Source organism: Leucopleurus acutus, assembly GCF_964270905.1.
Source record: "Leucopleurus acutus genome assembly, chromosome: 19".
Taxonomy (NCBI): Eukaryota; Metazoa; Chordata; class Mammalia; order Artiodactyla; family Delphinidae; genus Leucopleurus; species Leucopleurus acutus.
In genome coordinates this window covers 44,580,232-44,868,589 of record NC_139161.1, presented here as the reverse complement: position 1 = coordinate 44,868,589, position 288,358 = coordinate 44,580,232, and the positions used below count along the sequence as shown (strand labels likewise).

Here is a 288,358-nt window from a genome sequence, read left to right as displayed (position 1 = left end):
CAGACACGGCTAGATAAGGAAAGACACATAACTTACAGTTTAGTGCCCTGATTCGGGGGAGCAGAGCTCTGTGGCTGTGCCTGCTCCAGATGGGGAGTGGGCTTCCTGGAGGAGGGGGTATCTGAGGTGAGTCTAGAAGGATGTGTAGGAAGGAGTTATTCCAGGAAATAGGCAGGGAGGGAGTGGTGGGCATGGGAGAGGGACTTTTAGGCAAGGGCAGTAGCAGGGGCCAAGGGCTCTATGGGAAATGGGCAGAGTGTCTTGCATAGAGTGGGTGCTGAGTGTGAGGGAGCCAGCACCAGATCAGAAAGAGCCTCAGAGGTCAGGCCAAGGGAACTATTGAAGGTTTTTAAGTAGAGAAGTGACACAGTAAGGTTTGCTTTGTATGTGTGTGTGTGTGTATATATATATATATATATATATATATATATGTATATGTATATATATTTATTTATTTATTTTTGGCTGTGTTGGGTCTTTGTTGCTGTGCACGGGCTTTCTCTAGTTGCCTCGAGCGGGGGCTACTGTTCGTTGCAGTGTGCGGGCTTCTCATTGTGGTGACTTCTCTTGTTGCAGAGCACAGGCTCTACGCATGTGGGCTTCAGTAGTTGCGGCACACGGGCTCAGTGGTTGTGGCTTGCGGGCTTAGTTGCTCCGCGGCATGTGGGATCTTCCCAAACCAGGACTTGAACCCATGTCCCCTGCATTGGCAGGTGGATTCTTAACCACTGGGCCATCAGGGAAGTCCAAGATTTGCATTTTTTAAAATATCACTGTGGAGAAAGATTTGGAAGCAGATGAAGCCTAGAATGTATGAGACAAATTAGGAGTTAGTTGGAATAGTCTGAGGAGAGAAGAGGCCTGGGCTGGTGGAGTGGCAGTGAGGGCAGGGAAAAAATTGATGGGTGAGCTTATTGGGGTGGTACAATAAGGGGGAGGAGAGGAAAAGAACAGGTCATGGAAGGCCTCGTCCACCAGGTAAGACATTAAGTGGTGAGGGTGGCAGCTGGTCTGAGAGCCATCCTGGCCATGGCAACAGAATCTTGGGCAGTCAAATGCCACTTTGTCAGGACAGCTAGACTGTATCTGGTTTTCAGAGGCTGACATGCAGTAACCAGGCCCATAAGGGACTGCCTCATAGTTCCAAATACCAATGTGTTAACTCTTAGTAGGGAATCAAACTTCAGAAAATCTAAAGAGATCTTTAAAGAGGGACGAGAGTACATGTGCCCATCAACAGGCACTTCTACCCCACTCATCAAGGGCCCTGGAGGCTGGAAGGGTCATCAGGGGTCACCAAGGGAGAAGGAGAATGAAGGCGTGTGTGTGTGTGTGTGTGTGTGTGTGTGTGTGTGTGTGTTGTGTGTGTGTATGTAGACACTGTAAGGCTATTTATGAAGACTCTGAGCTACTTGTTGGCAAGGACTGTCAACTGAGGTCTCCATGTTGCCTGTGAAGTGAAGGTTCATGTCTGCCCAGTTCAACGTCTCTCATCCTGGAGTGGATAAATTACCAACTTTCAATAAGAACCTATTGTATAGCACAGGGAACTACTCAGTACTCTGTAATGACCTATATGGGAAAAGAATCTAAAAAAGTGTGGATATATGTATAGGCATAATTGATTCACTTTGATGTACACATGAAACTAACAACAATGTAAATCAATTATACTCCGATAAAAATTAATTTAAAAAATTATCAAATTTCATCTTTCCCTTTGATCTCCATTTCCTGGATGTCTTCCTCGTCCTCTTTTGGTCCACTCTTTTCATATGACACATTTTTCCACTACAAGGAGTGCCTTATTTCTTACATCCTGCGGAAGTTAAGGATACAAAAGTTGATAAATAGATTTACATGTCATATGGTAGAGTCCATTCGTAGAGCTCATGAATGCTATAAAATTCCATATTACATAAATGTTTATGAGTATTTTTTTACAACTCAGCATCGTTTAATTTATACATGATTTTTTTTTTTTTTTTTTTTTTTTGTGGTACGCGGGCCTCTCACTGTTGTGACCTCTCCCGTTGCAGAGCACAGGCTCCGGAACCACAGGCTCAGCAGCCATGGCTCACGGGCCCAGCCGCTCTGCGGCATGTGGCATCTTCCCGGACCGGGGCACGAACCTGTGTCCTCTGCATCGGCAGGCGGACTCTCAACCACTGCGCCACCAGGCAAGCCCAATTTATACATGATTTTTTTGGAGAAACATTAAAACATTGTTTTTGCAACAAGTTAATGACATGAAAAAAAAGCAGACGTGGGGATGGTAGGGAATGGAGAGACTGCTCCAGAACAAAAGAGATTTAAGAGCCGTAAGGTGCCGTTAAAATGCATTGTGTGGGCTTGTTTGAAGTCTAATTCAAACACATCAGTCATAAAAAGACTTCTTTTGGAAACAGGTATTGAATACCCAGTATTAGATCATGGCAAAGAATTGTTATATTTTAAGGTATGATAATAACATTGGGATTATGTGAGAAAATGTCTATATGTTTTAGAAATGTAAAATATGGGATGAAATGACAGAACAGAACACCATAATGTCTGGAATTTGTTTTAAAATACTTCAGCAAAGGACAAAAGTGAATGAATCTGCGGCAAGATTTTGGTAATTGCTGAATCTAAGTGATGAGTATATGGGGGGTTCATTGTGCTCCTCTGTTTTGTGTGCCTTTGAACATTTTCATAATCATAAAAAGTTAAAGATGGATTAAACAGTAGCAGCAATGGAAATTAAATTTCTAGGGTAATTTCTTATCACCCTGTTTTCATTCTCTCATCTTACTGAGGAGACACAGAAATTAATTTTAAGGTTGGGAATGAGGGCTTGCTGATGCTGATTTTTCAACAGGGATTTTGTAGAAGATTGAGTGGAAGATTGGAATGTGGATGTGTTTCAGTGACCTTTCTTGAAAATTTTCAAGAGGAAATATTAAACACTTCTTTGCTTGAGAAAGGACTCTAATGGGCTGGTTGCCTGCCAACAGTTTTGAAAACCCAGGAAGCAGCAGAGAGCAGGAGTGAGCAGTCTAGCTTTGGAAGCAGGCAGATATGGTTCCAGTAATGTCTTTGATCCTTAATTACACAGGACTTTTTTTTTTTTTTTTTTTTTTTTTGCGGTACGCGGGCCTCTCACTGTTGTGGCCTCTCCCGTTGCGGAGCACAGGCTCCGGACGCGCAGGCTCAGCGGCCATGGCTCACGGGCCCAGCCGCTCCGCGGCACGTGGGATCTTCCCGGACCGGGGCACGAACCCGCGTCCCCTGCATCGGCAGGCAGACTCTCAACCACTGCGCCACCAGGGGAGCCCTACACAGGACTTTTGATAAGTTATTCAATCGCTAAAAGCCTCAGTCTTCCCCTCTATAAACGAGAACCGTAATAAGGTTTTATTAGGATTAGTTGAGATATTTCTGTGCTTGTCACATAGTGAGTAATCATTAACCATTAACTACTGTTATTATTCTTGCTGCATTTGGGTCACTGACATTTCTTTGTCGTTATTAATTTATTTTGTAATATGACTTTTTCAGTTTCCTAAGAAACATGCATATAGGAAAGAGTAGGGGAGATCCCACTCTCCGGAAGCTGGACGACTGCTCACATCAGTTTTTACCGGTTCTCTATTATTCATGGGAAACACCCAGGATCTCTCTGCACCACTGCTGCCTTTCCAGAAGTTGTTTTAGGATCCATAGTGTAGGGACATCTTTGCACTCGCAATTAACAGACTTAGAGTATATATGGAAAGCGATTCAGGTCCACACTTTGAAAACAGAGGAAATGGAAATAGAGTAAAGAAAAGAAAATACAGACTTAAAAAGAGATTCAGATGTACATTTTGAAAACAAGAGGAATTGTAGTACACAGGTAAAGAATTTTTCTGAAAGGAGATTCAGATACATATTCAAAAAAAAAGGAGGGGGGTCACGGTATTTGCTCTGAGGAATTAGGAATTCCTGCAAGAACCCTATGTTGGTATTCATCATCTGTGTTCCAGTTCATACCTGTGATCCTAAGGTGATTTATCCTGTGCTCCAGGTAGATGTTTTTGATCTTAATCCATCCTTTTATTTTTTATTTATTTTTTGGCTGCATTAGTTTTTCATTGCTGCGCGCGGGCTTTCTCTAGCTGCAGAGAGCGGGGCCTACTCTTTGTTGCGGTGCGTGTGCCGCTCATTGCTGTGGCTTCTCTTGTTGCGGAGCACGGGCTCCAGGCGCACAGGCTTCAGTAGTTGCAGCACGCAGGCTCAGTAGTTGTGGCATGCGGGTTCAGTAGCTGTGGCACACCAGCTTAGTTGCTCTGCGGCAGGTGGGATCTTCCCGGACCAGGGCTCGAACTGGTGTCCCCTGCATTGGCAGGGGGATTTTTAACCACTGCGCCACCAGGGAAGTCCCCCATCCTTTTAGAGACATCCCATTTCTTCATGTTTTAGATACACCCCTGGATACACAGTCCCATCATTTCACAGGCGTTCTTTATTTTTTTTCTCCCAGTTTTATTGAGATATAATTGACATACAGCACTGTATAAGTTTAAGGTGTACAGCATAGTGATTTGACTTACATACATCATACCATGATTATCACAATAAATTAGGTGAACATCCATCATCTCATATAGATACAAAATTAAAGAAATAGAAAAAAATTTTCTTCCTTGTGATGAGAACTTTTTGGATTTGCTCTCTTAACTTTCATATGTAACATACAGCAGTATTAATTATATGGCTCATGCTGTACGTTACATCCCTAGCACTTATTTACCTTACAACTGGGAGTTTGTACCTTTTGACTGCCTTCTTCCAATTCCCCCTCCCCCCACCTTTGGGAACCACAGATCTAATCTCTTTTCCTGTGTTTGTTTTTGAAGTAGAATTGACCTATAACACTGTGTTAGTTCCTGTTACACAGCATAGTAATTTGATATTTCTGTCCATTTCAAAATGATCATCACAACAAATCTAGTTACCATATGTCACCATATAGAGACATTACATAGTTATTGACTATATTCCCTACACTGTACCCTCCATACCCGTGACGCATTTATTGATATTTTGCAACTGGAAGCTTATACCTCTTAATCGCCTCACCTATTTCTTCCTCCCTCGACTCCCTCTTCTCTCTGGCAACCACTGTTTGTTCTCTGTATCTATAACTCTGTTTCTGTTTTGTTAGGTTGGTCTGTTTGTTTTGGTTTTTAGATTCCACATATAAGTGAGATTATACAGCATCTGTCTTTCTCTGTCTGACATTTCATTTAGCATAATACCCTCTAGGTCTATCCATGTTGTTGCAGATGGCAAGATTTCATTCTTTTCATGGCTGAGTAATATTCCGTTGTATATATATACCACATCTTCTTTATCCATTCATCTATTGATGGGCACTTAGGTTGCTTCCGAACATTGGCTAGTGCATATATGTTTTCTAATGAGTGTTTTTGTTCTTTGGATAAATACCCAGGAGTGGAATTGCTGGATTGTATGGTAGTTCTATTTTTAATTTTTTGAGGAACCTCCATACAGTTTTCCGTAGTGGCTGCACCAATCTACATTCCCATCAACAGCGCACGAGGATTCCCTTTTCTCCATATCCTCACCAACGCTGGTTATTTGTTGTCTTTTTGATGACAGCCATCCTGACAGGCGTGAGGTGACAGCTCATTGTGGTTTTGATTTGCATTTCCCTGATGATTAGTGATGTTGAGCATCTTTCCATGTGCCTGCTGGCTGTCTGTATGTCTACCTTGGGTACATGTCTGTTCAGAGCTTCTGCCTATTTTTCAATTGGATTGTTTGTTTTTTTGATGTTGAGTTGTACAAGTCACAAGTCTTCTTTTAAAATATTTAATTAATTAATTTATTATTTGGTTGCGCCAGGTCTTAGCTGCGGCAGGCGGGCTCCTTAATTGTGGCATGTGGGCTCCCCAGTTGTGGCATGTGAACTCTTAGTTGCGGCATGCATGTGGGATCTAGTTCCCTGACCAGGGATTGAACCCGGGCCCCCTGCATTGGGAGCGTGGTCTCAACCACTGTGCCACCAGGGAAGTCCCACAAGTCTTCTTTTAAATTTGCCCTTTTCTTTCACTGCTGAACACCTGTCACTCACTCTCAGGGCAATGAGCTCTCACCTTGGCCCAAACCCATTGCTCTCAGGTGCCTGGTGGCGTTCCATCTTTTATCTGAAGTATATACTGCAACAGGGTCAGCTCAGCGTTTTCCCTTTTCCCATTCAGTCTTATAAAATAAGGGCAAATGTCAACCAAATGTCAAAATAACTGCATAGAAAAGCTAAGAATGGGGAAGGCTAGTGAGACAGCCTGAAGTGTTGGTTTGGGAGGGCTGCGAAGGTGTCCCAGATTAGCCTCTGACAGCCGACCTAGAAGCGTTGGAGTGTTTAAGTACGAAAGGGTCAGCGCTCGAACCGTGGAGGGCAGCTGTCTGCCTTGACAGGTTACGCTGTGGGGATGGGAGAGTGCGTCTGCTGCTGTCATGAGCGAGCCGGCCAGGGTTGGCTGAGGTTGCACCTTCTGCTTTCTCTCCCCCACTGACTGGGTTTCAGCCTCAGATATGCTTCCCTGAAATTACATCGGTCTCTGATATCAGGCCTGCCTGTCCCTAAAGCTTCAGTCCCACCTCTGAAAGAGGAGCTAATCTCACCCCAGATGTGTTGCATCTTGCTTGTTACATTCTCTAAGGGTGAGCTTATCAAGGGCCACGTTTGCTTCATTCCTTCGTATTAAATGCCCGGCTGATCTGTCCTTAACCCATTGTGATCTGACTTCTACCCTTCCTGTGGAGCCCAATATCCAGGGCACAGGACAAAAATCTCCAATAACCGAGGCCCCATAGCAACTGTTGCCATGGGCTCTCCCGACCTAAACCGGACAGCCCCCAACTCCATATTAGGTAAAATGTTCACCATGTAGCATCCTGACCAATCACCTAATGCCATCCTGCCAGCAGGAATTTTCTTTGTCTTGAGGCTCTGAAAGTTGGCTGCTGGCCCACAAAGGGGGTGGGCTCTCCTTTGTCTATCAGGAAGCTGGCCCGCTGTATTTGCAGCGCCCCTCACTAACACTGCTCTTTGCTCTCAATAAACTCTCTTCTAAAATACTTCGTGTCTGGAAATTCTTCTTCCAACCCATGCACAGATCACAACACTTCCCTTCCCTTGTCTCACCTGCTGAAACTTCTGGGGCACCCAGCACTGACGTATCGCACATGTCACCAATGTCAGCTGCAAATTCTTCCCTCTTGGCTTCCTCAACATTCTCCTCTGCTTCTCCTCTTCCTCCCTCTCTACCTACTCCTTCTTCCTCTGTCCATCTGAACTCATTGTGCACCTCACTGCCTCCTGCCCAGGCTCCTTGTCACTTGTCCTGTCCTCTCAGGAGGGTCTGTCCACCCCCATGGCTCTCTCTATCAGAGGCGGCTGACTCCCAGCTCTGCCCTTCCTCACGAGCTCTGGGTGCACCTGCCCGTGGGAGCCCCCCTCCACCAGGATGTCACACACGGCCACCTCGAACTCAGTAAGATCCAAACTGAACTCCGCAAGGGCATCATCTGGCCCCTGCTGACTTCTCTGGCTTCACACTCTCTCCCCTTTGTTGTAAGGTGTAGCAATACCAGATTGTGGTGGCCTTACAGCTAATTAAATCAGCAAAGTATGGGAGGAAACAGAATATTTTTCAGATCCTTGGAATAGCAGCTTGACATAGTATCACAGTGATTCCATCTGCCTTCTGTTCAGAACCCATCAATACAGGCCCCAGAGAGACTGGGATCCTGTTCCCAGACAACGGCAGAGCTCGGTAAAGGGGCTGCAATCTTGCTGGCCTACAAGGCCAGGTGTTCTTTCCATGAGTGAAGGTGATGGCGGGGGAGTGGTGAACTGGCGAACACACACCCCACCTCAAAACAGGGGACAGTCTCTCTTTTTTTTTTTTTTTTGGTGGGATCTTAGTTCCCTGACCAGAGATCGAACCCGGGCCCACAGCAGTGAAAGCACCAAGTCTTAACCACTGGACCACCAGGAAATTCCCAAGAGATCATATTTGTTTAATGGGGAGCACAGAGCAGTTCCCGAAATGGAAGCCAATTATTACTGTATCAGCACTATCGATACATCTATGAAAAGAGCATGTTTATATGGTCAGCCTAGGAAAACAGGGTACATGAACACCACCAAGGAAGGGAAGAGCGAGCCTGGTTGATGGTGCCACAATCACTTCAGTCCCCAGACAGCTGTTCTCAGTGGTGGCTTCCCTTGTGCAGGGAGAAGATAGCCTGCCCCCAACCCCTCAACCATCCTCCTTCCTTTGGCTCTGATTCCTGCTCACCCAGCACCTTTCTGATCAGTAATTCCATCACCCATTTCCCTGTACCGGGAACAGGCAGCCCTAGATGAGCAATGTGGCCAATACAGTCTGTGAACAGCCTTCTGGTTGGCCCCCCCAGTCTCGTGTGAGTTCATTCTCTGGTGCACTCAGAAAACCAGGTGCTTGAGACCATCACCGCTGGGGTTCTGAGCCCGGAACTGAGGAAGGGCCTGAGCAAAATTGTCCTTCCTCTGAACCCCTAGACATTACCCTCATGGTCACCCCCCAACTGGGTCAGCCATGAGGAACTCCTGCAGGGCCTCCCAGAAATCAAGAAGCCTGGGTTCAGTTACCTTATTTGAGAATCCAGGGAAAATAAAAATGAACACTTGTCAAGACAGGTTTTTGGGGTTTTTTTTTTAATAGCTTTATTATTTTTTTTATTTTTATTTTTTTGGCCGTGCTGCACGGCTTGTGGGATCTTAGTTCCCCAGGCCCTCGGCAGTGAAAGCACGGAGTCCTAACCACTGGACCACCAAGGAATTCCTAAGACAGGTTTTTTTTGTTTTTTGTTTTTTTTGCGGTACGCGGGCCTCTCACTGCCGCGGACTCTCCCGTTGCGGAGCACAGGCTCCGGACGTGCAGGCTCAGCGGCCATGGCTCACGGGCCCAGCCGCTCCGCGGCACGTGCGATCCTCCCGGACTGGGGCACGAACCTGCGTTCCCTGCATCGACAGGCGGACTCGCAACCACCGCGCCACCAGGGAAGCCCCTAAGACAGGTTTTTATAGTACATTTTTTTTTTTTTTTTTTTTTTTTGCGGTACGCGGGCCTCTCACTGTTGTGGCCTCTCCCGTTGCGGAGCACAGACTCCGGACGCGCAGGCTCAGCGGCCATGGCTCACGGGCCCAGCCGCTCCGCGGCACGTGGGATCTTCCCGGACCGGGGCACGAACCCATATCCCCTGCATGGTGGACTCTCAACCACTGCGCCACCAGGGAAGCCCCTATAGTACATTTTAAACATTTACATTGAATAAATTAACACATTTTAAGACACACAACAGAATGCTGTTTAACTGTGCTATTCACGGGATAATTGCATGGACCTGCCTTTCCCAGGGCGCAGAAAGCCCTCTATTTCTTCTCTCTGTTCGCCTGGTGACTCCAGTTCACCACCTCATGCTTCAAAATTCAGCTCCTCTGCTGTGAATCCTTCTTTGACTTCCTTGTGAGGACGTTCTCTGAACTGATTTATGCAACTGCATACTTTTCTTATTGTAATTTGGAAGTGGTAGTGCTGCCTCCCACTGGCCTGGGAATTCCCTGAGGGAAGGGATTGTGTAAATGCTAGTATGTAACCCCAGCACCTGGCAGTGAGCTTGGCAAGCAGTCGATGCTAAGTGAACCGGATGGAGGGATGGAAAGATGAGAAGGTCCTATCAGGGACAAAGTGTTTAAAATGAGACCAAGAGCAGGAGTCCCAAGACAGGAAGTGGTCTGGGGAAGCTCCCCAGTCGGGTAAGTGGCTGGGGAGCTGTGCCTGCAGCCCTGCACTTCTCTGGATCCTGGACGGCCTTCCTGTCTAAGGCTCAGCTGGTCCCCTCACCTGGGACAGCCTCACTTCTTTCTGGTAAAATCCCTGCCCATCTTCAAGCTCGATTCAACAGCAACCACCATCCGTGGCACCTGGACCCAGTCACACAAAGTTCAGAGTTGGCATGTGAGAAGCAACAACTCGAAACAGGAAATGTTTTTACCCTATCTAAAAACAAGAACAGCTCTCCAGAAGCTGTGGTTGGCCACTTGTGAAAAGGAAGCAGAGGCTTTGGGTGGAAGTCATGACAAGACTGCCATTTGGATGAGGAATCTTTGCTGCACTCATCTCTTTCACAGTGGTTGGTTGTAAGACAGTGCTCTACGGGCATGAACCAACTGGGAGTGAAGAAACCATTGTAGCTTCCAGGGGCTTCTCCAAAGCTGGTCTACAAAACTTACTGAGCACATGGCCCAGGGCTAGACAACACTGTCATTAGATACTTTTCATTCCTGAGGCCATGGCAGACAGAACTAATGGATCACATGACTCCTTCTCACCAAGCCAGAGAAGCAGCCCATCTCAATGTTGCAATCCAGGCAGCGGCAATCAATCGACTGAGGTTGGTGCATGCCATCAAATCTATTTAACATTTCATTTTATCGCGTGCCAGGCCCATTGCTAGGAGATGCAGAGATGAATAAAACAATGTCTCTGGCCTCAAGTCTGGAGGCAGGATGTGGGTAGGGGTTGGGAAGAGACAATCCTGTGAACACGTACTTATAACCAGGTGATGTCTAAAACCAGGATTAGATGTCTGAATACGGTCCTGAGGAAGCACATACTAAGCAATGATTAATTCTGCCTGGAAGTACGGTCCAGAGATGGGTCTTGAAGGATGAATAGGAGTTGACTAGGCCAAGCAAGGTGGGAAGGGTATTCCTGGCAAAAGGACTAACATATACTAAGGCTTGGGATCCAGAAAACACTGGAGTGGGTATAGGGAGAAGGAAACCTATACCCAGGGTGGGGAGGACTTTTCCCTGCATCTCTCTAAGCCACAGATATGAATGACATCTGTGAAAATAATAGTACCTACCTCATAAAGTTGTGGTGAGGGTTGAATAAGATAATATGTAATGCCCCCACACAGTGCCTGGTTCAAGGAAAGTCAGCTCCTTTTTTTTTTTTTGGTGGTACGTGGGCCTCTCACTGTTGTGGCCTCTCCCATTGCGGAGCACAGGCTCCAGACGCGCAGGCTCAGCGGCCATGGCTCACGGGCCCAGCCGCTCTGCGGCATGTGGGATCTTCCCAGACTGGGGCACGAACCCGTGTCCCCTGCATCGGCAGGCAGACTCCCAACCACTGCGCCACCAGGGAAGCCTGAGTCAGCTCCTTTTGATGTCTCCAGAATACCAAGGGGCAGAATTCCCTGGCAGTCCAGTGGTTAGGACTCCACGCTTTCACTGCTGAGGGCCCAGTTTCGATCCCTGGTCGGGGAACTAAGATCCCACAAGCCTCCTGGCATGGCCAAAAAAAAAAAACCAGAATACCAAGGGACATGAAGTTGATCTCTGACAACAGAGCCAGGTTAGGTTTAAAGTAGGAGAACATCAGATTTTTTTAATGTTATATTTTCCATGACGAAAATGCATGTTTATATTAGAAGAGTTGAAAATATTTTAAAAAGAGGAAGAAGAAAAAAAAAAACCAATCTGGGGATTGTAATCTGGGAGACAGTCTTTCAGAAAGCTCTGAGGACTGTTCTACCTGTTATAGAAGCTTTTGAGACAAAAGGTTCTACATCAAAGTAACATATTGACAGTTTCCGTAGTCCAAGAAGGCGAGTAGTGGGTTATTTTGACTTCTTTACAGGATTGAGAAAGAAATGTCTCCTAAAGAGTTACCTTGCTTGTGCCAGGAGAAAACGGCTTTTTTTTTTTCAGGGGGCGGGGGGGTGACTAGGCAGTGCTGTGTCTTCTCAAGGGATCTAGTTAATGTATCAGACAGCTGCTCATTGCACACTAAAGGGAGGGGGTGGTGGCTCAAATGGGCAGAGAGAGAATTTTATGGTTAAAAATGTTCTCATCCTGCCTTGCAAATATTCTTATTTTATTGGTTAGAAGGGGCTTCTCGCCACGTGGGCACCGCCGGCTCCAGCTCTGGGACGAGCCACACCCTGTCCCATTCCCAGAGATGGACCTTGGCCTTCCATCTCTCAGTCTTAGTTCTTTATCTAGGAAATGATTCTAAGATTTCAACTGGGCACCCCTTCCTCACTGTAGCTGACCTAACTGGGCCAAGCTTTTGTACAGGTGGGGGGAGGGAGGGGAGGGAGCCAACCCAGGGGCTTGTATGTTTAATGTGCAATTTCCTGTCTCTAGGAAGACCACAGGGTGGTGATGGCTGTGGGCAGCTTGGGCATCCTTCAGTCCACTGGTATCTAGCCAGCATCTACCTAGTTTGAGGCTCGGACTCCTTTTGGCTCAGGGGAGGGGGGAGAGTCAATAAGCCAGCAACAAGCCCATAGACAGCCATGATGGCCAGAAACGGAGCTCTCACCACCCCAAGAATCAGGCCTGTGGGTCATGGCACAAGGCTTGCCTCCAGAAATCCACTCAGCTGCCCCCTTGTCAGGGAAGGCAGCCTTTCCTGGCTCTGCTCCTTCCAGACCAGGCCAGGTTTCTGAATTAGTACCCTCAGAGTCCCACGCTCTTCTCCTTTAAAGGTCTTTCCGCAGTTGAAATCTTAGTAGGATTTTTTTTTTTTTTGCTGTATGCGGGCCTCTCACTGTGGCCTCTCCCGTTGCGGAGCACAGGCTCCGGACACGCAGGCTCAGTGGCCATGGTTCACGGGCCCAGCCGCTCCGCGGCATGTGGGATCCTCCCGGACCGGGGCACGAACCCGTGTCCCCTCCATCGGCAGGCGGACGCTCAACCACTGCGCCACAAGGGAAGCCCTAATAGGATTCTTTGATGTCTCTCCCCGACCATTCTAGAAACTTCAGGGCCTGGTTGAGGGCTTTGTTTCCTCACTGCAGTTGACTTGAAAAAAATGCACAACATAAGAGCTGTGAGTTGAGTTTATTCAGTTTCTCACTGATCTCTGAGAAACTGTTCTGAAGAGGTAACGGAGGAGCCGGGATATATATATAAATTTTTTTTGTATGTCTGGGACCATGCTGGGGGGGTGGGAGGGGCTCTGGAAACACAACAGTGTAAAGAAATAAAATGTTGCCTGTCATTCCAGTTCTACAAGGATCAAGCCGTTAGCCACTGCAGTCGCCCACCCAATGGAAAGAAAAACACCTAGTCGAACATAACAAGATTACTGCTAACCACAAAGAACAGGCATCTTAAGTTAATGATTGAGTACTTCTCTATGTTTGGGAAGACACAGGAATCTGGGGTCATTGATTTTTTTCTTTAGATGCGTCTCTTAACTACCTAGGGGCGGTGTCCAAAGCACAGAATTTCCCTCAGGTGTACTGTGGGTGGATGGATGGTGGGGGACCGCAGCGGCTAACGGCTGATTTCCAGAGCCTCTCCTAGGCATTGTCCCTGACACACAAGGAGCACTCAGCAAATGCACTGATAAGGGAGAAAGCCAAATAATACGATTCCCTTTTACCGGCAATAAAACTGGCCCAGACAGGAGATCCAACTGCTTTATGCCCCTATTTCTATAGTAGGAGGACCAGGGAGCACAAGCCCACACCTAAGGGCCTCCCAGGTCGTCCACCTTCTTCTCCTCCTCCTCTGCTCCTCCAAGGGCACTGCAGAGCCAGGCCCCAGCCCCAGAAACAAGATAAGCTTCCCAGGGAAAGATCCTGTGGCAGGAGGGGAGCAAGTGACAGCCTGTTTATAACAACAACAGCACTTACAATGTATCAGACACTTTCCACAGCAACTCTTTGAGGCAGGTTCTATTAGCACCACCATTTTAAAGGTGAAGAAGTGGAGGCACAAAGAGCTAAGTGGCATGTCCGAGATAGTAGCGGGGCCTAGGTGATGGAACTGAGGCAGTAGAGCTGGAGGCTGCACTCTTATCCACTGAGTCGCCCCTGTCACAGCGCAGAACATCAGCATAGACATCGGAAGTCATGTGTTCTTGGGCTTCCCTGGTGGCGCAGTGGATAAGAGTCTGCTTGCCAGTGAAGGGGACACAGGTTCAATCCCTGGTTCCAGGAAGATCCCACATGCTGCGGAGCAGCTAGGCCTGTGTGCCACAACTACTGAGCCTGTGCTTTAGAGCCCAAGTGCCACAACTACTGAAGCCCCCGCGCTTAGAGCCCGTGCTCCGCAACAAGAGAAGCCCCCGCTCTCTACAACCAGAGAAAGCCCTCGTGCAGCAACGAAGACCCAACGCAGCCTAAAATAAACAAAAAAAAAAAATTTTTTTTAATTAAAAAAAAAAAAAGTCGTGTGTTCTTCTAGCTCAGCCTTGAGTGTCCGATGTCCTTGTTTCTTCATGAGTCAATTGAGATCCTTGATAACATCTAGCCAATAGAGTTGTTGGGACATTAATGCACTTAGAGTTTAGTACAGTGCCCAGCACATAATAAGCGATCAATGAATGTTAATTATTGATATTCTTGTTACTGTTATGGGTGTTCTGCGCCTGAGGAATGCAGGGCTGTATCCTGGCACGGTCTGCAGTTGAGGTCACTCTGTAAACCAGGGGTACGGGGTCCCTCGCCTCCCCTCCCCAGCCCAGAGAGGGAGGGGCCGAGAGGAAGGGGGCCCACCACTCCTGGCCCCGCCCCACCAGGCTTAAAAAAAGAAAAAAAAAAAAAAAAGACGCTGGGCGCAGGCGCAGAAAGCCGAGCTGTAAGCCTAGCGGCAGCTCAGCATGGAGGGACGCGCGAACTCCCGGGGCGAGTCCCGCGCCTGGCCCGCCGGGCCCGTGCTGTGCCGCGGCTGCGTGGAGCCTCTCATCTTCCTTGCCAACTTCGCCTTGGTCCTGCAGGGCCCGGTCACCACGCAGTACCTGTGGCACCGCTTCAGTGCCGACCTTGGCTACAACGGCACTCGTGACAGGGGCAGCTGCACCAACCGTAGCGTGGACCCCACCGCGCAGGTAAGGGCGGCGGGGAGAAGCGAGGAGCGTGCCAGGGGCGGGCCCTGGGGGCAGCGGAGTGGGCGGAGCCTGCGTAAAGGTTGGGGGCAGCCCAGTGGGTTAGGATATTAGGTGGTGGGCGGGGCCGGAGCAAAGTTGGGGCTTGACTGAGAAATGCGTTGCGGGGATGCTTAAAGTTGATCTAGGTAAAGCGAGTTTGAGGGTTAACAAAAGAGGGTGTCCACTGAAAAAAAATGCATAAACTGAGGGACTTCCCTGGTGGCGCAGTGGTTGGGAATCTGCCTGCCAATGCAGGGGACACGGGTTCGAGCCCTGGCCCGGAAAGATCCCACATGCCGCGGAGCAGCTAAGCCCGTGCGCCACAACTACTGAGCCTGCGCTCTAGAGCCCGCGAAGCCTGCGAGCCACAACTACTGAGCCCACGTGCCACAACTACTAAAGCCCGCGCACCTAGAGCCCGTGCTCCGCAACAAGAGAAGCCACCACAGTGAGAAGACCGCGCCGTGCAACGAAGACCCAACACAACCAAAAATAAATTAAAAAAAAAAAAAAGCACAAACTGAAAGTTGAGAATTATGTTTTATTTGGCAGACTTTCTGAGGACTCAGGCCCGGGAGGCAGTCTCTGAGATAGCTCTGAGGGACTGTTCCCAAGAGGTAAGGGAGGCGCCAGGATATATAGGAGTTTTGCAATAAAAACCAGGTAGTTGGAACATCAAAAGATTACTGTTAATTGAGGAAAACCAGACATCTCAAGTTACTGGGCTTTTTTTTTTTTTGGCTGCACCACCTGGCTTGTGGGCTCTTAGTTTTTTAACCAGGGATTGAACCCGGCCCCAGCCGTGAAAGCACCAAGTCCTAAAAATTGGACCACCAGGGAATTCCCACGAGTCAATGAATTTAGCACTTTTCTAAGTAAGGGAAGATGCAGGAGCCTGGGCTTATTGAAATCACTCCTCTGATATGCACCTTAGCTCTCTAGAGCCAGTATCCTGTTCTGTCCCATCCTGGGTCTGTACTTGGGGCTGGCTGCAGTGGCTGAGGGCTTGGCTGTCGGCAGCCTGTTGGTCTCCATCCTGAGTTACATCAGGGCTCAGCATCAGGGGCGGCAGTAGTGGCTGAGGGCTCGATGGCCGCAGCATCCATTGTTTGCCGATGCGGCAGGCAGCAGTTTTCATTCACAGTGCCAAAAGTAAGAGAATGGATCTTGCCCATTTCCCATACCCCTCCAGTGTCAGTTTTTAAGAGTTGTACTAAAATTCTCTGAGGTTTAGGGCTCCAAAGAAAGTCCTCATCCCTGTATCTCCGAGGTTGGTGATGGTGTGGGCGATGGGCAGCCCAGAGTGAGGAACGGCACCCTGGTAATAAGACTCTTGCCTCCGCAGAAAGTGGAGACGCTTACCTCCCACTGGACCCTCTACATGAACATGGGCGGCTTCCTGGTGGGACTCTTCTCGTCCACCCTGCTGGGTGCCTGGAGTGACTGTGTGGGCCGCCGCCCGCTGCTGGTGCTGGCCTCCCTTGGCCTGCTGCTCCAGACCGTGCTGTCCATCTTTGTGGTACAGCTGCAGCTCCACGTTGGCTACTTCGTGCTGGGCCGCATCCTTTGTGCCCTCCTCGGCGATTTCAGCGGCCTCCTGGCTGCTGGCTTTGCCTCCGTGGCAGATGTCAGCTCCAGCCGCACCCGTACCATCCGAATGGCCCTGCTGGAAGCGTGCATCGGGGTGGCAGGGATGCTGGCGAGTCTCATTGGTGGCAACTGGCTCCAGGAGCAGGGTTATGCCAACCCTTTCTGGCTGGCCTTGGCCTTGCTGATTGCCATGACTCTCTATGCAGCATTCTGCTTTGGTGAGACAGTGAAAGAGGCGACACCCGCCCGGCTCTTCACACTCCGTCACCACCGATCCATCGTCCAGCTCTATGTGACCCAGGCCCCGGAGAAGTCCAGGAAGCACTTAGCCTTGTACTCGTTGGCCATCTTCGTGGTGATCACTGTGCACCTTGGGGCCCAGGACATCCTGACCCTCTATGAGCTGAGCACACCCCTCTGCTGGGACTCTAGGCTGATTGGCTACGGTTCTGCGGCTCAGCACCTCCCATACCTCACCAGCCTGCTGGGCCTGCGGCTTCTGCAGTACTGCCTGGCCGACACCTGGGTGGCTGAGATCGGTCTGGCCTTCAACATCATGGGGATGGTGGTCTTTGCATTTGCTACCATTACACCCCTCATGTTCACAGGTAAAGTGTGTATGGGTTCAGGGACAGTTTGTCTCAGAATTGCTGGGTGAAAACTGGGGACTGGCCACCTGCTGCCGCCAAATGTAGTTCATGCCCATGTCTTCGGAAACATCACTGTGCCCCTAGCCTGCACTGGAGGACAGACAACTAAGAAACCTCATAAAAATGCCATCTTTGTTATACAGAAAATATAGACCTTCAATAGCCAAAGTAATTCATTCACATTACCAACCATAAATATTGTTAGTAAGATAGAACCAAAGACAAAAATATTGCTCTTACACTAATTGCTTCACTCCTTGGCCTCCCACAGCCTATATTCCTGGTGCTCTTAAGCAAAGTCCAAGCCATTAATGCCTTAATACTCACTTCTCTGATAAGAATCACAGGACCTATCTCAAATATCCTTGGTCAGCTTCTTTGGGTTTTTAAAAAAGCCAGTCTTCTCAGACCGCAGCTATCAAATTCCTGCTTGTGTTAGTTCTTCTTTTCTTTCTTTCTTTTTTTTTTTTTTTGGTGGGAGGGGGCAGCTGCGAATGAGGAAGTTAACTTTCCTGAATGGACAGATTTATTTTAATAGAGCCCTAAAATGTGTACAGTCAGCCATTCTGTAATCACAGATTTCCTAATGTGGCCGCTCGCCTGGACAGTGCTGACGGGGACCAGGTACCTTTTTCTCCTGCCCACAGTATCTTCCATGGACTCGGTGCTAGGCTCAACGCCTTCGCGGGTGCAGAGATGATGAAGACACTGTCATTGCCCTGGGATTTGGGGGCCTTTCCCCTGAAGGGGCCCTGGGGGGCCTCATCGTGAATGCACTTCACAGGCACCACTGTTTTTTAGCAGTTTGCAGTTTTTGTTGAGGAGGTAACAGTTGCACAAGGGAGAGAAATGGTTACGAAGGAAACAGTGTAAGCCTGTGAGTAACTAAATGTCAAGGGAAAAGGAACTTGCATTTACTGTGTGCTTGCTGTGCCCCATCATTGTCTCCTTCCCCGTCAGGGAAGTTCTTCCTGTGTCCAATCCGAGTCCCTCATGGGGTAGGTACAGGACCTCTGCTACATCTCACTTGGGCACCCCTCTCCCCAAGCCCATTTCCTTGATGATTGTTTCTTTCCTCACAGGGTACGGGCTCCTCTTCCTGTCGTTGGTCGTCACGCCTGTCATCCGGGCCAAACTCTCCAGGCTGGTGAGAGAGTCAGAGCAGGGTGAGTATCAGGGTGAGCCTGTGTCTGGCTCCTCATGCCCAGTGTTTCCTGAACTGCGCAGAGGGTAGCCACGGGCCAGGAGGCAGCTTACCTTCCTCCCTCCCACCCTGGAGAAATAAGTAGCCAAGACAACTGCATTGCTGTCACAGCGCCCAGGGCTGGCAGAGAACCACAGCGATTTGGATTTTCAGACCACAGCGTTGGAATTTGCAGTCAGCAGCGTACGATTATGTTCTTTTGCATAAGCCAAGCAGAGGATCTACTCTTTCCACACTTCAGCTTTTCCATCTGTAAAATGGATGTGACGATGCCAGAGTTCCCTGCTTCCCTGGGGTCAGAGTGTCCAACTTTGTGATGTAGGTTTCACTGTCTCCACGTGGCAGATGAAGCAGAGGCCCAGAGGGTTAACTTGATTCACCTGAGGTCACTCAGTAAGTGGTGGAACTAGGATGCACACCCAGGTCTGTTTCTAAGAGCAGCAGATCTGGGGATCTGGGTTTTAGTCCTGGCTCTGTCACAGTGGCTCTGTGATCTGGGCCTGTTTCCTCATCTGTAACACATGTGAATTGCTCTTTTTTTGTGTATGGGGCGGGGAGGGGTTCTTTTATAGTTTTTTAAATTTAATTAATTAATTAATTAATTTTTGGCTGCATTAGATCTTCGTTGCTGCACATGGGCTTTCTCTAGTTGTGGCGAGCGGGGGCTACTCTTCGTTGCGATGTTCAGGCTTCTCATTGCGGTGGCTTCTCTTGTTACGCAGCACAGACTCTAGGTGCACAGGCTTCAGTAGTTGTGGCACGAGGGCTCAGTAGTTGTGGCTCGCAGGCTCTTGAGTGCAGGCTCAGTAGTTGCGGTGCGCAGGCTTAGTTGCTCTGCGGCATGTGGGATCTTCCCAGACCAGGGCTCGAACCCGTGTCCCCTGCATTGGCAGGTGGGTTCTTAACCACTGCGCCACCAGGGAAGTCCCGTGAATAGCTCTTGATGACATCTGTAGGCCCTTCGAGCTCTGACAGTCTGATAGTTTAATCTCAACTTCTGTTGGGCTGTTGATTATTTTGCAAAATTTGTGTTCTGCTGGCATATCGATTCTATTTATTTTAAAATTTTTGGCTGCGTTGGGTCTTCCTTGCTGCGTGCAGGCTTTTCTCTAGTTGCAGTGAGCGGGGGCTACTCTTTGTTGCCGTGCGCGGGCTTCTCATTGCAGTGGCTTCTCTTGTTGCGGAGCACGGGCTCTGGGCGAGTGGGCTTCAGTAGTTGTGGCTCACGGGCTTAGTTGCTCTGTGGCATGTGGGATATTCCGGACCAGGGTTCGAACCCGTGTCTCCTGCATTGGCAGGTGGATTCTTAACCACTGTGACAGCAGGGAAGTTCCATGCTGTCATATCTATAAAGAATAGCTTCTCAGGCCTCTTGGTCTTAGATCCCAATCCGGAAACAAGTAGCTCATCCACTTTTTCCCATGTGCCCTGGAAGTAGGATCTGGTGATGGCAGAGACTCTGATGCCATGTATAGCCCACCATGGGTTCTGTTATCCTCAGAACCCATGTGCCTTCATTCATTCACTCAATAAGCATTTTTCTAGCACCTTCACTGTGCCCAGAGATGCCAAGGGGAACAGGAGAAAAGAACAGCTCTTACTAACTGACTGCCTTCAGGGGGCCAGGCCCTGTGATAGGTGCATTACATGCGATTATAGTGTTACCAACAATCTATGAAAGGTATTATCCTTATTTAACAGAAGGGGGACAGAAACCCAGAAAGATAAGTGTCTTATTCGGTGATCACACAGCTGATAAGTGTTGAAACTGAGAATTAGCCCAGAAATTTATCCTAAACAGGAGATGATTCCAAAGGCGATAAACCTAAAACCATTTTATCAGACTTTATCAGACTTTTGCTAGGAGATATCACATGTACTTGTAATATAGAGGTTTAATAACAGCCATTTATTTTGTAGCACAGGCGCTTTCCATGCATGACCTCATCGAAGCCTTATCACAACACATGATGTAGGAGTCATAGCTGAGGAAGGTGACACTCAGAGAGGTTAAGTGACTTGCTCCAGGTCACACAGCTGCGAGGTAGTGGTGTCAGGATTTGCATTTGGGTCTTTCAAATTCCTGAGTGTGCTATTTATTTCTTCACAGGTGCTCTCTTTTCTGCTGTGGCCTGTGTGAATGGCTTGGCCATGCTGACAGCCTCCGGCATCTTCAACTCGCTCTACCCAGCCACCCTGAACTTCATGAAGGGCTTCCCTTTCCTCCTGGGAGCTGGCCTCCTCTTCATCCCGGCCGTCCTGATTGGGTAATGCAGGGCCCTGACCCAGGCTCAAAATGGACCCCTTCACCCTAAATGTATCCTCTTCTTCCTCCTCCTTCCAACCTCCTCAGTCCTGGAGCTCTTCCCCTGTGGGTGTCTCAGTCCCAGCCTGACTCTCGCCTTGCAGCTGGTTGCCTAATCGTCTGGGAGCGATTCCCCGGTAGCAGGGCAGAGGCTGGTAGGGGAAGGGTCAGGCTCACAGTGCTTCTTGGCAAGGCTATGTTCTCGCACCCAGTTCCCCTCACCCCCTCCATTCCCATTTTACAGATGGAACTACGGTGGCAGAAATGTGCTAAAGGGAAGCCTGGAGAGCTTCCTCGGCTAGTTGTGACCGGGCCACATGCTAACCTGACCCACTTGTTTCTTCCCCCAGAGCCCTCTGTCTCTGGACATTGTCTTCCACCTCTCAGCTTGGGGAGGGGGATACCTGGACCAGCCCATCCGATAAAGCCTGTGTCACTTCTCCAGGAGTTGAGGGTCCCCCCGTGTTAAATCTGAACTCTCTCTCTGGTCTCTCACAGGATACTGGAAAGGGCTAATCATTGCCCTGAATTCCAGCAGTTTTCCCAGAGCCCCTGATCTGCCTGGACCAGAGGGCAGGGGGCGAGAGGAGCAACGTGAATGCCAACCAGCTGGAAGTATACGCCTCTGGGTCCCAGTCCTCAGCAGCAGCGGCAGCTCCCCTCAAAGGGCAGTGTTCACCTTGGACCAGGTGGTCAAGCTAGACCAAGGCCCCCACCTCATCCACGCCGTGCCTGCCTGTGATTCTAGGATCTGGAATTGTAACCCAGACAGTCCCACTCAGGGCGGGCGGTGTGGGAGCCATTTGGAACAGGCATCTGTTAACCCTTTAGTCCATCAATCACGTAGAACCCTCCAGGGGAGAGGAGAGGTCCTGATGGAGGGACCAGTTGAAGCATGAGGGCAGCACCTCTGCTTCCAACCCAAACTGTGCAGCCCACCGTGCTCAGTTCATGGCCAAGCAGCTACCAGTCACTCCTTAGTGATGAATACGGTACCACTGGTCAGTGCCAGCTCTGGGGGAAGGGAGGGTCGTGGGAGGGACTTGGTGCCACCTGGAGGGAGAGTGCTGCTATCTCTGCGTGGGAATCAATCCCCTGGGCTTAGCAGTGCCAATCATAATGAGAAGTCTGTATAATCACCCTGGAATGAACCTTCCGGCCTCCAAGGCATTGGGCTGTGGGGCCTTCTTTTTTCCTGTTCCTAGTTTGCCCACTGTAGGTCAGATAGCAGTGGCTGCTGGAAGGGACAGGGGCCCCTGAGTTGCCATGGGATTGGTACTGGGCGTGGCTAGCTCAGTCCTCATCTGACTGCCCATTCTCTTCTCCGGAGCTGCTGGGAGGCGAAGGGCTGCCACGCTTGCATCAGGTCAGCAGAGAAGCTCCGGGCAGAGCCCTGGCCGCTCATTCCTCAGGGTCAGAGATCTACTCCCTGAAGACACCTTGCTCTGGTCTTCCTGGCTACACCAAACCAAGCAGAATCAGTTTTTGTTACCACTCAGCCCTCTAACACCTCCCATTGCTGGGCATTTCAGCAGGGCCATGTGCTGACGAGCATCTGTAGCTCAACAGGAACCTGGAGATGGGCCCGACTCCCCAGAGAATGAGGGGCCCATTTCTAGGGCGTTAGGAAAGCCTGGACCTGGAGTTGAAAGGCAGAATGGGATTTGGTATTAAGGCACTGGCTTTGATGAGGGCCATAAGCCCCCAAACAAATCAGATGACACTTGACTCTTCAAAACAGAATTGGCCACAGGGCATGGCCCCCTGCTGGTATTTCTACCCTCATTCTCTCTCACCTGCCCTGCTAGCCAGTTTTCTGGCTAGAAATCACGCAGGTAAAACGTGGCCCAGGGCAAACTAGGGTCAGCTGTGGCCCTCTGTAGCCTGGGCCTGTTTCCAGATTACCATCTCACTGTCCCCTGTCATTGGGAGATCGAGCAAGGAGAGGCCCCCTCCACTGACTGTCCCAGCAGTGAGGGTGGTAGGAAAAAAGCTCTGGGCTGGCCTCAGGCCCAGGCTCTACTCCGGGCATTGCCTCTGGTTCGTGTGTGGCCTTGAGCAAGGCCCTCTATGAAGGGTTAGATCAGCAATGCCTCTAATTGTCTGATCATGGTTGGACAAGTTAGGAGACACTAGATTAAATACTGTTTTAAGATCCTTCCTGTCTCATACATTCTAGAATGGAATGCATGCCTCTATTCATGGACCTAGGGGAAGGATAAATGAGTTGGAGCTGGACTTTTGACTTTTGAGTGTTTCTTGGTCTTGGCGAGGGGTGGGGTGAGGCTGACTCAGCCCCGACTTGGGAGCAGCAGCTACAGCCCAGCCAAGCAGAAAACCCTGACCCCGCAGACCAGGCTGCGATGCCAGAGCCGGCTGGGGGGCAGGGGGTGAAAGGCTGTTTCTCAGCCCTTTGTCTCAGGACCGGCCCTGTGAGACCACGCCCAGGTGGAAGGTGCGGGCCAGGGTGCCTGCCCTGGCTGCGATCTGGGCAGTGTTCGTTACGGCCGGGGAGGCTGGCCCCTGAACACACTGGCCTGGCCAGGGGAGGCTCGTCACTTCAGCTGCTCCGGTGGGGCCCGGAGGCTGGGCTGTGATTCCCCAGAGAGACAGGAGGCAGGCAGCAGTAGAGAGTATGCCAAACAGAAAAAGAAACAGTGCTGGGCAACCTCTCTGAGTACTGCCCATGAGGGACCTCAGGAGGGAGTGGGACTGATTGGGGACAAAAAGACAGAAGGCTTCCCCTGGAGGAGACTCATCACACTGTATTGTTATTGTCTCTGCTCTTGAGGGCAACATCCAGTCTGCCTCAGTCACCGTCGTATCCAGGACACCGGTGGGCATTCGTGCGGCAAGAAGGAAAAGGGTCAAGTGCAGTCAGAGGACCGGCTAGAGGCAGTATCTTTGACAGGGAGGCGAGTGGAAGGAAGGAGTTCCAAGCCTGGAGTGAGACCTTTGACTTTCTGACGATGTGGCCCAAGAGCTCCGAGGAGCCTGGCCAGCACCTGCAGGAGGTGGCTCTGGGAGCTGAGCCAGCCTTCAGGTGTGAACCCACTGCCCTCAGGAGGGGAGGGGAGGGGCAGGGCAGGTGCCCGCTGAGCCCATTAGCTGGAGCCTGCATTTATTGGAAGGAGGATGCTTTCTTGCTCTCCTACCCCGGTGGAGGAAGGGGCCGACGGACACTCCTGCTCGGTTATTTCTTTACAGCCCCTGAGTCAGCCTTCTGTTGTGAAAGCCTGTCCCCCCACGGCTAGATTCTTTGGGGCAAGAGGGAAGCCAGCCATCTGTGGAGCAAGCCGTCTGATTCTCAGTCCCCCCGGCAGTGGACTGAGCGCCAGGAGGCCAGGTCTGCATCCTGGGGCTGCCACGGGTGACTTGGGAAACTGGGCACGACATTCAGTTCCTTCTCTGTAAGATGGAGATAATACCAGGTAAGGCTGCTCTGATGATTAGAGACCATGGAGTGAAGTGTCAGGGAAATGGCAAACGTTTGTGAGGCATTTGTGTTTCAGTCTTGCTTCCTAAGGTATCATTCCTTGATCACCAGCTTCAGCCCAGGTGGGAGTTTGTGAGAAATGCAGGAACTCGGGCCCCACCCCAGGTGTCCTGAATGGGATTTTAACAAAATTCCCAGGTGATTCGAATGCACTCCATGCCCTTCCTCAGGATCTTGCCTCTTCCCAGGGAACTACAGGTTCTGCCCAGGCTACTGCTGCTGCCACAGGGGGGCTGCCTCGCCCCAGCTCCCTCTGAGCCAGTTCGGGGGCCTTGGACGGGTGAGGGGCTGAGGAAGGGAGCTGGGCCGTGATGGGCAGAGGCGTGGCACACAGCACCAAGGCCAGGTAGGGTGGCTAGCTGCTCTTCGAGAGGCAGCGTCCCCTGCTCAGCCTCAAGCAGGGGGCTCCCGTGCACCGGTGAGCGCAGGCCGCGGCTGCAGACCAGCCAGAGTGAGGGCCGGCTCAGTCTCACCCTGACCCCAGATGTGGCAAAGGAGGATGCACATCAGGAAGGCTGGGAGTGGACCTGGGACCAGACCAGGCCAGCTAAGGGCACTGAGTGGTTACAGGGCAAGGCCACAGGATGGCAGGAAGTGGTGAGCCCAGGGGCCAGGCGCAGTCTCGGTGGAGAGCCGTGGCTAGCCTCTCATCCCTAACTGGCTCCTGGGCCCAAGCCCTTGCTTGGTGGTGAGGGTTGGCCATTGCACTGAGCCCTGCCCAAGGCTGCCTGCCTTCACTCTACTCAGGCTGGCTGTTGGCAGGGCAGCAGAGGGGTTAGCATGCAGCACACCCTCATTCTCCAGTCTCCAGAGCTGAGCAATGACCCTCCCACGCCCGAGACAGGACCTGGGGGCAGGGGCTAGGGGAGGTCTTAGCACCCCCAATGCCTGGCTTCCCTTCCCTTTCCAGATACTGAGGAAGCTGGGTTTGAGGTGGACAGTGAGGGTCGGGGGAGGCAGAGAGCCATTTCCTGAGAAGAGCCCAGGCTGTCTCAGCCCAGGGAAGCCGGTTTGAGGAGCTGTTCCATTGGGGGGGATGATGGAAATGGGGGGTCACGGCAGGGCTTGGGAATTAGGGACTGGTTAAGCGGGGCCCAGGGGTGCAGCACCCTCCAAACTGGTGTCAGAGCCCGCAGATGAGTCCCGGGAGGCGCGGCCCTGCAGGAAGCGGATGATCTTCTCGATGGTGGCCTCCTGGTACTCGTGGGACCACCTGTGGGTGCAGAGGCTGGTGGGTCAGAGGGCTGGGCAGAGGGAGCTGCTGGCTGGGGGCCTGTGTAACCCGCCCTGCCCCCTCCTCACTTGATGCCATTGAAGGCGAGCACAGCCTGCATGTCCTCGGGCAGGGCCTGGGGCTCTGGCCACTGGAATCCATCAATGACTGGCACGATGTTCTTGCCACAGTTCAAAGCAGTCACAATCTCCTAGAGGAAGAAGAGGGGAAGAGGAGGACACGTGGAGCCCCATCCAGGGACCTCGGGGCCAGGCTGAGCCCAAGGGGGGATGTTGGCCGTGAAGTCCCCGTTGACTTCTCCCTCATCCCCTGTGGTATGATAAATCTACATTTGCCCTTTGTTCCAGGTTCTCAGTACAGAGCTCCTAAAGCCCTCTCGCATGACCTGGGGGGTGGGGCTGTGCCGAATAGCTTCAGGATGGGGGCTGGTGGCCAGGAAGACTAAGCTGTGATTAGAGGGTTGGAACTTTCAGTGCCCCCCTCACCTCCAGGGAGGGGAGAAGGGCTGGAGACTGAGTTCCCTCACCAATGACTTAATCACGCCTACATAATGAGACCTCCATAAAACCCCTAAGGACTGGTAGGTTGGTGAACACATCTAGGTGTGGAGAGGGTGGCCCGGAGAGGGCATGGAAGCCCCGCCCACGCTCCCACCCACCCTTACTTTGCCCTGTGCATTTCTTCCATTTGGATGTTCCTGAGTTGTATCTTTTAAAACGAACCAGTAATAGTTAAGTAAAGTGCTTTCCTGAATTCTGCATGTCATTCTAGCAAATTATTGAACCTGAGGGGGGTGGTCCTAGGAACCCCTGCATTTGTAGCTGAGTCAGACAGCAGTGCAGGTGGCTTGGGCCTTGCGACTGGGTCTGAAGTGAGGGCCGACTTGTGAGACTGATCCCTTAAACCATGGAGTCTGACACTGGCTCCCGGTGGGTGATTAGTGTCAGAACTGAACTGAATTGTGGGACAGCCAATTGGCGCTGGTGAAATGGAGAACTGGTTGTTGGTATGGGAAAAAGCCCACACAAATTTGGTGTCAAGAAGTACATCGCACCCCCTGCATCCAAACTGATCCACCCTGAGCCCTGCCAGTTGTAGTCCTTATTTATTTCTCAAATCCTCTCATTTTTCTCCACCTGCACCCCCACCAGTGCCCTGCTCCAACCCTGTATTACCATTAGCCCCTACCGGGTCTCTTCTCATCCATTCTTGCCTCCTCTAATTCATTCTCCATGTTGCCCCTTCACCTAGCTACTCTTTGCAAAATGCAAATCTGATCATGTCACCCCCCCTACTTAAAACTTCACGACTCTACATGGCTCTTTGAATAAAGTTCGAGGCTCTGTGCGGTTGGCCACAGCTCACTTCTCAAACTCTATCCCTGCGCTGTCCTCCCAGCCACACAGACCTTGCAGTCCCTTAGATTTGCTACCTCCCTCCCCCCACAGGCCTTCCTCTGACTAGAACACTCTTCCCTGCCGTTTCACCTAGCTAATACCAACTCATTTTTCTGATCTGAGCTCCATCAACTTTCCTCGGGAAGTCTTCCCTCACTTCCTGACCAGGTCAGATCCCCTGTTATAGGTTCTCATAGGCTCCACATCACATGCTACACTTACAAATTTAAATTCACTAATGAGTAATTTACTTAATATCTGCTTCCCCACCAGACATAAAGGTGGGAACCATGTCCAGGTTTCACTCACCTTGTATCTCAGCATCTTTCACAAAGCCTTGCCCGTAGTCTGCCTTTGCTAAATACTTAACGGCAGACAGGCTGAATGAATGAATGAGACAGCATAGCATTTAGGGGTTACGCTCTGGAATCATCAGATCTGGGTTCACATCAAGTCTCTGACACAGGTTCTGTCATTTGAGGCAAAAACAACAGGCTCTCAAAGCCTCTGTTTTCTAATTTCTAAAATAGAGTTAATGATAGTCCCTATCTTGCAGGATTGCTGGGAGAAATAACTGTGCTATCCCATGGCAAGTGGTTAGGCTAGCAACTAGCATGCAGTGTATGCTTTAAATAAATAACAAGTGTTATTACTTCCTCCTCTGTAAAGTGGGGATAATAAAACTTACCTCACTAGGTTGTTCTGAGGATATTCCTATTAATGGGTGCTCTGGTAAGTGCTTATTGAATGTTTTTTTCCTTTCAAGGGGGTACCACAAGGACTGGACTTTTTGAGTGCAGTTCACTTGTGGTTTTCCATATTGATTACCCACTAAATGTGGCTTTGAGGAAAGCAGTTTTAAAACCAGAGGCAATTCAGTACTAAAAACAACCAAGGAGGAATGATGGAGCCTTTGGGACAGGTCCAAGGCAAAGGCTCCCACCACCTGCCCGCCCCTCCCTCCTTGCAGTTGGCTGGGACAGTGATGGACGCCAAGCACCCTCGTGGAGCAGAGCCTTCCTGGGGAAGGAATCTGCATAACTTCAACCCTGATTGGCTTCTGGGGCACCTCTCCCGTTTTACAACTGAGAAGAAGGAAGCCCAGCGAAGGGGAGGGACTTGCTCCCAAGTCACATACATGCCCAGCCCAGGAGGGGGCCAGGTCTCTGACTCAAGCATTCAGATTCCAAGTCCAAGGCTATTTCAACCAAGCCCTCTGCCTCTCTGCTGAGCACTTGGATGAATTCTGGCCCTGCAGCAACTTATGTGGGAACCTTTAGACGTTTGTTTCATCCAGAATTACACAGAAGCAAAGACAGCACACTGCTCCCTGTACCGATTCAGAGGCTGGCCAGTCTGACCTAGTAAACCTAGTAGATACGTATGTTTCTCCCAGTCATCTCAGCTTCATCAGAACCACTCATCTATTTAATCATTGATTCAATTATTCTAAAAACTCTTCAAGAGCCTACTTTGTACCATGCATGGTTTTAGGCATCAGGGATGCAGCATGAACAAGGCAAGGTCTGAGCTCTCACGGAGCTCACAGACACTCCTCTCTTTCTCTCAGAAGGCCGCCTGCCACCTGCTCTAAGCCACGATCCTCCAGGGTGTCTCTCTGACACAGCATCCCCTCCCCAAACCAAACCCAGTATTCAGACCCTCCTACATGGCCTCTGGGGCCTGACCCTCTTCCCCACTGTCAATCTGGGCTGCACCCTAGTGTGAAGCCTTCTCCCTAAAACCCACTGGTATGGCATCACTGCCCTCATGGGATCCCTTTTGCCAGTGCTTTCAGCACAGGTCTTCTCCCTGCCTTTAGGAACCCCATAACCTGGTTTCTTAGTTCTTATCCAGCCAGTGGTGTGCTGGTACATGTTTAACAGCTAGCTCTCCAGAGGGGGAAAAAAACAACCAAACAAATAAAATCCTGATTTGTAGTTTTTACCAATTTCTTTAGTGTAACTACTCCCACCATGGCTGATTTCAAGCTACTGGCGTGACATCACTGAACTCGGAGTTGGGAAAAGATGCAGTCACTCTGGTGTCAGCTGATTGCAATCCTATCTCATCACCTCCCCTCCCACCCTTCAGATCTGAGACATAGGACAAAGCTGGATCTTAAGAAAGTGCATGGGCTTTGGAGTCAGATAGACAGGAGGAGTTCAAAGCCCAGTTCTGATTTCTGCCCAGGCAGTGTGGCCATGGGAAAAATTATTCTACTTCTCCGAGCCTTGGTTTCTTCATCCGTAAAATGGAGAAGGCAATACCAGTGATAATGCAGGTTTCTGGCACCCTTCTCATGCCTACTTTTTTTTTTTTTTTTTTTTTTTTTTTTTTTTTTTTTGCGGTACGCGGGCCTCTCACTGCTGTGGCCTCTCCCATTGCGGAGCACAGGCTCCGGACGCGCAGGCTCAGTGGCCATGGCTCACGGGCCTAGCCGCTCCGCGGCATGTAGGATCTTCCCGGACCGGGGCACGAACCCGCGTCCCCCGCATTGGCAGGTGGACTCTCAACCACTGCGCCACCAGGGAAGCCCCTCATGCCTACTTTTCTTCTTTGCTCCTGCTGTTGCCCTGCCTGAGATGCCTTCTCTTCCACTGGCCTAAATTCTTAAGACTCTTCTCAAGTTCTGCTTCCTTCACGAAGCCTCCCCGGATTATTCCAGCCCTTGATGTTTTTTTCCTTTCTCCATATTCTTAGAGCAAGTAAGAGGTTCGCCTACCCGGCTTTACGTTGACACCAATTTATGTATGATCTAGTCATTCTGGGCATATCCTTGTCTCCTTAGCTGCTTTAGGACAAGGGCCCTATCCATATGACAACTGCTTCCCTTTGCCCTGGCCCCAATTCCTGCTGACTAACGAGTAATGATTAATAACCTACAGATGTGATATAGATCCATCCATCCATTCTACAAGTTCCCAATGAGTTTTTACTATGCGTTAGGCACTCAGGATACAACGGGGAATTAAACAGTGGTAGGACTCACAAAAATTATATTAATAATAGTAATTGCTGCCATCATACAGCAGTTCTTATGTGCCAGGCATTCTGCTAAGCACTTCACAAATTTTACCGCTTTTAATCTTCCTAACAACATCCTAGGGAGTTAGGTACTACAACTATCCCACTTTCCAGTGATAAACATGAAGCTCATTAGGGTTAAGTAACTTGCCCAACGCCAGAGCCAGGATTTAAACTCCCAGCTTTGTGCTTTTAACCATTCCACTGTGCCTGTCACTATGCTCTCCTGCCCCCCTTCCCTCACAGAGGTTATTTTTCAAAGCGTGTTCATCCTTCTCTGACCCTCACAACAATTCTACGAGGTAAACAGGACAGGTAAGTTACCCCCATTTTGTAGATGAGAAAACTGGGGCTCGGAGAACCTAAGTAAGTTGCTCAAGTCCTATTACGGTCAGAGCCATGGCTCCTGACTTCCAGCTGGGCTATGGAGGTTGCTGGAGTATATGCAGGTGAGAAAGAATGAAACGGGGACCTTGTGCCCTGGGCCACAGGCCAATGCTGGGACCACAGAGGCCAGCACTTACCTTGTGCACCCAGTCCTTGCAGTCGTGGTCCTGCATGCACTTGTCCAGAGCCCCAGCCGACAAAACCAGCACAAAATTGCGGGCACCCATGATACTCTGAATGAGCTTGTCCTCGAACTTGCCCGCTTCCAGCTTCTCCACATCAATGAAGACACTGAAGCCGTGCAGCTGCAGGTGCACCTTCAGGAGGCTGCAAAGAGGTCCTGTGTCACTGCCACGGCCTCCCCACAAGGCCCCAGGCAGCCTGCCTGTCCGCCCCTCCTCACCTGGCGAGCTGGGAGCCTGAGTTCCGGCGGTAGCTGATGAAGACGTCTGGAGTGTCCCCGCAGGGCTTGCAGCCGGTGCAGGGCAGCGGGGAGTGTAGCATTTCTGAAGCAGACAAGAGACGGCTTGGTGAGGGTGGGCCTTCCCCATCATTCACCACGAGGTACATCATCTCCTGCATACCCAGCCCTCTCAGCCCAGCCCAGGCAGGGTGGCTTGCTCCAAAAAGGGTCAGAGAGGTGGAGAGATGGGGCCCACAGGAAGGCAGGCTGCAAACTATCAGTGAGGCCCTCTCAGGAGGCAGGCATTGTGTTCTGGGGACACCTCCAGCACTGCCCTCTCTCCAGAGCTCCAGACCTGCACAGCCAGCTGCCCACAGGTACTCCAAACCCAACCCATCCCAAATCCTCCCCAGACCCCACTTCTTCCTAGTCTCCCACCAAAGCCAGAAACCTGGGTATCAGCCTCAACTCCTGCCTCTCATTCATTCAACAAATATTTACTAAGTGCTTTCTGTGTGCCAGGCAGTATTCTTAGTGCTTGGGATACAGCAATGAACAAAACAAACCCTGCCCTCATGGAGCTGACAGTCAATGCTCAGGGTCAGGCACCATGCTCTGTGGATTCTGCCTGCCAACATCCTGGACTCCAGCCTCAGGGCCGTCCCTGTGTCCAGGCCCTCAACTCCAGCATCCTCAGTGGTCTCTCCAGATCCACACCTGCCCAGTCTGATCTTTTTGCCGCAGGCACCAGAGAGCTCTGCTTAAAATCCACTTCAAAGCTGTGCATGGCTCCCTACTCCCTACAGGAGGTGTTTGTAAGCTATTTTTGCTGTAGCAGCCTCTTGTTTTTAAAAAATTAAATCTTGGGGATTTATTGGGAGCTGCAATGTAAAAATGATAGAAGTTAATCTGCTTTGGTTGAAGCAAAAGAATGGGGCCAAAGCCCAGTCCCTTGTCCCCTGTGGGAGCTTAGTACATACTTATTGAATGCATGCATGCATGAAAAGAACCCATCTTATAATATTCAGACAACAGTCACAGACAACGTTTGTCTCTTTACGAGGTATGAAGGCAGAGGTTGAGATCCCAGTTCTGTCATTTAATGACTTATAACCTTACAAAATGAATTTAAATCTCAGTTTCATCATCTGTAAAATTAACACCCATGATGGAACTGTCCTTTATCTTTGATTATGATGATGGTTACACAGGGGTATACATTCAAAACTGTTCAAACTGGACACTTTTAAGTTAAATTATACCACTTTTATTCTTTAAAAAGTTTTAAAAGCTGACTTTAAAAAAACAAACACCCACTGCACAGAATGGATGTAGAGATTAATGAGATAATATCTCATTAATCATAATATCTCATAATCAGGACCTGGCCTCTAGTAATTGACAATAAATGTCAGTCAAATAGTAAATTAGTAAATTAAATTAATAAATCAAGAGGGCTGCTAGAGCCCTAGGACCCACTCTGCTCTCGCGACCTCCCTAAAGCACCCATACTTTGTCAGCTGTGGACTAACAGGATAAGCCCTCTGTTTTCCCGCCCACATCCCCTGTACCCAGCCCCCATGCTGTCTCACCTCCACACTTGCATGTACGGCTCCCTCTGCCTGGGCTGCTCTTCCTGCTGCCACCACTCTTTTCCCCACCCCCAACACATCCTTCAAGACCTGGTCAGGCATCCTCCCCTCTCCAAAGCCTAGGCCTGAGTGGACAGGGTAGGTGGTGCTTCCTCTAGGCTCCCACTGGAGTCCTGGGCATGCCAGCTCCTGCAGCCACGTGCCTGTTTATACATCTGCATTCCTCCCACCCTCCTACCCACCTCAGACTGGGAACTTCTTGAGGGCAAAGTGCAACATATTCATCTGCATCCTCAGAGCCCAGTGCAGCACAGCCTACGTGCTCAATCAACCCGCAGTGAGGCTCTGAGCGCCCCCCCCATGTGTCTCCCCTCACCCCTCCAGGGCAGGGGCAGGGGCAGGGGCAGGGGTAGGGGCCCAGGTGGGCAGGCTGACCTCTGGCGGCCGTGAGGATGCGGGCGCGGTGCACGCCCAGGTGGATGCCGCAGTCCTCCAGGAGCTGCTGCTCCGACACTCGGTGCAGCAGGGAGCGGTCCAGGCCGCAGCTGACCAGGCCATACGTGTATTGACGGAAGCGCGGGTCCAGGCTGCCCAGCCAGTCAGCCAGGTTGCTGCGGTCGCATGTAGCGTAGTTGGCGAAGGTCTTGAGCTCCGTGAGCTCCCTAAAGAATCTGCACCCAAGGGAGGAGAGGATGCTGAGATCTTGACTGGGCACTGGCTAGAGGCGGAGGGGGCGTTTAGTTAGACCTGCCCGGGGCGGGGGAGTATGCGGGCTGGAGCCTCCGTACCTCTTGCGGGTGAGGCCTGACTTCATGCCCAGGTCGGTCTGGAGTTCCTCATCCGTGAGCCGCAGAAGCAGGTCTCCATCCACCTGCTGCTCCTGGAGGAGGGGTCAGATGTAAGGAAAGGCTCCCATCCTCAGCATTTGCACCCCACCCAGCACAAGATCAAGAGCACGGACGTGGAGATGGCGGTAGGGGAGGCGGATGGGACCCAGATGAGAACCGAATGACGCCGAAAAACACTGAGTACAGGCTCCCCACCCCCAAAAGTCCACCCTGGTGCCGCTGGCGTGCTGCGCCGGGATGGGGCGCGGTCGCCTGTGTGCAGGGCGCCCCTAGCGGCCACGCGGCCCTCGGGGATGCGCCTGCTCCGACCGCCGGGCGGCGACCCCGTGCGGCTCTACCCGGAAGCTCTCGCAGTACTGGGAGAAGCCGATCTGCTGCAGCCATGTCTGGACCTCGGCTTCCTTCCAGCTGGCCACGCTGGGCAGGATGGGCCGCGGCACCTCCTCGCCCAGCAGGCGCAGCGCGCGCTTCGCCAGCGCCGACGTGGTACCATTAGTGGAGTAGGAGACGAGGCGTTTCAGGCTCTGGATAGCACCTATGTCGCTGAATACCTGGGGAAGTGCGGAGAGCATATCTTGGACCCACCAATTCACCAGCCGCCCCCAAACGTGCCTGGTCCCTTCCCTCGCCTCTTCTCACCGCTGAAAACCCCACCGTCTGCCCTTGCCCTGCCTTCATCCAATAAATCACCAGGTCCTGTGGATTCCCCCTCCAGAAGCTCCTTCAACTCTTGACCAGGTAAGTCCCTCTCATGCCTCCCCTCTACAGCTCCCATCTGCCCTGAAATCAAGTCGAGTTCTCAGTATGGCTGCCAGGCCAGGCACAGTGCAGCCCCTGCCCACCAATCCCCGCTCTACTCCCCCTTCACCAAGCCACCCACCCATGGAGCCTCTCCCACCTCTGGGCCTCACTCAACCTGTGGTGTTTCCAGACGCTTAGTTCTTCTAGCCTGCTTGTGGGAATCCTACTCATCCATTGGATCCAAATTGATTGGCACCTCCAACATGCAGCCTGCTTTGATTGCCCCACAGCTTGGCCCATACCTCCAGTTAGGCCTTGTGCTACTCTCTGGATGCTACTGTTGTTAATTGATAGTGCAATTCCTACTGGACTGTAAGCTGAGGTCATGTCTTAGTCACCCCTGGAGTCCCATAACTGGCACACTGCAGGGCACAGAGTGAGGGCTCACTATGTCTATATTGAACTGCACTCACTTGGCCTTGCTGGGAAAGAGGTGCCAGAGCTGGTGGTCATGGCTGCTGCCAAGACCCACTCCTTGGGGTCCTCACTCCCTACTTCCCTTTAAATCCCTCCTCCCAAAACAGAATGGCCTGTTTTGTAAAGCCAGTCCTCCCATGGCCCAACTCTCGGGTGCAGAGAGGAGAATCAAAAGCTCCTAGAACACTGGACCTTGGAAGAGGCCTCAGAGACCCCCTAACACAACAGTCTCTTCGGCATCTATGGGGACACACGTGATGGGTGACAATCACCTGTGAGACACGCTCCTCTGATGACCCCTGTCCAGCCCCAGATGACCACTGTCGCACAGATAGGGTGGTCCGTGCAGTGTGCACCGCTCCCTGTGCACCAGCGGTCACTAACCCCCCAAACCTCCAGAGGAATACAAAGGAGGGAGTGACATTATTGGATAATCTTAATTCTGTAATATTTAAAAAACTAACACCAGAAACTTTCGATAATTTAACTATTACTAGTCTCACATCCAGGGTAAGAACTGCTGCTGTGGTCCACTCCTTCAGTTTTCCAGAGGTCAAAAGTGAGGCATATAGGGACTTCCCTGGTGGCACAGAGGATAAGACTCCGCGTTCCCAATGCAGGGGGCCACGGTTTGATCCCTGGTCAGTGAACTAGAACCCACATGCATGCCGCAACTGAGAGTTTGCATGCCACAACTAAGGAGCTCACAAGCCGCAACTAAGGAGCCTGCCTGCCGCAACTAACACCCAGCACAACCAAATAAATAAATAAATAGTAAAAAAAAAAAAAAAAAAAAGAATATCCCACATTAAAAAAAAAGTGAGGCACATAAAGGCCCAGAGAGGGGAAGCCAGGTACCCACAGTCACACAGCAATTTAAAGCAGAGGGCAAAGGCTGCATATCAGGTCCTGAGATTGGGGACCCTTTGGGACTTGGGTGGGAGTTATCTAGCTGACACATGGATGTCCTGCCTCTGTTTACTCCATCTCCTTTTTGGACTCCAGACCCAAATGACAGAATGGCCCACTGGAGCACCCCAGGTTGTCATCCCTCAGGCACTTCAAACTCCATCTGTCCCATTGAACTCACTTTCTCTCCACCCTCAAACTATCTCACCCAGTTCACCTTATCTCAGTAGCAAGTGTCACCATCCACTGTGTTGTCCAAAGCCAGGAGTATCCTCAGCTGCTCATCTTCCTTCATCCAGCCACCCACCAAGTTCTAACTCTGTCTCTTCAGTACCTCTGGAATCTGCTTCTCTCTGCCTCTGCTGTCATGCCCTGGTCCTCACCTCCACCATCCCAGCTGCCCCCTGCCATGGCCTTCTATCTGACCCCCCTGCCTGCAGCCTCACCCTTGCCTACCCCATCTCCATGCAGCAGTCAGGGTGATCTTTGTAGAACACAGACATCATGCAGAGATGTATGTCCCCTACATAAAACCTTGGTCTTGCCTTCAAGGCCAGAATGATGGGTCCCTCATCTTTCTCCTTGTTTCACCTCTCGTGTATTTCAAGTCCTAGTTTTTTGTTTGTTTTTGTTTTGTTTGTTTTGTTTTTGGCTGTGCCACCGGCATGCGGGATCTTAGTTCCCTGACCCGAGATCAAACCCGTGTCCCCTACAGTGGAAGCGTGGAGTCTTAACGAATGGACCGCCAGGGAAGTTCCTCAAGTCCCAGCTGAATGTCATTTCCTCTGGGGCGCCTTCCCAGTTTCTCTTTAACCCCCTCCCCACCCACCCCCACACCCGCACCCACCTTGGTCTTGCCCTGCAGACTCTTGATGGCAGCCTCGGCACAGAGATAGAAAGCCCCGATGCACTGCGCCTCCAAGCGCGACGAGTCAAGCAGCGGCACAAGGCGCTGCAGGTCGTCAGGCCCGCGGCCCTGGCTGGTGTCACTGGCGTCCACCAGGCAGCGGGCGAAGCGGCCGGGGTCCAGTGAGGCCACTAGCGGCTCCACGAGGGCCAGCGTGCCCGAGCGCTCCACCTCGCGCTCCACCTCCTTGTTGGTGGCCAGCACCGCCACGGCGAGGCAGGCGTGCAGTCGGAGCATCTCGTCCTCGGAGAAGGCGAGCGGGAAGAGCCACTCGGCGGCGCGCTTCTCCACCATGCGCCTCTGCGCCGCCTGGCCCCCGTGCAGCGCGCAGTTGGCCAGCGCCAGCGCGCAGTGGCGGAGCAGCGGTGGGTCGGTGCGGCGGCACCAGTACAGCACCGCGTCCAGGCCGCCGGCCGCCACCAGCCGCTGGCACGTCTCCTCCGAGTGCTTGAACATGTGCTCCAAAATGCCGGCCACGCTCCGCGCCAGCTCCACCGGCTCCCGCTCTTTTGCCAGGTTCAGTATCACGCCCAGCCCGATGCGCGCCACTCGGTCCCTGCCGAAGGAAAGCGGGAGGGAGGAAGTGGAGGTGCCGCAGCACCTTATCTTAACCCAGGGCCTCGTTACTTATGCTTTCTGGGCCTCGCTAGCGTCAAATAGTACATGAGTCTGGTCCTCCCTGCCTCCTCCACCTCCCTCATCTCCTGCCCTGGGACAACCAGACTTCTCTGATTATAAGGGTGCTCCATCCTGGCCACACCCATTTCTTCCCAGACACCCTTCCCTGGAGAAGCAGCATGTGTAGTGGTTAAGAATTCTAGCTCTAGAGCAGATCTCCTGGGTCCTGGTTTCTTCTCTACCATTTTCTAGCTGTGGGACCTTGGGTACCTTCCTTTATCTTTATTGGTTTCCTCATCTCATAAATAGGATAAAGTGCATACCCACCCCACAGAGTTATTACGAGAACTAATGTAAAAATGCATTTAAAGTGCTTGGCACAGTTCCTGGCACATAGGAAAGACTCAATAAATGTTCATTTCATCAAAATTCTCTGCACTCTGTGCTGTGTGACTGGGGTGTATTTATTCATTCATTCAAAACACCATTTATTGAGGCCTTACTGCATGCCAGGCACTGTAGTAGGGGCTGAAGTTAAACAGTGCCTAAGAGAGACTGAAGCTAATAACAGCTAATATGGAGACAAACAGTAAGCAAGTAAACAGCGAATGAACAGGATAATAGTTATCTGACCAAAACGATAGCAAAACCAGGTGCTGCGATGGAGAATGCCTGGGTGGAGGGATATGTCTGAGGAAGTGACATCTGCGAGTTAAATGTCCAGAGACCCCTGCTTGCCAGTATCTGGAAGGAGAGCATAATAGGCAGAGAGAACAGCAAGGACAAAAGCCCCGAGGGCTGATGAGCTTGGCACGTTCCAGGAAAAGAAAGAAAGCCAGAGATGTTTGCAATGTCTAAAACAAACAAGGAAAAGTATAAAATCAACGAGGGACTCATATATAGAATATATAAATACATATTCAAATGAACAAGCAAAAGGCAGTAAATCCAACAGAAAAGGGGCGAAGGACACAAATGGGCAATTTACCAAAGGAAATTCAAAACGTTAACAAGCAAATAGAGATACTCTAATTCATTAGTAATCAGAGAAATAAAAATTAAACCAGCTATCACTTTACACCCATTAAATGGGCAAAAAGCAGAAGCTACTTCAAGTGGTTGAGGTGGAAGTTTCAAGGGAAGAGTGAGGAAAGAGTTCCTGGGGGCCGTTTGAGCCATCTCAAAGCATTTGGACTTCATCTTGATGGCAAATGGGGAGTCACTGAAGGGCTTCAGGAAGGGGAGTGACCTGGTTAACGCATAGGTTCTAGGAAACTTGCTCTGGCTGCTGTGGGGAGGACAGGTCAAAGGGAGAGAGCTTGGAGGCCTAGAGAGGAGACAGGAGAATTGCCACACTCCAGGCAGAGGTGAAAGTGTCCTGTCTTCCTGACCTCCACCAGTGATGTCCCTCAAAGACTTATAGGCCCAGCCAGCTATGGAGTCCTTGCCCAGCGAGCACCACAGTGACCACAGTGCTTATGACTTTGGGTCCACTGCAGGGCCCAGCTGAGCCCAGAACATGGCCTGAGGCCAGGACAGCTTTGCTGAGCTGATCACTGAACTTCTCTGTAGCCCAAAGGAACAGATGGGTTCTAATCATCCACTCGGGCAGACGGCACTGCAATTGTTCCTTTAACCAAGGAGAAAGCCAAGGCTCAGAGAGGTTACATGGCATGCCCAGGTTACACAGCCGGTGAGAGGCATAGCTGGGATTTGAACTCACATCTGTCTGTCTCCAGGGCTCAAGATCCTTCGTCTGCACTTTGTGCTTCCAGAACAATCTGACTATATATACTCCAAGAATATCAGAACCAGGAAGTGCTTAAGAAGTCATCTAATCCAACAACACCCCGCCTGAGGCTCAATGAAGGGAAGGGCATGTTCAGGACCATCAATTCAGAAAGCGGACTTTATTCACATTTCTTTTTTTGGCCGCGAGGCTTGCAGGATCTCAGTTTCCCGACCAGGGATCAAACCCAGGCCATGGCAGTGAAAGCCCGGAATCCTAACCACTAGGCCACCAGGGAACTGTGCAATTGTGCATTTCTTGAACCCCAGCCCTCACCTTTCCCTATGCACTTGGCACCTTTATAGAGTTGAACTCTGTGCTAGTTGTGACATTTATTCACTCAATTCCCAATTCTTCTACAGTCTGAGAGGCTGTGGGTCTGGGATCAAATCACAGCTCCGAAAGAGGGGTAAATTGTCCATATGTACACATATATAAGCCTGTATATGTAATATACACATATATGCAAGTGCTTGTATATGCAGAGACTCTCTCTGGAAAGACGTACAAGAAACTTGTTCACCTCCAGTGAACAGAAAGAAGAACGTTTAAGTGTGTATCATTTTTGTACTTTGCACTTGAATTTATGTGCAATGGTTGTTGTTTTTTTTTCCTTTTCCTTTCTTTCTTTTAAAAACCTGTCGCCTCCACTTATTCACTGTGTATTCTTGGGAAAGCCATTTAACCTCATTATGGTCTCCTGAAGGGGGCAGGCTGTGACCTTAGAGGGCTAGCAGTAAGAGAGTGTGGTGGGACCAGGCTCAGAGCGCCCTACCCTGTTGGGCTTCTCCTGGTTTTCGAGGGTCAGTGGAGCTGTGACCTAGCCTCCCGGACAGTGAGTGTGGCAGCACCCAGGGAAGAAGAGAGCTGCAGGAAAGGGAATGGCAAAAGGAGTGGGTGCACTGATGGAAGAACCTTCTTTATGAGGAAGTTGGTTGGTGGAGGAAGGAAAAAATTTCATAGACACAAATTCTCAGTGTGTCATCACCCTCTTCCCTTCTTGCCCTCCCAGCCTCCTCTCAGAGCAGTGCAGAGGTGTGGGGAGATTATGCCTTTCTCTGGAAGGATTTTGATCGGGACCTGGCTCGCTGGGTTCTGTCCTTGGTCCTGAAGTGATGCCAACACCAGCACGTTGTTTCTTGGGACCAGAGACACCGGTTAGTGCGCCTCCTTTCTCAGTAGTTCTGAACCAGGTGAGGATTGTTATTTTCAACCTTGAAAAGTATCAGTTCTATTTGCATCTTGCAGCCCTCCTCTTCTTAGGGTGCTGGCTGCACCCATTCTCCAGGAGTTCTAGTTATAGCTGCCCTATCCCACATACCAGGCCTACAGGACACGCCCTTCAGTGCTAGCCCACCACATCCAGTGAGCACCCACTCCATTTGCTAGCCCTCCACATTCACAGCCCATCCCCAACAGGACACCTGTTGTTAGATAGAAGATTAATGACTTACTGAACAAGCAGAATCCTAACTGGGCCTCCCAACTTAAATTGCTTCATTCATGCACTTTTGAAAGTTGTATCATTTCCACCATCCACAAGCTTATCTTTACTTTTTGAAAAGGGCAAGGAAAACGCCCCTAATCCATGCCCATCACACCTTTGAGAGCTTCATAAATGGAAAGCGGGCCTTCCAAAACCCTTCTAAACCTGAAGGGCCCGAGAATTCAGCATGAGACTGGAGTGTGACAGCCTGGTCTCCTCCGGCATTAGAGGCGCAAGGAAGTGGGTCAGTGGTCCTCATATTCCAGGGGAGATCCCAAGAGGCAGGGAAGCATAGCAACCAGCCTTCAGTTGGACCCCACCTACTGTATCTTGGCACGTGTGGGGAAGATGTAAGGAACACATACTCTGGCCCCTGCCTAGCTCCACACCTCAGTTTTCTCTTCCCCCACCATCCATCCCAACTGAAAACACCCGTCGTGTTTCCCATGAGCAGGCGCAGCATGAGATCATGTCTGTCCTGCTACATGAAGCAAAATGAAAAAGGAGGAAGCAGGAAGTGGACTGCTGGGGGTGGCATGAAGGCAGCAGGTAACCTTAGGTAAGCACTCATTTCAGCCTGGGGGAAGAGGAAAGGGGTCCCCCCCTCCTATTTTCTGAGCAATGTTCTCTTTCTCTTTTAGTGGGAGTGAGACGGTATGGCAGAGAGAAGGTAGCACGGAAGGATATCCAGGCCCATCGGGAGGAGGGCTGTGGGTTTAGAGGGCTTGGACAATGGGATCCCAGCTCCATCCTCAGAACCAGGGACAGATTTCTGTCCTGCTACTCCATTCCTCCCCTCTCTCATTTCTCACCCCACCGGCTCTGGGAGTGAATCCTGGCTGCACCATTAGTTCACTGTGTGACGCAAGTCACTAAACTTTCCCAGGGCTCAGTTTCCTCATCTGTAAAATGGACACGCTGGTCCCCAACAGGGATATAATGCAGGGGTTTGTGAGGTGAGGCAGGAAAGGCACAGTGCGAGGCACACGGGAGACCGAGGCACTCGACCGCCCTTGCGACCCTACACCACGCGGCGCTCTCCGCCCCAGCCCGGCCCCCTCACCGGTTCTCTGCCACCAGGATCTGCTCCAGCAGGCGGGCAGCCTGCACGCGCGTCTCCAGCTCCGGCGCCTGGAGCAGGCGCAGCAGCAGGTCCAGACCACCGTCCAGGCGGATGGCGTCGCACAGACCCTGGGCTACCTCGCGGCCCATGGCTGGTAGCAGCCAGGCCTCCTCCACCAGCTGGAAGACCTCGGCTAGGCTGGCTCCCACGGCCCGCACGCCGCCCGCCTGCTTCAGAGCCGACAGCGCCTGCTGCAGCTCGGGCAGCGCGCGCTCCAGGGCGCCCTGCACCTCGGTGCTCGCCCCTGGCGACACCTCGCGGGGCCCGCGGCTGCCCGCCGCCCACCACGGCCCAGCGCAGCCGCTCCCGTCCGGCCCCGGCACCGCTAGCCGCTCGGCGCCCGACCGTGGGCCCGACATGGCGAAGAAGCGGCACAGCTTGTAGGCGGAGAGAAGCAGCGTCAGGACCATGGGCACGGGGTTTCAGGGGACATCCCTGGAGAGGCGGGGCCGGGCGGAGCGACCCAGACCTTGGGAAAAGGAGGAACCAAGAGGGGACCAGGAGGAAGATGATGCAAGAGGGAGGGTGGAGAGAAGGGTAACAGGCAAGGGCACCGACCAGAAGTTTGGGGGAGGGGTGAGGGCAGGATATAGGACGAAGAAGTTGGGGAAGGGGATGCAGGCCCAGATGCAGGGGACAGGCGGGAGGAGAGAGCGGGAAGGCGAGGAACGGACCCAGGGGCCAGAGGGTCTAGAAAGCAGCAACCAGAACAAAGAGCGGTTCCAGTCTCGCCTAGGTTCGCAGGGATGCTCTGCAGGAGCCCCGCCCCTGAGAAGCTGTGGTCGGGGAGCCGACGCCCCGCCTCTCGGTCTCGCGGGGCTCCTCCCTTGCCGCCTGCGTAGCCCCACTCCCAAGTCTTCTCCAGCTACGCCCACACGCTGGCCGGGCCTCTCCCCCTAGTCACGTTCCCTGCCCCCTCTACTGGTTGCAGGGGAAGGAGGTGGGAGGCGGAAGGACTGCTTCGGTTTTACGTCGAAGACACTGGGATGACACTGGAATGTGAGGGCGACACGGTTGAGTGTGCCTCTGCCCTACTAGTGGTTAATGCAATCATAATAGCAACTCTTGAGACGCTTTATGCCTGTTTCTCAAGTAAGTCTTACATCGTGCCTACGAGGTGGCAATTACTGCTCCCGTTTAACAGCTGAACCGACTGAGGTCCATGGAGAAGCTGCTCCAAAGTCACACTCCCCTCTGACTATAGAACAGAAAAAAAGCATCGGAATCTCTGAGGATCACTCCCTCCAGGTGGTGGGAGGACTTCCAGAGGTATGTGAACCCCTGAAAGTGGACACAAAATCAGGCGTTGTGTGCCAGTGAGCATTTTCTAGGTAGAGGGATCCTACTTCTCACTGGAGCCTAAAAGTGTGGGGAACTGGGCCACTTGTTACCGATGGGGGAGGATGAGGGTGGGGACAGGGAGTGGCCTGCTGAGAAGCAGTAAATTAGTGGAAGACTCAGGAATCACATCCAGTCCAAAGGGTTACTATTCACCCAACTTACCGTGCTGTGAAGACCAGCTTGGGGACATCAATGCACCCTGGAGATGAACCCAGAAATGAAACTTTGTTCTTTTATGATAAAAAAAAGTGTCCCCAGCTCCTACCCCCTCTTTCACCGCCCTAAATACACAAGGGGTGGGTGAACCACCCAGCCAGGGATGTGCCTGATCAAACAGGTCACAGGTCAATAACCACTAATGGAGAATGAAGTTGGAGCTACTCCAGGAGTTGGGCATTTTGTCTGCTTTAGCTCCCAACACCCTGTGAGGCGAGTATGATTAGTCTCATTTCGCCAAAAAAAAAGAACTAAGGCAGGTAAAGCAGTTTGCCCCAAGGTCCCACAGCCCGTGAGCGGCAGAGTGGGACTTCTTTCTGCCCTCCAGATTCACTGTGCTAGTGCACTTCAGAGATGCCCCGGAGCTTGGTAAGGATCCTATTCACAGCTCTCCCAGGCCCGGAGTTCCAGGAACGTGACCCTCTGCTGCAACAGCCTCTGGGGTCGGGTCACTGGGGGCTGGGCTGGGGGTTGAGCAAACAGAGCAGTAGAAAAGGCAGCTCCTCTTCTCTGGTTCCCCTCCTCCTTGTCTTGCCACTCCCTCCCTTCCTCAGGCATCAGAGCAGAGACCGCAGAGAACCTACTTCACCAGGCTCGAGGCTGGAGGCCCCGCCATGGCATCCCCAAGGCCCCTTCTGATGCTGGCCCTGCTGGCGTGGGTGGTTCTGGCTGACCAAGGTGCCGGAGGGTGTTGGTGGCCATTTGGGTCAATGTAGGGTGGGCAAGGGTGGTCTGGGCCTGGCCGTGCCAACTGATACCCGCTCCCCACAGAGTCGTGCAAGGGCCGCTGCACTGAGGGCTTCAACTCCGACAGGAAGTGTCAGTGTGACGAGCTCTGCTCTTACTACCAGAGCTGCTGCTCCGACTACGTGGTCGAGTGCAAGCCCCAAGGTGCGTTCAGAGTGGCTGGGCGGGCCTGGGGTCCCCTCTGCAGCTGGAGACTCACTACCACCCTCCCCGCCTGCAGTGACTCGTGGGGATGTATTCACTCTGCCAGAAGACGAGTACAGCTTCCACGACTACCACGAGGAGACCAGATCCAATACCAGCATCCAGGCACAGCCAGAGAGCCCCACCCAGACCTTCGTCCGGCAGGCCCAGCCTGAAGAGACTACTGAGCAGGCACCTGTTCTGAACCCTGAGGAAGAAGCCCCAGGACCTGGGCGGGAGAACTCAGAGCCTGAAGTGGGGACCGTCATGCCCGAGACTGGTAATCTAGGGATATCTGAGTCCCCAGCAGAGGAAGAGCAGTGCAGTGGGAAGCCCTTCGACGCCTTCACCGACCTCAAGAATGGTTCCCTCTTTGCCTTCCGAGGTGATCTGAGGGGCAGGTTATTGGGGTAGGGGTCTGCCCCAGGAGCATCCTCCCTCACACAGCCTCCCTCCCTCTAGGGCTCTACTGCTATGAGCTGGATGAAAAGGCAGTGAGGCCTGGGTACCCCAAGCTCATCCGCGATGTCTGGGGCATCGAGGGTCCCATTGATGCTGCCTTCACCCGCATCAACTGTCAGGGGAAGACCTACCTCTTCAAGGTGCCAGACCCAGGGGCTGTGGGTCAGGGCCGAGCGTATCTAGGCAGAGGATGAGGGCTGCTGTGCCCAGGATCAAAGTAGGCAAGAAGGCTGGATTCTGGCCTGTGGTCCCTGGCTGGGGCTCTGTGAGGACACAGAAGCCCAAGGCTCCAGGTCCTGGGTGACAAGCCTGGAACTAGGGCTGCCGCCTTGGGCGGGGACTCTGCCTCTGTGCACAGCCAACTGCCTCCTCACCCTCTTCTCCTTCCCGACCCCTTAGGGTAGTCAGTACTGGCGCTTTGAGGATGGTGTCCTGGACCCCGATTTCCCCCGCAACATCTCTGAAGGCTTCAGGGGCATTCCGGACAACGTGGACGCAGCCTTGGCCCTCCCCGCTCATAGCTACAGTGGCCGGGAGCGAGTCTACTTCTTCAAGGGTACTCGGGAGGTGGGAGGCAGGGTGCGCACGCGCTGCAGCAGTCTTGGTCTTCTTTAAACTTTGCTGGCGACAGGCCTCAGATTATCCCCACCCCTGTTGCCAGGAGCTCCTCACTTCCGCAGCCTCTGGGCTTTCCAGCCTTGCTCATGGCCACCCTTCCGCAGGGAGACAGTACTGGGAGTACGAGTTCCAGCAGCAGCCCAGCCAAGAGGAGTGCGAAGGCAGCTCCCAGTCGGCCGTGTTCGAACACTTTGCTCTGCTGCAGCGGGACAGCTGGGAGGACATCTTCAGACTTCTCTTCTGGGGCAGTTCCTCTGGTACAGAGGGAGGGCAACTCTTGCGTCCCCATCCAGAGGGCTGGGATCCCCCAGGGTAGAGGTAGGGCTGAGCTGGCCTGAGGGGCTGTGACTGTGCATCTATCGGTCAAAAGCTGTTTGCTCAGGCCAGACTTTGCTTCTGTTGACCTTTGTAGGGGAGGCCTGCCTCCACCCAGACCCTACACCTTGGACTTTGCCTAGCACAGCCAAAAGCACAGCCAGCAGAAGGAGGAGCTGTAGCTGAGGCAACCGGGGAGGGATATGGTGGAGGGAGGCCAGGGGAAAGCGTATCGAACAGGTAGTCGGAAGGCTGGGATGCTGGGCTCTGCCATTAACTTGCTGTGTGTCCTTGGACAAGGCATAGCCTGTCCTTGACCTCCAGGGCTCCCCATTAACCCCTTCCTTGCCACAGGTGGTGCTGGAAAGCCCAGGTTCATCAGCCGGGACTGGCATGGTTTGCCTGGACAAGTGGACGCGGCCATGGCTGGCCACATCTACATCTCAGGCTCAGCTCCCCGCTCCTCTCGGACCAAGATGACCAAGTCTGCGCGTCGCAATCGTAAACGCTACCGCTCGCGCCATGGCCGTGGCCGTGGCCGCAGACGCAGCCAGAACTCCTACCGGCAATCTCGTTCCACCTGGCTGTCCTGGTTCTCCAGTGAGGAGTTGGGCCTGGGAGACTATAACTATGATAACTACGAGATGGACTGGCTTTTGCCTGCCAACTGTGAGCCCACCCAGAGCGTCTACTTCTTCTCAGGAGGTGGGAGCCCTCGCCAGCCCTGTAGCTGGTCTAGCTGGGTCATCCCTGCTGTCCCTGGTCCTCATGGGCTGAACACAGCCCTTGAGTGGTGACTCCAAAATGCCAGGCCGGGAGTCCTCTGGTGCATTGTGGATGTTCACTTACCCTTCCAGGAGAGACCCAGGTCTTAGGGCAGGATGGGCAAGGCCAGGCAGGGTCTCATGCACCCTCTCCCAACCTCTCTTCCAGACAAGTACTACCGAGTGAACCTTCGCACGCGGCGAGTGGATGCTGTGATCCCTCCCTACCCACGCTCCATTGCCCAGTACTGGCTGGGCTGCCCAGTCCCTGCCCACGAGTAGGAGTCCGAGTCCAAACAGCTGGGCCTCTGCTGCTCCCTCCTCCAACATCCTCCTCCCAGCTCAATAAAGATCCCTTGGCCCTGAGTTTAAGACTACTGTCCTGACTGGGGTGGACAGGCAGGAGGCAGGGATCTGCCTGGGTAAAAGAGGGGACCTTGGGCAGTCAGGGTGACTTGGGGGAGGGGACAGAGAAGATCCTTCTTTGTGTCCACCCTGTGTTGGGCTCAGGCCCTCTACATGAGCCAGAAAAGCTGTGGGTTGGGAGAGCCTCGTGAGAGAAAGCCTTCCTCGCACACGGAGCAGCCCCCAGCAACACAACAGCAACTAAGCAGGAGCTTGGACCCCTCTGAGGACGACAGGAGTCACCAAGCTACCCTACCCAGCCCTGGGTTTGTTTTGCCCCTTGTCATTGACTATGGTGTTGGAAGGGGCAGGGGGGCAGGAGGTGGTGGGTTCCAGCTCAGCTTTTCTGCCCATCCTGGACCTGAAGTGCTGTTAGCTCAGACCCTTGGGTCCCTGGGGAAGCGGTCACTGTGCTCCCCCAAACCTATCCCTATGATAATGGGCCTTTGAGGTCTCTGTCTTGGGTCTGGGGTGCAGAGCACTGAGACGGGAGAGACAGGAAGGGCAGGAACTGAAAGGAAATTCAAATGCACCTATTTCTCTTAGAAAAGTGGCCCAGAAGACTTCCAAACGATGAGTACACTGTAAAAACAAACATCTTTCTCAAAACCCCTCAAATGAACTTGTGGAACCTCCTCCGGTTCCAAGTTCCCGGACTGTAGGAGGTCCATCTGGGCTCTTGAAGGGCCAGGGACAAAGGGCTAGGAGCAGGCAAAGCTCTAAAGCAGAACTGAGGGTGAGCTGGTGGCGACATCTGCCCCCAGCCCTGCTGAGCGGAGGGTGGCTGCCGCTCATCTGCTGTCCGGCTTCTCGTCCTGTCCAGCTTCCCCAGCCCCATCCTCAGTTGTGGGATAGGACTCCACCCGCTCTCCCCCAAGGCAGCCAGCACCAGAGCCCCAGGAGGAGCATCTAGAGAGTGATCTCGTTGGCTTCCTGGACGGAGCCCTGGGAGGATTTTCACAAAGTACAGGATTTCAGACACAGACTACCAGAGTTTGAGCTTCGAGGAGCGGGGCTGGGGCCAGCTTCTTTTGTGAAGCCCCAGAGGAACAGGGTTGCCCCACCCATACCCCTGCAAGCCCCCTTTTCCTCCGGGGCTTCTCAGCCCTCCTCAAGCTGGATGCTAAACCTCCCGCCTCCTGGAGGCGGGGCCAGCCTTCTGAGCAGGATAAAACTCCACGCGGAGGGGAGCGGTGTGGGCACAGCCTTGGCATGGCCATCGGGCTCCTAACTGTGCCGGCCCCATGGCCAGTCCAGTGGACGCGTCCCCTGCAGGTGATCTGGTGGGGAAAGGGTGGGCAGGGCGAGGATGTGGGGAAGCTATGATGGGGAAGGTTGAAGAGGGGTGGGGAGTAGGAGCTTCAGGGTCTGTTGGCTTTGATGCTGCAGTGGAGGCTCTTGCAAGGAGTCCTGACTTGACCCCCATCCTGGCCTGCAGGCCATGCCAGTGGGTTGGGTCCCCACCGGAGAAAGAGGACTACCTTCAGCAGAGGGCAGCTGCTGGAGTTGGAGCGGGTGTTTGCAGCACGGCCTTACCCCGACATCGGCACCCGTGAGCACCTGGCTCGGGTCACCTGCCTTCCTGAGGCCAAGATACAGGTGAGCTGTTCCCCTCCCCCTGACCTCAGGGTCGGGGTGCTCTCACACAGCAGATTTCTAAGCTTGAGTCACAGTCCCTTCTCTCTGGATATCCTGCCTCCAGCTTCTGCTTTCCCTGTACCTGGGGGGAGGGGATGCTGGCACCAGAAGAGACTCCTTCTTTCCTTACCAGGTGTGGTTCCAGAACCGCAGAGCCAAGAGAATCAAGAATAGGAAGCCAGGAGGCCTAAGTCCCAGGCCCGAGCCTCCCCAGAGATCCCTTTCTTTTCCGGACACCATCCAGCAGTCCTGGGAGCCCCGCACCCTCGGCCAGCCTCCACCCTCCAACAGCACAGCTCAGTGTGCCTCTGTGTGTCGACATGCCTCCTGTCCAGCTCCTGGCTTGGGTTCAGGGCAGGGCTGGGTAGGGGCTAAAGCTACGGCCCCATGGGGACCGGCTGGGGCTTCAGGGGTCCACGTCTCTTCAGAGCGAGCTGCTCCCCAGACCTCACTGGGCAGCCTGTCTGACCTCATCTATGCCTCGGCAATTGTCACCAACCCGGACCACTCCTAATCTAGGTCTAGAACTTGCAAGTCCCTTTCTCTGGCTCCTGTAGCCCATCCTGCCCCTTAAGACTGAACACACCAGAAGTGGATCCCCTGCCCTCTCCTTTTACATGAGGGAGTTCTCTTATGGGAAGAAAGTTTAGCTCAGGGATCCCTCTCTCCGCTGTCCTCCAGGCCAGCCTAGATGCGGGTGCTATGGAGTGACAAGGGCCTGGCTTCTGCTACCCAGCACCTGCCCCTCCAGGGACACCTGCCCATCATCTTGGCAGGAGGTACCTACAGAGGGATGAGGTGGGAGCCCATGTTTCCCACTTCTCCTGCCAGGCCTGGTCCCCAATCCTTCTCATGCCAGCTGACAACACGTCCTCCCTCTAAAGGAGAATGGGCAGCTGCCCCTCACCCAAGGGCCCTTCGGGCCATTACCTAACTGACTGTCAAGTGAGCTAGGAGAGTGCCGATCCTAATTTACAGATCAGGGCCCCCTCTCCTGTCCTCCTGCCACCTGGATGAATTAATCACAACCATGGATCTGAAGAGGGAGTGATATTAAAGTAATAAAGTAGAAATAGGAACGCAGGGCTTACGTTTATTTAATTTTCACAAATATCAGATTGGCTGCCCTCTGACCTGGGGCTGCGGAGACAACCTGACAGATTTCGGGATGGGGTGGGTGTGGTGCCTGTGGCAGCATTGGGTTTTGATATCACTGTCGTCTGTAATACCAACTAATCTCCAAATAAAACCCAAACTCTGTACCTTAATCTGGATTGTTGTGTGCTGCAAATGAATTGGGACGACGGGGGCCGTTTGCTTTTGAAATTTATCTCCATCACCTAATCCCTAAACAGGGCCAGGTTCCCCGCAGATTCTGGGTGGGAGGTATTACCCAGGCTTCTGCTGGGATTGGTTAGAGGGAGAGTTAATCGAAGGGCTTAGGGCTCTGGCTGACAGACCCTGGAGAGATGGGAGCCTCAGCTGCATCCCCTGCTCCCGGTCCCACTTGTTCCAGGACACTCCAGCTGCCTCCACTCCTGGAGCTGCTCTGCCTCAGAAAGAAAATCTTGGGATCTGCAGTTGGTCTGTGCCGGATTCAAATCCTGGCTGCTGTGTAGTCTTGGAACTCTGCAGAAGTCTATGAACCCGAAAAATGGGGATGATAATACTCATCTCCTCTCTGTGTTGGGAACGAGAAGCAATAATGTAGGTGAAGGGCTTCACGTGGTGCGTGACACGTTGCAAAAGCTCTCAACGCACGCTAGTTCCCGCTCACTCCCCCTACGGCGGGCCATGAGAAACTGGGAGGGTCCCAAACTTCTTGCTCCTCTGGGGTCCTGCCAAGGACTCCCCTTTCTCCCTGGGAAGCCCTGGACCCAGACTGCACTGGAGAAAGCATGGTATAGTGAAACAGAGGGAGTGGCTGGGGCTGAGAACAGAGTTCCCTTCTCTGGGATGAGAACTAGAGGACGGGTCACCTGATTCCTATTTCTCATTCTGCCCTTGCAGATGGACGCCACCTGCACCATGGCCATTTCCTCAGCAGGCACTAAGGCTTTGACTGCTTTAGTCTCAGAAGCCAGCCCATAAAGGAGCTCTATATTAATGCCACAGAAACCTATTGGCTTGTGAGTAGGGGGCTGGGGTCAGGTAAGGATGCCATCCCAAGAAAGAGGAGTGTGTGGGGAATTGACTCCAATGGCATCCTGAGAAGATGCCCTGGGTCAGAAGCTATTTAAGAAGCCCTGCTCCACGGGAATTCCCTGGCGGTCCAGTGGTTAGGACTTGGCCCTTTCACTGCTGTGGGCCCAGGTTCGATCCCTGGTTGGGGAACTAAGGTCCTACAAACTGCTTGGCAAAAAAAAAAAAAAAAAAAAGAAGGTCTGCTCTTTATCTAAAATTTGGAAGTCTTTCACCCTGAATCCAGGTACATGGAGGCTGTGAAAACTTGAGGATATGTGGGCCCCCCGGCCCACGGAGTTTAGCACAGGTAAGTACAGCCATGACTCTCCACAAAGCTTCAGTATAAGCTTTTTTTTTTTCTCTCATGTTTCAGGGTTGTATAACAACTTATTTTGCACAATAATATCTTTGTATAATAATTTTTATTTTAAAATGTATTTATTACTATAATCTACTTAATCATCTTACTGCTGATTTTTAAGTTGAATCCAATATAGAATTTTATTTTTTTTGGCCTCGCCGCTCAGCTTGCAAGATATTAGTTCCCCAACCAGGGATTGAACCCAGTCCCACGGAGCACCAAGTCCTAACCATGATGTCTCCATGTTGCCTGTGAAGGGAAGGCTCATGTCTGCCCAGTTCAATGCCTCTCACCTTTCCCTTTTTTTTTTTTTTGGGCTGCACCACGCAGCTTGCAAGATCTTAGTTCCCCAACCAAGGATCAAACCCATGCTCCCTGCAATGGAAATGCAGAGTCCTAACCACTGGACTGCCAGGGAATTCCCTCCAATATAGAATTTTATTATTAGACATAACTCTGAGATGAACACTTGCATGTATTACAAACATCACTTACAGATATTGATAAATCACTTTTTTGTGTGGGTAGCTTTTATTTTTATTTATTTTTTAGGGGGGTCCTATTGAACTTTATTTATTTGGTTTTGGTGCTTTAAAATTTTTTTTTAATTTTATACTAGAATATAGTTGATTTACAATGTTGTGTTAGTTTCAGGTGTACAGCAAAGTGATTCAGTTATACATATAGATATATCTATTCTTTTTCAGACTATTTTCCATTATAGGTTATTACAAGATATTGAGTATAGTTCCCTGTGGTACACAGTAAGTCCTTGTTGATTTATCTATTTTATATAAAGAAGTGTGTATATGTTAATCCCAACCTCCTAATTTATCCCTCCCCCAACTCTTTCCCCTTTGGTAACCGTAAGTTTGTTTTCTAAGTCTGGGAATCTGTTTCTCTTTTGTAAATAAATTCATTTGTATCATTATTTAGATTCCACATATAAGTGATATTATATGATATCTTTAACTTACTTTCACTCAGTATGATAATCTCTAGGTCCATCCGTGTTGCTGCAAATGGCATTATTTCATTCTTTTTTATGGCTGAGATAAATTGCTTTCTAAAAGGGCTGTTGGTATGCCTTTTTTAGATACTTATTTTTATTTTTTTATAAATTTATTTATTTTTTATTTATTTATTTTTGGCTGCCTTGGGTCTTCGTTGCTATGCGCGGGCCCTCTCTAGCTGCGGCAAGCGGGAGTCACTCCTCGCCGCGGTGCGCGGGCCTCTCACTGCGGTGTCCTGTTGCCGAGCACGGGCTCCAGGCATGCGGGCTCAGTAGTTGTGGCGCATGGGCGTAGCCGCTGCGCTGCACGTGGGATCCCCCGGGACCAGGCCCCGAACCCGTGTCCCCCTCACTGGCAGGCAGACTCCCAACCACTGTGCCAGCAGGGAAGTCCCTACTTTTTTTTTTTTTTTTTTTTTTTTGCGGTACGCGGGCCTCTCACTGTTGTGGCCTCTCCCGTTGCGGAGCACAGGCTCCCGATGCGCAGGCTCAGCGGCCATGGCTCACGGGTCCAGCCACTCCGCGGCATGTGGGATCTTCCCGGACCAGGGCACGAACCCGTGTCCCCTGCATCAGCAGGCGGACTCCCAACCACTGCGCCACCAGGGAAGCCCCCTACATATTTTTTAAATACCTCTTTTTGCTGATCCCTGATGTAGATCATAACTGTCCAGATATCTTTAGGTCAGTGTGTGAAATGTTTTCTCTCAGAAGAGTTGAAATGGAGGATGGTTCTATATTACTGACTAAAGCCAAAGGACAAAGTGATGATCAGTTTAATCCCCAAGTCTCTTATGGCACATGAGTTGTCAGGCTCCCTAATACCAAAGCTTAATGGTGACCCCACAAAAGTATAGGCAGTATTCTCCACTCTTCCCTCGAGCACCCTAAGTATGAAGTAAAAGAAAGGAGAGAGAATATAGAAAATTAGGAACTGCATCAGACACAATGAATACTTCAACCTCAGACTCCTGAAGGTCAGGAAGAGAAAAAAAGAGCTAACAATTATTAAGCACATGGTGAGATTGAGTTCCCACTCCATGTTAGTACTTCATACGTACTTTCATTTGACCAATTTTCTAACTTTAGGAAGAGACTGAATAGTGTTAAGTGTGGAGAATGGTGACATGACAGCCAAGAGCCAGGGGTTCTAGTCTTGGCTCTAATAAGCTCTGTGGCCTTGGACAGACCAGGTGATCCTCCTGAATATTAGTGTCTTTGTGAATTGCTTGGTTGGGAAAATTAATCTAAGTTTTTGTGGCATTTAAAAATTCTGTGGTTCTCTGTCGTTTATTTATATTTTTGGCTGTGTCGGGTCTTTGTTGCTACGTGCCGGCTTTCTCTAGTTGCGGCGAGCAGGGGCTACTCTTCATTGTGGTGCGCAGGCTTCTCATTGCGGTGGCTTCTCTTGTTGTGCAGCACGGGCTATAATCACATGGGCTTCAGTAGTTGCAGCACGTAGGCTCAATAGTTGTGGTACACAGGCTTAGTTGCTCTGTGGCATGAGGGATCTTCCCAGACCAGGGCTTGAACCCGTGTCCCCTGCATTGGCAGGGCAGGCAGATTCCTAACCACTGCGCCATCAGGGAAGTCCCTGGTTTTCTGTTCTGATTTATATGTTTCAGAATAAAATCTGTGTATTTTTTCCCTCATTTTTCTTACTGTTCTCGGCCCCAATACCCCAGAGATATTCATTGTCAAAGGTGGAGAATGGAATACAGACCAAAGCAAATAATTCAAATAGATTTTTTAAGCACATAGCATAGATATTGGTCTGAAGGTTTAAGTTCTTTCCATTTGCAAGACCCAGTCACTTGAGAAGGGATGATGTCTACAAGAATTCTAAAAATCTGGCTTGGCTTTGCTTATCAGGCGCAATGAGTGACTCAGTGTAGCTTTTTAACTCAATCTTAAACAGTCTGGGTTGCTAGAAACACTGTACAACGCCACCTGCATTTTTTCTCACAGTTGACATTTCTTCCAATCAACAACAGAAATCCTAAGATTTCTCAACAAAGTTATCCGAGGCGTAACAGAAGGGCCTAAGCCCTCCCTCTCTCTCATGCAGAATATTGCCCTGAGAGGCTGACTTGCTATAATTCAAGAAATTGGCAATATTGTAGAGGAAACATCTACTGAGCCAATGAGTGTATAATTTCTAAGAACAGAATAGTGTCCTGGGAAAAAGAAGACCATGGGAGCTCATACACTGAACAAACGGAAAGACAGAATCCACCATTAGGAGCAGACCCTGACCAATTCTCACAACTATGGAAATCTTTGGGCTTTTGTGTTGTTGTGAGATTTGAAATAAGAATACACTGGATACAATAAATATTTATTGGATAAATAATAATGCTGCTATAATTTCTAAACGTCTTATACAGATTCTATCAATACACCACTAATCTAAATTCTTAGAAGTTTAACATTACATAGAGACTTCAGGACAACCTAGGAGTCTTTGGCTCCATTTAACAGAGGAAGGACTGAAGTAGATCATTTGACCTCTCTCAGCCTCAGGTTTGCCTTCTGGAAAAGGGGCCTAAAACCACTTCCTTTTCCAACCTCCAGGACTGCTGTGAAGACAAAAAGCAATCATGTAAAACAATTAGTCAACTGTGAACTTTTACATACTATTGTTTTGCACCTATCCAAACATGTTTAAGAATCCACAAAAAATAACCTACATTAGGCTTATGTATAACAATATGTACACATATCATATATATTATAAAGTGTATACTCATATTTATATAATTATACATGTAGTTAAATCTGAAAATAGTCCCCTGTCTACCAATAATATCTCCCTTTATTAGTTGAGACAATTCACAGTAGGCATACTCTCCCCACAAATACAAACAAGCACAGGGGGTTTTGCAATTAAAAGCAAACATACTGTTTTGCCATCTGAACTGTTTTCATTTTTGGAAGCAGAGCAAAGGGTGATAGGAAGGTGGGAGGTTTAAGGAGGGCTGGTGAGTGGTGGAGACGGGCAGAAGCATATAGAAAATCTGAGCAAGGCAAGCAGAAGGAAGAAGACGAAAACAGAAACTAAGATTCCAAAAACGTAGCTGCCTTGCTTCTGAGTCCACCGTCCTGTACCACCCGGCTTTCTCTTATTTGATGTCCTCTAACTGGTTCCTCTTCCAGCACAAACTGAAGAAAGGGAATCCCTTCTGCTTTCTTGGAGTCTTCTGATCTAAATTACAGGTCTGCATCAAGATGTGTGGAGCAAGGATGACCACCGGTTTCTGCACCTGGGCAAGTTCAAGGCAGTATGGTCTACTTCTGGAAAGGCCTGGATTCTCTTTACTTCCAATGGAAGAAAAAAACCCAGCCCCAGCAATGCCCAGAATGGACTGTAGAAGGCAGATGGGCACCGGGTTCAGGAGAATGTACAGATAGACCAGTTCTTTCCAGTCGTTGTCTGAGTCTCCTCTACTGCCCACTCTGTAAATTGACAGAGGATGGGGCTCCCTGCAGGAACAGCAGGTGGTCTTGGCTCGGCCCTCTGACTAACCGGAGCTGAGTACAAAGAGCCTGATGGGTTGACTGAGAATCAGTGATTGGCAGCTGGGAGCCTGGAGTCTCCAGACTTTGATGATGAAGCACGGTTACAGCTCTCCCAGCTCACCTTCCATCACCCGCACCATGATGTAGAGCTCAGCCAGACCCACCACAGAGGCCACGATCAATGCTGCCAGTACCTGCTGGGAAGTGAGAGAACCAGGCTTAGGGGATGCAGGCCAGCTTCCAGCTCTGCATCCTCTAGCACCTAATAAGGATGGAGAGGACCTCAACCCAGCCCATAAGTTGGGGGGAAGGAAAGAAAAGAGAATCTGGATTCTCTTGAGGTTATTACCTACCTCTATGACTGTTGGCTGGATCTAATGTCCCCCTTGTTTATCACATAAATACCTAACCTGTTCAAGGCATTTTCACATATGTCCTCCCTTTCCCACTAACACTCCCACCTGGGGCACCCTGCCCTGACCAGTACCTACTCACCGAGGTCATTTCTGTGAAGATATACTGGCTTCCAAGGTAAGTGCAGACGAAGGCAGCTGCCACCGTGACAATGAAGTTAAAGATGGTGATGACCAGAGCCTTCACTGACCTCACTTTGGGGAGGAGCCCAGGGAAGAAACCGTTAGGTCAGCATCCTCCAAGAGGCCCTTTTATCTCATGGCTGCCTCCCCCCTCAGCTGGGTTTCCCTCCAACAGCAAGCCTGAATAGCTCAGGCTTAAACCCAGAGCACTGGAGTGGGAAGCAGGGCCATGACTGACCAGTCCCAGGGACAGGCTTTAGCAACCTGATTTCCTAGTACCTCACCTTGCTTTCCCAGGTCACTGAGGGTTCCACCATGCCTTGAATCCTGGGAAAAAGAAAAAAGCAAAGGATTTCAGAATGGAAGCAGCTCAGAGGCAGCCCAGCAAGTATTCATTTGGCAGTCTGGGCTCAGCCCTCTTTATTACCCAACACATTAGTTCTGCCTTCTCCATGGATTTTGCCTGGGACCAGTTGGATTCTTCTCTGGACCACAGGTCAAGCATTTCAGAGAAGAGACATAGGTTCCCAGTACCCATGTACCCCTCTCCTGCTCCGGGGCAGGAGCATACAGAGAATAGGACGGAGCCACGTCAGAAGAATGGCTCCAGGCTCATCCCCACCCTCTATAACCTTTAAGACTCAGTCGCCATCTGAGGCCAGAGTCTCAGTAAATGAGTTGGGAATTGTATTTGGCTTGTACGCAGCACAGAGCTTCTACGGTCCCTTAATAGTATACAAGCCAAGTTTCCATGTTGCTTCTTTCATTTGTACCTCTTCCCAGAGCAGGGCCCTGCTTTCAGGGGCTACACAGTCGGTGTATTGAAGAGCGGGCCCTTACCTGACAGGTGACATTGCGGGTGATCCGCTTATATTCCTCATTGGCCAGATGTATCTTAATCTTCTCCAGACGGGCAACTAGCTCTGGGTTCTGAGGCAGAAAAATCAAATGAGAAGAATGATACTCCCAGCTTGCTAGAAAGCATGCCACAATCACTAGTTTCAGGCGACAAAGTACTAAGAAGACCCACGTACCAGTTCTGCCTCCAGTGCTTTGGAAACTTTTTTTTTTTTTTTTTTAATTTCAGTTCTCCAAGCTGTCAGACTAGGAGGACAATATCTGGTTCCCCAACTCCAGCATTCAAGGATTTAAAAGACAAATTTTTGAGCCCAAATGTTGATTCATAAATTTGGATGTATCATGAGTAAACCCAACTCAACCAACACCCACTCTCACAAATATATCCCTTACATACCCGAGGAGGCTTCACAACCTCTGGGAGATAGATTTCACTGCCTTCTAGGAGCTCATGAAGGTATAGTGTGGAACCTAGGAAGAAAAGATTTCCACAAACATAATGATGCATAGAGCTGAGGTTGAAGGATTAACATCAGAGAAGGGTCTAGCTCTTCAGTTCTTTCTACCAAAATAAAACATGGCCATGCCTATACCAATTCATCTCCGGGATCATTTTCAACTGGGAAGAAACTAGGACAATCCCACGTAAGTATCTCCTAGTGCTACATACTGACTTTAATTGTTGGCTCTCAATTACCCTACCAATGTCACAGCCAATAACATGTAAGCCATTTATATTTGCCTTTAATTTAGGTAATTTCTGTGGCCACAACAGAACTTGCCCTAAATAGGTTTAAGGCGTAGTGGTGGCAAATACTCACAGGACACTGTACTAGATGATCTCTATGGTCCTTTTTAGTTCCAATAATTGAAGAATTACCCTTCACACTTCTGGGTAGGCTGTTAATTCCGGCAAAAGACCTTCCACGTCAGTTAGTCCTACTGCCCCCCTTTACATGTTCAGGGAACTGAGGCCCAAGGAAGAGAAATGACTTCTCCAAGAAGAGTTAATAGCAGAGTTAGGTCTAGAACTCAGATGCTACTCCCCGTTCAGATCTTTCAACACACTTTTCCATCATCCTATATCTAAAAACAAAAACAAACAAAAAAATCCCATTAGGGAATTCCCTGGTGGTCCAGTGGTTAGGACTCCGCACTTTCACTGCTGAGGGCCCGGGTTCAATCTCTGGTTGGGGAGCTAAGATCCCACAGGCTGAGCGGCGCAGCCAAAACAAAACAAAACAAAACAAAAACCCATCAGATTTGGCACTCTTGCTAAGAAATCCAGATTCCCAAACAGGGCAAGCTCACTATGCTAAGTTGTTTTTTAGTGTGGCTTAAAAGAAAGAAACTGAACCTGTGCAGTGGTATTGGGTTAGAACTTGGACTTCCGCAAGGGTCAGGTGGGCCTAAGTGGGCCTGGAAGTAAAGAGGAGACTCAAGAGAACAGAAACTGCACAAGTAAATTTTGTCATCCACGAAGAATTCCCATGGAAATTATGAAGGGAGTGGGCTCCCCAGGGTTTATGAGGTGACTCTTGGGCTGGCCAGATGATCATTCCATGGGTGAAGGAGAGTGATGGATTTGAAACCCAGTCCCCCTAAAACTGAGTTCCCTTAATGAGTTTATAATTAATCTCTCTATCCAAAACTTTATTCCCTTTCTTGTCCCCTCTAACCTCCATCCTTTGCTAACAATACTAATGAACCAGAGTTAGATGACTAAAACTGCTATTGCTGATAACATCTTTAATGTACTGAAAGTGCTGTTATAGATATCATCATAAACCTGCAAACTCAGGTTGTTTCTCCAGGGCAAGGTAAGCTAACAGACGCCGGAGCCATGGACCACCTGGCCTGAGAACACTTAATCAGAGACATCCTGACTCGCAAAACGACAATTAGGAAATGTCACATGACAGTGATTATTCCCAGTCTCTTTGTTCTTCTCCCTTAAACGAAAACCCCTTAACTCAAAGACCAAGCTGAAATGGATCTGAGGCTTGTCTCCCACTCCCTTGCTTGGCACCCTGCATTGAACACTGTACTTTCCTTCACCACAACCTTGCCTCAGTAGATTGGCTTTGCTGGGAATAATGCAAGCCGCGAGTTTGGATCCGCAACAGATACATCCCTCATAAAAATGCTAGAGGTAGGAAAAAAGACCTCAGGAGAGACTAAACTCTGGAAAAAAGGAGGCGACTCTGGACTGGAGACTGGGGCTCACCCCTTTCTCTCAGGTACTGATGCAGGTCCCGGATCAGGCGGAAAGAAACCAGGCGAGCGGGGCCAGCCGGACGATCGCCGCCCTTGTGCTTCTTCCCTAGCACGGCCTCAAATTCTTCCCGCAGCTTCCCGGGCAGCTGCTCTGGCTCCAGCTCTCCGCCAGGGCTCAAAGCGCGTACAAGTCGCTCTCCGACTAACAAGGAAGACGCCATGACTAGCCGACTTTAAGGTCAGGTGACCCCGGGCTGGGACTTCCGGCCGCCTGTGCCGGAAGGAGCGCGAAGCTCGCGGGGCGGGGCAGAGGGCGAAGGGGGCGTGGAAGCGGCGCGGGGCAGTGTGGGGCGGGGGCGGAACGCCGCCCGGCGGCGGGTCGAGCTCTGTGTCAGCAGCCCAGCGGGTACTCGGCCGGGACATGGCGGGCTGTGTGGCCCGGCGGGCCCTGACCGTGGGCAGTCGCTGGTGGTCCCGGTCGCTGACCGGGGCCCGAGGGCCGAGGCCGCTCTGTGCGGCGGGTGGAGCTGGGACCTTCCCACCAGTGGCGACCACGACGACGCGGAGGCACCTCTCGTCCCGGTGAGGGACGAAGCACGGGGGCCGAGCCCGGAGCCCAGGGAGCGTGTCCCGGGCCAGAGGGGAGGCCAGGGAACCCGGCCGGCTGGGGGTGATTGGAGTTCGACCCGGGAGAGGGTTCTGGCCGGGAGCCGAGTGCGCTGCCCGCGACGCGTGCCAGGAGCGGACAAGGGAGCGCGGCCCAGAGCCCTGGGTTGTGCAGGGCTGGCTCTGAGGGGGAACTAGTAACCCTCCCGGAGCGAATCTTACTTCCCAGAATGTGGGAATCCGAGCGCCGCTGTTAGTGGGCAGCCCTTTAATTAAGTCCTAGGGCTTTCCCCCAGCCCGTGACTGGGCCAAGGCCTCCCACAGAAAGATGCTAGAAGTGGGAAACAGGATCCGAATCTGCGCCCTGCGTGGGTCCCAGGTTTCAATGTGACCTTGGGGACACACTTTCTCTTTATGTGACTTGGGGAATGGGGTTTGAGGCCATGGGGATGGTGTGAGCAGTGTCTCTAGGGATGGGCCAGGCAGATCAAATTGGGGCCGGTGAATCAAGTGGCAGGAAGCATAAAGTTCACATCTCCAAAATAGTAAGAAAACAGTGCTCTGAAGGACCCCTAGAAAGAGCAGCCCTGTCCGGAGAGACCACTGTAAGAGCTGACCTTTTAGTGGGTGAGATTAGACACGGACACTGGAGAGAGATGATAGCTATTTCCAATTTAAGGCTCCTGTAAAAACTGATTAAATCTGAACAAAAACTAGATTGAGAGAATAATACTAGGTGTAGTGCAGGGGTGAGGACTGCAGTTTAGAGGGGGAGATGGACATGGAATTATAACACAAAATAAGTATTTTTTGAGCACCGTTTATACACTAGATTTTGAGGGAGCACAGGCTAATCAGACACAGGCGTTGCTCCCAAAGAACTTGCAGTCTCTAATGGAGATAAGACAGGGACACAAATAACTGAAATGCAAGGTGGAAAGGGCAGTTAAAATGCTGTGGGAGTTCAGGAGGGTGGGTCAGGGAAGGAATGGAGGCAAGGGATACAAATAAGCAGGGTTTGAGGGCATGATATGAGGAATGCTGAGAGTCAAGAGAGAATAAAGTGATCTGGGAGCAGTCAGATCTTATGGAGGCATCTGTGGCTGGACCTCAAAGGAGGAAAGGCAGAATCTCTGTGGAGTGCTGGCTTAGCAGGACCCTTACCTGCTTTAGCTGGCCCCACTGCTGCTACCCTTCTCTGCTGTCATTGCCCTGGCCCTTCAGTATCCTAGTAGCTTTTACTGATGGATTAGTACCCTTCACTTCTTAGCTGTTCAGTTGCTTGTTCTTTTCCTTCCTAATCAGAAACCGACCAGAGGGCAAAGTTTTGGAGACAGTTGGTGTGTTTGAGGTGCCAAAACAGAACGGAAAATATGAGACTGGGCAGGTGAGTGCTGGGCTGCGTCATCTTTCATTTTCACTGTGTACTCTGCTTCTGAAAGGGTCAGAGTTGGTCACAGGCCTGAAAGTTATGGTTTTCGGCCTTGGTGTTTGGTGCCAGACCAGAATCAAGTTTTTTTTTGTTTTGTTTTTTTTTTTTAGGACGGGTTTTCTGTTTTCCTGGATTTGAATACATTTCATGTGTCATTGGGTTCTGTTTCCAAGTTAGTGTGGACAGAGATGGTTTGGACTGTATTGAGAGAGTCCTGTTGCTGAAGAGTCGTCTAACATAGTGGCTGGTAGGAAGCCAGTGGAGGGAGCTTTCAGAAAAGCAAACCTGCTTTCTGATGCTTTGTCATAGTTGAACTGATTGCAGTGAAGTAAGCTCTGGGTGTGAGGCTCTTTTTCTGCGTCAGCTTTGTGCCAGATCCACTGAGATAGATTTAGGCCCCTTGTAGGTAAGGAGGACTTTTTGTTTATTGAACTTTTTTTTCCCGTATGCCTACAATGGACTAAGCTTTATGCATTGGTGTTAAATCAGAAAGCAATGCCTTCATGGAGTTGACAGTCTAGAAAGGAATTACAATATGCAAATGGTCAACGGCTGTACAGTGTGCTAACTGGAGAGGAGGTGAGGGAAGGCTTCCTAGAGGCCTCAGCTATGGCCTAAAGGATGAGTAGGGGCTTCCCTGGTGGTGCAGTGGTTAAGAATCTGCCTGCCAATGCAGGGGACACGGGTTTGAGCCCTCGTTCGGGAAGATCCCACATGCCGCAGAGCAACTAAGCCCGTGTGCCACAACTACTGATCCTGCGCTCTAGAGCCCGTGAGCCACAACTACTGAGCCTGTGTGCCACAACTACTGAGCCTGTGCGCCACAACTACTGAGCCTGTGCTGTAGAGCCTGTGCTCCGCAACAAGAGAAGCCACTGCAATGAGAAGCCCACGCACCGCAATGAAGAGTAGCTCCCAAAGCCCGAGCACAAAGACCCAATGCAGCCAAAAATAAATAAATTTTAAAAAAAAAGGATGAGTAGAAGTCAGCCAGGTAAAGAGGCAGTAAGCATGTTCCAGAGTTGGTCTGGGTGGATCACAGAGTTCAAGGGAAAGAGTAGCAAGACCTTGTGCTGGAGTTGCCACCACTTGTGCCACTTAGTGGTCGGGGCCCCACCTGGATGGACCTGCTGGACTGCACACTGACTGAGGCCTCTCTTTTCTCCCAGCTTTTCCTTCACAGTGTTTTTGGCTACCGAGGTGTTGTCCTGTTTCCCTGGCAGGCCAGACTGTATGACCGGGATGTGGCTTCTGTAGCTCCAGAAAAGTAAGTTTCCCTATCATTGTGCCTCACAGTATCCTCAGGAGGAGGCCTGACTCATGGCAGACATACATAATTGGGGTCCCAGCACTGAAGGCAGCATCCTTCTGGGCCTTAGGAGTGGTCCCAGAACACTCCCTTGGCACTAATACCCATGGAGACAAAAGTCTTAAGCTAGGAGGTCCCTTTAGGTCTCCCCAAGATGCTCTCCCAAGGCATTCTCAATTTGCATTATAAGTACCCCAGAGGGCATCTGGGGGACTAGGCTTCTTGATTTCTTGATGTTCAGTTAGAATCTTTCCCTTAATCTCTTATCATCACTAGAGTACATTAAAAAAGAAAAGGCCCAGCTCCATTAAATGATCACAGACAGCCCCTGGGATGTGAGAAGAGTGGGGTGCGCTGGGCTCCAGGGACTAAGGCAGCAGTTTGATTTTCTCAGCTTGGCCCTTTTTTTCTAAGAGGCATCCAGAGAGTGAGACAAATAATGACTCTACACCACACTCTGTTGCTTGCCCCTGACTGAGGAATGCTGGGCCAGGGTGTGCTGCACAGCTACCCAGCTGGTGCTAAGCTCCTTCAGCTCGGGCACTGGTCTGTTGAGGTGAGGGGGTGGTAGGGAGCTGGGGCAGGCACTGCTTCCGTTTCTCTGGGGTTGATCTTGGGCTTCTCCTGCCCCATAGAGCAGAGAACCCTGCAGGCCACAGCTCGAAGGAGGTGAAAGGCAAAACTCACACTTACTATCAGGTGCTGATTGATGCCCGAGACTGTCCACATATAGTAAGTAAGCAAGATGGTTGCGCCTGGGGTTCCTTTCCATGGGAAAGCCCCGAACCGTGATGGGGACTAAGAAGGAGAGGGGTCAAACAGGCCCGGATCAGCACTGGGCCCTAAGTCCTCAGGACTGGATAGTGACCGAGAAGATCCCTGACTCGCTTCTTGCCTTAGTCTCAGAGATCTCAGACAGAAGCTGTGACTTTCTTGGCTAACCATGATGACAGCCGGGCCCTCTATGCCATCCCAGGTGAGTAAGGAGCATCTGAGTGGTGCCTGTCAATGAGGGGGGTCTGGTGTGTCTCAGGGAGAGGATTCTGAGGCCTTTCTGCTGTCCTTTAATCTGCTGGGAGGGAGTATAGACGCTGAGAGCAGTGGTGCCAGGGTCGTCCCACCCTGCCATAAGGCCAGGAATTGTGTTTCTTTTCAGCCCCATTCCTCCCCGCCTCCTATGTGAGTTTCACTGTCTCTTTGTCTCTGTTTCTCTGCCAGGCCTGGATTATGTCAGCCATGAAGACATCCTCCCCTACACCTCCACTGATCAGGTTCCCATCCAGCACGAGCTCTTTGAAAGATTTCTTCTATATGACCAGACAAAAGGTAACTTCTGTCATAGAGGGAAGGTGGAGTGGGAGGGCCCTTTCTTCAAAGAGAATATCCCAGCAGCAATTTCAAAGCTCTATTTCTACAATCTTATTTAATCTCCCATTAGACCTGTCAGGTAGATGGCTATTATCTCCTCCTTACAGATATGGAAACAGACTCAGGGATGATGAGAAGGGACTCAAGGTTGCTAGGTAGTGGCAGAGTGAGGTCTGAAAACCAGGGCTCCTAACTCCCAGTCCATTTCTCTTCCTCTGACGTCACATGCCTCCTCAGGGCTTATTCTTGGTAGGCAGTTTTGTGCGTTCTTCCAGCCTGTGCTCTTGCTCACGTTTGGGTGTCTTGTTTACCTGGGCCACCACTGGGAAGGGTTTTCTAGGAGGAGCAGTTGGGCAGGGTGTAACGCCCTGGACGCTGGCCTGGACTAACCAGTCGATCTCTTGCCCCAGCACCCCCTTTTGCGGCTCGGGAGACGCTACGGGCCTGGCAAGAGAAGAATCACCCCTGGCTGGAGCTCTCCGATGTCCACCGGGAAACAACCGAGAACATCCGTGTCACCGTCATCCCCTTCTACATGGGCATGAGGGTATGTGCCCAGCCTGGGACCTCCCCTCAGGGCTAGGCCCCCAGGTTCTGTGTGGTGTCCCCAGTGACTGCTGGTGTGGGTTCCAAATTTAAACCACGTGCCTGTGGTTCTGCTTTCAAGTGCTGCATGTATTGATTGGGATTGAGCAGCCTCTTGGCAACAGCTGACACCAAGACCTAGAGCAAGGAGACTCTCAGATCCCAGGAAGGAGGCCTCCTGGCTGACTCTTCCTTCTCTTCCGGCTCAAAGGGAGCCATGTCTATGAAGAATATACACATACTTGTTTAAATCAGTGTAGGCTTATCTTCCCACTTTTTATGCATTTATTGAGCTATTTCTTGCTTGGCCGTAAGCTAGGTCCTGGGGATACAAATATAAATGAAACCCTGTCCCCTGCCTTTCAGGAGCTCATGGTAGTGGCGGGAGGCCAACATACAGCATTCCAAGTATTGATATAAGATTGGGATATGGAAAGGCCGAGGAGGAGGACAGCAGCCTGGACCAGCAGTAATGTGGGGGAAGACAGGGAGGGTGGTGAGAAAGGGAGGAGCCCCAGGGCTGGTTTTTGTTGGCATCCAGCTCTGTTCGTGATCTTGATAGGAATGAAGAGGAAGGGCGCCAGGGATGGACCCAAGGGAGGCTGCCTCCCTCTGGGCTTGTTGGCCATAGTTGAGACATCATCAACCCACAGATACCTGTGGCTTTGTTCTGTCTTTGCAAGTACGTGGAATACATCCACTCCCTTGGAGAGATGTTGATTGGAATAGACTTGTTCCTGCCCTCTGGGCCTGAAAATTTTTGTGTTTTTTCCCCCAGGAAGCCCAGAATTCCCACGTCTACTGGGTGAGTGTCTCCCTCGGGAGGAGGGGAGCTCAGGAGGTGTACCTGTGGGCACAGGTTGGGAGGTGGGCAGGTTTACCTCTGGGGGCGGGAGGTGAGACGGTGCAGTGCCGGTGTTGGTCTTTGTTGCCCTGTGCTCTCCTGGAATTCCAAGGGAGCTGGCCCAGGGTCTATTCCTTCTCAGATGTGAACTCTCTCCCCTACCCCCGCAGTGGCGTTACTGCATCCGCTTGGAGAACCTCGACAATGACGTAGTACAGCTCCGGGAGCGACACTGGAGGATATTCAGTCTATCCGGCACCTTGGAGACAGTGCGGGGCCGAGGGGTGGTGGGCAGGGTGAGCATCTTTGGGCCAGTAATGCTCAGTTTCTAGTCCTGCCCAGCAGGCCTAGGAGCTTAGTGCATGGTTTCCTCCTCCTCTGTGGTTAGGGACAGAGGCTTAGTGTGTGAAAGCTTAGGGCTGTTTGGGGTGAGAAACCTCACCCGTGAGATCGGTTTTCTTATAACGCATTTCACAGATGAAGAGACTGAGACTGAGACTGTTGTTTAACTAGCCCATGGTCCTGTAGCTAGTAGAGGCAGGGCCTGGGTTTGAATCCAAGTGAGTCTGCCATCAAAGCTTGTGGTTGCCAGCCTATTAAAAAATCTACTGGGATGCCCTTGGGTGGGGCATGGACCCGCCACCGCTCCTGGTCGTCCTTCCTCTGCCTCTTTACACATGTTCATCCTCTGCTGGTCCTTGAAGAGATCTGATTTTGCAATTCCTGCGTTACCCTACCCAGTCTCCAGAGAAATAAAGTCATGAGAGGACCACATTCAACAGGCATTCATCCATGTTAGCAGGGAGCTGGGGAAGCAGCGTGGGGTGGAAAGAACAGGGCTGTGGGGTTAGTCTGTTTCCAAATGCCCACTGTGTTGTTTATTTACTGCATAACTTTGGGCAAGTTAACCCAAATCTCCGTTTCTTAGGATCACACCTGTTACCTTATGATTACCAGCAGACTTAAGTTAGCAGAAGTTTGCTGAGCACAGTGTGGCTCCTGGCACTTAGGTGCTTGGTGAATGGGTGCTGGACAGGGTATTTACAGAGTAGATCCTGGGCTTAGCATCTTTGCCTGTAACCTCAGCCATTCAGCCTGAGATTATCTTTCCCAGGGTCAGAATAAAAGGCCCAGGGCAATGGCTGTGCTGTGGAAGGTGCTGGTCGGCCGTTATGGTGGGAGGCATGAGGGGGCATCCAGCCCGGACTGGCAGTCAGCATGTGGCCCCGGGGTACAGGGAGCTTGTCTGGCCTGACCTATTTTGCCTGAACCCTCACAGGAACCAGTGTTATCCAAGGAGCAGCCCGCATTCCAGTACAGCAGCCACGTCTCCCTGCAAGCTTCCAGTGGGCACATGTGGTGAGTAAGCATATGCTGGGGCAGGGGCAGCTCAAGTCCACGGACACTGCAGGTCAGAAAAAGTGAGAGCTTGTAGCTTGCAGTTAACTCTGGACCAAGTGAAGTCCTGAGGTGGAGCCTTATCTGCTGTTCATTGCTGTGTGGGTCTTGTCTGATTTATGACTGTTTTCCAGTTCCCCGTGATTTTGTAGAACGAGGACTTAGGTCAAAGAGGTCTGGTGACTTTGATGCTGCACTGAGTTGCCCACGTAGTTGGGTTTTTTCCCCTGGTGTTTCACTCCTTAACCTGAAAGTATAGTTGGGTAGCTTATGCAGGGTGTATCTAAGGGCCAGATTCAGGAGAGCTTCATTTCTTCTTCTCACGTAGGGCCAGGATAGGCTCTTGGGTCTCTGATCAATGTTGTCCTGGCATGAGCCAGGCAGAAGAGAGCCCAGGCCTGTCTTATCCTGCCTCAGTTCTGGCGCTGAGGACATAGGACACAGGCTTCAACCCTCACTCCCTCTAAACCAGTTTCTCTCACAGGGGCACATTCCGCTTCGAGAGGCCTGATGGTTCCCACTTCGATGTCCGGATCCCTCCCTTCTCCCTTGAAAGCAATAAAGATGAGAAGACACCACCTTCAGGCCTTCACTGGTAGGCCAGCTGAGGCCCTAAGCACCCAGGCTCGGACCCCAAAGAACAGCTCACATCCCACAATTGCTGCAGAACTCTGTCATGGGCCACAGTGGGTCTCTTAATTGTTTGCACCTTTTGATTGTGGGGTTCTTATTTTGGCGGGTGGAGTATAACTGTTTTCTCCAGAAGACCCATGTAGGACTCCTCCAAGGGTGGCCTTCCCCGTAAGCCCTGCCTATGCTGTGTTCCAGTAAACCTTTCCATCAGGAACTCTGTGTTCAGCTGCCATAGGTCTGGAGGAGTTTCCTAGCCTGTCACACAAGTTGTTTAGAATGTGAGGTTTGGTCAATAAACCAGTGCACGCTTGGCCCCCCTTGCCATTTCTGCCCCCCGGGTCTCAGGCTCCCTTTTTGACCCGGCAGGGGCCCTTGGTTGCTGTCCTTACTGCCCTTCCAGGAAGCTGCCCCTTCAGCTAGAGTATCTGTCTCTTTCCTGAGTCTGGGGGTTGGCCGATGTCTGCCAGGTCACTCAGCCAGTGAGGTGGGGGCTGGACTGGACTCTTGTTCCCTTTACCCTCTGCCAAGTGCAGAGCGGGAGGCCAGCGTCAGGATCAAAAAAGTGGCTCGGCTCTTTGTGCTGGCCAACTATTGGCATTTCTGGCCTCCGTGGGCCTGGGGGAGAAGTGAGGCAAGCCTGTCAGGTTTTCTGGAGCAGTGGGCTTGCCAGCACAGGTCTGTCAAGCCTCCAGATCACAACTGCAGAAACTCAGCCAAGGAGCGTTAGGTATGGACAGTGATGAAGCCAGTCTACTTTCTGAGCTTCTCACAGATCTCCAAGAGCCAGAGATAAAATGTGCTGCATTTTTGCCCTGATTCTTAGGATTCCTGCTCCCCCACTACTGTAGTGATTGTTACAGAGGTTGTTTTCTTGAATTAATATTAAATTTCAGTTCCAACCCTTATTAGTGGTGTCCTTAATCCTCCACCAGGGGGAGCCTGGGTTGCAGGGCAACTGAGTGCAATGGGGCATAGGACCCAGTGAGAACATAAGGTCAGGTGGCGAACAGAAATACAATTATGATGTCCACAGCAGCGAGCTGACCAAGCTATACTCACTGTAAGCACAGCTCTGTACCACTGAAGTGTAACACAATTTTATTAGAAATTAGTGTTTTTTTCCATCACCTATGTTGAGCAACAAAGAATTGTAGTTACATGATAAAGGCGTTCTGTCATGTCAGGACCTGTGCCATCCTTTAAGCAGAACTTGGTCAGGTAACAGAGTGATTAGAACCTAATCCTGGTCCATGTAGTTAACAGCAGGCTTCCAGTTGTCTCAGAAACTGACAAGAAGGTTTGACCTTCATCCACACTTCTTGTTTACATTCCCCTGGGCTGCTTAGAGTTGAAAAATTCACACAGCCAAGAGCTGCTTTCTAAGTGGGGCTGGGAAACTCAAAGAAAATACCCCAAACCCTTCCACCACAGTCTGATTTTAAAAGCTAAGATTACTTCAGTGAGTTCAAAGTTAGTATTCAATATTTAAAGACCAAAGAGATATTTTCAGTTGGACAACATAAGTGCCCAGAGTCCCAGAAAGACTACTCACCACTGAGACAGCTGAGGATCTGAATGTCAAAGCAGTAAAGAGAGGCTACAGGGGCTGGGGAGGTCAAAGGACAAGCATTAAAATGCCTCAGTGGGGAGCTGGGACTTTGAGTATTAAAGGGCTTCAGGAAGGCAGCTGAGGAAACAGACCAGGGCCCTCAAGCAGAAGCATTCCAGTCGCTGTGGGAAAGCCACAAAGCCAAAGCCAGAATCCGGTCAAAGAAATGGATTTGTCTTCATCTTGTTACTCCAGTGAAGGCTGGAAGAACCGTTTGTAGCTGATCACCAAGGTGCCTCACCTGGAAGTCTTTATACATTCAAGACAGCGACAAGTGAAAAACGCTTAATTAAAGTCACCTTTCCCCTGCCCCACCATGTCATTTCAGGTCCTTGTGAGTGTCTGCTAACCCTGGCCTGTCATTTGCCCATAGGCTCATGGGGTCAGCCGTGAAGAGCCACCTAGCTATAGTAAGAGTAAAGAGACATGAACTTGGTAAGCTATGTCCCTTCCTGACGGAGTGGGTACTGCCAAGTGCTATGCTGCTTTGTTAGGCTGGCTGAACAGCTCCCTCACTGGCGGCATTCTTTTGGAAAAGAATTCGGATAAGCAGCCTCCTAAGGGCCAAGCCAAGCAGAAGGGAATGAATACCAAAGCCTTGAAGAGGAACCTGCACCCTTGCCCAAGAGCCAGTGCTTGCATCTCCACAGCCAAGTACCCAACAAGAAAAATGAAGAAACCTTTCAAGGCTCTTAGGCTACTCACATTATCCTGTGTTCAGGGACTCACCACTGGGCAGAACCACCATTCCGCAGCCAGGACACAAAACCAATAGCATGGATGCAGGGCAGGGAGATGTATGGCCAAGCACAGCCGCCCCTGCACAGGGCCTCCAGGAACGTGGGGCTCTGCGCTTGCTGTCCTCAGCTGATGGCAGGCAGGTGTGGTGCCCGCGGGCTCCGCAGCCTTCCTGCTGCAGCTCATGCTCCTGGCTGCAAGCAGCTCCCGGCCCGCGTGATGGCTCTTTGGGTTTAGAGTGAGGACAGCATGCCTTGGAGCCAAGGGCAAGAGAATCAAAGACCAATCATGGAAGACTCTAGAAGTCAGTACGTGACCCTAAGATGTAGGGGCAAAGTATCCTTTCTTACAGGGGTGTTATGAGGACCATAGGTCCTAACTCACACATCCTTACCCCCTCAGTGCTCTCTGGGCCAGCTGCTTGGCCAGTTTGGCAAAGCCAAAGATGGTCAGTTTTTTTTTTTATTGCTTCTTTCCCCTCCCTCAGATTGATTCTACAGGGAAAAGGGGGTTAGGATCAGAGAAGGATGACGTGGGTCAGGGCAGAATACAAATCTCCTGAATAAAAGTACAAAGTGCTTTACGGAACCAGATCCCAAAGGCATCAAAAGGGCCGAGGGTTCTGTTTTACCCAGGGTCTTGGAACCCTGGAGCAGAAATACCCAGTCTCCTCATTATTAGACTTAAAACTAGTCATTTCCTAGATTATTTTTTAAAAACCAAACTCATTAAGCCTGTGCTTAAACACCTTAGGAAAAAAGAAGCCCCACCTTCGGTAAGAAATTGGGCCTCCACAGCACCAGAAGCCACCTTCCCCACAGAGTGAACCCATTCCCCATGGGCCTCCCCTGAGGCCTAAAGTAGCCCTTCAGCAGAGCAAAGGGGTGCTCAGCGAAGGGCCAAGGGGAATGCTCTTGGCAGGGGGGTGGGCAGGTCAGTCCATTCAGCCCAGGGGCAGCAGCGGCTCCCTGTGGCAGAAAGGGAGATGCTGAGCAAAGGGGCTGGGACTCAGTCATCCTGAAGTGCTCAGGGAGCTAGGAAAAGAAACGCAGTCCCTCCCCTGCTCAGGCCCTCTGACCTCCCAGGCAGGGCCTGTCATGCCTCTGGGTGCTGGAGCAGAGACCCAAGCCAGCAGCAGCGAGGGGTGGCCAATGGGGCGGGGTTCCACAAGAGAGGAGACAGGGTATCTCGTGCCCTGACTCCGGGAGGGTCTTGTCAGTCGCGATGGGCAGACTGGTGGCTGAGCTGCCGGTCATCATAAGTGCTATAGCGCTTGACGTGGATGCGGCGGACACGGTCCCGCAGTTCAAAGGTTTCCTCGTCTTCACTGGGGGACGCCTGGCTGCGGTTCCGGCTTGTGGCCTCCAATAGGGAGTTGTCAGGGACTCGGGGGGTCTCGTAGAGTAGAACGTTGAGTGTCTCCTCATAGATTCGGGCCTCTGGGAATTCCACCTGGGGCAAGGGGGACGAGAGGACCGAATGAGGCTTTACCCCAAAGAGGGAGCCGCATGTCAGGGCCCCTGGCCCTGTGCTGACTCCATAAGGCCTCCAGAACTCTCTCAAGAGACATGACTTTCTATCTCAAGAGGGAGGGCGGGGGTCTTCTTCTGAAGGAGGCGTGAGGAGACGGACTCTGGACACAGAGACGCGGAACGCTAGCACCCTCCCCCTGCCTCACCCAATCCCAGACCAATGGACTAGTGTGTGTAGAGGTTATGGCCTTGGCTCTGTGGTCAGGCCTAGGTACAAATACAGCTCCCCCACCTATTAGCTGTGGGGCCTTGGACTTAACCTTGCTGTGCCTCAGTTTCCACATGTTAACATCTACCTCAGTGAGTTGTTGTGAACATTACATGAAAGATGCCAAATGCTTAGCAGAGAGCCTGACGCACAGTAAACAAAAAATAAAAGCTTGGCTGCTCTGAGGCCTTCACGTGCACACAGCTCTCCCCGAGATGAGCTGCCCTTCCACCCCAGCAATGCTCTGCCGTCTCCAAAACACACTGGCGGCGGGGTGCGGGTGCACAGCTATTCTCCAGGGAGGCACCGTCTGCTTGCAGCCTGGGCAAAGAGAGTTAGCTATCTCCTATCAAATCCCTTACATGTGCCTGGCATTGCGTTATCACTGCAGAGGCTGAGCTGATTGACCAGAAACACCCAACCAGCAGGGGCCAGAGGAGATCTGAACAGCTATTTCTACTAACCTGCACTGCTTCTCCTAAGAACTGTCTCATTTTCATAACAGCTCTGTTAAATTCACACTCTTATTCTCAGATTTCTAATGAGGAAACTGAGGTCCAGATGGTTTACATGGCTTATCCAAAGTCAGAAGACTGATAAATGGTGGGACCAGAATTCAGATCTGACTTGGGCCAACTCCAAAGACCCGGTCCTTCCCATGGCATCAGGCTGTTCCCTGCTGGTCAACAGCCCTGCCTCTCAGCTGACCAAAGCAGAGTTCTATACCGTTCCCTAAACCCCACGCATTGGCTTTTGTCCTCGAGCAGCACCATCACGGCAAGTTTGGGAAAGACAGCAAAATGTATGCCCGGTGGCAAAAGGTTCAGCCCCGCTCACGCGGCAGAAGCCCCATACCTTGGTCTGCTTCTTCTCGGTGGCGTACACGATGGACGTGCAGCACACCTCTGCCAGCTTCCGACCCTGCCCGTAGAAGGACCAGCAGCAGATCTCGTCGCCGATGACATCCTTGATGAAGAGCACACGGCCGTTGAAGCGCAGGGAGAGCTTGTCGAACAGCTCGATGTTTTTCAGCAGGTGGTCATCGGAGTTGCTGAAAAACCAGTGAGGGCCCGGGGGCCTGGGAGTGAGGGAGGTCCCAGCACAGGGGCGGGTGCTGGCCGGGATCTCTCTTCCCCTCCGCTGTCGTGCTCATGAAAGGAGGAAGAGTCAAGATGCCAGAGGGACAGCGAGAGAAAGGGTCATGGGGCCCCCTTCGGGTTTGGGGGCCTGTGAGGAAAAGGAGGTGAGTTGGTTTTAAGTTAAAGCAGAGAGGACTGAGGGAGGGAGGTCTCCTCTTACCAGGCTGGAAGGAAGGAGGCTCGCTGCCATCTCAGCAGGAGGACCCCCTTCCCTGGCTGTGGGGTGTGACGCTGGCAATATGTCTGCCCACGGGGAGTCCCTGAGAGGGTTTGGGTCTCCGAGCCTGCAGCCTCCTGCATATACTTAACTATGGCCTGTTGAGAGGCCACTGGGGGACAAGGGGGACACTGGCCCAGCTATGAAGAGCGAGGGCTGCCTGAGGAGGAGTCCCAGACTCTTGGCTTCCCAGCCTTCCTCCAGCCCATAGAGAATGCAGGGAAAACACCTGGCCCGCTGCCTGACATGACACACGTTAAGAGGCTGTTACATGTTCAGTCCCATCTACATCCCAGCCAGGGCCCCGCACTGAGTTCCAAATGCCTCGGCTCTGATTTCCCTCCTACTATGTTCTCTTCCCGAGACCCAGACTCACACCAGCTGTGCCAGGCGTGCAGGTGGCCTCCCTTGGGTCTGCTGCCCGATTTCTGTCTGCTCAGCTCTCCCCGCTGCTTCTGTGGCCCTTCCCTGGGCAGTGCACCCCACCCCTCATCAGGTGCCCCCCCTACCTGGTGTAGGAATACTTGTTGTTGCTTCTGTTGTATAGCAGCTTCACCACGGGCTGTGAGGGAAGAGAGCATGAAGGCCAACGGCCCGACACCCCCAGCCCGTGGCCCTCGGCGATCCCTCGGAAGTCCCAGTACCTTGGTGGAGGATTCGATGAGCCTCTCCTCTTCCTTCAGGGATGTGATGACGGGGACGTTGCACACAGGCTGGTAGGAGTCCTTCTTGTCCTGGGTGACACACAGCCAAGAATCTTTTTTCGAGATCTTCTGTTTGCCAGGCTTAGCCAGGCTTTCCCCAGGAGCCGTCAGAGCCCCTCTGCCATGGCCACCCCCTACTTGTTGAGGAGGCATCAGGTAGAGACAGGAGGCCCCTGGCAATAGAACTGCCAGCTGGCAAGCAGACCCCCATTCCCAGAAGCCTAAAATCCAGATATCCAGGCAGATAAACTAGAAGCATGGTCCACTCACACCGCCTGAGTCCGCCACCTTATAAAACGACCGGCTGCCAGCTTGCTTGGCCTGGGCAACAGCTGGTGTGTCTAACTAGGTTTGGACTCATCAATTGTACTGACACGTAGCCTTCCAGGAACTGGACCCTACCTCCCTGAAGGAGGGGGCCCATCCCGACCTCATCAACCTGGCTGACTCTGCCTCCGTACCTGCAGGGCAGTCTGGCACATGTTCACCAGCCCCTGAATGAGGTAATATTTTGCTTCAGCCATCAGTTCCTTGATTTCTTGCCGGTTTTGAGGGAGGATGATGGTGTCATCTCGGAGGTAATTCAAAATGGTGCCAAAGTGCTTTCCACATCGGTCTATGAGGATCCAGCCTAGGGATTCAGACAGGCCCCAGAGGGTTACTGTTTGCCTCCAGGTACCTCAGAGCAGGTAGCAGGCAAAGGCCACCTGACGAGCCTGGTGGCACGTGATAAGGGGCACAGAGCCCACAGCACTGGGTAACGGGAGTGGGAACAGACCTCCAGCTGTTAAGTCCATGGTTGCTTTTCACCCCTCCTCCCTGAAGCCAAGAACTGGCACATACCGTGGGAGACACAGGCCCTCCAGGCTCTGCGGAGGCCCACAGAGTTTGTCTAAGCTCAGGAGTGCTCAGGCCCACCTCCCGGCAACACAGAAACACCTGGCCCTGCTCGCCTTTGGCCCGCTGCCCAGGCACTATGGCAATGGCTCTTTTGAGAATCTAGTCCTATGTGAATATTTTAAAAGTATGGATCTTCTCCCTGGAAAATATGTAAATACACAACATTCTATGTATAACTTCAAAGAATTCTGAAGCTCTACTAAGAACTCCAGGTGATGAAGGAGTCCTGCACTAGGTGAACAGGAAAAATGAATCTAGATTCCAGATCTGCCAGGCTTGAGCCACGCCCTGAAATCACTTCCTCAGGAACTTCTCCTTCCTTCCCCACCCCACCCAGCAAGCCCCAGCACCTCACCTTCTTTGTCGGTCAGCACCTCCATGCGCCCACTGAACATGGCCTTGAGCATGGTGTCATGCCGGGTTAGCGCCCGCACGGTGGTGTAGTACAGGGAACCACCCACATTGAGCTGGACGTATTTGTTGCCCAAGCCTCCTCCCTTGAAGCCGCTTAGCTTGGGCTTGGCCCCTGACGCTGGGCACAGACAGGTATCCCCCGACATCTCCCGCTGCAGGTAGATCACCACACGGCAGGAGGTTGGCTTGGAAGGCCCCGCCGTGGTGGAAGGGTCACGAGTGAGTGGCCAGTGGAGGCCAGAGCCTCACACTCTCAGCGCTGTGAGCAGGAGATGGGAGAGAAGACAGGAGTCAGCAGAGGAGAGCCCTCAGCCAGGAGGCAACAGGAAGAGAAACACTGACCATCCAGTCATTCTCTCCTTATGAGCCCAAGTCTCCCTGGCGAGGCTAAATGGCAAAAAAGACATTCCTGCTGTTCTTCATGGTACCAGGAACCAGGTCTGGGAGCACAGTGTCCCAGAACCCGATGCTGGTCACCTCACCAGCCTCCCTGAGACTTGGCCCAGCTCTGGGTGGCAAGGAGGCCAAGTAAACTCTTGGAGCTAATCAAAGACAGCTCCAGGAACAGACTGGGCAGAGCAGAAGTCCTCACCCTGGGGATCCACCAGTCAGATTCCAGTTGTTTTCTTCTCAGTGTTCCCAGGATCCAAGATTTCCGGCCAAACCTACTGGGAATCCAGCCAGCCTAGGAGTTTCCCAGGAGTCTGAGGGACAGGATACACTTCCTTCCTAACGATTCTAGGCTCAGGAGCAGCCTGCACCAGTGCTTCCTTTGAGCACCACCCAGAGTCTGGTTTCAGGAAGGCAAGTAACAGCAGCTTCAGGAGAACATGGATTGAGCCAGGCTGGAGTAAGCCGGCCAGTATTCCTGGCAGAGGTTACCCTAGCTCCCCCCAAGGTTTCCTGACCTTCACCTTTTTTGGCATCAGCCCTATCCCAAGTTCCTGAAATTGTCACCATTTTTCAGGATAGAACAACTACAGGATGGCTATTTTTGCTTCTTTTTCCTGAGAACAGGTCCAGCCTTATCTCCTTCTCTCTTCCTGCCCAACAAGAATGGGGAGAAAGGGCCAAAAAAGACCAGATGATAAATTTAAAAACAATTAGGTGATTTGGAAACTGAAACACTGACGGGAGTTCACAGGAGGGAGAAGCAAGCAAAGCAGAGGAGGGCAAAGCCAGATCACCCCTTATGATCTAATTCTATATGTGTTTTGGCTTTCTAAAGAATCACTAAAATTCATTCACTGAACGAAAACAAAAAGCAAACATTCTTTGCATGTTTATTATGTTCCAGGTACTATTCTAGGCATTTAATATATATCAGCTCATTTAATTCATTTGGCAATAAAACAATATTGCGTACCTACCAAGTTAAGCAGGAGGGATAAAGAGATGAAAAGATATTGTCCTTGACTTCAAGGAGTTCAAAGAAGCATGATAATGTCAGTTAACAAGAAAAAAAACAATAAGCGTTAGCATTTATCATGCCCCTGCTTTGTGCCAGGTACTGGGGATACAGAAGAGAACAAACAAGTCAGCCTCGTGGAGCTTACATTCTAGTGGGAAGACAACAAACAAGAAAATGAATAAATAAGCAGGCAATTCCAGAAGGTGAGAAATGTAATAATAAAGATAATAAAACAGAGAGTGACTAGGAAGAGGTACTATTTTAGATGGGGAGCCAGGGAAAGCCTCTTTGGGAAGGTGACTTTCCAGCTGAGCTCTAAGAGCATTCCAGACAGATGGAAGAGTAAGTGCAAAGTTCCTCAGTCAGACACAAATTTTAGGAACAGAAATAAGGCCAAGATGGCTGGTGCATGGAAAGAAGGGGGAAGTTGGCTGGATGTAAATTCAGGGAAGGCAGGGGCTGGATCATATTGAAGAGTTTGGATTTTATACTAATTGCAATGGGAATCGATTGTAGGGTTTAGAGCAGGGGAGTGATATAATCTGAGATCACTCTGGCTACTGTGTAGAGAATGGAACGCAAGGGTGCAAGAGACCAAGTGGGAAGACTGGAGGAAGCAGTAGTCTAGGTAAGAGATGATAAAGGCTTGGACTGCAGTGCTGGTAATGCAATTAAAAAAAAAAGCGAAATGACCTCATTTCATCATCACAACTTGCAGAAGTTTACCTCGTTATCTCTTTTAAGTGTAACCCAGAAGTGCACTGGTTTTCCCACGTTTACTGCTCCACTCTCCAAACAGTGCTTAGCACAATGCTATGCACATTTAAAAGTATTTGTCAGTTTGTTAGACTGAAATTGTCCCCGAAAAGATTTAGGTAGGTCCCTGGGAGGAATGTCCGAGGAAGGCCCAGGGCAGGTGCTGTATGAAATACTGAATTCCTTTGGTGGCCTGTCATGTACGTATGAGATGAGCCCCCACCAGCAGATTGCTCAATCAGTAAGTAAACTTGAATAGTGTGAGGTCACCTAACCTTCCTCTGCCCACCCCAAAGGAATAAATCCACTCCTTAACAGGTTTTAACAAATTCTCTATGTATTTTGTGTCTAGCCCAATTTCCCCAGGATCAGAGAAAAGGAGCTCACTAAAGGCTAGGCAGCTGCCAACAGAGGAAGACAAATCCAAGCTAATCTATTCTTTTCCAACAAAGCAATTGCTTTGAGCCCCTGGATGACGTCAGCTCAGATTCCACCGGCTCAGATTCCGCCCAGGCCAATGGGTTCCAGGAATCCTGTGGCAGGTGACGCCCCAGAAAGTAACTCCGGTGAGAATGAAGTTTCCACTGAGAGCCTCAATGCTCTTCCTTCCGGACTTTGTGTGTGGATATTTGGGGATGCTAGGGGCGTATCCGTGTCACACTCGGCGAAGCGAATGGCAACCCAAGACGAATAAAGGACAAACAACCACGGCGGTGTTACAAGGTGGGGTCCTAAGGAAAGAAGGTCCCAGAAATTCGTCATACTGGGGATGGCGAGGGGAGGAGCCGATCTTGGTTAGAAAGGGCGGATCTAGCAGAAACCCAAGGTGTAAATCTTATGCTTTATCCAAAGGGTCTGGGGAAATTCATCGAGACCCAACCTCTCCGTGGCCTTTGTAGAGTCTTCCCCAGCCCGTACCCTTCCCTACTATCGAGAAACCGAGACCGGTTCTGACACCCACCCCCAGGGCAGGATTTCAGCTCTCCACCTCCCTTCGCCGTCCCACGCCTTTCCCCAGGACTGGGAGGGACTCTCTTTGCTCAGCCCAGGACCCGTCCATCCCTTCCCCTAGGGCATGGGCCGGCTCGGCTCTCACCCTCCCAGGTGGCGCCTCTCCTCTCAGCTGGGTTGCAAGTCGACACCGTGCCGCCCCTAGACTGTGTCCGCCTGCCCTCCAGCAATCCCGGGCCTTAAACTCCCATCCTCTACCCGCGGACTCCGCCCCAAGCCAGCGGGAGCCTGAGACTATAAGGCGGGGCAGGCCCAGCACCCAATCAGGGCGGAGGGAGGAGCCCCTGAGAGAATCCCGCGGTGAGCGCACAGCTACTTCCGGCAGCCTTTCCGGCGCAAAGACCTCTGGGTCTTGTAGGCAGCCGTCTCTCCTCTCAGGCCTCTGTTTCCCAGCAGGCTCTGCGGGTGTACGGGCTTACGATGTCGGGAAGTGATGTTAGGCGTAAACAGGTCCTGTAGCCGTGGCCGCTGCTGAGGCTGGCGAGCAGGGCGCCGGCTGCCACTGACCGGAGAGAGAAGCTGCCTGCCGACGTCAGCCTGGGTCGCAGCCGCCGCCGCCGGGGTAAACAGGTAAGCCATGAACTTCGGGTCGGGGGACGTGGGCGGGCCCGGGGCGAGATGAGCCTGACAGGCCCGCGGCCCGAGGAAAAGCCTTCCCAGGGTGAAAGAAACGTGGGAATTCCGCCCGGCTCTGGGAGCGGTTTTACCCCCGGCTAGGGCCTGGAGCTTTACGCGCTGATGCTCGCAACCATTTTAGGAGGAAACTGAGGCTCAGATAAGTTCAAGGAGTTTACGTAGTGAAGACAGCCCGCTCCATCACCCAGGTCTTCCTAATTTTCCCCACACCCCACGGATGGAGCCTGCTCGTAGCGCCCAGCGTGGGTCCGGAAGAGCCCGGGGGCCCGGGGGGTGGAGAGCGCGTTACCACCCTGATCTTCAGGGAGCTTAGTCCGGCTTTTGTGCCCGGTGCTCCTCAGGTGCTCGTGTGGTGGTAGCTGGGAGAGAATGCCGTAGTCGGCTGTGAACCCTCTGCCTACACTTGCTCTTCGGTCTGACCCATCTCATTCAACTATGTGCCTTCCAACCGTGCAGCTGGCTCCGGCCAGATACACGGGAATCTTGCCTGACTCTCCTTCACTCCTCCTCAAACCCCTGCATTCAATCATCCTTTACTAAGTCCTATCAACTCGACTTACAAAACATCTCAAATCGGAACACTTTTCTTCAGCTCCAAGCCTTGGTTACTGAAATAGCTTGCTCTGTTTGTTGTCACAGCCATTCATGCCACAGACATTTGCTGAGTGCCAGTTCTGTGCAGGCACCATGCCAAATGCTCGGGTAACAGTGATGAACAAGATAGTTGTAGCTCCATCCTCTTATTCCCTCCAACCCATTCTCCATCCTGGGTTAGAGTGATCTCTCCAAAAGGCATATCTGACTATGACTCTGCTGGCTGCCCATTAATTACCCTTATGAGAAAATCCAGGCTCATTGCTGCAGCTTTCAGAGCCCTCCGCCATCCAGCCCTAGCCTCCCCACCTCGTCTCATCCCGTTTCTCTCTTCCCCTTGCTCAGTGTTTCTACCACGCTAGCCTTTTGGCTCTTGGAACACATCAAATTTCTCACAGCCTCAGCATCTTCACACATGCTTTTCCTTCTGCCTGGAATACCTCCTCCCCCTTTAACTTGAAAAACTTCTGGACACCCTTTAGGTCTCAGAGTGTCACTTTTTCAGAAGACTTTTGTTTACAAATGTTTTTTGTAATTTTGTTTACATATGAATTATGTCCTCTTGCTTCGGCTTCACGTAGCACCATGTGCTTTTCTTCATACTGTTATCACAATTCATGATTATCTTTTTACTGTCTGTCCAGAGGTCAGAGGCTAAAGCATTAAAGCATTGTCTTCACTTCTCTATCCCCAGAGCAGGGACTCAGTAGATGTTTGTGAATAAATGCAAGCTCTCAGGGAAGAGAGTGGAAGTTGAAGCAGATCTTTGTGCCCTCAGGTTACTTGAAGCAGTTGTTCTAATTAATCAGCTGGTAGGTGTTAAATGCTTAGACTATATGTGTAAATAGAAGAAATAGGAAGACAGATCTTTTTTAAAAGCCCAATTATAAGGGAGCTCTGGATGATTAAAATGTTTCAAAATGAAGATGCTAGCCAGCTTACTTGAATGGGCTCCAGTGAGGCCAAAGGCTCTGGACCACGGTCATACACAGCCAAACATACATTAGTTGGCCCACACAGTGTTGGATGTTTTTTTTTTTTTTCCTTGCTTAAAAGTTTTGAATTAGATACTCTCCTTTAAAAATCAGATTTCATATATTAATCTGGATTTCTGGTCCTCTTGAAAATCAGTTCTTGCAAGAATGGAGCTTAAGTCTTTTTAACCATTGCTCTTCCTATGGCACACCTACCCCGGGAGGTCACTCGCAGAATCGCCCCATTCAGAACAGAACTTCTCTAAGGAAGCTGGAAGGGAAACAGGTGAGGCTGGGGGAGGTGGGAGGGAAGGGCTGGCGCAGGGCCAGGTTGTGGTAGCCTTCGGAACACCTGGGGTGTGGGAATTGGTATAGCAGCCAATGGCTAGACCTCAGTAGCATTGCCTCCCTTTTTAGACAGGGTATGTGCTCTCTTATTTTTATTTTATTTTATTTTGTGTGTGTGTTTAAGCCAGAACGAGGGTGAGTTTTCAGTGTTTCCTTCCCAGAGTTGAGGCATCCTTTGGACCAGGAATGCAAGGTGGCCTGGGAAGGGAGAAGTTATCTCTGCTGGTTCTCTTGTCTACGGAAAAAAAAAAAAAAAAGCCAAACTCCTTAGCTTAGCACACAGGGTGTTTCTGATCTGGCTCCATCCGACCTTTCCGGCTCCATCCTCTGTCTTTTCATCTTCTAGGCAGGATAGGCCCTTCCAGTGGCTTCATGCTCTTGTCCAGGCTGTTTTCTCTGCTTGGAATGCCTTTCCTTGGCCCTTATCGGTATGTTCTTGATGATATTTCACTTCTTTTTGTGTTTTCTGCTAGAAAGAGACTGACCCCTTTCAGTCCCAGTTCAGGCAGCTGTGCCTGTGGCGTACATTTTGGGTAATATTCCTACACCTGGCTTCTTATTTTTTTAACCTTAATTTTTAATTCACTTAGATTTTCTTTTACTTGTCTTTTATGTTGTTCCTGTACTATATTTGAAAAGCTCTTTTATTTCTTTTTGGGTACATAGCTGTGGTTAAATAAATATGCTTATGGCTCGCAACTTAGTTCACATGTCACTTCCTCACCCCAAGTTAACTGTTCTATTCTCCTCCACGCTTTAGTGATATTTCTGTAAAAGCACTTAACACAGTATTATTTTTCAGTGTGCATGTCTGTCTTCCTCCAGCTAAACTCTGCGCTCCTCCAGGGCGCGCACCGTGTTGTACTCATCTTTACCCCCAGCATCTAGCAGTGTTGGCATGTAGTAGGCCCTCAAGAAATGTGTGTTGAATGAACGATGCCTGTGACAAGCAACTGGACTTTATTCTTTCCTGACCCTTGCTCCTATGACACACCTCTTCCTGGCTGACACTGTTACCCCTTCAGAGCAGGACTGCTCTTCTCTAGGGAAGCTGGAAAGGAAACAGGTGAGGCTCAGAGAAGCAGAGGCAGAGGGAAGGGGGAGCCTTTGGAACATCTGGGTTTTTGGCATTGGTGTCCGGGGCCGGGAGTGGGGCTGGGCTGGAAGGAGGCATTTCCTTGAGTGGCTGGGAAGTGATCGGGGATTGGGGCTGGTTTCTTTACAGCCATGGCCAAGGACATCCTGGGTGAAGCAGGGCTGCACTTTGATGAGCTGAACAAGCTGCGGGTGTTGGACCCAGAGGTCACCCAGCAGACCATAGAGCTAAAGGAAGAGTGCAAGGACTTTGTGGACAGTGAGTGTCATCTGGGGAGACATGGTGCCACTCAGCTTTGTGCCCCGCCCCCACCCCCGGACTGCAGCTTTTGGCCCTGCCACAGTGGAGCTGCTGGCTCCCAGAAGGTTGAGCCTGGCCTTCATGAATTCCCGTGTGCCACCCACCTTGTCTACCTGCCTTCTTGTGTAGTCCCAGAGCACCAATCAAAACAAACACTGCAATGGAGAGAGGAGGGTATTTGTTTAGATATGCCATCTCAGGAACCTTAAACTTCAGAACTATGGCTTGGGGGTGGGAAGTGGAGTTATGATTTGATTTCTTGGGAGAAATAGTGTTCTCAGTGCCCGGCTTGCCTTTATTGATGGATTGATTGATTGCCATGCCTCAGGGCATGGCCATAAGTAAATAAATAGTTCCCTGACCAGGGATCAAACCCGTGCCCCCTGCAGTGGAAGTGCAGAGTCCTAACCACTGGACTGCCAGGGAAGTCCCTGACTTGCCATTATTTGGAGTGAAAATTTCTAGAGGCAGTTCAAAAGACTCATTTTTTTTAGCTAGAGATACCCGGGATGCCTCCTGTCCCAGCAGCCAAGCAAACCCAGTAGCAGTGAATACAGAGCAGATCTAGCTAGAGCAGGGATTTCTGAGCTTTTGGACATCTGTAGGCTGTGGAGAGAGCTTGACTGGTGAAAGGTAGCGTGGGTTCTCTCACCAGTCTTCTGATTGCTGTGTGCATGTCATCCTACCCTCTGGGTCTTAGTTTACTCCTCAGTAACATGGGGTTCCACTACACCCAAGGACATTGAAAAAAGCAAATGTGAGATTAAATCCTTAAATGCTCTGAGCTTTTTATTAGCTCAGGTCATAGGTGGAAAGCCCCTACCCCACCATTAACTGAAATCTAGTGTCTTATCTGAGGCTTGTCTAGAGGCAGTGTTCACGTCCTGAGGCGGTTCTTTCATGAACACAGCCCTTTGTGCCTCAAGATCCAAATACGCCCCAGTCCAGCTCTGGGCACCTGGCCACCCTTCTCTAGGTTCAGACCAAGGGTGTCAGACACCAAATGTTTTCTGACACAAATTAGAAGGCGCAGTTAGCCCTGCCCTCTTGCTGCAAGGGAATGCTGAGGGAGAGTGGTGATGCTGAGAAAATAAAATTTTGTTTTGTTCTTTCCCCAAAAGAAATTGGCCAGTTTCAGAAAATAGTTGGTGGTTTAATTGAGCTTGTTGACCAACTTGCAAAAGAAGCAGAAAATGAGAAGATGAAGGTAAGATCAGCATGAGTTTTGTCTAAATCTTGGCCTGGTTCACTAGCCTCTCATCCTTCTGCCCTCTTGACTTATTTGGGGGTAGGGGAAGGTGGGCGGGGATTCTTTAATTAGAACAAGATTTTAAATAAGAATACCCATGCAAATATTGAATGATTATGTTGTACACCTGAAATAATTCCTGGTCCAGTTAACCTACTATTGAACTCTTATATGCCAGTGTACTTTCAGTCATTGTTTCCTTTAATCTTCACGTCATCACTGAGATAGGTGTTTACCCTCATTTTATAAATGAAGAAAGGCGTGCAGAGTGTAGATGACTTGGCAAAGGACACAAATGGCACACCAAATGGGCCACCGTGTGCCAGGCTCTGGGGACACTCCCAGCTCTGCGTCAGAGCTGCAGTTCCGTTCTCACCAGGCACTTTGGGATCGTGAGGTTAATTAAGCCTCTTTCTGACTGACTCCTAAAGCTCTGAGGCTCAACTTGCCCCACGCTGCACCCCACCCTCCACCGGCCCCAGGCAGCGTCCCTTCCCCACTTGAGGACTTTAACGAAGCCATGGCTTTCTTTGGCAGTATCGTGTTTTTCTAGGCCATTGGTGCTCGGAACTTGCTCAGATCTATAGCAAAACAGAGAGAAGCCCAACAGCAGCAACTCCAGGCACTAATAGCTGAAAAGAAAATGCAGCTTGAAAGGTAAGAAGTTCTGACATAAAGCAAGTTCTTTACTGAACTGCAGTTCTATTTTTCCTTTTCGAATGGTCACCTCTTGTCCTTATTCTTCATCATCGTTCTCCCAGGAATAGTGTCTTAACTTGTTATCCTGATTAAAATAAAAATAAAATTACATTTCATGGGAAAAAAAAGTCACTATCAGACAGCCTCTAGTAGTTTGAGAGCACGAACACTCAGGTAGTGAGTGTCCAGAGTTGGCTGGCTCTCTGAAAGGAAGACTTGCAGGGCTGGAGACTTCTCATGGGTGGCCCTAGGTAGGGCTTTGCCTCTTATTTTTTCTTTCTTGCCTTCACTAACTTCATTTTGAACTTACACCGTTTCTTGGAATCATCTAAATCACTTAACATTCTTCTCTAGAAGAATTAAGTCCATGGTTTATTTCATCCATTTTGAGGACTTCTAACAATTTTGTTTTTCAGGTATCGGGTTGAATACGAAGCTCTGTGTAAAGTAGAAGCAGAACAAAATGAATTTATTGACCAATTTATTTTTCAGAAATGAACTGAAAATTTCATTTTCTAGCAGGAGGGCAAAAAAAAGAAAAAAACCCCACAACCCCCAAAACAAAAAAACCTCTGTACCAATCCAGTGACTTGACCAATGACCCAAGTGTGTTGTGTGAGATGGTGTGTGAGGAATGCAGCGTCTCTGAAGGCAATAAAACAAATCTGGGGGAGCTTGTTTCAGACGTTAGTGCCTATCTGCAGGCGAACACCCAGTGGCCATTGTGGTCCAGGTTCTCACCTCTTGCATTCTCAGTCTGAACTGAGCGGCCTATAAACTTTTTTTGTAAATTCACAAAGCTTTGGAAGGAAAAGCAATAAATTATTATTTTCAAATGGCTCAATCTACCTCTTTTCCTGGTGCCCTTGAAATGTACATTTAACCCTTTGTAAGAGAACCCTGGGCTCTCTAGCCCCGGGTCCACAAAACAAACCAGGCAGTGGTCAGCAGCTACCTTTATTTTGACCAGACACAGGAGTCAGATGATACTCCCAACAATCAGACCATTAGGGCTTGTAAGCAAAACAGGCAAAAAGGGGGAACTAACCAGAACCAGCATCTACCATTTTCCATGTGTGTTCACAAGCTTTTTTGTTTTTTTTTTTTGAGTTGGCCTCGAGTATGAATTTAGAGAAAGCCAGCAGAATACCAAGTACTAACGTGAAGAGACCCTATATGCACACACTGGACCTGTCATGCACAGCTCCCCGCCACCCGTTGCCTTTGACTGGGAATGAGACAGGAAGGAATTATTAAACTATTCGGTAGGACGAAGTTATCTGGTAGGAGGGACACCTCCAGCGCAGGTTTGAGACACCAGATGTGAAAGGAACTTGTTAGGTGGTCTGTAAAAAGTAACAGAAGACTGAGGCTTGGGAAGAGCATAAACAAGGAGACTTTAAAGAATCTCTTCTCCTGGGACAACCTGTTTAGGACAGGAACAGTACACCTTCCAATTTGACCCATTTCTGACTGAAGGTCATGCCAAGGTTGAACGTTTAAGGAAAACTAAGTTTAACCCTCTTACAGAATAGCTCACCCCCACCTGGGTGTGGGGACAAGAAAACAGTTTTTAATGAACATCACAGAGGCACAGCTTCAAGCTTAAAAATGGCCTGAGACACCCCAGTGACACGCTGTAGAGTCATGAGTCAAAGGGTTAGTCACAGGTATACTGTGGATCAAATGACTCATGAACATGCCAAGTAGGCCGTGTTGCTTGGAGGTTTATCTGGTGTCTGGTCTGGTCCTGCCTTTAGTAATCCTACAATGGCACTTGGGCACACAGTGAGGCCTTTGGCACCACTTCCCTATAACCTAGCCCTCACCCCTCTGCTCATCCTCAGGTGATCGGTCTGTTTATGCCAGTGCCCTTGGAAGACGAGGGTTTGATGTGCCTCCTGCCAGTGCCTTGGCCTTGTGTGTTGCTGCTGGTGTGTTTCAAATACTACTGAAAACATGGGTTCTGAGCATTTTCCTGGTACTGGGTCCAACAGGAAACTGCCCCGTGGTCACCTCTCCCCTGGACCCGGGGTGATTTTTCCTCATTTTTTCTTTCTTTTCTCCTCAGACTTGTAGTAGGGGTTGTGCAACATGAAAAGCAGAAGTATAAGAGGGATGAGAAAGTAGGGCATGTAGACAGATATAAGGAATAGTCGTTCGTGGAAAGTCTTAGGTCCTTGTCCTCTGAAACAACTGGCTTTGGAGAAATCCTCGAGTAGAAATGTGGAGAGGATTGGAATCAGAGTTGTCATTGTTTGAACCGAGTAGATGATTGCAGGGGTGCGGATCCACCTGCAGCCTCCTGAGGTCATCGAGGAGAGAAAGAGATAAGGGTTAGATCTGCTCATGGCTCCAGGTATGTCCACAGCATCCTCCACCCTGTCTCTGCCTGCTCCCTTCAGCTGAATCATTCTAGCTCCTTTTCCACCAAGTGGAAACTGGATGTGATATAATAATGCCCAAGGTGCAGACTTACGTGACAGCCGGAGCCCTAGCCACTGACTGCCAAAGAACACTGGGTGGTGTCAGAATTAATTCAGAAAAACTCTAGGGCAGTTAAATCGCCATTACTAGTTAAACCAGGTTGGTCTAAAATGCAATTGGGGGAAGGGGAGGAGGCGGGGGCAGCCCTGTCAGCAACATCTCTTTGCTAAGTAATTATATATAGGTGAGAGGGATCAAGAGATTCTGCTAAGAGATGGCTTGGGGGTTCCAGTGGGAGAGAAGCTGTACAAGCTTAGTTACCATGAGCACTGGTATGGCCACCTTCTTTTTAAAGGCATTCGTCATGGGGACACTGTAAGAATAATTTTTAAATGAGAAGTTAAGCCATTTAGAGATTAGCTTGATGCTACTGCTTAAAAGCCAGTATGATACCACCCAAAGCAGAAAAGTAAACGCACCAACAAGAAAGAAATTCTGTTGGGGGGGTGAGGTGGGGGGGAGGGACAATAAAAAGGAACAAGTTCAAACTTGAAAGTAGCCTCAGGTTTCATGTGTGTGAGAGATTTCCAGTTGACTGAGGCAGTCCTGCAGCCCAGCTGACCACAGACACTAGCCTGAGCCACATTAATGTCCCTATACAAGATCTATCCTGGCCGTTCCCACCAATCCTATATCACCCTCATACAGCCTCCAGGGACCACTCCCCTCTCCCTTGGTAAAACTTTCCCAAAAGATTTCTGGCACCTGGTTTCAGAGCAAAAATGGGATTTCCCCATTTACTAACCTTTGAAGAAGGCATATGTTGCGACAGGAAAAAAAGGCAGCTGAAACACAAGCTCGCAAAACAGGAAGGACTTAAACCACACCGGGGGGTTCTGTAGCAGGGGGTCTTTGAACTCCTCAGTATACCACTGCCGCAGGTTTCTCAGCTGGGAAAAGATGAGGATCACAATGAATACAGCTACCTGGCAGGACAGGCTTCAGCAGGTCCAACCCGCTGGCAGAGCCTCTCACTACCCAGCTCCCTTGGCAGCAGACGGCACACCCAGCTGGCTTTTGTGGTGCAGCCTAGATGGTCATTTAATAAAAACTCACTAGCTCTAACTCAAATGTTACCTTCTCCCAGCAGCTTTCCTCAGCTCTTCCAGCCCGTGTGCTACCCAGCATGTCTGTGATAACACATGTCCAGGTGTGGATACTGTCAGGAGCAACAGTATGTGGCACTTAGTAGGCTCTCAGCTGAACGCACAAACGTGAAGTATCTGCCAACAATAGCCTTCTTTGTAAAGAAATGATGTGAAAACCCCTGACGTTTGTCCTTTCAAAATAGCAATTGCACAGCAAGCTCCAAGGGCCAGATTGCCTCAAATACAGAAATAAGTTTGTCTTTTTTTGGGGGGCGAGGTGCGGGGGGAAGTGTAAGGGAGGTAAATCTAACCTCTGTGAAGTTGCAATTTTAGACAATCTAACTTATCCCCAAATCTCAAGTTCCTTGTCATTCTTTACCCCCCTAATTCTAAAGTTTTTTTCTCTTTTAGGACATCAGTAGTATATTTGCAGAGGAACAGACTCTGCCTCACTCTGGAGAGTGACTGGTCTCAGTTCTAGCTTGGGCCCCACCTTCGTGATGACACTGTCAAATCAAAAGATGCAGATCCATGTAGACGAGGCTGCAGGCAGGGGAAGGAAGCAGGAGGGTTTGAGGCTGCCCATTTTGTGCTCTTTTAAGAGCCCAAAGCCTAGGGCTCTCCACACTACATAGACTACTGAAGGTCTGTCACATTTCACATTTAACCTCCTGGAGATGGCATCTTGATATTATGATAAATCGAGACAGCTTCCAAGATGAGCATTTGGCTTACAATGGAAAATCCAAAGATATTTTCCCTGTTAATTTTTAATCTAAAGATAAAGGCTCACTATTGTGAAATAGAGGCCTCTGTGCTGCAAGTGAGCTTTAAGCAAACATCCAGAAACAAACATTCTGTTAGCATAATATTAATTACAAAAAGGCCTTAGCTAGATAATCAATTTATTGACCAAGTGATCTTGAATTTGTATTTGACTTGAAATTTAAATTCACAGCAATATCCTTAGCTTCCTTCTAAGCACTTTTCAGGATGGTAATGTGGTAGAAAATATTCATAAATATTCACTGCACCTCTCCTGGGCTCTATTTTCTCATCTGTAAAACAAGCAACTTGGACTAAATTTTTTAAGATCCTTCTTTGCTTTCTAGATTTACTTAAAAAAAAAATTGGAAGGATGTATTTTGAAAGATTATTGCAGAATTTAAAAGGCATTCTGGTTCATTTGGGCTTCCCTGGTGGCACAGTGGTTAAGAATCTGCCTGCCAATGCAGGGGACATGGGTTTGATCTCTGGTCCGGGAAGATCCCACATGCCGTGGAGCAGCTAAGCCCGTGCACCACAACTACTGAGCCTGCACTCTAGAGCCTGCGAGCCACAACTACTGAGCCGGCGTGCCACAACTGAAGCCCACACGCCTAGAGCCTGTGCTGTGCAACAAGAGAAGCCACTGCAATGAGAAGCCCGCGCACCACAACGAAGAGTAGCCCCCGCTTGCTGCAACTAGAGAAAGCCCACACGCAGCAACCAAGACCCAATGCAGCCAAAAAACAAATTTATTTTTTAAAAAAAGGCATTCTGGTTCATTTGAACTTCACTTTCTATTTAATTCGTATACATTCAGATCCACCTATTTCATAAATCCAGGCAGATTTGCACAACACTGTAATTTCTAAGAGCTGCAGGATGATAACAGCAAAATTTAAAACACAGTTGACCCTTGAACAACACGGGTTTGAACTGTGCAGATCCGCATATATGCCGATTTTTTTCAACAGTAAATACTACAGTACTACACGGTCAGTCGGTGGCTGGCTGAATTTGAAGATAGGAACGTGGGTATGGAGGGCTGACTATAAACTGTACATGGATTTTCGACTGTGGAGGGTCAATGTCCTTAACCCCCAAGCAGAGTGATGAGCATGGTACCCAGGGGCTGAGTGCCTGGCTCTGAGTACTGGCTCTGGGCAAAGCACTTAATCTCACTAAACTTGTTTCCCAGTTATAGTACCTACCTCGCTGTTGGTAAGATAAAAAGAGTTAATACTTACAGTCATTAGAACAATGGCTAGCACACAGTAAATGTTAAGATTACTTAACTGAATGTAATACATATTTGGATTAAATTATACATAATTTAATCCTATTAAAATCTCAGCATGAAACTGGTCATTAATAATTATTAGGTAAGACCCCCAAAAATAAAACTGTTTCTATGTATAACTGACTCACATTTGACTCAACTTATCATTGTTATCCATTAAAATATTCACCTGGCCTACGCACATGGATTTCTAGACCGAAGTTGCTACTGAACAGCTTGCACTCCTCTTAGAACGAGCGCACAAACTTTCAGCATCTAGATGCTCACTTGTTTTCCCGTATTTTAACAGAAGCAATGCTACCCAGCTGCAGATGATACTACAAAATGCTTCCCATCCTCTCCATGTTCTAATCCAAACTAAATTCTTATTGTTTCACAGTAAGAGTTTTTCCAAGTGTTGATATGCTTCAAACCAAGAAAGATATTTGCAAATTTTAGCCTAACCATTATGTGATCTCCACAAGCTTTTTAGTTCTGGAGAAATTCCTTCTATTTAGGGAGGAAAAACACAACAGATGTTAAAATTTGGCATTTTTCAAAGAGAATGTGAAAATAACTCAGGGCTTTTATTATTATTATTTCCCCATACAGAAGCAACAAAACCATCATTGCCCACCCCAAAGCAACAAGGTGTGAATAGAGACACAGGCCTTCCAAGCTGGGTGGCCCGTGTTACTAAGGTCTTTAAACAGTATCATAGACAGACAGACAGACAGACAGACACACACACACACACACACAAAAACAGTTACAGAGTTTCTGGGTCAGATCCTGCCTATGTTGGCCCTTGACCTTTTACAACAAGTCAACTTAAAAAAATAAAGTTGAGAAAACTACCAAATCAAATATATGTTTAAATGGGGTCTTTATGATTTTGGAAACATTTTAATTGTATTTTGTGAGTGGAGAGCAAGAACTTGTGGGAATGGCACATTCACAAAAGATAGGAAAACCAACAGCTGTTAAGTCTGGAACGGTTGGCTACCTGGAGTAACATAACTGCTATGTATGTATGTATTTATTTTGCCTGTGCCGGGTCTTAGTTGCGGCACTTGGGATTTTCGTTGTGGCAGGCGTGTGGGATCTAGTTCCCTGACCAGGGATTGAACCGGGCCCCCCAAATTGGGAGTGCAGAGACTTACCCACTGGACCACCAGGGAAGTCCTATGACTGCCTAGTATTAAAGGGACTCATAACATCAGAGACTGTGAACAGGTAGCCTGCTTGAGTTCTGTTGGCCACACAGACTTGGCACAGACGTGGCTCTCCTTTCTTCAAGGCAACTAATGGCTAATGCGGAGCTGTGGCGACCTGTTTAGAAGGATCATGTACCACCTGGGCCTGTGTCGTAGGCTGAATAATGGCTCCCAAAGACATCCACATCTTAATCCCTGGAACCTATGAATGTAACCCTATTTGGCAAAAGTGACTTTGCAGATGTGATTAAGTTAAGGATTTGGAGATGGGAAGACTATCCTGGTTATCTGGTGGGCCCTAAATGTAATTACAAGTGTCCTTATAAAAGTTGGGCAGAGGGAGATTGGACTAAAGAAGAAAAGGCAGCAAAGTGATGGACCGAAGCAGAGATTGATGTGATGTGGCCACAAGCCAAGAACACCCACAGCCACCAGAAACTGGAAGAGGCAAGGAACAGATCCGCCACTAGGACCTTCAGAAGGAACGAGACCTACAAGACTCATTTCAAACTTCTGACCTCCAGAACTGAAAGATAATAAATTCGTGTTGTTTTAAATCACTGTATTTTTGTAATTTGTTACAGAAGCAATAGGAAACTAATACATCTTGTATATGTTTGAGCTTGTGATTTAACTCATCTCTCTCCTACTTGACAGTTGAAGCTACAGAGCCCTGACTTGCCCAAGGAACTCAAGAAGTTCTTGGAAGAACCAAGTCCCCAGACAATGCTCTTGCCACACACAACCTACACTTTTCCCAGGAAAAGGTAGGTCAGAGGTCTTCCCATTTATGCTTGGAGCTAGAAACAAACCAGACTACGGAGTGGGGGTTTATTGTTGAGCAGTGGCTCTTAACCTTTTGGGGAGGGTCAGACCCCTGGAAAAGTTGATGGAAGCTATGGAAAACAAGGCACACACAATTTTGCATGCCCTCTTAGGGGTTCATGGACCTCAGGTTAAGAACCCCTGCTCTGCAGAGAAAAAGCATTTAAGGAGAAACAGAGGTAAATCAAATCTTTAGGTAGACACATCAGGCTTGCCTCTAGTTCTGCAGACAGATTGGAGAAGTGTAGAACTGAGGACTGGAATTCCGTGATAGAAGGTTACAGGGTCCAGACATGAAAATAAAACTCAATAAATAAAAAGCATTTAAAGCAAAAGTTAAAGTTTGGGGTAAAGAATGCTCTCCAACAACCAGGAAATGGGGCTTTCGCCTCCGTTTCTACTCAGATGCTCATTCTTGCTCAAACCCAATAAAAAAGGCCGATTTGAAAAGGTGTCGTTTACTTATGAGCTTTCGAAGTTGCTGGATCCTAATCTTGAAATCAGGACGCTCTGCGAATGTCCCTTAGAGGGGTCTAATACTACTTGCGTTATTTCTTTGGGATTAGTCGGTATTTTTAAAGCTCTCCCAAGAAACACAACTTGAAAACAAATCCAACATGTGTCCATAATTTAGACACTGGTTCATCCAGGCTACTTCCCTCAAATACTTACAACTGACCAGAGCTGGGGTATGTGAGTCTTAAACCCAGGGAAGAACTGTCTTTAAAAGGAGCAAGATGTTTGGCTCCAGGAGCCTTGGGGAAGCGGCTGGGAGAGACAAAGAAAACCCCGAGGAAGAAGTCGAGTTGAAGGGTAAGGAGGGGCCGGAGCGCCGGCGGGACCCAAGGAAAGCAGGAGGGAACCCTGAGTGGGCGAGGCAGGGCGCCAGGCAGGAGGAGGGGAGATCACGGGGACGCCGGGGCAATCGCTACGCCGAGGGGCGCCAACCTCGGCGACCGGCGGCTAGGACAGACGGCGCCCTCACCTCCACGGGGTAGAGATCGCGCGGAAGCACCGCCTGCAGGTCCACGAGCAGGGTGATGGGGATGTGGGAGAGGAAGTAGAGGCCCAGCAGCCACTCCAGGCCGCGCCGGGCGCCCAGAGGCCCCATCATCCGTCGCTTGGCAGAGCAGGAGCCCAGACTACGCCGGAGGGAACGCGACGTGAGAACAGGCCCGCAATCGCGCCATCCCAGGAGCCCGCGCCCCGCCCCGCCCCGCCCCGCCCCGCCTCGAGGGCGACGAAGGCCGCTCCCATTGGCTGAGAAGCCGCGCCCGGGCCGGGAGCGTCTGCCGAGGAGACCAGCGGACCGTTTCCATTGGCCGTGGGGAGCACCGCGTGACTTGGGGGCGGGGCTGCTCGGCTGCCGCGTGGGGCCGCTCCGGGCGCGGGGCTTGCACAGCCAGAGGTCCTGCCTGTCGCGGGGCCTTCCGGCCTTCTCTCCGCGATCGCGTGTCATCCGTGGCCCTTTCGCTCATTACTCTTACGTTCCTTCGCTCCATCCGTTCAGTGCTTGCTGGGAGGCTCCTGTGTGCCCGGCCGTGGGCGCTTACGGAGATGGAGCGCCCAGTGCAGTGGGGTGTCACTCATCAGGGCCGGCCGGACAGTGCGTGGTGGTCCGGGCCGTGGCGGCAGTCACGGGCCGTGGGAACAGCGGGCAAGATCCCTGTCCCTCCGGAGTTAGGGTCCCTGAAGCCTTCTGAAGGATGTGTAGGAGGCAGCCAGCCTCAATTAAGAAAGAAGCACGGGGATATATAGTAGGAGGTAAAATTGATAATTCGTGGTGATTGGCTGTGGAGAATGAGGGAGGCTCAGTGGTTCATTTTTATTCTGCAAATATTGATCTTTAGTTATATGCTGGGTGCGGGTCTGCCCTGGGACAGGATGGGTGGGGCTGCCATTCACTGAGAAGAGTGAGGTAGAGGAGAAGTGAGTTGAAGAGAAGGTAATTTGGTTCTGGCCATGTTGTCACTGAGCGGTAGCCTCTGCGGCATCTGAGTGGAAAAGTCTAGCAGGCAGTTGGCCGAACATGTCTGAAGATGTAGATTTGTGAGGCATCAGCGTTTGATGGGAGTTGAAGTTTTGAGAGCAGAAGGCCTGTGAGAGATCTTAGGCGACCTGCAACCTTAGGGGTCATGGGACGAGGGGGCTGAGATACAGGTAGACAGCAGGAGTGTGATGTCTCAGAGGCATGGGCAAAGAGGGAGGGTCAGCTGCGTCAGAGCAACACCTGTGACCTTGTGCGAGCAGCTGTGGCTGGTGGAGGCAGGAGCCTGATGACAGCAGGGCAAGGAGTGAGGAGATGGGGAAATCGAGGCAGGGAGCTAGACATCTGATTATGAAGGGGAAGAGAGATGGGGCAGTGGGTGGAGGGGGATGTGCTCAAGAGAGGCTTATTTATGTACTTTTCAGATGAGAGAGACCGGAGTACTTTCATTTGTTTAGATGCTGCTTGAAGTTTCTCTGTCCGGGGAAAGGTCGTCCATGTAGGAGGACGAGAGCAGGAAATGTGGCTCAAGGCTGCCGAGGAGCTGGAGAGAATGGATCAGGTTTCGGTCAGAGGAGTGCTGTGCTCCCCAGGGTGGGCCCCGTGGCACTAGGACAGAGAACTGTGGTCAGCGTAGAGGACCCAGCTGAGATGTGTGGCCATTGATCTGGAGGCCCCACTCTCCTAGGCTGTGTGCTTTTCTCCATCATGAGATCTGCACAGAAAAAGGCTGTTCGACTTGTCCAGGGTTGGGGTTAGAAAGACAGTGGTGATGCTGAGGAGTTGAACAAGAGAGTAACTGAAGAGACGGAGCCCGCAGTTCAAGCAGGGTAGGGAGTGAGTGACGTAAGGCCAGAGGGGGCTGGTAGACTGGGAGAAATTGGAGAAATGAATGGATTTGAGGCCTTGCTGAGGAATGAGCGCTAATGTGATGGGAGTAACTGGATGGATGGGCCGGAAGGTTGGGAGAGTATGACATGCGGGTACAGGTGTGTGGGTTCCGGATCTCAGACGTTCTGCCCATGGGAAGCTGTGGCTGAAATGGAGTGGAGGGGAAGGTATTTGGAGATGAAGTCAAGGGACAGAGAGCCCAGGGTGTGGGATGGATGGGCCACAGAGGCCACCTTGGATGGTGGTGGCAGTCGGGTGGAGAGAAGGCTGTGAGCCCATTGCCAGAGTCTTCGGTAAGTAAGGGGAGTGACCAGGAGGGAGGTGGGCATGGGTTGAGGTCTGGCTTAAACCTCGGAGAGTGGAGGGGAAATGGATGTGGCCTTGGGGAGCAGGGAGGCTGGTGACCCCACCTCCTGACCCTGAGCTAGCGGACTGTGAGAAAATGAGCAGCCAGTGCTGGGGAGGGCCGTGGGGAAGCCGAGCCCTTAGGGGCAGGGGAGCTAGGTGTCATCTACTGCAGGAGGTAAGGGCTGAGGGTGTGGAGGGCTTTGTGAGCCCCATGGTAGAGGGGTTTAGGCTCTGGAGAGGAGAGGGGTGTTTACTGGGGAGGAGAATAAGAGCAGGGTGGAGGGAGAGCACAGCAGGAGAGGCAGTGGAGGTTCCTTCTGGGATGGTGAACAAGGGATAAACATTGTGAGAACACAAAGTTCTGGCATCCCCAGGGCCTCTAGGGGGTAGGCTGGAGTGCTTCTCCCCCCCCCCCCCCAAGAACGGCTTTCAGGACATGGCAGACACCTTTTAAGCTGTAGTCCATGCTGACTGTAACTGCTTGCCACGGGGAGGGAGCGTGGGGCCCCTAGGCTGGGATTTGCCCAGGGAATGGGGTTAAGTGTACAGCTGTTAAAGTGACTTCCTCCAAAAGCATCTCACTCAGCCAAGTTTGTTATCTGTAGATAAAGATTTTCAAGGCCAAGCACTTCTGGAAGGCTCTCCATCCAACAAAATCTCTGTCCAGCTGCTGTCTTATGTTTGAAATTCCTTTAGTGGGAGAACCAAAGCTTGACAAGGTCAGATAAGTAGTAGAAGATAAATGGCCCTGGGGAGGAGGACAAGGTTAATCAGCAGATTCTCACCAAAAGCAAGTGTTGAGTGAAGAATGACTTAAAAAAAAAATGTTCTGGGCTTCCCTGGTGGCGCAGTGGTTGAGAGTCCACCTGCCGATGCAGGGGACACGGGTTCGTGCCCCGGTCCGGGAAGATCCCACATGCTGCGCGGAGCGGCTGGGCCCGTGAGCCATGGCCGCTGAGCCTGCGCGTCCGGAGCCTGTGCTCCGCAACGGGAGAGGCCACGACAGTGAGAGGCCCGCGTACAGCAAAAAAAAAAAAAAAAAAATGTTCTGAGCAGCTTCCTTGTCCTTATGAGTGAGAAGAGGTGATGTTTAGCACCTTTTGAAAATTATTTGTATTGTGATGAGACGAACACCACTAGGCCGACAATGGACTCCGCAGTGGTGGAAACAATTCTAGCCCGTAACCCCAGCCGAAAAGTGCTCGGAGAAGGCCGGCGCTAGACCTGCCACTTTCCTCTTGGGCAGCAACTATGCAAGGCTCTTTCCTCTCCTCTCTGCTTTTGTTTCACTCTTCTCTCTCCTTAAAATGCACTCACCCCCTCACCCCACCCCTGCCCGCCTCCCCATTCTTAGGTGTTTTAAGTTCCAAAGGCCTGCTGCCCTGACTGCCTCTGCCTGGGGGATCGTTGCTGTCTCTGAACCTCCGAGGCATTGCCTCTGACATGTTCATTCTTTTCACTCTGAGCAGCACTGATCTGAGTACATGTCTACACCATTTTAGGCGTACGGTTCAGTGGCATTAAGTACATACACGTTGTTCTGCAACCATCACCACTGTCCACCTCCAGAACTTTTTCATCATCTCAGACTGAAATTCTGTACCCATTAAACAATAACTCCCCATCCCCCTCCCTCCTCTCCCCAGTAACCCCTATACTATTTTCTGTCTCTTTTCTAGGTACCTCATGTAAGTAGAATCATTCAATAGTTTTCCTTTTGTGTCTGGCGTATTTCACTTAGCGTAAGGTCTTCAAGGTTCATCGATAGATCATGTATCAGCATTTCTTTTTTTTAACTAAAGTATAGTTGATTAACTAAAGTAATGTTTTGTTTCTGGTGTACATCAAAGCAATTCAGTTATTTATATTTTCTTTTTAGAATTCTTTTTTATATATCCTTTTAAGTAATATATATATTTTTCATATTCTTTTTCACCATGGTTTACTACAAGATACTGAATATAGTTCCCTGTGCTATATAGTAAGACCTTGTTTGTCTATTTTTATGTATGTTAGTTTATATCTGCTAATCTCAAACTCCTAATTTATCCTTCCTCCCCCTTTCCCCTCTAGTAATCATAAGTTTGTTTTCTATATCTGTGAGTCTGTTTCTTTTTCGTAGATAAGTTCATTTGTATTTTTTTTTTTTTTTTTTAGATTCCACATATAAACAATATCATATGATATTTGTGTTTCTCTGTCTGGCTTACTTCACTTAGTATAATAACCTCTAGATCCATCCATTTTGCTGCAAATGGCATTATTTCGTTCTTTTTTGTAGCTGAGTAGTATTCTATTGTTTATATATATATATAAACTTATATATATATATAGACAATATATTCTATTGTTTTATATATATATATATATATATATATATACACACACATACATACACACACACATCTTCTTTATCCATTTATCTGTTGATGGACATTTAGGTTGCTTCCATGCCTTGACTATTGTAAATAGTGCTACTATGAACATAAGAGTGCATGTAGATCTAATCTCTGGAGACAAGCAGACCATTGGTTGCCTGGTGCTGATGGAAATGGTTGGGAATGGGACAAGGGAATATTCTGGGTGATGAAAATATTCTGTATCTTGATTGTGGTGGTTGTTACATGGGTGTATATATTTTTCAGAAGTCATAAAGCTATATACCCTTAAGTCTTATTGCATGTTATACTAAGCTCATAAAAAGTCACTTAACATCATTAGTCATTAGAGAAATACATCAAAACCACAATGAGAAACCACCCCACATCTAAGATAACTATAATTTAAAAAGCAGCAACAACAGAAAATAACAAGATTAGAGAGAATTAACAAGTCTTGGGGAGAATGTGGAGATACTGGAACCCTGTACCTTGCTGGTGAGAATGTAACATGATGCAGCCACTGTGGAAAAGTTAGGTGGTTCCTCAAAACGTTAAAATTACCATATGACCTGGCAATTCTACTCCTAGGTCTATACCTAAAAGAATGGCAAACAGGGATTCAAACAGATACTTGTACCGATACATAAATGTCATAGCAGCATTATTCACAATAGCGAAAAGGTAGAAACAATACAAGTGTTTATCAGTAGATGAATGGATAAACGAAATGTGTATTATACAGTTGACCCTTGAACAACATGGGTTTGAACTGCATGGGTCCACTTATACTTAGATTTTTTTCAATAAATACATACTACTACATGGTCTGTGGTTGTTAAATTCATGGATGTGAAACCAAGGATGCAGAAGGCTGACTGTAAACTTTACACAGATTTTTGGCATGGAGGGTCAGTGCTTCTCACCCCTGTATTGTTCAAAGGTCAACTGTACTTACAATGGAATATCATTCAGCCATAAAAAGTGATGAAGTTACGATACATGCTGTAACATGCATAAGCTTTAAAAACATGCTCAGTGGGGCTTCCCAGGTGGCGCAGTGGTTGAGAGTCCGCCTGCCGATGCAGGGGACACGTGTTCGTGCCCCGGTCTGGGAAGATCCCACATGCCGCGGAGCGGCTGGGCCCGTGAGCCATGGCTGCTGAGCCTGCGAGTCTGGAGCCTGTGCTCTGCAACGGGAGAGGCCACAACAGTGAGAGGCCCGCGTACCGCAAAAAAAACACCAAAAAACAAAAAACAAAAACCAAACATGCTCAATGAAAGAAGTTGGATACAAAAGGACAAATATCTAGGAAAGGAGAATGCTTAGAGACAGAAAGATTAGTGGTTGCAAGGGGCTAGGAGGAGGGAACTGGAGTGATTGCATAATGGGTACAGAGTTTTGTTTGGGGTGATGACAAAGTTTTGGAAATAGTGATGGTTGCAGAACATTGTGAATGTAATTAATGCCCCTGAAATATATACTTAAAATGGTTAAAATGACCAATTATCAAAGAACTAAAAAGAAACAATTTTTAATTTCAGCAAAAGTTGAAAGCAAAAAAAATTAAGATTTTAATTTTGTAAAGGTAATGGTTCTCAGAGATATAATTTGATACTTTTATCTCTACCTGCCTACCCTACATTTTCACTGTGATGTCTCAGAGATGCCTCCACTTCAGCTATGTCCAAAGACATGACTTTCTGCTTCCACTCTGTTCCTCCAGATTCCTTCCCCCATAGTTGACCCCTCCTCTGTTTCTCAGGCCCAAACAATGGCATCATTCTTGGCTCCTTCCTTTTTCACAAACTCCAGATGTGAATTGAAGAAAAATAAAGCTGATTCTATCTTTGAAATATATCTAGACCTACTCATATATGAGCACTTGCTTTATTACAGTATTACTACTGGTGAACAGCGAAGTAGATTTTCAGTAAATGGTGCTTCATCAGCTGACAATCTAGATGGAATGAAATCAAACAAAATTCAATTCCAAGTGAATTGTGGATCTAAATGTGAAAGGCAAGATAAACTGGAAGATGACACAGTAGAATATCTTCATGATCTCAGGGTGTGCAGAAATCTGAGGGCAGGAGACTTTGGTCTGCTGTGTTTATGATGTATCTCTAATGTAGACACCCAATATTTACAGAATGAACATAAAAGAAACTTCAACATTCTCTTGAGCGATATACACACATACAAGTACTTGGATCATTGTGAAGACACACAATGTTCTTAAAGGTAAGATTTAATGTCATATAAATGTCACTTCTCATTAGTCTATCATCTAATGAAATCCTAATTAAAAACCCTGCGGTCCAGTGGTTAGGACTCCGTGCTTCCACTGAGCAATGAGGTGTGATAAGGCCTACCAGGAGGTAAACAATATTTTAAAGCCACAATTATTACCATTTTGTTGAATCTAGGACACTGTGTATTATAAGGTGCATCACTGGTTCATGTGCCGCTAAGAAAAACACTGCCAACTAGCCTATGACTTCTTAGTTGCCTCCTGATTCAAAGATCTCACAAGTGTGAATGGCATTGACGCATGGATTCTCAGACAGATTAACAACAAAAAAAATTAAAATGCCAGAATAAACCCCAAAACCTACGTGATTAGTAGAAGATTAATATTGCAGATAGCTGGGAAAAGAGGGATCTTTCATCGACTGGTATTGAGAAAATTAGGTGGTCATCTAGGAAAAAAGCCTCCTATCTCACACCTGATACACACACACACACACACACACACACACACACACCAGCTGGACCAAAGATGCGAAACCAAAAAACAGTTGTAGAAGAACTTGAGGGATAATAATTTTTATATTATCAGAATAGGGAATACCTTTCTAAATATGTCATAAATTGAGAAGCCACACAGAAAGACTGATAATCTGACTTCTTGAAAGCAAAACCCAGAGGCAAGGCCGACACTGCCCCACAATCTAAGTGAAAATACAAAAGGTAAGCTGGGAAGTAGCCTGGCCGCTCCTCCCACAGAGGGCTTGACCCACCCCATCGTATTTCCAGGGTCCTCATTCTCCCCAGACCCCCACTCACATGGCTGCTGCCAGTGCCAGTCTATATGGGACCTCAGCCATCTCCTAAAATTCGAGGGTTATTTTATACAAACATAGTGGGTTGAATGGTGGCCCCAAAAGATGTGTCCCCTAGAATGTACAAAGGGACATTTTCTTTTTTTTTTCTTTGCGGTACACAGGCCTCTCACTGTTGTGGCCTCTCCCATTGCGGAGCACAGGCTCCGGATGCGCAGGCTCAGCGGCCATGGCTCACGGGCCCAGCCGCTCCGCGGCATGTGGGATCTTCCCTGACTGGGGCATGAACCCGTGTCCCCTACATCGGCAGGTGGACTCTCAACCACTGCGCCACCAGGGAAGCCCAGGGACATTTTCTGAAAAAAGGGTCTTTGTGGAATGAGTGAAGGATCTGAGATGAAGTCATCCTGGATGAGGATGGAGGAAAGTGCTTGGAGCCATGCCAGTGACAGCACGCATGCTGAGTTGCAGGCCACATGCGATGGTCGGGTGGTCCTGGTCTGGGTGCTCTTCTGGAAGTTTCCATTTACCTACCTGAGCTACCCCTCCGCTCCTGGACTCTACTGCCTGGGGAGAACTTACAACAGCAGGTACAGGTAACACATCCTCTTTAACGGGTGGCAGCCCGGCAACTCCTGCAAAAGGTCCGGCAGAGGCCCATTCAGACTGGGCCATCCACACGGCATGGCCCCTCACTCCCAACCACCAGCCCAGCCCCGCGGCCGCTGGCAGGGCAGGGAGCGTGGCCTGAGGAGCAACTGCAAGCGCTCTTGCTGCCTGGGAGGGTGTTTCCAGACCTTGATCCAGGCACACCTGGGAAGGGCTGGCTGGCTGAGTCAGGCTGCCCAGATCGGCCAATCCTTGCCCATCAGGGGCTCACAGTTGCAGAAAATGGGCCTTGCTGCACCAGCCAGGTCCAAGGAACAGGTGTGAGGTCCTGAGGGTCAGGATGGACATGGGGCTTGTTTTCTAATCCTTTTAACTGACCCATGAATGGGAGGCAACTGCAAGAAGACCCTCTCCTCACAAGAGGGATCTAGGTGTCAGGGAGAGGAGGGGTGGTGGGCGGAGACAGAGGCCTGGTTCCTGGGTGCAGTGGAAGCCTCTGGAAGAGCCAGTGGAAGGAGGCTGCACAGAGTGAAGCCCAGGGTCACAGACATGTCCAGGAGCTGCTGTTTGTTAGTTCAGGCCCTTCTCTGAGCTGCTCAGGGTCAGCTCTGACCGACAGGTGGGGCTGGGGTGCTTTGCTTCGAGGGCTATGGGCGCAGTTCCTGTGTGCCCAGCCCTGCGGGGGTGCCTGCCCAGGTGAGCTCCATATCCTGGGAGGTGCCTGCACAGGTGGGCCCTGTGCTCTGGGAGGGGGCTGCCCAGGTGAATCTCATGCTCTTGAATGTGCCTGCCCACGTGAGCCCCGCGGGCTGCTGGGTACTTGCCCAGGTGAGCTCCATATCCTGGGAGGTGCCTGCCGGAGAGAGCCTCCTGTGCCCTGGGAAGGGCGTGTGAGCTAGCGTCCTCTCTTTGCAGCCGGCACGGAGTTGCTTAGCGACTCCCCCGTGGACACCATGGACACTGCTGGGATGAGATGAGAACCAGGAGAGGCTGCTGGTGTCTGAACCTCTGCCCGGGCCCGTCTAGAGCAACGAGGTCAGTAGGTGGGTGCTGGCTGCTGTGCTGCGTGAGGGAGGCCCCACAGGCACCTCTTGTTTCTTCCACCTGACACCACGGAGGCACCCCCCCCCCCCGCCTGGGACAGAGGGTACAGCCTGCCCCAGGCAGGTGGGAGTTTCTGGTGACCCTGTCGGGGACACCAGAGGGACGGAACAGGCAGGAGGGGAGTGGGCGCCCATGCAGAGCCATGGGGCTCGGGGCCCAGGGGGCCTTTCTGGGTCTGAGTTGGGAGTGGACGAGCAGTGGTGAGTGTGACCCACGAAAGCTGCCCTGGTGACATGAGACTGACCCCGCTCAGGGAGACAAGCCTCCCAGGTGACCCCCAAAACAGGATTGGAAGACAAATCCTGTTAAAAGAAAGTTTTGTAACATGAATCCTGCTGAAGGAGAGGTTTTGCAAAGCTGATCCCCTAAGAGGAGGCTCCGTGAGCTCTTCCCCTCGGGGGGGACGTGGAGCCTGCCGGGAACAGGCAGTCCCCCTGGGCGGGTGGCGGGTGCAGAGCCCACTCTGTGGCCCCATATCTGTGCTTCTGGGCGGGTAACTTGGCTTCTCGGAGCCTCAGCTTCTCAGTCTGTTCAAGAGGTGATGGCAGCATGGATTGACTAGTAAGTTGCTCAGAACAGAGTAGAAAGGGGTCTTGTGGAAATTGCACAGAACATCGTCTTTAGGGGAATTGCAGGTCCCGTTTCCCACAGGTCTGTCTTCAGGATCAGGAGAGAGGATCTAAGCAGATTTGCAGAAGAGCCTGGGGACGGGCTCGGTTTGGTGGGTCCTCCTGTCTCCTGAATCGTGGACGGGGAAGCTTCAGCGGGCAGTGGCAGGTTCATCCCACCTCTGGAAGTGTCTGGACTCCAAGGCCCAGCAGCCCCTGAGCCCTGCGTCTGGGCCCCTCGGAGGCAGGTGGGACAGGCTGGCCTCCTTCCTTCCCAGGACATGTGAGGTGCAGGCTGTCGTCAGGGAGAAGCAGGGATGGAGGGGTATCCTGTGTGGGAAGAGGACATGGGGCAGCTTGTGTACGTGGATGTCCACACCAGGAATGTGGGTCAGTGCAGGGGGACTCGGACACCAGGAGGTGCAGCTGGTGGGCCTGAGTAAGCAGGGCTGGGGGTCCCGTGGAGGCGGTGGGTCGAGCTCCACCCGTGCTGGGCCTTGGACTCCCCGGCCTTCCTTGTCCTGGTCACTGGGGAGGAGGGGCTGAGCGGTGCTGGTGGAGTGACCACCAGGCCTTGCCAGTGTTGGCGCCTCCGGCTGTTGTCAGGGAGCCCGTGGGGTGTGGGTCCTGCCGTGCCCGCCAGGGAGGAGGTCTGGAGGGCTCCGGCAGGAGGCACTGGTGTGGCCAGCACCCGTGCAGAAGCTTCCAAGCCAGTGTCCAGAGAGAACCCCTGCCTGTGGATTTCAAGTCCACATACACAGATCAGCTTCTAGTGGGCTCAGATTATTTTCTAGACACAAAGTCCTAACACCCTGTGTGTCCACGGCACATGGAAAGGCACATCTGATGTGGTTCCAGGTGCTGCCTCTGGACCCCCTCCTGCCTGGACGCCGCGCAGCCAGTGTCACCATGTCGTGACTGTGTGTCAGGCGGGGGGCAGGGGGGAGAGCAAATGGTCCAGGCCCACGAGGGGCCGCGCCATCCACGGAGCCAGTGCTGTGGCTGTAGGTGTGCCCTCCGCTCACCCCACTGGCAGAGGCTCCTGTCCCCTTACAGATGGGGAGGCAGTCGGTGTGGCACCTGAGGTCGGGGCCTGTGGCTGGCAGGCGGTGGCGGTCAGCAGGGGGTGCGCACGAGGTCAGGGAAGGCTCTCAGTGTGTTTACAGAGAAGATGCGAACGTGGGTGCAGGCGCAGAGCTGCCTGCAGATACTGCTGTGAACGCCCCTGAATTCTTTCCTGAGAATATTGGCGGAGGGGCATTCAGACAACAGGGCAAACAGCTTGTTCTGGTGGCTGTTGTTGGGGAAGCGGGGCATAGACAGGGGCTCAGCCCGCAAAACCCTAGAACCGCCCCCAGAATGGCAGGAAGTGGTTCTTCCACCTACTAGACGTGGAGGGAAGGAGTGAGGTCTGCGGGGCCACCTTCACATTCGGGGACTTGCTGGCAGGCTCGTATGCTCAAGGCTAAGATGGGTCACAGCACACAGTAGGGGTGCATGGGGGGATCCCTGTGCTGGCTTCCTCATGCCCCCTCCTTCACTCGAGGGTCTTGAGAGTATCTCTTCCCCCAGTGAGGAAGGGTGAAACCATGACATTTTCCCCCAGGGAAGCTCATTAGGGACTTGGGCCCCAGCTGGGGCTGGTCACCTGGCATCGTCTGCCCTCAGCCTCCAAAATGCCAGTGCCCAGAAGGGGAGCCAGTGTTCAGCATGAAACACATGGTTTGTGCAAACAGCGTAGGTGCAGGGGCCGCCCCTAACGGGAGGGAGGTTTAGATAAAAGCAGGGAGCGTTCCCCAGCTGTAGTAGCTTCCTGGGGCGGCCATGACAAATGACCACAAATGGAGCCTCAGAACAACCAAAACCGATCCTCTCCGTTCTGGAGACCAGAAGTCTGAGATCAAGGTGGCTCAGGGCTGAGCTCCCTCCCGAGGCTCCAGGGGAGGAGGCTTCCTGGCTTTTCCAACTTTTGGAGGTTCCAGGCGTCCCTGGGCTTGTGGCCACATCCGTCCAGTCTCTGTCTCCATCTTCACGAGGCTTGTCCTGTGTCTGTCCTCTTCTGTCTCTTCTAAGGGTACCTGTCACCGGATTCAGGGCCACCCTCATCCGGGATAAACTCATCTCCAGATCCGTAAATAGCGTCTTTAGACCCTATTTCCAAACAAGGTCCCATTCCCAGGTTCTGGGGGGCCAGGACGTGGACATAACTTTTGGAGGGGGCCCATTCAACCCATACTGCAGCCCAATTCCCAGACACTGACCAAGGGCCATCCATGCCTACTGACCTTCCTCAGGACAGCCGTCAGGTTAGCGATGTTCTGTCTTTCTGCACAGAGGCATCTTTTGTTTCATGCACTTGATGGGGGGAAATGCTGCTGGCTGACCTCCCAGTCTTTCCAGGGACCATGCCGAGCTATCCTCCCTGGGAGTGTGAGAGCACGGCCAGGGCACCCTGTATATGCTCTGTGCTTACCGCTCAGTGGTCATACACCTACTTGGGGCTGGGCACCCTCAATAGGCTAGACTGGCCCCTGGACCACTGCACTTTCTTTTTTTTTTTTTTTTTTTTGCACTTTCTACCACATCAATAGGTGCACTATGTGCGGGCCTACGACCATGATGTGTGGACAGGCACTCATGCCTGCCGCATGGCCTCCAGCCCACCATGGACCCTCCAGTCCTGCTGTGGACACCACCATCCAGTCATGGACTCCCGCTCCTGCTGTGGACACCCCCATCCCATTAACCCCCAAGAGACCTGCTGAATAGGGGTGAGAACTCCACTGAGAAGAAGAGACCAGGGATGTGCATGTGCCTTTGAGGAAATCATTGCTCAGAAGACCCCAGCATCTATCAGCAGTCTTCTCCGTGATCTCTTGACCTTTGCTCTTCCTCTTTTCATCTGATATCTTGCCAGATCGTTCATGGAGAAATTAGGTCCTATCTGGCAAGAGCAGAATCATCTTCCCAACACATGAGAAAAGAACAGGCATGGGCCCCCACCCATCTTATCCTTCCCTGCCTGCCCGGCCCCATCAGGTCAGGAAGATGTGTCCCTCCTCCTGTCAGAAGCCAAATCCCAGATAAAGGACTTAGATGTAAAGGAAACCAGAATATTGTTTTGAGCTATGGACACTTAAAAAAAAACCAACAACAGCAAAAACAAATGATCAAATTTCCCAAAATATGGATGTTACAGAAAAACCCGAACGAACTTTTGGGCCAACCCAATAGGTGCAAAGAAGGGCGCGGGGACCTTTCTGCTCTTTCTTCCCCGAAGCGGGAGAGAACATATCCTCCCCCCCCACCCCCACTCCTGCCGCCATGGAAGACGTCCTCCCTCTGCTGGAAGGAGAGTGACATTGTCACCGTCAAGGGAAGAAAGTGGAGAATGAGAGAATTCTGTACAAATGGAGTTTGTTAAACATAATTCTCATACTCCTTCACTTCCCCACACAGTGTACTTCCTTTTCCACAATCGCCTCTCTTTGTTCAACACAATAGAAAAGCATTTAGGTTTTGCCACTTCTCTGGGTCTTTCTTCATTTCTGTAGTGGGGCACCCTGTGTCTTGTAAATCTTATGGGAAATAAATGTGTATGTTTCTCTCCTGTGAATCTGTCTCCATTTAATTCTCAGGACCAGCTGTCAGCTCTAAGAGGGTGGAGGTATGGTTTTGTCTCGGTGACATTTTTCTTGTCAGCATCTTTGAATTCTACCTCCTTCCTTGGCTTGATTCTTCAGTGTGCTGACATGCTCTCAGCTACCATCTTCAGAAACTGTGAGAATGAAACACATTCTTTTTTTTTAATTTTATTTTTAAAATTTATTATTTATTTTTGGCTGTGTTGGGTCTTCGCTGCTGCGCGCGGGCTTTTCTCTAGTTGCGGCGAGTGGGGGCTACTCTTCGCTGCAGTGCGCGGGCCTCTCACTGCGGTGGCTTCTCTTGTTGCGGAGCACGGGCTGTAGGCGTGTGGGCCTCAGTAGTTGTGGCGCACGGGCTCAGTAGTTGTGGCTCGTGGGCTCTAGAGCGCAGGCTCAGTAGCTGTGGCGCACGGGCTTAGTTGCTCTGCAGCATGTGGGATCTTCCCAGACCAGGGCTCGAACCCATGTCCCCTGCATTGGCAGGCAGATTCGTAACCACTGCGCCACCAGGGAAGCCCATGAAACACATTCTTACCCTATGATCCAGCCCTCAGAATTTTTGGTATCAGTGGACCCAAATGAGTCGATTGCTTACATCCACTCAGAAACCTGCACCAGGATGTTTAGGGCAGCTTTATTCAGAACTGCCAGAACTTGGAAGCAACCAAGATGTCCTTTAGGAGGTGAATGGACACATAGACTGGGCTACATCCATGCAACAGAATGTTCTTCAGCACTGAAAAGACGGGAGAGAGATATGGAGCCATGGAGAGACAGATGGGGCACCTGAAATGCATATTACTCACTGAAAGAAGCCAATCTGGAAAGCTGGCATAACTTAGGGTACCAACTACATATGATATTTGGGAAAAGGCAAACCATGGAAAGGGTGAGAAGACCATTGCAGCGCCAGGAGTTTGTGGCGGGGTTGAGGGGTGAGGGCTGATAAATAGGTCGAACACAGAGACTTTTTAAGGCGGTGAAGCTATTCAGTGCGATACATTCATTCATGGTGAAATACATTTGTCAAAACCCATAGAATGTACCACACCAGGAGTGAATCCTAATATAAACTCTGGACCCCGGTGAAGGTGTCCATGTAGATTCATTGATAGTGACTGACACACACAATGTCGTCGGATAGTCAGGGAGCAGGGGGCTCTGAGCACCTGTGGGGTTGGGGACAGGGGGAGCAGCAACAGCAGAGCAGGGCATATGTGGGACCTCTCTGTACTCTGCCCAATTCTGCCGTGAACTCAAAACTTCTTTAAAAAAATAAAGTCTATTTAAACAAAGAAACAAACATTCGAGTAGTATCACATGGCTGCTCGTCTTCAGTCCTCAATTTTTTTTTTTTTTTCTGGTACGAGGGCCTCTCACTGCTGTGGCCTCTCCCGTTGCGGAGCACAGGCTCTAGACGCGCAGGCTCAGCGGCCATGGCTCACGGGCCCAGCCGCTCCGCGGCATGTGGGATCTTCCCGGACCGGGGCACGAACCCGCATCCCCTGCATCGGCAGGCGGACTCTCAACCACTGAGCCACCAGGGAAACCCAGTCCTCAATTTGTCTGGGCCACTTGAGAGTGGAACTTCAGCGGACATTGTCCTTTCAACCCCCATCATTTCAGAGTGTCATCTGACATCTGCTTTTTATCTCACTACAATCTTTTTTAAGATAATATGTCTTCTTTTTTTTTAAATTGACGTATAATTGATGGGCAATATTATATTAGTTTTCTGGTATAACACATAGTGATTTGATAGTTTTATACATCACAAAATGATCACCAAGATAAGTCCAGTTACACGTCACCATACAATGTTGTTACAGTATCATGGACTCTATTCCCTATGCTGTATGTTACATCCCCATGACATTTGTTTTATAACTGGAAGTTTGTACCCCTTAATCTTTCTCACATACTGCGCGCATGCCCCCAGCCACCTCCCCTCTGCCAACCACCAGCATGGTCTTGGGATCTGTGAGTCCATTTCTGTTTTGTTGTGCTTGTTCTTTTGTTTTGTATTCTACATAGGAGTGACATCATAAGTTAGCTCTCTCTGTATGACATATCTCAGCATAATACCCTCTAGGTCCATTCATGTTGTCATAAGATTTCATTCTCTTTTATTGGCTGAGTCATATTCCACTGGGTGTGTGTAAATATGTACATGAAATCTTTCTTACCCATTTGCCAATTGATGGATACTTTGGTGGCTTCCATATCTTGGCTATTGTCAGTACAGCTGCCATGAACATAGGGGTGTGTATATCTTTTTGAATTTGTGTTTTTGTTTCCTTCAGAAAGATACCCCCAAGTGTAATTCCTGCATCATATGATAGTTCTATTTTTAATTTCTTGAGGAGCCGCCATAATGTTTTCCATAGTGGCTGTACTAATGCACATTCCCAGCAAAAGTGTCTGAGGGTTCCCTTTTCTCCACATCCTCGCCAACTTTTTTTTTTTAATTAATTAATTAACTTATGGCTGTGTTGGGTCTTCGTTTCCGTGTGGGGGCTTTCTCTAGTTGCGGCAAGTGGGGGGCCACTCTTCATCGCGGTGCCCGGGCCTCACACTATCGTGGCCTCTCTTGTTGCAGAGCACAGGCTCCAGACGCGCAGGTTCAGTAATTGTGGCTCACGGGCCTAGTTGCTCCGCAGCATGTGGGATCTTCCCAGACCAGGGCTTGAACCCGTGTCCCCTGCATGGGCAGGCAGATTCTCGACCACTGCGCCACCAGGGAAGCCCCCTCACCAACTTCTTATTGGTTGCCTTTTGGATGATAACCATTTTTTCAGATGTGAGGTGGTAATTTCATTGTTGTTTTGGTATGCATTTCCCTGATGATAAGTGATGTTGACTATGTAGTCATGTATGTGTTGGCCATCTGTATATATTCTTTGGGAAAATGTTCGATCTTCTGCCAATTTTTTACTTGGGTTTTAGTCTTTTAGAGGTTGCATTGCATGAATTCTTCGTCCGTTTTGGATATAAACCCCTTTTCCGATGTATTGTTTGCAAATATTTTCTCACGTTCAGGAGGCTGCCTTTTCATTTTGTGGATGATTTCTTTGCTGTTGAAAAGCTTTTCTTTTAGGTGGAATCCCATTCGTTTATTTTGCTTTTGTTTCCCTTGCTTGAGGAGACAGATCCAAAAAATATTGCTCAGACTGATGTCAAAGAACATACTGCCTGTTTTCTTCTAGGAGTTTTATAGCTTCAGGTCGTACGTTGAAGTATTTGATTCATTTTGAGGTTATTTTTGTAGATGGTATGAGAAAGTGTTCCAAATTGATTCCTGTGCATGTTGCAGTCCAGTTTTCCCAACAAGATTTATTGAAGAGGTTATCTTTTCCCCATTGTATATCTCACCTCCTTTTTCATAGATGAGTTCACCATACATAATGGGTTTGTTTCTGGGCTCTCAGTTCTGTTCCATGGGTCTATGTGTATTTCTTTTGTGCCAATACCATACTGTCTTGATGTTTCCAGGTTTGTAGTATAGTTCGAAATCAGGGAACATGATATGTCCACGTTTGTGCTTCTTTCTTAAGATTGTATTGACTATTCAGGTTCTTTTGTGTTTCCACACACATTTTAGAATTCTTTTTTCTAGTTCTCCAAATAATCCCATTGGCATTTTGATAGGAATGGCATCGAATCTCTAGATTGCTTTGGGGTGTGGAATCATTTTAACAATACGAATTCTTCCAATCCGTGAGCATGGCATGTCTCTCCATTTGTTTGTGTCCTCTTCAGTTTCTTTCAACAGAGTTCCAGTTCTCCGAGTACAGGTCTTTTACCTCCTGGGTTAGATGTATCCCTAGGTATTTTATTTTTGTTAATATCACTGTCGATGGAGTTGTTTTCTTAATTTATCATTCTGATAGTTGTGAGTGTATAGAAATACAGCTGATTTCTTTAGATTAATTTTGTATCTTGCAACTTAACTGAATTTTCTGATGAGTTCCATTTGTTTTTGGGTGTCATCCTCAGGATTTTCTCTATAGAGTGTCATGTCATCTACAGACAGTGACAGTTTTAAACGTTTTCCTCTGCCATTGAATTCATTTTACTTCTTTTTTTTTTAAACAAACATTTTATTTTGTTTATCTTTATTTTTTCTTGGCTGTATCGGGTCTTAGTTGCAGCATGTGGGATCTTCCTTGAGGCAGGATCTTTCATTGCGGCACATGGGCTTCTCTCTAGTTGTGGTGTGTGGGTTTTCTCTCTCTAGTTGTGGCACACAGGCTCCAGAGCGCATGGGCTCTGTAGTTTGCGGCACGTGGACTCTGTTGTTGAGGCATGCGAGCTCAGTAGTTGTGGAGCATGGGCTTAGTTGACCCGTGGCATGTGGGATCTTAGCTCCCTGACCAGGGATCGAACCCGCGTCCCCTGCATTGGAAGATGGATTCTTTACCACGGGACCACCAGGGAAGTCCCCCCCCACCTTTTTTTAAATTGAAGTATAGTTGATTTACAATGTTGTGTTAGTTTCTGGTGTACAAGGAAGTGATGCAGCTTTATATATATTATTTTTCATATTCTTTTCGTTTATGGCTTATTACAGAATATTGAATATAGTTCCCTGTGCTATACAATAGGACCTGTTGTTTATCCATTCCATATATAAGAGTTTGCATCTGCTAGTTCCAAACTCCAAGTCCAACCCTCCCCTGCACCCCTCTGTTCTCTATATCTGTGAGTCTGTTTCTGTTTTGTAGATAAGTTCATTTGTGTCATATTTTAGATTCCACATATAAGTGATATCACATGGTATTTGTCTCACTCTGCCTTCACTTATGATAATCTCTAGGTCCATTCATGTAGCTGCAAATGGCATTATTTTATTCTTTTTTTTAAAAAAAATATTTATTTATTTATTTATGGCTGTGTTGGGTCTTTGTTTCTGTGCGAGGGCTTTCTCTAGTTGTGGCAAGTGGGAGCCACTCTTCATCGCGGTGCGCGGGCCTCTCACTATCGCGGCCTCTCCTGTTGCGGAGCACAGGCTCCAGACGCGCAGGCTCAGTGGCTGTGGCTCACGGGCCCAGTTGCTCCACGGCATGTGGGATCCTCCCAGATCAGGGCCCGAACCCGTGTCCCCTGCATTGGCAGGCAGATTCTTAACCACTGCACCACCAGGGAAGCCCTATTTCATTCTTTTTTATGGCTGAGTAATATTCCATTGTGTGTGTGTGTGTGTGTGTGTGTGTGTGTGTGTGTATGTGTGTGTATCACATCTTCTTTATTCATTCATCTGTCGATGGTCATTTAAGTTGTTTCCATGTCTTGGCTATTGTAAAGAGTGCTGCTGTGAACATAAGGGTGCAGGTATCTTTTTGAATTATAGTTTTGTCTGGATGTATGCCCAGGAGTGGGATTACTGGATCATATGGCAACTCTATGTTTAGTTTTTTGAGGAACCTCCATACTGTTTTCCATAGTGGCTGCACCAACTTACATTCCCACCAACAGTGTAGGAGGGTTCCCTTTTCTCCACACCCTCTCCAGCATTTGTTATTTGTAGACTTTTTAATGATGACCATTCTGACCAGTGTGAGGTGGTGCCTCACTGTAGTTTTGATTTGCATTTCTCTAATAATTAGCAATATTGAGCATCTTTTCTTGTGCCTATTGGCCGTCTGTATGTCTTCTCTGGAGAAATGTCTATTTAGGTCTTTTGCCCATTTTCTGATTGGGTGGGGTTTATTTTTGGTATTGAGTTGTATGAGCTGTTTGTATATTTTGGAAATTAAACCATTATTGGTTGCATCATATGCAAATATTTTCTCCCAGTCTGTAGGTTGTCTTTTCATTTTGTTTATGATTTCCTTTGCTGTGCAAAAACTTATAAGTTTGATTAGGTCCCATTTGTTTATTTTTGCTTTTATTTCTATTTCCTTGGTAGACTGACCTAAGAAAACATTGGTATGATTTATGTAAGAGAATGTTTTGCCTATGTTCTCTTCTAGGAGTTTTATGGTGTCGTGTCTTATATTTAAGTCTTTAAGCCATTTTGAGTTTATTTTTGTGTATGGTGTGAGGGTGTGTTCGAACTTCATTGATTTACATGGGGCTGTCCAACTTTCCCAACACTACTTGCTGAAGAGAGTGTCTTTTCCTCATTGTGTATTCTTGCTTCCTTTGTCGAAGATTAATTGACTGTAGGTGTATGGGTTTATTTCTGGGATCTCTATTCTGTTCCATTGATCCATATGTCTGTTTTTGTGCCAATACCACACTGTTGTGATTACTGTAGCTTTGTAGTATTGTCTGAAGTATGGGAAGGTTATGCCTCCTGCTTTGTTCTTTTTCCTCAGGATTGCTTTGGCAATTCTGGGTCTTTTATGGTTCCATATAAATTTTAGGATTATTTGTTCTAGTTCTGTGAAAAATGTCATGGGTAGTTTGGTAGGGATTGCATTAAATCTGTAGATTGCTTTGGGTAGTATGACCGTTTTAACAATATTAATTCTTCCAATCCAAGAGTATGGGATATTTTTCCATTTCTTTAAATCATCTTCAATTTCCTTTATCAGTGTTTTATGGTTTTCAGTATATAAGTTTTTCACCTCCTTGGTCAGATTTATTCTTATGTATTTTTTTTGATGTGATTTTAAAAAAATTTATTTACTTATTTATTTATTTGGCTGTGCCAGGTCTTTAGTTACAGCATGTGGGATCTAGTTCCCTGGCCAGGGATTGAACCTGGGCCCCCTGCATTGAGAGCACGGAGTCTTAACTGCTGGACCACCCGGGAAGTCCCTGATGTGATTTTAAAAGGGATTGTTTGTTTCCTTTCCTTTTCTGATATTTCATTGTTAGTGTAAAGAAATGCAACCAATTTCTGTATGTTAATCTTGTATCCTGCTACATTGCTGAATTTGTTTATCAGTTCTAGTAGTTTTTGTGTGGAGTCTTTAGGGTTTTCTATATATAGTATCATGTCATCTGCATATAATTACCTCTTCCCTTCCAATTTGGATACTTTTTATTTCTTGTCTGATTGCTGTGGCTAGGACTTCCAGTTCTATGCTGAATAGAAGTGGTTAGAGTGGGCATCCTTGTCTCATTCCAGATTTTATCAGGAAGGCTTTCAGCTTTTCACCGTTGAGTATTATGTTGGTTGTGGGTTTGTCATAAATAGCTTTTATTATGTTGAGATATGTTCCCTCTATACCGACTTTGGGAGAGTTTTTAAAATGAATGGATGTTGAATTTTATCAGATGCTTTTCCTGCATCTGTTGAGATGACCTTGTGTGCATGTGTGGTTTGTTTGTTTTCTTTTGGCTGCACTGTGCGCTTTGTGGGATCCTAGTTCCCAAACCAGGGATCGAACCCAGGCCCCTGGCTGGTAAAAGTGCCAAGTCCCCACCACTGGCCTGCCAGGGAATTCCCGATCTTGTGGTTTTTGTCTTTTCTTTTGTTGATGTGGTCTATAACATTGATTTGTGTGTGTTGAGCCATCCTTGTGACCCTGGGATGAATCTATCTTGGTTGTAGTGTATGACCCTTTCTATGTGTTGGATTTGGTTTGCTAATATTTTCTTAAGAATTTTTGCATCTGTATTCATCAGAGATACTAGCCTGTAATTTTCTTTTTTGGTAGTGTCTGTCTGGTTTTGGTATCAGGGTGATGGTGGCTTCATAGAATGACTTGAGAGTATTGCCTCCTCTTCAGTCTTTTGGAAGAGTTTGAGAAGGATCGGTATAAGTTATTCTTTGTATGTTTGGTAGAATTCCCCAGTGAAGCCATCTGGTCCTGGACTTTTGTTTGCAGGGAGGTTTTTTTTTTTTTTTTGTGGTACGCAGGTCTCTCACTGTTGTGGCCCCTCCCGTTGCGGAGCACAGGCTCTGGACATGCAGGCCCAGTGGTCATGGCTCATGGGCCCAGCTGCTCCGCGGCATGTGGGATCCTCCCGGACCGGGGCATGAACCTGTGTCCCCTGCATCAGCAGGCGGACTCTCAACCACTGCGCCACCAGGGAAACCGGGAGGTTTTTTTTTTTAAATACATTTATTTATTTATTTATTTTTGGCTGCATTGGGTCTTCGTTGCTGCACACAGGCTTTCTCTAGTTGTGGCAAGTGGGGGCTACTCTTTTTTTTTTTTTTTTGCGGTACGCAGGCCTCTCACTGTTGTGGCCTCTCCCGCCGCGGAGCAACAGGCTCCGGAAGCGCAGACTTAGCAGCCATGGCTCACGGGCCCAGCCGCTCCGTGGCATGTGGGATCTTCCCGGACCGGGGCACGAACCCGTGTCCCCCGCATCAGCAGGCGGACTGTCAACCACTGCGCCACCAGGGAAGCCCTTTTTTTTTTATTTTTCTATTTTTTGTTTGTTTTGTTTTTTAGGGGGCTACTCTTTGTTGCAGTGTGCGGGCTTCTCATTGCAGTCGCTTCTCTTGTGGAGCACGGGTTCTAGGCGCACAGGCTTCAGTAGTTGTGGCACATGGGCTCAGTAGTTGTGGCTCACGCAGGCTCAGCAGTTGTGGCGCATGGGCTTAGTTGCTCCGTGGCATGTGGGATCTTCCTGGACCAGGGCTTGAACCTGTGTCCCCTGCATTGGCAGGTGGATTCTTAACCACTGTGCTGCCAGGGAAGCCCAGGAGATTTTTTTTTTTTTAAATTATAGATTCTATTTCACTTCTTTCACTTCACTTCTAGTGATTGGTCTGTTCAAATTATCTATTTCTTCTTGATTAAGTTTTGATGGGCTGTATGATTCTAGAAACTTGTCCATTTCTTCTGTGTTGTCCAATTTATTGGCATATAATTGTTCATAGTATTCTCTTATGGTTTTTTTTTTTTTTTGTATTTCTGCATTATCAGTTGTTTTTTTCCTCCTCTTTTGTTTCTTTAATTTTGTTTATTTGGGTCCTCTCTCTTTTCTTCTTGGTGAGCCTGGCCAAAAGTTTGTCAATTTTTGTTTACCCTTTCAAAAAACCAGTTGTTGGTTTTATTGATTTTTTAAAATCTTTATTTTATTTGTTTCCTCTCGATCTTTATTATTTCCTTCCTTCTGCTGAATTTAGGTATTGTTTGTTCTTTTTCTAGTTCTTTTACTTGGTAGGTTAGGTTGTTTATTTGAGATTTTTCTTGTTTTTGTTTTTGACGAAGGCCTGTATCGCTATGAACTTCCCTCTTAAGACTGCTTTTACTGCATCCCACAGATTCTGTATGGTTGTTTTCATTGTCATTTGTCTCGAGGTATTTTTAAATTTCCACTTTGATTTTATAGTTGACCAGTTGGTTTTTTAGTAGCATGTTGTTTAGTCTCCATTTTTTTCTCATTTCTCTTTCTGTGGTTGATTTCTAGTTTCATGCTGTTGTGGTTAGAAAAGAGCTTGAAATAATTTCTGTCCTCTTCAATTGGTTGAGGCTTGTTTTGTACCCTAGTATGTGGTCTTTCCTTGAGAATGTTCCATGTACACCTGAAAAGAATGTGTATTCTGGTTTTTTTTGGATGTAATGTACCAAAAATATCAATTAAGTCTTACTGTTCTATTGTGTCATTTAGGATCTCTGTTGCCTTATTGATTTTACATCTGGAAGTATTGTCCACTGATGTCAATGGGGTGTTAAAGTCTCCTCCTATTATTGTAGTCCTGTCAATTTCTCCCTTTATGTCTGTTAGTATTTTTTTTTTTTTTTTTTGCGGTAAGCGGGCCTCTCACTGTCGTGGCCTCTCCTGTTGCGGAGCACAGGCTCCGGATGTGCAGGCTCAGTGGCCATGGCTCACGGGCCCAGCCGCTCCGCGGCATGTGGGATTTTCCCGGACCGGGGCACAAACCCGTGTCCCCTGCATTGGCAGGCGGACTCTCAACCACTGCGCCACCAGGGAAGCCCTGTTAGTATTTGTTTTATGTGTTTAGATGCTCCAATATTGGGGGCATGTATGTTAATGAGTGTAATACCCTCTTCTTGTATTGATCCTTTTATCATTATGTAGTGTCCTCTTTATCTTTCTTTATGGCCTTTTGTCTGATATGAGTATTGCAACCCCCACTTTCTCGTCATTTCCATTTGTATGAAATATCTTTTTTCATCTCCTCACTTTCAATCTATGTGTGTCCTTTGCTCTAAAGTGGGTCTCTTGTAGGCAGCATATTGTAGGCTCTTGTTTTATTATCCAATCTGCCACTGTGTCTTTTGATTGGAGCATTTAGTTCATTGACATTTAAGGTAATTATTGATAGATATGTGTTTATTGCCATTTTAAACCTTCTTGTATTTAAGCCTTGATTTTGTATTCTTTTTCTTTTCCTTTTGTGGTTTGATGGTTTTCTTTTGTATTATGCTTGTGTTCTCTTCATTTTCGTTTTTGTGAATCTAGTGTATGTTTTTGATTTGTGGTTACCCTGTTTTGCAAGTATGTTAAGCCAGTACTGTATCTACTTGCTTTAGATTGGTAGTCATGAAGGCTCAAACACATTCTAAAAAAACCCTACATTTTCCTCCTCCCCTCCCCCACATTTTACGATTTTGCTGTCCTCTTTTGCATCTTCATGTTTATCCTTTTGCCGCTCATTGTGGTTATCGTTTTCACAATTTTTTTTCTAATTAATTTAATTTATTTATTTTTGGCTGTGTTGGGTCTTCATTACTGTGCACAGGCCTTCTCTAGTTGCGGTGAGGAGGGGCTACTCTTTTTTTTTTTTTTGTGGTACGCGGGCCTCTCACTGCCGCGCCCCTCCCCCCGCTGTAGAGCACAGCCTCCGGACGCGCAGGCCCAGTGGCCATGGCCCACGGGCCCAGCCACTCCGCGGCACACGGGATCCTCCTGGACCAGGGCACGAACCCACGTCCCCTGCATTGGCAGGAGGATTCTTAACCACTGTGCCACCAGGAAAGCCCTGCTTTCATTTTTTTTTTATGTGTCTTTCTGTCTGCTGTTTTTTTAAAAAAAGTATTTATTTATTTAGGTTGTGCTGAGTCTTAGTTGCAGTGGGCAGGCTCCTTAGTTGCGGCAGGTGGACTCCTTAGTTGTGGCGTGCGAACTCCCAGTTGCGGCATACACGTGGGATCCAGTTGCCCATTGAACCCGGGCCCCCCCCGCATTGGGTGCATGGCGTCCCATCCACTGCACCACCAGGCAAGTTCCCTGTCTGTTGTTCTTGTTGGGTGATTTCCATGATTCTATCTTCCAGATCACTTCTTCACCCTTCTGCATTATTTAGTTTGCTATTTATTGCCTTCAGCTCAGCTTTTGTCTTGGCAAATGATTTTTCTAATTTAAATCGGCTACTCTTTATAGTTTCTAGTTCCTTTTTACAGTGATCAGCACTTCTGTGGATAGCTTTTCTTAATTCCTTCAGTGTTTTTATTATCTCCTTTTTGAGGGCTCTAGCAGACTGGGGAGGTCTGTTTCATTGTTCTTTCAGTGGAATTCTCTTGTTCTTTTAATTGGGAGTGGTTCCTGTGCTTCTTCATTTTACTTATAATTTCTCTGACTATGAAGCTGGGAGAAACAGTGTCTACTGTTGTCTTGAAGGGGTGTTTTCATGTGGGAGCACCCCTGTGTAGCCTCCATGAGCCTAATATTTTTGGTGCAAGGGCTGCTTTTAGTATGGATGCCTGCCACGTCTTTTCTCGTTGTGTGCTGGCTGATATCCCCTTGATAGGGGCTGTGATTAGTATTGTGGTGACCAGAGCCTGCATTGGACGCTGAGCAGCGCCTCCTCTTTGCTCTGTGATTGTAAAGCCCTGTCGAGGGCAGAGTCTGTTCCCCAGTTGTTTGAGTAGAGGCCCCCAGATCTATTTCTGAGCTGCAGTGTGAGGTAGGTGGGACTGGAGCACTTCCGCTGGGAGAGGAGCCACTGCGTATTCCTCTGCAGGAGCTGTCCACCAGGAAGTGCACTCTGGTATCGCCTATCACCCACCGTGCCCACTCACAAAGCACACTGTCGTTGCCACTGCCGTTGGCCCCGCTTCAACGATGAGAATGCTGGCATTTGGCCTGGGTGTCCCTCAGGCACTGTGCTCACAAGGCCACCAGCACAGATCCGAGGTCTGTCAAAGTCAGGCACAGGGACTGCCATAGTTGCGCACCTGGACCTGCCGTGGAGCTACAGAATGAGCCTTGACCCTGGCCCTGCCTCCGCGTGCCTATAAAGACCTGCAGCTGCTAACACCAGACCCACTCCAGCCATAGGAGCACCAGTAATCCGCTTGGCTGGGGAGTGCAGCACGGTGGCCAGGACTGCCTGTGCTGGTCTCTCTCTGTTCTGTGTGCCACAGTCTGGCTGCTGTACTTCTCTCTGAGCCTCTGAAGCTCCCTATCTGTCCCAGCTGATTTCCCAGCTGGTAAAGGGGGTTCCCAGGCTCAGGGAACCTTTCCTCTTTCACAGCACCCTCCCAGGGGTGGATGTCCCATCCGGAGTCCTTTTTCTTTCACATTTCCTGGTTACCTGACCTTTCTTGCAACTTTGGTTGTATGAGATCTTCTGCCAGCATTCAGTAGGTATTCTGTGAGAATTGTTCCATACGTAGATGTATTTTTTTATGTATTTGTGGGAGGTGTGCTCTACATCTTTCTATTTCGCCATCTTGCCAAAATCTCTCATTTCTTTCTTTCTTTTTTTATTTTTTGGCTGCGTTGGGTCTTTGTTGCTGCACGCGGGCTTTCTCTAGTTGTGGCGAGTGGGGGCTACTCTTTGTTGCAGTCTGTGGGCTTCCCATTGCAGTGGCTTCTCTTGTAGAGCACGGGCTCTAGGTGCGCGGGCTTCAGTAGTTGTGGCATGCAGGCTTCAGTAGTTGTGGCTTGTGGGCTCTAGAGCACAAGCTCAGTAGTTGTGGCACACGGGCTTAGTTGCTCCGCGGCATGTGGGATCTTCCCGGACCAGGGCTTGAACCCCTGTCCCCTGCATTGGCAGGTGGATTCTTAATCACTGTGCCTCCAGGGAAGCCCCATTTCTTTCTTTTTTAAGCTGGAATAATATTCCATTGTATGTATATACCATATTTTGTTTATCCATTCATCCATTGATGGACATTTGGGTTGTTTCCACCTTTTGGCTATCGTGAATAATGCTGCTTTGAACAGTGGTGCACAAATATCTGTTGGAATCCCTGCTTTGAATTCTTTTTTTTTTTTTTTTTTTTATATTTTAACCATGTGCATTTTATTGCATGTATTCATACCTTATTAAAGCTTAAAAATATTATCCAAAATAAAAATCTGGATTTCTTACTCTTTTTGTAAAATCCCCTATATTGACTTCACCACTTTCTGCCTCACACCCTGGGAGGGTCACCTTGCCTCAGTGGTCAAAAATATAAGGAAGCAATGAAGACTGTTCCCACCTGATTCAACAGGAATACTGTCTGGGTCACAAAGTCCATTACTCGATGAAAAGATATCCCTTCTCTCTATTCTCATTTTTCTGTCTGGCACAGAAATGGCCTTGAGGAGGATAGCCCACAGAGGCTACAGAAATCCACAAAACCTTCAGATTATGTTCTCTTGTAATGCCCTTCTCAATTCAGCCACAGTGACTGGAACACTGTCATTGTGGATGCCCCTTTAAATGAGGCACATTCCAACCAGCTTGTAATAGTGTCCTCCTCCCACTATTAATCCAATGTTTTCTGTAACAATTATCATTCCCCCTATAATCTTACAACCAGTGATGCTACACTGCAGAATTCTGCACATAAGGGCACATGGCTCTACTGCAGGACCTGGGAGAATATTTTCCTCACTAATGCTGAGCTCAAGGCAATATCCCCTGTGAACAAGACAACAATTTCATGTTACTCTCAGAAGCAAGGAAGATTGTCACAATTGCTCCTTCCCCAGGCTGACCTCTGAACCAAGAAAATATGGCACTCAGGCCACAAATTAGAACCAGAAAGCTCTGTACTCTTTCCTTGGAAACCTTGGGCAATAATGCAAACAAGGCCAAAATGGAGAGAGGTATAACTGCTATCATATTGTGCCCTTAAGGCACACAAAGCGTGGGATTCCCAACAAAAGCTGATCAGTCCTTTATGTTAGCAGAACCCGTGTTTTCAAATCATCCCCTACAGTGAATGGAACCTCAAGATTAAATGTGGCTTAAACAGTGAGACCTTTATAATTGCACAAACCAGAGCAATGAGAGGGAATCTACTCCTGGATTGGTGACTTGATGGCTAGAAAATTCTATCATAGGAGTTATGTGAGGCCAACAATATCCCTGAATAAGGTCGTCCATTTTTGCAAGTCACAAGCAGAGTCCTTTGGGCCAAAAATGGGTCAGGTCAGTGACTTAACTCATCAAAGAAATGAGAAAGGAGTGAGTGCTCAGGTTTCTCACAATCCCTCCTGTGAATGGGAAAGACCAATGTTTCTTTCCCTGCACATCCTGGGGTGGGTGAATGCTGTACACTGTGAGTACCTGCCAGGTGGGAGAGGTGAAATGGCTTTGGCCACAGAAACAGTCAATGACAGAAATCTGGCAAGGGACCTGGGCAGGTTAAAAAGTACAGTGCAGCTCCCACATACCTGGATGTTTGCAGATGTCTGGATGTATGAGGTTCAATTTAGATGGTACCATGATGAGGGATCTCAAGTGTTGACATACTGAAAAAGGAAACTGTACATCCCTGCACATGTAAGATGTTTTTTCCCTTCTGAAATCTGTGGTTCCAGAGTCAAAACCTTGGGCTAATGGCCTTATCGTATTCATTGCATTAACAAGGCCTTGATCCAGTGTAAACAGTCTAGTGTTTTAAGAGACTGGAGCTGTAGGTAAAGAATTCAGCATATTCCCCGAATTGTAAGGCCTTTTCTCACTGTGAACTCTCTGATGTGTGATGAGGTTAGAGCTTTGGCTAAAGGATTTCCCACATTCACTGCACTCATAAGGCCTTTCTCCAGTGTGAACTCTCTCATGTCTAATGAGATGGGAGCTTTTGCTAAATGATTTCCCACATTAGCTGCATGTGTAACATCTTCCTCTAGTGAGGACTCTCTGGTGCTGAACAAGTGTGTTTGCCACTGAAAGTTTCTGGGCAGTATCCCCATTTATAATGATTTTTTCCCCTTGGAAAGGGAGTCGCATGCTCAGTTCCACTATTTGACTTCTCCCAGGTGCATGTGGCCTGTTGGTGAAGAAATCCTGAGTTGCCCAGGAAGTCCTTCCCAACATCCCCAAAGGTAAAGGGCTTCCTTGATACATAGAATTTTCAGCTGTTCATAAACAATGTTCTCCTCACATCACTTCTCAATTGTTTCTCTCCAGTGTGCTGCTTTTTGTGATGGAGGTTTGCTCTGAAATAGAATGGTTTCTCACATGCCCCACACGTGTAGTTTCTGCCCACAGCGTGCTACCTCGTACTCAGCCAAGTGAAAAATGTCACTCAAGATCGGGCCACACATCTCATAGAGATTGGCCTTCTGGGGAGACAGACCTGCCTTAACAATTCTGATCTGTGAGCTTCCTTGATCAGAGATACTCTGCTCAGAAAGTGCCTCCTCATCCTCTTCTCCATGCCAACAACCCGGGGAGGTTGTAAGTGCCAAGTTCTCCAGCATCACATCATGGTACAGGCATCTCTGAGCCTCGTCAAGGAGACCCCATTCCTCCAAGGAAAAGTTCACGGCCACATCTTCAAAAGTCACACTGCCCTCAGGCGGGTCCCTCAGCGCCGCCGCAGCCATCGGACTCTGTGGGCGGGGCGGGGCCGGTAGCGGCGGGAGAGGAGGCAGGACGCGGACACGGCGGTCCCTCTCCCGGGCCTGGCGCTGGGCACCCCGAGAGACATCGCCGAACCTCAGGCCCGCCTCTATGCCACAGGGTCAGCCCCTCCTCTCGCACCTCTTCTTTCCCATCACCTCCGTCCCTACCCAGCGTTGCGGAGCTGAAACAGACCAAGCCCTGCTTTGAATTCTTTTCAAAGAATTGTATATACAGTTCTTGTGTATATATACATACATATATATATACAATATATATACGATATATATATATGATGTGTGTGTATATATATATATATATATATATATATATATATATATATATATATATATATATATGTGTGTGTGTGTGTGTTTATATCCAGAAATGGAATTGCTGGATCAAAGGGAAATTCTAATTTTTTTGAGGAACTGCCACACTTTTTCATAGCAGCTGCGCCATTTAACATTCCTATCAGCAATGCACAAGAGTTCCAATTTCTCACATTCTTGTCAGGATATTTTATCATACAATATCTTGTATGATTTTTTAAAAATATCTTTTGCTTTAAATATATTTTTATCAGCACTTCGTAGCTACAGATTCCAGCTAATTCTAATTGTGGAAAAATGACTATCATATAAACTGATCGTAAAGTCCTCATTGGCAAACCAAGTGGTCAAAACAGATTTACCTTCTGTTAGAAGTCTGGCTTCATTTTATACGTTTCCATAAAAAACCTCTCACTTCTGAATTTCAAGACAGAACTGTGCCATGAATTTGTTGCCTGAATGAAATAAAGTACTACCAGTTTCAGTATTTCTTCCTAATGCTCTCTTTGCTTTACTTTCAAGGTGTTCTCTTTCAAGATTGATGTATTATTTGACAGTAATGAGATGAAAGAGGTGAGGTCCTTATTAAAAAAAACCCAAAACACACAAAACTGTTTACTTGGCAACCCAGGAAGTTTTTACACACAGGGACATCGTGCCGCAGTAATATTTAAGATGTATGAGAAGTATGTCTATCTTTTGTAACGTGGGAGAATGGTGATCATGAAGGGGTAGGTGGAAAAGGACACCCTGAAGGAGAATGGTGATGGCGGAAAACAAGTTGAAGTTGTTAAAAAACATATGTGCTGGGAGCGGAGTCAAGATGGCGTACTAGGAGGACACGGAATTCGCGTCTCTGCGCAACTAGGGCACCCACCAGGCTCTGGTGGGGTACCAGTGACTGGGTAGGACGTGGGGCATGGTGGGAGTGAAGGGGGAGGAGAAATGGAGGCAGGACGGGACTGGTGCCCATGCCCAAGAGGGAAATTGGGGAACCACTGGGAGGGCAGAGGATCAAAAGGTAGTGTGGCCAGGTTTCCCCTGCCCACTTAGGCCCCCAGGAACCTGCTGAGACCCCGGGCCTGATCCTTTGCCCACCAAGGCCCCCTCCAGCCATGCGTGTCCTGAGGGAGAGGGAGGGAGGGAAGAGGGAGCAAAAGTAAAGGCCGGAACTCCGGGACTGGCACCCCTGAGGGGTGGCTGGGGGAGAGGAGGAGTTCCTACACCCAGCGGGACCCACCCATGGTTAGGGGTCCAGCGGCGACGGGGGAGACCCTGGGGGAGACGGTGGGGGAGGGGTAGAAGGAATGGAAGGGAACATGGCCAGCGCTTTCCTTGTCCACTTAGGCACCGGGGAGCCTGTTGGGCTCCCGGGCCTAATCCTCTGCCCTTGGAGCCTCCCTCCTGCCACGCACAGCCCAAGCCCCGCCCCTACACCCCCACCCAGGGCCCCACCTCTACACTCGGAGACTCCCTCCAACATGCTGGGCCTAAACTCCACCCACAAACCTTCACTCAGGGCCCTACCTCCAAACTCCAGAACCCCACACTCCAGAGGCCCTCCTTTCCACGTGCTGCCTCTTCCCTTCTGCACAGGTCCTAAGCAGAAGCCCCGCCCCATGCTCAAATGTCACCGCCCCACCCACCTAGGTCCTGCCCCACCCTAAACCCCACCCCTGCCTAACTCCCACCCCCACCTAAACTCCGCCCCCATAGCCAAGGCTTTTTTTTCTTTCTTTTTTGAATTTTATTTTTTATACAGCAGGTTCTTATTAGTCATCCATTTTATACACATCAGTGTATACATGTCAATCCCAATCTCCCAATTCATCCCATTCCCCCCCACCCCACCCACTTTTCTCCCTTGGTGTCCATTCGTTTGTTCTCTACATCTGTGTTTCAATTTCTGCCCTGCAAACTGGTTCATCTGTACCATTTTTCTAGGTTCCACGTACATGCGTTAATATGCGATATTTGTTTTTCTCTTTCTGACCTCACTTTGTATGACAGTCTCTAGATCCATCCACGTCTCTACAAATGAGTAGTGTATATATGTCTACATATATAGTGTGTGTATATATATATATATATAGTGTATATATGTCTACATATATAGTATATATATGTCTACAATTTCCTTTTTCTGGCTGAGTAATATTCCATTGTATATATGTACCACAGCTTCTTTATCCATTCGTCTGTCGATGGGCATTTAGGTTGCTTCCATGACCTGGCTATTGTAAATAATGCTGCAATGAACACTGGGGTGCAGGTGTCTTTTTGAATAATGGTTTTCTCTGGGTATATGCCCAGTAGTGGGATTGCTGGATCATATGGTAATTCTATTTTTAGTTTTTTAAGGAACCTCCATACTCTTCTCCATAGTGGCTGTATCAATTTACATTCCCACCAACAGTGCAAGAGGGTTCCCTTTTCTCCACACCCTCTCCAGCATTTGTTGTTTGTAGATTTTCTGATGATGCCCATTCTAACTGGTGTGAGGTGATACCTCATTGTAGTTTTGATTTGCATTTCTCTAATAATTAGTGATGTTGAGCAGCTTTTCATGTGCTTCTTCGCCATCTGTATGTCCTCTTTGGAGAAATGTCTGTTTAAGTCTTCTGCCCATTTTTGGATTGGATTGTTTGTTTTTTTTAATATTGAGCTGCATGAGCTGTTTATTTATTTTGGAGATTAATCCTTTGTCTGTTGATTCGTTTGCAAATATTTTCTCCCATTTTGAGGGTTGTCTTTTCATCTTGTTTATGGTTTCCTTTGCTGTGCAAAAGCTTTGAAGTTTCATTAGGTCCCACTTGTTTATTTTTATTTCCATTACTCTAGGAGGTGGATCAAAAAATATCTTGCTGTGATTTATGTCAAAGAGTGTTCTTCCTATGTTTTCCTCTAAGAGTTTTATAGTGTCCAGTCTTACATTTAGGTCTCTAATCCATTTTGAGTTTATTTTTGTGGATGGTGTTAGGGAGTGTTCTAATTTCATTCTTTTACATGTAGCTGTCCAGTTTTCCCAGCACCACTTATTGAAGAGACTGTCTTTTCTCCATTGTATATCCTTGTCTCCTTTGTCATAGATTAGTTGACCATAGGTGTGTGGGTTTATCTCTGGGATTTCTATCCTCTTCCATTGATCTATATTTATGTTTTTGTGCCAGTACCATATTGTCTTGATTACTGTAACTTTGTAGTATAGTCTGAAGTCAGGGAGTCTGAATCCTCCAGCTCCTTTTTTCCCCCTCAAGACTGCTTTGGCTATTCGGGGTCTTTTGTATTTCCATACAAATTTTAAGATTTTTTGTTCTAGTTCTGTAAAAAATGCCATTGGTAATTTGATAGGGATTGCATTGAATCTGTAGATTGCTTTGGGTCGTATATTCATTTTCACAATATTGAGTCTTCCAATCCAAGAACATGGTATATCTCTCCATCTGTTGGTATCATCTTTAATTTCTTTCATCAGTTTCTTATAGTTTTCTGCATACAGGTCTCTTGTCTTCCTAGGTAGGTTCATTCCTAGGTATTTGATTCTTTTTGTTGCAGTGGTAAATGGGAGTGTTTCCTTAATTTCTCTTTAAGATTTTTCATCATTAGTGTATAGGAATGCAAGAGATTTTTGTGCATTAATTTTGTATCCTGCTACTTTACCAAATTCATTGATTAGCTCTAGTAGTTTTCTGGTAGCACCTTTAGGATTCTCTATGTATAGTATCATGTCATCTGCGAACAGTGACATCTTTACTTCTTTTCCGATTTGGATTCCTTTTTTTCTTTTCCAAGCCAGGACATGGAAGCCACCTAAGCGTCCATTGACAGATGAATGGATAAAGAAGATGTGGCACATATATACAATGGAATATTACTCAGCCATAAAAAGAAACGAAATTGAGTTATTTGTAGTGAGGTGGATGGACCTAGAGTCTGTCATACAGAGTGACGTAAGTCAGAAAGAGAAAAACAAATACTGGATGCCAGCACATATATATGGAATCTAAAAAAAAAAACACGTTCTGATGAACCTAGGGGCAGGACAGGAATAAAGACGCAGATGTAGAGAATGGACTTGAGGACACGGGGAGCGGGAAAGGTAAGCTGGGACGAAGTGAGAGAGTAACATTGACATATATACACTACCAAACGTAAAATAGATAGCTAGTGGGAAGCAGCTGCATAGCACAGGGAGATCAGATCGGTGCTTTTGGACCACCTAGAGGGGTAGGATAAGGAGGGTGGGAGGGAGACGCAAGAGGGAGGGGAAAAGGGGATATACGTATGCATATAGCTGATTCACTTTGTTATACAGTAGAAACTAACACAACATTGTAAAGCAATTATACTCCAATTAAGATGTTAAAAAAAACAAACACATGTGCCTACGCACCTCCTGGAGAGTCTTCACTTATCCCCAGGGGTATGTGTATCCTAGTTTGAAGAATGCTTGTGTAATTAATTTTATCCCCCTCCCAACTAGACATTATTTTTGCTTTATGCAGTCTTTGTTTGCTTAGTTTCCCCCACATGTTCACCAATTTCTTTGTTCATTCTTGTATTGGAAATCTGCTTGTAATTATCCTGCCTTCTTCAAGTATAGCCTTTAGGATTGCCTTTGGCGAGGATCTGTTGATAGTAAACAATTGGTTTTCTCAAAAGATCTTTATGTTTTTACACTAAATGTTAGTTTATAATTCTAGGTGAATTTTCTATCAGAACTTTGGCTATATTATTTGGTTATCTTCTAGCTTCAGTTTTTGCTGTTGAGAAGGCAAGTTTCACTGTTATTCTTTTTAGGCAATTTTTTCTGTTACATTTAGGACCTCCTCTTTGTCATTCTGCAGTTTCACTAAGTTGTCTATCCTGCTTATGATTTGTTGTGCTTCCTAAATTCAACGATTCCTATTCCTAACTATGATCAAATCTAAGAAAAGCTCAGCTATTATTTAATATTGCCCCTCTTGTATCCTTTTATCTTTGGAACTCCAATTTTATATAGATTCAATTTTTTTCACTCTATCCCCCAAGTCTCAACATTTTATTATTTTCTGTGCATTTGTGTTATTTCTGCTGGATATGAGGCAGTGTATATTGGGTAAGTTTTTACAAGTTTTAGTTTTTCTTTGGCTGTGTTCAATGTTCTGCTTATTTTTACTTTCAGTGACTTTTTAAAATTTTATTTGTGTGAGTTGATTACTTTTCAAATATGCCTGGTCATATTTCAAAGACTTTTAGTCCTTGCTTGGCTTTTGGATACCTTCATTTTTCTAAATATTCTTAAGCATAATCATTTCGTATTCTGTATCCAATACTTCCAATATCTGAAGTACTTGGTAATTACTTTGTAATTGTCTCTTAGTATAGTGGCTTATTTCCCTGTGCTTTGTAATTTGGACTGTGAGTTCATATTTGGGTGGGCTTTATCTACCAGAATCCTCTGGGGCCCCAGTTAAGGATGCATTCCTCTCAAAAGAGCATCTGTGTTTGCTTTTGCCAGACACCCCAGGGCACTACCAACTGAGGGCCACTTTAAGTTAATACCTTGGTTTGAGTTTCTTAAGCCTTGATGGTAGCATAAGTCTGAAGTCTAATGACATGTTAGGGCACACTTGTGGTTTTAAAATTCTTGTGGAGGACTTTTTTTCCCAGCAGGAGCTGAGGCAGTAACAGACAAACATACACACACACACACATATATGTATGTGTGTATATATGTATGTGTATATATATATTCTTTAAATTTTTCCTTCCATTAATTTATTAGAAGATATTGAATATAGTTCCTTGTGCTACACAGTAAAGACTTGTTTATTTTATATATGGTAGTGTGCACCTGTTAATCCCATACTCCCAATTTATCCCTCCCCCACCATTTCCCTTACCGTTTGTTTTCTGTTTGTGAACCTGTTGTTTTGTAAATAAGTTCATTTGTACTTTTTTTAGATTCCACATATAAGTGATATCATGAATTTGTCTCTCTGACTTACTTCACTGTATGATAATCTGCAGGTCTATCCATGTTGCTGCAAATGGAATTTCATTCTTTTTTATGGCTGAGTAATATTCTGTTATATACATATACCACATCTTTATCCATTCATCTGTTGATGGACACTTAGGTGGCTTCCATGTCTTGGCTATTGTAAATAGTGCCGCTGTGAACGTTGGGGTGCATGTATTGTTTTGAATTAGATCTTTCGTCTTTTCTGGATATATGCCCAGGAGTGGGATTGCTGGATCATATGGTAACTATTTTTAGTTTTTTAAGGAACCTTCATACTGTTTTCCATACAGAGTTTGTTTTTTAGAATATCTAATCATTCCTGTTGCTGGAAGTAAGAGTTCAAATATTTTTGCTGTACTCAAAAAGATACATGTACACAACTGGTTGCAAAACTCAGCTTAACCTGTTTCTTGATAGATGAAAAAGCATGGACATTAATGATTTGGTCATTCTATTGGTCTTTACTTGCAATCTGTATGATGATGTATATGAAGACGTTAACTTTTAAGGCCCTTGTTGGTAAAATAATTGAACGATGAGTTTTGGTAAACAGTATAGAATGAAAAAGGGCACACAAATGACTAGACAGGGCCACATCTGAATCTGGGAAAAGTTAGGAAGCTTGTATAGCTAAATGCCTCTTGAATTTTTTCAGTGTGTCTAGTGGGATGGAAAAAATGGTTAGTTTTTTAACAATGTGGTTTGAATAACTTGTCTTTAAAAAAAATTGTAGTGAACTGAAAAATGATTTAGAAAATATGTATTACTATAGATATGAGCAATGGCTTACCTGGGGGAAGACTGGTTAGTTGGCTCCACCTTGAATTACTTTTCTTCGTGGAAAAAAATATCATGCCGAAGTATAAAAACATAGATAAGAGGTAATAGATTCAAGTCGTTCATCGTTTGCCTTCGTAATAAGGAAGTGGCTGAAATTAAAAGCTTTAGCTCTGTGTTCACATGGAACAACCTTCCACATTGGTCAAATGGAGAGAAGAGGGCAAGACACAGGAGTGTTCCTAGTGTGCTGTCATTCCTATAAAATTATATAAGCTTGATTGTGCAGAGTATCTCTGGAATGATCCCCAGAAACTGGAAACAGTGGTTTGCACCTCTAGGGAGAACGACTTCCTTTTCACTATCCTTTTGTAGGTTGTACCATGTGAATGTATTACTAATACATACACAATTTAGTTTTTTTTGTTGTCTATTTTTATTTTGGCTGTGTTGGGCCTTTGTTGCTGCACAGGGGCTTTCTCCAGTTGCGGTGAGCAGGGGCTACTCTTCAGGCGGTGCGCGGGCTTCTCACTGCGGGGGCTTTTCTTGTTGCGGAGCACGGGCTCTAGGCGCCCGGGCTTCAGTAGTTGTGGCACATGGGCTCAGTAGTTGTGGCTCGCGGGCTCTAGAGCGCAGGCTCAGTAGTTGTTGTGGTGCATGGGCTTAGTTGCTCTGTGGCACGTGGGATCTTCCCAGACCAGGGCTCGAACCCACGTCTCCTGCATTGGCAGGCAGATTCTTGACCACTGCGCCACCAGGGAAGCCCCACAATATAGTTTTTAAAAGGAACTCACAGTATTGTGTTTACAAGATTTTTCTTCTCAAGGATAGGCGTTCTCAAAAACTCTAAAGCTGTCCATTAAAAAAAACATGGTATAACTGCTGTAATTAAGAAATGGATAAAAATAGTTGGCTGTAAGGATGATGAGCTGTGAAAATTAGTATTATTATCAAAACATAAGTAAAAATAAACCCAGCTTTCTTTACTACTTAGAGATCTTTTGAGCATTTCCCTGAGACAGGAGACCGACTGCTGTTTCAGAGACCTCTGAAGTCGGCTACCTTGCATAAACACTGACCTCTTAGCAAGAAGGTCCGCTTGTTAAAAATTCTACCAACAGCAACCTGAAAACGTTGTAATTTACTGCTTTCCAAGTATCTGGGCATTGTTCACTCATTGGTAAAGTCACAAGAACAGGGGGAAATGTTATCACTTGTGTTTGATTCTTAAAATATTTTAAACCTGAGAGAGGAAAAACTGGATGTTAAATCAGTGAGTAGTATCAGTCTCTTCCATTCAGCCCTGATTTCCAAAATGGAAAACAAGATTGAATAGCATTTAACTTATTCACTGGAAAATTTTTACTTTGTTTTTTCCTTCATGCTGTGTCATTTAAAACACTGAGATAAAAGTACATTAAAGAATGGAATGAAAAAGTGCATGAATTCTGGAGCTGAGATGGGAGTGAGGAGGACCCTGATTTCGGGCTTATGTAAGCGGGTGGATGATGAAGCCCAGAGTTGAGGGGTGAGGCGTACGCAGCAGATAGAGCACTATAACTGGAGTCATTCTCTTCCATCTCACCTGCCAAAAAAGAAAAGCCTGGTGCTGTGCTGCCAGGAGCACCACCCTGGCACTGGTCCTAACCTAATACGAGGAGCCCGGCTCAGTGTACAACTCTACTCCCCTTGTCCCCAGTCCTTTCCCTTCCACAATTCCTCATGAAATAGTTAAACCTCAACTATTTTGCTCGTCTAGGAAGGGGGAAAAAAGAGCTAGTGGGGAAGTGAGAATGATTTAATAATAATAAAATTGTCGGGGGAAAACCATTATTAATTTCATTTTTGACATGGCTGAGGTGCCTGTAAGATACCCAAGTAGAAATTTCTAACAGACACCTAGCAGAAAAATCTGGGTATATAGGTAAGAGATTTGGGGTCATTCTCTTACAGTCAACGAGGCCATGAGGGTAGATGAGGTCACAAGGAGAGTGTCCAGCAGTGGATCTCGGCTGCACATTGGAATCAGCTGGAGGACTTAACAAACAAACAAAACCACAGCACAAAACTGATGCCTGACCTTGCCTCCAGAGATTCTGGGGTGTGGCCTTGAAATTTCTGAAAGTTCTCCAGGTGATTCTACCAAGTAGCCAAGTCAAGAACCCTTGCTTGGCTTTAGAGTTGGATGAAAACCCAGGATTGATCCCTAGCCCAGAGAACACAAACATGGGAGGTTTAAGCAGAGGAAGGAGCCTGTAAGGGAGAGTTGTAGCCCCTAAAAGAGAAAAACAGGTGTGTTTCAGAAGCCAAAGAAAGACCACTTAAGGAAGGAGGGGTGGAGAGTCACTGCAGGGAAGACTCTAAACGTGTCTATTTACTACCATGCTGCCTAGACGTTACTAGAACACAGTAGAAAACAGCACCCCCCAAAGCTGTCTTAATTTAAAAATCCATGCAAGTGATGCACTGTCTTCTTTAATGTATTTTAATTTTAATATAAGAGTAATATTTAAAATGACTTAACCATAGAGAAAAAATGAAATAAAAACTCCAAATCTTATGAGCCACCTCAAGAGATTATCTCCATCTTCTGGATTCTTACACTTAAATGGCAAACAAACTGTAGCTGCTTACAGCCCTGACTTACCTGTTCATACTGATTACTGGCTGTAGAAAACTCCACATTTTTGCGATTATCAATAATTTTAAATTAAGAAATAATCCCCTGGTTAGGTGAGCAGGTTCTAGTGGGAACAGGTCAGCAAGTTTTCTCTAATACTTATCTGTGAAGAAGTTTAGTTTCAAAGTGTTATACGTGCAGTTATTTCTTAATGCTCTCGTGATGAAAACGTTTTCTTACTTAAGCATTATTGATATTAACAAGGCTTCCATATAAGTGATTATTGCACTTTGTAGGTTTTCAAAAGTTTGTTGGATAAAATAAACTAATACTTGTATTCGTATTGATTTATATGCGTTATAACAGTCAACTCCTCCCATGTCAGAAAAAAAAAAAATCCATTCATTTTGCTAAATCAGGAAAAGATAGGGAGAAGTACACACACCACCTACAACCCCAAGAGTAATGCTGTTTTATCTAGTCTCAGGGAAAGTATTCTGAAGTTAGGCAGTTTGGTATCAGGTCTTAGTCACACCACCCAGCTGGGGCTTCTTCAGCTGGAGGTACCTTTGGGATGCCAGGGGCAGGAGGCAGAAAGGAAGAGGAGGGAGGGGTCAAGCCCCCTTAGCAGTCTGCTGCATCCAGAGCAGCTCACTTTTGTTTAATATAATGGACTCCATTATATTGATTTCACATGAAAATAGGATTCTTTGCTTAAAAAAAGTTTGAAAACCACTGGATTAGACTCTATAAAGTCTGGAAAGACTAAATCAAGTTGCATATATTTAAACCACAGTATCTTTGACATCAGTTAACTAAGTTTCCAATATGTTTTTGGCAATCTAAAGTCTGAGAAGATTAAAAAAAAACCCCACAACTAATTACCTCAAAGATTGAAATGGAAATATAAATAGGTAATGTCTCAAAACTTTGCAAATTCAGGATACAAGCTGTACTGAAGAGAAAATAAAGGAAAGGAGTTGAAATAAAACAGATGACACCTCTTTTTCAAATGTCACATTTAATGTTTTCACCACTGTACTTCAAATCTACATTGTACAAAGTGACCAGTAAGTGTGCCACGGTAATTGACCAACCTCTGAGATTGTACCTTTCACACCAGTGTCTTCTTGGGCTCTTTTGATACTAAACACGTTTCTCATTCAAGTGAATTGAAATGCTTCAGTTGGGTTGATTCTCAGGAGCCTCATAAAAAAAAAACAAAGATATTGCACCATCTTTGTTTAGTAATTCAATGTTTGTTTCTTTCACAGCAAATAATTACTTCATTGAAGTTAAAACTTCCAAACATAACTTATTAATAGTCTTCAAATTCAGCTCAGATCACTCAAGATGAAAATACTCTGCTAAATACAGATAACTTACAATAACTTTAACAGTTAATTGTCCATAACACACACCAAGGTTTTTCCTAGACCAATTTTAAGACGATCCATTAGTATTCCTTGTACAGGTGAAAAACGATCTTCAATTTTCTTGTCTTTTTATTTTTAATATAAAAGTTGGAAGGGACATTCAAGTTTCAAGTCTCCACATTGAACTTAAAAAAAAAAAAAATAGTCATCATCAGCATGTGGAGGTAAACAAGCCAAGTTGTATAACTCCAGGAGGTAGAGGCCTTCAATTTGTATTCATATATACATATGCACAGAAGAATTCAGTGTTCCAACAGAAAAAAGAATTTGTCAAAAAGTAATAAGTTATTTACTACTGTGACATTTCAAGACTCCCACAGCTTTGCCTAAGGACACAAACACATTTGACATAATTCCCTATGTGCCTTTTTTTTTGTGGCTTAAATTTTTTTTTAATTTGTTTTTGTCTTTTATTTATTTTTTTTTACTGTCCAGTGCAGGAAAAGTCTCACAAAATTTCACAGACCTAAAATGTGCAAGCTAGTTCTCTCTCTATACAGCAATGTTGGGATTCTTTTGAAATTAGCCCAGAAATGAATTATTTACACACATGAAAGATGCATGCTTGGGGGTTCTTTTATGTAAGAAAGAGCAGAAAAACTTCTAATAAAAATAGATTAAATATATATATATATATTTATACTGGGTAAGGAAAACAAAAGTTTAGTCTCTCCTAGTCACAAATTCATTCTCTCTACCAACAACATTGGATTTTAGACAGCACACATCACCGTCACGGCTCTAATGAGAAGCTAATTATAGGGCTTGATCATTAGGTGGCATGCCCCTCCCCCCTCCCCCCTCCCGAGGTGCAGCCACGATCAGCTCACGTGGCTCCATGATTGGTCGCAGGCAAGGTTTCCAGATTCTTTCGTTTTAGAGAACCCCAAATTTTCAGGAATGGCTCAAATATCAAAATGTATGACTGTCCTTTGTGTGTGTGTGTGTGTGTGTGTGTGTGTGTGTGTGTGTGTGAACAATCTCACTTCATTTTAAAAAAGAAAAACAAAACAAAACAAAAAACACAAAACCCCAAACTCCCAAATTTGGTTCAATTCTCTTTTGTTCTGAGGTGAGCCATAACAGCTGCACTAAATTCATAAAACATGTGCAACTCTGGGTAAAATATTTTTCTTCTAAAAGCACAACCACTTTACAAGATTAAAAGTCTAGTAACATTTCTAAATATTATTCATATCATACAAGTAGTGGTTGTTAATTTAAAACTTCATTAGTAAAATTACAGTACAAGCATGATTAACCTCCAGAATTGCAAATCCCAGACTCCAGTGGAAAGCTACATTACATCTTCAGTAGTACATTATCTTCCACCGTCACTCCCACACCAGAGGAGATGGGGGCATCTCAGACGGCTGAGCAACAGTGGAACTGGAAGAGAAGAGAGACACGGTGAACCGGTTGTAGCACCACAAAAGGCAACAGGGCAATTCATTACTGCCTGTTTTCCCCCTTCCTTTAAAAAAAAAAATTGTAAAGTCCATTCCTGGATTTTTATTTGTTTCTTTTCACTTCTCTAAAGGTGCATTTGTTCCAAATTGTTCATGTAAGGATCTGTATCTGTAGTGAGGTGATATGGTACAGTAGCTAATGAGTGGGCTTGAAAGCAACACATCATTTACTAGTTGTATGACACCGAGCAAATTCCTTCATCTTTCCTCTCCTGGAAAGGGATGCTATCCACCTCATAGGATATTGTGATGAATAAATGAGATAATGTATGTTTTTCACAGTGCCTACTTCATAATATAAATGGTAGCTATTATAAATAATAATGCTTATAAATCAGTCGGGAAGATAACCTTAAAGGATACAGAATTATCCATTTAAAAGTAGCTTCTCAAAATAAGGTGATTTTAAGTGGGGACCTATTTTGAATGAGCCTCATAAGCATTCTTTTATCAAGTTTTAATTGATAATCATTTAGCACTTGTTATCCACAGATCTGTTTTATCAGTTATTTCACATGTCTGTCTAATGTTGCCAAGATTATAGACTTGAGGGGGATGTGTGTCACTTTGCTTCCTGGGGGCCCAGGATAATGAATAACTTGCACCTGAAAGGTATTAAAACACCTAATTGACTCTTAGGGAAAAATATTAAAACAAAGTAATTTTAAACCACAGGGAAGTAAAAAGGCAACTTAATTCCTTCTTTCTACAGAAAAATACATGGAAGGAATGAAAGTCACCTGATTTTAAAAATTACAAACAAAAATTCTGGACCTTGGTTCAATAAATTCAATCAGCTTCAACACTATATCAAGGCCAATTAAAAGGAAAGTGAAGGGAAGGGAAAGACAAGCAAGGAGGAGAGGGAAAAAGGAAAGGCAGGAAGGCAGGAAGCGTGTGGCCTCTCAGATCAAAGCCTCCCTTCGTGCTGCTCTGCGATACCTGAGCCAGACCCTGTTCACCTTTTTCCTTCGCCACAGGCCCAATGATAATCTTTGTCAACAGAGGGCGCTGAAAGGGCATTGCAAGGCCTCTTTTTTTTTTCCCTTGGAAGGCCCAGCTTTGGTCTACCCAAACTTTCTGGCCAGTTTCTCTCCACCTAGCAGGCTCTTTGATGGATCAGCTCTGCTCACCCCTTTTGTAAAGTTTCTTCACCATCATGCTGTGTTCCTGTGGCTCCTCTCCAAAGAGGTCCAAATCTTATTAGCCTTGGGTAGAGGGGCTTCCTCTAAGTTCTCAACTTCTCCCTTGTTCACTCTCCCTCAGTCCAGAGGGAGTACTTGCTTTCCGCATTTGCTACTTCAGACTCTTCAGAATCCTCTTGCATGCCTTTTAGTAGTTAACCATCTTTTCCTAGTTAATGCTTGTTATTAAATTTTCCCTGTTCATATTACTGGGTGTGGTTTCTTTCTCCTGACTGGACCTTGATTGATACAAGGAGTTAGGGAAAAAGAGATGGAGAAGGTAAGGACAAAGAGAGATCAAGAGAATGACGCTTTCTAGGTTCTGAAGGAGGCTTATAGCTCTATAACCAGTAAGACTGTTGGTTTCTCTTTAAACAGGATACACCAGCAGTCCACCTATAAAACAGAATTTTCTTGCTTGCGGTTATTATTAAGGTGGTGGGGATGGCAGTGGGAACTGAGAGGCCCATGTGCAACTCCAGGACAGTGGCTGCCGCGCTGCTGGCAAAGGAAGATCCCCACGGACTTGACCAGGCAGCGTAATGGGCATCTGGGGAACTGCCAAGGCAGCCGCAGTGAACTGGAGCTAGTGTAAGAACAAATGCTTACATTTTTAACATGCTTTTGACTAAGCCAGAACTCACAACAGAAACTTTCTGTTGGACCTTTTATCTGTTATCTAATCTAAATAAAACCAGAAATATGCTGAATGAGAAACTCACAATGGCATCCTTTTAATTCTAACAAGAAAGTCAGAATTACATCCATATAGTTACCTAATAAAGCTCTTAAAAGCAGCAGACTGAGGGTTGATGCAGAGAGGCACTCTGTTTCCTTTCTGCTGTTCCAAAATGAACTGATGAATAATTTCTGTGGAGAAAACAAATATCATACAACCCACGCCAATTTGCAGGCCTGGGAGCAGTGGATTCTCAGGTTAACTCTAGTCAGCATCTGAACGGCATTTCCTAGTGGTTTAGTTAAACACACATGTCATCTATCAGGCAGAATCCAGTGGAACTTTTCTGAAACCAAAATGACAGGTGCTGCTAAACGTAGGCAAAACCCCCCAAAGTGCCATTACGGGGGTTGGAAACCCCATGAGTGGAAGGTGTAAAATGGTCTATAAATTTGAGAGTGACTCCACTGGGTTGGCCTTATAAATGAACTCTTCTAAATTGCTGGTAATTATTGCCTTTTTGAAAATCACTTAAAAAACCTCAGTTGGTATTTAGGTACATAGTTTCAGGCTGGTCACTTTGGGGACGACTCTCTTCTAAAATGTCCTGGAGCAACACTTAGAACCACTCAGAATTCTGGATGTCTTTACCCGCCCCCCCAGTAGGAGATCGTGTCAGGAAATTTTATGAGCAGACTATCAGAAATCCCCTTCTTGTCATCATCCAAGGAATGATTCCCTCAGTGGATGTTTATCCTTTTAAAAACTTTGCATGTTATATAAAAAAGTCCAATATGTATCATTCCATGAAATCACACTGAGTGAATACATATTAAATATACTGAGTCACACTAAGTCAGTCAGCTTTGAAAACAAGAACAAAATGTTCATTCCTCTGCCGGACCTTCCCCTGGATATAAAATCAGTGTTTTTATAACACACACAGCTTTCTTGGCATATGTGCTCCGGACAAACAGCTGTATGCAAGTTTGTAAAACAAACATATAAAGGAGCTTTGATCTCCATCCAGAGCTCAGCTTTCCACACAGCCACATAACAGAAAATGTTACCAGTCACCCCAGCTGGCGGAGGGCCAAAAAAGCAAACTCACCTTTAACCTGTCGGACAGAACTGAGGTTCTTCTCAAAAGTGTCATCAAACTTGGGATTGGTGATGGGCTCAAAGTCACTGGTATAAACTCTTCCAGTAGAGGTGGAAAAGCAACATTTACACATACACGTGTGATATCGCAGTCGCCCTTCATCTAGGTAGGGGTGGGCTAAGGCATCCTTAGCGGATATTCTTTTGGACTGAAATCAAATTTAGAGACCAGCACATCAACACTGCAGATAAACATGACTGTCCACACAGGATCTTTCACGAGCCACAGTGACTGCTTTACACGGCTTATACTTAACTTATGGAACATCCTGTGTAAAGGGATAATTGCGGATGGTGAGGGTAAGACAGTAATTGAATTTGGAGGTGGGTAACATAGCAGTAGAGGGAGTATATGACGTAAGACAACAAACTACTGTGATAAACCACCATACGCTACCAGAAAGCACTTAGAAATGACCCTGCTAAGATCCTGTAAGTTCTTACCTTGAAACAGATATATGCAGGGCCCAAAATGACAAATATCATGACATTCAAATATGTAATGCTTTGGAAGGGATATATTTACATTTAAAATAACAGTTATATTTTCTAAATATGTCTCAGCATTTAGAAGAGATGTGATCATGGTGGCAATTTTACAAAGCTCCTTGAAACGTTTATCCTCTTGGATACCAAATCAACTTGGGCAAAAGCTTCTCTGAAAGCTGCTGGAGTAGGCATCAGCTCATGAATGGCCTGTATGCCATGTTCTGATATCCAGCCCAGGGTGAGTGTCAGCAGCCTGGGGTTTTCTGGCTCTTCAGATCAGAACACTTAATATACTAGTTTCAGGTTACATAAACCATAAACTTTTAAACTCATTTCGCCATGAAAAAAAGAAAAAAGCTGCCCCTCCTTTTAGCTCAGTGGGTATGTAAGTACTACTGAGAGAAGGTGGATTTTGATTTAAGGATGACTCAATAGTAGAGAGTAGAACACAAACTGACACTTTGCCCTGCTTATAATATGATCCAGCACTTCACATAACACAACTAAAAAAAAGAAAACCATCTGCACTCAAACCAAAAATAACTGGATCACTGCAACTGGTTCTGGTCCCCCAAGTAATAAAATGTTAAATATTTCCCATAAACCTGGATTCCCTAAAAACACTTTATCTCTGATTTTTTGCTATGCTAATGTTAAAAGGCATGTCATGACCTTTTGGGATATGATAATAACAAGACAAAGCTGCTGTTTATCCACCATGAAGAGATGAATGTAAGCTTCACAATCCTGGTTTTGTTCCTTTTGCTACTTGTCATGTTTTGTATTTGGTGATGCAGCCCTTCTGAAGTCTGACTCACTAGCACACTTAGCAACTAAACTTTTCCTTTTCTTCCTAAATGAGTCCAACTACTCCCAGAGGTTCCACTGGGATCAAGGTCTAACACCCTGCCTGGGTCTGGGCCCCTCTCAGTCCTCAGCATCTCTGGCCAGTCTCACGTGTGGGACTCAGCTCTTTGGCTTTTGCCCACTAAATCTGGTTATTGGCCAAGTCTATTTCTGTTTCTGACTGAGCATGGCTGATCGTGTCCAAACTGGTGGCAGCAGTGATTGAATCTGGGTTTTAATTTTATCATATGACCATCAAGTCACTTCTGTCAGGTGGCAGATGTCAGAAATTGGGCCCCTGTCAGCTGCCACCAGCAGATGGAATCTGGCTTCACTGTTAGTCTTTTTTGTTCGTCTGGGAACTCTGGTATTTCCTGAAATTTCAGATGCAAAGCTGAAGAGATTCTGGTGTTTTCCTAACTATGGATGGCACGCTCTGTGTTTGAATGTTCCTTGTGCACCAATATGGGGTCCTCTAAAGTGTCTTACCTAAGAGAAGCCTTTGAACAAAAAGTAAATCAAATCCCTAGCATGCAATGATCAACTTTCATTTCTCTAAACAAATTAAGGTCTCTTTGGGACTTCTGAAACACGGCTAAAGAAAGGAGACTCGTTTTTTAAGGGGTATGAACACTGAAAAGAAAAACTGTCCTGTTAAATTGAGGGGAAAAAAAATCACAAAATTTCTCAGATTTAACAGTGATGTTCTTTTGAAGGAATTGATGGCGCATAATTATGTCCTCTATGTCTTAATTACATCTTGTTTAAGTAATCAACATTTGTAATAGATATGGACACTTCACTTGTTTATATCCTAGATTTTGTTACTTTATCAAATTGGCTCTTCTAGTTCTGAATAAGTGATAAAATTTTCCATTTTACAAATATAAATGGATGTACTTCGTATACTTCTGAGGCGAGTTAATACATCATATTATGAGATCTCTTAAAATCAAATGGAGCAAACTCCTATTGCAACTGGCTTTTAGAAACAGTATCAACACATTAAAGACATATAAAAAGCAATGGAAAGATGTAAAAACATTCTTCTTCCTTATGAATAAAATATTTTGGCTCTTTAGAAATTTTTGCTGAAGTTATAACTCAAAGATTAAAAAAAGCTTTAATTGGGAGTTAAAATAATACTATTACTTGATTACTAGATTACAAAGTAGGCAAAATATTTCTCTTAAACAACTTAGAAGTTTTAATATCCGGTATATAATTGTATAAGATAATTGTATACAAGATGACTCTTTGGACAAATCAGTCTGAGTTAATAGTTATAAAAATTTAAAAACACCTGTACAAATAACGCTAATACAATATTCTCATTTATATAAGTTTTAGGTTTGTTTTCTCATAAAAAGCCTAATCATTTTGAATTTGATTTTTTTTCCTACTGGTTTTGCTGGTCAGATAAACTAATATTACTCTAAGATTATGGGATTACAAATTATGTGTTAAACTAAATGAGATGAATCATAATAGGTAATGTGTTTCTAAAAAGAAATTAGTTTTTTGTATGCTACGAATCATAAAGACTTAATGAGTCAACTAAAATTTCAATCTCCTAATTCTTAATTAACATTAAGACCTTACTAACATTAATTTGAGTTAATAAATGGTCTTTGGATATACGGACAACATAATTTTAATATACCTAGGCTCTTCATTAATACAGTATTGAGTAGCCATCAATAAACAGTTAAAAAAGATGTGCAAATACCTTTGGGTTAAAGTACATATGTATTGTTTTAAAGAACGTAAAAGAATGGGTGATGATAGGAAGATGTAGTATGCAAGATAACAGTGTTTTTTTGTTTATCGAGAAAAAAGTAAATAATTGTCTAAATTCCTAATAATTATTGTTGTGCTTTAAAAATATTGCTTGTAACTGTTTACTGCCTTTACATAAATTATGGTCTCTGGAGATTTGTTTAATGTCATCACTATTTTGAGGTAATAAAACCCTCATTTCTTTCTTCTTAATGTATCACTAACCCTCAAATTTAACAGGTTAAAACCAGAATGAAACATTCTTTAAAAATGGTATCTAGGGCTTCCCTGGTGGCGCAGTGGTTGGGAGTCCGCCTGCCGATGCAGGGGACGTGGGTTCGTGCCCCGGTCCGGGAAGATCCCACATGCCGCAGAGCGGCTGGGCCCGTGAGGCATGGTCGCTGAGCCTGCGCATCCGGAGCCTGTGCTCCGCAACGGGAGAGGCCACAACAGTGAGAGGCCCGCGTACCACCAAAAAAAAAAGGTATCTATTTCTAAATGAACCCTCAGAACTAGAAAAAGAATCCTTAATATCAATCATAAACTAAATTCAGTAAGCATATGTCAGAAAAAAATTCCAGATAAATCATATCTCCTTCTTATAGATAAATCATATCTCCTTCTTATAGATAAATCTAATTTGTAACTATGACCACACCAAAGGTTTCATTTAATTAGGTGTGACAATCCCACTGTTAAGGAATAAGGACTACATTTCACATGTAGAACGGATGTCTAAAAGGCCTCCCAGGAAATATGCGTGGTATCCGCTGTACAGTTCAGGAAATTCCAGCCTTAGAGTTCCAGCCATGAGCTCCTGGCAGGTCAGGATCATAAATAAACATGGGATCTCAGAGAAAGAGGATACCCAACAGCTGTAAGTACTGCGGGAAAAACCTGGTACAGGTGAATTACACAGTTCCTCGTTCTTAATCTAAGTGGAACTAATAAAGAAAATAACATATTTTTGACACAGAAAAGTAAATTTAACCTCAGGGATTTTAGAAAATCCTCAATGGGCAGACAGAAATTACCTCTGAAACCTGAAGTTCATGTGCCTCTAGTTTTGTTAACCATACAAAAGGTCTCTATGTATTAATCAACATCTCCTGTTAGCTACGCAGATAAACTTGTGAAATAAAATATCAAACTAATGACACTAAACCACTAGCTCATCCAGCAAATTATGTGGCTGAAACTGTCTTTAATGGCAGGAACTTGACCACAAGGAGAGACTGTGGGAACAAGAACTGCCACTTTGTCTTGCTTCCCATATCACTAAGTACCTCACATGCCAAAGTAAACAAACAAAAGGAAAACAAAAACACCAACCAAACAAAAAATCCACTTTGCACCCTGAGATGTAATAAAAATAACTTGATCACTCTGATTGGTTCTGGTCCCCCAAATAACAGAACCCTGTTTCCCACAAACGTGGACTTCCTAACAAAACATTTTTATCCCTAATCTTTGTTATGCTGACATCTGAAGATAGTTCTGACTTCTGTGGATTTAATAATCATGTGAGAAAGTTGCTGTTTTCTCATCATGAACAAACCAATGTAAACTTAACTGGTAATTTTGTGGGTATTTTTCCCCTTTAAATACCTGTTGTATTTTGTATTTGGTGACTTCCATGTACTCTCGGCAAGTAAAATTTTCTTTCCTAAATGCTTCCGTTTTTTAGTCTTCTTTGACAACAGTTATTGGCACAGATGCGAATAATGAATATTCTTTGGACAAATGAATAAACGAAGAGCTGAACTTTGCCCCAGAAGAGTCAAGTCTAGAAATGGCATTTGGAAAAGCCACCATTTCAACAACCCAGAGTAAATATTTCCTTACGCAATACAATGGGCAGATTTTTTTCAAATAATGTTAAAGAATTTTTTTTTCCTAATTCAAATTGGTGTCAAGCTCCTTTTACAAATATTGAGATAAACAAGGATGGTACCGTTCCTTATCTCTCTTCACCTAGACTCTTATGTGTTAATACTCAAACTTCTGTGTGATGGGTGAGCATGATACACATGGAACTGGGGGCTGAAGTTTATCTTTTAAAAAGTCATTATTAAAAAAAAAAAAAGTAATTATTTACATTGCCCATCTATTCAAAGCCAGGATGTTTTTCTTAGAACACATATTTTTAATTCATTAAAAAAATATAAAAACAAACACTACTTACTGGATCAAAGACCAACATCCTGCAAAGGAGATGAACAGCTTCATGTGTAGCCTGGCTAGACAGGGTATAAAGTACAGGAAGAGATGGCTGTGAAAAAATAAAGAATTCAAATATGCAAGTGAGTGTTTGTGTAAGTAGATACGGAATACAGCCAATTTATGACAAGGTAAGTACCCAGCTCAAAAGGTGAGTGCGCATGAGTCTCGACTCAAAGGAAATGAGTATTCCCCTCATTAACCAGTCTTCAAAAGCAACAACTGTCACTGACTTTCACAGTGGCATATTTTATATTGCAATGATTACCCATTGTAGGTCAGAGCACAGAAGAGCCTATGAAAAATGAAAGCTAATCCTGAAAATATGGAGCTCCTGTTAGCCTTATATCATACACGCTTTGGCAAGAAGGGAAGACCAAACACACCCAAGGATGGGAGAAAAGAAGATTTAAAACCTTGGCTACATGCAAGTAAACTGCGCAAAGTAGGCATGTGAACTATGTCTTACGGCAACATTACCTTGCTAAAACACTAAAGGAGCCTTAGGACACTCGGGAATTTACAGAACCTTCTAAGAAAGGATGACACCACTTTAGCACTGATTACTCACTCAATAACTGTCTTTTTTAAGTGGCAGGCATATCCACATGCCTATATCTAACCCTCTTGCACTGAGGCAAGGAGATGACTCTAATGACCTGAGAAGGCACAGAGCTTATAAAGCTTTTATTTCGCTGCTTGGAGGGTCAGGGGATGGAGCAGGTGAATGGCATCACTGCACTGTCTCTCACGCAAGTAACACTAAAAGGTCTCTTTATATCTCAATCACGGGCCTAGAATCCTACTGTGATAACCACTAACATCAAGTATGTTACATATCTGCCTCCTTCCCTCAGTTAAGCCGTAGAGGAAAATTCTACAAGAACAACAAGACACCTCAGAATCATCAGGAGGTAATTATTCACCATACAGATGTTTTCTTCAGGATCAAGAGTAACAGGAGATGAGATGGGGGTTCTAGTTTACTAACTAATTAGATAAATCAACATCCTGAATCTCAGTATCCTTAAGTATAAAATGAGGAGGTTGGACTAAATGATCACTGAAGTTTACTTTAGTTCTAAAATTGCATGACACTTGATAGGATTACTATAGGTAAAAAGCATTATGTGCACAGAACCCATATATAGTTGGCATTTAAATATTTGTAGATGGGAATTTCCTGGCAGTCCAGTGGTTAGGATTCCGCACTTCCACTGCAGGGGGCACAGGTTCGATCCCTGGTTGGGGAATTAAGATCCTGCGTGCTGTGGGGTGCGACCAAAAACAAAAACCCCTAAAACCCATATATATATATATTTGTAGACCAATTTACTACTCCTTGATGCATTTACATGTTTTCCTGCTAAAAATATGTAAATCTATGACAGCTCTGAAATTATTTGTATTAGTCAAGATAAAGGAGGGGGGGGGGATTGTGGAGAGCGTGGGGAGAGGTTTTAACTTACAATTTACATATATTTTCCATAAGAACTTTTTTATTGTGTAAAATGAAGTAATTTGATATTCTTAAAAGATTCCGATTCTTGGTTTGACTGTGAATAGCTGTGCTTTTTTTTCACTGGCTTGTGCAGGATGGCAGCCAAATTCCAGTCAGTTTTTACTGACCAAAATGTCTCTCCATAAGCAATTCTTTTCTTTCCACTCTCAAAGTGAATCTACCCCTCATCCCATTTTTGTGGTGCAGGCAGGTTACAGGGAAGGGAACACTGGAATGAGTACTAGAAGACGTGGCTTCAAATTCTAACTCTGCCATCACTAGACTCAGATAAGTCCCTTGAACCTTGGCTTTCTCATCCATTAGACTGCACAAGTACAGACCTGCTTACCTACCACCACCACTGCTGATCATCTAACATCCACCACGTGCCAGACCCTGAGCTAGGTGCTGGGACAACAAAGATGAATAACACCTCTCTGTGGGCAAGGAAAACACATAAACAAACAGTTCCAGAGGCCACTGAATAGAGGATATAAGACAAATTAGAAGGCAAAATTTACGACTCAAGGACAACTGGGTATGGGATGGGGAGCTTGTGAAAATCAAGAGTGGATGTTTAAGGCTACCTGAAATTTTTAAAATCCACCGCCCCAATATTATCTTTCTTTACAGAAGTATACCCCAACAAATACACTAAAAATAAGCCTAAGTTTCATTTCAGCCTAAACAGTCATCTGATATGCTTTCTCCTTTCCTGTGTTTATATTATACATGCAAGTTAAAAAGAGGGACAGAGAAAAACAGTCAGTTCAGTCATGCCAGTACCTCTCTAGAATGACACCTGTTAATAATTTAGCATTGGCTCCACAGGAAAGATGCAATACTAGAAATGCTGCATTTCTAATTCCATTTTCTTCCCCTCTAATTTACCAGCCATTATGCCCGGGCAAGAGGCCCTAAATGGTATATGCCACAGTCATCGTGAGCCAACTGCAGGGTGTGGTCACCCCGGCAGCACCGGCCAGGCTGCACAGGGCCTGTTAGATACTGCTGACAGTCTTCACCCGGCAGCAGAGAAGCTGAGCTCCTCAGTCAGCAACGTTGAGTTGCACCATGCACAGTGCACTCTAGTAAGCATTCTTGGGATTATATAAAAGAAACACCCAATTGAAACATAAGAAGTTTGAATTGAATGAACTCTCTACCATACTCTGAGTCTCTTAACTGTAAGATAAGGTCCCTGTCAGGGGACAGGACCATTTTCACCTCAGTGAAAATACTTTACCTATTTCTGACACAATTAGCTGAGAACAATCTGAGGAACGATGAAGATCTAAACCTTATAAGAGATGAACAAAGGGACTAAGGGCTGATAAGAGACTTTTCAATCCTACCAAAACGGCGGTGCCTCAACAAGTATCTGCCCTTAATAGATCCCTGGGCCATGGCAGCTAAGATTTTGAGTTGTGGAAAAGAGACAGCAAATTACAAATGCCATATAGTGTTGTCTGCCCCCCGTTTCCTGACTTTAAGGGAACCACTCCCTTTTTCACTCTCAGATCAAGTGGTTTGGCTGGGCTTGATTTCAATCTCTGAACTCCAAGGATGGGCACCTGACCCAGGCCTGGCCAATCATATGGTATATTCCCCTGAGCACCACGACTGGTTCCAGGATGGGCACACAGTTAATACAGGTCAGGAACATACAATGGAATGGATAAGCTAACACACACCTCCAATCCTTTTATCCCTATCTACCTTTATTAACTGGGATAGAAAAGACCCATTTTTTTTTTTAGCTTCTCTTGCCATCTCGGAGGCCACATATCACATAGTTCTGGACAATGACATATAAGCAAAGGTTTGCTAGGCAGGCTTCTGGGAAAACTTTTGCTTTCCTGATAAAAGGAACAGATAGTGCTAGCGCTCCCTCTTTCCTCCATTTTTTCCCTTTGAATATGGATGATTTCTGGACAAGCTACAGTCATTTTGTGACCATGAGGCAATAGGCAAGAGACTATGAAGTCAATATTCTAAAGATGGCAAAAGCAGAGAGAAAGAAAAAAATTAAATCCTCTATGACATAATTGAGCTGCTATGCCATCACCAGACTGCCTACCTCTGGGACTTCATGATATGAGGAAAAAAATAAACTTCTGTTTCTTTAAACCACTGTAAGCAAGGTTTTCTATTACTCATAACCAAATACATTCCTAATGGAATCAGAGACCTTCCAAATATTTTTATGGATCTATTTGGGAAAGCTCTTTCCTGAGGATTGATATGCTAATAGAACGCAGGGCTAGACTACTGGTTCCATTTTTGCAAACACATGGGGGAAAGCCTGTCTGAAAATGAAGCCACCACATAGGAAAACAGAACAGAAGAGTCAGATTCCTGGCATGAAATATCACTTGACTACCTGAATCCAGCAGAGCCTGAAGTCAGTGGTAGCGCAAGACTTTTCAGTTATATGAGCCAGTAAGTTCCCTTTTTTGCTTAAGTCAGTTTTAACTGTCTCGGTGGAAAGAGTCCTGACTGATGCCACATGCAAATATGTATATTAATAAACCAACACAAGTATATTAATTTGAGGCAGTAATCTGTGACTTTAAGAAGATAGCCAATAAGGTTCTCCTGTATATGTATGTTTTTTAAAAAGTCCCAACAAATAATAGTACATATTTCTGTTTGTACAAATTATGTAAATAAATGCATAGAAAAATATGTCTGGAAAGATACTCTAAAATTAATCCAGAAGAGACTAGGATGGCGTGGGGGTAGCTATGGATGACTAACTCTCTGTAAAATTTTTATTTTACATGTACTCACATATTACTTGCAATATATACAAAATTAAAAAAAATTGCTTTGAAGGTATATGCGCCACGTATTGACAAATTAGTTTAATATTCCTGATACTGGCCAGTAAACTGAACATAACAGATCTTGTTAGTTCTTTCTTTTTATATAGAACCTTCCTCTAGGTTAAGACTTACTGTGCTCTTCTAAGGGAGTTAGGGCCCAAATGATTCTATACTTCTAAACTAAATGCAACAGAAGGATGTAACCAGCAGGGGGCTATTTAAAATACCAGCACCTACATCTCTAGTAGTAAATCTACAGTTACTAGTTCAGGCTGGCTTTAGAAGAAAACACACTTTACCCATTGCCCTTTTTGCCTGTCAAAATGGAAGCTCTGGAGTCACTAGAATCACAGAGAGGGAACCACAAGGGAAAGGTAAGGCCTTGACCAAATGTCTGGCAGGTAATTGAGAGGACTGTCAAACTCAGTCTGTCATTTGGTCTATCAATTAGATCAACCAGATCTTCTAATGATCAATCGGATCATCTAAATGCCCAGTTTAAAAGAAAGCAAGGCAAAGCCCAGGAAAATGAGTTGCTGAGTCTTCCTGTTCAAGCCTTCTCTCTTCTGTTTCGGTTTGTTGTTCCTAGGAAAAGTATTCCCCTTACTCACTCTTCACATCATTAAGCTGTTTTGTCCAAAGGAGATTAGGAAAGTGCTTCTAAAAAATGCTGCTAAATCGACAGGGTGGAGATAATAACCATCTTGTCTTTCTCAGCAGTGACTTGGCTGGTTGCAAGTAATATTGATCAGTGCAAATCTGGCAATCTCTCTTCATACTTCTTTTCTAACAACATTCACATCTGATTCTGTGTTAGTGGCAAGAGTGCAATAGAAACAGCTTCACATTCCTGGCTGGAATAAGAGATACCAGGTATTTCGGCTCAGTATGTGGAAAGTATATCTTGAGTATACATGCACTAGGTTATGGTACTGAGGTCAAAGCTCCACCCCCAGTAACTTTTCCCGGACACATCAAAAACCAGGAGACAAAAGCCAGGGGTCATTTATTAGCAAAGGTGCTACAAAAATATTTACTTTTTCCTATAGCATTGGGAATTACTATATTCTATTGGGTTTGACAAATATTTTAATATTTTCTTACTTATGGCCATGACATAAAAAAATTAATAAAACCTACAAGTAATGCTTTTGTTTAAAAATTCTCATTTCATTATTCTGTTGGAAGAAAACTCCGCCCAAACAGATGGTTGCCAAATACAGGGCCCTTCCCCTCCTCTTACCTGTTTATGAGGACCCCTGAGTATGTGTGCCTTAGCACCTTCACAAGCTGTCCTCATTGCTTCCAGTGACGGGGTGCCCAAGAGATCTGTGATCAAATCCAACTACGAGGAGACATGAAGTACAGATGGACAGTAAGCTCATGGAAACGACATTTCATTACTCTTAAATCACAGCGTTAGAGATGAGGACCAAATTTGGGGGAAAAAATATTAAGGCAACTTCCAGATTAACTGGTAGGAGCCTCTACTTTCACTTTCTGGCCTTCTTAAAAACAAACAAACAAACAAACAAACAAACATAAATGTTTATTAGGAATCTGTAAGATACAAATAGAGAAAATAGTTTTGGCAAGCATGGCATTCTAAGGCTATAGTAATTTAGGGTCTGCATCTGCCTGCCCCATGTCTTGATACCGCAGCCTCTATGATCCTTGTAGAAACAAACTGCACTCTCAGTGACGGCTAATGACTATTCTGTTCAAACAGTTAATCAATGGATTCTGATGCTTCAAGCGGATTCAGGCTCATCGAGGAGCTAATCCAAACCAGGCAGCTGTGATTTAGTAAATACTCAGAACATTCACACCTGAAATAAAAGCTAAGTTTGGGCCAGTGCAGACCCTTTACATTCTGGTTATGCTAGAAATCTCTTATACTGGCGAAAAACCGTGTGATTTAGAAAACTATGACACCGCATAAGGCCACACCTAATTAGCTGTGCACAATAAAGGAGACCAATAAAAATGGTCTTCTCACAAACAAGTCTTTGTAGGTAGAAAACTACCTTAACAATTTTCTTTAGTGCTATGATTGTTCTAATTTCATAACCCAATTAGCAATAACATTTCATTCTAATTCCTCCAGGATGGAAAATTCTTATCCAGTGGATACTTATTTTCCTGGTTCTGGGGTTGCCAAATACAAAGCACTATTTTCTGCACTTAACTAAGCTATGGGGTAGCCATCAGTATCACTGCCCTCCAGGATAATAGGGATTCTCAAGTAGCTTGTTTTGCACAGAATAAAAGATCTCTATATAAAAGCTCTTTGGGAAAAGTGTGTTGGCGATACTTTTGGACCTCTAACAACTACACTACAACTAAAGGCCGAAGGAAATGACTGGCTCATGAAAACAAATGGAAATATTGAGAAAGTTGTCTAAAATGTGTCAGACCTACGGATGAGAAACATTTTTATGAAGTCTGCTGGTACTACAGTACATAGGGTATTTATTTCTCGAAGATAAAGGAGAAAATGCTACAGAAAATATCTACTTCCATTTAGAAGTTAGACTGTTTTTTCATTTTAGATCTTGATTTCTCACTCCAAAATACACTGATGACTGATAGATGTGAAGGAGACTTCAGTGGCTACATGAGACTGGTAAACTCAAGACCTATGCTATCTCTCTAGAAAATGAGATATTTGAATCCCGTTTCAGTTGCTTCACACTTTCCTTTGTACATTCTTTTCAGCAGCAACCCAAGATCCTTGTTCAATATATAGTATTTGAGCATCTTAATTTTTACTTAAGCTTTTCTGTATGGCAGCTTATGTCCAGATATGACATATCATCTTACAGGTAAGTCTGTTAAGCTCTACCTTCTAAAGAAATTGAAGAGTAAAGTGAATATTATCAATAGTATCCAACATTAGATTATATATGATAATTTTTTATCACCAGGATCAATTTTAAAAGATGTAAACTTAAACAAAAAGACTGAATGTATAGCAGAGAAATAGATTTAAATGTTGATCAGAGCATATATAGTTTCTAATGTATCAGTTAACAATTCTTGGTAGATAGAGCATAAAGGAAATGATTTCATTTTTGGTCAGGTGCATGAATTATTTACAAAGATACACAACAGTTAGGGTGATCTTTTAAAATGTGATCAATCAAAATCTTAACACTCCCTTGCTCAAAAACAGAGAGCTTTCCATCACACTTTGGATAGAATAAAATCCAAAGTCCTTATCAGGTCTCCATGGTCAGGCTCTTTCTCTCTGACCTCATCTCTTACATACTCTTCCTTAATCAAGCCATGCCTCCAACACGCCACACTTGTTCCTGCCTCAAAGGGCTTTGTTATGCTGGTTGTCCCTTTTGTCCCAGGTATGCTGCTGGCCTCACCTCCGTCCAGGCACCTTCTGGTTGTCCCTTTTCCTGGAATACTTCTTCCCGGTATCTTGCTCCCTCATTTCACTTGGGTCACTCCTCAAATGTTATCCCTTCAAAGAGTCCTTTAGCACTGCTCTGCTCCATCATCATTCTCTATCCCTAACCTGGTTTAATTTTTTTCTTCATAGAATTTATCATTACTTGGGATTATATTTATTGGTATACTTATTTTCTATCTCATGTGAAAGTTTCACAAAGCTTTGTCTTATATGGCTGTATCCCTCACACCCTGGCACACCACCACCACGACCATCGCAACTGCTAACGTTTACTAAGTGCTTACTAGACCCCAGGCCTTACTTTCAGCTTTACTACTTCATTTAATCTGCACAACAATCCTCAGGAACAGTTTAACTTGCCCAAGATTTGACAGATAGCAAATGGCAGAGTTAGGATTTGAACCCACCAATTTGATTCTACGGCCTGACTCATCATTGTTACGTTATTCTCACGCAAACAATACTGTTAAAATTTATGAATAAAAAATACTTAGGAATTACCCCAAAGAAAATATGGGGAGTAATGAATTAGCTATAAAGACGGACAGTTAAAGTATAATATCAGGAATGGTTTCCTGAAGCTACAGTTTAATCAGCTCCTGATGTTCTCTGCCACATTTAAATATTTTAGCTCAATAAAAGTTAGAAAGGTTTCTAAATGTTCATATTTAAAGAAGTCAACACTTAAAATTTATATTCTAAGCACAAAGTGTAAGTACATTAAGTCACCCAATACATTTTCATGTCAGATCCATTCAGTTAGAAAGAACAGAGGCCCTCTAACCACTGAAGATTACACCTGCGCAAACTGTTACATCGGAGTCTGCTGCCATGCATCAGTGCATGTAATAAAGTCAACATTCCCTCTAATAGGCTCATAAGTTGCAAAATCAATATCTCTGTAATCTTCAACTTCATAACTTTCTGAATTTTAAGTGAACTTGAATTTGCTAAAAGCAATTTAGACAGTACAATGAATAAGCCCAAGACATGTGTGCAAGATGGTTTTTCCTTTAAATCTGTAACAGAATTGAAAAGCTCCTAAAGCCTAAAGTGAAATCATACCTGCTGAATGGGACTCTGTGCCTGAAACAGTATTCTTCGTCCTAGTAGTTCTGCAAAGATACATCCGACAGACCAGATGTCAATAGCATTGCTGTAATGACGGCTGCCCATCAGGATTTCCGGAGCCCGATAATACTGAGTAACAACTTCCTGAGTCATGTGACGGGATTCATCTAATTCTTCCACTCTGGCCAATCCAAAATCACAAATCTAAATAGAAAAGATTATCAAAATATTGTCAAACAAATATATTTACAAGTTTAAAAGTAAAACAAAATAACAAAAAACTAAAATCTTGATAGACCTCTGAACTTTGAAAAGTTTTCAATGATATAGGCAGAATATATTTGTGGCAACATAATTTGATCTCATTTGGATGAAAGGGAAGAAAAGTCTCAAACTTCCATATTTCTATATAAAATGATGTATTGTAAAGATATGCTTTTCACTTTTCATCTGTTTTCAACTGGAACTAACTAAACAAACAAAAAGCAGCTGAATGCATACTTCTAGGTTTGATGAACAAATCAAGCTAATTTATTTTCAAGGCTGGCTTATGGAGGAAGATATTACAAGGAAAATCTTGAAGACCTCCTGAGCTAACTATGTTCACTATCTTTTGTTTGTTTGTTTTTGGCCGCACCACATGGCTTGCAGGATCTTGGCTCCCCCGACCAGAGATGGAACCTGGGGCCCCGGCAGTGAAAGCGCCAAGTCCTAACCACTAGACTGGAGGAAATTCCCATATGTTCACTATCTCAATGGAATATATATAGTAAAATTTCTTTAAAGCTATGGGTTTCAAACGGAGTCCTGCTAAATCCAGTTCTGAGGAGGTACTTCAGGAGTTCCGTAAACATTTTACCTAAATTTCACATGTATCTATTTAAAATACACACTCAAATGTGTGAATATGTCAAAATGTAGCACACTGTAGAATAACAATGCTAACAGGTTCCTTCATTTCTTCACACCATTAACATTTAATTAATTGAGTGCCTGTTATATTTTAGACAGTATGCTAGAACTTGGAGACATAATGGTAAATGAGAAAGACTGATTAATTTACATGCAGACCTAGGAATAAATCTTTTCTTGCTCCTTCTGTTTAAGTGAAAAGTATTTGGAGGTTGCAAGGTGAGCTGTTAGTAAATAGCAGCAGTGCCACCACCAGCAACTTCTGCTTATTTTCAGGAATTAAGATTTTCTTGATACTGGGCAACCAAAACAAAAACTGGGAGCACTGAGGATGAGATAAAAGAGTAATGACCATCTAAGCTCCAGTGTTCTCACTGATTAACTCTGAGTCAATATTATAAGGGACAAAAAGAACACTTTTTTTTTTTTTTTTTTGCGGTACGTGGGCCTCTCACTGCCGTGGCCTCCCCAGCTGCAGAGCACAGGCTCCGGACGCGCAGGCCCAGCGGCCATGGCTCACGGGCCCAGCCGCCACGTGGCCTGTGGGATCCTCCCGGACCGGGGCACGAACCCACGTCCCCCGCATCAGCAGGCGGACTCCCAACCACTGCGCCACCAGGGAAGCCCAAAAAAATAACACTTTTTATCTGTCTTCTAAGTTGAGGTCCCAGCATAATATTTCATTTGAAAAAAGGGTCTGGAGGCTTAAAAAAACTTGAAAACCACTGCTTTAAAGAAAACAAATTTTACCCCTAATTTTTGGCAATCCTCTCTTTTTATCTTGAATGTACTATGCCTGGTCACATCAAATGAATTCATGTTTGTATGTGGGGATGAAGAAGTATAAAGCCAACATCTTTAAAACTTAAAAATGAAAGTAAATTTCCAGATCACACAGGAAAAACTATACCAAAAAGGAAGAAAGGCATATGTTGTTTTTCAAATCCTCCCAAAGGCCAGTGTTCAAATAACACATAATGTTTAAACGCTCTATTACTTGGCCAAAAAATTTTAGGATCTCTTTTAAAACAAAATAAAACCAGAGGAAAGGACTTAAATCTACTTTAATTTTCTTGTATTAATACTAAAAAGAAAAAAAAAAACAACCAACCACCTACCCAGCAGAAAATGTTTTCTCTTATAAAACAGATCTGGAATCATTTTTGGCAATTTATCTGGAAGACAGGCTAAATTCAAAGTAAGAAGCTTATATGGTCAGACAACCAAAAAGATATTCGATTTCCAGCAAAATTATCTGTTTTGTGCCTAATAGTAAACAAAATATATTCACAATCTGAAAGGGCGTTAATTTTTAAAAAATGTTTTATCATAATTATTTTCTATGCATTTTTACGTTTGAGAAGAGAGTATTAGCATCAGTAGACTGGCACTCTACTCTGGCTTTTAAAAGTAGGCTGCTAAGACAAGTTAAAGGAACAGAGCAAAATTTCAATTTGTTCTCATCTGTATGTTGTTTATTCATAAACGACATTTTCTTTTAGTTACTCATTCATGTAGCCAGAGGTTACAATACCATAACGATTTGGAAAATGGACTGCAAGCAGTTAATGGCGTCAAGCATGACAGATTCTATACAAATGCTTTGTGAAGTTCTCCAACCAGAAACTGAAATAAGAAGAAACTGGCTTAAATTGTCATAAAGTGACTTGGTATGAATAGGACAAAGAATTCCTGACTTTAAGGTTTTTTTTTTTTTAAAACCAGGGTTTATTTATTTTTAAAATATTTATTTATTTATTTTTGGCTGTGTTGGGTCTTCATTGCTGTGCATGGGCTTTCTCTAGTTGTGGAGAGCGGGGGCTACTCTTCATTGCAGTGCGCAGGCTTCTCATTGCGGTGGCTTCTCTTGTTGTGGAGCACGGGCTCTAGGCGCACGGGCTTCAGTAGTTGCAGCACGCGGGCTCAGTAGTTGTGGCTAGCGGGCTCTAGAGCACAGGCTTAATAGTTGTGGTGCACGGGCTTAGTTGCTCCACGGCATGTGGGATCTTCCTGGACCAGGGCTTGAACCCGTGTCCCCTGCATTGGCAGGCGGATTCTTAACCACTGCGCCACCAGGGAAGTCCCTGACTATAACATTCTTAATTTTTTTTTAAGAATAAAAATAGGTTATGGGGATAGGTTACAGCTCTTTTTATTTTTATTTAAAAATATTTATTTATTTGGCTGCACTGGGTCTTAGTTGCCGCATGTGGGATCTAGTTCCCTGACTAGGGATTGAACCCGGGCCCCCTGAACTGGGGGCGTGGAGTCTTAACCACTGGACCACTAGGGAAGTCCCTACGGCTCTTTTTAAAAAGTGATGGTGGCAGGGGAATGAACTCAATGACCTATAGAAGGAATATTTACTTTAGTGGTTTTTGGGACAATTAATTTTCTGTGGAAACAAAAGAATGAACTACAATATTAGTTGTTTTCAGGGAATATATGAAAAATAGGTTTTAAATCTTTCTAGAGTTAAAACAGGAACAGAGTTCTTCAAGGAAAGAGTGAAGGGAAATTTTTTATTCAAAAGCAGTATAACATCAGCTTTTGAAGAAAACTGGCCCACAGTTTAAAGAAAGCATTTAAGATAAAACTGAAATTTGGGCTTCCCTGGTGGCGCAGTGGTTGAAAGTCCGCCTGCCGATGCGGGGGACGTGGGTTCGTGCCCCGGTCCGGGAAGATCCCACAAGCCGCGCAGCGGCTGGGCCCGTGAGCCATGGCCGCTGAGCCTGCGCGTCCGGAGCCTTTGCTCCGCAATGGGAGAGGCCACAACAGTGAGAGGCCCAAGTACCGCAAAAAAAACCAACAAAAAAACCCTGAAATTCATTTATATACTTGGTTTTAAGGTTTAGCTTGCCAACAAACTAAGTACTAATGACAGTCTTTAAAATATGTTTAAAAAATGTTTAAAATAAGACAACATCTATAAACAGTTCTTTTCTTTTTCAAATATATCAGTTGAAATGTTAAGAATATTTACTGTAGACTGAAGCACCATATAATACTTTAGCCACTCATAAAATAAGAGGAGCTTTAATTTGCTTACATAGAGATGACTCAGCTCTAGGAAGGCCCTTATCTCTAATTTCTATGATAGGGAAAACTATGGTGGGCCCCTCACTAGGAGTTCTGCTAATCCACATCTCTATTAGGGGTAGGGTGTATGTACACATGTGGATTTTGCTATTTGTGAGCCACTCTAACAAAAGACAATGGGGTGGGGATGGTACTGGGGTACGAATAAAAAACTGAAATTGACGTCTTGAGATTTGCGGGCTGCTAACCATAATAAACCCTGTAATCAATACCCCTTCAGAGGGATAACTGAGAATTGGTTACTGTATACCGTGGAAATACATTGGACCCTTTCCTGGCTTAGTATTTTCACTTCTAAATGTTTCTATTTCCCTACTTTGCTGCCTCAGTCAAAAAGCATATAAAAATGTTAGCTGTGCAAAAACATATAGACAGTCTTCTTAAAAGCCACACTTGATTCTTACGTAAGTAGAAGCTTACTGGTCTTCCAATCTTTCTTCTGATATACACTTCCTTTATAATAGAAAAATCTGAAAAGAAATCACCTTCTCTATTCTTATTTCTAGTCACACTGAAATTCCAATTCCAATGTTTCCAAAACATGTGCAAAATATCACCAAGAAACCATGAGCCAAGACTACAAATTAGTTACTATGTCCATGACTAGTGATATTGCTAGAGAACACTGGGTTCTTTAATTTTTGGTAAGTGATGAAAATAAATTTAACCATTTCTTTCACAAAAACATGTTCTTAAACGTGCCTTGACGTTCCAATTTTTTCTTACACGTTTAAATAAACTGAAAAGCTACCTTTAGAACACAGTTGCTGTTCACAAGGAGATTCCCTGGCTTAATGTCTCGATGTAAAATGCCAGCTGAATGGAGATATTTCAAACCTGAAACAACAAACAGATTTAACTGCAGATACTTAATTCCTTTTACTCAACCAATGATTTGGGGAAAACCATAGAAACAAGAGTACAGGATTTTAAATTGTTCTCTAAATAACTGCATAATGAACACTATTAAAAGCCTGAGTTAGCCCTACCTCAAAAAACTATAATTTATAAAATGTCATCAAAGGTTTGCACAGTCTAGAGATAATGTCTATAATTCGAGAGATTATTGAGGTTTAAGTATATAGACAAGCGTTCCAAGCACTGGAGTTAAGGCTGACCAGACCAATAACCTTGAATTGTTCACAAGTGTGGCTACTGGAGCTCTCTGCTATTGATACTCTCAACCTGTGATTGTGAGCTGCTCCCACAAAATAGTTCCCATCAACCAGCAGGGAGCCTTTCCCAGGACAGATCTTCACTGATGAGACAAAATTCAGAAACTTGCCCAGGTTTGTTGGTAGTATTCTCCACCACTAAGAATCAAGAGGGTAATTAATTACTTTAAAAATATTTTTGACATCTTGAAAGACTGTGGGCTTTAGCACTGCTAAAGATCACAGCTTCAAGGCTGAGTCTTCTGAATAAAATATAGCAAATCCCTTTTTTTTTCCAAGTGTGAAAAAAAGGTCCAAGAGCCAATATCTCCCCTCTACCCCCACCCCACCCCCATCCCCAAATATCAACAAATCTATAGAAGGTGAACTTTCTAGCTTTAACTCTGTATGTGCTTTAATTCTTTTGGCAGATGCTTGTCAATTTTTATAAAGAATGTCTTAATTCTTTGAATCCCGTGGGAGAAAAAAAGTACTTTACTAGGTAAGAAAACTGTTTCAGCTTTAAACAACTCTCCATTTGTAACGGCAAAATTCTGAAGGACACACCTGATGGCCAGAGGAAGCTCCAACAATGTCAGCCCAAATCGCTTTTCTGTCAAGTCAGTGCTCTTTAATGAGCCAGCCTAGAGAATTAGTTAGCTGGCTGTTTCTATCAGTCTCCTCCATGCTTAAAGAGTCATTTTGCTTTTCTAGAGTTGAACTCAGGCATGCCTGCCAACACTCAGGCCAGGCCCACCTACTGCTGGCTTGAAGAATGTATGTTATCCATAGGGAACACAGTTCCTTTTCAATTTAGTCATCTGATGCCAGCCACACACTCCTACTAAAGGCTGTTTAGTGGAAACTTTGTGACAGAGCATTCTTGTTTGACAAACCATCTTGCTTATTTACCTCCCTATATTAACCCCCTCGACTACCTAATGAATTAGACAGGCCCTTCTCTTCCATCACTGAAAATAAGAACCACTTGGCTACCCTTAAAAGCCTCTTATTTAACATCAAGTATAGAAATTATTAAATATACCTTGGTCAAAAGAAAGAAGTTGTTAGGGAAGAAGTAAGCCTTGGAAGGTCAGATTAGTTCAAATGAAAAGCAAAACATTTCATTTATACAGTGACACTACCTTTTTCTTCATTAAGAAAAACTTACCTCGCAAAATCTGATAAAGAAAAACTTTGACATGATCTGAGCTGAGTGGTTGAGGAGAGACGATAATTTTATGTAGGTCACTCTGCATCAATTCTGTGACAACATATCTTGAGGTTTCAAGTTAAGGAGAGTTCCGAGAATTCAGCCCCCAATCCCTGCAAAGTAGGTACCAGGTCTAAATAACTTCTGTTCTTAAGGCTGGAAAAAGCTTAGGGAAAGAAAGCTTCTAGACAGCATGAAAGAGGTGACAATTCCAGCCCCCACAAGATAAAACACTGCCAAAATTAAAGAATTTTAAAAAGTTAGCAGAAGTAAACAACCAAGTGACTTCACTATAATTAGCATTATAAAAGAGAAAAACAAGGGTAAATATTCTCAGTGACAGCTGGGCCAGGAAGAGTGTGAAGACCAGTCTGAGGGTCTATTCAGACATGTTACTGAAGTGTCCTTTGAACCCCAAGAGAGGGTTGTTGGTCTCACCCTAGGCCACCATGGCACCAATGGAGAAGATGACAACCTACCTATCAACTGTGGCTTAAGTTACTCTATAAATCATGGTACTCCTAAAAATACGCAAATGGTTAGTTCAAATCCAAATCTCTCTACAATCTTCACAACTGAATTCTTTTATTATTTAACTTTTTATACATTTATACTTCCCTTACTAAATTTTAAGCTTCCCATGCTTTGCACTCTGTTATATCCTCAGGGTTTTGCTCAATCAACACAAGGCAGATGATCAAAGGCTGGGGCGCAGGGAGCAATGGAGATGGGAATTCAGGACTCTTGTGAAGGCACCACCTTTTGCTTTATCTAGAAAAGGAAAGATGCATGTCTTACTCTGCCTGCAGTTAAGAACTCCTTAAAAGTCTGGGCAAGCTTTATGATTTAAATAATATAAGCTTCCTTAAGTCAAGGGGAGAGGGCCTATGACTCTAGGAGGCTCCTACCAGGATTCAAATTCTTCTGACACCTTGTAAAAGTCAGTTTCACATTCTGAGTCAAACAGTAAGGCTTCCCCAGCCCTGTGCACCTCAAAGCAGGGAAAGGCCAGACAAAATGTCAGTTATTTTGTTTTCTTACATAGTTCCTCAGATCCTAAAATTCTTCTTCCAGAAAGGTATTATGGAGGCTGTAGTCTTAGGGTGCTTACCATTAGCTATAAATGAACTAAGAGGTCCTGGGGCTCTTGTTTCAGCATTTACATGCTTGTTTTAAGGGTAAATGCTGGGCTTATAAAAATAAAGACGAGAAGGAATCTGCCTTCAAAACTTAAATTTTCAAAAAGTGATGTTAGGCTTTGTATCTTACCCTTATGAGCTTTAAAAAATCTCTTGTAGTAAGTGATTATTATTTGGGGAGAAGGATTTAAAAACACTTCTAATTTAATGTTTTAGCAAAAACAGGTAGGAAAAGGGACAACTTGGGAGTAAGGGAGAATAACTGACAACACTCGACACACCATAGTTGGAAACGCCCTCCTCCTTGAGACATTTTCTTCAACTGGCTAGCAGGACACCCAACTGTTGACTTTCCTTCTCCCTCTCTGGTTCTTTCTTCTCAGTCCTCCTTTGTTGGTGCTCTTTCCCAAGCACTTAATGTTGAAATGCCCCAGGGCTCGGTCCTCTTCTCTCTCTCTCTCTCTTTTTTGGTCATGCAGCATGGCTTTTGGGATCTTAGTTCCCCAACCAGGGACTGAACCTGGGCCCTTGGCAGTGAAAGCACAGAGTTCTAACTACTGGACCGCCAGGCAAGTCCCTGGTCCTCTTCTCTTTCGATACTCACTCTCTAGGGTAATGGGATCCAGTCCCATGACTTTAAATAACATCCATGCTGATGACTCCCAACTTTGTATCTCTAGTTAATCTTCTTTCCTTAAGTCCAGGCTTGTCTACCAAACTGTCTACTCATTATCTCCATGGGATGTCTAATTGACAGCTCGAACTACCATGTCCAAGATGTATTCTCTATCTTTCCCCCACCACACACTTTCTAGGTGTAGGCTTTCCCACAGCAAACCTATTTTTCCAGCAGGTTGGTCACACCACAAACCACAGACCTTGGAGTCAACCTTGATCCCTCTCTCACTCTGCCTCCAATCCTATTGGTTCTTTCAAAACTTAGCCACAGAATTAGACCACTTCTTATCATGTCCACTATTACCAGCCTGGCCCAAGACCCCTAGATTTCTAAAACAATTCTAAGCCGGAATACATTTTTCACTGTTATATTTTGTCTGTATATTGAGTCACTTTATCATATAGAAAATGCAATTTTAAGCTTTTTATCCTCTTAGGTTTAATTTTTATGTTAGGTTTTATTAACCAGGCTCTTTCCAAAGAAATTAGTGAGGAAATGAGATTTGGCACGTAGAATTTCCTTATAGGAGTTTTCAGTGACATGTTAGAATCTTTCTATAAGATGATATACATCAGTTAAATTACAATATTATTATCAAGGTTAGATTTAGTTATCTTCTTAATAGTTAAAAATTTTTTTTCTTATAACAATTTCCAAACACACAAAAAACTTGAAATAATTAAACAGTGATCACCATATATATGCCTACCACCTAGATTTACACTTAACGTTTTGTCATATTTGCTTCAGTGCACATTTACCATGGCCCTTTCCATTCATCAATTCATCTTATTTTTTAGATGCACTTCACATAATCATGCTTTAGAACGAAAGCCAGATTATGTCACTTTCCTGCAAAACCTTCCCATTTCCTATAGAGGAAAAGTCAAAGTCCTTAAAATGTCCTTGCAGGGCCATAAATGATCTGGCTTTCTTTCTTCTCTAACCTCCTATCACTTTCCTCTTTGCTGTTCTCTGAAAATGCTAAACACACACTAACCTTAGCCCTTTCCTTTTTCTCTGCTTGGACTGTGCTTCCCCAGACATCTACTTGGCTAACTCTTTCACCTCCTTTGTATCTTTGCTTCAATTTTATCTTTCGATTGAGGCCAACTTGGACTACTCTAATAATGTGTCCTGCATTCCTCGTCCAATTGCTACCCCCTCGCACAATCCTACTTTTTCTTTTTTCCTGTAGTACTTATCCTACATAATTTACTTATTACATCTATTGTTTGTCTCTACAATCCTTCTCCATGAGGGCAAGGGTTTTTTCTCTGTATTGTTCACAAGTCTATCCAAAAGTCTCAGAAGAAACAATGCCTACATATAGTAAGTCCCCTGTAAATATCTGTTGAATGAATATATATTGAGCACCTACTAGGTATTAGCCACTCCATTAAGTATTTTAAATATATCATCTCATCTAATTTCCATGGCAATCCTACAAGATAGGCAGTGGTATCCCCAATTACAGATGAGAAAATTGAAGCTAACAGAAGGCATGTAACCTGCCTAAGGTTACATAATAGTGAAATTGACTATGTTTAAATTGTTTCAGTGGCCCTACGCAATTTAGGATTTTACCTTCTTTTGAGTTATATTTTAAAAAACTCTAATAGGGCTTCCCTGGTGGCGCAGTGGTTGAGAGTCTGCCTGCCGATGCAGGGGACACGTGTTCATGCCCCGGTCTGGGAAGATCCCACATGCCGCGGAGTGGCTAGGCCCGTGAGCCATGGCCGCTGAGCCTGCACGTCCGGAGCCTGTGCTCCCCAACGGGAGAGGCCACAACAGTGAGAGGCCCGTGTCCCGCAAAAAAAACAAAAAAACAAAAAAACTCTAATAAAATATACTAAATGTTCAGTGTTCTTTATAGAAGAATTTCAGCTAATAAATACAGAAGTAATGAAAGATTAGGGGAAAAAAATCACTGTTTTGCAACCTCTATGACACCGTGGATCTAAGGTACCAATTATCAATGGTTGCTAAAACCACTTGAAAGGAATGAGACCCACATCAACTCAATCCACCACTCAATCTTAGCAGCACTTATTGTGGGACAAGATATTATGTCCCTGTGATATACACACCACTGCCTAAAAATATTCATGTCTTAAAAAACAATATAATCAATCTTCTAGTTCTAATTATCAGTTTACTAGAAATATGGGAAATAAAAAGACATCATGAGGAAGCAATCAGCTAAACATACAACGTGGATCATTCTCCAGGAAAAATATCCCCAAAAAATCAATGAGAAAGAAAGAAAGAAAGAAAGGGAGGGAGGGAGAAAGAAAGAGAGAGAGAAAGGAAGGCGGGAAGGAAGGAAGGAAGAAAGAAAGAGAAAGAGAGAAAGAGAAAGAAAGAAAGAAAGAAAGAGGGGGGTTGTGAGGAGAAGGGAAGGGAGGAATGTTTGGGATAAAAAGCCTCAAGAAATATAATAACCAAATGCAATATATGTACTTTGTTTAGATCCTGATTCAAACAAACCTGATTAAAAAAATGAGATCTTTGAGGCAATCAGGGGATAGTAAGGAATTAGCTAATTTTATTAGGTTATGATGGTTATGTTTTTAAGGCCCTTACCAGGTAGAATTGCATATTTAAGTATTTTTAGGTAAAATAATGTGATAGTTGGGATCTACTTTAAAATAATACAGCTCTCCTTTCCCCCTCCTCTCAATAAAAAGGAAATGAGACTGGCAAAATGATTAGTAATTGCTGAAGCTGGGTATTGTGTATATGATAGATATTATACTATTGTCTCTCCTTTTGTGTATTTTAAAAAATTTTCCAAAATAGTTAAAAAACAAAAATTCATCACAGAACTAGGGAAATACATACAAAGAAGCCAAAGAGTATAAAAACTACATAGAATCCTACCTCTTTGAATTAACCTATAATATCTTCATGTAAATGTTGTGTATGTATACCTATATGTATTTTTAAAACTGGGATTATAGCATACACATGGCTTTGCTGCCTGTTTTCTTGCAGAATTTTTATTACTGTAGAGGGTTCTAATGTATGGATATATTTATAATTCATTTAACCAATCTGTCATTGTTGAAAATCCAAGTTATTTCTAATTTTTAAAACTATTTTAAATAACCATGAGATAAATATCCTACATATATATAGCTTTATGTGAATCTGATTATTTCCTAGTGATATATTCCTTGTAGTGGAATTATCGTGACAAAGTAGATCATATTATATACATATATATATATACACACACATACACACACACATACATATATATTTTTTAATTTAAAATATCTTGTGAATATCTTTCCATGGTATACAATTCTTTTCTATCATTTAAAGTGCTTAAATAGGGACTTCCCTGGTGGCGCAGTGGTTAAGAATCTGCCTGTCAATGCAGGGGACACAGGTTCGAGCCCTGGTTCGGGAAGATCCCAGATGCCATGGAGCAACTAAGCCCGTGTGCCACAACTACTGAGCCTGTGCTCTAGAGCCCGCGAGCCACAACTACTGAAACCCGCGTGCCTAGAGCCCATGCTCCGCAACAAGAGAAGCCACCGCAATGAGAAGCCCGTGCACCGCAACAAAGAGTAGTCCCCGCTCGCTGCAACTAGAGAAAGCCTGTACGCAGCAATGAAGACCCAACGCAGCGCCCCCCCCCCAAAAAGTGCTTAAATAGTATTCCAATTTATGTAATATGGCATGACTTAAGCAATCTCCTACCAATTGGCCTTTAGGATATTACTGTTGTTTTTTTTTTTTTTTTGCGGTACGCAGGCCTCTCACTGTTGTGGCCTCTCCCATTGCGGAGCACAGGCTTCAGACACACAGGCTCAGTGGCCATGGCCTACGGGCCCAGCCGCTCCGCACCATGTGGGATCCTCCCGGACCGGGGCACGAACCCGTGTCCCCTGCATCAGCAAGCGGACTCTCAACCACTGTGCCACCATGGAAGCCCAGGTTATTACTGTTTTGACTGTAATGTAGCTTTGTGTGGGGGGCGGCGGCATAGAGCTTTAATTTTGTTTCACAAAGGATCCTCAATTATGTATAGATCCTCTCTCTTGGGTTAATCCATTTCTCTAGAGAAGAGCCCTCCAAACTTCTGTCTTGTAGGGCACAGGCCAGGTTGCCAGTGTTCTGTGTCAGTGGGGGACGGGGCCAAAGACACCACAGCTCCGTTCATGCTTTCTCCAGGAAATAAAGCATTATATGGTCTCCTGCGGAACAGGAGACGATCTGAACATTTGAACATCTTACTACTTCTTACACAGGCTTGCAACCAATTCTGTGTTTAGGCCTACCTGTACCCCTACTTTCTGAGATACTTGATGCCTCCAAACCCTGAGCTGCTCTGATGTTCTGAGCAAGAACCAACTTGTTTCTGGGTCCTCATTACTGCCAGCGGACGTTTCTGCCTCTTCTAGTTTGAGTTCCTAACCCTTTACTGACATTTTAGGGGGGCTTCAGGAAGAACTGGCAGTAAAGATTTGTGTTCTATCAACTGTGTTTTCAGATTGAAAACTGTTTACATGTTTATTGGCCATATATATGTGTGAGTATGAGAGAGCGAAAAAGACAGAAAGAGTGAGAGAGAGACTTGTTTCTTTTCTTTACTCAATTTTCTACTGGGGTGATAATTTATTTGTAAAAGTGCCTTACATATTAAGGATATTAACCCTCTTGTATATACTAAAAAATTTTCCCACTAGGAAATCTTAATCATAGGATAGAGACAGGAAAAAACTTCTATTTGCACCATTAAGCCTTAATCAGAAGTCCTAATATTCCTGAGTTGGTTCCAGAAATCTCAAGGGACGAAAACAAAGGAACATTACACAGGAAAAAAACCAAGACAGAACAACAGAACAAAACCAAAAAAACTTCACAACTGCTATCCCTGTATTAAGTACTATCAACTTAATATCAACTTGCAGTTTTACTCAGGGAAAAAAAATTCCTAAAGAGAGTACTCATCTGTATGGGATGTCAGCCATGTCTTCTGAGTTTATTGACAATTTTTTCTTCCTGCCAGGATTGAAAAGTTCTTGCATGGAAGTGAAGAGCAGGTTATATTCTATTCTGCCTCACATATCTGTATATAAAACAGGCAGCCAAGTTGCGATTCCAGAATCTTTACTGTTACTGGTGACAGTTGGTATGCATGCAAACAGCAGAGAGAAAACATCTTAATTTTCAAGTTATCAGGTTGAATTCTGGGCTGGCACTTGAAAAATCTTGCTTTGACTTATAAAAGGAACGAATTGATACAAAAGCCAAAAATAGAGAATAAGTATGAAATAATGTCATATGCTTTCTTCTAACAGTGACTATATTTTCAAAGAAAAGGGAAAATCAAAACACTGTCTGGCTGGAATGGGTACTGTTCTAATCAGATATTTTATAAATAATTACTAATTTCAGAAAAAACTCTTACGTTTCACTTAGCATTACAAAACATATATTTCCAGATCAGGGTGTTGTTCACATCCTAGACCTGTTGGATTTGAACTGACAATGTTGGACCATTCTGACCACCAAAAATAGTAATTTCACATTGTTTAACCTAACACAGAGCGAAGTATTACCAGATATCAAAAAAACCCTGAAAAACAAGGCATTCAAAATGAATGATTTCAAGTGGTAAGTCAATTCTTCTATACTAAGAGCCCATACATATGTGCACAGTTTCTTACAAAATATAAACCAGCAGGTATTCCCTCTGCTAAATGCAAATAACTAGATTACTATGTTACTGTCCTCAGGATCTGTGAATTTAAAAAACCTTTCATTCAATCTCCTGTTATAATATTTAAGAAGAGTTTAGAAGAGTGTTACTTTCATATCTCTGCTTCTTGAGAAGATGACATGCTGGGTTAAAAAAAAATGAAGGTAGGTTAATAAACTCTTTTTTTTTTTTTTAAATAAACTCTTAATTTAACCAGAAAGTCCAGGGCAAAACCACATACAACCCTGTCTACCTTGACCATTTTGTTTACCTTTGTGCAGAGATGCTTTCCCCTCCTCTAATATCTTTTAAACATAAAAGTCTGATAAATTTTAAATGTATGATTTTTACAAAGTGATTAAAACAGCCACTCTGCAGAGAGTAAGTTCTGTCAAACTTTAGTTTAGCAAAGTAAATTCTTCAGGGTTGAAATGAATATTTTTCACCTCACGAATAAAGCATTTTTTTCTTCACAGAAAACAAGCCAACGACCAGGCCAACCTTAAAAATTTTATTTCTCTGGAAAATACAATTCCTGAATTTGGAGATTTAACAATATAGCTGCAGAAATTTAGAAGCAACACACACCACTTTATGATAAGGTTTCTGCTTTGCTCTAGCAGAAATCCTCTGAAGTCTCAATCCCTAGCATAATGTCTCCCAGATGTCTCAACTAGTTGCCATGCCAACTAAAGCAGCTTAAATTAAATGAGGGCCTGAAAAGGCACCTGCATCACTCCAGGTCTGTTGCACATTAAATAAAGCTCTCTTGACAGGGACTCAGAGGTGCCATTAACTTGAACAGCAGCTATCTGATTATTGTTTCAGAGTAATTTAATGAGGGTCTCCAAACAAGAAGAAAAACAGGGTGCTCTTTCCCTCTCCCGTCCTTCTAAATGGGACAGCCTCTCCGACAGCCGGTGCACCCACTGGGTCAATGACTTTGCTGTGGCCTTTTAAGTTAGCATTGGGTAAAGGTAAAACACAGGACCAAAGTTAGGACTTTCAGGAGAATATCAGCAGATTAACCATTTTCCCTTATTAAAACTCATCATTAAAAATATGGTTGTAAAAAACACACTGTGCATGGTATGCTAACCTCAGAGCGATCTGAACAGCGCTGCTATAAAATAAATTGCTGCTGATTGCAGCAATTAGTTAAGTAGCTCCATGAAATATGGATTTCAAAATGTACTGATTTGCTTCAGAAAAACGAAAGATGCAAATTAACAATTACAAATGCAAGGGTGGGGGCGGTGGGGGGGTATGGCAGCTCTCGATGCCTCAGGTGCCCAAGAGACACAAACGTTTCTGTGTTGTTTTAAAGAGTTAATTGTGTATGGTTTTTTGTTTTGGTAATACTGACATTTCAGAAGCTTCTTTATATATAACAGGGTAGAAAATAGTCCCTTTGCTGCTTTCTCAATTATTAGTCAATGGGGAATATCACTTAAGAGAAACACAAACTTCAGCTAGAGAGGTCATATGATTTACCCAAGGTCACATTCAGTCCCGACTCCTAGTCTAGTGCTCTCTCTACCCCACCAAGCTGCTTCCCATAGCAGCTTGCCTACTATTCCCATTTCTTAACCAAATGTCACCACAACATGCAGATTACTTTGAAATAAAGAATAGCTGAATTACTTTTAATTATGCGCTATGAGGAGAAGAAAAGGAGAAAGGAAGCTAACTTTCTGTTGAAGCTACTTATGTGCCACTTTATATGTCATCTCATTTAATCCTCACTAACAATACCTAATTTGTAACTATTTCTATTAAGATATGAGCACACTGAGGCTGGGACAGGTTGAGCTGCTGACACAGAGCTCGGTTTCAAACCCAGATTGTCATGATTTCTAAGACTGACCCTTTCCATGAAATTCTGCCTCACTCTGTTTACTATCAAGAGAGAAAATGAAATCCATAAGACTGACATTATTTGCATGTTGCAAAAACCAGGTTCCAAGCAAAAATCAGAAAATCAGTACTGCAATACATGATGTGGCTTTCAGAATCCCTCCCTTGCCATGTGTCTTCAAATGCGAAGTCACTCTCTTCGTTCTTCAACAAATATTCTCAACAGTAGCATGTGCTAGACACCGTTCTAGACACTGGAAATCTGATGGTCTATAAGAATGTCACTGCTGTCACTGAGTTCATAGCCCACCAAGGGAGATGGACAATTAAACAAGCAATTACAACAGATTCACTCAAAGATCACAACAGTGTTATGGCTGTTAATCTCATAAAGCCCCTTAGGCACTGCTTTGGGATTGAATACGCCAGATTTGCCATCACACAGCCAACAGGAGTAAGAGAAACAAAGTAGCACAACCAAGAAATATTCTTCTAAAAAGATAAATCTCTAAATTATTAGAATTGCTAAATTCCAATAACTACAGAGATTTAAACCTTTAGTTAAACATGTGTGAGAAACCATCAAGATTTCTTCAGCTCCTACTGAACTTCTAATTAGATGCACATTCTAATTGGCAATTTGCCTATATCTATAAAAACACATACATACTTTCCTTAGGTTTCCTAAAATGGTTCACCTTAAGACCTTTTTAAAAACACATGAGAAATAACAAAAATAAAAGCAACTAACACTTATTGACCTTTCTCTATGTGCCAGGCACTTTCTAAGCACTTTATACGAATTATCTCTATGAGTTCTCACAGCACAAGTGGTAGGTTAATCTAGAGACTACTTGTTCTCTTTTTGAGTTTTAGTCTTTCCTTTTGGAAGGAACTAAATCCGAAGATGTCTGAAGTAACTGCCCAAATCCACACAAGTACTCTTTTTAATTTCTTCTAGGATCTGTAGTCTTAGTTCTGTTACTAGTAGGCCACAACGTCAAATAAGAAGCAATCCCACCGTTTGCTGAAGTATGATCTCAGTTTGGTGAAAAATATTTTTGAGCCTACTATGTGCCACTTTTAACATAGGTCACCTCATTTAATCCTCGTAACAGCCTGGAACTACTCCCATGCAACAGATCTAGGCTGGGGGTGAAGGAATGTCAGGTGGACAGGCTAAATAATGATACTCCTTTGACCAGCAACTGAAAAATAATACAAGGGTTAAAAAAAAAAATCATAGAGGCAAGTTTTTCTACCTTATACTTTCTTTGCCTCTGTCTCTTTCTACCTCCTGAGTTCCTTCCTTCAAGTCTTATTCCTTTCACCCTTTTTTCTTTCTTTTTTTAAAAAAAATTATTTTTGGCCACTCCGTGTGGCATGTGGGATCTTAATTCCCCGACCAGGGGTCAAACCCATGCCCCCTGCATTGGAAGGGTGGAGTCTTAACCACTGGACTGCCAGGGAAGTCCCCTTCCACCCTTCTTAGTCAAATTACAAAGCTAAAATTGACAATTCAATAAACATTTTCCTGTACCTATGAATCACGTATGCTTACTTGCATAGCTTCATATTCCCTATTTTTTTCTTAACGGATAAGGAGAATTTTAAAAATTCACGTGCGCGCACGTCTGTGTACATATAAAGAAGTCCCAGCTAACTTTTTGTGTGTGGTGGGGTAGAGGGTTGGGCTAGTAGTCCTTGAGAAGAAAATGGGAAAAAAAAGAAAAAAAAAACAACTAGAAAAATCTCTGAACTAGAGATTGCTGGAAATATAGGACAGGCTTTGGTTGGAGATCTAAATTGAAAATATAAGTTCATATATTATATTACATTAGATATGGTAAGAAATAAACAAGTCTCTACTAAATCAAATCTGCCACAGATGGGACCTTTTTTTTTTTTTTCGGTACGCGGGCCTCTCACTGCTGTGGCCTCTCCCGCTGCAGAGCACAGGCTCCAGACGCGCAGGCTCAGCGGCCATGGCTCATGGGTCCAGCCGCTCAGTGGCATGTGGGATCTTCCCGGACCGGGGCACAAACCTGCGTCCCCTGCACTGGCAGGCGGATTCTCAACCACTGCGCCACCAGGGAAGCCCGGGGTGTTAATTTTGCTTTTGATTACAATCTTCTTTTTCTTGCACAAAGTTTTTATTTTTTATTAAATATTTTTCCCATTCTTTCCTTCTTTTATTAAAAAAAATCTGGATTTTTAAATTATGGAAGCATGTCATTTATAACCATTAATGAGTTATAAATTCAACCTTACTGATATGTTCTTTAGAATAATGCACATCAGTGTCAAGAGCTGAGTTGTTAGTGCATAGAGCCCAAATATAATATGCATGACACCCTGCTAGACTCCCACAAAGGTTGCTGAGGAGTAAAATGTGTTCATGGAGAACAGAGGTTGAAGCAGGAAAAAGCAAAAATAAGAAATCTTCTGAGGATCAATCAAAGAAATGAGGTAGGAATGTATTAGAGATACCAGAAAGGCAGAGAAAAGGGAGGAGTGTTTGGGATTAAAACCAGTTTTGTACAATTTTCTTTGATGCAAGAAAGGATTATGGGCAAGATGACTAGGGAACTAATGTAGATGGATAGAGCCTGGCAGTCAACTACCCTCAATGGTAAGCCTCCCCTGACCTCTTGCTGCAATTAAAACAAATCTGTACTACAATCAATATTTGTTTAACCCACCTTTATGATGCTGCATCTATTTTAGGAAGTAATTTAAGAATGCATCATAATCAGCCTCATGCCAGAAAGCCTGGCTACTCCAACTGTCAAGTAATTCTGCAGAAAAAGCTACATAATCACCACAGAAACAAATGCTGACATCAAATTCTGACCTTCAATTATGAGTAAGATGATTGAGTCCTTTTCTGTTTTTAGGAGTCATGATTACTCAGGCAGGCAGTCACAGAGGCTGCAGGACTGGTGCCAACAGCAGCTTTGTTTAACCACCATCATTCGCATCAATAAATACTGACTAGGTACCAAGTGGGTGTAGAGAGCATGCTAACTCAATGACAAAACAGAGAAAAAAGATGGATGAATGCAAGGCAACGTTCAAGAAATTAGAAGAAGCCTGAGATTGATGTGTAAAAATCAGGTAGAGAAAACAAGAAGGAAGCAAAAAGATTTTAATGTACACAGCCACAGAAGCTTGATCAAAAAAAAAATAGCTGGTATTTATTGAGAGTTTTCTATGTGTCAGACTTCCAGCTTAAACTTAATTTGCCTCATCTACCCCTAATTACTCTAAGTAAGTCCTATTAAGATTCCCATTACACAAATAAGTGAAGAGGTTTAGAGAGGTGAAGGAACTAGCCAGAGGTCATAGCTGGTACACAGAGGAGTTGCTGCTAAATCCCAGCTTTTGTTCTTGACCTGTGCTCTGTCTTTCAAAAGATGAAACCTCAAAAATGTGAACAAAATAATTCTACTTAAGAAGAGAGCATATTTTTAAAATGAGTTAAATGGGTTTAGGCAGTGTGGTGTAGGCTTTGGAATCAAAGACCAGGTTAGAATCTCGACTTGGTCACTTACTAGCTTGGTAACATTAGGCAAGTTAAATAACTTCTCTGAGTTTGTTTTTACTTTTATAAAAGAGGCACAATGAAAATAAAAACAAAGAAAGAGGCACAACCTACTACACAGGGTTACTGCCAGGTTTAGATGTTGTATGTGAATCACACATAAATGCCTGGCACATAGGGAAGAGTGATTACGTGGAAGCTGCTGCTACCATCATCACCACTGTTATGGGAAGAACACATGTGACTATGTTCTTATCTCCTCCTAACATCCCTCCCCCCCCACCCTAAGAAAAAGCCAAAGGAAATAAGTAAAAACAACACACACACGCAAAACAGGCAACCAATTTAAAAGGCTCTTTTAAGGTACTGATCTTAAAAAGAAAGATCAGAATCTCAAAAGGGTATCACTGCTGAAAAGGAAAATTATATTCACTTCTTATTAATGGGGTCTCATGTACTAGTTTTCTTGGCACCAAAAAACAGTATGTCCATTTGTGATAGTCACATTCCTTCATAAGAGGACAAAACCCCTTTTCTTAGACCAAGAAAAGTTTTCTACAGGGCATACTGCATATTACTTTTGAGAAAGAACTAGGGTTGGTTTTGGACAGATTGGAAACTCAAGGGAGCAATTAAAAGTGTTAATCTCTGTGAGACCTCCACACAGGGGACTCCTGGTTTTGGTAAAGGGCTTCTAGTAACCTGAAGAGTTTCTCAGTCTGAGCTCAGGGTGGTACACATTAGCTATCATACTGGTTTCCCCTAACTGATTAGTATTCCACATATCCAAAACAACACACACATGAAACAAAACTCTGCTTGGCTCATGCATATCATATTTCCTTTGGAAAAATGCCACTTCAACCTAATCCTGTTATCTACCATCTGGGTTCTCTTGCCACCCCTAAGTGATGTAGCAGTACGAGGAAAACTGTCAATAAAACACATAATTATTAAACCTATCACCAACAATTCAGTGCTCTTAATTTTAATAATGACATTCATATATATAAGAGAGAAAACCAATATAATAAGTAGTACATAAATAAATTGTACTCCGGCTAAAATACAGATTTGTGCTAGTGCACTGTAGGTCTATTAAGTTCCTTGAAGTACTGCTCTCAAATAAATTGAGTTGGTAGCTGGAGACTCAGCTGGTCTATGAAGTGGCTAAAAGCCCCACTGCTTCCCCATATCCTCCAATTAAGGCAGGCCTGATATATTTAGTGGCTTCTGAAACCTCTGGGCATGTAACACATGCCTCCCTGGTGTCTACCAACCTTAAAAAATAGAAATAAAGTCAGAACAGTGGGATAGGACAAAAAGATCAAATAAATAGTCCTACGAGCACCCCTAAACTCTCATACCTGAATTAAGTGTGTCAAGAGGCTAATAATCAGAAGGTTAACCAGTTCAAGAGAATGATAATGGGGTTATTTAGGTATGGCTTTGTTGTTATTCATTATTACCCTCTATTAGTTGGGAAGTCTGATAGCATTTCATTCCCACCAGCTGGGAAGTTTTAGAGGTATATTTATTTTGTAATAGAGGTGAAAAGACTAGATTCTAGCTTTAGACTTTTTTGGCTTCACCTGAAACACACGTGTTTCAAAGAGCTGGTGTGAATAAGTTGCTCTGACTATAGTGACTCTCTTCAAAGCAGAGGGAAAAAAATTCCAACTGTGAGCTGGAGCTTTAAACAGTTCTTTTAAAACAACCTCAGGATTTGCTAGTACACTAAGGCCAAGGTAATCTTTGTGCAGTCAGGAAGGGACCGCTACTAGGAGATGTGACCACTACTTTAGGGCATAACAAGGGGAGTGGTTCTGGGACTGCAGGTTGAAGGAGGAGATTAGGTCTTATCTTTCTAATTAACAAGAAAGGTTTGGTTAAGGTAATGGAAAAAGAAAAAGTAGTAAGAAAGATATAATGTGGATGCAGTCTGGATGGAAGGCTTGGAGCTGTTAGTGGGTTGTATATAGAATATATTTTCTGGTAAGAGGAGGCCACGTAAGGGAATATGAGGTACTGAGGTTGACAACCCATTCCTCATTAACAGTTCACATCTTATTATTAAGACAAAAAAATCTTTCTATAACTAGGCTAGGTTTGTTACTGACAGACCATTATGAAAGTCCATTTGTTTGTGATGAGTACTTGCTAATGCCATCTGTTGGTAGCTGGCTTGGCACACTTCGTTTGCATCACAAAGTTCATAGGAGTTCCTATTGTCTTCCAGCTTCACTAAGTTCTACTTCCTCTGTAAGGCCTTCCCTTACTACTTTTATAGCACTTATTAAGTGCCAGGTACTGTTCTAAGTCTATTTAACTATCCCAATTTATTCCTCAAAATAACTTTATGAGGTAGGTACTATTATAATTTTCATTTTATTAACCAGGAAATTGAGGCACAGAGAGGTTAAGTAACTTGCCCACGAAAACACAGGTTGGACTTCCCTGGTGGTGCAGTGGTTGAGAGTCCGCCTGCCAATGCAGGGGACACGGGTTCGAGCCCTGGTCCTGGAAGATCTCACATGCCGCGGAGCCAACTAAGCCCGTGCTCCACAGCTACTGAGCCTGTGAGCCACAAATACTGAGCCCGCATGCCACAACTGCTGAAGCCTGCAAGCCTAGAGCCTGTGCTCCGCAACAAGAGAAGCCACCGCAATGAGAAGCCTGCGCACCACAACAAAGAGTAGCCCCCACTCGCCACAACTACAGAAAGCCTGTGTGCAGCAACAAAGACCCAACGCAGCCAAAAACCAAAAACCAAAAAAAACACAGAAAACACAGGTAGTAAGAGGCAAAGCTGTGATTCAAATCTAGGTGGTCTGGTTCCAGACTCCATGCTCTTTGCCACTACGATAGATTTTCTATTACCTCAAGCTAGCAGAATGCTGACTAGGTTGGCCCTGAACTGATGATAAAGATTTTGAAATAAACAGAGGATAAGGAGCTTGTTCCCATTTCATGATGTGATAGTAAGTCACCAAACTCAAGACTGCTCTTGTCAGGCAGCAGAACTAACGGATGATGAGAGTATGGCAAGCAGAAGGAGTGCAGATGGCACTGATTTTAGAGTGCTGTTATGTAGGCTCCAACATCAAGAACATGTATTGGAGGAGCCACCAAGCCTTTGTAAGGAGAAGAAAGGGAGATACTTGGTGGTCAATTTCCTAATATAACAATCCTCTAAGAATATGTAATGAAGGCAATTTTCCATATTACCATGTTCAGGCCTGCCAATCAGTCTATAACTTATATTGTTTCCACCTCTCAGACAAAAGAGAATAAAGCTGATTCATTACCCAGCTTCTACAGTCAGTAAAAACCAGGAGAATTTATAAACTATTATGAATAAATGATTGCTATTGATAAGGGCTATGCAAATATTTCATAAGAAAGCACTGCTATATAAGTACTTTAATAATAGAGAGCTAACCATTCTGGACAGCTCAAGTTGTGCATATATGTGAAAATCTGTGATGTGGTCTTATGTAAAAAAACTACCTATCAGCTTCAAAAACTCTGGCCATCTAGAGTTCCGAACTATAGCGGCTGACCTGTCTGCTTAATTGAACTGAAGTCTGAGAACACATTTAATGTTCTATGTGCAATCAGCAACTGAGGTTGTGTGAGAAACTATTAATGATGCGTTAAAAGCCTTCAGATAGCAAAATAAGCGTATTTAACTGGTTTAGCTGGGTTGGGAGAAGAAAATGGAGAACCTGCTGTATCAAATTATTTCCTACAGAATGAATATAGACAGAAAGCTTTGAAAACACAATTTTAATCCCTGACTTCAGATATTAAAAACTGGACAATTCTTCCTTCCATTTCATTCTGGACAGAGACCAACACTAAGCCAAATTATAAAGAAGAAATCTTGCAATATTAAATATTTATCAAGTAGGAGCCATCCATGTTGGTCAACAGTTTTACAACTATTTGTTTTAAAGTCTTCATCTTTATGCAATATGAGTTAAAACAAATATGAAAATCAGGTGATTTTTCCAAAAGGACATGGCGAATTTTTGGTTTAATAAACTATAGTATGTAGATACCCAAGTCTGATTCCTGAAGCCACAGATTCTCTTATATGAAAAGTCCAAGAATGACAGAATATTCTTAAACTCACATTAAGCACTAATTCTGAAATCCTGCCATTCCTGTTGGAAGGAAAAATCTCACAACCATAAATATGGGAGACTTAACAGTATCCTTTTCCTCACATTTTTTTCTTCCAAAATCAGGTCCACAGAGGAGGGAAATTTCAACCTCGATCTCAGATATATAACTGCCTATGAAATAAAAACGAGGGCATTAAATAGCATGGATAATGAAAATCCGGTTTATGGGTATTGTTGATTTCAAACAATGCTTTCCATGTGAAAGAAAAACAGCAATGCATCACAGAGAAAATTGCTTTCTCTGGTAACAAATGGTCAGCCCTAAATCTCATCATCCTCTTTGCAACAAAAACCATGGGCGTCTTTGCAACCAGAAAAAAATTGGTGTGTGCTTCAATTAGAATCACTGACCTTTCCTGAAGCATGCCGGTGCTTCTCTATAGAAATCAATGGAATAAAAGGTCACGGCGTTAAAATGTTTGACTATAACAATCTCTTTCCCAGGCTAAGGCAAATTCCTCTTCTTTTTAAGATAACTAATTTGTTGTATAGAATATCAAAAATCAAAAAATAAAAACTACCTTTAATTTGCGATTTAAAATTGACTAAAAAAAGAAAAAGAAGTCTATTCTGCCACTGGAAAAAAAGAAAAAAAACCCTGGAAAGTTGTTATTCTACATCCCCTGTCATGGCCCAGAAAATTCTGCTGGCTGAGTCCTTGTCACTAAGGCTATAACCACAAATGCAATGAAACAGAAAAAGCATCCTAGAAAATATTACGTTATTTCAAACCTCAGCTCTTTTCTTCCCAAAGTACCCTAGAGAAGGCAAAGGCAAGCTTCTGTGTCTGTCAAATGTAGGTGGTAGAGCCTGGGATTACTAATCTTCCATCATCACAGCCCTCCAAAGCAAATAAATGCACGTGTATACAAAAACACAGACATTAAGAGCCAAGGAACAGGATTTCCCTGGTGGCTGCAGCGGTTAAGAATCTGCCTGCTAATGCAGGGGACACGGGTTCGAGTCCTAGTCCAGGAAGATCCCACATGCCGTGGAGCAACTAAGCCTGTGTACCACAACTACGGAGCCTGCGCTCTAGAATCCGCTAGCCACAACTACTGAGCCCGCATGCTACAGCTACTGAAGCCCGCACTCCTAGAGCCTGTGCTCTGCAACAAAGACAAGCCACTGCAATGAGAAGACCTCACAAGGAAACGAACAGTAGCTCCCACTCGCTGCAACTAGAGAAAGCCCGCAAGCAGCAACGAAGACCCAACACAGCCAAAAATAAATCAAAAAAAAAAAAAAAAAAAAGCTGATAAGTAGAGAAGGAGTAAGCTGCTTCTTCTCTCCTACCCTTTCCAGGCTATGGTTGGTCCCACTGCTATGCTCAAAAACCTCTTAAAAAATATACAACAGAAGCTAATTCCACATTCTCTCATCCTTGTCTTTTCTAGCAGCCTATACAACAATCCTGATTTTAGCTACATGACACAAAAAGCTAGTTTACATTTGCGTATACAAATTCTCCTAGGTGGTCACTGGTAACTTCAACATTCATACCGAGAATCATTCCAGTGCTTTAGTCTAGTGGATGCCAACCCCGAGGCCACATTAAGTTCACTGGAGGGAAGTTTAAAAAAAAAACTGACTGATGCCTAGGATCCAACTCAAACCAATTAAATCAGAATCTCTGGTGCTCAACATTGCTAATTATTAGAGAAATGCAAATCAAAACTACCATGAGGCACCAGCTCACACTGGTCAGAATGACCATAATTAAAAAGTCTACAGGGGGCTTCCCTGGTGGCGCAGTGGTTAAGAGTCCGTCTGCAGGGCTTCCCTGGTGGCACAGTGGTTGAGAGTCCTCCTGACGATACAGGGGACATGGGTTCGTGCCCCGGTCCAGGAAGATCCCACATGCCGCGGAGCGGCTGGGCCCGTGAGCCATGGCCGCTGAGCCTGCGCGTCCGGAGCCTGTGCTCCGCAACGGGAGAGGCCACAGCAGTGAGAGGCCCGCGTACCGCAAAAAAAAAAAAAAAGTCTACAAATAGCAAATGCTGGAGAGGGTGTGGAGAAAAGGGAACCCTCCTATTCTGTTGGTGGGAATGTAAGCTGGGGCACCTACTGTGGAGAACAGTATGGAGGTTCCTTAAAAAACTAAAAATACAGTTGCCATATGGTCCAGCAATCCCACTCTCCCACTCCTGGACACATATCCTGACAAAACTATAATTCAAAAAGATACACGCACCCCTCCCCCATGTTCACAGCAGCACTATTCACAATAGCCGAGACTTGGAAACAATCTAAATGGCCATCGACAGATGAATGGATAAAGGAGATGTGGTACACACACACACACACACACACACACACACACACACACACACAAAATGGACTATTACTCAGCCATAAAAAAGAATGAAAGAATGCCACCTGCAGCTACATGGATAGACCTAGAGATTACTGTACTAGAAGTAAGTCCAAAAGAGAAAGACAAATACGATATGATATCACTTATATGTGGAACCTAAAATATGACACAAATGAACTTACCTACAAAAAAGAAACAGACCCACAGATAGAGAACAGACTTGTGGTTGCCAAGGGCAAGTGGGGTGAGGGAGGGCTGTATTGGGAGTTTGGGACTAGCAAATGTAAACTATTCTATATAGAATGGATAAACAACAAGGTCCTACTGTACAGCACAGGGAACTATATTCAATATCCTGTAATGAACCATAACGGAAAAGATTATGAAAAAGAATATATATATATGTACGTGTGTGTGTGTGTGTGGTGTGTGTGTATATATATATATATATATATATCTATCTCTGGGATGCAGGGTCTGTTCATTTCTTTTCTTTTCTTTTTTTTTTAAAGTTCCCTAGGTGAATGTGATGTGCAGCCAGGGTAGAGATTCTCTCTAGCCCTCAGTTTCTCAACCATCTGAACTCTAAAGACTTTCATTATTATTCTACTTCATCCATTTCAAAGTGTGGCTTGAGATCTTGAAGGTATTACAACTTGTTCTTCCTTTCTTAGAATAATCTCCATATTCAAACCACACAACTACTCCTGCTGAGCCTGCTCTTTGCTGTCATCCCAACATCTGACTTTGGATCTTGCCTCTCCCCTTTCTCACTCAGAGTACGCCAAGTCCTCTTCTGATTTCAGTTGCTTCTCTACCGATGTGGCCAGCCATTCTGTAATGTTCTAAGCAGCCCCTCAGATTTCTTCATTTCCTTGTCTTGCCTCTGTAAATACCCAACCAGTCATCAACTCGACAACCTAGGCTGTTGAGTACATGGCTAAAGAAGTCCCAATCAATTGCCAAAAATCCTTCTGTCCTTTCACTATATTGTGCACAGCAGTCACTACCTCTTAGCCCCAAAAGTCAGGTCCTTGTTAAAGTATTTTTAATTAAAAAAATTTTTTGGTAAAATATACATAATAAAAATTACCATTTTAACCAATTTTACGCGCACCATTCAGTGGCATTAAGCACAATCACAATGTTATGCAACTATCACCACTATCCAATTCTAGAACTTTCTCATCACCCAAACAGAAATTCTTTGTTAAGTTTATAAAGTACGCTTCCAATTCCGTCATTCCTTACCACAAAAATCTTTCACTGGGCCCTAAAATGCCTACTGAATAAAGATGAATTTCCTTAGTTCAACATTCAAGGCTCTCTATGACCTGGCCCTAACTAGCTTAATTTCTCATTATTCGTGCATTCTAAACTCTAGCCATTCCCTAAAAGATGCTGATACTTACTCCCTCCATTTGGAATATCCACCCTCCTCAATGTTGCCCATCCAAATCCTTCTCATCCTTCCACACTCAACTGAAATGTCTTTTCCCCCACGAAGTCTTGTGTTTTCTTTTAAAGTCCCACATCACCTGTCTGTATTCTTTTGGCACATTCTACCACGTATAATAGTTTTTTCTTTACATCTTATCTCACCCCACAGACTTGAGGGAAACATTGTTCTTGAGGGAAAACATTAAGAGGCATCAGTGGGTTAAGAGCACTCTTGGCCCATTGGACCAGACAACATGGGTTCAAATCCCAGCTCTATCATTTTTAAGTGACCTTGATCAAGTTATCTACCTCTCTGAGCTACAGTTTCTTCATCTTTAAAATGGAGATAAAGGTATTTAGAACAATGCCTGACACACTAAATTTAAAAAAATTAAAGAGCCAAAGAGTCAGTAGATACTAAGGTGGTTAAAGTCAGGAATTTTGCTGTTCTTGGATTGTTCTGCTAATTTTTCCTTGGTTTTGTCTTTCTGTGTCTCTGTCCTAGGCTTCAGGGCTAAGGAGCCAGAATTGCTGACAGTGGGTAAGTGAAAGTTTTTGTTTTAAATCATCAAATGCTTTTCAAGTAATCAGCTTGGAAACTAAAATGGGAAAGAGTGAAAAATCAGATCCTCAACGCTCTCAGGATATGCAGAATTTTTTCTATCACTATACTTTCCAACTTATAATTATTATTTACATGATTGTATCCCCCACTAGATTACAAACTTGAAAGGCAGAGACTATCTTATTTATTTAGCACCTACTATGTGTTAGGGACTGTTCTAAGTGCTGGGAATACAACAGTGAGCAAAACAGAAAAAAAATTCCTGGTTCTAGGAACATAGTTGATGCCTATGCTTATCGAATAAATGAAGAGGAAATTCTAACAATATGGGAATCTTCAAAACTCCTAAAATGTAGATTTCTGGTCCTTGCTGGTACTGTTGTTGCAGAAAGAGTGTACTTATATATGCATATACACATTTTATTTTGTTTGTTCTTAGCTTTTCACTGGCTCCTAAGATTCCCTGAGGGTCATAGAGCTGTTTCATAGCACTAGGGAATTACATATTGTGTATATAAAATATAGTATACTAACACTATCAATTAAACTACTGCATCTGGGAGTAGTTTAAGTGATAGCATTACATTATTGCCTACCAAGGACTTTAACTGGCTGAACTGGATGTGTAGGTTCCCTCGCTGCCTTTACGACAAGAAATTCCTGTTTAAACACTGCCTGCACAAGCCAAACCTATTATTCAAACAGGGACATTTCTGAAAGTGAAGGAGAAACTTATTTAGTATTTATACCAGGACATCAGGTAAAATCCAGGAGTCCTAGCAAACTGGGACAAATAGTCATCCCGTTAGACTTCTTGTTTCCATTGGTTTTAGGTTGTGATTGTTTCTAGCACAGAAGACCTGTACCATCCATATTCTTCTCTATAAAATGCTAAGATTATGTTTCAAGTTAAAAAGAAGCTTTTCCCAAAGCAAGCCAAATTTTAAATTCTAATCCAGTCGGCATCTAGTACTTTCTGGGAAGGGGCCTGTTTATGTTACAGAGTCCAGAATCCGGATGGAAGCATGATAAGTAATGTTTTCCAATCAAACAATTAGAAACTTGTTTCTCTTGGATGAAATTTCAGTAGCCTCAAAGTAATTAAATGCCAAACTGCTTTCATACACATTTCCAAATAGGAACTCAAAGTGCAAAATGAATAATGTAATCCTTTAACAAGCTGAAAGCTCAATTCAGAAAAAATATAATCTTTCTTAATTATTAAAGAATATATTTTCTAGGTGTACATACTGGATTTTAAAACTATGAAAACACAGAAGCTAAAAGATACAGAGGTCATAGTAGAATTTATTGCTCTTTCCATACCTGACTCATCTGTTGAACCCTGTAGGAAGATTTGTAAACAGTTATAATCATTGTCTTTTAAAAAGTTGCTTAAGGAGATATCTAAAGATGCATGGTCTTTCAAAACCCAAGCTAAATCTTTGGTGGGCACTGATATAATCATTTTTATTACAGTTTTAGGGAAAAACATATGATTAACTGTGTGATACCCATGTTGACACTTGTGATTGTGACACCTGATTACATCAAAATGTTCATAGACCTCAGATTTTCGAAAATGGTATTAACTATTCAATTAGTTTTAAAAAGACCTGGTTTAAAATACTATTTGTGAAAACTTACATATGCAGTATAACATCCTAATTTTCTAGTCTTAGAAAAAAGTGTAATGATATGGTACTGTATGTTCAATGGAAGATTACTAAAGACTATTTCTTTCCCTTTACAACTTAAATAATATGATATATATTTTTGACTCTATAAACTGACTCCTTTATCGACTAAATATTAGAACATCCATTACACAGTACACAGAACTTACCTAAAACAAGAGCCTCAAACAGACCTCAAAAATAGTTTCTTCAAAGCACAATTCCAAGATCATATATTTAAAATTCAAAATATTATCCATTCTAAAATCCTCCAACTTGAAAAAAGCACTGTCTAAAACCATGTGTAATGTGTATGCCATGATTTTGAGATACTATAGCAGGAGCTGCTGGCACAGAAGGATAATATACTAAGGTGAAATCAAACAGTGACTTGAGATCCTATTAATCCTCAATATTTTTGTGTTGTAGGTAGTAAGTTTTCTTATTTTTCAGAGGGAACCTGAGGGGAAAACATTTTTTTGCTTTGACTACAACAAATTTATTTGTATTAAAAAGCACAGGACATAGAAAACTTTCTACTTAGAATATTAGAAGAATCAGGCAGAGCATATATGTAATAACTAAGGCATTTCTTACATTTCCATTTAATAGCTGTTCTAAAACACAAAATTTTAGTGTTCCGTTTCCCAAGCTAAACCATGCCTTGCTAAAAAGTCTTTATCATCCTGTAGCAGCTACAGGTTTAATTCTTTTTTATGTTAACAGGATTTGGTGCTTTCCAAATGGCACCACCACTGGAAAACACCTTTTTTCTGTGTATCATTCTACATATAGCTAAAAATTAGACAACAGACAAAAAGAATATTGACGTTTAGGTTTGAAGGTTTTTCCATCTGTAGCCAGCTAACTACTGTGAAAGCACAGGTGTCAATCTTTTAACCTGAAGGTAAATAATTAAATAAAAAAGTAAAACATTTAAGTAAATGGTGTACCAGGGGTGCTGTGAATATTTTATGACAAAGGCTTCTAATTTAAACATTCATGAACAATTTTACGGAAAGAATTTCATAGAAACATTCTGCTAGCTAATGAAATGGGCTGAAATCAGCTACCAACCACTCATGGTTTTAAACCATAACTATGCTAAAATTTCCTCTGCTCTGCAAGTATTTGAAATAATAATGAATCCAGGATCTCCCAGACTCAAATTATGGCCTATAATAATAAGCGATTGAGAACTCCTAGCTTATAAAAGCACACATAGGGTTTTTAAAGGAATGACAAACCCAAGTACAAAAAATTAATGCCTGATGTAGACAATTCATGCTTGAACTATAAGACAGACATGGATATAATGAATTAGCTAAGTTCAGTGAAGAAAATCTAAAAATATCTGACATTTATTTAAAATACTCATATTCACCAATTATCTTATATGAAAACATTCTTTCCCCACAGATGGCCTAAGTGCAGTAAAGGGTTAACTCAGCAGATCTGGGTTGCCCCAAACCTACACATTCCAAAAGTCTTTAGGACTGGCCCCCGACTGGCTCCCGGGAAATAACCTCTGAACTCTTGCAATATCCTGCCTCATATGAATGTCTTAGTATACCTGATGCTTTGGCCATACCAGATGGCTTACGTTAACAATGTGATTTATGGTGAACACCTGTTTTTGTTCACCTGGGGCCCTGGGCCAGCTGTATTAGTTCAACCTCTGGGTGAGGAGAAGGGAGCAGGGCTGAAGGCTGAGTTGCTAAGGTCAGTCCCTAAGGCTCACTGACCTCCAATAAAAACCCTGGACACCAAGGCTCAGGTGAGCCGCCCTGGTCAATAACATTTACCTGTGTTGTCATACACTGTTGCTGGGAGAATTAAACTCTATCTGTGCAATTCCACTGGGAAAGGACAACTGGAACTTTGTGTCTGGTTTCTCTTGGATTCTGCCTTAGGTACCTTTTTCCTTTGCTGATTTTAATCTATATCCTTTTGCTGTAATAAACTGTAACTGTGAGTAGAACAGCTTTCCTGGGTCCTTGAGTCCTTTCACTGAATCATCAACCCTGAGGGTGATCTTGGGGACCCCTGACATACCTGTAAATCCAGTAAAATTCTTATTTAATAAAGAAAATTTCTTAATTTCCAAAGAGGCAGAGACAGTATTACACACTCAGAGGAATGCCTTCTAGTATGTGGATGCCCTTCTCACCAACAAAAAGGATAAAGAAGGTGGCTCCTGGCCAGGTGTAGAAAGTTGCTTCTGCTTAATGAAACAAGTACTGCCCCCATCCTACCAGCTTCCTTCTTTTCTTCAGTGAGGAGCCAGGTAATCTTCAGGAAGTCTAAGAAATGGAATCCTTAATGCTCTCACCTCAGTTGCTACCACTGACCTATAGCTGAGGAGAAAAGAACTTTCTCAATCCTTCTATCCTTAGATTAATTTTATACTTTTAAAGAAAGGGTGTGTCAGAACCATCTGGCCTGGCCCAAGATCTCATTTTTGTATGCCAAGAGGTATACAAAGACACTCTATCAGTCAGGAGCTGGTCAAGGGCCAGTCTCTTCTTTGGAATGTACGGGGGTGGAGCACCCCAAGTCCACTGAGTTAACCCTTTACTGCACAAAGGGATTAGTTCCACAAAGGACTGGTGGGATAAAATACCATCAAGAATTATAGTATTCAAGAGCTCTCTTTAATTTTCACCTTACCCCAAGTGGTGGATAAAAGGGCAGTATTACCTTCTTGACTGATTGGCAGTTGTTGTATAGTGATACGAGCACTTTATTGAGTTCTACTACAACACAGCTGCCTCAATGGTTTCACCAGCAAAATGGGAATAGCAATACCTATCTCACAAGGCTGTGGGGATTAAATGAAATATCTGTTCAGAAGTCTTGTTTTGTGGTATCACCACTCAGGATATATTGATAATACTGTGCTCTGTCAGATACTTGGGATTTCAAAATTACCTGGTTCCAGGTACTCAACCACTTCTGCAAGGATGAGATTTAATACACTTCAAGGCATGAACCCCAGAAGGTGCTAGAAGAAGAAATTAATAAAAAATTGCTCCCTTCTTTCACGTTCCCTGGTTAGGATACATTTCTTCAAAATAGTCAATGTGTGGAGGTTGGAGTATGTCAAGGGCAGAGAGTACCTGGGAAAAGGAAAAAAAAAAAAAGCCAAATTTAGAGAAACAAAAAAGAAACAAAATATGACATAAATACAAAAAAACACTATTAACTCATTAATGATTTTAGGCTTGGTTACAACTGAACACTGAGATTAACTAAATTTATCAATCAAGAAACATGGTCCAAAACATTAAGATAGGTTTTGTAAAATCACTTTCAAAGACGATTTTACTTATGCCAATATCAGAGAGGCAATTGGGTTATACTACATGCTACCAGAACCCCTGCACAGCAGAGTGCTGGAAAGAAATGCCCGATTTTTAATGATCAGTGTTGCTTTAAGAGCATGAGGAGCCATATCTACCATTCATTCCTTTACTCCTCTGTTCAAAAAGTGTTTACTAAGTGCATTCTATCTGGCAGGTACTGTGGGAGGCTCTCGGGGAAAGCTGATGAATAAAACTGATAATCATCCCTGTTCTGGAGACCACGGGAGAGGAAGGCATTAAACAAATAGTTACACAAAAATCTAATTGTGACATTTATTATTATGAAGGGAAAAAGTAAAGAGGAGTGGGAGAAAGAGCTTCCCTGAAGCAAAACTACTCTAAGAGTTGAAGGGCGAATAGGTGTTGGTCAGGCAATGTAAAGGCACTGAGGCAAGAAAGAACCAGGCAGATTCCAGAAACAGAAATGCCAGTGCTTATGGAACACAGTGGGTGGGAAGAAAATAGACTAGGATAAAACAGAAGAGAAAGGCAGGGTTATATCACACAAAGTCTCTTTAAATTATGGTAAGTGTTTTGGATCTTATTCCAAGTACAAAAAAAGAAGTCACTAGGGTAGGAAAAAAAGACTTTGAGGCATCTGAAATTCAAGTCCTTTATAAAAGCAGCACACTACCAATGTAACTTCTGCCATCGAAACACAACAAATAGGCCTTCTTTCCCTACCAGCTGTTTATCTACTCTTTTAAGCCCCATCTATGATGTCACACCTAAGAATCTGAATCTATCTTGCTAATGAAAACTACCAGGCTCAAAGGATACAGAAGAAATTATTTAACAGGAAATAAACTGTGTAGTACAAGTTCAAATTTTCTGATCTTTAGCTTAGTTTTTTAAGAAAAAAATTTTTTTATTATGGAGAATTTCAAACTTATAAAAGTGGGCAGAATAGTATAAAGAATACACACGTAATCAAGACCTGGCCTTAGTAGTTATCTACACATGACCATTCTTGCTTCATCTATGCCCTCCACACTCCCTATATAATTTTGAAGAAAATACAAGACTTATTTCACCTATACATCAGTAAATATCTCTAAAAGATAAAAACTTTAAAAAAGTACAATTATCAAATCTGAAAATTTACTGTTTTTCAATACCATCAAATATCCAGTGCTCAAATTTCTAATTTTTTTAAAAAAAGTTTGTTAATCTAAATCAGGAGCTGAAGAAGCTTTATATATTATGGTTGATTTATGTCTTTCAAGTTTTACCTACAGATTTCTTTCTCTTTTCCCCTTGCAATTTATGTATGGAAGGAACTTTGTTCATTTTAAAGGTTATTCTTTTTTCAGCCAAGAGTTTTTCACTTTAAAATTTTTAATTAAACTAAAACCTCCTGTATTGAAAAAGCTTTCATTCACTTTAAAACCAGTTAAATATAAAGGTTTTAAAATAGTTTAGATGTTTTATAAAGAATATCTATATTTCCTTTCTGAATTAAAATGTTTATACTTAGACTCTTCGTATAAATGGAAAATAACAGATTTTCCAGTTCCTTCAAAGAATAATTTTTATCATATGAAAGATAAATTATTTCATTTCTATATTTTTAAAAACCTATAATTAGCTAGTGTCACAAATTCACATAAATTCATTTCTCATTATGTGATAGAAAAAATTTTAACATGAATATTTGATGCTTGTGGAAGGCAGTTAAAAATTAATGTTTTACTTGACATCTTTTGGACTCTAAGTTCTGTATCTGAACAACATACATCCTGTCTTGGGGGAAAACAGAATGCAATGAGTGACAGCGTCCATTAGACAAAGCTATTTTACACTTCAAATCTATCTGCTATAATTAGAGGTTATCTAAAGGAAAGTGACAACCATACATTTTAAACCTTGACAGAGAAGAATGAGGCTTTCTTACTCCAAATTTGATGAGGCTTTCTGTAGAAAAGCCATATAAAACAGGGCTAGACATCTGCACCAAAGCATTTAGCTATGATTCTTAGCTTTGAAGGTACAATATTTTAAACTCTGCCTGGAAATTTTGAAATGGCTGTTGTCTTATACTCCTGTTCTTTCTACCACCTCAAAATGTTTATCGGATGATGGCATTCCACAGTGTTCCTATGTGGCAAAAACAGTGCTTAGACCATTAGAGATGATACATGAATCTCAGAAGTGGTGTAAATGAGGAAGTGAGAAGGAATAGTAGCAGAGTTTCAAACTCCAGACTTCATGCCTGACTCACTATTTAAAAAGCCCAAGTCCTTCTATAACCCCTCTACTATCTGTGGGAATAAAGTACGTGAGATTAGCCTTATGATGTAAATAGGAGGACCCTTGTAAAGACTTTGACTTGTAAAGAGTCAAAGTATCCCAAAATACCACAGACTCGTCAGAAGATCTCAAATACATAAAAAAGCAAGCAGACATGTTTAATTAAAAAATGAACTAAAGCGGGCTTCCCTGGTGGCACAGTGGTTGAGAGTCCGCCTGCCGATGCAGGGGACACGGGTTCGTGCCCCGGTCCGGGAAGATCCCACATGCCACGGAGCGGCTGGGCCCGTGAGCCATGGCCGCTGAGCCTGCGCGTCCAGAGCCTGTGCTCCGCAACGGGAGAGGCCACAACAGTGAGAGGCCCGCGTACCGCAAAACAAACAAACAAAAAAAACACAATTGCTGTGAATAACTGCAATCCTAAATGTAAAGACTAAAAATTTAACTGTTTGTAGAGTGCATTCCCATATTTAAGCAAAGGAGCTCCCACCTCCCCATTCTCTCACCACCACCCCCACCCGGAATACATTTCAAGTTCTTTAAGGTAGTGACGGTTACTATTACTATTTTTTATAGAGTTGTAAGATATAATAAAGTATACAAATCCTAAGTGTATAATCTGATTAATTTCTACATACAAAGTGTATAACAAGATAAATATTTACTCCATGGTTAAAATCTAGATCAAGAAATTAAGGATTTCAAGGCCCCCCTTGCTCCTTTCCAGTCAAAACCCATCTCTGCTCAGAGGTTACGATTATTCTCATTTCCATCACCACAGACTCCTTTTGCCTGTCCTTGAACTTTATACAAATTGAATCATAATGACTGAAGACCTTTGTATATGGCTTCTTTCATTTACTGTTACGCCTGTGAGATACACCCATGTGTGGATCCTCATCCTTTTTATTGATGTGCAGTATACCATTATATGAACTAACACAATGTATTTATCCAGAGTACTGCTGGCAAACTTTTCGGTTGTTTCCAAATGGTATCATGAATAAAGTTTCTATGAACATTTTTGTACATGTCCTTTGGTAGATGTATGCAGTCATTTGTCTTGAGTATACCAAAGAGTACAACTGCTGGGTCACTGGGCAGGTGTATATTTAGCTTTAGCAGAAACTGCCAGGTTTCCTAAGTGGTTTTACGAATTTACATTCTCACCAGCAATGATGAGTTTCAGCTGATTCGCATCCTTGTCAACACTGGGTATTGTCAGTCTTTTATTTAAGTCATTCTGGTGAGTACATAGTAGTATCTCACTAGTCTTAATTTACATTTCTCTGATGACTAACAACTTTGAGCAATTTGTCATATGCTTATTAGCCACTTGGTTATCCTTTTATGTGAAATTCTTGATTAAGTCTTTTACTGATGGGTAAAAATTCTTGATCTGTAGAAGCTCTTTATAAGATATATGATGTTTAGATACAGAATTTACAGTCTGAAAAACGTCAAGTAAAATATTTATTTCTAATGGTCTTCCTCAAATGCTAAATATTTATTTTAAAACTTGTTCTATCACATAATATATTCTGGAAACAAGTTTTTTGTTGGATAATGCCTGAGGTCTGTCTTTTCATTCTCTTAAACTTCTGATGAGCATTAATTTTTAATGTTAATGGTGTCCTGTTTAACACTTTTTTAAAAAAAAAGGTCAATGCTTTACTTCTCTAGTTAAGAAATCTTTGTTTATTTCAGTCATGAAGACATTTTCCTATGTTTTATTCCAGAAGCTTTGTAACTTTACTTTTCATATTTAAGTCTATGATCCATTTTGAATTAATTTATGTATATGTCAAGAAGTAGATTTTTTTCATATGGATATCTAATTGATTCCTGTTTGTTTATTTATTTTTAAAAGTCTTTATTGAATTTGTTACAATATTGCTTCTGTTTCATGTTTTGGTTTTTTGGGCACGAGGCATGCGGGATCTTAGCTCCCCAACCAGGGATCGAACCCGCACCCTCTGCATTGGAAGGCGAATTCTTAACCACTGGACTGCCAAGAAAGTCCCTGATTCCTGTTTATTGAAATGGATAGCCATTTCCCTCTGGATTGCAGTGGCACCTGTCTTGTAAATCAGGTGGACATGTATGTGTATGTCAGTTTATAGACTCTATTCTGTTCTACTCTATTCTGTTCCATTAATCTATTTTTCTGTCCTTGTGCTGCCTTGATTATTATAGCTTCAAGTGTGAATCTCCAACTTCGTTCAACTTCTTCAAGATTGTCTTGAGTATTTTAGGTCTTTTCCACTTCCATAAACTTTAGAATGTTTGTCGATTTCCACACACACATACGCATAAAACCCTGCTGGGATTCTCTTTGGAATTACATTGAATACATAGTTCAACTTGGGAAGCACATGGGTATTAACCACAGTGAGTATTCCAATTCATGAACGCAAGAGCCTGTATTATTTTAAATGCATCAAGAATCTGCTCAGTACCACAAATTTTAGGCACAGAGCACACAAAACCAAATCCACTGATAAGTAACTTATTCTAAGTATCCTTTGCCTTTTCACACTCCTTAGCAGCAGAACCATTAGCATTAATAATGTCTGCAGCCAAACAGCTTGTCTGCGTTCAGAGAAGGGTCCTATTGGTATGATTCTTTATCCTACTTATGAACCTAGAGAGGCCTTATTTGAGTTCAGTTAGACTATACAGAGGAAAACAAATGATCCCGCTTTGCCTTCACTACCTCCTCTTTTGCCTCCTCTACTCCAGAACTAAAAGGTTGGGAAAAAGTAACTCCAAGAGAGATCACTGAGGTTACCATTCCAGACTCCGAGATTTCATATTTTATTTCCCTGTCACTTTCACTCACTCACTCACTGTTCAATAGACTGACTACCTACCGTGTGCTTAGTGCTATTGCCTAAGGACAAGAAAAACCCAAGAACTCTATTACAGGGGCTCTTAGCAGGAATCAATAGGTCCTAAGGAGGCACTGGATGGGCATTAAAGGACTAGTAAAAGTCTAAAATGACATAAAAATTATGTGTATATGTATTTTTCCAAAAGAGGGTTCATGGCATTCATCAGATTGTCAAAGAATGAAAAAACCCTCAGTCACCCATTTTCCATGCCGATAAAATGACAACTCTGTGTGTGTGTGTGTGTGTATGTGCATGTGTGTGTGTGTGTGTGTACATATATGCACAAGTGCACAGATGGGCAAAGTAGAGAATATTTTGTCAGATTTTATAATAGCTCAGATTCTGACTAGACACTACTGAGAGGCCTAAACAACACCAATCTTTAGAAAGTTAAACCCATTTCTGTTTCTCTAAGTTGCTACATCAAGGCGAACCTATCCCTTTAAGATGAACAACCTTTAAGGAAAAAAATGTGCGTGTGCGTGTGTGTGTGTGTGTGTGTGTGTGTGTGTGTGTGTGTGTGTATCTCAATCAGTCAGATCACCTGAAATCAATGAATATGATACAATGACTTCGAAGGTTCTGTTCAAAAGAAAATCTAAAGGCTTCCAGGGTTTTGCAGCTATTCTCTGTCACATAAAAAGCCATCCAAATTAAAATCCACCCTTCCTACAACAGCCAGGTTAATCTTTCTAAATGCCATTTTCATCATGACATTCCTTTCTTTTCCTTCTATTCAATCAAATGTTAATCTCAAAAGGCTCATCTTAAGGTTTCTCCCTGTTTAAAGCATCTTTGAGATTTTAAGTCCATGACAATTACTCTCTTTTTCTTAATAGTACAATACTTGTCTGTCATCTTTCACCCGAGAAGCTTTAAAAAAATACAGCTATCGGGGTCTCAACCCCAGAGATTACAATGTAGTAGGTCTGGGATGAAACCCATGAATCTGCATTTTGAAGGCTCACTTGGTGATTCGAATATATTTTTAGGTTTGGTTGCCCAGCTTTTCACTATGCGCAGCACACACAGTGTCCTGTATTAATGTTTAACCATGCAGGCAGTCCTCCCACAGCACTGTTATCACAGTATCACATTACTAAACTCCTTGAGGGTAGAAACCCCTAGAAGCTGATGTAGTTTAGGGATATAGGATGTGCACAGTAAATGTTTACTGAATTAATGAATATGGGCCCTGAAGCAAGACAGATTTAGACTTCAATCTGTGCCACCCTGACCTTGGGCAAACTACTTAACTCTAAGCTTTGGTTTCCTCCTCTGTAAAGTAGGGATAATAAGCACTATCTGGCAAGACGTTTAAGTATTAAATTAATATATGTAAAGCATCTACACATTTTCTGACACTTGGTAACAAATGCTTAAACACCCGGTCCACTTCCTTCAAAAAAGGACCATGTTTTGAACTTTTTTTTGTATTCTCCACATGACCTAGCACTGCACTCTGCACACAGGACACAATTAATAAACATCTGTTGTCTTAACTACATCAAATACCAGTTGCCTCTTAGATTGGCATTCCACACATACCAGGTATGCTGGCCCTGAGATGCTTTTGTAGATCTCAGTGCACAGCATAAATTCATTATGTATAAAATAGTGGTGCCATGATGTCCCATCTCCAACTATTTGCCTCACTTTTGAACATTCCCATAGAAATCACAAGCACTCTCTTACGATACAGCTCAGGAGCTCGAACAGTAGTTGCTGTGTTTTAATATGTGTGATTTTCAAGACTGCAGTTTGTTTCTTTTCTTACACTACTCACTCTGACACTATCTTTGTAACTTAATTAGTTACTCTATAGGAATGAGTCATGAGCAAAGACAGCAACATATACAGATAGCAGCCTATTACACCATCCCTCCTTTATAAAAGAAGCCAAGATAGGTTTGAATAAACCATTGAAACCCTTAGAAAGTGAATTTCTGATACCACCTTCAAAGTAGTTCTTTATTGTGGACCCCTTTACTTGAGTCTCTGACAATGTACATAAGGTTTGTACTCTTTGATGCTGGGGTGGCACTCACTCAGGCAAATTCAAGAAATAACAAAGCAAGCACTAGACATCATTCTAAAATCACTTCCAAAATTTCAGGAAACAGTCATAAAATAGCAACTGGAATGATGTTTTCAAAGTTATTGAAACAAACAAACACATGGCTAGGCAGTCCCAACTGAATGAAAGACAAGCAGTTACTTTCTAAAAAAGTTTAAGGAAAATGGATTTCAAGAGGGGTAATCAATAAAGCGAAATGTGTCAAACCAAGGAGCTTCAAGTGAACGTATTGTAAGTTTGATATTCCTAGTTTTACCAAATAGTTCAAACTTTTACAAATTTATCTCTTAAAGTGTGACCTACACTTCGGCCAAAGTTCTTCAGGTTCCTGTGCAAACAAGCAGTCAGACTCACAAGAAATTACTGGTTTCCTGATTTTTATTTCAGCAATTAAAATAGCACTGCTTGAGTACCAAATGCAGAATGTGAGGCAGTTTTTCTTTTCATATGAAACTGAAAACTAAGAGTCCAATGCTAACATCCCCCAGGTAAATTTTACACATACCAAACTTTTAATTCAGGATTAGTTGAGAAGAAGCTCTCTCAAACCACTGTGATTCTGTTTCCCCACGAATCCTGACATCTCTAAACACAGCCATAAATAAGATAAACTATGTTATCTTTAAAAGCTGTATTGTTTTTAAGAGGAGAAACTTTTTTCTCACATCTTTAATCTCTGGTTTAAAATATTAAAAGATATAAACAAAGCATTTAAAATCAGGGGCCAATTACTTCTATTTAAATCACTCAGACTACGTATTATACTCTATTTTTATGTTGTACATTAGTATTGTTCCCAAGCTAAATATTAACATTTGCTTTAAATCAATTAATATTTATCTGTCAATCAATAAATCCTAGAATTCACTTAAACTTGCTCATTCACAAAAAAGGTCTAATTTGTCTCAGGTTTCCAAATCCCTTAATATGGTACATGTACCCTTTTTAACTCTCTTTTGCTCTTTACTAATATAATCAAACATACTTAGGAAATAGTTTATCCCAAACACTGATTTCACTTACATTATCATGTTTAAAAAAACACAACATCTTCAATTCCCGGAAGACCCTTTTGCAAGAGACCAGATTCTGGAAGACGTTGGGCATCTTTTTGAGTGCTACTCTCTTTCCATCTCTTGGATCTGTTACTGACCTAAAGACACAATATTTAGGGGGAGAGGAAAAAAAGACAGAGAAATCAATCCCAAACTTTGTTCTTCAATGTTTCAGAGCATGACAAATACCTTTATGTTAAAACACTCAATATTAAATCCACTTAATAATGCTTCAGGTATCAGTGAGAAAGATTTAAAAAAGTATAATCAAAGAGAATGTTTAGCCCACCCAACTCATTTGCCATGCTTTTTTCTTTTTTTAAAATCCCTGTCTAAATTTCTATAAACACTTAACCTTCCTGAGAGGTCACTTAGCAATACATCAGAGGTAGGAGGGCTACTAGTGGTAAAGCCATTTTAAAGACGGGAGAAAAAGTATTGAACATTAACACGACTGAAGTCAAATTAGTTTTATGCTTTATTTTCAGAACCAAATTCAAGATGGAAGAAGTGTTCATTCAGATGTGGTCACTTTTAGTTGAATGTAGAGAATACAGTTTGAGTATTTTGGTTTCTTATATAAATGAAACATCTTTTAGTAGTATGGGTTTCAGGACACAACAGTGTCCCCTCATGAGTCTGAGTGGCAGCTTAGGGGCTGTAGCTTCTAGGTTATGGTAACTTCTTCCCTTCTGTTTCTCAGTTCTTGGTATGATGGCTGCCCCTTGTGGTTACTCTCTTTAATAGCTCAGTGTCCACCTTTTCTCTCTTTTAGCCTTCTAACACCTATGTTGCCAACTCCTTGTATTATATTTCCCTGTGTTTGAAATACTAATGTGTTTCCATTTTTCTGATTGGACCCAATCGATACATATTAAATCAAAGAGTTTTGCTAAACATGGCCAATTGGCCATCTGGCTAATCGAGTTTCCATGAATTAACCTAAAGCTTTTTTCCTTCGACCCATCATTGATGACTGGTTGTCTTTGTAGAATTTATTCCTGTCAGATTTATTTTGCTAGATTCCTATCATGCTCGGCTACCATTATCTTTCATTTTCTGTTTCAGCCATTCAATGCTTTGGCTATTCCTCCCAGATTTGTATCATTTTGAAATCTGGTCGGTATGTCATCAATGCCTTTATCCAAGTTGTTAATTAAAGTTTAGAACAGGACTGAGGACAGAGCTCTGCAACAGATACAACACTAGAAGCCATCTATGAGGCCGGCATCCAATCATTAATCTGTGTATGGTTAGTCAATTAATTATTTATTTAATTAACTACAATCACTCAGTTTATTTCTTCATCTTGTCCGCAAGGAAATAAGACACTCATCAAATTGCCTTCCTGAAAATAAAGCATTCCTATTTTTTACCTAAAAATCATACCAAACTTCTTTATGAATATCATCACTTCTTTATAAATTTATCTTAGTGATTGCTACTTCCTAAGTTCTTGTAAAACTCTTAAACAATGCATTCTAGTATTTTTAAAACAGCATGAGGACTTCACTTTCTCCCACTGATTGAAAAGTTGCTAAAACAATTAAGTATTATCATTTTCAAGTCTTCAATAGCTTGAAATGTAATTCAACTAGGCTAAGAGACCTAACATTTTTGACTGTTGTTTAAAAAACACCAACCAAAATCCACAACATTGCTTAGAATCCACATAATCTAGGAAAGTAAAATAGGAAGGAAACCAAATATAATATTATATTGACTATTAAAATTTTTTTTCTGTTTAAATACACCACTTCTGTAGCTAGATACTGGAAGATAAAAGTCAATGAAACAGCAAGGAAGGGAAATTCTGGATCATACACTGCACAGTAGTCATTGCCTCTAGAGTCTTCTTTAATCTAGAACAGTTAATTAGCATTTCTTTATCTTTTATGACATTGCCATTTTGGAAGAGTACAGGCCAGCTAGTTTGTATTCCTCAGTTTGGGTCTATCTGGCATTTTCTTGAGATTAGATTCAGGTTCTGTATTTTTCACAGGAATAACACAGATGTCTTCTTAGCGCACCACGTTAGGAGGCTCATGAAGTTGATTTTTCCCATTACTGGTGATAACTTTGATCACTTGGATGAGGTGTCTGTCAGGTTTCTCCACTGCAAAGTTACTATTTTTTCCCTTTGTAACTATGTAAATAGGCTATTCCTCATCAAACTCTGACCCACTACCTTTAGCAACCATGGATGTTTTTTTGCCTGAATCAATGATTATTACTATGATGTTGCCAAATGGTACTTTAATAATTTTTAATATGTCTAACAGCTAGCCTGCACAATATTAATTTTTAAAAATGAGTAAATTGATTTAACACAATACCCTTTCCAAAGACCTCATGCAGCAATATTTCGCAACTTCTGACTTCTTACTGGTCTTGACCCTACTGTGGTGAGGAAAGCTGCTTTAAGATAAATCCACTCCTGGCTCAAATCTGTGCCTTGTAATGTTTTAAGGTAAAATTCACAAAGCAGCATTTTATTTTATTATTCATGCAAAAGCCAGTCATGCCTGTGGCTGGCAACAATATAATCTCATGAATGTGAATGGCAGTGCGGTAATTTCACGCCATGTTGAGTTTGTTCTCTCTTAACTTGAAGTAGCAGATGCTTTAGTTCAGCACAAACAGTATCACAGAACACAGATAAGTGTGGAAGCCTGTTACACAGGAATTCTTTTATTTTCTTTGTTACTGAAAGGCTTGCTGTGCTTAGTTTCTCTGCTGCTGCAATACCCTGGTTATTTCAACTGCACTTGTTAATGAAGCTCCAGCTGTAGAGATAATGAACAACATTTAGGGCAACTTTCCTCATTTCAGAAAATGGAGCCATCCTTCGACCTACAATTCACTTATGACCAGTTACTTTCTCTAAAATACTGTTCGCTCTAAATGAAAACAGTGCGTCTGTTATTTCATCTGATTACCTTCATAATCATTCAAGTTATATTAATAGGCACTTACTTCCTCAGTTTTAAATTAACATTTGATTCTGTAAACATTACATTAAAAATAATGTTTTAGAAAGAGAAAAACAAAAACAAAAAAATAAAGTTTTAAGGGTTGTGAGAATCTTTTCTTACATCTGCTCCGGGTACATCAATCCTTCTCTGCACTTAGAATTTAAGTTCAACTGCTTTTTAAACAGCCAAAAGAATCCACGAGCCATTCTTCAGAGAGATACAGAGTCAGTCAAAAGAGTACAATACCAAAACAGGAAGCTTTTTAGATATGGTTGTGGTCGTTTTGTTGTAGAGTTTTCTTAATCCCAGGAAACTGTGACCACTGCCACAAATCTGCTTATATTACTGACAAGCAGAAGAGGTGAAACGAAAACAAGAGTAAAACTTATCATTGGGGATACTTTCCCAGGCACTAGAATGTTACATTATAATATCTTTTAATTAGTATAACTAATCAGCAAGAGTCCCCAAGAAATTAAATGCTCCTCACTCATTTTATGTGAAGAATCTTTCCCCCATGTATTTTAGCAGTTTTAAATTTCATGGTGCTAATACAGGTTTTTAACTATCCAAAGCAAAAAAAAAAAAAAAAAAAAAAAGAGAGAGAATGCTTCAACTTGGATTAAGAAAATCAGGTTCTTCTAATTCTAGTCACATTAACTTGTAATCAGCAATTCTCTATTTTTTACTATACATACTACAATCACTATGTCAACTGTACCAATACAGTACACATCTAAGTAATAGAACTTCCTAGCTAGGCTCTAAATATTTAATTATTGCCTTCACATTCATTTCAAGATTCACTTCCTTAAAAGTTATTTTTACTTGTATTTAGATTAAGTTTCCTTGAGAAAACAATAGCAAACTATGAGACAAAAATAAGTCTAGAAAATGTTTATTTGTCCTTAGTATATATTATATGTTCATGGACACTACAGGTTAAATATGGAATTTATTTGTATGACTCTCTGGTTTTTATAACCAGAACTTCAAAAAGCTCTATCTAGCTTGTGTGCACTCTGACATAATATACAGAGTTGCAAACTATTTAGAAGCACAAACCTTCTAGGTTTCCCTGCCCCCACCCAAATACACATACAAAAGGATTCTCATCTTTCATATTTAGATAATTTGTTCCATCAGCTGGGGTTTTCTGATGTTTGGTTTTTCTTTTTAAATGTTTATCCAAATTTGGTATTTGCTGAGTTAGCTCTATACATAAGAAAGCAATCCTTTTCCTTTAAGATACTTATAAATGCTCCCCAAATTTGTTAATCTGATTATTACGAGGAAAAAAAGGTCTTACACAGTAGCCAAACCAAAGCAGTGAAATAGTTCTTTCTTTCTCTCCTATCCTAACACTACTGATCAGGAGAAGCAAAACATCTACATTTAACTGGGAGAGTTAATAGGAACTTATCCTTTAACTCTGTGTCTAAGTAAGTATAAACAGCAATGATCCCAGCAGATGAGACACAGCACTGAGCCATGCTGATCTGTAGTGAGAGACCCAGGAAGGGAAGGAGGAAGAATAAGGAACAGGTAAGCCATCCAATATCAAGCTGTCACATTTATTTTCAAATACTTGTTATTGTAAGAGCTAACTTTTAAGACTGCCTCAACTCCCCAAACCAATAACCACTGAATAAGTTAAAATATCGGTGAAAAATTATTTAATGCTAATTACTGTTGTCTTGGGAATATTTTATGGTTCTTTAGAGCATGAATTAATTAGTTCCATCCTTACTGTAGATGCTGGGAAGACAGAGAGACTCTTCCTCCTCAGTCACTGTCAAATATCTCTGTGAGAGGGCTTCCCTGGTGGCGCAGTGGTTGAGAGTCCGCCTGCCGATGCAGGGGACACAGGTTCGTACCCCGGTCTGGGAAGATCCCACATGCCGCGGAGCGGCTGGGCCCGTGAGCCATGGCCGCTGAGCCTGCGCGTCCGGAGCCTGTGCTCCGCAACGTGAGAGGCCACAACAGTGAGAGGCCCGCGTACCGCAAAAAAAAAAAAAAAATCTCTGTGAGAGTCTGACCGGCCTGCACAAAAGTTGCCACACTGCCTTTTCAAGGGGGATTTTCTCATGTTAGAGGGTGAACATGACATAGCCTAGTCTGCCAAGTCTAGAAAGTTTTCATGGCACACTACCCACAGTCTTCTAGAAATAGACCTGTGAACATTGTATGGGGAGGAAAACCAGCTGCAATGAAGGAAAGGTTTCTGTACAAAACCACAAAGGAAAATAATTCACAACTGCAACTCCTTCTTGCATTTTAACAACTTTGGGCAACAGGAGGTTACAAAGGGTAACCAAAACTAAAACTATGTCACACAATAATATGCTTGCTTTCAATCCCATTGATGAATTCCTGAAAAATATGTATTCAGTAACAGGAACACTGAGGAATATAAAGATTTTTAAAAAAATTTAAAGATGGCAGTTTTTGTTGTACATTAGTTTCATAAATGTGGAAGACATCAAATGAAAGAAAAGGACAGTTTTACTCACATAGTAGGTTTATAAGATTATGGCTTTACCAATGTCAAAAATTGTAATGAATTTAGAAACAGAAACTTCACATCATCAGAAAAAGTTTTTAAATTATTATTATTTTTTAAGATTATTTATTTATATTTTATTTTTGGCTGCGTCAGGTCTCAGTTGTGGCATGCGGGATGTTTGTTGAGCCACGTGGGATCTTTCGTTGAGGCAGGTGGGCTTCTCTCTAGTTGTGGCGTGTGTGTTTTTTTCTCTTCTCTAGTTGTGGCACACAGGCTCCAGGGCATGTGGGCTCTATAGTTGTGGTGTGCGGGTTCCAGAGCGCGTGGGCTCTGTAGTTTGGGGCATGCAGGCTCTCTAGTTGAGGTGCGCGAGCTCAGTGTTTGTGGCACACAGGCCTAATTGCCCCGCGGCATGTGGGATCCTAGTTCCCCAACCAGGGATCTAATCTGCGTCCCCTGCATTGTAAGGCGGATTCTTTACCACTGGACCACCAGGGAAGTCCCAAAAGTTTTGTTTTTAATTGCCATAGAGAATGCTTTATTATTTGATAGTTTAGTGGTTAAGCTAATATTTTAATAATTAACATAAAATGTAAGTCTCAATATGCTATAAGTTAAAAGTAAACTGTCTGAACACACCAACAGTAAACTGCCATTTTTGAAATAAAAGGGAAAATTTGAATATGGTTTAAAATTATGATTATAAATTAAATTTCCATATTTTCTAGAGATGTATATACAAAGTATACATAGGTGAAATGATATGAGATCTAAGATTTATTTTAAAATACTACAGTAATAAATATTGTTGAAACAAAGCAAATATTGAAATTATTGAATTTGAGTAGTAGGTTAATGGGGTCTAATTATTCAAAACTAAAGAAAATGTATATTTGCAAAATTACAAAATAAAAAATGAAATGAAAAAAATTTAAATGTTTTTCATAATAATGTTAAAAATATCCAATACTGGGATTAAAACTAAGAAAAGCTAAGCAAGACTTTTACACAAAAGGACTAAAAAACATCACTGAGAGAAATTAAAGACATAAATGGAGAAACATACCATATTCATGAATTAGAAAACTACTCAATATTGCAAAAATTTCAATTCTCCCCAAATTGACTTATAGACTCAGTGAAATTCAAAACATGAAATGGTTTTCTTTTTGTGAAACTACACAAATTAGTCTTAAAGTTTTTATGGAAATGCAAATATGCCAAGGACAGCTAAGACACTCTTGAAGAAGAATAAGGTGGGAAAAGTTGCTCTACCAGATAAGAAAACTTATTATAAAGCCACAGTAATTTAGCTAATATAATAGACCAATGAAATAGAAATATGGCTCAGAAACAGATTCTCCCATATTTAGACACTTGGCTTATCATAAAGGTGGCTCTGCAGACAGGAAGGTTGTGCCTTAAGCTAGCGTTTCCCATTTCAAGCCCATCCGTCTAAACACTGCTCTATAATACTGGGGCTAAGACTCTGCAAACCATGTTTTGGTTTTTCCAGCTAGCTTCAGGTTAGACTCTGCTAATAGAGGGCTTTAGAGGAGACTGCAAGGCTGGAGGAGCAAAAAGGAACAGAGGGCTCTTATCCAGATACATACATAATTCCTACAAATCAATTTTTTCAAAGGGCCTGAATAGGCATTTCACAAGAAAGGATTAATTCAAATGGCCAATAAACATATGAAAAGGAGCTTAACCTCATTAGTCATTTGGGAAATGAAAATTAAAACCAAATGAGAAAGTACGATATAACCACCAAAATGACTAATGTTTAAAAGTCTGACAATACCAAATGTTTGGTGAAGATGTGGTGCAATGTCAATTCTAATACACTGCTAGTAGAAGTGTAAATTGTACAATCACTTTGGGAAACAGGTTGGTTTTATATACTAAAATGAAAATAAATATACACTGGAACCCAGCAATTTGACTCTCAGGTATATACCCAAAAGGAATTTGTGTACCTATACACTAAGACACAAACAAGTGTGTGTGTCCATGGCAGCCATATCTTTAATACCCTTAAAACTGGAAACAACTCAAATATCCATGAACAGCAAAATGGATAAACAAATTGTTGTATTTTCACATAATGGAATACTCTATAGCATTAAAATGAACTACTGCTACATGCAACAACATAGATAAATCTCACAAACATAATTTTGAGCCAAAGAAAACAGTCACAAATGAATAATAAGATTTCTATATAAAAAATATAAGCAAAGTTAAACTCTAATGTTTAGGGATGCACACTTAGTAGACAGAAACTATTAAGAAAGGAAGTGGTTATCATAAAAGTAAGGACAATGGTTATCTTGGGGGGGTACTTAATGATGGGGCAGAGAAGAGAAGACTTCTGGGTGCTACCAATGTCTTATTTCTCATATGGATGATGGCTAGAGGTGTGTACTTTGTGATAAATCACAGAGCTGTATGTTTTATTTCGTATTGTTTCTCTCTGTGTGTTATTATATAACTAGAAAGGTAAAGGCTAACTTCCCAGTTAAATTTGAGCATAAAAAAGCATTTTAGATTGAGATCTATATAATGAGTAATTTTTAAAGAGGGTGATTCTTTCCTTTTTTCTTTTTTTTTTGCATATAGATACACATCTACACCAGTCCAATGGATTCTATCATACCTTTCCTTGTGCCACTGGTTCATTCTGTAGAGAGGAGTATACATAATATCTTCCTTATGTTTTGATAGAATTCCAAAAGAATTCGCTTGCTTAAAAAAAAACAAACGTTTTCTTCATCATTACACAAGAATATGCTATTAAGGAGCATTCCACAGGACAGTGCTGTCAGCAGAATTATAGCAGAACTACAGTCCCACCCCTAATCTAATCACAATCTCCTAACTTCTATTGTGAAGCAAAACGCTGAAGCAGCTACAATATATAGATGTCCTTCAGGTTTTTAATTAGTTAGCCTTTTAAAAATAACCAAACCCCAAAATATTGCAAATACAAAACAGGAGGCAAGACTTCCAGCTGTGGCAAACTGAATAAATCAGCAAATCCTCTCCCAACAAAACTACTATAAAACTGGACAAATGTGTCAGAAACAACCATTACAGGACTCCAGAAAACAACTAAAGTCAAATGACAAGTTTAAAAGTGTTTATTTATGAAAAATATAGAACTCTGGGTAAGAACAGTGGAAGTCAGTGGTGTTACTGCTTTGGGTTGCTCCTTATTCACCCCCCACCCCAAGCACAGTCCATGCAGTACCCGGTAAGTGCTGGCCACGGAAACCAGCGGCTTCACTGCCTGAGTCTGCTGAAGTGATTTGAAATGGAAGGCAAAAAACCCATACCCAGTGGCATTGAGAGTAAAACCATTTAAACCCAACTAGAAAAGAAGAGATAAAGCCTACAGCTCTGCTAGCCTGAGGCTGTTGTCCCAGTTGGGAAGAGGAGCAGACTAACAGAAATCCAGAAATTTAATAAGGAGATTTTGGAAATGAGAGCCACAGGGGGGCCTGGTAAACTGCTCTATGCATTCCTGGCTAACTGGGGGCTGCGTATATGCTCAGAGTTGACTGGAGAGGTCCTAAGCTCTCCACCTATCAAGGGCTGACTAGGAGGCTTCCTACATATGAAGGGAAGAAATGAGAAGCTTAGCAGAAAGTAAAAGCTGAGGCATGCCTGAGAGCTAGATGAGCTCCCTAATACACTCACAGAAGGCTCAGCAAAGGGTAGAAGCCTTACTGGCTCAAGATGTTTGAGCACAACCTTTAACTGATCACTGGCTGAGCACTAAGCTATGGGACTCCAAGAAGGCCAAGGTAAAGATGAAAACAAAAACAACTGAGCAAAAACTTGAATGGCTGCAATCCACAGGGGAGAAAGATCCCGCATACTAAGTCAAGTTACTTAAATATAAGCAAACATACATAACAGCAGCAATAATGACAACCTTCAGACATGGGAGGAGGACTGGGGAGGAATCAGACCCAGGGTTGTTACAATATATTACCAAATATGTCTAGTTTTAACAACAACAACAACAACAAAAATTACAAGACGTTAAAAAAAAAGGAAAACGTGACCCATACTCAGGGGGAAAAGCAGTCAACAGAAACTGTTTCTTAGTGGGCCCAGATGCTGTATTCAGAAAAACTTCAAAAGCACCTATTATAAATATGTTCAAAGAATTAAAGAAAAATACGGCGACAATGACAAAACAATAGAAAATCTCAATACAGAAATAGAAATTACAAAGAAGGAAACAAACTCTAAAGTTGAAAAATACAATATTAGAAATGAAAAATTCACTAGATTGGCCCAAAGCAGATTTTGGATAGCAGAAGAAAAAAAAAAATCAGTGAACATAAAAGAGCCATAGAAATTATACAATCTCAAGAACAGAGAGGAAAAATTTGAAGAAAAATGAACAGAGCCTCAGAGACCTATGCAACAACACTGAATGTACCAACATACATCTAATGGGAGTACCATGAAAAAAGGAGAGAGATAAAGGAGGGGAAAAAAAGATATTTGAAGAAATAATGGTTTAAAACTTTCAAAATCTGACGAAGAACAATATACAAAACTCAAAAACTCCCAAGTAGGATAGACACAAGAATTCTGCACCTAGACACTTCACAGTCAACCACAGATCAAGTTAAAGACAAAAATAATAATTGAAATATGAAGAAAACCAAGACAGTTAATGACTGACTTTTCATCAGATATAACGAAGACTAGAGGGAAGTGGAACCCCATAATTGCAGTGGTGGTAGTGGGGCAGGCAAAAATCCTATATTCAGTTAAAAGAGACCCTGTCCTTCAAAAATAGAGGCAAAGTGAAAACAATCCAAGATAAGTAATGACTAAGATAATTTGTTGCCAGCAGGTTTGCCTTACAGGAAAAAAAAGAATCCCTTTGGTCTGAAAGGAAATGACCCCAGAAGGTAACTCAAATCCACAAGAAGAAATGAGAAACAAGAAATGGCAAATATGTGGATAAATAGCACAATACATTGTTGGTTTTAACATATATAGATGTAATATATATGACAATAACAGCACAATAAGGGGAGGGAACTGAGCTGTATTGGAGCAAAGTTGTTGCATTCTACCAGAATTAAAATACTATTAATCTGATATAGATTGTTCAGAAATTAAGATGTACACTGCAATCCCTAGAACAGCAAATAATAAAATAACTAAAAAACCAAAGGAGGATTAAAAAAAAATCAAGAGATGAATTAAAATGGTCAAATGAAAAATAGTTGACACAAAACAAGAAATACAATTTTGAAATATGGATTTAACACAAAAGATAAAAAGGAAGGCCACAGCAACTAAAGAAACGAGATATATAGAAAACAAATACTGTAGCAAAATTGCAAATGTAAATTCAATCAATCAATAATTACACTAAATGTGAATGGATTAAATACTTCAATAAAAAGCAGAGATTGACAATTTTTTAAGCTTTTTTTAAAAAAATAAATTTATTTATTTATTTTTGACTGCGTTGGGTCTTCGTTGCTGCGCGTGGGCTTTCTCTAGCTGCAGCGAGCATGGGCTACTCTTTGTTGCAGTGCACGGGCTTCTTATTCCGGTGGCTTCTCTTGTTGCAGAGCACGGGCTCTAGGCACATGGGTCTCAGTAGTTGTGGCATGCAGGCTCAGCAGCTGTGGTTCGCGGGCTCTAGAGCGCAGGCTCAGTAGTTGTGGCACATGGGCTTAGTTGCTCCACAGCATGTGGGATCTTCCCAGACCAGGGATCGAACCTGTGTCCCCTGCATTGGCAGGCAGATTCTTAACCACTGTGCCACCCGTGAAGTCCCAAGATTGACAATTTTTAAAAAGCAAGATTCAACCATATGCTGTCTACAAAAGACACACTTTAGATTTAACAATAAAAATGGGTTGGAAGTTAAAAGAGGTAAAAAGACATACCATAAAAATGGTGACCACAAGAGAGCTGCAGAAGCTATGTTAATAGAAAACAGAACAGATTTTAAGACAAATATTACTAGAGACAAGGAGGAACATTTCATAAAGATAAAAGGGTAAACACATATATGATAATTATAAATGGTCTACATAGTTAAAAATAGACTCTCAAAATTCACAAAGCAAAACTTGACAGAAGAGAAGAAACAGACAATTCAATAATTATATTTGGAAGTTTTAATACCCCACTCTCAAAGATAAAACAACTAAACAGAAATTAAGCAAGGACAGAAAAGAGTTAAAAAAATACCATCGACTAACTTTACCTAAGTGATATTTACAGAATGCTCTACCCAACAAGAACAGAATACGCATTTTTCTCCAAGCACACACAGAATGTTCTTTAGGAAAGCCCAAATGCTAAGTCAAAAATCAAGTCTCAATAAACTAAGAAGGACTGAAACCAAAATATGTTTTTCAGACCACAGTAGAATTAAATTACAGATGTTAGAAAGAAATTTTAGAAATCCCAATATTAGAATATGAAACAAAACAAAGAAGAAATCACAAAGAAATTAGAAAATACCTGAATTGAATAAAAATTAAAACACAATATATCAAAATTTATTGGATACAGTTAAAGCACTGCTTAGAGGGAAAATATATACCTTTAATCAGTTATATAGAAAATAAAGCCCTCAAATCAGTGAGATATAAGCTTTTATCTACAGAAAACTAGAAAAAGAGCGTATTAAACCCAAAGCAAGCAAGAGGAAATAACAAAATCACAATGGAAACAATAAAGAAAAAAGCACGTCAAGAAAATCAATGAAATAAAAAGTCCGTTCTTTGACAAGGTCAAAGATAAACCTTTAGCTAAACTGATCAAGAAAAAACAAAGATACAAATGGACAAAATCAGGAATGTAAAAGGGGACATCACTACTAACCCTACACAAATTATTAATTAAAAATATTCCCTCAATGAATAGCCCATGTCCAGATGGCATCATTGGTCAATTATATCAAACATTTAATGAAGAAACAGTACCAGTCTTTCATAAATTCTTCCAGAAACTGAGAAGGGACCATTTCCCAACTCATTCTATGAGGCCAAAGTCAGACAATGACAAAAGGACTGAATTCCTTTATCACAAGAGATAAAAACTATACCTTAATATCCTTCAAAAATATTAATGAAAACATCCATGAGTAGGAAATCCAATCTAGCAACATAAAATCCAACCCCCATTTATGATAAAAACATTCAACCAACTAGAAACAGAAAACTTCTTCAACCTGATAAAGGGCGTAAGAAAAACAGAGCTAATATCTTACTTCATAATGAAAGACTGAATGCTTCCCCTTAAGGTCAAGGAACAAGGCAAAGATGTCTGCTCCAGCCATGTCTATTTAAATTTTATTGGAGGGTCTCATCAGTGGAAAAAGTGCCCCCCCAAAAAATTTTTTTTTTAAAAACATCCAAATTGGAAAGGAAGAACTAAAACTGATTTTATTTGCAGATGACATGATCCTCTATGTAGAAAACCCTAAGGAATACACAAAAACAGTACTTAAACTAATAAACAGGTTTATCAAGGTTGCAGGATACAAGATTATTATACAAAAACCCATTTTTTCTACATGCCAGCAATGAACAATCTGAAAATGAAATTAAGAAAACAATTCCATTCACAACAGAATCAAATCAAATCAAATACTTAGGGAACAAGTTTAACAAACGAAGTTTAAGATATACAGCAAACTATGAAATATTGCTGAAATAAATTACAGAAGACTTAAACAGAGAGAACACTTCATATTCATGAATTGGAAAACTCAATGTTAAGATGGCAATCTCCCCATAGTGACCTACAGATTCAGTGCAATTCCAATCAAAACTGGAACCCTCACATATTACCGGTGGGAATGTAAAATGGTACATCCACTTTGGAAAACAGTTTGGTTGTTTCTGAAAAAGTTAAAATAAACTTATCATATGATTCAGCAAATCTACTCATATATTTACACAAGAGAAATGAAAATATATGTTTACACAAAGATTTCTATGTGAATATTCATAGCGGTACTATAACTGAAAAACGAGTCAAATCTATCAACTAGTGGATGGATAAACAAACTATGGTACATCTATACAAGAGAATAAAAAGGAACAAACTACTACTTCCTTACAAGCTACCACTTACATGGCTAAACCTCAAAAACATTATGCTAAGTGAGAGAAACCAAACACAAAAGACCATATAATATATGATACTATTTATAAGAAATTTTTGGAAGAGACATTTAGAGAGACAGAAAGCGTATCAGTAGTTGCTCAGGGTTGGGAATTGGAATGGGTGATTGACCACAAATGGTTAAGTTTTGCAGGTAATGAAAATGTTCTATAATTGGGTCAGGGTGATGATTGCATAACAGTGGAAATTTACTAAAAATTACAGAATTATTACATACTCATGATGGGTGAATATTATGGTATGTAAGCTATGCCTCACTAAAGCTGTTAAAACAAAAACGTCACCTCAGAATACTGACTGTTTACAATATTCTAGACCCTATTCTGATTTTATGCTATATAATTCCCCCCTTGATATTTATATAGTTTTTCTATTTACCCACAGAGATTTCACATTTCAAAGAATACAGAAAAATCATAACTTCTCTCTCTCCTTTTTTCTTTTAATATCAGCGTTTTGTTAATCTCTAATTCACTTGGAAATTCCTATAATGTATGCAATGAGGAATTAATTTTTGGAACTGAATGAATGAATCCATGAATCAATCTTTGGAACTGCTACTTTGTTTTATGGTTTACTTGTTTATTTTTCAACCAATACTATTTGATAATTATCAATTAATATGTCTTATAACTTCTTCATATATACATTATTGCCATATAATCAAATTCTTTGAAGCAGCTACCATCAAATTTAGCACATCAGAATCAACTGGTAGGCTTTACGAAAAGAAACACAAAAACAAAACAACCCTATTTCATTACTTCCTAAGAATTTGTATTTTTAAAAGCTCCCAGCTGACTCTGACTTTACTCACGTTCAAGAACTACTGCTTTAAACACAGTGCTTTTGTAACTTTAGGTACATAAGAATCACCCAGAATTCTTAAAGTCTTAAGGTGAAGATTGATTCACTAAGTCTGCAGTGGTGAATTGAGGTTCTGCATTTATAAGAAGCTTTCAGGTGATGCTGATTTTACTGGTAGCAAGGTTTTAAGATATGTATCTTACCTGGTTAAATATTAAATACATAAGGTAAACGTGGGATCTTAGTATACTTGGCCTTCCCATTAGCCAGGGTATCAGTCCTCATTTATTCTAACTTCTTTTATGCTTGCCATTAAAGTTTTATTGTTCACATATACAGAGTAAGCTCAAGTGTCATGTCTAGTGCCCTGATTTTTGTGACTGCCACTTAGGGGATGCCTCTTGACTGCCTGGCTCTGGAGGCCAGAGGATTTTGTGTCCTGGTCCCGTGGGACTATAATGATTTGTGTCACCCAGAAAGAAGCTCATATCCCATCTGGTGCCTTGATTTTTGTTACTGCTGCTGGGGACACCTCTACCCCTCCTGGCTCTGGTGGCCAGCAGGGCTTATACGTGTGCTCCCAAAAGACTGTATATATTTGCATACATTTAAAAGCTGATGCCTAAGGATCTGGCTTCTAGTTGTCCTGAATCTGGGTGCTGAGACCCTCCCTTTTGGGACACTGACAGGTCTTAGCACATCCTCAACTACTAGGAACTATTAAAAATACAGGGTGCTTCCCTGGTGGCGCAGTGGTTGAGAGTCCGCCTGCCGATGCAGGGGACGCGGGTTCGTGCCCTGGTCCAGGAGGATCCCACATGCCGTGGAGCGGCTGGGCCTGTGAGCCATGGCCACTGAGCCTGTGCGTCCGGAGCCTGTGCTCCGCAATTGGAGAGGCCACAACAGTGAGAGGCCGGCGTACCCCACACACACACACACACACACACAAATAATAATAATAAGCTGCTTGGACAATCACAAAGGTTTGAGAGACAACCAAGAGCTGAAGTAGGGTTGAATGATAAGGTTCATCTCCTACATAGGCCAGTCCTTCAAGACTGGGAGATGTGGTTGCTTCATCTACTGTATAGAAACCAACAGAGAATAAAGCAAAATGAAGACACAGAGGAATATGTCCTAAATGAAAGAACAAGATAAAACCTCACGGAAAAAAAACCTTAATGAAACAACAGAGATAAGTAATTTACCTGATAAAGAGTTCAAAGTGATGGTCCTAAAGATGCTCACTGAACTGGGGAGAAGAATGGATAGACACAGTGAGAATTTCAACAAGAAATGGAAAATATTAAGAATGTACCAAATATTTAGAAATCACAGAGCTGAGGAATACAATAACAGCACTGAAAAATACACTAGAGGGGTTCAACAACAGACTAGATGAAGCAGAATAAAGAATCAGTCAATTTCTAGAAGGCAGTGGAACTCACCCAGTTAGAACAGCAAAAAGAAAAACGAATGAGAAAAAGTGAAGATGGCCTAAGGAACTTTTATGGGACAACATCAAATGGCCTAACATTTGCATCATAGGGCTTCCAGAAGGAGAAAACAGAGAGAAAGGGGCAAAAATATTATTTAAGGAAATAATGGCTGAAATCTTCCCCATTTGGGGAAGGAAAAAGACATTCAGATCCAAGGAAGCCCGAAGAGCTGCAAATAAGAAACATCCAAAGAAACCCATACCAAGGTACATTATAATTAAAAATGCTAATTTAAAGACAAGGAGAGAATATCAAAGGCAGCAAGAGAAAAATACTTGTTACATACAAGGTAACCCCCCCTAAGGCTATGAGCAGATCTTTCAGCAGAAACTTGTAGGCCAGAAGGTTGTGCATGATATATTCAAAGAGCTGGAAGAAAAAAAACTTCCAACAAAGATTATCTTTCCGGGACTTCCCTGGTGGTCTAGTAGTTAAGGCTCTGCACTCCCAATGCAGGGGGCCCGGGTTTGATCCCTGGTCAGGGAACTAGATCCTGCATGCCACAACTAAAGATCCCACACATGGCAACAAAGATCCTGCACGTGGCAACCAAGATCCCACATGCTGCAGCTAAGACCTGTTGCAGCCAAATAAATAAGTAAATATATATATATTTTTTAAAAAAAGAATATTCTACACAGCAACGTTATTAATCAGAAGTGAAGGAGAGATTCTGAAAAAAGATTGCCAGAAAAGCAAAGGAGTTCATCACCACTAAACTGGTCTTATAAGAAACGTTAAAGGGACTTCTTTTAGCTGAAAAGAAATAGCACTGATTAGTAACAAGAACACATATAAGGGGACTTCCCTGGCAGTCCAGTGGTTAAGACTCCATGCTTCCACTGTAGGGGGCATGAGTTTGATCCCTGGTCGGGGAACTAAGATCCTGCATGCTGCATGGTGCAGCCAAAGAAAAAAAAAGAACACGTACAAAAGAATAAATCTCACTGGAAAGGTAAATATATAGTAAAGATAGTGGATTAATCCCTTATAAAGCTAGTATGAAGGTTAAAAGACAAAAGTAGTAAAAAAATATCAATAACTATGACTATGATAATTAGTTAAGGGATACACAAGATAATGATGATTGCTGGATCATCTGGCAACTCTATTTTCAGTTTTTTGAGGAACCTCCATACAGTTTTCCACAGTGGCTGCACCAATTCACATTCCCACCAACAATGTAGGAGGGTTCCCCTTTCTCCATTCCCTCTCCAGCATCTGTTATTTGTAGATTTTTTTAAATGATGGCCATTGTGAGGTAGTACCTCACTGTAGTTTTGATTTGCATTTCTCTAATAATTAGCGATGTTCAGCATCTTTTCATGTTCCTTTTGGAAGATTGGCCTTTATTTTTATGTTCTGTCCTTATCAGGCACCATATCTGTCTGCCTCACAAAATAGCCTTCAGTGTTCTGTAGCTATTTATGATGTAGGTATTATATGTTGAAAAATATTCACCAGTGATCCTAGCAAATTGTCTTGTGTTTCCTATTACAATTGATTTATTCAAAGTATCTAGTTGTGTAGTGTTCTAGATTTTTAAAGTCTAGTTTCTATATTTTTATAAATGCTATCCACTTCAGTAGTTATGTTAATTTTGTCTACCTTATCACTCTGTTCTTTTCATAGATCCTTTTGAGATTAGCTAGTCCATAATATATATAAATTTTTTTTTTCTTGTTGAAACAGGCAGGTAGAGTTGAACAAAACTCTTAAGTTTAGCTTTGCCAGTCTTACGAGCTGAAAAATTGGTGACGGGGGTTTTTATGTCTTTCAAGTAGTACATAGCCTTTTGTAGTATGTATTTCTCTTTTTCGTCTGGTTGAAAACCAGCTATGTTTTGCTACTCATTTCTTAGTTTTTGTACCATAATATGAAGATGCTGCATGTAAAATTTATGCTGAAAGTTACTAAAAAATTGTGTATTCAAATCTGTGCACTAAAGCACACATGCCTACTATTTCCATTTTATTCTCTCAAAAATTTACCTTATTATGTTACTGAGAGCAATTAGTTTTTGATTCATTTGAATTTAAATTTTAATAGTGAGGGACCTCACTGGTGGTCCAGTGGCTAAGACTACGCACACCCAGTGCAGGGGGCTGGGGTTCGATCCCTGGTCAGGGAATTGGATGCCACATGTCATAACTAACAGTTCGCATGCCACAACTAAAGATCCTGCATTGCACAACTAAAAAAGATACTGCATGTCACAACTAAAAGATCCTGCATGCTGCAACTAAAGATCCCGCATGCCACAACTAAGAGATCTGGTGCAGCCAGCCAAATAAATAAATTAAATAAATATAAAAAAAAATTTTAACAGTGAGATGTTGTCTCCTACTCAACTGTTATGGTATATAGCTCTTGCATTTATCAGTTTTTGTTTCCCATGGTTCCCTGTTATGTAACCTGGAACACATCTGCTGGCATATAAGAATGGTGTGTAAGACATACCCCAATTTTACAAAAGAAATTTTGAGATACTTCATGTATTTTCATTATATATGAATTGAAAATGATTTTAAATGTGCAGGAAAGCACTATTTTGTTCATATAAATAAAGCACACTGTATAATAAACAATTTAGTTGAGGATAATAAATTCTGAATATGCAAAAATATTCTAAAAACTAAGATAATTTTCTTTTTGGCCGCGGGGCTTATGGGATCTTAGTTACCTGACAAGGGGTCGAACCTGTGCCCTCGGCAGTGAAAGCATGGAGTCCTAACCACTGGACCGCCAGGGAGTTCCCAAAACTAAGAAAATGTAAGAAACAAATTGTTTGAGGTATGTTTTCAACAACATAGATACAATGAGGCACACAAATCATAACTCAACGTATTTTATGCTAGGTTCTTCAACCATAATATGGAAATGAAATAAACCACCCCCAATAGGAACATCAAACATTGCAAACAATTTTTTTCATATCTTGGTATTCTAGCACAGGGCTAAATTCACCCTTGGCTCTGGGCAGAAAAGCCTGCTGGCATAATGCAGGGAGCAAACTGACTCTAATGAGCAGTGTGATCATAATTAGCTAACAATGTCTACCACAGACCCACGTGGGGAAATGGGGGTGGAATGGAATGCTGCTGTTAACAGATAACAAGGGCTTTCTTCTATGGCCAGTCGATGGGTAAATCACCAGGTCTTCTTCATGGCTCACTCAAGAAATGACAGGGGGAGGATTTGGCTGCCCAAACACCTGGCAGGGGTGTAACTGATGACTGACTCCTTACTTTTTCCCAAATCCATTTTTCACCAGCAAATGAAACCTGTATCCCTTTGAAGAGTAATCCATATTTTCTCCCACTTGAAAAGACAGCTAGAGGGAAGAAGAAAATACCATCCTAGGTTTAGATCTGAAGCATACCAACCTATGGACCAAACAATGATTTAAAAATTTTATATTACCAGCCCACACACATATATATATATATATATTTTATATATATATATATATAATTACAAACTATAAAATCTCAGGTAAAGAGGAATTCATTTGCTTCAGCTACAGCTCATTAGCCACCTGTTATACCACAATTAGACTATCAGGTGTATATTATTACGTGGTAGGAAGATTTTCAGTCCTCCTCTGGGATATGAATTTGAAAGACAGCACTGGGTGAAAGTAGGTGCCTGTCTCCTTTCTCTTCAGCTAAGACAGAAAACCTTGAACCAAGGTGAAGATTCAGTGTAGCAATCAAGATAGTTAGTCATGCAGAATGCAGCTGAATACAGGAAAATGGTCTGCTGCCTGGCATTTTACTGAGGAGAACACCTGAAAAAAAAACACCTGACGAACAGAAGCCTAGCAGAATTAAACTGGGATTTAATGGCGCAACAGTTTTAGTAGTGGAAGGTCAGAGAAAGCGACCACAAGAAAACCACAAAATGGATTTAGAACTAGGACAACCTGAGTTTGTTCTTAGAGTTTCTTTTGCTACTTATATCCAAAATACCATCCCAGGAAAAAGAAAGGCTTTCCTTAACCTATAGGGTTCCATACAAAAAGATTTCAAGACTATTACTACCACCTCCTATCAAATAACTGCAAATTACTTCCACATGAATCCTGAATCACTCCTTGAGAGCCTTGCTCTGCTTATTGTCAGTTTCACTTCAGGAAAGATGAAACTAACCATCAAAGTCATGAGGATGAGAAATGTCAAGTTTGTTTGCCAAAAAAAGTCTATCTGAAAACTACCACTTACAACATCTAATAAAGATAACTAAAATCTATCTCCTGTCTTCCAGTGACTGGCCCCACTTTGATAAAGTAAAAATGATTGTTTATATATAGCAATTTGTTATCAGGTCACACAAATCCCCAGGAGAAACAAACCAGAGAAATAAGAACTGCCAAGGTCTACCTAAGAAAGAGGCTAGAAAGGCAGCTTTACATCTAGTCCAAGATGGTATCTTAAAATCCCTGCCTGCTCTTAGAGAATATAGTAGTTTTGGTGACCAATAAAGTGAACATCAGGCAGGAAACATTCATCACTAGACAAAGGGTAAATGGGGAATCTCAAGTTGAAAAGGAATTCTGAAGTGTTTCACTTATTAAGTAGCAACTACAACCAATAATACAAATAGAATGAGAGTATACAAAATGATAAAGGTATGAGTCAAAAATTAGTAGGTAAAGTGGTCAGAATAAATTCTTCAAAGAGCTTATCAATCTTAAAACTATCTCCCTTGGAACAGAAGTATAACCTACAAACCTGCTAAGTTTAGGAAGAGAGTAGAGTTTTGCCTGTTTTCAAAAGTATTTATTCAGAACTTGGTTTCAGAAGTTCATCAATGACATTAATTTGCCACCACTGTGATAACCAGACAAAATTTAAAATGTAAGCATATTTCCAAATCCGTTATTACATGATTTATAAATATACATTAAAAATTCCCTTAATTAAATCTCTAGGACTTTAAATATGTAGTGACTATCTGAAGCAGCTCTCTTGAACTGTTTTTAATATATGGCTGAATACAAATAACTTTCAAACAAAAATTTTCACATTACAAAAGTTTCAAAGTTCAGAAAAAAGAATAAACCATAATTTTAAAAAGTGAGTGCAAAAAATATTTTAATTTTTTAAGTAAAAAGGCATGCAATGCATAATCTCAATGTCTAAACTTCCAGAGAACAATCTACAGGACTCATCCTTGTCACTCTCACAACATTTTTAACACTATAAAGTTGCAAGACTGATACAAAATATAACTTCCTTCCACTTCACCACTGTTGTTTAGAACAGAATGGCAACTTCTAAACTCTTTTACACTGGACCAAAAAACCAGAAGTGCTATTCCCTTTTCAAATGGCTATTCTTAAACATGTAACCTAAAAGTCCTCTAAAGAGTTACTACAGCATATAAGGAAGGTAGAATAAATTTATATAACATTGGAGATGTACTACTAATCTGATTTGCAAAGACAAAGCCTTTTTCAATATCAAAATCATATCAAAAATGAAAAAATTATAACATCAAAAAAAGATCCTCAATGATTGAAGATATACAGGAATAATTCTAATAAGGGATGAGGATAGATAGGTAATAAATGGATATAGATATATAAAAATGTAAAATCTTACGGAAAAACACAAAAGATAACTTGAATAAACAGAATAAACCATGTGCCTGAAAGAGAAGAGTGCAGCAGATTCTTTTCCAAAAATGGCCACAATAACAGTACTAGTCTCACATGCTCTTCAAAACTCTTCAAAACATTGCCATTTTGCTCACAGAGAGATGGGCCTATTTTCTTCCCTTTCCTTGAATCTGGGGGAAGGCTTGTGACTTGTGTTATTCAAATGCTGAAATTCTCCCAAACATAAACCAATCAAACAAGACCTCTCTCTTGGCCTTTTTTTTTTTTTTTTTTTCTCGGTACGCGGGGCTCTCACTGCTGCGGCCGAGATCTCCCGTTCCGGAGCAGAGGCTCTGGATGCGCAGGCTCAGCGGCCATGGCTCAAGGGCCCAGCCGCTCCGCGGCATGTGGGATCTTCCCGGACCGGGGCACGAACCCATGTCCCCTGCATTGGCAGGCGGACTCTCAACCACTGCGCCACCAGGGAAGCCCTCCCTTGGCCTTTTGAGCTGAGCTACCATGTAAGAAGTCTGGCTATCCTGCAGCCATCATGCTGAAATGACCACAAGTGAAAAAGATGCTTCAGGAGCCCTACTTCTTCCATCCCCAGCTGTTTGGATCTTCCTAGTCTAGGCACCATTTAGGTAAGGAAGCCTTCTGATGATTGCAGCCTTCAGCCTTGGAACTGTCCATGCTGACACCAAATGCAGCAGAAACTAGCCATCCCCACTGAGCCCTCCTCATCAGAATGCAGATTCAGGAGCATGTCATTTTTTAGCTCTAAGTTTTCAGGTGGTGTTACACAGCCATAGTTAAGTGGGAAAATAGTACTAGGATGTAAATTATCGATTCATTTATACATTTAACAAAATTACAATTAATACTCCAAAAAGATTTTGGAGAAAATCTGATAAAATGATTCTGTGGCAGATGGCCATAAATTCTTAGACACAAACCCATTAACCCTTCAGACTAGACAAACTCACAGGTGAATACCACCAAGTGACCCTAGTCAACGTCATGTGGAGCAGAATTCCCAGCCAACCCTGCCTGAACACCTGGCCCACAGATTGTGGACAAATAAAATTACTGAGTTTTAAGTCACTAAGTTTGGAGTAGTTTGTTATGCAGCAACAGATAACTGGAAGAGGTTCTAAGATTTATCTAAAAGAATAAACAGTGATAAATAGCTACAAAAATGATAAAATAAGATGCTTTGCTGTTCAGATATGAAATGTAACAAGCTATAAAAGTTATAATATTACAGTATGGTATTAGAACATAAATACATGCCAATTTTAAAAAACAGAAAATTCTGAAACAGACCCAATTAGATATAAAATTTTACAGAATGATAAATGTATCAAATCAACAGAAAAGGGATATACTATGCAACAAACGGTGCTGGGACAACTAATTACTTTGGGGGGGGAAGTTATATCTTTACCATAATCTTTATGCCAAAACAAACAAAATATATAGATAGACTGAATATAAAGCCATAAAATCACTAGAGAAAAAGATGAATAGTTATACATTCTTTTTTTCAAATTAATTTATCATTGGCTGTGTTGGGTCTTCGTTGCTGCACGTGAGCTTTCTTTCTCTAGTTGCGGCGAGCAGGGGCTACTCTTTGTTGCGGTGCGCGGGCTTCCTCTCATTGTGGTGGCTTCTCTTGTTGCAGATCATGGGCTCTAGGCACGTGGGCTTCAGTAGTTGTGGCTTGTGGGCTCTAGAGTGCAGGCTCAGTAGTTCTGGAGCACAGGCTTAGCTGCTTCGCGGCATGTGGGATATTCCTGGACCAGGGATTGAACCCGTGTCCCCTGCATTGGCAGGCAGATTCTTAACCACTGCACCACCAGGGGAGTCCCATAGTTATATGTTCTTAAAATGGGCAAGACCTTTCTAAGTATAACAAAAAGCATTAGTCATAAAATAAAAATCTGTCAAATTTGACTATTTAAGAATTATAAGCACTATGAGAAAAAAAGAAAACCAGGAAAACATTTTAAAATATGATAAATAATACTTATCTTTCACGTATAAAAGTTTTTACAAATTGATAAGAAACAGCTCAATAGAAAAAAATGGGCAAAGGGCATAAATAGGGACTTCACAGAAAAATATATATGGTCCATTTTTTAAAAAAAGAAACACTGATTGGAGGAGAGTAACAGAATCTAGACACTATACAACACAACATTCCTGATGTCCAGGATACAATCCAAAACTATCTGATATATGAAGAAGCAAGATAATGGAACACATGCTCAAGAGAAAATAAAATTTGGCAAGTTTGACTCTGAGATCAACCAGAGGTTTAAACAAAAAACAAAGATTTTTAAATGGCTGTTATGATCCTCAATAAAATAAATCAAAACATGCTTTTAATAAATGAAAATCTCATCAGAAAATAAGAAATCTCAGTAGAAAAATAAAGACAAAAGCAAATTCTAGAGCTGAAAAGTTCAGTTTCTGGAAAAAAAAAAATTCAATGAATGAACTTAACAGCCAAATGGAAACAGCAGAGGAAAAAATTAGTGAACATGATGATAGGTCAATAGAAATGATCCAAGATGAAGAACACACGCACACAACATTTTTTAAAAATAAAAGAATAGTCTCAGGGACCTATATGATTAGATTAAACAGGCCAGCATATTTGTAACTGGAATGCCACAATGAGTGGAGAAAGAAAATGGGACAGAAAAAATATTTTAGGAAATAATAATGATTGTAATTTTCCCAAATTTGATGAAAGCGTCATAGTCAAACTATTGATATACAAACATTAAGAGCAAATCTTAAAGGCAGCAAGAGAAAAACAACATATTATATACAAGGTAAAAAAATACACTGATCTACAACCTACTTCTCATCAGGAACCATGGAAGGCCAACAGAAAGTGGAATAACATCTTTGAAATGCCTTTGAAAGAAAAAGTAACTCATACTTCCATATATTCAGTGAAAATATCCTTCTAAGAATAAAGGTAAAATAGAAATGTTCACAGACTTTTTTAAAAATTAAGAAAATTAATTGGCAGCAGACCTACAATACAAAAAATGCCCAAGAAATTTCCTTAGACTTAAGGGAATTGATACCAGATAAAAACTTGGATCCTCAGAAAACAATAAAGAACACTGAAAATGATAAATATCTGGTTAATGCAAAAACTTTCTTCCTGATTGCCTTTTCCTCTTAATTCTTTATAAACCATTAAACAGTTCAAAGAAAAACCTATATCACTATTTTATGGCTCATAATGCACTACATATAACAACTATAATATAAAGGATGAGATGGTTTGAGAGCTATAACACTGCAAGATTTCAATATTTAATGAGAAGTAATATGTTATTAATTGTAGGTGAGCTGTGAAAAGCTAAGGATGTATACCACCATCCCTAGGGCAACTACTAAAAACATAATGCGAAGAAGTACACCAAAATACCAAAAGGAAATTCAAGTCAAATTCTAAAAATATACTTCAAATAATCCAAAAGTGAGGGGGATAGGCAAAAAGGAACATAAAAACAAAAAACAGGAGACAACAGAAAACAAAAAATAATATGGTAACCCAAACCTGACCATATCACTAATTATGTTAAACATTAATGGACTAAAAATTACAATTAAAAGGCAGAGACTGTCAGAATGGATAATAAAACAATTACCCACTCTGTGCTGTCTATAAGAGACACAGGGACTTCCCTGGTGGTCCAGTAGTTAAGACTCCACACTCGCAATGCAGAGGGCCCGGGTTCGATCCCTAGTCAGGGAACTAGATCCCGCATGCTGCAACTAAGATCCCGCATGTCACAACAAAGACCCGGCGCAGCCAAATAAATAAATAAATAAATATTCAAAGAGACACAGTTAAACCATAAAGACAGATAGGGTAAAAGCAAATGGATGGAAAATAATACACCTTGTAAACAGTAATCATAAGAAGGCTGGAATATTAATATTAGATAAAACAGATTTCAACACAAAATTTGTTCAAAATACAAAGAGAGACATGCTATATACATAAAGGACAATTTTTCAGGAAGACAAAGCAATCATAAGTGTGCATGTGGCCAATAACAGAGCTTCAAAATAAATGAAACTAAAATTCACAGAACTAAAAAGAGAAGCAGATCATTCCACAACTATAATTGTGATTTTAACACCTCTCATAGTAATTGGCAAAACAGCTAGGCAATATCAGAAAAGACATAGGTGACCTTTCCTTACTTTGTATTTATAGAACATCATACTCAACAACAGCAGAATAGAAATTCTTTTCATAAGCATATGCTATATGTTTACCATGATAGACCATATCCTGAGCTGTAAAACATTTCAATAAATTAAAAAAGATTAAGATTACATAAAGAATGTTCTTTGGCCATAACGGAATTAAATTAGAAATCTTTAACAATAAGATCAAGAGAAAAACAGAAATATTTGGAAATTAACAACACACTTCTAAATAATCAGTGAGTCAAACAAGAAATCACAAAAGAAATTTGAAAATATTTTGAATGGAAGGAAAATGAAAATACCACAGAGCAAAATTTGGGATGCAATTGAAACAGTGTTTACAAGGAAACTTACCACTTTGGATGATTGTGTTAGGAAAAGATATCTGACATCAATAACGTGAATTTTCATTTTAAGAAGCCAGAAAAGGAATAGCAAATGAAACCCAAAATAACCAGGAAGGAAACAATAAAGGGCAGAAATCAATTAAAGAAAAATAATAGACAAAAATTAATGAAACCAAAAGCTAGTTCTTTAAAAAGACTGATAAAATTGCTAAGTCTCTGGCAATACTGATCAAGAAGAAAAAAGAAAAAGTATGAGAGGCGACAACTTATCAGTATCAGAAATGAATATGGGTATATCACTACAGAGCCTGCAGCTATTAAAAGTATAAGGGGGGCTTCCCTGGTGGCGCAGTGATTGAGAGTCCGCCTGCCGATGCACGGGATGAGGGTTCGTGCCCCGGTCCGGGAAGATCCCACATGCCGCGGAGCGGCTAGGCCCGTGAGCCGTGGCCGCTGAGCCTGCGCGTCCAGAGCCTGTGCTCCGCAACGGGAGAGGCCACAACAGTGAGAGGCCCACGTACCGCAAAAAAAAAAAAAAAAAAAAAGTATAAGGGACTATTATTAAATTTTTTATGCTAATAAATTTAACAACCTAGATGAAATGAACAAATTTCTTGTAAGATACAAATGACCAAAATTAACCCAAGAAGAAACAGATAACCTTAATAACCCTATATCAACTAAAGAAGTTGCATTCATACTTTTAAAACTTCCTTTAAGAAAAATTCAAGACACAGATGGCTTCCCTGGTATAGTCTATCAAATGTTTAAGGAAACAAAACCAATTTTACACAAACTCTTTCAGAAAATAAAGAAGGCAGGAACAATATTCAATTCATTTTATAAGATCAGTATTATCCAAATAAAGAAGGCAGGAACAATATTCAATTCATTTTGTAAGATCAGTATTATCCTAATATAAAAGGCAGACACAGACATCAGAAGAGAATTATAGACCACCTCAAGAACATAAAACATAAGTGCAAAAATCCTTAACGAAATGCTAACAAATTGAATCCAATGGTATATACAAAGGAAAATTCATTACAATCAAGTGGGGTTTAATCTGGGAACTCAAGGTTAGTTTAACTTCTGCAAATCAAAGCAATTCAACATATTAGAATAAAGGAGAAAAGGAACGCAACTGTCTGAATAAACACCGAAAAAGCACTTGACAAAATTTAATATTCTTTCATAATTAAAGGTAGATAACTTTCTCAACCAGATTAAAACTAACAGCTAAAATCATACTCAATGATAAAAAGCTCGAGACTTCCCTGGAGGTCCAGCAGTTAAGACTTCGCCTTCCAATGCAGGGGGTGCAGGTTCAATCCCTGGCCAGGAGCTAAGATCCCACATGCCTTGTGGCCAAAAAACCAAAACATAAAACAGATGCAATTTTGTAACAAATTCAATAAAGACTTTAAAAATGGTCCACATCAAAAAATCTTAAAAAAAAAAAGAATGATGAAAGGCTCAATGTTTCCTAAGATCACAAACAAGGCAAGGATGTCCACTCTCCCCACTTCCATTTAAACAGTGTTCTGGAGTACCTAGCCAATGCAATAAGGGGGAAAATAAATAAAAGGTATATGGGTGAGAATTTAAGAAGTAAAATTGCCCCCATTGATAGATGACATGTTCACGCACATATCAAACACTAAGGAATCTACAACAAAGCTACTAGAACTAATAAGTTAATGTAGCACAGTTCCAGGATATGAGGTTAATAAACAAAATCCGGGCTTCCCTGGTGGCGCAGTGGTTGGGAGTCCGCCTGCCGATGCAGGGGACGCGGGTTCGTGCCCCGGTCCGGGAGGATCCCACATGCCGCCGAGTGGCTGGACCTGTGAGCCATGGCCGCTGAGGCTGTGCGTCCGGAGCCTGTGCTCCGCAACGGGAGAGGCCGCAGCGGTGAGAGGCCCGCGTACCGCAAAAAAAAAAAAAAAAAAAAAAAAAAAAAAAATCAACCAAAAAACAAAATCCAAGTGTATTTCTATATACTATCAATAAACAATTAGAAGATAAAAATTTAAAAAACAACCCCATTTACAATAAAATAGAATGAAAAAATAATATACTTAAGAATAAATTTAATGAAAGATGTGCAAGATCTATACACTGAGAACTATAAAACATTGCAATGGGAAATTATAGACAACTTAAATAAAAATATACTATGTCCATGGACCCATGTTCATCAGCTTCAAGGACTTAATATTGCTCAAATAGCAAACTTCCAAAATTGATCTTTATATTCAATGCAATTCCAATCAAAATTCTGCAATTTTTTTTGAAGAAATCAACAACTGATTTTAAGGATTTACAATACTTGATTTCGGGACTTATTTTAAAGCTACAGAAATCAAGATGGTGTGGTATTGGCATAATGATAGACACACAGACATAAAACAGAGCAGACTCCAAAACAGACCCATGCTTACATGTCAACTGATTTTCAACAAAGAGAGGCCAAGGTAGTTTCAATGGAAGGAAAGAGTTTTTCAATCAGTGGTGCTGGAACAATGGGATAACCATATGGGGAACAATGAACATGACCCGTAACTCACGCTATATACAAAATTCATTCCAAGTTAATCACAGACCTAAATATAAGAGTTAAAACTATGAACTTTCAGAAAAAATAATAGGAGAAAATTTTTGTGACTTTGAGTTAGACAAAGATTTCTAAAATAGGACATAAAGAAGCACAAACTATAAGAGGGAAAAAAAAAAAAGATGAAATGGACTTCCCTGGTGGTGCAGTGGTTAAGAATCCGCTTGCCAATGCAGGGGACAAGGGTTTGAGCCCTGGTTTGGGAAGATCCCACATGCCGCGGAGCAACTAAGCCCGTGCGCCACAACTACCGCGTGCTGCAACTACTGAAGCCCCCATGCCTAGAGCTCATGCTCCGCAATGAGAGAAGCCACTGCAATGAGAAGCCTGCGCACTGCAACGATGATAGCCCCCTACTTGCGGCAACCAGAGAAAGCCTGCGCGCAGCAACGAAGACCCAACGCAGCCAAATATAAATAAATAAATTTAAAAAAAAAAGATGAAATGAACTTTATTGAGATAAAAAATTTTGCCCTTCTACAAATAACAAATGCTGGAGAGGATGTGGAGAAAAGGAAACCCTCCTATGCTGCTGATGGGAGTATAAATTGGTGCAGCCACTATGGAGAACAGTATGGAGATTCTTCAGAGAATTAAAAATAGAGTTGCCATATCATCCAGCAATTCTACTCCTGGGCATATATCCAGAAAAAACTATAATTCAAAAAGATACATGCACCCCCTACGTTCACTGCCACACTATTCACAATAGCCAAGACATGGAAGCAACCTAAATGTCCACTGACACATGAATGGATAAAGAAGATGTGATACATACATACACACACACACACACACACACACACACACACACACACAGGAATATTAGCCACAAAAAAGAATGAAATAATGCCATTTGCCGCTACATGGATGGACCTAGAGATTACTGTTCCGAAGTAAGTCAGAAGGAGAAAGACAAATACCATATGACATCACTTATATGTGGAATCTAAAATATGACACAAATGAACTTATCTACGAAATAGAAACAGACCCGCAGACATAGAGAACAGACTTGTGGTTGCCAAGGGAGAGAGGGGAGGGCTGGATTGGCAGTTTGGGGCTAGCAGATGCAAACTATTATATATAGAATGGATAAACAACAAGATCCTATTGTATAGCACAGGGAACTATATTAATAACCTGTAATAAACCATAATGGAAAAGAAAAACAAACAAAAAACCACAAAAAAACCCTTTTGCTCTTCTAAAGAAACTGCTGAGAAAATGAAAAGGCAAGCTACTAAATGGGAGAAAATTTTTTTAAAACATCTGACAAAAGGCCTGTATCCAGAATATTTATATCTCTTTCCATAGTAAAAAGACTAACAATCCAATTAAAAATGGGCAAAAGACGTGCACACTTTATAAAAGAAGATATGCAGGGGACTTACCCAGTGGCGCAGTGGTCCGCCTGCCAATGCAGGGGACACAGGTTCAATCCCTAGTCTGGGAAGATTCCACATGCCACAGAGTAACTAAGCCCGTGAGTCACAACTACTGAGCCTGCGCTCTGGAGCCCACGCACCTAAAGCCTGTGCTCCGTAACAAAGAGAAGCCACCGCAATGAGAAGTCCGCACGCTGCAATGAAGAGTAGCTCCCGCTCACCGCAACTAGAGAAAGCCCGCTCACAGCAACGAAGACCCAACGCAGCCAAAAAAAAAGAGAGAAGATACGCAGATGGAGAATATGCACAAGAAAACCAAAATTCAACATCAGTAGTCAAAGAAATGCAAACTAAAGCCACAGTGAGATTCTACTACACGCTCACTCTAGAATGACTAAAGCGTAACAAGACTGACATTTTTAGCACTAACCACACTACACTGTGATTATGGACATGTCTCTCTATTCCAATAAAATATAAGCTCATAAGGGAGAAAAAACAAGACTGACAATAAAGAGTGGTGGTGAGGATTTGGAGCAGCTTGAACTCTCATACATTGCTGGTGGGAATATAAAATATACAGACACACTGGAAAGCGTTATGGCAGTATCTTATAAACTTAAGCATATACTTAGCATGTGACCTAGCAATTCTACCTCTAGGTATTTGCCCAAGAACAATGAAAATATATATCCATGTAAAGACTTGTACACAGAAATTCATAACAGCCAAAAATTCAGTGCACTCCAAATGTCCATCAAGTGATGAATGGTAAATTTTAGTACATCCATAGTATATGTAATACAACTTGATATTACAAACAAACAATTGAAATATTAATAAACAACATGATGAATCTCAAAACATTATGCTAGGTAAAAGAAGTCAAACACAAAAGACCATGTACTATATGATTCCACTTGTTTGAAACTCTAGAAAAGACAAAACTATAGGGACAGGAAGTAGATCAATAGTTGCCTGGGGTTGCGGGTGGGAGAGGGGACCAACTGCAAACGAATGGGAAGAAACTTTTTAGGGTTAGAGATCCATTCTAATGTCCTGATTGTGATGGTGGTTGCACAAATGCATATAACTATCAAAGTTCATCAAAGTGTACCATTAAAATGAGTGTATTTTACTGTATATATAAGAACACACAGTCAGAAAACAAAAGAAATGGTGCTCCACTTCACTAGTACAAACACTGATGATATAAATGTTTACGTTCCCCCAAAATCTGGTCAGAAATCACTTCTGATTTTTTGATTAAGTTAAACAGTCTACAGTAGGATAGAGTACTGGGTACAAGTGGCCCAAAGTAAGATAAAAGACTGCGATAAAAATGCTAAATCTTTTTAAAATTAATTAATTATTTTTTGGCTGCGTTGGGTCTTTGTTGCTGTGCGCAGGCTTTCTCTAGTTGCAGCGAGCAGGGACTACTCTTCGCTGCGGTGCACAGGCTTCTCATTGCGGTGGCTTCTCGTTGCGGAGCACGGGCTCTAGGCGTGCAGGCTTCAGCAGTTGTGGCTCGTGGGCTCTAGAGCACAGGCTCCGCAGTTGTGGCACACGGGCTTAGTTGCTCCACGGCATGTGGGATCTTCCTGAAACAGGGCTTAAACCCGTGTCCCCTGCACTGGCAGGCAGATTCTTAACCACTGTGCCACCAGGGAAGTCCAATGCTAGATCTTCAAAAAGAAACTGGTTTATGTACTAAACATTTTGTGCCTTGGTCTAGTATTAACATGATGTCTGTGTAAAATGACAAAAAGAACCACTGTTAAATCACATTATATTTCCTGTCATTCTGCATTATCCCAGATTGCTAAATGTGTTCTTTCCAAGAAGTCTGATTGAATTACTGTATACATTTACTGTCCTATGTGACAGTTTTGCCATTGTTAGAGATTTCAGTAATTAAAATGGGAAACAGAAGTTTAGGTTATTTTCCTTAACAAAACTATCTTCCTTGGAGCCACATTATTATGATGGTTTTCATGCTCTTGTACACTGCATGTCTTAAGCTGAGTGCAGTTTAGGGGATCCTCTCTAATTTCAGGAAGGTACTTCTTTCCTTCACCACTGTGATCTGACCTGTGACAAATCTGTACTATACACTATGTAAATGGCTAACAAGTCAATTGCTAACCAACTGAATGTACAAATCTTAGTGCTGGTGCTAAAATCTCTTCATGATAGTCACCATGATCTCAAAGTTTGTTTCAAAATTTGCAAGCATCAATCAAATCTGAAGATGAAACACTAATGAATGTTGAATTCTCACGCTTTAGGTGTATTTCCTTTTTTAGATTTTTTGGTTCTCTGCTATTTTTACAGTACTGTTTCATTTAAATTTCCTACATGCCAACTTTGTTTGTGTGACTGAAATAAAATTGCAGTATATACATGTTAAAAAAATAATTTGTTGTTTAAGTCAAAAAGAAAGAAAGAAAGAAAGAAATGACATTGAAACCAAGAGCTATTGTTTTTTCTCCATTTGCCTTGGTTAAATACTATACTAATGATGAAAGGCATTAATTAGTACAACATTTCTTGAAAGTAATTTGGCACTGTACACATAAATTCTTTAAAAATGAGTGGACCTTTTGACCCAGCAATTCTTTTTCTAGGAATTTTTACTACAGAAATAATCATAAAAGTTAAATAAGACTATATACAAGAATAGTACTGGAAAGCTTTTTATCATGATGACAAATAACTGGGATAAAGCCCTGTATGTCCAACAACAGGTGATCAGTTAAATAATAAAACATTCATTCAATTAAAATGATGTGCCCAATAACATACGTGTCCTTCCCGATGTATGAAAATATACTTCTTTACTGCATTTTACGTTGGTACCTTTCACAAAAATGTTTATCCTCTACCTGTGGGAGTTATGGTATAAATAACTGACTGTAAGTATCACAACAGTCAGAGTTCTAATATTAGAAGAAAACTAATTAATCATTACTGTCCTCTTTTACCCCAGATTGGGCATATGAAGTCATATTTTCTGTCTAATTCTTACGACGATTAATGGAAAGAAGGAAAAAAAGAACCTTTGGACTTTACTCAGTATTATCACAAAAGATCCGATATGAGGAACTATTTCACTTCAAAAGGGCTTTGACCCACAAATTTAATTAGTTATTTTAATGATTTACTTACAGTTTGCCCTGTAATAGACAAAGGAGTAACAGAAGGTTCTAGTATACACTTATTAGGTTTGTATAACTTGGGTCTCAGTTCCTTATCTATAAAAGAAAAATGGTAAGGTGCAGGATTGGCCATTTCTAGTTCTAAGGAAGATTTAATATACTAAAAATCAGTCAATGCTTTTAAAAATTACTGGCAAATGCAAAGTGTTAAGAAATAAACCCTGGTCGACTAGTCTGGGATATCTTGTAAACATTCACTTAAAGAAGAAAAAAGAAAGAAAGAAAAGAATAAGATCCTTATTAAATCCTGGTGAATTTAAACCCAGGGAACATTCACTATCAACCTGTCAAGGAGACTAACAAAGGCAGGAATCACAACTAAAAAGTGATATATCCTCAATGGTCTCCTAGTTGCTAAAATTTAAAGTCAGTTATCTTACTTGAAGATAGTGAAAATGTATAGCATCTATCAATATAACCACGTCAGCATCAGGAAATAAGATGTCTAATAGTCCCACAACTACAGGTAATTCAAACAGAAAAGAACAATACACTAACAGTTATTTGAGGCTAATAATTTATTGTGCCTACTTTAAAATAGTTTCCCAATCCAATGAGGTTCAGATATTCAAAGTAAGGATAATTAATTTATAAAAATGAAATACAACTTGGATTTCCACCTAACAAATAGTATTATGCCTAACAAATTTGCCCTGCAACTCAGCATATCTTAATTCAAAGAAGAGAGTAAATAACCTATGTAATATGTTTGTAAATTTGACTATAAAGATTTGAATTTCATTCATTTAATGCCAAATCAAAGAAAACAAGTTAAATTTACAAATACACAAGAAATGAAACTCATTTATTAAACCTTCTTAATAAAGGAAATAATTACATTTGGGAGAAATGGTCAATTATAAATATTATACATTAGTTAAATTTAAATTTTTCCATAATCAATCAACTATCTGAATTATCTTTGCATTATGAACATTTTTTTTGTGCAGTTGCCTTCAGAAGTTACACAATAAAAATAACTTGTAATATGGCCCTTTTACCTTGGTGCCTCATTTTTTTTTTTTTTTTTTTTTTTTTTTGCGGTACGCGGGCCTCTCACTATCGCGGCCTCTCCCGTTGCAGAGCACAGGCTCCGGACGCGCAGGCCCAGAGGCCATGGCTCACGGGCCCAGCCGCTCCGCGGCATGTGGGATCCTCCCGGACCGGGGCACGAACCCGCGTCCCCTGCATCGGCAGGCAGACTCCCAACCACTGCGCCACCAGGGAAGCCCGGTGCCTCATTTTTAAGTTAAATTACATCCCAAACCAAAGTGAAATACAATGTGGAATCTAAAAAAGATGATACAAATCAACTTACTTACAAAACAGACACAGACTCACAGATTTTGAAAACAAACTATGGTTACCAAAGGGGAAAGGTGGGGGGTGGAGGGATAAATTAGGAGTTTGGGATTAGCATATACACACTATTATATATAAAATAGATAATCAACAAGGACCTACTGTATAGCACAGGGAACTCTACTCAGTATTCTGTAATAACCTATATGGGAAAAGAATCTGAAAAAGAATGGATGCATGTATAACTGAATCACTTTGCTGTATACCTGAAACTAACAAAACATTGTAAATCAACTATACCCCAATATAAAATAAAAATTAAATTAAAAAAAAAGAAAATAAACAAAAAAAACCAAACTGAAATACAAGCATTTGGCTCAAGCAAAGTTCCATCAGGTGGAAGAAGAATAAAACTATCATTAAGTGTGACTGGAGATGGTGGTGATGGGATGTGATGCTGCAACATATTAAGACACAGCCAGACAAAACAAAGCATGAAACAAGGGAAAGGCTCCATCACATCACTGTTTAGACCCCATAGTGTTGCATTCATATATCCTACAAGGCAACTGCTGGGAGAAGAATGCACCTCTTATTTTCTAACAGAAGGAAATGATTCTTTAACTGCCAATAGTAAGGGATTTCTTAAACTGTTTCCCTGACATTAATGATTTGTAAAAGTAAATTTTTATTAGGGCCTCATTTCTTTATTGAGGAAGACGAAGATGTTTCAATATTATTTTTCCTTTTCTCTCTGCAGTTTGGAAATAGAGGTGGGAGTGTGTAACTAGAGAAGTGTCTTCAAGATCTACAGGAGCTTTTAACTGACATATCAGTGGCCCACTGAAAGCATGTCTTTTGTTTGCCAGGTGTCAGGATTCCAACATTAAAGTTAAGGTAACCTCTCAGTCCAAGTGCAATGGTTGACAGACATTTTCTCCTCCTTCAGTACTCCTTTGATTATATTTCCTTAGGTCCAGAGATCTGAGGCTATACTAGAGAAGGACTTTTAAAAATTTAAGAACACTTCGTTTTCAAAAACTCAAGTCTATACCAAGTGAGTCACAATAATAACAGTTCTGTTAGGTTTTGGTCAGCACATTTTTTTAGGCTTAATTAAGTAAACTAGGGTAAAAGTAAACTATATTGTACTTTTTTTTGTCATGTGTGAAATTATAATTTTACATAGTAGAATCAAGAACATATGCATTTTGTGATCCTCTTCAACAACAATTCCTATTTTCAGTGAGTCAGTAAGAAGTCCAAGATGCTACTTAAGCCTTGTTTCTGTAGTACAGTGGCTAGCATGTTCATGTCACAGAATGCTGTTTAAACTAGATTCTTCTGAAACCAGTTAAGTAGCTACCATTCTTTTTCAACTTTTTCAAAAGAAGTATATTCTTGACCTATAAAAGAATGCTTGTGCTGACAACTGCTTGAATATCACTATTTAATAAGTAAGGCATCATGATGAATGTACAATTACATTTAATCTGTGAGAGAGACTTTGATGGAGAAACATGGGAAATTTTGGAAAAGTAAATTCTCCATTCAGGTGTTATGATTTTAAGAAAAGAGCAACAGTTGAAACACACAACGAAGAGAAAAGGACAGGAACATACTTGAGGGAAGATGACTTCTATTTGAGCCAGCTATTTTAGAAAATCCTAGAAAACTTACAGTGAGTGTCAGAATGCCATCTGGCTGTACTACTGATGTAATTTTTAAATGTAACTTTAAGGATTGATGCAATCCAGGGGAAGCAGAGGGGAGGGAAAACCTAAGGGAATAATCACTTCCACTATATTTAAGTGCAGATTTGGCATCATATGATACTTTACATCCTGATAAAGAAGTGAATTTTACTGACACCTTGCTTTATAATAAAGCCCTTGAAGATTAAGAAATTACACAATAGCAATAGGATCCTTGACTCTAGAATTGAGCCTTGGATAGACAGATGCATCTTTTCCAAAGAACTCTAAATTTCTTTCACAACCATGTCAGTTATAGTCTGGGGAAGAAGAAAAATAAAATAAAATAATTCCATCACATGTAGAAGCTACTAATCTGTGTTAGAAATGGAATGAATCAGATGCACTGCCATCTCTAATAGAATGGTCAGCAAACTCTTCCCCTAGGGTCCAGGTGACTGTCTGAGTTGACTACCCTCCTAGTTTGAGGGGTACTGCATTGCTGGGGAGAGAGGGAGATAAAACAGGAGGACGAGGACCAGGAGGCAGCAACAGCAGTACGGTGTGACATTTAACAGTACCATATAGAACTCAGTCTTTTCTCCCATGAATACAATCCTCTCCTAGTACACATAGCAACAATTTCCCTTGAGGTGGCTGATGGCTATTACTTGTGCCTTCCCAATGTTCTTTCTCATCTTAGACTGCTAAGCAGATCACATTCTCCACCATCCAAAAAGACTTCTTAGGAAACTGAAAAAGTGGAGCTAACCCTTTTCCTCTTTCATTAAGGAAGAGCTGTAAGGATGTGTACTGAGAGCTGCCTCTGCCATGTGGAGAAACCAATTCAAGAAAATAATCACAATTTGCAGAGAAAGAGAAAGGAGACAAGAATCCTGATAATATTCAAGTCTTACATTTCATTTACACCTAAGGCTAGTTCTACTTCTATCCATCTTGAAGTCTGGTTATATGAGCCAACAAATCTTTTTTGCTAGTTTGAGTTGAACTTTTGTAATCCAAAAGACTCAACTCTTACACCAACTTTTACTAGATGTTCATTTTTACCTGTATAAAAGTATTAGCTTTTGTCTCTCTTTCCCTTCCCCTCACAGATCATAAACATTGTAATTTGCCCTTCCAGCAAACCCCTAGGAGATGTCAATGTCTAAAATAATCTTTTTTCAGATATTTAATCTCTTCATGACTGACCTTTACATTATATATTATCATGGATGCAAATCAGTAGCTCCTTTGTCAACTCCCTATATCTCTCCCCAGACTACTTCCCTTTCTGGTATGCAAGCCTTGGACTCAGCCAGCAAAGGACAAGTGGCTATAGCTGGGTTAATAGTGCACTATTTATAAATATACCCACGATAGTCATTTCAAAGGTGCAAAAGAGAAAAGCAGCCTTATTGAAATGTGTTCTCGCTTTTAGATTCAGGACAGGAACAATTTGACATCAACTTTCAAACTACTTGGGCTCGAAACTACTTTTGGATTTGTTTTGGTGGTGTTTTTGTTCAGAAATCTGAAGAATGTAACCATTCCCTATATAGCAAATCCTAGGGACTTGTGGAAAATTATAGCCTTTTCAGAGAACTTAATTTCACTTCACATAAATAAAAACAAATCATTTTACTTGTTCAGAGGTTATGAAGTATCATCTGGTGAGGATATAACTGCTACTGGCAAAACTTGCAAATCTATCATCTTCTAGTAAAAACATTACAGCTCCTTTTCGCTACCCCTGCCACTGAGCAATAGTCATTTTTTGTAATCTTTCCTGTCATTCTCTTTTTGGAGATGTTGAGTTGAAATTCTAATGTGTTCTAATGCAAACCATATCCTGACTTTGGCAGTCTGACAGCTGAATAAGGCCTGACACAATGTTCATCAATTATTAACACTAGCAGGAACCATTAAGGAGTCTAGTGCAACATCAATAAATTAGCTGAACAAATGAAATAAATGAATAGTGAGAGCTTTTGATGTGCAATTTTCATGGGAAAGATTGTTACCTTCATTTTTCAAAAAGGAAAATTGATGCCCAGAGAAGTTAACAAATTTGCCTTGGGTCACAGAGAATAAATAGCAGTACTGGGATTGGATTAAAGTGTTCTTTTTTCTATACCAGGCAGCTTTCTCTGAACCCTGAAGGTCTATGAAGCAGCAATTACAAAGCTGTCCCTCTATACCTTCTAAGGACCCCTTTGACCACAATTACATTTCACAGAATTCTTTTCATTATAAATCGCTCCTCTTGATATGCTTATAGTGTAAGTTAAGGGAATATGCAGTGAGGACAGGGAGGGAGAATTAATGGGGACCGCCCACAAAAGCTCTACTTTTGGAAATGCTATTATATATAGATCAGCCTACTTTAGGAGTGCTCAATTTTGGTTTCATTAAGTATGTATGTATTTCAGAGCCAGAACTATATTTAAAAAACCCATTGTATACTTTTCCAGCATCTGGTCACAAGAATATTTCAAAGAAACCAAAGTCCTTTGTTTCATTAATGTATGTTCCCACCTCCTCCCAAACCCCTTCCGAGCCAGTTATCATTCATTAGTTGGGAGACAGCATTTCTCAAAAATGTAGATTAGGAAAAGTATAACAAAAATCAAACCATTTAGTTTCTTAGCTGTTTCTGCACAAGGACAGGACAGTCTGTTTCACCTTTATCTCTCTACCACTTGTTACACAGTAGGTGTTTGTTGAAAGGGGAGGCTTTACTAATGTAAACTTGGTTAGAAAACAAGTTGTTTTATAAAATATGTATTGTTCACTGAGCTTGAGGATAGAAAAGCCTTAGTAACAGAAAGATAAATCCTAAAATACTGTTCCAAAATATTTATGTAGTTAATGGGAAAAAGAAAATCCCTTGGCAGGGACTTCCTGGGCGGTCTGCGAATCCACTGCAGGGGGTGGGAGTTCAATCCCCGGATGGGGAACTAAGATCCCACAAGCGGTCAAAAAGCTAAAAAAAACCCCAAAAAAACCATAAAAAAGAAAGAAAGAAAAGAAAATTCCTTTGCAAACTATGGTTTCCTCTAAAGAGAAAAATAAATATCACCAAAATGGAAAAATTACCACATACTGAGAAAATGTTCTAGATTGGTTTTTATTTGTTGTAAAGAAACGTGTATCTATAAGTTTTCTGAAACTGGTAACATATTAAATGCTACATTTCAATTATCTAAATTCTTTTTCCAAGACAAAAATGCTGACAAGCCTTCCCTTTCCCTCACCCTCCATTCTCCCTTTCCTCACCTCCCCGCCTTTTTTAAAGTTACAAACAACATACCAATCTTGAGGCATTAAGACCAGAAGCATAGGACCAAAGAAAAGTTGGTCCTGACAGAGAAGCATTTTACTTCAAAAATGGGAAGAAAAAGCCGCTGTGCAGGTGCTATATGTCACCAATCCGAAGAGGTTTTGCTCTTTGACAGCACATTTAAGAAAAACATGTGGGCTTCCTTGGTGGTGCAGTGGTTGAGAGTCCGCCTGCCGATGCAGGGGACACGGGTTCATGCCACGGTCCGGGAAGATCCCATGTGCTGCGGAGCGGCTTGGGCCCGTGAGCCATGGCCGCTGAGCCTGCGCGTCTGGAGTCTGTGCTCCGCAACGGGTGAGGCCACAGCAGTGAGAGGCCCGCGTACCGCAAAAGAAAAAAAAAAAACCAACAAAATTGGAAAAAAAAAAAAAGAAAAAAGTATATTGTTAGTTATAATGATTTCTAGGTCTTTCTTGTTCAACAAGGGGCACCTACCTGGCAACATTTCACAAGATGATTAAAATGACATTCAGGACATAGAAGACAGGCTAGTTGTCAAGAGAAAAAAATGTGATGCCAGCATGACAAAGGCTTTTTATTTTGGAAGATATATAACAAGTGTATTATTAACAAAAAAATAAAATAAAAGGCTAAGAAGGGCACATTACCCAGTAATGATCTATTTTACTTGGATTAAATGCCATAAAACTTGCAATGTGTCTTTTGGGATACCTCAAAGGGTAATCAACAAGGGTCTCCTAACGGGAAAATGGTCCCACAAAACAGACACACTCATTTTACAGAGCGCTATGAAAATTCTGATCATTACTTTTTAAAGGAGACTAACTGGAAACAGGTCTTGAATCTATAGGAATAATTTTATTTGGTAGATTATCAAATGTAGCTAAATATGTGGATGAGATTTATGTGGGAGCACTTATTTTATATTTAATAAAATGGAAGCCATGGAAGCTATAAGAACTATATTGACCTCTGTTCAAATCAGTTATATTTCAGACACAAATGTAAACAGAGAAATTAGACACTCACGTACTCATTGCCCAGATAAAATGTTTGCTACATCTGCTTCAGATACCTTTTGTTAAAATATGAAATGCTATATAGATGCATCAAAAGACTCTCCGTCCCTCACTCTCTCCCTACCCAGAATTAACCAACATCCTGACTCTGGTGTGAATCCTTGATATTCATACTTTAAAATTTATCCATGTTGATCTGTCTACATTGAGTTCACTCATTTTATGTGTAGCATAGTATTCTACTGTATGAATAAACTATAAGCCCACAGATCCAAGAAATTCACTGAACTCCAAGCACGAGAAAATTATACCAAGGCACATAATAATCAAATTGTTTAAAACTGGTGGAGCATGGGGGAACTGGATGAAGGTATGGTCAAAAGGTACAAACTTTCAAATAAATAAATAAATACTGGGGATGTAATATACGTGATGACTACAGTTAACACTGATGTATGTTATGGTATGTTTGAACGTTGCTAAGAGAGTAGATCCTAAAAGTTCTCATCACAGGGAAAAACATTTTTCTTTCCTTTATTATACTGCACGCCTTAAACTTATACAGTCCTATATGTCAATTATATCTCAATAAAACTGTGGGGGGTGGTATTGCTTAAAACCACTGATAAAGAGAAAATCTTAAAAGCAGTCAGAAAATAAAGACATATTACATACAGGAGAACAAAGGTAAAGATTATAGCCTATTTCTCAATGAAAACAACAACATGTGGAAGACACTGGAGCACCATCTTAAAAGTACTTAAATGAAAAAAAGTCACCCTAGAATTTCAAATCCAACAAAAATAACTTTCAAAACCAAATATGAAATAAAAACTTTTTCAGTCATGCAAAAGCTGAAAGAATTCATCACCAGGAGACTTGCACTGTAAGTAATGGCAAAGGAAGCCTTTAAGCAGAAGGAAAATGATACCAGACAAAAACCTGGATCTACACAAAGGAATGAAGAGCATGGCAATAATAACAGACCTTTTAGTATTATTTAAATCTCCTTAAAAAATAATCAATGTTTAAAGCAAAATAACGTGGTGTGGGGTTTAAAACATGTATAAGTAAAAACAAAAAAAAGGTTTTTAAAAACAACGATAACATATGTAAAAGTAAAATATATGACACCAATAGCACAAAGGCTAGAAGGAGAAATGGAAGTAGACTACTGTAAGGTTCCTGTAAGGTTCTTACGCTATGTATAAAGTAGTATAACACCAGCTGAAGGTACTCTGTGATGAGTTAAAGATGTATAGTATAAACCCTAAAGTAACTGCTAAAATAACAAAGCAAAGAGTTATAGGTGAAAAGACAAACAAAAATAAAATGGAGTCATAAAAAGTATTCATGCTCCATATTTAAAAATTGATAAATTGGAAGTCATCAAAATTAAGAACTTCTGCTCTTCAAAAGACACTGTTAAGAGAATAAAAGACAAGTCACCAACCTGGAGAACTTATTTGAAAATCATATGGCTGATAAAGGATTTTTATTGAGAATAAAAAGACTCTCAAAACTCAAAAAAAAAAATCAATAAAAGTAAACAATTTTTTTAAAAATAGGAAAAGAGTTGAACAGACATTTCAAAAAAGATATACAAATGGCAAATCACTAGTCATTAGCAAAATGCAAATTAAAACTACAGTAAGATACCACTACATACCTATTAAAATACCTAAAATTCAAAAGACTGACCCTACTAAGTATCAGCAAGGATGTAGAGAAACTGGAACTCACACTGCTGGAGACGTAAAATGGTAAACCACTCTGAAAAACTGCTTAAGAAGTCGTACTAGGGCTTCCCTGGTGGCACAGTGGTTCAGAATCCACCTGCCAATGCAGGGGACATGGGTTCATGCCCTGGTACAGGAAGATCCCACATGCTGTGGAGCAACTAAGCCCATGCGCCACAACTACCGAGTCTGCGCTCTAGAGCCCGTGAGCCACAACTACTGAGCCCACGTGCCTAGAGCCTGTGCTCCACAACGAGAAGCCACCACAATGAGAAGCCCACGCACTGCAACGAAAAGTAGCCCCCGCTTGCTGCAACTAGAGAAAGCCCACGCGCAGCAATGAAGACCCAATGCAGCCAAAAATAAAAAATATTTATATATAAAAAATAATTACAATTGTTCTTGAACTATTAAAAAAAAAGTTGTACATACACTTACCTTATCATCTAGCCATTCCATGCCTAGGTGAAATGAAAACATAAGTCCATGCAAAGACTTAGACATGAATATCCATAGCAGCTTTATTTGTAGTAGCCCCAAACTAGAAATAACCCAAAACTATGGTATATCCCTACAACAGATTACTACTAAGCAATAAAAAGTTATTACCTATTGATTTGTGCAACAACATGGATGAATCTCAAAATAAAAATGCTGAGTGAAACAAGTCAGATGAAAAAGAGCACACTCTATATGATTCCACTTATATAAAATTCTCAATTTTATGCAAATAGATTTTATTTTCTAAATGCAAACTAATTTATAGTGACCAAAAGCCTGGAGGTGGGGTGGGTGAAGTAGGGAGGCATGGAAGGGAACGATTACAGAGAGACAAAGGAATCTTTCTGTGGTGATGAATATGTTCAGAATCTTGACTGAGGTGACAGTTTCATGAGTGTATACATACATCAAACATATTGTGCAATTTAAATATGTACACTTTGTTGTATGTATTAAATTATAAATTATACATACAGTATTAAATTATACTTTAATATAAAGCTGCTTAAGTAATCTTAACCTGTTTTCTAAAAAGGTACAAACTTTCTGTTATAAGATAAATAATTCTGATGATCTAATATATAACATGCCGACTACAGTTGATAATACTATATTGTAAAACCGAAATTTGCTAAAAAAGAACTTTAGTGTTTTCACCCCCAAAAAATAAATAAATAAATATAAGAGGTGATAGATGTGTTGATTAACTCAGTTGTGGTAATACTTTCACATGTCAAATCATCACACTGTACACTTTAAATAAATTAAAAATTTATTTGTCAATTATACCTCAGTAAAGCTGAAAAAAAATCTTCACTCATGTTCATTAATGACATTGGTGTTGGTATGCTGAGTGCTGTGTATGTACTACAGAATGAAACAAATGCATACTTATGTGATGTTTTACTTCTATCATGCCATTGAAGACCAGGATTCTCAATATGTGAGAAAGGAGATACAAGTGTAAGATCAGAGTTTAAATAATTAATTTAGATTTGAAGTATCAGTATAAACTCCTGATGTTATTTTATCTTAAAAAGATCTGTCCACTGAAAAAGCCTCGGAAACAATGACCAACCCAAAAAGAATGAGTATCTCTTATGCCCAGAGGACACTGGACAAATGGCTGATTCTAGGTCTGGGGTAGGAAATGTACAGGATAAGCCTGAAACATTTTGCCATATCTAAACTACCAGGATTATGTCAAAAGGACTCAGAAGACCAGTGCCAAGACAGTATAATTTGTACATCAATAAAGATAACTGCAACAAAATTAAAATATCAAATATGTTTAAATCCATAAGTTAATAATTGGTCACTTTTGGACGATGGTAGTGAACCAATACATCATTTTGAAAACAGATAAAGGGGATAAATCATGCATTTATCCTACTTTTACAAATCCTACCTATACAATCTATACCTACCAAAAGGTAATGAAAGAGAAGAGGAAGCTTCACTTTACAGAAATATTTCAGCTAATAAATGAAGAGGAAATGGTAGAATTAGAATATCACTACTTTGCAAACCTTAACAAATCGATGGACCTAGGTTTTAGTCATCAATGTCTACTAATATCAAAAAAAGAGAGACAACCCAATATTATGTGTCTCCTGTCAAGTACACACCACTATCTAGTAGTCATGCCCACCCATGAAAAAACACCAAAAAACAAAAAAACATGGACATGATTAAGCCTCTAGATCCAACTACTAATGAACAGAAAACAGAACAGAATAACATGCTAAACCACATGGATGCAACCAGTAAATCTCAGTAAACTCTAAGAAAAAACCACCTAGATTCCTTAAAATTAAATTATAAGAAGAAAAAAGGGAGAAATACAGAGAGGGCATCACTCCCTTGATGCGGTCATTCTCAGAGTATTCTAACCTTTCCTCCTTGATGACTTCATCCTCTGTATTAAGCTATAAACCTGAGAACTGATGACTAAATCTCTTAGACCTGACACCACAGAGGTGACATGGCCTCATCATGGGTTATAAATTCATAGTACTAAAAAAAAATCTTAGATATCATCCAGCCTAACCATCTAACTAATATATTCATTTAAGGCAAACAAAAACTTTCAACAAACAAAAGTGAATAAAATCCAAATTTCTTATCCTAACATTCAAATCTCTGTTTCTAGTTTTCTCTCCCTTCTCTAAATATATCCTATTCTACTGCCAAACTGGGCACTGAAATTTATTTGTGTAGCACTCACAATACTGCAAAAGATACAAAAAGCAGTGATACATAACATTTAGTCCTGTTGACAAGTCACAGCCTAGACAATTCTGAAGCCTGGAAGACTTTAACCCCATCACTGCCCCTTTCTGGATTAGCAGTTAGGTGGTTGAGTTCTTTCTGTTCCCAGCTCTATCACTCAATCAGCTTTCAGACTTGATTCTAGAAATCAAGCCTCTTCATTGGTACACATAACTCTGAAAACAAATGGAAGACTTACCACAAGACAATTTTCTACATATCAGACAGTGCAAGGGATAGTACAGAAATGGGAAAAAGCAGATTTAATATACATCATAAGGAAGTTCTTTTCCTCTGCTTATTTCTAAACCACGTGACTATTATTTCAAATAGTTCTCTGCATAAGTTTTTATGATCAATCAAAATCCTTTTAGGAGGGACCACAATAGAAACCATTGCATTTAACTACACAGTATAACCCATCTTAATGGTTAAAAATTTCCTTCTAAATGACTATTTAGGTGTAACGTTTAGGATAAATAAGAAAACCCTGAGATGTGCACCTGCATATGTTATGTTACTTAGTCACTACAAACATGCTATTTCCTCAATGTTTGCATTTTAAAGCTTTTACAGCCAAAAAGCACTCTACTCAATTCAAAAATTGACAGGCTTCAGGGAAGACAAATAAACCCTTTTGGACCATCAACTTTAGAGGTCAACATTAAATTCTGCTCTTCAATTTCATCTCACAATCCAAACTGATCCCAAAATAAGAAGAGCTGCAGGAAACACAGAGGATTGTGCTTCCCTAACCCCACTTACCCTTTTCCCCAGCTTCCTATTCACAAGGACAGGAGGCATCCTGGTTTCGGACAAAAGGAAACGATAAAAGTTGGATGAACATATTAGCAGAAACTTGTAATTAGGCATCTGGGACTTGGCAAGATGCATTTTGCCAAAATATCCTCTTACAATCCAGGTAATCCAAGTGAACTTTATCTGCTATGCTAGTACCCTTTATTTTTCTTTTGAACAGCTAATAGTGTTTAAAAAATACAAGATTCCATAGAAAACTATTTTCTTTGTCTGGGCCTCTTAGAAAAAGCCAATCATAATATGTTGCAGATGCACTATTTCTGTTTAAAGCGTTACTTTAAAAACAGCAAGAATTTCGGGGGAAAGGGGACACTTCCTCTTGTATGGTTGACAAGCTTTCAGTGACAAGGGGCTTAAAAGCATCCCTAACACATGCTCCGAATGGTGATTTGCTTAGGGACTTAGAATTTGCCTGGAGATGTCAATATCAAATGAAAACCTGACTAAAAAGAAACCTTCAAATCAACACAAAAGCTGACTGCCTTTGCTTCTGCAGCATACACATCATCAGTCTATATGAAGGGTTAACAAGAGAGGCTTCAGGATAAAGCTCAAAGGTAAGCTTTATTCAATCTTGCCCCACAATGGAAAACACTACGGCCAGTTCTCTGTGGTTTATATTTGTTACTTTTGGGGGGAGGGCAATGGGGGAGGGTGGACATTCTAATTTTTAAAATTCATTTAATGTTGCGTTATAATTACCCCCCCAAAGAATGTATAATAATCATTACCACTTATTCTTTAAAAATCCAGCTCTAAAAGCAAAACTGATTACATTAAGGAATCAAGTCCCTTGAATAAAATGCATACCGTTAAAAACATAAATAAAATAAAAATAAATAAAATAAGATTTTAAAAAAGCAACTAGTTCTAGCATTTGGATGTGTGGCTTTCTGTTTTCAACAAACTTTCAAAATATATAGCAAGATGTATACTATGCTGATCTACCAATTTGGTTCAGGAAATGCTACAAACTAACAGAAGAACTAAAGTGCTTGCGGGATGCTACACTTGGTACTGTCCCCATTGTGCTTCTCACAGTGGTTCTCTACTTCATTAGCAGCATGAAGTTATGCTGCATTCGTAAGTGTGCTATGTTCCAATAATTTAATGATCTCTTTTATTTTTTTTATTTTTTAAACTTTTTTTTAAAATTTATTGGCTGCGTTGGGTCTTCGTTGCTGCCTGCAGGCTTTCTCTAGTTGCAGTGAGCGGGGGCTTACTCTTTGTTGCGGTGTGCAGGCTTCTCATTGTGGTGGCTTCTCTTGTTGCGGAGCACAGGCTCTAGGAGTGTGGGCTTCAGTAGTTGTGTCATGCAGGCTTCGGTAGTTATGGCACACGGGCTCAGTAGTTGTGGCTCATGGGCTCTAGAGTACAGGCTCAGTAGTTGTGGCACATGGGCTTAGTTGCTCCGAGGCATGTGAGATCTTCCCGGACCAGGGCTCGAACCTGTGTCCCCTGCAGTGGCAGGCGGATTCTTAACCACTACGCCACCAAGGAAGTCCCTAATGATCTCTTTTAGACTGTCACAATCCTAGCCTTGTGGGGTCGGCGGGGGGTGGGTATTAGGGATCACTTTTAGAATCGGATGAAAGTTAATGGGTAATCTTAAAAAGTCACACACACACATGCACGCACAAAATATTTCACACAATTTCAGGGATTCACAGACATTCAGAAGCCAAAGACCTGCAGGTCATAATACTGGGAAAACTAGATATCCACATGTAAAAGAATGAAGCTGGACTCTTACATCATATGCAAAAATTAACTCAAAATGGATTAAAAACCTAAATGTTAAGACTGGAAACTATAAAACTCCTAAAAGAAAACATCGGGAAAAAGCTTCATGATACTGGATTTGGCAACGATTTCTTGGATATGACACCAAAAGCACAGGTGACAAAATAAAAATAGACAAATGGGACTGCATCAAACTTAAAACTGCACAGCAAAGGAAACAATCAACAGAATGAAAAGCCAACCTACAAAATGGGAGAAAATTTGCAAACCATATATCTGATAAAGAACTCCTACAACTCAGAAACAAAACAAAAAAAAACTCGATTAAAAAATACGCAAAGGACTTGAAGAGACATTTCTCCAAAGATATACAAATGGTGATATACAAATGGTCAAAAGCATATGAAAAGATGCTCTGTATCACTAATCATTCAGGGAAATGTTAAACCATACTGAGATATCACCTCACACCATCAGGATGACCACTATCAAAAAAACAAATGCTGGTGAGGATGTGGAGAAACTGGAACCCTCGTGCATTGTTGGTGACTATATAAAATGATGCAGCTGCTATGGAAAACAGTACAGAGGTACCTCAAAAAATTAAAAAGAGAATCACCATATGATCCAGCAATCCCACGTCTGGGTATATATCCAAAAGAACGGAAAACAGGATCTCAAAGGGTTATTTGCACATCCATGTTCATTGAAGTACTGTTCACAATAGCCAAGAGGTACAAGCATCCATCCATCAAGAGAAGAATAGATGAAGAAAATATGGTTGTCAAGTTGACCCTTGACAGTGCAGAGGTTAGGGGTGTTGACGCTACATTCATGCATATAACTTTGCAGTCAGCCCTCTGCATCCAAGGATTCAACCAACTGCAGGTTGTGTAGTACTATATTTGTTTAAAAAAAAATCTGTGTATAAGTGGACCCGTGCAGTTCAAACCCATGTTGTTCAAGAGTCAACTGTATATAAAATGGAATATTATTCAGCCTTAAAAAAAGAAGGAAACACTGTCATATGCCACAATATGAATGAATATTGAGGACACTACGCTAAGTGAAATAAGCCAGTCACAAAGACTAATACTGCATAATTCCATTTATATAAGGCATCTAAAGTAGTCAGAGTCATAGAAACAGAAAGTAGAATATGGTTACCAGGTGCTGGGTGAGGGAGGGATTGTTGTTTAATGGGTATAGAGGTTCAGTTTTGAAAGATGAAGAGTTCAAGAAATCTGTTACATAACAATGTGCATATAGTTAATATTACTGTACTATTTAAAAATGGCCAAGATGGTAAATTTTATGTATTTTTAAAAGTAAACCAGGGCTTCCCTGGTGGCGCAGTGGTTGAGAGTCCGCCCGCTGATGCAGGGGATACGGGTTCGTGCACCGGTCCGGGAGGATCCCACATGCCGCGGAGCAGCTGGGCCCGTGCGTCTGGAGCCTGTGCTCCGCAACGGGAGAGGCCACAACAGTGAGAGGCCCACGTACCGCAAAAAAAAAAAAAAAAAAAAAAAAAAAAAAAGAATACAAAAAAAAGTAAACCAAAACAAGAGATAACAAGAAAAGAATCTGTAACAGTACAATAAATCTAGGGTGAGAGGCTGAGGTTGGTTTTTAAGGGTCCTTTAATGCCATGCTAGGGCTCTGAATAAACTTTTTAAACAAACAACTGAAAGAATGAGATAGAGAGGGTGCTACAAACCAAATACTTAATAACTACTGAGTCTGGCACTGTACTTAGGCACATTACACATATCATCTCATTCAATTTTCCAGTAAGCCTGCAAATGAGTACAAAATAACATGGAAAGTGGGTGAAACTGGCATAAGGAGCCCAACTAGGAGAACACTGCAGTAATGCTGCTATAAGGAGATAACAACAGTGATAACATTTACTAATGCTGCAGCTGGAATGACCCCTAAAAAGTCTTCAACAATTTCCTGAACCAGGTTTAATTTTGCTACCAAGAGGAAGATTTTGCAGGTTTTTGGTTTCTTCTATATAATTTCTTTTTTCAAATGGTAACGTGATCATACAATCCAGCAACTGTACTCCTTGGTATTTACCCAAAGGAGCTGAAAACTTACGTCTACACAAAATCTTGCATATGAATGTTTAGAGCAGCTTTATTCATAATTACCAAAACTTAGAGGCAACCTATTTAATGTCCTTAAATAGGTGAATGGATAAACTGTGGTATATCTAGACAATGGAATATTATTCAGCACTCAAAAGAAATGAGCTATCAAGCCACAAAAATATAAGGAAACTTACATGCATATCACTAGGTGAAAGAAGCCAATATGAAAAGGCTACACATTACATGATTCCAACTATATAACATTCTGGAAAACGTAAAACTATGGAGAGAGTACAAAGATCAGTTATTGCCACAGGTTGGGGGAGAGGGAAGGATGAATATGTGGGGCACAGAAGATTTTTAGGGCAATGAAACTATTCTGTATGATACTTTAAGGTTGGATATATCATTATACATTGGCCAAAAACCATAGAATGTACAACACAAAGAGTGAACCCTAATGTAAACTATGGATTTTCAGTGATAATAAAGTGTCAAAATTGGTTTATCAATTGTAACAAATGTACCACACTTGCGTGGGATCTTGATGGGGGGAGGAGGTTTGGATGGGGGATGAGGAGGGTAGAGGAGTTGAAAGGGATAGCTGGGAACTCTGTACTTCCCACTTAATTTTGCTGTGAACCTAAAATGCTCTAAAAAATAAAGCCTATTAATTTTTAAAATGGTAACATGATTTATTTTATAATATAATCAAAGGAGATGCTTTTCAATGCTTGAAAAAAAAGGCATGTTATTTCAGGAAATCTTCTAGTAAGTAAATTTTAACTTTTCCTATTGGATATGCAATGATCTAAACTCCCATTCAGCTACCTTTACCAAAAATAATTACTTATGCTTTCTAGGACGAAAAAAAATGTACAATACTTCTTGGATTGAAGCAGTCCTTTCATAATTTTAGCTGACTGAATAGAAGCGTTAATAAGCTTCATGCAATGCAACTTTATTTGCTTATTCTTTTCAGTGCTTAAATAACAAATGTATACTTTAAGGTAGAACATCCTTGTAAGAATACTATTCCATAAATCCAAATTATAAGATGCTTGAGAAAGACTGGAATTTTCTGTGACTCTATTTGTTAAAAAGAATTAATCTTGTTTCAAAGCTTACAGAAAGAGAACTATGCCAGTAACATAATGTAAGGTTAATGTTATAAAACATGAAAATCTAGAATTCGTTTATCATCTCTGGTATGAATGAATAATAACACATCACTGACAAGAAGAAGCTGAAGTTTCCAAACATTATCTTATTACTTCCCTCCATACTAATGCAAGGTTTAATGTAACAGTATTCTCCGCGTCAAATTGATCAAGATGCCTGATTTTAATCTCTAGATTAATGTTTTAGATTAATTTACAGTGCCAGATGCCTAATAGGCTTAGAAGCAGTTATAATTTAAGTATCCCAAGACAATTCTCCAGAATGACTTTTGTCCCCAAGGGCTGGCAAACAGGGGAAGGAAGGGAAAGGAGGTTTGTATCTAGTATAAGAAAGAAAAGTACAATGCAAAGAAAGACAAGAATAGGAAAAGGAAGGAAAGGGGGCATAGGTACTAACAAAAGAAAGCACCAAGAAGAGAAAACAATAAATAGAAAAAGAGCTGACATGACACACAGTATTAGATTAGTATAATTTTATGTATATCTCTGACTATAAATCTCAGTCTTTCATGCTACATTGTTAGTTCAGAGGCAGAAGAAATAGGGAGAGAGTAAAATATGCCAATGATGAGGTGAGTCCAATCATCACTTTGGGTTTTTATCTGGTAAGACAGAGGACAGATATTTGAATAAAATGCATGTACCAATAATTGCTAACACTCTCAATCCCTAGTTCTCTCCTTCCATTGTTTTATAAACCACAGGTTCTCTGTACTTTGTTCACATAATTAGCTTTCAACTTAAAATACATACACATAGATGCACAAAAATGAAATACCTTCTCCATTCTCAGGCAAAATACCCGGAGAAAAGCACCTTTTCTGTTAGAAAAGAATATAGCTCTCTTATTATTTAAGCTAATCACACTAACTTTAAAAGTATTCAAATTTTAAATTATCATTATCATTTCCTTTAAAAATCCAGTCTCTAAATTAGAAATAACCTGAAAAGGCTCACAATCCTTTTTCGCCCCCAAACACTGTAACAACCACAAATGTCAGCAAAACAAAATTCTCCTTTCCTCAAAACAACTCACTTTGGGGCTTCCCTGGTGGCACAGGGGTTAAGAGTCCGCCTGCCAATGCAGGGGACATGGGTTCGAGCCCTGGTCCGGGAAGATCCCACGTGCCCCGGAGCAACTAAGCCTGTGCGCCACAACTACTGAGCCTGTGCTCTGGAGCCTGCGAGCCACATCTACTGAGCCCACGCACCTAGAGCCTGTGCTCTGCAACAAGAGAGGCCACTGCAGTGAGAGGCCTGTGCACCGCAACGAGGAGGGGCCCCCGCTCTCCGCAACGAGAGAAAGGCCACATGCAGCAACGAAGACCCAACGCAGCCAAAAATAAATAAATAAATTTATTAAAAACAACAACAACTCACTTCATTTATGACACATGAAGAAAACAAAAATGGACTTTCCACTTCACTTGTTTTAATTTGCTGTATCGCTACATTAGAAGAAGTTTTTAAAAGATAGATTTTGTTGTTTTAGTCTATACTTATATCCACCCCATTCCAAAACAAATGGGAGATATCTAAGAAAGAAAGAAAGATTAAAAAAGAAGAAGAAATAAGAGTCTAGGGAAGGGGAAAAAAGTAGGAAAGTTACGAAGTGAGGATGGGAGGCCTAGAAGGTAGTCTGTAGGCAAAACGCAAGCTAAAATAGTCTACATTTCTTAACCAAGGAGGCTGTACATTTGGCTATGAGCCTTAGAGCAGTAAAAGCAAAAGAGGAAAACCTAAGAATGGTTTTTAAGTTGAGGCAGTTTCACTCAAATGCCCAAATTTGTCAAACAAGACAAGTCTGTGAGCATGACAGTTACGTCAAAATTCCAGAGTCAAGAAGATAAAACAGAGATGAACCTGAGGCACAAATTGTAGAGATGTTGTTGTTTAAGCATTGCTAAGAAGCTGCCATACAAGTTGTTCTTGCCTGTATATGTAGGTGCTGCATGGAAACAGCCCCATAACTAACACAAATGAGGAAAGGTTACTTTCATTTCTAGTGATTACATCTTACATCCGATTCAGAATTTCTGGCAATTGCAAACACAGCCTGTTCAGTGGCAGACCTTTTAAAAAAGTTGTTGCTAATTTCACATAAATCACCTTAGAGAAGAGAGGCTTCTACTTGAATAACATCGAGACTCAGTTGTCTGAATCAGTTTAATGCTGGGTCTATTTCTGAATGATTCGTCTGCCAGATCACATGATATAAACTCACAGGCTAATACAGCCAATACTCCCTCTTATGAGGAAGGTAAAGTTACACCATATTTCATTAACTGTAAGATGCCACCAATGGTACACGTGCCATTACTTTATGTACCACCAAAAAGGAAAAACACCCACACTGTTTATTAAGCTGTGGGATACAACTGATTGTAAGAAACGTCCTGATTGTGGAGATGTTAAAATGAAAAGTGGATATCAGAAAAACGTTTACATGTGAGACATGCTCCTTTGAGCAACACGAGCCAGCTTGCTATCCATCCCCCAGCCTCTGGTACTGGCACCTCCTCTTGCCTTCTCTGACCTGGGCCTTTCACTATTGTTAAGTCATCTCAACCTCTGCTCTAGTTGGTCTTCTTGTCAACCTTTCTGTACTCTCTACTCTCTACCAGGTATTCTTCCCATCTCTTTTTCATACCACTACTTAATTCTTTTCCTCATCTGTACATTTTCAACTACGAGAAAGAATGCTAGGCAGAAGGGATACGTGTTCACAAAATTAGCTTCTCAAATAGACACCACTGTTTTTTCTTATTGTAGGACAAGTATATAATAGCTACAAAATGACTATGTAATTCACCACAGAAAGAGAGACCTAAATTCAGGAAACAGGAAACAATACCATCCACTATAACTCCCCAAAGTAATCAAGGTCATCTAGGAAACATCCTTTAAAATTAAAAAAAAGTATCCCAGGGGCTTCACCTGGTGGCGCAGTGGTTAAGAATCTGCCTGCCAATGCAGGGGATACGGGTTCGAGCCCTGGTCCGGGAAGATCCCACATGCCGCGGAGCGGCTGGGCCTGTGAGCCATGGCCGCTGAGTCTGCGAGTCCGGAGCCTGTGCTCCACAACGGGAGAGGCCACAACAGTGAGAGGCCTGCATACTGCAAAAAAACCAAAAACAAAAACAAAACTATGGCTAACCTTGAGGGAGAAGCAAAGGAATACCTGAGGGCAGAAACAAGAAGAAAGCATAAATTCACAAGAGTGAGGAACACTACAGCCAAAGTTTTCCCTGGAGTTACTGGCCAATCCTTGGGGGACAAAAGTCTAGGTTTTAATGGGCTACTTGCTGAGAGGTAAGATTTGTTTTAAAGGTTTTGAGAACTCAACCCGAGGATACCTCGGGTCCTACCATGGAGACAGACTGGATTAACAACACATCTATAAATATGCCAAGACTCCCCAAAAGGCTGTATCCTTAGTAGGTGAAACAGGAAAAAACTCATTCTGCAGAGGGAGATGATGGGAATAAAAATCTTTACTGGCTTTGGCTCATGGTAGGACAGTTAAACCAAAATGTATCTCCACTATAATTCTTAACCACAGTCTGCACCACTGTGGGGCTAGAATTCAACTAGTTGTGTGGCCTGAAAAACTAAGGTGAAAAATTTGCTTAAAAATAGGTGGTACCTCTAGACACTCAAATTATCTCTGGAAAAAAAAAAATCTGATTTCTAACCTCAAAAAATTACAAGTTCCAAAGACCATGAGCTCGCAGTTTAAAAAAATCACAGGAAGGAACAAGCACCTATGAGTCAGAGCCAACTAACAGTAAACTATAGAATTAGACCAACAAAGACTACAGATAATACAATTATCAGATGCATAATATGAAATAAGGATTTTAATATGCTTGAAGCAATAAAATAGGGGGCAAAGTATTATACAGGAATAGGAGACTACTAAAATTGACCAGGCAGATTTGAAAATAGACAATATATATTACCTATGGACTTTAAATATGCATGTTAAAATTTCTAGGGCAACTGAAAGAACAGAAATAGGGTATGAAACTTAAAGATAAAAAATTTAAGTATGTATTGTTTACCAGCGACGTACAAAATATAGGACACAGAAGTGTTGAAAGTAAACAGATAATAAAAGAAAAGCTAAAAGATATACCAAAACACTAAACAAAGAGAACTGGTAGCGAGTTAACCATTTCCAGTTAGGGTATAAAAGTTAACGAGATACTTCTTCTAACAAACAAAAGAGGTTGGGTAAAAGCAACAATTTCAGAGTTTTTTGGTTGGTTGATTATATACATGAAAGTTGAGAATTCAAAGAAATGGAAATGAACTAAATTCCAGAAAGGAATGAGAAAACATCCAAAGCCCCTTTCATTCCAAGACACAGTGGAAGGAGAAAACTGGTCACTAAGATGGGTAAGGAGAGAACAACAGAAACATTTTAGCAAACTTTTACTGGCTGAAAATAGGCTGGTTTGATTGACTAGAAACTTGAGGATCTCTAGACCCAAGGTTTGTACCTTTTCTAATTTTTTCTCATGGGGTCTTTACAGTAGGATAGAGCAATACGACTACTGAAAGAGATGCCACTCAAGTCCCATGGTGCCTTGAGTGTAAAGTTGTGGTGGGGCAGGAGGGTCTACAAGTAGTCAATGACATGAGGCAGTGAAATTAAAAATTCAAATATCATTTCCAAAAGTAATGAAAAACATTAGTTAGGGGTAAATTTAACAAAATGTGTATAAGATCTCTATAATGAAAACTCCAAACTACTGACAAAAGTAACTAAAGACAAAACTAAGTGGAGAGATATACCATGTTCATGGATTAGAAGACTCAATTTTGTTAAGATGTCAATTCTTTTATATTTAATTTATATATTTTACATCACCCTAATCAAAATCTCAACATATTTTAAAAATAGAAATTGAGAAGCTAATTCTATATTGATATGGAAAAGTAAAGTTTTAGAATAGCCAAAATAATCCAGAATGAGACCATGAAATTTGAAGGGCTTTCATTATCTGCTTTCAAGAGTTACTTTAAAGGAGTGGTTTTCAATTATGGGTGATTTGTCCCCTGGGAGACATTTAACAACAACTGGAGACATTTTTGGTTGTCAAAACTGGGAGGATGTTACTAGCATAAAGTGGATAGAGGCAAGGGGTGCTGCTAAATATCCTATAATACATGGGATAGCCTCCCACAACAAGTAAGTATGAGGTCCAAAATGTCAATAGTGTTGAGGTTGAGAAATCCTGCTCTAAAGCTACAATAATCAAGACAGTACACCATTAACATAAGAATAGAGAAAAAAACCCAATGAAACAGAATTAAAGTCCAGATTAGACTATACTTACACAATCAATTGATTTTTCCACAGCAGAGCAAGGCAATTCAACAAGAAAAGGAAAGCATTTTCAACAACAGGTGTTGTAAGAACAGGTCATCAGTATTAAAACCCAATAACAACAACAACAAAAACTTTCAAACCTTTATCTTACTCCATATGCAAAAATTAAATTGAGATAGGGAATTCCCTGGCAGTCCAGTGGTTAGGACTCCGTGCTTTCACTGCCAAGGGCACAGGTTTGATCCCTGGTCAGGGAACTGAGATACATACATACATACGAATATACATACATAAATAATTAGCTAATTTAAATTGAGATAGAAAAGTGACCTAAACATAAAAACTAAAACAATAAAATTCCTAGAAAAAAAAGAATATTTTTATGACTTTGGGGTCAAGCAAGAAACATAAATGAACTGCAAAAACATGTAGATAAAACAAGACTGGCACAAAAGAATATATATTGTATGATTCCATCTACATAAGATCTAAGAACAAGTAAAATTAATCAAAGAGGATAGAAACAAAAAAAGTGGCTGCCTAGGGCAGGACAATGACAGTACATGGTGGAATTCACTAGGGTGAACTTCTTGGTGATGAAATGTTCTGTATGTTGATTGGGGTGGTGCTTACTATTGTCAAAACTCATCAAACTGCATACTTAAGGTCTGTATATTCTGTTACATGTAAATCACAATTTAAAAAAAATTTTAGGAAAAAGTAGCAGCTGCATTACCAAAAGATAAACCATGGAAAAAGAGTTTTTAGAAATAAAAATGAGTACATATGCAGAAGGCTCAACATAACAGAAACATACAAATTCTAAACCTGCATGTAATATGAGCTTCAAAATATATAAAAGCAAATATTGAGAGAACTAAGAGGAGAAATAATACAAATTTGCCAGAGTAAGAGATTTTAACAATACATTTATCAATTGAAAGGTTATGCATATAAAATATATTTGTTTACATAAATACTTAATTATATAAAGAATATATATTTAAATAACACAACTAGCAAACTTCATCTAGTGAACATACACAAAACACCACACTAAATAACTGCAGAACAAACATAAGTTTCAAACACAATAGAATATTTATAAAAAGCGACCATATACTAGGCCACAAGGTAAATCTTGACAAATTCAAAGAAAATAGTATTATGTAGACCACCCATTCAAATCAGAACAAAATGTTACAAGGTAGTAACTTTTCAGGTATCAGTTTTGAAAAGTAAAAACACACTTCTAAATAATCTACAGGTTACAGAAGAAATAAGGGATACACAAATAGGGCCAACTGATTTTTGGGAAAGGTGCAAAATCAAATCAATGGAGAAAAGACAGGCTTTTCAACAAATGATTCTGGCAAAACTAGACATCCATACACTAAAAAAAGGAAGCTCAGCCTAAACATTACACCTTATATAAAATTAACTCAAACATGGATCTCAACATAAACCATAAAACTATACAACTTTTAGAAGAAAACAGGAGAAATCTTCATGACCTCACAGGCAAAGAGTTTCTAAATATAGCACCAAAAGCATGATCCATAAAAGAAAAAAAATGATCAACTGGACTTCATCAAAATTAGAATGTTTGCAGCACAAAAGACACTGTTGAGAGAATTTTATTTTAAAAGAATTACAAAACGGGAGAAAATATTTGTAAATTGCCTATTTGAAGAAGATGCCTATCCAGAAGATATAAAGATTGCTCAAAACCCATTATTAAGAAAACAAAGCAATTTAAAAATGGGCAAAGGCGGGCTTCCCTGGTGGCGCAGTGGCTGAGGGTCCGCCTGCCGATGCAGGGGACACGGGTTCGTGCCCTGGTCAGGGAGGGTCCCACGTGCCGCGGAGCGGCTGGGCCCGTGAGCCATGGCCGCTGAGCCTGCGCGTCCGGAGCCTGTGCTCCGCAACGGGAGAGTCCACAGCAGTGAGAGGCCCGTGTACCGCCAAAAAAAAAAAATCAAAAAAAAGAGAAAAAAGTGGGCAAAGGCTAGAACAAATACTTAACCAAAAAGGATAAAGAGAAAGCAAATAAGCACATGAAAAGATAAATGCTCTGTATCATTAGCTATTAGGGGAAATGCAAAACCACAATGAGACAGCACTACATACCTACTCAAATGGCTAAAACTGGGAGTGTGGAGGGGCGGTGATGGATAATACCAAATGCTCACGAGCACATGGAGCAACTGAACTCTCATATATTGCGTGTGGGAACGTAAAATTGCAATCACTTTGGAAAATACTTTGGCGTTTCTTACAAAGTTAAACATATACTTATCATTTGACCCAGTATTTTCTCCTAGGTATTTACTGAAGAGAAATGAAAGCATACATCCACACAAAGATCTGCATATGGGCTTCCCTGGTGGTGCAGTGGTTGAGAATCTGCCTGCAGGTTCGAGCCCTGGTCTGGGAGGATCCCACATGCTGTGGAGCAACTAGGCCCGTGAGCCACAACTACTGAGCCTGCGCGTCTAGAACCTGTGCTCCGCAACAAGAGAGGCCGCGATAGTGAGAGGCCCACACACCGCGATGAAGAGTGGCCCCCGCTTGCCACAACTAGAGAAAGCCCTCGCACAGAAACGAAGACACAACACAGCAAAAGTAAATAAATTAATTAATAAACTCCTACCCCCAACATCTTCTAAAAAAAAAAAAAGATCTGCATATGACTGTTCACTGTGGTTTCATTTGTAATAGGCAAAAACTGGAAACCCAAATGTCCATTAACATGTGAATGGATAAAAAATTGTGATGTATAAATACAATGCAATACTATTCAACAGAAAAAAGGAGCAAAATATTGATATGCAACATAAATCATAAGGACTGAAATGTGCTCACTGGATTTGGTACCTAGCTGCTAGTTAATAATAGGTCACTGGTCATTCGTTCGTCAGAGCAGTTTGAGCTGTATGGTAAGTGTAAGAAAGATGCGTACAGTGGATTGGGAGTAAATGAGAAGTGAAGAAGTAGAGACAACAACTGAAGACCAATCTTTCACGGAGCTTGCTGTGAAGGGAAAGAAAGGTTAGACTGGTAATCTAGAGGATGATAAAAACAATTTAGGGGTGAGCCTTGGGCAAGTTCATAGGCTATGGGAAGAGGTACTATAGAGAGACAATGACTAAAATCTGAGAGAAGATAATACATGGAACAAAGCCCCTGGAAAAACTGGAAGAGAACAGGATCCAGAGACAGGGAAATGAAGGAAAGCTGAATAATGTTGACACACATTCGTCTGTGGGTGTAGCAGGAAGTTATCTAGTTCCTCCATCCTTTGGCTTTATGTTCTCTGTGAAACAGAAGATGAAGTCATCTGTGGAAAGTGAGGAAGAAGTGGAGTAGGAACTTAAGGAGATGAAAGAGATCTGAAATAGCTGCTGTGGGAAGTGGAGAAAAAAACTGACTTGAGACAAGTATAAGGCTGTAGAACACTGAAAGTCCAGCAAAGGTTATAAACCATGAACTATGTCAAACTGCCATAAAAGTTTCTGAATGTCTAGAAATGAGCCTCAAGTAAGTAAGGAGAAAGGTATTTTCATCACTGCTGGCTTGTAATAAAGTTTGTAGTCCACACTAGGAGTAGCACTGACCTAGTACTACAGTTGCCTTCTGGTTTCTGTTCTTACTGCAAACCATTCTCCTCAGCACTGCCTATGCACCTTATAAAAAGAAATCTGATCATTTTAATCATCAGTTTAGTTCATTCAGTAGCTTCCTAGATTCAAATAAAATCTGAAGGTATTACAATACAAACAAGGTCCTTCTTAATCTCATCTCCTAGTAATCATTCTCTCATCCATCTCATCTTTCACTCTAGTTATAATGAACTAGTTCCACGTCTCCAAACGTACCATGGTCTTTCACGTCCCCGTAACTTTGTACATGAAATACTCTCTGTGCTATCCTTCCCCATCATCCCTTGACCTTTCACCATTAAAATTTAACTCAGATGTCACTTTCCTAGTTAGGCGTACTACAAAAAATGCACTGCATAACTACACAGGCTACCATTCACAATATAACGCTATAAGAACTGTCCCCTTGGAATCGTACAAAGTGAGGCCCTGGTTATCCCACCTATATCTTCCTGCTGTAAGTATCCTGGACCTATCTGTATGTATAGTTCAACTGTAATCTGTTTACAAAGATTCAAGTACAAGCTTCTTCAAAGTAGGGATTGTGTCAGGGAAGCTTCCTTAGCCTCACAAATTAGACTAGGTATCAATAACCACTCTGTTTTCCTCCATAAAACAAAGATGCTAAGGGCTAACAGATAACAATAAACACAGCTCATATTTATTGTGTCTTTACTATGGGCAAGGCACTCTACTAAGCATTTTACATGTATTATCTCATTCAATTCTTACAAGAGGCTGAGATAGGTACCATCATAATCCCTGCTTTATAGAAGAGGAAACGGAGACACAAAGAGCTAAAGCAACTTGCCTGAAATCACATGGCCAATAAGTAGCAGAAAGTTAATTTAGGTAGATTATCTCAGGAGATTTGTTTAATGTCTGCCTTCCCTTCTTAAGGTCATATTAATTTTTTTTTTTTTTTTTTGCGTTACACGGGCTTCTCACTGTTGTGGCCTCTCCCGTTGCGGAGCACAGGCTCTGGACGCGCAGGCTCAGCGGCCATGGCTCACGGGCCCAGCCGCTCTGCGGCATGTGGGATCTTCCCGGACTGGGGCACGAACCCGCGTCCCCTGCATCGGCAGGCGGACTCTCAACCACTGCGCCACCAGGGAAGCCCTAGGTCATATTAATTTTGTTCCCACTATGCCCTCAGGGCTCAAAGCCTAGTACACAGGTCTTCAATAAATACATCCGCTAACTTAAAGATGACTCTAAAATCACACCTTTACACTTAGTCCTACTAAATTTCTGCTTGTCGATTTCTACTCATAGCACTGTCTCTGAATACCTGTCATCTACTATTCCGGCCATCTTTCTGGGCTCTTTTTTTTCCTTTAAATTAATGTATGTATGTATGTATGTATTTATTTATTTATGGCTGCTTTGGGTCTTCATTGCTGTGTGTGGGCTTTCCCTAGTTGCGGTGAGCAGGGGCTACTCTTCCTTGCAGTGCACTGGCTTCTCATTGAGGCGGCTTCTCTTGTTGCAGAGCACAGGCTCTAGGAGTACGGGCTTCAGCAGTTGTGGCTCGCAGGCTCTAGAGCGCAGGCTCAGTAGTCGTGACACACGGGCTTAGTTGCACCAAGGCATGTGGGATCTTCCTGGAACAGGGTTTGAACCCATGTCCCCTGCATTGGCAGGTGGATTCTTAAACACCGCGCCACCAGGGAAGCCCCCTAGCTCCTACTGATTTGAAAATCTGATAAGCCTTATAGGTTATTGTCCAAGTTATCAATAAAAATGTTGCAGAGTCCTATATTTAGAATCAGAAAATTATTTTTGACATCTTAAATCTGGATACTCACTCAACTACTTAACTGAAATCACAGCTTTTAAAACTATTTAAAAGGCTAAAGAATAGACCTATTACTTTGGTAGAGTTTTCCATAAAACATTATTTTGTCTTAACTTTTCTCATGGTATGCAGTTTTTCAACAGGTAAACACTCTTTTGTCATTTCATTCAGTTTAATTATATATTAGCTTCCAAATGCACTTCTCAGGGTTTCTCATTTTGTCATGATTCCTTTCTGCTAACCCTCTATTTGTCATTAAAAGCTCCAGAAGAAAGAGTAGGGAATAAGATGTTCCATACTACTAAGTGAACTTTTATGAGGGTGAGGGGATAAATCTTCCAAAAGTTTGACTCTATACACATCTTTGCAGAAAAGAATTAGGAATTTTCTTTATATAGACAAATACAGACAAAACATAAAAGGACTTTCAGACTGTAAAATTATCTCCTCTTTCAGGAAAGCATTTTAGGGACTATTTTTAAAGAATAAAGTTCAAGGGCTTCCCTGGTGGCGCAGTGGTTGAGAGTCCGCCTGCCGATGCAGGGGACACGGGTTCGTGCCCTGGTCCGGGAAGATCCCACATGCCGCAGAGTGGCTAGGCCCGTGAGCCATGGCCGCTGAGCCTGCACGTCCGGAGCCTGTGCTCTGCAACGGGAGAGGCCACAACAGTGAGAGGCCCACGTACCGCAAAAAAAAGAAAGAAAAGAATAAAGTTCAATAAGAAAGATACGATAAAATGATTTGTTTTTAAAACCTAAACCCTGAGAAACAAAATGAGAAAATGAGTTGCCTGAGGTAAAAATTGTGTACATACATAAATCTTCAATTTTAAATTATTCTTCCTCTTGGAGACTATATTAAGCTTTATAATTGAAGTATGCTAGCATCAGACATTAATATTACCCATGAAGTTTATTTGGGGGTAAAGTGTTCCAGTTGTGTTACAAAACTGCTAATGTAACAAACAGAAAAAAAGATAAGGGGTGACTTGATTATTGTCTTAAAGATAAAACAGTCATCAATCTGTCATAATTTAATAACTTTTGCTAAAAGTATTTATCCAATAGTTTATTATGTTAGTTATTAAACACACGACTTTAATATTAAACTTTTCATCATTATCCAAAGACACCAGAGTAGATTTTAGTAAAATTTAAAATGTTTGCCTAAAACATTATACAATTCCAGGTTTTGATTTTTTAATAAATAAGGATTTTTTAAACATATTCACTTCGACAATCCTCAGTCACCCCTGCCCCACCCCCGAGACCTAAGTGTCAATAGGAAGCTTAATAATGGTATTTACATTCAGTGAAAGAGAACTAAATGAAAGGAAATGGGCATAAAGTTAGTATTAGATACAGAACTTTTGACCAGAGGGCAAGAGGGCAATAAAACTCAGAATTAAGCCACTAAATGAAGACTATGGAGTCACAACTGCAGGCATTCTAAGAAATAAATGCCAGCAACTTACCCCATCAATAATTTTCTCTCTCTCTCTGGGGGTTCAATACCCTGTTCTTATTTATGCACTTTCAATAGGCATCACCTCTCAAATCTTCCCCACTAACTTACATGGCATTATTTTCTTAAAAATTAATTTTATAATAAATCGAGCAATCCAAGATATCCCCTATATAGCAACACTGAAGGAAGGAATCATCAATTACTAGAGCATTAATTGAGTGTACTGGATTAAGTGATCTTTATGTCTCTTTCACATCCACAACTAAAAAATAAAGCTTCTAAGAAAAGAGGCTGCATTTCTAGTTTTGAGGAAGAATGGATCCTCATTAGATACTTACATGAAATACAGAGACCCCACAAACCATTTAATAACTTTTATTATTCTCATTCAAGTTAGGAACTCAAGTGACATAGCATACAAATTAGCTGCTGCTACTTTCGTCACTAGCACTGTTGCCTCATAACTAAGGCATCAGAAAAATTATCTCTGGGATCATTCAAAATCATGACTTTTAAAATGTCTTTTTTCAATTTTCTTCTAACTATAAGATTACGGGCTCCTTTAAAAGCCTATGTAAAACTAACTATTCCAAAAAACAAACAAACAAACAAAAAAAACCTAACTATTCCTACCACCATCTCTTATAGACCATGTTTACTAAGAATTAGTTATCTGAGGATGCAGCTTTTAAATAACAGCAGGTGCTCAGTATTAAGGTTCAGGGGTTATTCCCTACAACAAAATTCCCCAGAACTCAGGTTCAAAAAACAACAGAATAATTACAGTTTAAGTTAAGAGAAAAACAATTAGTTCATTCTAATAGGAAAGAATTATTTTTATTTGGTAAGGTAAACAAAATGGTGAAACTTATGCAAATATCTTTGAAGCTATCGTGGACACCATAAAAAGTTAGATGGAGAAGACATTTAAAGGCATACTACAAAGAACCATTTTTATATTAAACCTAATTGAATGTTTCCTTTGGTTTGAGGAGCCTGAATAAATGGGTCAACTATCCTCTAAAGTATAAAGATTCTGTATAAACTCTTATCATGTGTTCCCTCAGAGACTCATTAAAATGTTGACAAATAAAACAAATTCATCTCAATTCTTTATCATATTTTAAAATTAGAAACAGGAACCAAATTTATTAAGTTACTGTATTCTCTATTTATACCTTTCTTTATAGAGTGCAAAGTACTTTATTTACTTACTTATTTATTTCCTGCAATTTATTTATTTATTTGTTGGCCGTGCTACACAGCATGCAGGATCTTCGTTCCCAGACCAGGGATCGAACCCAGGCCCCCAGCAGTGGAAGTGCGAAGTCCTAACCACTGGACCACCAGGGAATTCCCCAAAGCACTTTAAAGTCCATTTAAACTTTACCATATGTATAAAGTCCCAAAATAAGCAAAACCAAACAACAGGTTGTTTAGGGAATTTTATGGGGTGATAGAACTGTTCTAAAACTGGACTATGGTGATGGTTGCACAATTGTATAAATTTACTAAAACTCAATGAACTATATATTGTGCTCTAAACAGGAGAATTTCATAGCATGTAAATTATACCTCAATAAAACTCTTTTAAAAATAAAGCATCAGGGCTTCCTTGGTGGCGCAGTGGTTAAGAATCCGCCTGCCAATGCAGGGGACATGGGTTTGAGCCCTGGTCCAGGAAGATCCCACATGCCGCGAAGCAACTAAGCCCGTGCACCACAACTACTGAGCCTGCATTCTAGAGCCCATGAGCCACAACTACTGAAGCCCACGTGCCAGAGCCCATGCTCCCCAACAAGAGAAGCCACCACAATGAGAAGCCTGCACACAGCAACGAACACCCAATGCAGCCAAAAATAAATAAATAAATTTATTTTAAAAAAATAGTAAAATAAAATAAAAATAAAGCATCGAGAGAATGAGAAGACAAGCTAAATATTAGGGGAAATATTTGCAAAAGACATATCTAATAAAGAAGTTATCCAAACTATACAAAGATTAAAACTCAACAATAAGAGAAGAAAAACAATCTGATTAAAAAATGGGCCAAAGACCTTAACAAACACCTCCCCAAAAAAGATATACAGATGGCATATAAGCATATGAAGAGATGCACCACATCATATGTTATCAGGGAATGCAAATAGGAGATACCACTACATACTGCTTAGAATGGCCAAAATCCAGAACAACAACTGCTTGTGAGGATGCAGAACAACAGGAACTCTCACACATTGCTGGAGATAATGCAAAATGGTTCAGCCACTTTGGAAGGCAGACTGGCAATTTCTTACAAAGCTAAACATACTCTTACCATACAATCTAGCAATCATGCTCCTTGGTATTTACCCAAAGCTCTGAGAATTTATGTCTACACAAAAACCTGCATATGAATGTTCTTAGCAGCTCTATTCATACTTACCAAAACTTGGAAGTATCCAAAATGTCCTTCAGTAGGTGAATGGATAAATAAACTGTGGCATACCCAGAAAATGGAATATTATTCAGCACTCAAAGGAAATGAGCTATCAAGCCATAAACAGACATGGAGGAACCTTAAATGCGTATTACTAAGTGACAGGAGTCAATCTGAAAAGGCTTCATACCGTATGATTCCAACTACATGACATGAAAAGGGAAAACTCTGGAGGCACTAAAAAGATCAGTGGTTGTCAGTGGTTAAGGGGGAGGGATAAATGAATACACAGAGCACAGAGGATTTTTAGGACAGTGAAACTATTCTGTATGATACTACAATGCTGAATACTTGTCATGATACATTTGTCAAAACCCATTGAATGTACACCAAGAGTAAACCCTAGTGTAAACTACATACTTTGGGTGATAACGATGTGTCAGTGTAGGTTCATTGATTGTAAAAAATTTATCACTCTGGTTCAGGATGTTCATAGTGGAGGAGGCTGTTCATGAGCAGGATCAGTGAGTTTATAGGAACTCTGTAGGTTCTGTTCAACTTTGCTGTGAACCTAAAACTAAAACCTAAACAATAAAGTCTATTTAAAACAAACAGGGACTTCCCTGGTGGCGCAGTGGTTAAGAATCTGCCTGCCAGTGGACACAGGTTCGAGCCCTGGTCCAGGAAGATGGCACATGCCACGGAGCAACTAAGCCCCTGTGCCACAACTACTGAGCCTGTGCTCTACAGCCTCAGAGCCACAACTACTGAAGCCCACGTGCCTAGAGCCCGTGCTCCACAACAAAGAGAAGCCGCTGCAATGAGAAGCCTGTGCGCCGCAACTAGAGAAAGCCTGTGCACAGCAACGAAGACCCAACGCAGCCAAAAATAAATAAATAAATATAAAACATACAAAAAGATAAAATAAAGCAGATTATACACCATGATTAAGTGTATATCTCAGGAATTTATCTCAGGAATTCAAGGTTGGATCAACATTTAAAAATCAATTAACGTTCAATGCCCTTTCATGATTAAAAACATGAACTAGGAATAAAAGAGAACTTTCTCAATCCTATATGGAGCATCTGGAAAAACCCACAGCTAACACATTTAGCAGAGAAAAGACTGAAATAACTTCTCCTTAAGATCAGGAACAAACAAGGAAATCTGCTCTTGCCCTAGAAATTAGGCAAGAAAATAAAGGCAGCAAGATGGGAAAGAAAAAGTAAAACTCTCTCTTTGCAGATGGCATGATATTGTATATAGAAAATCATGAGGAATATATTTATAAACTATTAGAACTAATAAAACATGTTCAGCCAGGTTGCAGGGCAAGATTGATAGATAAAAATCAGTTGTACACACAAGCAACGAGCAATCTAAAAATGAAATTAAGAAAGCAATTACAATATCATTAAAAACAATAAAAAATTAGGGATAAACTTAACAAGAAGTATAAAACATACTCTGAAAACAAAATTGAAGAAATTAAAGAAGATCTAAATAAACGGAGGACTTCCCTGGTGGCGCAGTGGTTAAGAATCTGCCTGCCAATGCAGGGGATACAGGTTCAAGCCCTGGTCCAGGAAGATCTCATATGCTGCAGAGCAACTAAGCCTGTGTGCCACAACTACTGAGCCTGCACTCCAGAGCCCGCAAGCCACCACTACTGAAGCCTGCATGCCCTGGAGCCTGTGCTCCACAACAAGAGAAGCCACCGCAATGAGAAGCTCGCGCACCGCAACAATGAGTAACTCCTGCTCTCCACAGCTAGAGAAAGCCTGTGCAGAGCAACAAAGACCCAACACAGCCAAAATTAAATAAATAAATAAATTTATAAAATAAATAAATGAATAAATAAATAAATGGGAAAACATCCCATGTTCATGAATTAGAAGACTTAACATTGTTTAGATGACAAAATTCCCCAAACTGATTTACAGATTCAATGCAATCCGTATCAAAGTCCCATCTGGCTTTTTTGCAGAAATTGGCAAGATGATCCTAAAATTCATATGAAAATGCAAGGGACCCAGAGTAGCCAAGACAATCTTAAAAAAACAACTTATTACAATGTGACAATAATCAAAAATGTGACACTGACATAAGGAGAGATTTATAAATCAATGGAATAGAATTTGAGAAATAAACTATTACATTTATGGTCAACTGATTTTCAACAAGAGTGCTTGTTGAAGCACTCAACATTCAAGGTCATTCAACTAGGAAATAAGAATACTCTTTTCAACAAATGGCAATGGGGCAAGCAGATACCCACATGCAAAAGAACGAAGTTGGACCCCCTACCTCACACCATACAGAAATTACTCAAAATGGACCTAACTATAAGAGGTAAAACTAAAAAACTCTTAGAAGAAAGTATAAGTATAAATCTTCATGATCCTGGATGAGGCAAAATCTTAAATATGACACCAAAAGAGCAAGCAACAAAAAACAGATAAATTGGACTTCATCAAAATTAAAAACTTTTACGCTTCAAAGGACACCAGCAAGAAAGTGAAAAGAATGGGAGAATATATTTGTAAATCATATATCTGATAATGGACTGGTATCTAGAATACACAAAGAACTTACAACCTCAAATGTCCAGAATAGGCAAATCTAGAGAGACAGAAAGGTTAACAGTTGCCAGGGCAAGGGGGAATGGGGAGCAATTTGCTAATAGATATGAGGTTTCTTTTGGTGGTGATGAAAATGTTCTAAAGTTAAAATGAAAATTTACTCTGTGAATATATAAAAAAAACATTAAATTGTACAGTTTAAGTGAGCAAATTGCATGATGTGAATTATATCTCAAAAAAGCCATTTTTTAAAAAGCAGGCAATAATAAACACAAAATTCAGGAGAGTGGTTTTCTCTTGGCAGGGGAAGTAAGGCAGAGAGATGGAGTCGGATGTATTTTAAGGGCAGCTTCAACAGTGTTGATTTTATCTTCTATTTCTTACGCTAGGTTGTGGGTTCATGGATACTTTTTTATTATTCTTCATAACTTCAATCACATATCTTTTATATATATCAATATTACATTTATTTGTTTGTAAAAGAGCACAGGCCTGGGTGAAAGCTCTATTCTACCATTTGTTAGCTAGGAAGCCTGAGGCAAGTCATTTAGAGCTTTCTGAGCTGTAGCTTCCTCCTCTAAAAATAGGGAAACTATCATGTACCTCCTTATGTTTATAATAAAGAAATTCTTAGCGTTTCTTTAAAGTAAAAGTTATTATTATAAAATCCAAAGTGAAAATCCACTATACTCTCACCTCACTGTAATAACCATTGTTGGTAGATATCCTTTCAGACTTTCCTGGAACATATGAGTAAATTTTTTTATATTTTAAGGAGACAATCTTTTTTTTTTTTTTTTTTTTTGCGGTACGCGGGCCTCTCACTGTTGTGGCCTCTCCCGTTGTGGAGCACAGGCTCTGGACGCGCAGGCTCAGCAGCCATGGCTCACGGGCCCAGCCGCTCCGCGGCACGTGGGATCTTCCCAGACCGGGGCACGAACCCGCGTCGCCTGCATCGGCAGGCGGACTCTCAACCACTGCGCCACCAGGGAAGCCCTAAGGGGACAATCTTTGACATTGATTTTCACTTAATAAATTGTGAGCATCTTTCAAAGATAACCACTTCACTATTCATAGACATTTAGGTTGTTTTCAATCCGGGGGGATTTCCCCTAGTTTTTTTGTTTTTTCTTTTAGACTTTTTTTATGGTATATTTTACCAAACACACATCTTAAATTTCTACACAGATAAATCTGATGTTCTTGTCTTGCTTTGAAGTCAAGGTAATATACTCCTCTCCTTCTAAGATGATAAAACCAGTTATCCATATTTTCTTCTTACTTTTTGGCTTTGTTTTTTACATTTAAATCTTTAATCCACTTGGACTTTATGAATAGGGATCTAACTTCATTCTTCCCCACCACTAGCTAAACACCCCAACAAAGATACAAAATAAACCAGTGATGTGCTGGAGCTAGCTCATACTGGCTCTTGAGAGACTGTCACATTTTCTGGAATTTTGCAAAGCTGACAGTGAAAAATAGAATTTGAGAAATAAACTATTACATTTACGGTCAACTGACCAACATTTATGGTCAAACTGTCAAAAATTAAATTATATAAACTTACAATGAAATAAATTATATTTAAAATAAAGGTAATAAATACTCAGAAATCATTCCTAATTATTTTATTATGATTTATGCTTTTACGGTTAACATCTACTTTACCTGTATGGTGAAAACAGTTTACAATGGGTGTGCTACTGTGTTTCTTTTTCCAATTCAGCGTTTAGTGACTTTAGGTTGCTAGCTTGAAACTGGCCATTACAGGAGTATTAGTATTTACAGAAATTGGCAAGCCCTACAAACTAGAGCTTTTTTATTTTTCTGAGAACCTGTTGTTAAACGTATACCAGCACACCACAGAAATAGGCCATTTTTCCTCACTAATTTTAAAGAGGATCTCTAGTACACACTAATCTGCATTTACTCATAAATTTATAGAACAGCATAAGGAGCTTAGTATTTTTTTTTTTTTCTGTGCTAGCATCACAGACTGCTTTGGTATGTTTTGATATATTAGATGACACTTTAGACACAGTTTCTATTTTTCTAACATGAGATCACAGCACTGCATTGAGAATGTATTTTTCCTAAATAATTCAACAGCATTCTTATTTCAATGTAGATTATAAAAATAAAGGACTATTTTGGTGAATAGTTGGTTATTGTATATTATTTTTAGATTAGGGCTCTTTACTCTTAAGAAAAAAAATCCAAACACAAAAAAACAAAATCACCACCTTGGGGTAGTCTAAGTACCACTCTGTTTTCTCATAAAAATTCCTCATTGCACGAGGAAGTAGGGATCTATGTAATGGCAAGAGCCAGTGGTAGTACTCTTCTCCGACAAGTCACCGTGACATACAAACAGCATTAGGAACTTTCAGCTTAACAACAAACACTTAGTAAGTACCCACCAAGGACCATGTTAGGCTCTGGAGATGCAAATGAAACATGGTCCCAGCTTTTGAAGCTCTCATCATTTTTAGTGGATCAGTAGGTAGGGAATGTGTCTTAAGTGACTACAAGCATTTGCTTTGATTAGTACTGACAGGGAAAGAGACAGAAACAGATGGATTTTCATTTGTCTTCTAAGAACAAGCATTTACCTTAAGAGGAAAAAAAAAACCGAGGTATTAAAAGAAGAAAGTCTGCCCACCTACAGAGACAAGCTGATGTGTATTGGTAACTAAATCTTCAGCACCTACACCAGTTAAACATCACAATGTCCCTATTTTAATGTCTTTCCTGCTGAGGTACTTTAAGAAGTCAGTGACTTATTTGCAGATACCACTATCAACTGCCATCAAGTAAACCAGCATCTGCTGCATGTATCTTTCTTACCTGTCACAGGTCATTTAGATTTGAACTCCAGCTACCTCATTCTTGGTGTTTATGTTATGCAACTACGTAATGTAATAGCTGGGTGGACTCAATAAAACCCACTTCTGCACATAAACCAAAAGACTTTACTTTTAAAGACTTGCTGTCCATTTGGGGTTTCTCATTAACAAAATGTCTTATATCGTAGCCCAAGGAGCAAACACAGCAGCTGCCCTTTTCACATACACAGTTGTGGCTTGATATACACAGTGACGATTTCAACCATTTCTAATCACTAATATTTTAAACTTTAAAATTTATTTCTTAGGAATTTGTGCTATATATGGAAATAATCATTACCCTTTGGGAAACAATGTCTCATTTACTGAAAATGAGTTTAACAAAGGAATTATTTGGCACTGAAAAATACAGAGCAGTGAATTGGGTGACACAAACCACAATATCATCGGCTCATGTGACTTTATTAGGGTAATTTCCTTAAAAATATATATATAGTAACTTAAAATTTAGCTTCAACAATGTAATATCCTCCGTCATGTCCTCTGTCATAAAACTGTGAAACCAGATCTTAGGTTCTTATTTTGAAAATGTCCCTTAACTCCCAATCTGAGATAAATACCTCAAAAAAGAAAAACTTTACAGAATGGAATATTTCTATTCTGCCTGAAGCCTAGTTTTGACTGGTATGTTTCAGTTGCACATTTGATTCACACTGAATTTTGTTTTAAGTATTAAGGGAATAAATAGCATTCCAAAAGTCACAAGCTTGAAAATTTCCAGTTCGTTCTCTAGTTGGAGACCGTACAAAACTTATTACATGGAACAGTGAGTTGATGCAGTGACCATAAATTTCTTAACACTGTAAGTCTAAATTTAATTGAAACCCAATCTCAGCAAGTTCTGTAAAAATAGCCTCAAAGTAGATAAAGCAAAAGTCACAAAATGTTAATCTAGAAGAATGGTTTATGGGTATTATTATTGTACAATTCTTTCAAGTTTTCTGAGGTTTAAAATTTTTCAAATTTTACAGAACATGATTACATACATGAAAAGAGTGAGCTGTTTTCCACCAAAAGCCTTGTAGTTCATGACATTAAACTTTTACCAAAACTTAGAGTCACCAGCACACAAAAACCAAACAACAGAGTATTCTAAAATACTCTATTTTTTTTTCAGAAGCATTGTTCCTGGTTTCATTTATAGAGTTTTTGTTTTATATTTGTTTTATTTTGCTTTTAGAAGAACACCTCCTCCATTTTCAACAGGCATTAAGTTGGACAGGTATCACTGGTAAAGTAGCAAAGGTCCTGGCTCAGCCTCTTACCAGCTGCATGACCTTGAACAATTCTCTTAGCTTCTTTTCTCTGCGTCTCAATTTTCCCACTTATAAAATGAGGCAGTTACACTAGATGCATTCTAAAGTATCTTCCAACTCTATAATTCCTTTCAGATAGAGCTCTAGGCTTGTGAGAATGAAAAAATGAGGCCTCAAAAAAAAAAAAAAGGCCAAAAACCTACCTTTTAATGTTAGTGAAACAAATAGGATACAAAATTGTAAATATACAATGTAATAATCATGATCCCAACGCTAACATAACAAACACACATATTCCAGATTTAAAAAATTACACCAAAATACTATTAGTGGCTATCTCTGAGTTGTAGGTTAAAAATAGCTTTTTGGTATTTTCCAAGTTTCCTACAACAAACATATTATTACTTTGATAACAGAGTGGAAGGAGGGAGTTGAAGAGCAAGGAAAAACCCTTCTCTTATGTGCTAAGGGAAATTTTACCTTTGGAAGGCATTCTAGAATCTGAATGAATTTTTCAAAAACAGTTGTGTGTTAATCAGAAAAAAAATCACTGGTATAGTCATTTACTTGATACCTGTCAACAATCATTCAAAAACTGTTAGTTATATGCCCTAGGTTAGTAAACTTAAGGAGGTACTGCATTTTTTCACATGTACTGAAACTGGTAATAACAATGATAGCTAACATACACGCATTGCCAAGCACAGTTCTAAGACCTTACATATATATTGATTCATTGAATCCTCACATCAACCCTATGAGATAGATATACCATTATTTACTATCCCCATTTTACATACGAAAACCAGAGGTTAAATAAATTGCCCGCAACTAATAAGGGGTAGAGTCAAGATTTAAATACAGGCAGTCTGTCTGTCATCAGAGTACAGGCTCTTAACTATTAAACCATCCTGTCCCTTTGTACTTAAATGTCCTTTTCAGGTCATTCTTTAACTTCCTTTGCTCTCAAAGTTCATCTAAACTACTTTTCTTCAACCTGAAAAGAAATAATATTTAAGTACTGGGATAAAAAAGACTGGCCAACGTTTTAACTTGCAAGCTTAAAATTATGATTCATTTCTAAGTCATTATTTCAAAGGTACAAAAAGTACAACTTAATCTCCACACGTATCACGAGGTAAACAATATGATAACATCTGAGGAATTAAATATGTAGCATTAATTACTAAGTTAAAATTGGAATGTTTTAATAAAAGATGCTTTATTGATTGACGCTAATTTGTCCTCATGAATCTTCTGTGAAAAGAGCCCCTAAAACCAATTGTTGTACCTTTCTAAAATTTCTATTTTATTGAAATGACATTTTAAACCATGTTGTAATTAACTAGTTTGTTTTTTAAAAGAATGCATCAATATTTATTTTGAACACTGGCCTTAGTACACAACCAGCTATCTTCACGATAACCTCAAATACTATAACATGCAGAACCTGGAAAAGCAATACAAAGGAAGCCAACCAATTCAACATAGTTGAAGGTTCTCACCTAATTCTTAGGCAATTCAAACCCAAACCAAGTATACATGTGTCTCTTTTTCTGCACAGTACCATTACCTGTCAATTTTTATGGTTTCTGGGTTACTTTTACTAAAGCTCAAACTTCCCCATATCTAGCCCTGTCAAAGTAAATATAGAAAGCAATAGTTTCCTATCTTAAAAAATTAAAAAGAGAAGAAGTGGAGAAGTGAGAAAAAAAACCTTTGCAGCAGGCTGCCTGTTAACTTAGATGTGCAATGAGACAATCGCCTGATAATTGCACCCTTTGGGTGCTTCTGTACTGGTAAGATAATAAAGAGAAATAAAGTCACCTGGTTTATTTCAATTTACTTACACAATCTGCAAATCTGTAGCTCTCTGCCATGGTACATTAAAAAAATTAGCATGTAAGAAAAATCACCTGCTTATGTAAATTGGAGTACGGTTTTTATCCACGCAGACAGAAAAAAAAAATGGCTCAATCTGGGTCAAATGACTAATTTTATCCATTTGTTCAAATGTCTCTCTTCACCTTTTCTCTGAGCTCAGAGCAAGAATTTTAGGTCAAGGAACGGATAAACAAAAAGTTTCTGTGTTGTCCATTCCCCTGTAAGAAGTCTGCTGCCTCACACTACTGAGCTCTATATTACTTAAACTGAAAACAAGACTGAGAACTTTATCTAGATAACAAAACCACAACACTGAGAGAGGAAAGAAAAGAAATCAGTGGAGGATATCTGATCCAACTGGGAAGGAAAGCAAAAATGGCAAGGATCAAGTACCAATTTTACCTTTTGCTACTTTAGGCAAACAGGGCTTCAGAAAAGGAAAATACTCCAAATAATTCAGGGCAGGCAGGACAACTTCTCTACAAAGAACATTATTCCACTTTGCTCTATAAACACACCCTGTCAAGTTCTTCTGAGTCTGACATAAGTTAGATGAATGCGTTCTTGGTCATTTAATGACTACCTTCCCAGCATTCATTGCTGGAATTCATCCCTCCCACTTATAACTGACTCCATCTCCAGGTCCAGGGGTGGACCTGACTGATCCAAAAGTAACCTTAACCCCACTGACAGTGACTGGTTCAGAAATGAGTGAACAACCCAATAAAGGCCAAAGAGACTCTAGAACTGGGCTGGTCATTAAGACTGTCAGTAGCCCCATGGATACTGAACACTTGAAATTTGGTTAGTCCAAATTGAGAAGTGTTGTAAGCGCTAAGAGACACACTGGATCTTGTACATTTTGTATGAAAAAAGGAATGTAAAATATCTAATTAATGACTTTTATAGTAATAACATTTGAAATGATAATATTTTGGATATATTGAGTTAAGTAAAATAATTACTAAAATTAATTTCACCTGTTTCTTTTTACTTTTTTAGTGTAGAAAATTTTAAATCACATTATGTGGCTGGCATTATACAGTTGACCCTTGAACAACTCGAAGGTTAGGGGTGCTGACCTCCCCTGCCCAGTGCAGTCAAAAATCCATGCATAACTTTTGACTCCCCCCAAACTCAACTTCTAGTAGCCTATGGTTGACTGAAAGGAAGCCTTACTGATAACATAAACAGTCGATTAACACATATTTTGTATTTGCTGTACATGGGCCTCTCACTGCTGTGGCCTCTCCCGTTGCGGAGCACAGGGTCCGGACGCGCAGGCTCAGCGGCCATGGCTCACGGGCCCAGCTGCTCCGCGGCATGTAGGATCTTCCCGGACCGGGGCACGAACCCGTGTCCCCTGCATCGGCAGGCAGACTCTCAACCACTGCACCACCAGGGAAGCCCGACTCTCTCATTCTTAAGACTCAGTAGTTGAGGTATTATCTCTTCTAGGAAGCATCCATACCTTCCACAGAAATTCCTCCTCTGTATTCCCGGGGAGTATCTCTCTCTATTGCTGCATTTATGGCAGTGAATTACAACTATCCATTTACAAATCTCTCTCCCCCACTAGATCATAATCTCCTTTAAATCCTTATCATCCAGCACAGTGCCTGGCAAACAGTCAACACACAGTAAATGAGTATTATAAGAACAAGTGAAAATAATTTGTCCTTATGTTTTTGACGGTTTCAAATTTAGTTTCAATTCTCCATCAAGACTCCCTGAGAGCAGGGATGTATCGCTTTTCATACTGTTTATTTTACTGTAAGCTCCTTCAGGGCAATACTGTGACTTAAACATCTTTATATCCCAAGCACCGTACAGATAATAGCAGAAACTTGAAACAGGTTTGCTAAATTAGTAATAGAACGAAATATCCTCATTAGTGCCTACAACAGTGCTGGTCTGTAGCAGGCTGACAATAAAAATACTTTGACTAGTGACTTCCAACAGTGTCAAAACCTTCCATATGATTCAATTAGCCAAACTAATTCAAAACACAGATGTGAAACTGGGTTTAGGTAAAGAGCACCAATCATGATCAAAGGCAGAATTCCCTGTACAGAGTCCCTCTACTCACACCATTACAATTAACTATTAAAGTTGAACTCAGTATAGTTTCCTTAGAAGTCATCTTTTCATAATGCCAAAGTGCCAGAAGTTTTTCTAATGTCTCTTGGCTAGGTACCTTAGAACTACTGACTAGGTCTATGAGGACTTGTCACATGCTTATTCACAGTATTACAGCTGTTGCCTCAGGCACTCTTTGTTACCCCCAAGCAACAAAAGGATCAAACTGACAAGCTATTTTAGTTAGGAAATCATTGTTGATCTGCATTAGATGACCCAATCAACAAATAATTCACGTGAGTATTATGGAAGCACAGGGAATCATAAGTAAAACCCAAATATAATCTTATAATGGGAAGAGCTTCTATCCAATGACTTCTTTCTGTTTGGTTGGATGACAAATGTAAAAGTTTCTTTGGCTTTGACAATTCCCATCAAAGAAATCAAATCAGCATATTAAGGAAACTTACAGTAAACAAACAGTTGATTCTTAAACTGCTAGGACATCAACAAATCTAATAAGAACCACCAAGAAGAGACACTCAATTCTACATATAGAAGTCAGTGAAACTCTAATGCTCCAAGTTGTGAAGATAATGAAATATTCCAGTACTCCATTAGAAGATGGCTTTTTATATCAAGGAACAACAATGCTACAGTTGCCTAAATTTTGAGGATTAAATCCCAGAACTTGAGACTCAAATAAACATTCAGTTAATGTACTTTGCAAATATTCTTCTAGCATAGCACATGAAAGGGAACTACATCTACCCCTATTTCTTTCTCAGGACATGCACCAGTGGTTACTAACTGACAGCTAAAAAAGATGTAAAAAGCATGTAATTTTGAGGGATACTGTTGTTTTAGCTTGTCTGAAAAGGCCACTCTTTCTGAAACGTGTTTTTTAAGGAAAAAAAATCACCTTTTTTCTTTTAAGCTGATATTCAATAGCAGAACATGACATTTCTCCCTAAGAATACAATGAGTTTCTTTTGTTGTGTTTTGTTTTGTGTTGGTTTTGTTTCATTTTTGGTTTTTGAATAAAATCTGCATAATCTTGTCCAAGAGCCCAAGTACAAAATGACTTCCAGTGTTACAGGCTATGGAGTTTCTCTCGCCAAGAAACCAGTTCAATATCATTAGACTGTGTTACTTTTATTTTCTCTCTTTGCCTCCTCTGCTTTATGACAATGAACCTGCAGTTTCTAAAAGTAAGTTCGTTTGTAGTTAAAACTAACAATATAGATTTCCACATTTCTAGTTTCACACGGATGCTTTGTTATGTCTAGAAGAGCAACCGTTTCCTTTTTATGGTGCAGGCTCTGCTTCTTCAAAGCTCTTTTCACAAAGCAGACCCCCCCAAAGAATCCAGCTGTGGCTGTTAATCTTGGCTGATAGAGAAACTTCTCAATACTACAGATTCTCAACCTGTAAAACACAGTTAATAACAATACAGTTTAGTATACCACTCTTTCTGATGCAACTAACTCCAGCATTTTCCCAAAATTATCCCAAAAGCATTCCCCATTTTTCCAAATTATAGTTTGCTATTTGAGGAGTAAAGGAGAGAAAACATCAGAAAATACAAGATGCCTCTAATTTTCACAAGATGAGCAAGCTAGACAATCTCTGCCATGCATAAGGATTTACACTGAATAATTTTTGATTAAATCATACATTTCCCCTGCCTCACTGTGATCTTCTTTAACAATTCACACCTTTTCATCCAAACACAAGTAAAATGAATTTCTACTAAAGCTGAACTTTGACAATAAGGATGTCCTTCATTTGTTACATTCTGAGAAAAAAAAAATTAATGTCCTTCCAGGCATGGAAATCCATACTTTCTAAAACAGTACAGATCTGGCTAAACATCTACCAAGTCCATACAAACATGTATATTATGTTTTTTCTATGCATTTGTTTTTAATTAATTGAGAGAATTGGACAGAATATTTTACCCTAACTCTAAATTCAACCCTCCTTACTTCCCTGGCATGTAGCACAACTAAGGGGACACTCTATGGTATTTAAAGTCATGCCTCCAAAAAATAGTCTGCATGTTGATTTTACCTGATAAATCTGATCTTATGTGAAGCCACTTCTATGCACATTTACACAAGTTTGATTCTCCTACCAAAAGTAACCACAATAAAACCCAGCTAACATTTATTGAGTGCTTACTGTGTTCTAGACAGTGTACTCACTGGTTTACAAGGATTACCTCATTTAATCCTCATACCAATTGTACGAGACGGGTGCTACTATTATCCTCACTGTATAGATGAGGAGCAGAGAGGTTAAACAATATATCAAGATCACACAGCTAGTAAGTAACTAAGTATCAGTACAGTGATGCTTAAGTTTCAAACTACTTAAATAAAGGTAACCTGCTGAAGGAATTAGAATAATAAAATTCAAAGTTCTCCAACTTTACTTGGAGTACAAAGACAACAGACTGAATGAATCCCAGGATCTTTGATCTTTCAATTAATCAGATAAGTAAAAAACACTGATTTTATAAAGAAGAAGCTTTTTCCACTCACTTTTATTAAGGTGGCAATATGTACCATTAATTCAATCTGATATTTTTGGCTGACAATGTCAAAACTGCCTGGGTTTAGCGGTCCTCAAACCTTTCTCATGGGGTCAACTTCCTCCAATTCTCAAAAGCATACACTTCACGAGCCCCTGAAGCCTTTATGTTATAATACATCTTTAAGAACAGTATAACTTACTTTCCTCTGGCAAATGTGAACTACAGACAAGAAGGTATTTACATTATTCTCACCAAACAACTGAGGGTCCTGTTTGTGAGTTGTTTTGTGTTTTGGTTTTGCATTATGAAAATGTCCATATGGGCATTTGAAAGCCTTGTTATCTGATGAAGAAGGTCAAATTATATACAATGCTTTGATAACCCATGAACAATATTCTGCCATTGGCAATGAACGTGTCTCAGGCTACCCCATGATATTACTAGGTAAACTGGAAACCTTACTTTGAGATAAAACACAGCAGACAGTTGTTAATGAAACCTTAATTGAACTGTCAAAGCACCACCTTTACCAGCAAGGTAATATGTAATTCACTACTTTTACACAACTGTCCAACACTGATAGGTTATTCCAATAGTTAAATTCAGCAGAAAGATAAATCAAGCCTGGTAGACTAAATTGTTCAGTGATAAATCTGAATGGTAAAATGCTGCATCACTTCTACAAATATCTCTCCTTGTCTACATGGAGAAACAATAATATCCCTTAAAATTATATGCAACATATTTAGCCATCAGTTAGTACCACTGGGTACATGTACAAAAAAAGAAACGAGAGCAGATATAGTTTCTTTTCATATGCTATGTCAGAAGAAAAATACTTGCAAAATGTATTAAACATATTTGAGTCTAAGTGAATCTTATAATGCCCAAGTAGTTATATGGTGCTTTGAATTAAATGATGTATCATTAGGAGAATATTTTTATGTTCCATTTTAATCACTTTAGAAAATAGTTGTTTCAGACTCATTAGGTGCCTTCTAAATTAAAATGAAAAATTTTCATTCAGTTAGTTAAAAAGTAAAAAAGCTCACTAATATCTTTTGCTTAGGTTTGAGAATACCAGTGCAATTCACTGTGGTTTGGTGTCCAGATCTCTAGTTTTAATAATCTTACTCACGTCATATAGCAGTCAAATTCCAAATATAATAAGCAATTCAGACAGCAATTCATAAATATGTAAATATAAAAATAGAAAAGAATTTGCATACTAAAACACACACCTGGAACTCTTTCCTCTTTTTTTCATACCAAATTGTATTTCACCTGTAACAGCTGATAAAAACATTCAATGCAGCTAAGTAGAAAAACTTGATTAAAGAACAAAGGAGGACCTGACCAGGAGATCAAGTAACCAAGCAGCAAAGATGCCACAACACTGTGGTAGGTGCTGGGGAAAGAAAGAAGTACTCTAGCAGACACAGTCACTACCCTCATAGGGCTTACAAATGTAGTCAGTCAGACAGGGCAAACGCTCCACAACTGGTGTACAGTGGAAGATGGCACAGATATGGAGGTACTTCAAGTACATGGAAAGAACTCCATGGGTGGTAGAAGGGGTCGATCAATGAAAGAACCTAGAATGGATTCAAATCAAACACATTCAGCTTTTCATGTATTGGTAAGTCAGAACACCCACTACCAGAATGTTTGCTGTGGGATATGTTTCAGCACTACAGTTCCTCACCTCCCTCCCCTTAAAAAAAAATTCCCTTAGCACCAACTTTAAGTTAAAACTTCTACAAATCACATCACCATTTGATAGAAATGTAGGTGAATAATATCTTTAGAACATAGTCAAGAATGCTGCAACCCATTTCCCTTTCAGCATCTCTAGTTCTTAGCACTGCATGCAAAGCACTAAAATGAAAGAAAGCATCCAGGTCTAAGAAAATCCAAACAAATTCTCAGTAAATCAATGACAAAATTTAAAGCAAGGAACGATCTTTTTCCTGCCCCCTGCCCCCCCACTTTGAAATCCTCAAGGGCTGGACAAGGAACAGCAGTTCACAGTGCAGTCCCTGAGGACAGGATATGGAAGGGACGAGAGGAAGGCAAGAACAGGCAGGTCCCTGAGCAGAGACTGAAAAGGCACCATTACCGGCTGCATTCTTTCCCACCAGGAATCCCACACACCTTGGAGAACTTGCTGGGAAAACACTGGACTTCACCAGTTTAAAAAAAGACGGATCGGATCACTTAGTAGCCTAGTTTATAAAATCTGAAATGTAAATAAAGATGGCCAGATATAATGCAAAAATGAAACATGTCAATTATAGCCTGAAAAGCAATGACGAAAGGAGACATTTACTAGGCTAGTTCCAAAGAGTTCGTTCTCCTGTGGTGATGAGGGCTTTTCTATACATTAACAAGAATCTTTTCTTTTTTTAAATTGAGGTATAGTTGAAGGAATCTATTTTTGAAGCACTGAAAACATCAATTCACCTATCCACACCAGAATACTTAATCCTTGGGGGGAAAAGCTCAGTTCACTCTAGTTTTGAAAGAAATAGGACCCTACAATGAGAAATACATTTTATTATAAACTATCAATCTTCCTAAGAAGGACAAATAGACAAAATGTTGCATTTAAGAAGCCCTCGGACTTTAAAAAGTATACTAGCACTAGCAAAAGTAGAGAAGTTTCATGTTTAAAAAGTATACTTCCTACTACAGCAGCCAACCAAGGGATAACAGCAACTTACAAGCCACTAAATGACACTAAAACATTACACTGAATGTGGGCCACTGCATAGTTACAGTCTACTGACCTCAATTGTGGTACTCATGTGTGATGCTATATTTAATGCATTCTTATCAAAAGACTAAAGCTACATACTTCCCAACTGTAGCTTTATGGTTTAAAATAAACCACTCATGCAATGACTTAACTGGTTCAACTATGAACCTTATCTTCCTTCTGGGGATCAAGATCACAAATTAAGGAATGAAAAGACAGAAAGAGCAAAGTAGTTATGCAACGTATACCCCAATGACAAGACTATTATAAAGAATCCAGTTTGGGTCAGTTGTGACATTTGCTGCAATTGGGCAACTGATTCAAACTAAATCAAACATGAGAGATGGCCAAGGTCTGTGTAGAAATAAGCATTCCCTGCATTCATCTATTTACTGAATCTCCATTCAGTGGCTTGCTCAGGTTCTACACAATAGGTTTGGTAGACAACAAACTTATGTGAGTTACTCAACAGAGGGTGCTCCACCAACGCTGTCCATGACTCCAAAGCACAAGCCTAGATAACCGATGCCATCAGGCCTCTTTACCAGGTAAGGAAGGGTGCCTTCCTACAGTTGAGCTGAGAAGCTTGTTCCACTTGGGTTGACATGGAGAAAACCATGAGAAAGGACCTGCCCAACGACAACCATGAGAAGAAACCAGGAGAGGCTGTGTTTTTCTTTGGATACTCACCAGACGACACCAAAGGCTCCATATCCAATAGGTCTATCCGGCTCAATATCCAGCTGCTGTTGTGGATGATGCGAGTGCTGATGATGGTGCGCCTTAACTGTGGCAGCTGCGGCAGCCTGTACCTGAGCTGGGGCTGCTGCAGCTGGTCCAGGAGCCTGACCCGGTGCCGGTGATGGGAAATACGGCTGCTGCTGCCCAGGGTTTAACATGGCTGCAGCTGCGGCCGCTGCTGCGGCTGCCGCAGCTGCAGAGGAGGTATGCTGCTGTACGGGGTGGACAGCAGCAGCCGACCCGGGATGAAGATGGTGCTGAGGGTGGTGGTGGTGGTGAAGGTGAGGAGGAGGGAGGTGTGGAAGGTGGTGGTGATGGTGGTGGTGGTGCCCTGCTGCTGCCGCAGATGTACCGCCATTGTAAGCCGCCATCATTTTTGCGTTGGCTCTTGCGCCACAAAGAGACATTCAAAAAAAATGCCCTTTGATTGGAAAGCAAACTGGGTCAAGCTGTCATTTGGCCATTTAAAAATGAAGAAAAAACCCACTCACTCCACCTCCAAAATCATGGAGCGGAAGTGGCTTTATGTCTTCATCAGTCAATCCAGACAAGTTAGAGGATCTTGGTGTTTAATTTGGGGGTGAGTGTGTGTGGAAGGGTGTGGGTTGCCCCAAAAAATAAAAGAAAAGAGAAAAGAAAAAGAAAAAAGGGACCCCTTCCCCCCAGGTTTCCTGCCACAAGTGGGTACTAAAACTCCATCCTTAATTCGGGGGAGGTTCCAACTTTGAATGTGGGAATAAAGGCCAAACCTCCCGACCCCCTGAACTCCACACGCGAAAAGGATCAGGTAACACACCACCCTGGGAATCTTGTAAGAGGCTTGACTCATCTACCCCTTCCATTCCCACATCCTTTTCTAAACACCTACCACCTCCTCAAAAATGCAACTGAAAAAAATTCCAACCACCCCAAAGTGAAAAGATGGGGGGAAATGTTCAGGGAAACTAGCTCCCCCCCTCGAACTCTCAGGCCTTCCTACATCTCCCCCTACTCCTCGTCAGGTTGACCTGATTGGGGGGGCGGGGGGGGGTACTAAACTTTCCCGAACAGAAAAGAGCCAGGGAAGGAGGCAGGAGGGACAGAGTGAGCAGAGGAGGCGACAGGGCAGGACAGAGAGGAGAAAGAGAACCGGGGCAAAGTGAAGGTAAGGAGGTGCGGGGAGCAATGAAAGAGAGGTGGGCAGCACTCGGACGCCCAGACACAGGGAACCGCCCCGGGAGGAGGTTAAGGTCCCGGGGCCAAAGAATGGGAGCCCCGGGAGACGGGCGGGGTGCAGTCGGAAGCGGGCTGACTCCTGCCCCCGCCGCCGGCTGCTTCTGCTGAGGAGGGTTGGGGGGGAGAGCGGGTGGGTCCCCCCGCGCGACGGCCCCCGCAGGGCTCAAGGCTGCTCCGTCTCCCCCCCTCCCCCCCACCCGGCTTCCGTCCCCGCGGCCGCTTTCTCCTCAGCCGCCGCGGCCGCTTTCTCCTCGAGCCGCCGCCTCCTCAGCCGCCGGTGCCGCCGCGGCCGGACTCACCTCCCCTAGCAAAGCCGGATAGAGCGGAGCCAGCGGCGGACACGCGCAACCAGCCGCCGAGGCCCCGCCCCCGCCTCACACTGACCGGCTACCCTAGCCAATCCACGCCCACCTGTCCGCGTCCGCCTCCAATCCCGGGCCGGGAGCTTCAGACAGGCGCACTGTTCGGCCAGTGGCGACAGAGTGTGGGTCTCCTGGGGAAATCCCGCCCCCGAGCCGGGATGGGCAGATCGAAAGACCAATCAAAAGGCAGAGTTGGGCCTGACCGACAAGACCAAAAGCGAATTAAACACCAAAGATCTCCGTGACATTTTCTTTCGCCTCTCTCCTCTTTTCTTTTTCTTCTTTTATTTTTTTGGCAGGAGCAGGAAGCTGCGTGCTAATCCCGCCTGCAAAAGCTGGAAGAGAGGGGTGGAACGAAAGAACCAATCGTGAGCCGGGCACCAAGAACAGAGCAACCAATCATTGGCTTGAAGAGGAAGTGGGATGAGACTGGGACCAGATAGACACTTGATTTGACAAATGGAAAAAAAGACTGATCTCGGTCCCACCCTTCAGGTCTCCTATAGGTCAGGATTGTGGCGAATTCGCTGTCATATCAGCGATGATCAAGGGGCGGGGCCAAGTGTAAGGGGTGTGGTCTAAAGACGGGGGCGGGACCTAGATGAAGAAGGCGGAGTCCAAATCATCCATTGATTGGAATCATCTACTACTCCTTTTAAAAACATCAGGTGTGGAGAAATAGGAGCAAAAGGGGATGTCGAGCTTCAGAAACTCAACCAAGGTTATTCAACAAGACAGTCACTGAAGAAACTCAGTAGACTGACAGTTCATAGCCTATAGCTGGTCCTCCATGGCTAATCCTCATAGTGGCAGAAAGACGCGCTATTTCGTTTTCACAACTACATGCTCATTGAACGATAGGGCTATTGATACTAATTAAGACAATAAAAATAATAAACTTAGCCACAAAGACTGTAATTTTCTCCCATATTTTCTAATAAGTTCTAGTCATTGAAATCTTACTAAAATAACATCTTTCACTTTCACATAACCTCACTTATCTTAATTTATTTTTCTTTAAAAATATGAAATAATAAGCTTACAGTACCTTACCCTTACTAAAATTGTGCACTCAATCCTGGAAATCATCATTGATTCCTCTTTTGCCTGCCCACTCCTTCCCTTCTAGTCAATCATCAAGTCTTAAACGCTTTTGAACACTTCTAAACACACACACCCTTCTCCCCAGTCACCACAGTATTACCCAAATGCATGCCACTAGCATCTTTAATTAACGCATCTCCCTGCCTGCAGGCTTGCTCTCCTCTAATCCACCCTCCACTGAGAGCATTGCAATCTTTTAAAAATACAAGTCTGACCACACCCCTACCTTTGAAAAAAGTCAATAAGTCTAAATAGCCCAGCTAGATCTGGTTCCCGCCTTCCTCAGCAGTCTTATCTCTCACCTCAACCCTCTATGCTCCAGACATTCTGAATTTCTTTCAGTTCCTCAAAATGGTTTGTTGCCTCCAAGCCTTCAAGCATATCTTCAGCTCCAAACACTCCCCACTCCACTCCTCTAACTTATAGTTCAGGTCTTCACTTTTTTTTCTGGAAAGCTTTCCCTAACCCTGTGGTAGAGTAAGTGCTTCTGTTATATAGATATATAACAAGGCACTACCGTATCCCTCATAGCACTGAGAACTCTTTATTTTTTAATTGTTTTCTGAGTTTGACCAGGACAGAAAGCTTGTCTGTCTCACTCTGTGATATGCCCGGTTCCTTGGGCAGAGTCTAAAAGGTGAAGGTAATAAAGATTTGCATGCGTTTCTGAGAACAGAAGTGGGTACCAGTCCAAGCTCTGCTATTCACTAGCTTTATGACTTAGGCAATTTAACTTTTCTGAGTTTCAGTTGCCTCGACTGAAAATGAAGGTAATAATATATGCCTCATCAAGTAGAGTTGGGGATTAAATTAAGGTGATACATTTTAAAGTTCCTGGCAATATATGTTCATTCTCTTTCAATCAGAATCTTGGGGGTGGGGGGCAGGAATCTGTTTAATAAGCCCTCCAGGTGATTCTTACATGCACTAAAGTTTGAGAAGCACTGGCCTAAAGGGGCTGAGTCAACTTTACTTTTCTGTATCTAGTATAGCACCTGGCACCTAGAAAGTGCTCAATGCGTGTGAAATAAAGAAATACATCCAATTCACCAGAAAATTATTGCATATGAAGAGCTATTTATTCCTGCCACAGATATTTACTGAGCACCGACTCTATCTAGGCATTGTGCTAGGTGCAACAATAGGGGAAGGGAGACACAAATTAACAGTCTGCCCTTCAGGAAGGAGCTCTAAGTCTGGTGCGAGAGTTTCCAAAATGATGTGTGCACACACCAAGCGGTGCACAAAGTGAGCCACTGGGCTCCACAAGGAAATTAGTACAACTTCTATTTTTGCTTATTTTTTATTTCATCTTTTTAAAGTGTCCATTTTGTCAGTGTTTTATAATGTACATAATATACAGAGTTGTGTACATGTATATTATGTATAAATAAATAAAACATGTAAATTGGGGATTTATGCTCCAAAAATTTATAAAAAATATTGGGAAATCACTAGTCTAGTGACTATTTAATGTCCATGATTTAGATCAGCTCTGTCCAATGGAAATATAGAGAGTAACATAAAAAATTTTAAATGTTCTAGTAGTCATATTAAAAAGTTAAAAGAAACTAATTCTATTTGTAATTTAATATATTTTATCTAAATCAACATATCCAAAATTTGTTATTTTAAACATATAATCAATGTAAAAAAAAAGATTGTGTATATATGTATATATATTTTGATACTAAGTCTTCGAAATCTGGTGTGTATTTTGCATTAACAGCATATCTCAACTAAATCAAAAATTCAGTTTCCTCCATCGTACTAGTCACATTTCAAGTGCTCAATAGCCTCACGTGGCTAGTGGCTATCATATTAGACAGCACAGATATAGGGTTTGAATCCCTGCTCTGCCCCTTACTAGCTGTATGATCTTGGGCAAGTTCCTTAACCTATCTTAGTCTGAATTTCCTTGTCCATAAAATAGAGAGGATCCCTTACTTCTCCAACAGTTGCGATGATTCAAATAGACAATAATGGAAAGCACAAGCCCAGGGCCTGCCCGGCTCCTCATGGGGGCAGTAAGTGGAGTGGTTATTATTAGTATTACACTCCAAGGCAAAGTGTCCTACGTGTCAGATGAGAAATACACTTCGGGCACTGCTCAGTTCACGTCCCCAGCATTCCATCCACATGGAGCCGGCCTGACAGACACTCAATTCCCCTTAAACACATCACCAGACAGTACAATATCTGGCCCTTTCCATTCTGCTCCATTTTCGAGTGCTGAGCATGATGAACAAGAAGTTGGAAGTGACTCAGCAGGATAGCACTTAAAGCCTAAAAAAAGCACGCAGGACATCAGAATGCATAAGCAGGAATAGAATGTGCAGGAAGTGGGAGGTGATCTTCCCTTTCTTCCAAGAACTGGCTCCCCCCCATGAGTTGTCTGCGGAGACTATGCGGCTTTGAGCACTTAACACTTTTGAGCTTTAGTTTCTTCATCTACTTTGAAGTAGAAAATATCTACTGCGAAGGGATATTGAGAGGATTAAATAAGGTTATGTATTAACATATGAAAGACCTAGCACAGTGCCTGACACAGATCAGCCACTCAATACAGGTAGCTTCCTTCCCATTTCTAGGTATTGGTTATTGATCAATTTTTCCCCTGGTGTCTCCATTCCCAGTGCTCTTCAGAGAAACGGGTCATGGTAAGAAGCTGGGACTGGGTAAGGCCAGACAAATCCAGGTTCATGAGTTGTCCAGGCCTTCTGAAGCCTTCTATCATCCCCAGAGCTCAACTCAACAACATAGCTTAAGCCCCACGAGAGCTCCCTTTGCATGAATCTGAGGACTTTGGTCTCATCTTACCCCTCTCCATCTTTCAGCCCCTGGGTGAGATATTCGTCCCAACTCCAAACCCCAAGACCAAACTTTAGCCCTGACTCATGTCCTTGGCCAGGAGAACCAGGCAACGTTCAACACTTTCCCCCTTCCCAGGTGAATCAGTGATGAACATTTTATCTTAGTTTTATTAAAAAGTTTTAAACTATGTGATAAAATTGATATGTTTAACATTTATAGGTGCCCTTTGTCATTCTGACTTCTTAAATCAATAACTGAAAGTATAACTCACATGCATTGGACAAACAATAAAATAAGGCATCTTTCATAATATCATACAGGAAATGTCCTATGGATCCATTTTCAGCTTGGACTCCAAATGTGATAAGATACTTTTCACTAAAAGGGCAATGAGGAGCCTCGTACAAAACTTCCACCTATCCACTCCCAGTACATCAAGTTGCAGAGCTCAGCCTCCAGGATGGAATAAAGTTTGCCCTCCCTAAAAGCCCTCAAACACAGTGATCCCAGGTTACAAAGAGAGCTGCGGCCTTAAATCGCCATTCCTAGATTAGCAGGTGAAACCAAGTTCTCTAAGACCACACTGAGCACTGTGTAGGCAAAGAATAAGACGGGTTCCAATGCCTTGCTGCAAATTGGAATCACCTGGGGATCTTTAAAAATTACTGAAAGCCTGGCTTCAGTGATGTGATGGTAAATGTTTAACACTCAGCTCTTTAGAAAGAAAGAAAAAAAAAAAGCTCTGATTTGTAACCCATTTCCATGGTATGAAAACTTCTACCATGGTTGATTTCAAGTTACCAGTATGACTTCACTAAAGGTGGAACTGGGAAGAGATACACACAACAGTCTCCTAAGGCACGTGGCAGCTGATCACTGCCTGGCATCCATCCACCCCATTTATCTGGTATGGGGTCTGGCCTGGGCATCAGTATTTTTTAAATCTTCACAGTAGATTCTAATGTGTTTGCAGCAAGCTTGGAACCACTGGGCTAAGGGCCTCATAATAAAGGCCCAGAAGCAAGAAACAGGCCACTTCACTGTCTTTCAGTGAAAAATATAACTGACAACTAGATTTAACATTTGCCTCCTCATGTCAGTACATTTTCTCCCACTAGGCAAGCCTCCACAGGAAACTAAATCATTGGCAGAAGGTTGCTCAGTGGGCATGGTATCAGGGCACAGGGTGGAGGAGTGGAGGGGAGGCTGGTGGGACATCTGAAGAGCCAAGGTCATTTTACCAATGTAATTGCCTGACTGGAGATCCCTGGTGGTACCGGAAACACTGATAAATTCCCCCTCTGGGACACCCCTCCAGGGATATCATGAGTCTTCTATTAAAACCATCTGTATTCTGACTGGGTGGCAAGCACTTGATTTGCTTAATTCTTAATTGTTACACTTTCAGCTGTGCTGATTGAACCCTAGTCATTTTGGTTGAAGTGTACCTAACTCTCCACAGGGGAGGTGAGGGAGGAATGGAGTTTTCTTCTAGAGATGGCTAACTGGGCCCCCATCTCTGGGTTCCCATAGCCCCTTCTGCTTATTTCTCTCATGGTGCTTATAACACAGCATCACAGATGTTTACTTGTCTGATGCTCTGGGAGCTCCCTAAGGGCAGAGACTGTGTTCCTGTTTTTCTCTGCATCCCCAGTGCCCAGTGTTGGTTCTTAAGTTGAAGTAAAACGAGCTCGTCCATCACATTATAAAGTATTTTTATCTTATTTTTTTAAACACAAATAATTCACAAATAGATTGTTGTTTAAAATTTTTCCATTTTCTATTTAACCAAATTCTCCTTTGACCCTCTCATCCAGTCCTACTCTCCTCGGAGGTAACCATTATTCTCAGATAAGTGTGCATCCCAACTAGACTATTTTATGGTCATTTACACAAACACACACACACACACACAGAAATAGAAATATATGTTTTTTGTGTGTGTGTTTTAAAAATATGTGCTACAGGGCCTCCCTGATGGCGCAGTGGTTGAGAGTCCGCCTGCCGATGCAGGGGACACAGGTTCGTGCCCCAGTCCGGGAAGATCCCACGTGCCGCGGAGCGGCTGGGCCCGTGAGCCATGGCCGCTGAGCCTGTGCGTCCGGAGCCTGTGCTCCGCAACGGGAGAGGCCACAACAGGGACAGGCCCGCGTACCGCAAAAAAAAACCCACCAAAAAACAAAAAACGTGCTACAGAAACTAACACTCCATTGTAAAGCAATTATACTCCAGTAAAGATGTTAAAAAAAAATATGTGGTATTATCCTACACATCTAGTCTTTATAACATGCTTTTTCACTTAACAATATGTTTTGGGGATCTTTTCGTAATTATCTAATGTATTTATTGTTCTGCTTTGTTCTTTCAAAATGTTTAATTCGAAAGGAGACCCTGAAACAAGGATTCAACCACAAGTACTTTATGTGAGAGGTGATACTAGAAAATACCAGTAGAGGGATGGGGAAGTGAGACAACGAAGGGAAGGAAGCCAATAAAAGGTGTTTTATCAAGCAAGTCATCACTGTAGGTAACCAGAGCTCAAGTCCTCGGGGAACTCTGGGAGTCAGTGTATGACCTGAGTGTGGAACCCTCTACCTGAAGAGAGCTGGGGCATCACCTCCCATCTACCATTGGTTGAGGGCTGCTTCAGAGAGGGATTCATTCCCCAGTACTTTTGGTTTGCCATGCTCCTGGGCAGAGAGCACTCTGGTGGCCAGAGAAAGTCCTCAGACAAGGAGATGCAGGTGCTAGCAGTAAAAAGTCAGCAGGCATACAGAGACATCGTAAATCCCAGGTTCTATGGGTACAGCACTGACAGGGTCTGCTACAGAGCAGGTATGCCTTACTTTATTATATCATTTTCCATTTAAGTTGCTTACATTTTTTAGCTTTTACAAACAAGGCTTTCACAAGTGTTCCCATCCATGCTCCTTACACATGCATGCAAATATGTCTTTAGGGTAGATGCCTACAAGTGGGTCCATCCATCACTCAATGTTTCTCTCTAATTTTATTCTCCCAGGTGAGGGAATGCCTACTGTGATCCACTCTGAACTCCAGGCTGCCAGAGTGTGAATGTCTTCTCTTCCTTAGTCTCTCAATCTTGCCCTTTCAGGAATTCTTCCACGCTTAAAGAGATGAGGGCATCTAATGACTTTCCTACCACACTGGATGGAATTCCCATGGCCTTGTCATTTTTCTCCACAGGCATCCCTATGATGTTACCCCTGTCTTCTGCCTTCAACATCTGTTGCTGCTGGTATATTTCAGATTATAAGTCGTCCTCTGGTAATAAAAATCAAACTTCAGAGCAATGGCTTCTACTTGGACAGATACTTCACCTCTATTTATCTACCTAGGCAGGCCATCATTTCCAAATAAAGAGCACTTGTTTACAACCTGAGACAGCATCTGGGCAATCCTTTTTATACAGTAGCTAGCACAAGGACACAATTAGGACTTAAAAATTTTCAATTCAAAAAATCAATTCAAATTTTAATTTTTACTTTTTATGTCAATATTATGGATCTGTAGTGTATATCCAATAAATATTTTAACTTTAATAAATTTTGACAAGCATACATAGTGACACCATGTAATCACTACCCCAATCAAAATACAGAGCATTTCTATCCTTGTCCCTTTTCAGTCAATCCTTCCCACCCTTGACCCAAGGAACCACTTTTTTTGCTTCCCATCCCTATAGATTAGTTTTGCCTGTTCTAGAATATCATGTAAATGCAATTATACAGTAATTACTCTCATGTAAGTTTTCTTTCACTTAAAATGTTTTTGAGATTCACCCATGTTTTTGCACGTAGGAGTAGATCTTTTTATTATTATTATCATTGAGTAGTATTCCATTGCATAGGTGGATCACACAGTTTGCTTATCCATCCATCAGTTGATGAACTTTGGGGTTATTCCCAGCTTCGGGCAATTATAAATAAAGCTGCTATAAATGTATGTATATAGATTTTTGTGTGGACATATGTTTTCATTTCCCTTGAGTAAAGACCTCGAAATAGGAATGCTGGATAGTAATGTAAGTGTATGTTTACTTTTATAAGACACAGCCAAACTATTTTCAAAGTTATAAGTAACATTTTACTTTTTCACCAATAAATTATGAGTTCCAGTTGCTCATCCTCACCAACACCTGGGACCATAATCTTTTTAATTATGGCCATTTTAGTGGATGCATGGTGGTATTACTTTGTGGTTTTAATTTGTATTTCCCTTCTTACTAATGATGGTAACCATATTTTCATGTTCTCATTGGTCATTTGTATAACTTTTTTGGTGAAGTGCCCTTTTGAAACATTGAGGGTAGCTATCCTTTATATATTCTGTATATGTCTTTTGTTATATATATGTATTGTGAATATTTTCCCCCAGTCTATGGCTTGCTTTTTCAACTTTTCTTAACAGTGTTTTTGAAGAACAGTAGTTTTAAATTTTGATAAAGTGAAATTCATCAATTTTTTTCTTTTATGGCTTGTGCTTTGGTGCCCTGTCTATAAAATTCTTGCCTACCATAAGGCCACAGGATTTTTTTTCTTATATTTTTATCTTTTACATTTAAGTCTATGATTCAGAGTTTATTTTTGTATATGGTGGTGAGGTAAGGGTCAAAGGGTTTTGGGGGGATTCCCCCCATTTGGATATCCAGTCGTCCCAGCATCATTTGTTGAAAAGACTATCTTTGCGCCATTGAATTACCTTAGTACCTTTGTTGAAAGATAATTTTACCAGATATGTGTAGGTCTACTTCTGTAAATTCTATTCTGTCTCACTGAATTGTGTCTGTCCTTATGCCAATACCATATTGTCTTAATAAATATAGCTTTAAATTACATCTTGAAATCAAGTAATTTAAATCCTCCACCTCAGTTCTTTTTTTTCCAAAACTGTTTTGGTTATTCTAGGTCATTTGCACTTCCATATAAATTTTGAAATCAGCTTGTCAAATTCTAACCAAAAAAAAAAAAAGCCTTCAGGGATTTGGATTGTTACTTCATTGAGTTCATAGATCAGTTTGAGGAGAATTGACATCTTAACAACACTGAGTCTTCCAACCCATGAACGCAGTATATCTCTTTGTTTATTTAGGTTTTCTTTAATTTTCCCAAGCAATGTTTTGTACTATTTGGTGTACAGGTCTTTTTTATAAATTTATTTATTTTTGGCTGCATTGGGTTTTTGTTGCTGTGCGCGGGCTTTCTCTAGTTGCGAGGAGCAGGGGCTACTCTTCACTGCGGTGCGTGGGCTTCTCATTGAGGTGGCTTCTCTTGTTGTGGAGCACGGGCTCTAGGTGCGTGGGCTTCAATAGTTGCAGCACGCAGGCTTAGCAGTTGTGGCTCGTGGGCTCCAGAGCGCAGGCTCCATAGTTGTGGCGCACGGACCTAGTTGCTCCGTGGCATGTGGGATCCTCCTGGTCGAGGGCTCAAACCCTCGTCCCCTGCACTGGCAGGCGGACTCCCAAACACTGCGCCACCAGGGAAGTCCAGGTTCTTGAACATATTATTATTGAACAACATTGTATTATTCTTGAACAACACCAGATCTTGAACATATTATTTTAAATTTATCTGGAAGTATTTCAAGATTTTTAATGTTATTGTAAATGGCATTGGTTTTTAAATTTCATTTTCCACTGGTTCATTGCTGTTATATAGAAATACATTTTTTATAGTGACTTTGTATTCTGTGGTCTTGCTAAATTCATTTATTAGTTGTAGTAGCTTTTTCTTCTAGATCCTTGAGGATTCTCTAATCTTATTAATCTATAAATAAAAAGTTTATCTCTTCCTTTCCAATATTTAGGCCTTTTATTTATCTTTCTTGACTTATTGCACTAGTTAGGACCTTCAATGAACTGTTTAATAGAAGTGGTGAGAACAAACTTCCCTGCCTTGTTCTCAGTCTTAGGAAACAACCTTCTAACATTCAGTCTTTCAGCATTAAGTATGATGTTATCAGTAGGTTTTTTATAGATGTTCATTGTCAAGTTCAGGAAGTTCCCCACTAGTTTTAACCTGCAAGTATTTTTAGTTTCATTGTTTACATTTCACCATGATAAAAGATGTTGGAACTCTAGGTCTTGGTTCTGTTTCCTCTGGTAGTATTATGTAAAGAGCATGGTTTTGGAGTCAGACAGACTTGAACTCTGCCACTTTACAGCTGTACAAACTTTTCAAATTCTCTATCTTCCACCTCAATTTCCTCACTTGTCAAATAAAGATGACTAATTTTTCGATTTTATTGTGAATGATATTTGGTTTTTTGCATGTATCTGGCACAAAGTAGACACTCAAAAAACATTATTACCCTCTCTCTATCCCTTGCCTTCTTTTTGCGGTACGCGGGCCTCTCACTGTTGTGGTCTCTCCCGTTGCGGAGCACAGGCTCCGGAAGCGCAGGCTCAGCGGCCATGGCTCATGGGCCCAGCCGCTCCGCGGCATGTGGGATCTTCCCGGACCGGGGCACGAACCCGCATCCCCTGCACTGGCAGGCGGACTCCCAACCACTGTGCCACCAGGGAAGCCCCCCTTGCCTTCTTTTAGTAACATGCTTTTGACTTTATAATGAAATTTATGATGTCTGCCTAAATCTCACAATAGGGTTTTCTAAAATGGGTATTGGTCACATAGGAAGGTCAAGATCTCATTGGTGGATGACAATTCCATGGTTTACCATAACGTGACATCAAATCAGGTGCTTCCCTCTGCTGACTGCAGATTCCATAATTATTCCCAAGCTAAGACTTTCTGGGATTAACGTGTTGTCCCAACCAATACACTGTTGCAAATGATACCTAATTATATCATGTCCACTTCTTTTAATAGTATATCCAGAGAGGATGATTCACAAGTCTTGGCTCCAATTCAGATGTACAGAGAAATTTTATTGTTAGTCCATACACACGTCTTCTTAGGCCTGAAATTCCCCTGCTCTGAACACAGCAGGAGTCAAGGATACTAGGGAAAAAGTGTTATAACTCCCAGGGAAGTGTTTCCAAATGCCAGTCTCAGAGCAAATGCCTGATTGAAGTGTTTCACAGAGACCTCTGTAGAACAAGAAATATAAGGATGATTTGTGAGTTCTTCATAGAGCTAAATGTACCATTCCTTATTCTAAGATTCTCTCTCTCCTACCTTTTTGGTGTGAATGTCCCCATATTGTTGTTTTATGATGATAGTTATTTATTATCCTTATTTGTTAAAAGAAGTTAGCAAAATTATCTTAATCTACTGCACACCACCAATTAAAAACATAAGTTACTGGGACTTCCCTGGTGGTGCAGTGGTTAAGAATCCGCCTGCCAATGCAGGGGACACGGGTTCGAGCCCTGGTCCGGGAAGATCCCACATGCCGTGGAGCAACTAAGCCCGTGCGCCACAACTACTGAGCCTGTGCTCTAGAGCCCGCAAGCTACAACTACTGAGCCCACGTGCCACAACTACCGAAGCCCGCACACCTAGAGCCCAGTGCTCTGCAACAAGAGAAGCCACCGCAATGAGAAGCCTGCACAACGCCAACGAAGAGTAGCGCTGCAACTAGAGTAAGCCCACACACAGCAACGAAGACCCAATGCAGCCAAAAATAAATAAATAATAAGTTACTGGCCTGCCTGAGAGATAGCAGAGTATTTTTTCCAGGGGTACCTCAGTATGCCTAGATTTGTGTCATGGTAACAGATTGTATATCACCATTATTACTTAGGGCAACTATGGACCTGCTTGGAGTCACTTCAGAATTCCAGCCTTTATCCTCTAACCAGGGGTGTCCACCGCAGTGACAAAACTGCAAGGGCCTGGATGCAGAGAGCCTGTGATGCTCTAGTGGACTGAGGCCAGCCTCACCTGACCTGAAAAAAGTGTAACTGTTCAATTTTGTGGCTCTAAACAGGGGGATATATTGGACAAGCTGAAAAAATATAGGTGAACAAATACCAAGAGAAAGGGCCCACGTCAACTTGTTGAATATTTCGGGGAACCCAGGATTTGTGGGAAGCCTGCTGTAGGGTACAGAGACAGATCATGAGTGAGAAGAAGCCCAGCCAACTTGGCTGTGACTTATCCTTAGAAGCCTCCGTTTCCACAGCCGCTAAGTGGAAATGATCACCCTGCCCGTCTCTCTGGAGTGTTTGCTTGTGGATTGAATGATAATGGATAGGAGAGTGCT

At 42.9% G+C, this 288,358-nt stretch overlaps 10 protein-coding genes across 13 annotated transcripts; 5 read left to right on the top strand and 5 right to left on the bottom strand.

The window, feature by feature from the left end:
* Positions 1 to 14,492: 14,492 nt before the first annotated feature.
* On the top strand, positions 14,493 to 21,326 carry SLC46A1 (solute carrier family 46 member 1). The gene is made up of 5 exons (XM_082859999.1): positions 14,493 to 14,948; positions 16,333 to 17,185; positions 18,310 to 18,393; positions 20,542 to 20,698; positions 21,235 to 21,326. The coding sequence occupies exons 1-5, from the start codon at positions 14,721 to 14,723 to the stop codon at positions 21,290 to 21,292; spliced, it is 1,380 nt and encodes a 459-aa protein (XP_082716125.1). The 5' UTR covers positions 14,493 to 14,720; the 3' UTR covers positions 21,293 to 21,326.
* Positions 21,327 to 23,519: 2,193 nt separating this feature from the next.
* Positions 23,520 to 41,595, bottom strand: SARM1 (sterile alpha and TIR motif containing 1). The gene is made up of 9 exons (XM_082861351.1): positions 41,111 to 41,595; positions 36,095 to 36,710; positions 33,459 to 33,671; positions 33,061 to 33,152; positions 32,708 to 32,943; positions 30,681 to 30,783; positions 30,415 to 30,604; positions 25,535 to 25,656; positions 23,520 to 25,445 (listed from the first exon to the last, which is right to left on the bottom strand). The coding sequence occupies exons 1-9, from the start codon at positions 41,578 to 41,580 to the stop codon at positions 25,316 to 25,318; spliced, it is 2,172 nt and encodes a 723-aa protein (XP_082717477.1). The 5' UTR covers positions 41,581 to 41,595; the 3' UTR covers positions 23,520 to 25,315.
* Positions 41,596 to 42,203: 608 nt separating this feature from the next.
* On the top strand, positions 42,204 to 46,182 carry VTN (vitronectin). Its single transcript, XM_082861354.1, has 10 exons — positions 42,204 to 42,262; positions 42,375 to 42,439; positions 43,282 to 43,405; positions 43,499 to 43,618; positions 43,695 to 44,042; positions 44,120 to 44,259; positions 44,519 to 44,675; positions 44,842 to 44,994; positions 45,407 to 45,757; positions 45,986 to 46,182. The coding sequence occupies exons 3-10, from the start codon at positions 43,342 to 43,344 to the stop codon at positions 46,096 to 46,098; spliced, it is 1,446 nt and encodes a 481-aa protein (XP_082717480.1). The 5' UTR covers positions 42,204 to 42,262; positions 42,375 to 42,439; positions 43,282 to 43,341; the 3' UTR covers positions 46,099 to 46,182.
* Positions 46,183 to 47,465: 1,283 nt separating this feature from the next.
* Positions 47,466 to 48,510, top strand: SEBOX (SEBOX homeobox; the record flags this gene model as incomplete). Its single annotated transcript, XM_082861618.1, is given in 4 exon segments — positions 47,466 to 47,496; positions 47,611 to 47,647; positions 47,649 to 47,820; positions 47,993 to 48,510. Coding segments are annotated over 4 exon segments (621 nt in total). The 3' UTR covers positions 48,374 to 48,510.
* Positions 48,511 to 53,780: 5,270 nt separating this feature from the next.
* Positions 53,781 to 58,767, bottom strand: VMA12 (vacuolar ATPase assembly factor VMA12; the record flags this gene model as incomplete). Of its 3 annotated transcripts, none has more annotated exons than XM_082860053.1 (6): positions 53,781 to 55,132; positions 55,431 to 55,543; positions 55,756 to 55,798; positions 56,312 to 56,401; positions 56,727 to 56,800; positions 58,557 to 58,767. In XM_082860053.1, the coding sequence occupies 6 exons, from the start codon at positions 58,765 to 58,767 to the stop codon at positions 55,037 to 55,039; spliced, it is 627 nt and encodes a 208-aa protein (XP_082716179.1). In that variant the 3' UTR covers positions 53,781 to 55,036. The 3 variants fall into 3 exon arrangements, with proteins under 3 accessions (XP_082716179.1, XP_082716180.1, XP_082716181.1); XM_082860054.1 differs by having other exon boundaries at positions 53,781 to 55,129; XM_082860055.1 differs by having other exon boundaries at positions 55,431 to 55,486.
* A 136-nt stretch (positions 58,768 to 58,903) lies between these two features.
* Positions 58,904 to 70,119, top strand: POLDIP2 (DNA polymerase delta interacting protein 2). Of its 2 annotated transcripts, XM_082861508.1 has the most exons (12): positions 58,904 to 59,128; positions 60,458 to 60,539; positions 61,754 to 61,851; positions 62,529 to 62,625; positions 62,794 to 62,869; positions 63,112 to 63,219; positions 63,672 to 63,808; positions 64,625 to 64,651; positions 64,861 to 64,986; positions 65,970 to 66,049; positions 66,573 to 66,683; positions 68,659 to 70,119. In XM_082861508.1, exons 1-12 carry the CDS (start codon positions 58,968 to 58,970, stop codon positions 68,666 to 68,668), a joined length of 1,113 nt encoding a protein of 370 aa, XP_082717634.1. In that variant the 5' UTR covers positions 58,904 to 58,967; the 3' UTR covers positions 68,669 to 70,119. The 2 variants fall into 2 exon arrangements, with proteins under 2 accessions (XP_082717634.1, XP_082717635.1); XM_082861509.1 differs by lacking the exon at positions 68,659 to 70,119 and having other exon boundaries at positions 66,573 to 68,640.
* Positions 70,111 to 77,538, bottom strand: TNFAIP1 (TNF alpha induced protein 1). The gene is made up of 7 exons (XM_082861510.1): positions 77,446 to 77,538; positions 74,124 to 74,441; positions 73,330 to 73,499; positions 72,809 to 72,898; positions 72,674 to 72,726; positions 71,664 to 71,859; positions 70,111 to 70,520 (listed from the first exon to the last, which is right to left on the bottom strand). Exons 2-7 carry the CDS (start codon positions 74,326 to 74,328, stop codon positions 70,284 to 70,286), a joined length of 951 nt encoding a protein of 316 aa, XP_082717636.1. The 5' UTR covers positions 74,329 to 74,441; positions 77,446 to 77,538; the 3' UTR covers positions 70,111 to 70,283.
* A 237-nt stretch (positions 77,539 to 77,775) lies between these two features.
* On the top strand, positions 77,776 to 83,815 carry IFT20 (intraflagellar transport 20). Its single transcript, XM_082861022.1, is given in 7 exon segments — positions 77,776 to 77,930; positions 80,738 to 80,945; positions 80,948 to 80,978; positions 81,138 to 81,266; positions 82,430 to 82,515; positions 83,111 to 83,214; positions 83,673 to 83,815. Coding segments are annotated over 6 exon segments (480 nt in total). The 5' UTR covers positions 77,776 to 77,930; positions 80,738 to 80,897; the 3' UTR covers positions 83,755 to 83,815.
* TMEM97 (transmembrane protein 97) lies at positions 83,771 to 92,086 on the bottom strand. The gene is made up of 3 exons (XM_082861021.1): positions 91,903 to 92,086; positions 86,489 to 86,633; positions 83,771 to 85,561 (listed from the first exon to the last, which is right to left on the bottom strand). The coding sequence occupies exons 1-3, from the start codon at positions 92,029 to 92,031 to the stop codon at positions 85,302 to 85,304; spliced, it is 534 nt and encodes a 177-aa protein (XP_082717147.1). The 5' UTR covers positions 92,032 to 92,086; the 3' UTR covers positions 83,771 to 85,301.
* Positions 92,087 to 133,350: 41,264 nt separating this feature from the next.
* Positions 133,351 to 276,136, bottom strand: NLK (nemo like kinase). The gene is made up of 11 exons (XM_082861352.1): positions 274,626 to 276,136; positions 192,147 to 192,276; positions 183,601 to 183,656; positions 157,373 to 157,479; positions 155,799 to 155,884; positions 151,031 to 151,240; positions 147,785 to 147,886; positions 142,178 to 142,264; positions 136,829 to 137,027; positions 135,815 to 135,908; positions 133,351 to 133,774 (listed from the first exon to the last, which is right to left on the bottom strand). Exons 1-11 carry the CDS (start codon positions 275,081 to 275,083, stop codon positions 133,720 to 133,722), a joined length of 1,584 nt encoding a protein of 527 aa, XP_082717478.1. The 5' UTR covers positions 275,084 to 276,136; the 3' UTR covers positions 133,351 to 133,719.
* Positions 276,137 to 288,358: the final 12,222 nt, after the last annotated feature.

Coding starts and splice junctions, on each gene's coding strand:
- TNFAIP1 (XM_082861510.1), bottom strand. CDS start 74,328: ATGTCGGGGGATACCTGTCTGTGCCCAGCGTCAGGGGCCAAGCCCAAG. Junction 72,899..73,329: donor TGTGCCAGACTGCCCTGCAG/GTACGGAGGCAG, acceptor TGTGTCACCCAG/GACAAGAAGGACTCCTACCA. Junction 70,521..71,663: donor CCGAGAAGAAGCAGACCAAG/GTATGGGGCTTC, acceptor CCCTTGCCCCAG/GTGGAATTCCCAGAGGCCCG.
- SARM1 (XM_082861351.1), bottom strand. CDS start 41,580: ATGGTCCTGACGCTGCTTCTCTCCGCCTACAAGCTGTGCCGCTTCTTC. Junction 30,784..32,707: donor CATCCTCACGGCCGCCAGAG/GTCAGCCTGCCC, acceptor TGTCTGCTTCAG/AAATGCTACACTCCCCGCTG. Junction 25,446..25,534: donor CTCGCCTTCAATGGCATCAA/GTGAGGAGGGGG, acceptor CTGCACCCACAG/GTGGTCCCACGAGTACCAGG.
- SLC46A1 (XM_082859999.1), top strand. CDS start 14,721: ATGGAGGGACGCGCGAACTCCCGGGGCGAGTCCCGCGCCTGGCCCGCC. Junction 17,186..18,309: donor TACACCCCTCATGTTCACAG/GTAAAGTGTGTA, acceptor CTTTCCTCACAG/GGTACGGGCTCCTCTTCCTG. Junction 18,394..20,541: donor GGTGAGAGAGTCAGAGCAGG/GTGAGTATCAGG, acceptor ATTTCTTCACAG/GTGCTCTCTTTTCTGCTGTG.
- VTN (XM_082861354.1), top strand. CDS start 43,342: ATGGCATCCCCAAGGCCCCTTCTGATGCTGGCCCTGCTGGCGTGGGTG. Junction 44,043..44,119: donor TTCCCTCTTTGCCTTCCGAG/GTGATCTGAGGG, acceptor CCCTCCCTCTAG/GGCTCTACTGCTATGAGCTG. Junction 44,995..45,406: donor CTTCTGGGGCAGTTCCTCTG/GTACAGAGGGAG, acceptor TCCTTGCCACAG/GTGGTGCTGGAAAGCCCAGG.
- POLDIP2 (XM_082861508.1), top strand. CDS start 58,968: ATGGCGGGCTGTGTGGCCCGGCGGGCCCTGACCGTGGGCAGTCGCTGG. Junction 63,809..64,624: donor CCTTCTACATGGGCATGAGG/GTATGTGCCCAG, acceptor TTTTTCCCCCAG/GAAGCCCAGAATTCCCACGT. Junction 64,652..64,860: donor AGAATTCCCACGTCTACTGG/GTGAGTGTCTCC, acceptor CTACCCCCGCAG/TGGCGTTACTGCATCCGCTT.
- TMEM97 (XM_082861021.1), bottom strand. CDS start 92,031: ATGATGGGGCCTCTGGGCGCCCGGCGCGGCCTGGAGTGGCTGCTGGGC. Junction 86,634..91,902: donor GCGATCTCTACCCCGTGGAG/GTGAGGGCGCCG, acceptor ATCTTTTCCCAG/CTGAGAAACCTGCGGCAGTG. Junction 85,562..86,488: donor AACATATGCCTTCTTCAAAG/GTTAGTAAATGG, acceptor CGATGACCTCAG/GAGGCTGCAGGTGGATCCGC.
- NLK (XM_082861352.1), bottom strand. CDS start 275,083: ATGTCTCTTTGTGGCGCAAGAGCCAACGCAAAAATGATGGCGGCTTAC. Junction 142,265..147,784: donor TCAGGGGTCCTCATAAACAG/GTAAGAGGAGGG, acceptor ATTTTTTCACAG/CCATCTCTTCCTGTACTTTA. Junction 137,028..142,177: donor GGATGTTGGTCTTTGATCCA/GTAAGTAGTGTT, acceptor ATTTGATTTCAG/TCCAAAAGAATATCCGCTAA.